This window comes from Mus caroli, unplaced genomic scaffold (genome assembly GCF_978045245.1).
Source record: "Mus caroli unplaced genomic scaffold, Mus_caroli_1 scaffold_3, whole genome shotgun sequence".
Taxonomy (NCBI): domain Eukaryota; kingdom Metazoa; phylum Chordata; class Mammalia; order Rodentia; family Muridae; genus Mus; species Mus caroli.
In genome coordinates this window covers 1-288358 of record NW_028227258.1, presented here as the reverse complement: position 1 = coordinate 288358, position 288358 = coordinate 1, and the positions used below count along the sequence as shown (strand labels likewise).

Here is a 288358-nt window from a genome sequence, read left to right as displayed (position 1 = left end):
TGTAAATGAAGAAAATATCTAATAAAAAATAAAATAAATTAAAAAAAAAGAAAAGAAAATGCAACTGGAAATTACCAAAATGAAACTTCAGTTGTTTCTTGAGCTCAAGCTTGGTACTTAACTCCAGTAACTAAGATATTTTTATTTCCATTAGAAAATTGACCTCAAATTTGTATTATACTGAAGTACATAATTGATCTTGGAAAATACATTAATGATTGAGTATTTGCCTAGTATGCTATAGGCCAATGAACTTGATCCCCAGAAAAAAATCATAAAAGTATTCTTGTGAATACTTTATAACATCCATGAGATTATGAGTTCAAGGCCAGCCTGCTACATGATGACAACTAGGCCAGTCTGGGTACATAGTGAACTCAAGGCTAGCCTGGACTGATAAAATCATGTGGTAGAAAATTAGTTCATCATCACAAGTCATCTCGCATGGGGGAAAAAAAAGTTTCAAATTTAAATCCTTTGTGTTGAAAATGATAATTAAGCTCAGATCTGCTTGATTTATAAGTGGCATTTTGAGCATTTTGTTATATCAATGTGTTTCTGAGATTTGAAACCATTTTTAGTCTCTCTCTCTCTCTCTCTCTCTCTCTCTCTCTCTCTCTCTCTCCCTCTCTCTCTCTCTCTCTCTCTCTCTCTCTCCACTCCCCTGTTAGAGCTTATCCTCACACAAACTAGACAAACACTACAAACACTACAGCTCAGGAACATAGCCTTTTGCTATGTTTCTTATTTATTTGTTTGTTTGTTTGTTTGTTGACTATATTTTAGAGGCTTTGGCTAAGTCAGTCTGGTGTCTGGTATACTTGCTATGTAGTCCTGAGCTCTGCTGGGTGTGTGTACCACACTTTTTCATTTACATTTTCATCGAGTTTTTCTAACAATTTAAGTGTTAGCTAATTGGAATTACAGCAAGAATATATTGATAACCATTTGCAATGTAAGTTAAGTGACAGGAAGACAGTCCTGTCATTATTCTGTCTGCACTGTTGAGTAAGCATTTTGGGAATTTTCTCCCAAATGCCTCTACAAATTTGTTCATTTTTTTTCTCCTTCGGTTTCATGATGATATTCTCCTACCTTAGTTCATTGGACATAGGCTTTTTATTGATAGGTGAGGCTTCCACATAGTACCTAAAGATTCTCTCTATATTCCACATTGTACAAATGACATTTAAACCCATGAAATAAAATGAGATAGAAAAAAGATAGACTGAGCTCTTCCTGTCTGACCAGCACCCGGGTGGCTGGGGCACGGGGTCGGCTGACACCCGCCAGCTACCCACGAAACCCGCCACAGGATCTTGAGACTTCTGGTGAGGGGAACACAGCTTCTGCCCCAGTCCAATTGCCCATGGGACCTGAGACTGCATTAGTTAGGGAAGCAGAAAACCGGCCTGAGTAGGGCCACAAGCCTCTTCCAGTCTGACCAGCACCGGAGTAGCTAGGGCGCAGGGTCGGCTGACACCCGCCAGCTACCCACGACACCCGCCACAGGATCTTAAGACTTCTGGTGAGTGGAACACAGCGCCTGCTCCAATCTTTAAACAGTGACAACGATAACAACTAACCCCAGAGATTAACAGATGGCGAAAAGTAAACGTAATAATCTTACTAACAGAAACCAAGACCACTCACCATCATCAGAACCCAGCACTCCCACTTCGCCCAGTCCAGGGCACCCCAACACACTGGAGAAGCTAGACCTAGATCTAAAAGCATATCTCATGATGATGGTAGAGGACATCAAGAAGGACTTTAATAACACACTTAAAGAAATACAGGAGAACACTGCTAAACAGGTAGAAGACATTAAAGAGGAAGCACAAAAATCCCTTAAAGAATTGCAGGAAAACCAGACCAAAGAGGTGATGGAATTGAATAAAACCATCCAAGACCTAAAAAGGGAAGTAGAGACAATGAAGAAAACCCAAATTGAGGCAACGCTGGAGATAGAAACCCTAGGAAAGAAATCGGGAACCATAGATGCGAGCATCAGCAACAGAATACAAGAGATGGAAGAGAGAATCTCAGGTGCAAAAGATTCCATAGAGAACATCGGCACGACAATCAAAGAAAATACAAAATCCAAAAAGATTCTAACTCAAAATATCCAGGAAATCCAGGACAAAATGAGAAGATCAAACCTACGGATATTAGGAGTAGATGAGAATGAAGATTTTCAACTCAAAGGACCAGCAAATATCTTCAACAAAATTATAGAAGAAAACTTCTCAAACCTAAAGAAAGAGATGCCCATGAACATACAAGAAGCTTACAGAACTCCAAATAGACTGGACCAGAAAAGATATTCCTTTCAACACATAATAATCAGAACAACAAATGCACTAAATAAAGATAGAATACTAAAAGCAGTAAGGGAAAAAGGTCAAGTAACATATAAAGGCAAGCCTATCAGAATTACACCGGATTTTTCACCAGAGACTATGAAAGCCAGAAGGGCCTGGACAGATGTTATACAGAAACTAAGAGAACACAATTTCCAGCCCAGGCTACTATACCCAGCCAAACTCTCAATTACCATAGATAGAGAAACCAAAGTATTCCACAACAAAACCAAATTCACACATTATCTTTCCACGAATCCAGCCCTTCAATGGATAATAACAGAAAAAAACCAATACAAGGACGGAAACCACGTCCTAGAAAAAGCAAGAAGGTAATCCCTCAACAAACCTAAAAGAAGACAGCCACAAGAACAGAACACCAACTCTAACAACAAAAATAAAAGGAAGCAACAATTACTTCTCCCTAATATCTCTTAATATCAATGGACTCAACTCCCCAATAAAAAGACATAGACTAACAGGCTGGCTACAGAAACAGGACCCAACATTTTGCTACTTACAGGAAACTCATCTCAGAGAAAAAGATAGACACTACCTCAGAATGAAAGGCTGGAAAACAATTTTCCAAGCAAATGGTAGGAAGAAACAAGCTGGAGTAGCCATTATGATATCTGATAAGATTGACTTCCAACCCAAAGTCATCAAAAAAGACAAGGAAGGGCACTTCATTCTCATCAAAGGTAAAATCCTCCAAGAGGAACTATCAATTCTGAATATCTATGCTCCAAATACAAGGGCAGCCTCATTCATTAAAGATACTTTAGTAAAGCTCAAAGCACACATTGTACCTCACACAATAATAGTGGAAGACTTCAACACACCACTTTCACCAATGGACAGATCATGGAAGCAGAAACTAAACAGGGACACAGTGAAACTAACAGAGGTTATGAAACAAATGGATCTGACAGATATCTACAGAACATTTTATCCTAAAACAAAAGGATATACCTTCTTCTCAGCACCTCACGGTACCTTCTCCAAAATTGACCACATAATTGGTCACAAAACAAGCCACAACATATACAAAAATATTGAAATTGTCCCATGCATCCTATCAGATCACCATGGACTAAGACTGATCTTCAATAACAAAATAAATAATAGAAAGCCAACACACACATGGAAACTAAACAACACTCTTCTCAATGATACCTTGGTCAAGGAAGGAATAAAGAAAGAAATTAAGGACTTTCTGGAGTTTAATGAAAATGAAGCCACAACATACCCAAACTTATGGGACACATTGAAAGCATTTCTAAGAGGAAAACTCATAGCTCTGAGTGCCTCCAAAAAGAAACTAGAGAGAGCACACATTAGCAGCTTGACCACTGTCTTAGTCAGGGTTTCTATTCCTGCACAAACATCATGACCAAGAAGCAAGTTGGGGAGGAAAGGGTTTATTCGGCTTACACTTCCATACTGCTGTTCATCACCAAAGGAAGTCAGGACTGGAACTCAAGCAGGTCAGAAAGCAGGAGCCGATGCAGAGGCCATGGAGGGATGTTCTTTACTGGCTTGCCTCCCTTGGCTTGCTCAGCCTACTCTCTTATAGAACCCAAGACTACCAGCCCAGGGATGGTCCCACCCACAAGGGGCCTTTCCTCCTTGATCACTAATTGAGAAAATGCCTTACAGTTGGATCTCATGGAGGCATTTCCTCAACTGAAGCTCCTTTCTCTGTGATAACTCCAGCTGTGTCAAGTTGACACAAAAATAGCCAGTACAATTGACCCCTTGTCTATAGGTAGAACAATATGAACTAACCAGTACCCTCAGAGCTCGTTTCTCTGGCTGCATGTGTAGCAGAAGATGGCCTAGTCAGCCGTCATTGGGAAGAGAGGCCCCTTGGTCTTGCAAACTTTATATGCCCTAGTACCAGGGAACACCAGGGCCAAGAAGTGGGAGTGGGTGGGTAGGGGAGCAGTGTGAGTGGAGGATATAGGGGATTTTTGGGATAGCATTTGAAATGTAAATGAAGAAAATATCTAAAAAAATTGAAAAAAATTTGCATCTACTGTGAGACACACTCATATGTTTATTCACTTATTTAACCAGTATTTATTGTGTGTCTACTATGAGCGAGATATTGTTTTCAGAGCTCAAGATAAAACAACAAATTGTGTACCATTACTGAATTATTTGAGTCCTGTAAATGACTCATTTGGGAAAGTATTACATGCTGTGAGAAAGGATACAGGCTGCTTGATGACAGAATTCAGAGAAAAAAAAAAAGAGTTCTCTTTATAACTGATATTGGGTAAGACTCATTGATGAAACAAAAGGACTGACAGAAAGAATATCATGCTTCAAACCATCAGATAAACTTACTGTCTGCTTTAAATCCCTCCAATGAATACCAGTATTGCTTAGAATAAAATCCAAACCCCTGTAAGTTTCTGCTTATGCAATGGTCTCATTTTTACTATTTCTAACCTGCTCACCATATTCCAGTGCCATCATTCTTCTTCCTTTTCCTGGGACTCAGCAACTACTTCAAACCTCCCAGATTGGGAAATCATTCCCTTTAGTAACACAGTGATTCTAAAGATGACACCAAGAGTCAGGGTGCTTAAAATGGGTAAAAAACACACAAAGGCACATGATGAGTGATAGGAAAGTGGGTTTCAATGTTGGATTTTTTTAAGTTGGGTGAATTTCAGTCATTTATTTAACATTTCTGGGTTTTGATTTCTCTTTGCATATAAATAGAAATAATGATAACAAATAAGTACTGACCACCTAAGATTTTTGTACAGATAAAATATTAATAAATATTTAGGGCAGTTTCTGGAACAACAAATATTGGCTATAAACCTTAAAATCTGAGAATGAGACTACAAAGATAATCAGATTGTACTGGAAATGAACATTTATATAGAGTGCTACTGTGTGTGCTAAAGCTACTAGGGAAACTCAGAGGACTTATAATAGTTACTTTTCTCATTGCTTCTACAGAATACCTAACAAAAGCCACTTAAAAGGGGGTTTATTTCAGCTCATGGCTTGAGAAAATAGAATCCATCATGGTGAGGAACATGTGGTTAATGTGTGAGACTGTTTGTCACCCCATTCACTCAGCTGAGAAGCAGAGATAGATGAAATGCTGCTGCTCTGCTTGCTTTTGCCTTTTTTATTCACTCGGGGACTCCAATATATAGAATGATGCTGCCTACATTCAAAGTGTTCTTTCTTCTTCAGTTAAATGTCTCTGAACATTTCTTCATAGTTATCTTCAGATGTGTATTTCCTAAGTGATCTTAAACATAGGTAGTTGACTATGAAGATTAGCCATCACAAGAATACTGTGTACAAAAATAAACACTTATTTGGACAAATGCTGTAGTTTTGTTTTGTTTTGTTTTGTTTTTTAAGATCTTTGGGGTACTATTTTTTTCTTTGTCTTGTTTTGTTGTTTTTCAGTAATAATGATTAAACTCGGGGCTTAGTGCATGCTAAGTTAACGTTCTATCACTGAACTATATTCTTAAGCCTTTTATTCTTTCTCCTTTTTCACATTTATTATATATGGGATTAAGGTACACAGGCATACCCCAGGGCATGTGTGAAAATCAAACTTGTAGGAATAATCATACAGGTTTCAGAGCTCAAACCCAGGTCATCAGGTTTAGTAGCAAGTGTCTTTACTGACTAAACCATCTTACCAACCTACCCCTTGGAGTTTTGCTTGGTTTGGTTTGGTTTGGTTTGGTTTGGTTTGGTTTGGTTTGGTTTGGTTTGGTTTTGAAACAGGGTATTCACTATGTATTTGAGTTGACTTTGAACTTGCTCTGCAGCCACAGATTAGCCTCAAACTCAACATCTACATGCTGAAATTGCAGGGGTGAATCCTCATATCCATCTTTGGGGATGGGTACAGATCTTACTTCCCCATAGAACTGTTATTGGGATACACTAATTATTGATATCTGGGGTTTATATTATAAACCATCTTTACTTTTATTTATTTCCTCTAAATGCCATATAAGGTTAATTTAGAACCATTTAATATTCTAAGAAATTGTTAGTTCTTGCTAACAGATAGATTCCAGGGAAAAAAAAGATAAATTTCCAGAGATTCCAGAATAGTGAAACATATTTGTTATTGTTCACTGAATGCATATCTACTTTGGTGCTGAACACATCATTCTTTCCATAATTTATTAACAAGAGGCATGACAATACAGAAACATTTTCCAAACTACAGATGAATACAAAAGGAACTAAAGAAAATTACAGTTTTTTAAAAACTATTGTAGCCGGGCAATGGTGGCCCATGCCTTTAATCCCAGCACTTGAGAGGCAGGCACAGGCAGATCTCTGAGTCCGAGGCCAGCCTGGTCTACAGAGTGAGTTCCAGGACAGCCAGGGCTATACAGAGAAACCCTGTCTTGAAAACACACAAAAAAAAAAAATAATAAAATTTTAAAAATAAAATAAAATAATGTTGTAAACAACTATATGTAGTTACCAAAATGCTACCACAGGAGGGCTCACTCTTTCCTTCAGAGCAGCAAATTCTTTAGAACTTATTAAAGATCTCTAACCCTGGTGACTCCCAAGGACAAGCCCATAAATGAGATGATTCATTTTCCAGATTCCATCAGTGAATCACTGTTGAGATCACCCCTATTTAATCTGAGCTTTTCAAATGTATGTGTCACCACACAAGCCTCTGCATTCTAAATTAGAAATGAGAACAGATTTTGGGATGCTTAGTAAAGTAGCTCCTACAGGTTTTTGGTTTTTTTTTTTTCTTCTCTGAAACCAGGGAGGCTTGTATGGTTTGTAGGAATAGGGACAACACAGCACATGTATCCCCTGACAGCCACCTGCTATTTTCATGAAAAAAATAAAAAATAAAAGCCAATTCCTACAGTTAGAGGTTACTCTAGACCATCTGCTGAAGCCACAGGATCTAGTGACACTTCTGGGTATTGGAAAACCTGCCAACAAAGACTCGACTACTTTCTACTTGTATTCAAGATGTTACCACTTGAAATTATCTCCTTTAATGATACTCTCATCGAGGAAGATGCCCACCACCAGGGATGAAAAACCCAATCTCCAGCCACACCTCATTTGGTGTTCTCTATACCAATGACCTTCATCTCACATGTGCATGTACATTACCCACATGCATCCTAGATTGCTATAATTCTTATAATTCTTATTATTCTTATTTAAAGCCACTCCAATTCTGAAATGTTAAATTGAAACACTTTACATGCTGTTCTCCTCTCTCCCCTTTCCCCTCTTCCTCTCCCTCTCCCCTCTTCCTCTCCCTCTCCCCTCTTCCTCTCCCTCTCCCCTCTCCCTATCCCTCTCCCCTCTCCCTCTCTCTCTCCCTCTCCCTCTCCTTCTCCCTCTCCCTCTCTCTCTCCCTCTCCCTCTCTCTCTCCTCTCTTTCTCCTTGGAATTGATAGCTGAAGTATAACTTATTCATTTGATTACTGATGTTCTATTATTTTGCATATTTATTATTACAGTACTAATAACAAGTCATCAAAATTAACAACAGCTCTTATCATGTATTTGTTAGTTTATGCCAGAAAGTGTATTAAGCATTTATAATATTTAATGAGTTTTCTACCATTTAGCTCCAGAGACTAAATAAAATAAGTGATAAGGGCATTACCTGCCTATGCTAAGCCTTTCCTAGGTCTTGAACCTCTTAAACTCTGCTCACCATTACAACTTAAATACACATATGAGAGAACTAGTATGGAACCCTGCTACATATTGTCTGAGCTGTTAGACTTTCATTTGGAATATGATAAAAACCATGGGTTTTTAAATTCCTGGGTTTTCCATATCTAAAAAACAGCATCATACATATCACATTAAGATATGCCACCAACACAAGCAGCAGTCAAGGCACTTTGGACCATAACAACATTGGCAAATATCTGAATGTTTGAACAGTTGAACTGCTCAATTATGGGAAGACAATTTCCCAAAAAGTTTGTGTAAGCAAGATGCCCACTTCTCAAAGGAAAGTCTTTCAGGGAATGTGAGATGGTTCAGTAGGTAAAGGTGCTTTCTGCTAAGCATGATGATCTCAATTCAATCCTGAGTCCCACAGGGTGAAAAGAGAGAACCAAATCTTTCATGCCTCCAAAAGCAGTGGCATATGGTACTTGTGACACACACACACACACACACACACACACACACACACTGAAAAAAATGTCATGAAAACAAACATGTTTTAAGGAAAGTTTTAAGATTTGCATTTTTTTATTCCCTTGGACTTTTAATGAATCCCTAGGGTCTGGCCAGTTCCAGAAATGCCTTCAAAGAATCACTTTGTTTTGTACCTCTTCTACTTCCTCCTCCAACTTCTCCCATGACCCCTCTAGTCCCTCTCAAATGCATGACTTTTTTTATTATTGAATATATATCCTGCTAAATCCACTCAGGGTTGCTGTTTTTAAGTCTGACCACTTGGGATTAAATTTATCATGAGGCTCATCCCTGAAGAAAATTGAATCTCTGTTTCCCAGTACTTTATCTAGGAAGGGGCCTTGTGAAATTTTCCCTATCCACTTTGACATATTAACTGGTGTTGCCATTATTCACATCTTGTAATCACATCGTTGAGATTTCATGGGTGCAACTTCCCTATTATATATAGAAAACACTATCTTACAGCAGACATCTTGGTTCTCTAACCCTTATAATCTTTCTGTCCCCTCTTCTATAATGTTCCATCAGCCCTAGGAGTAGAGGTTGCATTATATTTGATGATTACATCAGCTTATCATATCCAGAAGACAGTGTTTCACAGAACTCTTCTCAATCCACCACTCTTAGAATATTTCTTTACATTTTTCTTGATGTTCCCTATATTTTGGAGGAGGTGATGTAAATATTCCTTTTTGAGTACTCAACAGCTGTTTATTCTCAGTATTTTAAATAGTTATGAGTCTCTGTAATTGTGTAATATATGAGAGAAGAAGAATTTTAAAAAATGAGTATCTGAATTAACTATTGTCCACTGCAAAAAAATTCTCTGACCAAGCCAGATAGTAGCACCAGTCCAAGGATGTAAATATAAATATTACATATGTAGGCAGTTTGGCTACATATCTGTTTAGCTCAATATCAGTAATAAGTTCCACCCTCTCCTCAAACCCATGTCATCCTTAGCTATCAGTTTCTAACAGATATACATACCCAGTATAGAATTCTTTCTGGAGAATAGCCTTTAAGTACAATCAGAAAGTGGACCCACTGTAATGAATTGGATGAGGATGGCCCCTAGAGGCTCATATATTCAAATGTCTGATTTGAAGTTGTTGGACTATTAGGAATAATTAGGAAGTATGGCCTTATTTAGAGGAGGTGTATCACAAAGATTGAGTTTTGAGACTCCAAAAGCCCATCCTCCCACCCCATTCCCACCCTCTGTCTCTCTCCTCTCTCTACTTCCTGCTTGTGGATCAGATGTAAACTCTTAAACACTGTACCAAGTCGTGCTTGCTTAACATCCTACTTTCTGCTATGATAAAATGGACTAACACTTTTAAACTATAAGCAAACCCTCAATTAAATATTTTTTGTAAGTTGCCTTGATCATAGTGTCTTCAAAGCAATACAAAAGTTACCAAGGCAGTCACCATTTTACTAGTGGAAACATCTTGCCTGAAATGTTGGTTACAATGGGCATTTTTTTTTTACCAGAAAGTAGTCTTTCCTTAATGGGCTTCAACAAAACCCTCTACTTCTACTTTGTTTCCTCTTTTCTAATTTAGGCTATGCTTTTATATGGTATTTTAAATTTTAAAGAATAATTGTAATAGTTCAGCCACCTTTAATTGTCACTGTTTTTCACTTCAAAATTAGTGTGTTACCAGAGATATAGAAGGAGGAGTTAGGATCAGAGACCTGATCTGCTCCCCTGAGGGCTCCTCACCCCACAGAATCTTGAAAATAGCCCCTTTCCTCAAAATCATTTTTCTCCAGCAGAAAGGCAGTTCCTAAACTGTGGGCTCTGTAGACACACTAAAGGCTTTCAAAATCTCTCTAATGATTATAATTAAAACATTCAAGTGGGTTTTTAATTTTCTTTCTGACTAGGCTGTTTCCTAGTCCTTTTCAGAAGCTCTTATTGTTCAGTCTTGACAGGATCCTCTGATAGAAATTACAGCTTTATGCCGCTCAGCATCTTCATTAAAATGCAATGCTGCCAGATATATTGCATGCATATAGAATAATTAAATCATGAATAACACATTTCCAAGCATGATGGCTCCTGAATAGGGAAAAAGTGTTATTATGAACACAGAGATTTTTTATTATACTAAAAATAATTGACAATAACTACCATTATTTGAAGATTCACTACTTAAGTTATAATTGCCTGTTAGCAACCCCATTTTTAAGAAAATGGTATGGAAAATGGATGTGAACTTTTATGCCATTTTGTTGTTATTGTTGTTTTTCCTCAAAAGAACACCCTTTTAGTAATAGGGATTGCATAATTTGAAAATCTTCTTTTAGTTTTGTTATACACGAAAGGCTATTAGCATTAGAGCAATTTAAACATGCCTGGCTTCAAACTAATAGTCACATATCATAGGAACCAAGTATATGCTATTTTAGACATTATAATACATATTACATGTGTATAAATATATTTCTATTTTCCCAAATCTGGTGCACAACTATTATTTCCTTGTCACTTTTTATGTGGCTTGGTGTCCTTAGTTTCCCAAATAGCTCCATAACAGCTCTGGAGCAATGAAGGAAAAGGCAGCCTTTTTGTTGTTTATACCAATCCCTTTCAAATCACACCTGAGTTTATGTTAATGAGATTAATTTTGGGAAGTCACAAGAGAATCAAAGGTTGGGGATTAATTTCCAGGACAGACAACTGTGTGTTTAGAGGGTTGAGATCACAGTCACATTTCCACATCCAGAGAATGTGAATCAATGGCCCATGCTTTCATCAATCATGCCTCTGAGAAATGAAGCCTCCACCAACTCTGGGGAGAACTGAGTTTAGGTGAGCCTCCAGGCAAGTAAACAGAAATGCATGCACATAAGTGGGCAAGTAGCTCCTCCCTCCATGCACTTTGTAAGCAAGTGGCTCCTTCCAGTTCTGGACAGAAGCTCAGGTTTCCAGTGAACCCTTTTCCTACTAACTGTTCTATCTGTAAAATATGGGTAAAATGTAAGCAGTGTTTCCTTGAGATCTGTGACCTGCTCTGGCTAAGAAAACTCAAGTATGGGCATGATATGAGCATCCAATTTATAGTCAATCTATTAGACATTCCATAGGCTCATCCCTGGAACAGAGATCTAAAGTGGGAGCAGTTTTGTATAACTGACCTTTCAACTTTGGAGACCTGATGCTAATGTCAGGTAAGTAGCCTCCAAATAAACTTAACTCAGAAGTTATCCAGCTGTTCAGACTCATGGATTCATGTCCCGTGCTCTGTGTGTAGGCATACACATACATACACAGAAACCTTATAAATCATTCTATATTTGACTGAGCTGAAAGGAAACTAAAAAGTTGATTTTTGTATTGTTTTGTTTTTCTGTGCTCTCTATCCTAAAATAATTCTTAGACTTTGAAGAAACATTCCAGGAATCAAAACTGAGCTTCTCTGAATTTACTACTCCTCTCCATGCAATGTTTCAGGCAGCCCTTTCCCTAAAGGCTTAACAATGATTACATTCTAAGTGTATCCTTATTGCAACTTCCCCCACTGCTCCATGTATAGCTCTCCTTTCCTGAGACCTTCACCGTGGTTTATAGTTTGTTAAATCCTGGAAGCAGAGAAAAGTAAACACAAAATACAAGACAGAGGCAAGATTAGAGAAAAGGGGAACATAGGCTAAACTGAAAGGAAAAGCTAAACTTTCAATTCCTTCTTGATCTCACCAAGATCCTTTGGACAATTCTTTCTCAGAAATGATTGTGATTCATTCCACACCTTGGCCTTTGTCTCTTCCCCCCCTCCCCTTATAGCTGAGGTGAATTTCAGAGGATCAAACAAAAGAATGTGCTTTAGGTTTGTGAACCACTTACTTCTTTCACCTTCCCTACCAGCAGCCTTCCTTGCAGCTCTCTGGAGCCCTGACTATAATCTCCCATTTTCATATTCAAGTGTTCTGCTCTATTTTGCTGTCTTTTATCACTACTGTCAAATGTAAGAACACCCCTTAAAGCTTTTCTGACTATGCCATTTCTCTAACAATTCAGTGGTTATTTCTCCTCCCACTCATTATACATTATAAGCCATTTACCATGATTTAAACAGCTGCTCAGAATCCAATAGCAAACTGTCTCTCCAGCTTCTCTGATGGGTCTTGATTGGCTTCCTTCTCTAGTCTCACAACATAGATTTGAGTTCACTGTAGTCCTTGCTTTTATACATGCCATTTCCTAACAATATGCAACCCAGAGGTCTGCTTACCTTGCCACATTGCCTGAATATGTTCACTTAAGAAGCTTTTGATGCGCTCTTCTGTAAAAACACCTTCTCACACTATATACTACTACCCTTTTCTGTTTATCCTGCTCAGCAATCTTCATTATGGTGAAAACGTGTTTTGTTCTACTCTGTGTTTCAAATACTCACCCTATTCTATTTTATGTTCCAAACATTCACCGTAGGTCATTGCAATTAAAGCTCCTTTAAGTGAAAAAAAAATGAAAGGGACCTAGACTGAGCTGAGGTGAGGTAGTCATCTCTGTGTTCAATATAAGTGCATGGAACAGAGGCTTTTGAAGAAAAGAAAGTGGCATTTAAATTATAACTCTGCTTCTCTGCTGTATCCTAGGTGTCAGTGTCATTGTACTGAGCTTCAGTTTCCTACTCAGTAAAATAGATTACAACAGATAGATTTAACATACTCAATCCAAAATTCTTAAACTTGAAATGTTCTAAAATCTGTAACTTTTTGAGCATCAGCATGATGACACAAGTAGAAGTCCTACACCATGAAACTTCATTCCATGCACAAAATTATCTTAAAATATTCTATAAAATTATCCTCAGCTTGTACATATGAAAGAATTTTGCATTTAGACTTGAATCCTATTCCCAGGGTACTATGTATACACACATATTCCCAAATCGAAAGAAATATCAGAAATCTAAGACCTTTCTTATTCCAAGCACTACAGATTAAGTAAGTGTATGTTCGGTTAGAGGAAGCCTGGCATGTGTTATGCAGTCCACAGTATTAACTACCAGCATTGTTGCTACTATTTCTATTAGTATTAAAGCACAACCAGTTAAAGCTACAAAACTGTGTGGTGAGGAGGGGAGAGGACAAGTATGAGATGTGTTCACTGTAATTTTAAAGACTGTTAACTTCAAATAGAATATTAAAGTCATGGAAATTTATAGTCAAAGCAGATCAAGCAGACTCAACTTATCATACAACCTGATCTCTTGTAGTGTAGGGCAAGTGGAACCATGTCACCAGACAAAATCTAGGAAAGTTGAGTGCATTCAGAAACCCTGGGAATTCTCATATATGAGAACAGTAGGTGTTCTATTCTCAACTTGGTTCCTGTCCTGGAGAACTTGACCATGACACCCCACATCAAGATTGTGACAATGAGTCATGTAGCACAAAGCACAGAGTTCTCCATGTTAATGAGGTATCTAGATAGGCCAGCGACAGGTGTAGTCAATAAGCTTCCCTTCTCAGACATTCCTTCCTGCAAAAGGTATTTAATTTCTGGTCCAGTCTGAATAAGCTGTGTGCATCCATTTCCAACTACCATAAACAGTTTGGACAAGTAAGGACTGTCTCATCAAGAACCACCCTGGGTGGAAAGCCTTTGTCATACAGAGCCACACTACATAAATCTCCCACAGAAAGCCCCATCATACTCTAGACACATACTCCTAAGCTAAGCCAAATTTCCCCTTCCCAGGCCCAGGCTTGTTGCCCACAGGTCCCCTCCATTCTGACTCCTTGCAGTTCCCAGCAGCTTCTGGATGACTGGCAGTTTGGGAACCCCAGTTTCAACTCCAGTCTTCATCATTTCTCACCTGGGTTAGGACTCCCATCTTAGGTTGTGTTTTGCCACCCTGATACCCCTATGGCAGGGAAGATGGAATGTAGCCTAGTGCCTTCCTTTTCATCTGCCTGAGTGGTGTTCACACACCCCAAAGAAGAGGCAAAATGCAGACCCACATTGTGGTATGGCTTGATAATAATTTTAATCATCAAATTCACCTCATAGATCTCTTAAAGGAGGCAGTTTCACACTGAGCGTTTTAACTGTATTGAATAGTAAAAGGTTTCTGTTAGATTGGTTATCTTGACTGGTATTGACCTGTACAGTAACTATAGGCAAATCATACCACACCTGCCTAGAAATCTAGTGTTGTTTTACTTGGATAATTACAGAGGTAGCCTACCAAAGCTCTAAGCTTCTCTATATCACTAAAATCTTAACTAGAGAGAAATGTTGCCTCTATCATACAAAATTTTAAAATATAATTATGATGGCACTGAGCTCTTAAGTCAAATGTGCTTATATTCTGTTTGTGCACAAGGTAATCAAGCAAAGGGCTGAGATTCAAACATGAATATATAATACATACTTTTTTTTCATCCCAGTTCAAGACCATGGCTTTTACTTGACTTTTACTTCCCAGTCCAAGCCCTGCCTTGATGGTATTGGCAAGCTGCTGCTTCAATTGTCAGCAGTAAAGTCATGGAAAAAGTAAAAGAACAAAAGCTGACAGAGTGGTTACTTACTACAGAGAAAAGAAACACACAAGGCCTGGGCAGGGTAGTACAGAAGAGACTGAACAAGAAGTTGAGAGAGAAGACAGCAATAGAATGACATACAACAGGAGAACTTATTGGTCACTATTTGGACCTAGCTGGGTTTTTGGACTTTTGGACTATTTTGGACTTTTAATGAATGGAGATAGAACAAGACCGCAGTTTCCTTGGTGTTGTCAGTAAACTTTGTAAGTTTACCAGTATACTTTACATCAGAGAAGTCTGCATATCTTTGCTTCTGTGGTTCCTTCAGAGTAATTTTTAAAAATCCAAGACCATAAATATGAATATTTTAAGAGTTTTAGAGTGGTAAAGTTTCTACCATCACTCTGTGGTAAGGTTGTCAGGACTAATGAAACTGGCTTAAGTGGCATAGCTGACAGAAATTACAATATTTCAATGTTCTATTATAAATCATTCTACATGTATACTATGAATATTCAAAAAGTGTAGTTTTGTTTAAACAACATTTTAAGGAAAGTAATATAATATAGATTATAAATGTATGCCTTTTTATTTAATATGACTTCAACTGAAATTTTAAGGAAAAGCAAATGTCAGTTGAAGAAACAACATTTGTGAAGACTTGGACACAAGAGAATTAAGGAACCATAACTCAATTAGGCCAAGTAATACTCGTTTCCACATTAGAAAGAGTGTTTGGTTAACAAATCAGAGGACAAAGTGAAGAGAAGCCAGACTAAGTGTCTTAATTTGGTTTTCCATTGTTCTGAGTTTAATAAACCATGACCAAAAGCAACTTGGAAAGAAAATTGTTTGTTTTATCTTACAGCTTATAGTCCATCACCCAGGGAAGTCAGGATATAAACCTAGAGACAGAAACTAAAGTAAAAGTCACAGAGAGCTCTTTGGTGACTTTCTCCCCATGGCTTGCTCAGACTGATTTCTTATACACCCTAGGACCACAACAATGGTTGGGGCCCACCCACATTAATCAATCATTAAGAAAATGCACCACAGGCTTGCCCATAGAACAATATGATAAGTGCATTTTCTCAACTGTGATTTCCTTTTTCCAAATAACTCTAAGACAGGGGAAGGGATCCAAAGACAGGCAACAAGGTCAGAGACAATCTCTGCTCTAGTTGTTAACAGTCCCATGTGAAGACCAAGCTGCACATATGTTACATACATGTAGGTGCCTAGGTCTGTCCTATGTATGATCTCTGTTCAGTGGTTCAGTCTCTTTCAGCCCCTAGGACCAGGTTAGTTGATTCTGTAGGCTTTCTTGTGGTATACTTGATCCCTCTGGCTGCTTCAATCCTTTTTTCCTTCTTCCACAAGGTTACTCAAGCTCCACCTAATGTTTGCCAGTGGGTCTCTGCATCTGTTTCCATCAGCTGCTGGGTGAAGCCTCTCAGAGGACAGTTATGCTAGGTTAGCATAGTGAAAATGACCATCTTATAGAAAATAATCTTGTTGGCTCTCTACTGGCAGATCCAGAAGAGAGTAGAGAACCTGGTCCAGCTGAGTCTCTCCAGGGCTGAGCAGGATGGTTAGTGTTGTGGACCAAAACAAACACACCTGGGGTGGGAGTCTGTCAAAGCAAGAACTCGTTTTTATTGTATTAGTCTTTTGTTTATATAGGGTTGAGGAAGGAGGTGGGAATTTTGGTGAGGTGAGATGACATAGGGGGTGGGGAAGGGTGATGGTGACAGAGGGTATGGGGTGACTGACAGGGCCAATAAAATTACAACAGCAGGCTTAAGCAGGTAGTGCTAAGTCACTCCAGGACAGAAGTGAGCAAGACAGGTCTCTAATCTCAAGCAAAGGCTCAGGCTTCCTCACTAGACCTCAGTATCTGGCTGAATAAGGCCCAACAGTAATCTAAAGATTGAATTCAATTCCCATAAAACTTCCAACACAATTCTTTTCAGACCTTGAAAGAGCAATTCTCAACTCCATATGGAAAATCAAAAAATCGAAGGTAGCTAAAACAATTCTGTATAATGAAAGAAATTCTGGATGTATTACCATGCCTGATTTCAAACTATACTACATAACAATAGTACTAAAAACTGCAAAGTATTAGCATAAAACAGACAATTGGTAAATGGAATAGAATCCAAGACCCAGAAATAAACCCACACACCTGTGGACACTTGATATATGACAAAGAAGCAAAGCACATACAAAGGAAAAGGGAGAGCATCTTCAACAAATTATGATGGTCTAACTGGATGTCTGGATATACAAGAATGCAAGTAGACCAAAATCTATCACCCTGCACAAAAATCAAGCCAAAGTAGATAAAGACTTTAATGTGAAACTGTACACACTAAATCTAATCAAAAGAAAAAGTGGAGAACTGCCATGAACTCACTGGCACATGAGATAAATTCATGAACAAAACACCAATAATTCATGCACAATTAATAAATGGGGCCTCATGAAACTGAAAAGTTTTTCCAAGGCTAAGCACACCATCAATAGGAAAAAAGGGCAGCTTACAGAATGGGAAAAGGTCTTCACAAACCCTAACATCTGACAGAGGAATACTATCCAAAATTTATAAAGAGCTCAAGAAACTAGATATCAACAAACCAAATAATCTAATTTTTAAAATGTACGGAGCTAAACAGAATTCTCAACAGAAGACTCTCTAATGGCTGAAAAGCACCTAGAGAAATGTTCAACATCCTTAGTCATCAAGGAAATACAAATCAAAACAACCCTGAGATTTTACTTTACACCAATAAGAATGGCTAAGATCATATTGTTGTTCCACCTATAGGGTTATAGATCCCTTTAGCTCCTTGGGAACTTTCTCTAGCTCCTCCATTGGCGGCCCAGTGATCCATCCAATAGCTGACTGTGAGCATCCACTTCTGTGTTTGCTAGGCCCCGGCATAGTTTCACAAGAGACAGCTATATCAGGGTCCTTTCAGCAAAATCTTACTAGTGTATTCAATGGTGTCAGCGTTTGGAGGCTGATTATGGGATAGATCCCCGGGTATGGCAGTCTCTAACCAGTATCCTCCGGAGCTCGTGTCTCTAGCTGCATATGTATCAGAAGATGGCCTAGTCAGCCATTAGTGGAAAGAGAAGCCCATTGGTCTTGCAAACTTTATATGCCTCAGTACATGTTCCACTATGTTCATAGCAGCCTTCTTTATGATAGCCAGAAGCTGACGATAACCTAGATGTCCCACAATGGAAGAATGGATACAGAAAATATTGTTCATTTACACAATGCAATACTTTTCCATTTATTATTCCTTAGATAAAATTACTCAACAGTGGAGAGAGGGAACTTGTAGAGTCCATCTCTGGTAGAAAAACATGGCATCAAGTAGAGGGAGGGGGTTGCCATTCCACAGTCAAAAACTGACCCAGAATTGTTCCTGTCCAGAGGAATTTCAGGGACAAAAATGAAGAAGAGACTGAAGGAAAGGAGGTCCAGTGACAGTCCCAACTTTGGATCCATCTCAAGGGGAGGTTCCAAGGCCTGACACTATTACTGATGCTATGGTGTGCTTTCAGACAGGAGACATGGCTGTCCTCCAAAAGCACCAACAAGCAGCTGACTGAATTAGATGAAGATATTTATACCCAACCAATGGACTGAAGTTGGAGGCCTCTGAGGTTTAATTAGGGAAAGGCTGGAAGAAGCTAAGGAGAAGGGCAGCCCCACAGAAGACCAGCAATCTCAACTAACCTGTACCCCTGAGATCTCTCAGACACTGAGCCAGCAGCATACACTAGCTGATCTGAGGCTCCTGACACATATACAGCAGAGAACAGCCTGGTCTGGCCTTAGTGAGATAAGATGCACCTAACCTTCTGTCGGGAACCAAAAAGGGGAGCCCTGGGGAAGAAGGGGAAGGGGGAAGACCCACACCCCACCAGAGTTCCACCTATTCTCTGGTCAGTCAGGTGTGGGAGGGCTGCTATCTACTTTCCACTCATATCCGGGTGGGCATCTAAGCCTCTGACCCACTCTTCAGGGAGGGCCCTAACCCTACCTGGAATCCCGGGGCTACTTTGCTAAAGTCACCTAGGGTTATAGGAAAGAGGGATGAGGGAAGAGGTTCTCAACACTGATGAGAGTGAGCACAGCAGATCTTGATGAGCAGAGACTCTCTATGGTTTTACAGATTTATTATATAAAGGCAGGGAGAAAGAGAGAAGAGGAGAGAGAGAGAGAGAGAGAGAGAGAGAGAGAGAGAGAGAGAGAGAAGGATAGAGAGAAAGAGAGTAAGAGAGGTGAAGAGAAAGAGAGGAGAGAGGAGAGAAGACAAAGAGGGGAGAGGAGGGGTGAGAGTGAGGGGTTAACATTTTTGTTCAAATGTTGCTTCAAATAGTGAACAATATAAAACAAGATCAAGATGGAAAGATAAATTTCTCTGGGAACTTCTGTTCTCTGGGAAGTGAAGTGGAAGCTTCTAGTTTCTTTGGAAAGTAAGTTATGTAAAATGATGTTTTTCTGGGGCTCACAGGTGAAAGAATGTTTTGCAAAAGCAGTCATGTAAAAGAATGTTTTCCTGAAATAGACACAGGTGAAAGGATGCTTTGATACAGCAAACACATGAATGGAACTGTGATGAAGGAATATAAATATGACCTCAGAGACAGTAGGAGATGAGCACTGAATGTTGGTTTTATTTGCTCCTCCCCCTCACTATTCTTCACTAACAACACACATATATGGGTCTGCCTTACATAGCATTGTTGAGCTTACTTGTGGTAACATAGCCATTGAGAGAAACTCACCAAAGAACTGCTCCTAACGTTCCTGTGGCAGCTTGCTGCTTCCATGGCCTCGCCTCAGGCTGGCTGGTGAGATTTTCAATTTCTTTATGGTTGAACAACAGCTGCTGGTTCATGCCTGGTGTCTGCCTGCCAAAAGAACTGGACTTTAGCTGCTGGTTCGTGTGATATCTGCCTGACTCGAGGTCTGTAGCTGCTGAGTCATATTTAATGTTTGCTATGGGACTGAACTATTGATATAGAAGATCGAGCTCACCCCTAGAGAACTACTGCTGAACAGATCCACTTCCCCAATATCATTTTTTTTAAATAGGAATAGCACACACTACATCCTCCCATCTTTTTTTTAAACTTTTCTTTCTTTTTTAAGATTTATTTATTTATTTTATGTAAGTACACTGTAGCTGTCTTCAGACACCCCAGAAGAGGGCATCAGATCTCATTAAAGATGGTTGTGAGCCACCATGTGATTGCTGAGATTTGAACTCTGGACCTTCAGAAGAGCAGTCAGTGATCTTAACCACTGAGCCACCTCTCCAGCCCCCCTTCCCCATTATCTTAATAACTTTTCTCTTTCAATACGTCTGCTGGGCTAGAGAAGAGGTTGAACCCTTATGAAAAGTAGGTTGCAAAAAAAATTAATGCCTACAGGAAAAAATCTCCCTCATGAATGAGTTTCAGCAGCTCCTATTAGATGATTAACTTTATAGCTTTTCTTTTTCTTTTCTTTTTTAGGCTGAAGGTGCCAACATATCATTAAACTCCATTATTAGCATTCCATGTTCATATTATCTGATTGGACTAATGTTTCCTAATTGAATATTCATAGTTTTGTTCTTGTTTAGCAAATGTGCTGCCTGTTTAATCTTCAGTATAGCACTTCTGTCCATTATCTACCATAATAAGCAGAGAAGAGAGCCTGGTCTTAACAACTGTACCATGTTCTCTACCCAAAATGGTATTCAGAAGGTAGCAAAAACTATTCTTAAAAATGTCAAAAGATCTTGACTTGATCTGGGTGATTAATAAAACAATTGTGGATATTCTGGACATCATATTATCTGAAAATTACAGAGAAAAAAAGCTGTAAACATGTTTGTATATATTTCTTTAGAACAAAAGTTAAAATACAACAAAATATTTTATCAAGGGTGTCCTGAGCCACCTTACTCAAATACTTTTCTCCAAATAAGATATAAACATAATATTTTTATACACACTGTTTCCTTAACCAGACACCTTCACTTGATGTGCCTTCTCATGAATAACTGCTACTTCATATCTTAACTGATAGGCCATCTTCCAAGTAAAGCCATTTTTTTTTTTTACCTAGTAAGCTCTGTTTGTAATTCTAGTTTCAAGGGATTCAATGCTATTTTCTGACCTCTGTGAGCACTGCACTCATGTGGTACATGTAAATACATACCAGTAAAACATTCATTCGGGTAAATAAATGAATCATTTTCAAAGTGTTATTGTGTAACTAAACTAAAGAAAATAAACTTATTTATTCAGAGGAGCAGAGTACAGAGAAAAGTTACGGGCAGAATCTTTTTGTTTGTTTGTTTTGTTTTTAATTCAAAGTACTTACTGCTAATTCCCCCAGGTCTAATGAACAGCTAACTGTGAACAGCAGACAAACACAAAAGCCAAGCCAGAGTAGGAGGTTTAGAATGGTTAATTGTGATTATTAGCTACATAAGATCTGAAATCAACTAAGAAACACAACTCTGAGTGGGTCTATGGGGGTATTTCTAAGAAAACACCCTCCCCCAACAGTGGGTGATATCTTTTGACAGGTAGCCCAGATATAAAGAAGTCTGAAGAATAGCATGACTCACCTGCCTGTCTACAGACCCTACTACTGTTTACACCATCAGATTCCAATTTCTTTGACCTTGCAGTATGGAGTATTGATCAACAGCTTTCTAGGAATCTTCCTGGCTTCCAGCTCCAAACTAAGTCTACTGAGACATCCAGCTTCACAGACTAAGAAGATAATGGGGTTTCAGCCTCTCAAGTGTGTAGATTATTGAACTCTCCAGCTCCTATTGTATAAGCCATTCCAGAAACTCCCCCTTTTCAATATATACACATTCTATTGACTCAGTTCCCTTAGAGAACTTTGTATGAGGTTAGAACTATCACAGGTCATTACCTTCAGAAGCTGAGCCAGAGAGATCTCTGCTATGAAAAGATTCATATTATATCTAGCTGCTCTCAGCTTTTACTTTCTATACAAAGGAAAAATATAAATAAAAAAAGAAACCTATGACTCCATAAAATTATTTGATACAGACCTACATGGTTCAAGAGCCAAAATCCAGGTTACCCATGTATTTTAAATCAAGCCAAAGATAATCTGAATGAACTCTCAGAATGTTCCCATAAACTTAGAAGAGAAATTAGATATGTTCTAGAGAAATTTGAGAATTTAAACAGTGTAAGTTCAAATCAACTAGGAAAGAAACCACAAGAAAGCTGTCAAATTTGCCAGGCACTGGCATAGCTTCACAAAAGAGGATGCTCACAGTCATCTATTGAATGGAACACAGGGCCCCTAATGAAGGAGCTAGAGAAAGTACCCAGGGAGTTAAAGGGGTCTGCAACCCTATAGGTGGAACAACAATATGAACTAACCAGTACCCCCCAGAGCTCATGTCTTTAGTTGCCTATGTAGCACAGGATGGCCTAATAGGCCATCAATGGGAGGAGAGGTCCTTGGTCTTTGGAAGATCATATGCTCCAGTACAGGGGAATGCCAGGGCCAGGAAGCCGGAGTAGGTGGGTTGGGGAGCAGGGAGAGGGGAGGGCATGGGGGCTTTGAGGCTAAACTATCTAGTAAAAAAAAAAGAAAACTGTCAAATAAAATGTACAATGCAATAGACAAGGAGACTAAGTGCTAGAATATCAGTTCCAAAATGGTAGCTAAATATATCTAATATGTGTCAAAAATATTACAAGGGTACAGGAGATTATTAGAACTGCCAGACATAAGATTTAATCTCTAGTACTTCAAAAATAATTGGCCAGACATAAAATCAGACCAGAGATTCTAAAACTAGGGGAAAAAATTAAAATAACACATTAGACTTAGCAGCAGAGAGATTTAGTGAACTGGAATATAGATATTTTAAAAATTATAAACAAGAGTAATGATGCTTGCTTGTAATTCTAGCACTCCAGAGGCCAAAGCAAAGGAATCACCATGGGTCTTAGGCCAGCCTGTTCTGTATAGCAAAGTCTTGTCTCAAAACTAAGAGAAATAAGAATAAAATGAATTAACAAAATCCTGTCTAAAAAGAAAATATTAAGCAGAGGATAAAACACATGACAGTCTGCTAGTCTCAGTTGGCTGGGGATGGGTTGGGGGTGACAGAATGGAAGCAGCATCTGTCAAAGCTCAGGTGACTTCAAAAGCTCCCCCTGCTGTGCATACTATTAATATTAAAGAGAGGAATAATTGCTAAGTCTGGAAGTTGAGAGGAAAAGCTGCTGACTTCAGGACTTGAGGCAAAACAGAGATGAAAGGGAAAATGTGATCATCTTCTCTATCTCATTCAAATTGGCATCACCACCAAAGAAGGGAAAGCTGGGTCCTAAAGGCAATGGCCAGGCCTGTTGACAACATTATTTACTCTGCCTGCTTGTCCCAGTTGAGACTAGGAAATCTTTACACTTGTCTGTCCTGGGACAAGTCTCCGAAGCTGACCCTATGTAATCTATTTGTAAATATTCTTCTGCAGACATAATTTCACTGTATAAGAATAGAGGCTTTTCCTATAAAAGAACAAAAGTAAATATTTTAGACTAATGGACCCTATGATTTGTTTTGTTTTTCTGGTCTTGGGGTCAGGTTCTTTTTCTCCTAAGACAACTAAAATACCAGACTTTCTCCATGTATTTTAACCTCTAGTTCAGGTTTTCCTCTTAGCAGAAGTTTGCTGTTTATGACTTTCTTCCTTTCCTTTCTTTTATTAAATTCATTTTGGAGATAGGATGCATGCTAGGCTAACACTCTGGCAGTGAGCTATATCCACAGCTCTAAAACTACTACAGTAGCATACAACAGCCACTGACAATACAAAACAAATATACCTGATTATGTTCCATTAAAACTTTACTTACAGAAATAGGTGCTATGAAATATAAATACCACAGCAGCAGGAGTAAGAGAGTACCTGGAGGGCCCGTGTCAAGTTGTCCCCCTGAGAAATCATGTCATGTGACAGACCTGATATAAGGAAGTTTATTTTAGGGACAGGAAGCAGAGACCTGGAAAAGGAGTAGAGGCAGAGAAGTGGAGGATGGGGGTAGAGAAAGACAGAATGAGAAAGAGAGAGGCCAGCCAGGAACACATAGGGGAGGAGGGAAGAGGAGAGAGAAAAGAACAGAAGAGAGAAGGGAGGTTAGGGTAGAAAGCAGTCCTCTTTATACACATCTGGCTTGCACCTGGCAAGTGATGATGTAAGCTATTGCTAGGTCACTGTTGGGAGGAGTCTAGTGAAATTGTCTGTAAGCCAACAATAAGTGGTAGGTTTTAGGTTGTAGTCTTGCAACTTACTGTCCATCCCATTGCCTCAAGTTACTAGTTTTTTCCATATATATATATATATATATATATATATATATATATATATATATATATATATATTTCTTTCATATATTATATATATGAAAGAAAAAGAAAAGAAACAAGAATGTATGAATTAATGAAACTACAGAAATAAGTATGGAGGTTTTTTGAGAAATCAGAAATATTATTACAATATAACCTAGCCACTCCTATATAACCTATACCACTCCTGAGCATATACTCAAAGAATTCTAGCTGGGTGGTGGTGGTGCACGCCTTTAATCCCAGCACTTGGGAGGCAGAGGCAGGCAGATTTCTGAGTTTGAGGCCAGCCTGGTCTACAAAGTGAGTTCCAGGACAGCCAGGGCTATACAGAGAAACCCTGTCTCGAAAAACCAAAAAAAAAAAAAAAAATAGAATTCTGCATCCAACCACAGAAATACTTACACATTCATGTCCATTGCTGCATTATTCTCTATAGCTAGCAAATGGAATTGGCTTAAATATCCATCAACAGATGAATTGATAATGAAAATATGGTATATATAAACTATAGAATTTTGTTCAGAAATAAAGAAAAGTAAAATTATGATGCTTTCAGATCAAAGAATACAAAAACTATTAAGTGCAGCAACTCATCTCAGAAACACAAATAAGGTATGTTCACTCTCATATTTGTCTCATAGACATTAGTTTTTAAACAATGTAACCAGGTGAGGATAAATGTGATTAAAGGCCTGAGAACTGGGACACTAACTATTAAGGCACAGTGGCTAAGTTCATACAACATACATGTAGTAATTTTGGATCATAGTAGAGGGAAAATCATTTTAGTGCCACATATGGTAAAAACTTCCACTATTTTTTCACATATACAGTCAATTGCATGTGAGATAAGGTACATCAAGCCACTGGCCTAGTGCCAATTCCAAAAGGAAACAGAAAGCAGGAGATGATCATGAATAGGTCAGCAAAATGTTCCTTTTTTTTTTTTTTTTTAGTCTATTGGTGTGGATTTGCTATGAGAATTTCAATATATATTTTCTCTTGCCATTTTGCACAAAATGTTGCTTTTTTAGGAGACTATTTTTAGCTAAATTTTTATAATCAATAAAAATAATAGCTAATATTACTGGTTGTTTGCTACATCCATAAACATTTCCTGTGCATTATCTTACTAAAACACATAACTCAGCAAGTTGGGCACTGTAACTGATTTCTAAGTACATTTAACCAGTCAAAGATAAATGATACATCAGCCTACTTTCGTAAGTATCCCAATATTACCGAACAAAGTCCTAGGTCAGGCTTAGTGGGGAACTCAACAAGCCTAAGGTCAAAAGAGAAAATTCTGAGAAAATATCAGTTTGTTCCCTTAGCCCCTGCCCACTTGCCTGGGAACAGACAGGGTGGTGGTCGAGGAGGTGGGAGGAGAATGAGCTGAAGAAAAGGTAGAGTTCTATTTGGGTCAGAGTCAAGTGTATTGCATGAACCCTAATTGATAAAAAGTTAATTGAACTAGGGACTGACCTTTACAATTAGCTAGAAGAAGCAGATGCCTTGCTTTCCTGGTTTTTGTTCAAAAAGCTCCAGGGACATTAGGAGTTTGTCTTTGTTGTTCTTACCAGAACTTTTGTAAATGGACTTTGGAATGAAGGAATGGATTAATACACAGGTCAGATGGGAGCAAGACTCATATCCAAGCTCTTGGTCATGTACATAGCATGCTTTCCTGAGAGGAATGTACAAAATAAAAGCAGAAACTGGCATCAAAAGATGACTAAGAGTCTGTGCATGTGATGTGTGCCTATAATACTCAGGAAGCTGAAGCAGGGAGAATTAAAAGTTCAAGGCTAGCCTGGACTTGCAATACCCTGTCCAAGAAAAAGAAAGAAAAAATGAAAAGAAAAAAGAAAAGAAAAGAAAAGAAAAACAAAGAAAAGAAAGAAAAGAAAAGAAAAGAAAAGAAAAGAAAAGAAAAGAAAAGAAGAGAAAAGAAAAGAAAAGAAAAGAAAAGAAAAGAAAAGAAAAGAGGAGAAAAAAGCTAAAACAAAAAGAATGAAAACAGAGACTTTTACTAAATGGACAAATGTACTAGTTTGGGGGGTTTGTTTGTTTTTTGTTTTTTGTTTTTTTTTTTACTGTGAAGCTGACTACTTTTAAAGACTAGGATAGTTTCAGCTAAAGCTTTGAAAACTGAAGATTCAATCATATATTCCATCGTATGGCCTCTGCTGAGGTTCTAATTACAGATACCATGATGGCAAGAGCACTGATAAGAGAGAAATGATGCCATGGTGAAGCCAGGGATATGGGAGATGCAACTTTCTCTTTTGGTAAAAATGTATGGAGAAAACTAATTTGGAGTCCTATGAAAACCACCTTTAGTCCCTTATAAGGGCAGACTTTGAGTCACTTAAGGACCTCCTTCTAGGTCCTAACTTTTAAAGGCCCTACATTTCTTAACATCCCCAAACTAGGGAACAAGCTCCTTGTACATAAAGCTACAGCCAAACCTCATGAGTGGCATTGCTTCATAGCTATGTAGTAACTTCCAGGTAGACAATACAGCCAGACACCTAACAAAAACAACAGATGATAATAACAAGACCTTCACCATCTAGTTTTCCCTCTTCAGATAGGTGGTGTTAGTAGTGGTTGTGGTTGTGCAGAGTATTGAGTATAGGCTTCATGGATGCTAACATAAGCTCTACCAAAGAGCCATACTGAGTCTAATCATCTGATGATCACTTTTGGCATATGCATGTCAAAACCAATGCACAGGTCATGAAATCATCTGCTCCCCCAACTTCCTCAAGGGATAACAAAATGAAAGAAGAAAACATTACATACCACTGTTTGTCATACACAGTTTGTACTTGAATTATGTTCAGATCTCTCAAAAGGCAAATTCCAATACAGAAGGAACAGAAGATGGGTAAACCTTTTGGAGACTGATGCTAAAACCATAGCTATGTTTAGGCAGCCGATGCCTAAAAGATGGCACTCGCTGGTCTCCAGTACACCGTCGCCATGAACAACAACACTGTGCAGGTGCTAGCCCAAATCTGGCGCCAACCCCTCCCGAGCCGGTGCATGCAAATTAAGGTGCCAGCAGACTGACCAATCCCAGGAGGACACAAAGCTTTTCCCTGTGCTGGGGTGTATATAAGGAGTCTTCCCTGGGTTCCTGGGGTTCCCGTAGCATCGAGGCGTTCCTGCAATAAAGCTGTTGAGAAGAATCCAATCACAGGGCCCCCAATGGAGGAGCTAGAGAAAGTATCCAAGGAGCTAAAGAGACCTGCAACCCTGTAGGTGCAACAACATTATGAACTAACCAGTATCCCGGAGCTCTTGACTCTAGCTGCATATGTATCAAAAGATGGTCTAGTCGGCCATCACTGGAAAGAGAGGCCCATTGGACACGCAAACTTTATATGCCCTAGTACAGGGGAACCCCAGGAGTGAAAAATGGAAATGGGTGGGTAGGGAAGTGGGGGGGGTGTATGGGGGACTTTTGGGATAGCATTGGAAATGTAATTGAGGAAAATACGTAATAAAAAAAAAATTAAAAAAAAAAAAAAAAAGAATCCGACCGTGTTGCGTTTTCCTTGCCGGACAAGGTGGGTGCAACAAATTGGTGGCTCGCATGGGGACCCGAGGATCTCATGGATTCAGAACTCTTCAGCCGAGGAACGGTGGTACCGGTAAGTCTCCCAAATTGATCCCTGGTTAAAAGGGGAGATATGTTTTACTTGCCCGTGGACCCAGCCCGTGGACCCAGTGTGGGTAGTTCTTATCCTTGTTGTTTCGTTTTTTGTAATTTCTGGCCTCTGCTTTTGTTTAATAGAAACAGTTAAGGCAGGTCTGAAAATTCTCACAGAGCAACAAGAAAGTATGTCAGAGGAAGATAGGAAATGCATAAGCAAAAGAAAAAAAGGGGGCGAAAAAGAGAGAGAAAAGGAGAAGGGAGAAAAGGAAAATTCAAAAAGAAAAGGAAATAATGAGAAAGAAAAGGAAATAGCAAAAATATATCCCTCATTAAAAGACTTAACAATAAGTTCAGCAAGTTCTGACTCCAGTGACTCAGAGCTTGATAAAGATGAGGAAGTTGACCTAGAAGAAGAGGCAGCTTGGTATGAGAGGGATAGGTATGATCCAGATTGGTCATACAAAACCAATCCTTTAAAAAAGGGGGGTGTCAGCTGGCAAAAAAGTAAAATCAAATGTGCCGACCACTCCACCTTTTAACCCTGAGTATACATGAAAAAGGAATCCACAAAAGCTGGTAAACAAGGTACCTCATTTTGTCCAGAGGTTTGGAAGGAAGTTGGACTGACTTTCCCTGTCTTCTTAGATGGCCAGGGACGAAGGTATCATGAGACAATAGATTTTAAAACTATTTAGCAACTGGCTGAGTCAGTTCATACCTACGGGTGAGTGCAGCTTTTGTAGCTGCACAGGTCAAGGCACTTGCTAGATATTGCCTCACCCCGGGGGACTGGAATAATATTACTCGGGCTTGTTTGTCGTCCAGACAGTATTTAGACTGGAAGTCCTTGTCCTATGAATATGCAAACAGTCAGGCAGCAGCAAATTTAGCCACAGGACAAGATCCTCAGAGACATTGGGATGCAGACATGCTTCTGGGTTTAGGACATTTTGCTTTAGATCAAACAAATTACCCTGAAGCAGTCTATGCCCAAATAAATGAGGTAGCTACCAAAGCCTGGAAGGCATTGCTGAACAAAGGTGCAGTCTCCGGCAATCTTACAAAAATCTTGCAGGGTCCCACAGAACCATTTTCAGATTTTGTAGCACGCCTCGTTGAAGCAGCCGCTAGAATTTTTGGAGACCCAGATACAGCTATGCCTTTGGTGAAGCAGCTAGTATATGAGCAATGTACTAAAGAATGCAGAGCAGCCATTACACCCTATAAACATAAAGATTTAGAAGTATGGATGAAGGTTTGCAGAGAACTAGGGGGCCCATTAACCAATGCAGGCCTAGGTAGTGCAGTTGGGCAAGTTTAGCAATGATGCTTGTTATAAGTGTGGCCAAAGAGGACATTTTAGAAGAAACTGCCCTGAAAATTAAAAACGGGCCGCATTAGATAAACCTAGACAGCCAGGCTTATGCCATAAATGAAGGAAGGGAAAACATTGGGCTAATGAATGCAGATCTACAAAGGATATAGAAGGCCGACCATTACAAGCAGGATATGGTGGCACCAGGCCAAAAAACGGACAACGGGGCCCACGTCCCCAGAGCCCTCAAATACATGGGGTTCTTCAGAAGGACATTCCAAAGAAACCTTGGCCGTCTCTCCATCACCCAAAAGATCACGGAGAGCCACTACTGGCTCCGCAGGATTGGACCTCCATTCCACCACCAGACTCATATTAACCCCACAAATGGGGGTACAGCCCATAGATACAGATTTTAAAGGCCCCCTTCCCAAAGATACTGTAGGACTATCGCTTGGCTGCTCATCTTCTGCTTTAAAAGGATTACAAATTACCCCTGGAGTGATTGATCCAGATTATACAGGGGTTGTGAAAATCTTAGTGACCTCCCCCAGTGGCATTTCAGCTATCTCCCCAGGAGATAGAATTGCTCAATTATTACTGTTGCCAAGTTTGCATAAATATTTTCCAGCAAATAATAAAATAAGAGGAGAGAGTGGACTAGGTTCTACAGGTTCTTGGTTCACTTTCTTATCAATGGAATTAGGAGATTGCCCCATGTTAACTTTGGAGGTTGAAGGACGATCCTTTCTGGGGTTGTTAGACACAGGTGCAGATTGCAGCAGCATCTCCACTCATGATTGGCCACCAAAATGGCCTTCACAAACCTCATCTCAAAGCCTCCATGGTCTAGGTTATGAGACTGCTCCCCTTATAAGTGCTAAGGAATTGACTTGGAAAAATGAGGAAGGTAAGTCAGGGAAAATTTTTCCTTATATTGTGACCCTATGGGGTAGGGATATCTTAACCAAAATGGATCTTAGACTAACTAATGAGTATTCCCCACAATCCCAAGAATTATGTCTAGTATGGGCTACACTCCAGGAAAAGGGTTAGGAAAGTCATTACAAGGCATGACTATGCAAGTGCCTGCAAAGTTCAAGCAAGATAAAAAGGGATTGGGTTTTTCCTAGGGGCCATTGAGGGTGGTATACTCATTACTTGGAAAACAGAGGAGCCTGTATGGGTTCCTCAATGGCCTCTTTCCTCTGAAAAATTAGTAGCTGCCAGAGAATTAGTACAGGAACAATTGAAATTAGGACATATTAAACCTTCCCAGTCACCTTGGAATACACCCATATTTGTGATAAAGAAAAAATCAGGCAAATGGAGGTCCCTGCATGATCTTCAAGCCATTAATAATCAAATGCAGATTATGGGCCCCATACAGAGGGGTCTGCCCCTACTTTCTAGTTTGCCCAAAGAGTGGCCTATTATAATCATTGATATTAAGGATTGTTTTTTCTCTATTCCCTTTGCATTGTGTGATAGCGAGCGCTTTGCCTTTACTCTTCCTTCTGTGAATAGTGAAGAGCCTGATAAACGGTATCAGTGGATAGTTTTACCTCAAGAGATGGCAAACAGTCCTACTATGTGTCAACTTTTTGTAGGAGAAGCCCTACAACCTGTCCGTAATGCATTCCCAAAATTAAGGATAGTACATTATATAGATGATGTCCCGCTTGCCTCAAAGAATAAAGAAAGTTTAGATGAAGCCTATATTAAGCTAGTAAAAGAATTAGAAATGAAACAATTATTCATAGCTCCTGATAAAGTTCAAATGGGAAATTTAGGAGAGTTCTTGGGTGCTCAAATTACTCCACATTTTATTACACCTCAAAAGATAGAATTATGTAAAGATCATTTGAAAACATTGAATGATTTCCAGAAGTTGTTGGGAGATATAAATTGGATTCGTCCATATATGAGGCTATCAAATTTTGAATTAATCCCTCTTTTTTGATATATTGAAGGGCGATCCACAGCTTTCGTCACCTCGTGCTCTCACCCCTGAGGCCCGAGTAGCATTAGAAAAGGTAGAAAGGTGTTTAGAAAAGGCCAAGCTGTATAGATGGAAAGAAGGAGAGGACATCCTCCTATGCGTTTTGAAGACATTCCATCAACCAACAGGAGTGTTGTGGCAGTCAGGTCCTCTATTGTGGATTTATCCTCATGTGTCTCCCAATAAAACCCTTGAATATTATCCCATTGCTGTAGCTCAATTAGCGATTTGGGCATTAAATCGTGTATTCAACATTTTGGAGCACCCCCTCAGAAAATCATTACACCTTATAATGCTAATCAAATACAGATCCTAAGTTCTTTGATAGATGATTGGGCCCTATTATGCTGTAGTTTTGATGGGGAATTAGATAATCATTATCCTAAAGATCCTTTGCTACAATTTTTTAGTGAACATCCAGTGATTTTCCCCAAAGTCACAGCATCTAAACCCATATCGGGTGCATTGGATATTTATACAGATGGTTCTAAAACAGGTGTTGGTGCCTATGTAGTTAATTCTCAAAAACCCGTTCTTTTTCAATACAATCCTGGCACCCCACAACTTACTGAATGTAAAATTGTGTTGGAAGTATTCAAAGCTTTTAAGGAATCTAGTCTCTGATTCGGCTTATGTAGTAAATGCAGTGCGTGCATTAGAAATTGCAGGACCCATTAGACCTGCCAGCCCTCTGTGCACCATCTTATTAGAGTTACAAAAATTGATTTGGAAAAAAGCACATAAATTCTTTATTCAACATATTCAAGCTCACTCAACCTTGCCAGGCCCTATGGCTGAAAGAAATGCCTTAGTGGACGCTAGCACTCACATGGAATTTATTTTTCATGCCACCCCACTGGAGTTTGCAAAAGATTTTCATCAATTGTATCATGTTCCTGCTGCCACACTTCAGCAGAAATTTGATATCTCTCGAGCCTCAGCACGAGATGTGGTGTTACAATACCCACAGTGTGTGCAATTTCACTGTGGGACACCTGACTCGCCAGCAAGAAAGACGCCACAGCAGGATCCTTCTGCAACACGTTTATTGGGAGAGCATTGACTGCATAGGCGAAAGACCCCGAGCCCCAGAACTGGGGCTACTTATATAGGCCTAGGAGTGATGTGTCCACACCTGATTGGTTGTGCCCTCAGCACCTCATTCACGTGCCTCGGGTTAGGCAGTGACTCAGCAAAAAACTCTATGGCACATGCGCACATTGGTTGTTTACCCATATTCATGGGCGTCGGCTTATTGAAACCAGCACCATTTTGTAATGGCGTTTGCGGCTTCCCACATCTCTTGTAATGGCATTTGCAGCTTCCCACATTTCACCACCCTCCACATGTTGGTATTAACCTTTGCGGATTGATCCCTTTAAAACTGTGGCAAATGGATGTTACTCATGTCGCAGCATTTGGAAGATTAAAATATGTTCATGTTTCAATTGACACTTGTTCAAGTGTCATTTTTGCCTCCCCCATGTCTGGTGAGAAATCCCGCAATGTGGTTGGCCATTGCCTAGAAGCCTGGGCAGCTTGGGGAAAGTCAGATAGTTTAAAAACTGATAATGGCCATGCATATATATCAAAATCATTCTAAACCTTTTGCAAAATAATGCAGGTTAGTCACTCTACTGGCCTTCGCTACAATCCACAGGGCCAAGGCATTGTGGAAAAAGCACATCAAACCTCAAAAGAACTCTTACAAAAACAAAAAGGGGGGATTGCTGATGGCTGGCCACCCAAAGAACAATTATCTTTAGCCCTCTTTACTTTAAATTTTTTAATTCTGGACGAACATGGTCGTTTGGCTGCAGATAGGCATGCCATGACCTCGCCTATCCTTAAACAGGATGTCAAATGGTAAGATGTCTTAACTAGAAAATGGTATGGCCCAGATCCCATTATTTCGAGAACCAGGGGAGATGTTTGTGTTTTTCCACAGGGTCAAGAACATCCGATTTGGGTACCAGAGAGGCTGACGCGAAAATTGCTCCCCCCGATAGAGATATAGATTGTAATTGTTCTGGAAGGACATGTTTTTTAGCAGAATGTTGGCAGGGTATACTGCTGTGGTTGTGAAACTTCCCACCTTTGTGCCTATAGTAGATTTTGAAATATTTGCCACCTATGCCCATTGGTGCTACTCACTGAGTGGTCCAATTTGAACCTCTTTTCCTCAAATCTTTGCTTCTGTTTGAGAATGAGTTCATTCACCAAGACATTAGGATAGAGATGGTCAATATTGTCCACAACATAATTATACTTGGGACATCTATTATTGTCCTCCAAACTCTGATGAATACCCTTGTAGCAAAAGCTGAGGCCACATTTTGTCATGTATGCCTCCTCAGTCATATCAAAGCAGATGGGACTCTCTCTTATTTAATAGACTTAATTCAAGAACAGGTTGAAGAATTGTATAAAGTTGTACAAGCTAATTTCTCTCAGTCTCTTGAACAGAGTCGCCTCTTATCTGAGTACCTTAAAGGAAATTGGTCAGCTAAAGCAGAGTATTTGTCCAGAAAGCTGCTCCTCCAGATTGCCAAACTCAACAGCACTCGACTGGACTCCATCACCTTGGGGGACTTCACCTCCTGGATCATCAATGCCTTCTCATTCTTTAAGGAATGGGCAGGAATGTTGGCCTGGGGGGCAGTGGTCCTCCTGGGTTGTGTCTTTTATATCTGGCTATTGTGTCGACTCAAATGAGAGCATGCTCAGTATAAGGCAGTGGCGTACCAAGCATTGATGGTGATTAAAGATGGCGCATCTCCCAATGTTTAGCTGGCCTCTTTAAAAAATTAAGAATTCACCCTAGGTCGTCTGGCAGTTGTAATCACACAGATCCACGGTATCCAGTGACGGGCAACTTTCCTTATGCACAGACCAACATAATACACGGGGCACAGAGGCGATAGGGTAACCCTATGATGGGTAAGGCTGTGACATGAAAGGATTGACCTAAGACAGGAGCCGTGGCCGATGGACAGATTTGCCCAGACCTAGTCCAGCATCATATTATTAAACAAAAAAGGGGGAGATGTAGGCAGCCGACGCCTAAAAGATGGCGCTGGTCTCCAGTACACCGTCGCCATAAACAACACCACTGCGCAGGTGCTAGCCCGAATCTGGCGCCAACCCCTATGAGCAGGTGCCATGCAAATTAAGGTGCCAGCAGACTGACCAATCCCAGGAGGACACAAAGCTTTTCCCTGTGCTGGGGTGTATATAAGGAGTCCTCCCTGGGTTCCTGGGGTTCCCATAGCATCGAGGCATTCCTGCAATAAAGCTGTTGAGAAGAATCCGACTGTGTTGCGTTTTCCTTGCTGGACGAGGTGGGCACAACAGCTATGAAAGAAAAGGAAGTGGAGATTAGTTTAGTTAAACCCCATACAGTAGTATCGATATGACCAGGCAAACAGGCTACCTGGTAGCAGAGTTTGCCCATGAAGAAAGCCAGGTAGAATAGAGGGGATGCAGCTGCATTAGCTACAGTATGTCCAGTTACCATTGAGAGCAGCCTGGGCAACAAGCAGTATCATTGCTGTCAGCTAATTATTCTCTTTACAGTGTATTCTTTACAGAAGACAGGAAGGTGAACTAAAAATGCTGTTCAGTGACATTGCCTTGGAGAAAACTGATATTCTCTTTCCCAAAAAGTATCAATTGCAAATAGCTTCTTGGTTTAGGGTGAGACTTTATGTCTACTTTCCCTTCTCAGTGCTGGGATTTTGTCTAGCTTGAACTTGAACAGATCTTGTGTGTGTTCTCACAATGTTTGTGAGTTCTTATGTGTATCAGTCTTGCTGTGTCTAGAAAACAAGATTTTATTAGAGTCATTTACCACACATGCCTCTTATACTCTTTCCCTAACCCTGATTTCCTCTACTACATAAATCCCTGAACTCTAAGGGGAGGAGTTAGATAAAGACATCCCATTTTAGAACAGAATGTATCAGTTTCTCCCTTCTGCATATTGTCCAATTGTGTGTCTGTGTTAATTACTGTCTAATTCTAATAAGGTTTCAGTGATGTTCTGATCTATTGGTATAGCAAAATATCACTGGGAATAGTTGGCCAACATAAAAATAGATTCCATGTTTTGTTTTGATCATTTTTAAGCATTTTTTGTTTGAGTTCAGTATTTTTTGTCTTAGTAAGCTTTTATTTTGTTTTAATTGTTTTAACCTTTGATTTGTTTTACTTTTATTACTATTTTTAGATAGATAGATAGATAGATAGATAGATAGATAGATAGATAGATAGATGATAGATAGATAGATAGATGATAGATAGATGAGAGAGAGAGAGAGAGAGAGGGAGGGAGAGAGAGAGAGAGTCTCTGTCTCTACTCCCTCAACTCCCCTCCTCATGCCCTGAATAAACTATATTCTATACTATGATCCCTCAGGGGGAAGGGATGCCTCAGCATGTGCCTGCAGAGTCACCACTTTCCCCCACACCTTACCTCACCTCCACCAAACATATCTCTGGTTTCTCTTTATTTTTATAAAACACAATATAGATGAAGTGGAGCTGTGCAGTGGACCCTAGACAGCACATCCCACATCTGAAGGAGGACACTGACAGGTTTTATAGTTACATTAACCAGTAAGTTATTTTTTATTTTAAGTTAAGTTGAGTGGGGATGTTCAACCACTTTCAACTACAAGGAGACAAATGCCAGACTTTATTTCTGAACTTAAGTCCAAATTTGGCTCACCAATTATTGTGGTAAATGACACCATTGTTCAGCAGGTTAATGCCAACAAGAAACATGGGAGTTATTGCTATAGCTTAACTTTCTATAGTCCTTGTTATAATCTAATATTGAGCTTAGATATGTTTTTTCTTCAGAATAAAGTCTCCACATCTAAGACACCCCAGAATGCCCTGAGTTCATGATCCTCTTGCTTCAGTTTTCCTAAGTGCTGGAATTAATGTTCTGTGTTACCACACTGGGCTCAAAATCTTTATGATTTCATTCTAATACAATTCTGAAATCCTTGACAACATAAATAAATGTAGGCATTTTATTTGATTTTTATTTAGAATTTTTCATACAATATATTTTGATCACATTCTCCACTCAACATTCCCAGATCCTCCCCTCCTCTCTACCTACTGTGGGGCAGAGACTAAATGCAAACAATCTACATTAGTTACATTACCAGCTTTCACATGGTAGTTCCAAGCAACTTCAAACTAACATCATAATACCTAGTTAAACAGAAGAGGAAAGTCTCTAATAAAGACTTCCTAGTGGCTTAAAATTTAAGCAGTCTTCTCTGATGAATACCCACAACATGTAATTAATGAATGAACTGGACTTTAATGTCAGCGTTCTACCCAGAGCAAGTTCATTGTTGAGTATGAGGAGGATGCATATTCCCCTAGGTCAGATACCATTCCCACCAAAAGGATAGTATATACTGGATAACAAAAACAAAATATAACCATCTTTTATAGGTAGATGTGACATATTTTTAGAAATATATTAGATTTCTAAATTAGATTAGAAATAGAAATAAAATAAATTTTAGTTGTAGTCAGGGGTAGATGTGGTATATATATTTAATGAAAGTAAAGCTTCATGGTGACATCAGTTTCTAGAAACCACCTTTGGCCATAGACAAAGGTCTAGACTGTGGGTGATAATCAAAAACAGTAATTGTACACACATATACTTGTAGGGCAAAAGAAGTATAAGATATATACATAATCAGTTTTGTTTTATTTTTGAGGATTATCTAGAAGGTCTATGTACTTCTATAGAATGTGTATATACTTTGGGTTTGATTAGTGTATCAGTCAGATTTTGTTTTTGTGTCTACATTTCATGGTACTAGTTGAGTTAATCTCACATGTTCCCTTTTGGGAAAGATTCCTCTGGGTATTAGGGGTTTAAAAGGGCTATCTCTTAGAGTGGAAAAACTACTTGTTATTTCCTTGTTGTGACTTGTGTTTAAAGTAAATCGCTCCCTGCACCGCCCACTGTGGGCTACGAAACAGAGGTTTTGATTACTAGCTATTGGGCCTATGGAAAGCTTGGCTCCTGAAGGCTGTGGCTTAGTCAACAAATTAATGCTTTGATGAGTTCATAATAAAATGATGGCATGTTGAAAAGATGGTAAAAATAGAAAGTGGGGCCAAGTTGGAGAAATTAGGTAACTGAGTAAATGTTCTTGGACTCTGTCTTGTCTGTTCTCTTGCATCCATGATGTAAACTACTGTTTTCTTTGCCATGATGGAATGGCAGTGCCAAAACTTTCTGTTAGGTTGTTTCTGTCTGGTATTTTGATAACAGTGTGGGGAAACATAACAAAAATATGCCTATCAACCAGAACTTCTCTTCTTGAAAAATCAGTATGACACATATAAAACCCTGCTCTCTCTCTCTCTCTCTCTCTCTCTCTCTCTCTCTCTCTCTCTCTCTCTCTCTCTCTGTGTGTGTGTGTGTGTGTGTGTGTGTGTGTGTGTGTGTGTGTGTGTATGTGTGGGTGGGTGTGCATCTGTAGGTGTTTCTCTTTGCCTCTTTTTCTTCTGTTAATTTGTTTGTTTTGTCCTATTCCAGCTTATTATTGTTTGATTTGATTTTATTTGATTTGATTCTTTAGATGCTTCTTTGTTCGATAAGGAGAGAAAGTAAAGGTCAGGATTTGGATGGGAGGGGAGGTGGGAAGGAATTTGGAAGCAGTAGAGAAAGGGAAACCATAGTCAGATTATTTTTTTCATATTTTTATTGGGTATTTATTTCATTTACATTTCCAATGCTATCCCAAAAGTCCTCCACACGCTCCCCCACCCACTCCCCTACCCACCCACTCTCACTTCTTGGCCCTGGCTTTCCCCTGTACTGAGGCATAAAAAGTTTGCACGACCAATGGGCCTCTCGTTCCACTGATGGCCGACTAGGCCATCTTCTGATTCGTATGCAGCTAGAGACACGAGCTCCAGGGCGCAGGGGGAGGGGGGTGTGGGGTAATTGGTTAGTTCATATTGTTGTTCCACCTATAGGATTGCAGATCCCTTCAGATCCTTGAGTACTTTCCCTACCTCCTCCATTGGGGGCACTGTGATCCATCCAATAGCTGACTTTGAGCATCCACTTCTGTGTTTGCCAGGCCCCGGCATAGTCTCACAAGAGACAGCCATATCTGGATCCTTTTAACAAAATCTTGCTAGTGTATGCAATGATGTAAGCGTTTGGAAGCTGATTATGGGATGGATTCCCGGATATGGTAGTTTCTAGATGGTCCATCTTTTTGTCTCAGCTCCAAACTTTGTCTTTGTAATTCCTTCCATGGGTGTTTTGTTCCCAATTCTAAGAAGGAGCAAAGTGTCCACACTTTGATCTTCGTTCTTCTTCAGTTTCATGAGTTTAGCAAATTGTATCTTATATCTTGGGTATTCTAAATTTCTGGGCTAATATCCACTTATCAGTGAGTACATATTGTGCAAGTTCTTTTGTGATTGGGTTACCTGACTCAGAATGATGCCCTCCAGGTCCATCCATTTGCCTAGGAATTTCATAAATTCATTCTTTTTAATAGCTGAGTAGTACTCCATTGTGTAAATATACCACATTTTCTGTATCCATTCCTCTGTTGAGGAGCATCTGGGTTCTTTCCAGCTTCTGGCTATTATAAATAAGGCTGCTATGAACATAGTGGAGCATGTGTCTTTCTTACCAGTTGGAACATCTTCTGGATATATGCCCAGGAGAGGTATTGTGGGATCCTCCGGTAGTACTATGTCCAGTTTTCTGAGGAACCGCCAGACTGATTTCCAGAGTGGTTATACAAGCTTGCAATCCCACCAACAATGGAGGAGTGTTCCACTTTCTCCACATCCTCGCCAGCATCTGCTGTCACCTGAATTTTTCATCTTAGTCATTCTGACTGGTGTGAGATGGAATCTCAGGGTTGTTTTGATTTGCATTTCCCTGATGATTAAGGATGTTGAACATTTTTTCAGGTGCTTCTCAGCCCTTCGGTATTCCTCATGTGAGAATTCTTTGTTTAGCCCTGAGCATCACTTTTTAATGGGGTTATTTGATTTTCTGGAGTCCACCTTCTTGAGTTCTTTATATATAGGATATTAGTCCCCTATCTGATTTAGGACAGGTAAAGATCCTTTCCCAATCTATTGGTGGCTTTTTTGTCTTATTGACGGTGTCTTTTGCTTTGCAGAAGCTTTGCAATTTTATGAGGTTCCATTTGTTGATTCTCGATCTTAGAGCATAAGCCATTGCTGTTCTATTCAGGAATTTTTCCCCTGTGCCCATATCGTCAAAGGTTTCCCCTACTTTCTCCTCTATAAGTTTCAGTGTCGGTTCCGGGACTCAACCGAAAAGGAGTCTGCACAGGGGAGAGTGTGGACACAAAAGCTGACAGATTCTGGGACAGGCAGGAGCCACAGACCTTCTGAGACAGCGCCCTTTTCGGGATCCAGACATCTGACCAATATCAGGTCCACTGCAGCACCGGGGTTCCTGGCACGGGGAGTCTCCGGACAACTGCAAGGACCCACAGAGGATCCCCCACGGGATCCTAAGACCTCTGGTGAGTGGAACACAGTGTTTGCTCCAATCCAATCATGCGGGACCTGAGACTGCATTAACTAGGGAAGCAGATAACCCAGCCTGATTAGGGGCACAAGTCCCTTCCAGTCAACTCCAGCACCGGGGTTCCTTGTGCGCTGAGTTTCTGGACACCCCCAAGTTCCTCACAATACCCTCCACGGGATCTTAAGACCTCTGGTGAGTGGAACACAACTTCTGCCAGGAGGCAGGTTCAAAACCAGATATTTGGGCACCTTCCCTACAAGAGGAGAGCTTGTCTGCAGAGAGTACTCTGACCACTGAAACTAAGGCTAGAGCTAGTCTCCCAGGTCTGCTGATAGAGGATAACATAATCACCTGAGGAATAAGCTCTAAACAGAGAAAACTATAACAAATAACTCCAGAGATTAACAGATGACAAAAGGCAAACATAAGAATCCTACTAACACAAATCAAGACCATTCACCATCATCAGAATGCAGCACTCCCACCTCAGCTAGTCCTAGGCACCCACACAACCGAAAAACTAGACACAGATTTAAAAGCATATCTCATGATGATGGTAGAGGACATCAAGAAGGACTTTAATAACTCACTTAAAGAAATACAGGAGAACGCTGCTAAAGAGTTACAAGTCCTTAAAGAAAAACAGGAAAACACAACCAAACAGGTAGAAGTCCTTAAAGAAAAACAGGAAAACGCATCCAAACAGGTGATGGAAATGAACAAAACCATAATAGACCTAAAAAGGGAAGTAGACACAATAAAGAAAACCCAAAATGAGGCAACACTGGAGTTAGAAACCCTAGGAAAGAAATCTGGAACCATAGATGCGAGCATCAGAAACAGAATGCAAGAGATGGAAGAGAGAATCTCAGGTGCAGAAGATTCCATAGAGAACATCGGCACAACAATCAAAGAAAATACAAAACGCAAAAGGATCCTAACTCAAAACATCCAGGAAATCCAGGACACAATGAGAAGACAAAACCTACGGATAATAGGAGTTGATGAGAATGAAGATTTTCAACTTAAAGGGCCAGCAAATATCTTCAACAAAATTGTAGAAGAAAACTTCCCAAACCTAGAGAAAGAGATGCCCATGAACATACAAGAAGCTTACAGAACTCCAAATAGACTGGACCAGAAGAGAATTTCCTCCTGACATACAATAATCAGAAGAACAAATGCACTAAATAAAGATAGAATATTGAAAGCAGTAAGGGAGAAAGGTCAAGTAACATATAAAGGCAGGCCTATCAGAATTACACCAGACTTTTCACCAGAGACTATGAAAGCCAGAAGAACCTGGACAGATGTTATACAGACACTAAGAGAACACAAACGACAGCCGAGGCTACTATACCCGGCCAAACTCTCAATTACTATGGATGGAGAAACCAAAGTATTCCATGACAAAACTAAATTCACACATTATCTTTCCACGAATTCAGCCCTTCAAAGGATAATAACAGAAAAAAAACAATACAAGGACGAAAATCTCTCCCTAGAAAAAGCAAGAAAGTAATCCTCAATAAATCCCTCAATAAACCAAAAGAAGACAGCCACAAGAACAGAATGCCAACTCTAAAAACAAAAAGAAAAGGAAGGAACAATTACTTTTTCTTAATATCTCTTAATGTCAATGGACTCAATTCACCAATAAAAAGACATAGACTAACAGACTGGCTACACAAACAGGACCCAACATTCTGCTGCTTACAGGAAACCCATCTCAGGGAAAAAGACAGACACTACCTCAGAGTGAAAGTCTGGAAAACAATGTTTCAAGCAAATGGTCTGAAGAAACAATCTGGAGTAGCCATTCTAATATCGAATAAAATCGACTTCCAACCCAAAGTTATCAAAAAAGACAAGCAGGGACACTTCATACTCATCAAAGGTAAAATCCTCCAAGAGGAACTCTCAATTCTGAATATCTATGCTCCAAATGCAAGGGCAGCCACATTCATTAAAGACACTTTAGTAAAGCTCAAAGCACACATTGCACCTCACACAATAATAGTGGGAGACTTCAACACACCACTTTCATCCATGGACAGATCGTGATAACAGAAACTAAACAGGGACACAGTGAAACTAACAGAACTTATGAAAGAAATGGAGTTAACAGATATCGACAGAACATTTTATCCTAAAACAAAAGGATATACCTTCTTCTCAGCACCTCATGGTACCTTCTCCAAAATTGACCACATAATTGGTCACAAAACAGGCCTCAACAGATACAAAAATATTGAAATTGTTCCATGCATCCTATCAGACCACCATGGACTAAGGCTGATCTTCAATAACAACATAAATAATGGAAAACCAACATTCACATGGAAACTGAACAACACTGTTCTCAATGATACCTTGGTCAAGGAAGGAATAAAGAAAGAAATTAAATACTTTTTAGAGTTTAATGAAAATGAAGCTACAACATACCTAAACCTATGGGACACAATGAAAGCATTTCTAAGAGGGAAACTCATAGCTCTGAGTGGCTCCAAAAAGAAACTGGAGAGAGCACACACAAGCAGCTTGACAACACATCTAAAAGCTCTAGAAAAAAAGGAAGCAAATTCACCCAAGAGGAGTAGACGACAGGAAATAATCAAACTCAGGGGTGAAATCAACCAAGTGGAAACAAGAAGAACTATTCAAATAATTAACCAAACGAGGAGTTGGTTCTTTGAGAAAATCAACAAGATAGATAAACCCTTAGCTAGACTCACTAGAGGGCACAGTGACAACATCCTAATTAACAAAATCAGAAATGAAAAAGGAGACATAACAACAGATCCTGAAGAAATCCAAACACCATCAGATCCTTCTACAAAAGGCTATACTCAACAAAACTGGAAAACCTGGATGAAATGGACAAATTTCTAGACAGATACCAGGTACCAAAGTTAAATCAGGATCAAGTTAACGATCTAAACAGCCCTATATCCCATAAAGAAATAGAAGCAGTCATAAATAGTCTCCCAGCCAAAAAAAAAGCCCAGGACCAGATGGGTTTAGTGCACAGTTCTACCAGACCTTCAAAGAAGATCTAATTCCAGTTCTGCACAAACTATTCCACAAAATAGAAGTAGGAGGAACTCTACACAACTCATTCTATGAAGCCACAATTTCTCTGATACCTAAACCACAGAAAGATCCAACAAAGATAGAGAATTTCAGACCAATTGCCCTTATGAATATAGATGCAAAAATACTCAATAAAATTCTCGCTAACCGAATTCAAGAACACATCAAAACAATCATCCATCCTGACCAAGTAGGTTTCATCGCAGGGATGCAGGGATGGTTCAATATACGGAAATCCATCAACGTAATCCAGTATATAAACAAACTCAAAGACAAAAACCATATGATCATCTAGTTAGATGCTAAGAAAGCATTTGACAAAATCCAACACCCATTCATGATAAAAGTCTTGGAAAGATCAGGAATTCAAGGCCCATACCTAAACATGATAAAAGCAATCTACAACAAACCAGTAGCCAACATCAAAGTAAATGGTGAGAAGCTTGAAGCAATCCCTCTAATCCCTGCTTCTATTTCTTTGGGGGATATAGGGCTGTTTAGATCATTAACCTGATCTTCATTCAACTTTGGTACCTGGTATCTGTCTAGAAACTTCTCCATTTCGTCCAGGTTCTCCAGTTTTGTTGAGTATAGCCTTTTGTAGAAGGATCTGATAGTGTTTTGGATTTCTTCAGGATCTGTTGTTATGTCTCCCTTTTTATTTCTGATTTTGTTTATTAGAATGCTTTCCCTGTGCCCTCTAGTGAGTCTGGCTAAGGGTTTGTCTATCTTGTTGATTTTCTCAAAGAACCAGCTCCTCATTTGGTTGATTCTTTGAATAGTTCTTCTTGCTTCCACTTGGTTGATTTCGCCCCTGAGTTTGATTATTTCCTGCCATCTACTCCTCTTGGGTGAATTTGCTTCCTTTTTTTCTAGAGCTTTTAGGTGTGTTGTCAAATTGCTAATGTGTGCTCTCTCTAGTTTCTTTTTGGGGGCACTCAGAGCTATGAGTTTTCCTCTTAGAAATGCTTTCATTGTGTCCGATAAGTTTGGGTATGTTGTGGCTTCATTTTCATTGAACTCTAAAAAGTCCTTAATTTCTTTCTTTATTCCTTCCTTGACCAAGGTTTCATTGAGAAAAGTGTTGTTCAGTTTCCACATGAATGTTGGCTTTCTATTATTTATTTTGTTATTGAAGATCAGCCTTAGTCCATGGTGATCTGATAGGATACATGGGACAATTTCAATATTTTTGTATCTGTTGAGGCCTGTTTTGTGACCTATTATGTGGTCAAATTTGGAGAAGGTACCATGAGGTGCTGAGAAGAAGGTATATCCTTTTGTTTTAGGATAAAATGTTCTGTCGATATCTGTTAAGTCCATTTGTTTCATAACTTCTGTTAGTTTCACTGTGTCCCTGTTTAGTTTCTGTTTCCATAATCTGTCCATTGGTGAAAGTGGTGTGTTGAAGTCTCCCACTATTATTGTGTGAGGTGCAATATGTGCTTTGAGCTTTACTAAAGTTTCTTTAATGAATGTGGCTGCCCTTGTATTTGGAGCATAGATATTCAGAATTGAGAGTTCCTCTTGGAGGATTTTACCTTTGATGAGTATGAAGTGCCCCTCCTTGTCTTTTTTGATGACTTTGGGTTGGAAGTCAATCTTATCAGATATTAGAATGGCTTCTCCGGCTTGTTTCTTCATACCATATGCTTGGAAAATAGTTTTCCAGCCTTTCATTCTGAGGTAGTGTCTATCTTTTTCTCTGAGATGAGTTTCCTCTAAGCAGAAAATGTTGGGTCTTGTTTGTGTAGTCAACTTGTTAGTCTCTGTCTTTTTATTGGGGAGTTGAATCCATTGATATTAAGAGATATTAAGGAAAAGTAATTGTTGGTTCTTGTTATTTTTGTTGTTAAAGTTGGCATTCTGTTCTTGTGGCTGTCTTCTTTTAGGTTTGTTGAGGGATTACCTTCTTGTTTTTTGTAGGGCGTGGTTCCCGTCCTTGTATTGGTTTTTTTCTGTTATTATCCTTTGAATGGCTGGATTCGCGGAAAGGTAATGTGTGAATTTGGTTTTGTCGTGGAATACTTTGGTTTCTCCATCTATGGTAATAGAGAGTTTGGCTGGGTATAGTAGCCTGGCCTGGAATTTGTGTTCTCTTAGTGTCTGCATAACATCTGTCCAGGCTCTTCTGGCTTTCATAGTCTCTGGTGAAAAATCTGGTGTAATTCTGATAGGCTTGCCTTTATATGTTACTTGACCTTTTTCCCTTACTGCTTTTAGTATTCTATCTTTATTTAGTGCATTTGTTGTTCTGATTATTGTGTGTCAGGAGGAATTTCTTTTCTGGTCCAGTCTATTTGGAGTTCTGTAAGCTTCTTGTATGTTCATGGGCATCTCTGTCTTTAGATTTGGGAAGTTTTCTTCTATGATATTGTTGAAGATATTTGATGGTCCTTTGAGTTGAAAATCTTCATTCTCATCCACTCCTATTATCCGTAGGTTTTGTCTTCTCATTGTGTCCTGGATTTCCTGAATGTTTTGAGTTAGAATCTTTTTGCATTTTCCATTTTCTTTGATTGTTGTGCCGATGTTCTCTATGGAATCTTTTGCACCTGAGATTCTCTCTTCCATCTCTTGTATTCTGTTGCGGATGCTCGCATCTATGGTTCCAGATTTCTTTCCTAGGGTTTCTATCTCCAGCATTGCCTCACTTTGAGTTTTCTTTATTCTGTCTACTTCCCTTTTTAGGTCTAGTAAGGTTTTGTTCATTTCCATCACCTGTTTGGATGTGTTTTCCTGTTTTTCTTTAAGGACTTCTACCTGTTTGGTTGTGTTTTCCTGTTTTTCTTTAAGGACTTGTAACTCTTTAGCAGCGTTCTCCTGTATTTCTTTAAGTGAGTTATTAAAGTCCTTCTTGATGTCCTCTACCATCATCATGAGATATGCTTTTAAATGTGGGTCTAGCTTTTCGGGTGTGTTGGGGTGCCCTGGACTGGGCAAACTGAGAGTGCTGGGTTCTGATGATGGTGAGTGGTCTTGGTTTCTGTTAGTAGGATTCTTATGTTTACCTTTAGCCATCTGATAATCTCTGTAGCTAGTTGTTATAGTTGTCTCTGTTTAGAAATTGTTCCTCTGGTGATTCTGTTACCGTCTATCAGCAGACCTGGGAGACAGGCTCTCTCCTCTGAGTTTCAGTAGTCAGAGCACTCTCTGCTGGCAAGCTCTCCTCTTACAGGGAAGGTGCACAGATATCTGGCATTTGGACCTCCTCCTGGCCAAAGAAGAAGGCCCAAAACAGGATCTTTCCCAGAAGCGGTGTTGCTTTGGCAGGTCACAGAAGCTGTCAGCTTCTGTGGTGCACACTCTCACCTGTGCAGACTAAGTTCCTAAGTTCGGCTGAGTCCCAGAACCAAGATGGTGCCTGCTGCTCCTGAGGCAGAGGGATTTTGAGCCAGGCGGACGCCCCATATTGTAATTTTATACTGCTTGAAAGATTTTACTGGGATATATAAGCCAGGGGAAGAAAATAAAGTTGTTGGAACATTGTTTCTTCCACCCATCAACTATATGTATTTATGTATGACTATATATTTATATATGTAAAGTTTGTGTGGGAATGTGTTGGAACTTTATTCCATCCATCAAGTCTGTATGTATCTATATGTGTAAAGTGTGTTTGTTTGTGTGTGTGTGTGTGTGTGTGTGTGTGTGTGTTTAATGCTTGGAACTTGCTTGTTGGAACTTTGATCCAGTTATTCAATGTATGAATGTGCATGTATGTATTTATGTATATATTTGTATGTATGAAGTTATTGAAGTCTGTCTTTTGCTTCATTTACTCACTCTGTATATATGTATGTGTACGAACTTTCTCTTTCCTTTTCTTTCTCGATGACCTGAAGGAGTTAAAAGAATTCAGAATTTTTTCACTCCGTACAGAAAATGTTCACCCCAGTAAATTAAGCTTTGTGCCCTCAGAGAAAAGACTGCAGAGTAATTTCTCTACCTGATTCCTGCCATAGGATAGCAGCTCCCATCAGAATCTGAACTGACCTTCCTCAACACTGACCTCCACCAGTTGCCTGCCTTCAGGAGCCATCTAGAAAAGGCTAAGGCTAGTAGGTGGCCTTCCTAAGGTGGCTCGCCATTTTTGCATGGTCTGCAATGGGTGAGCTCAGTGGCAAGGTTCCAAAAAGACTTCATCTCAGGGTTGCTTCTTGAAACTGATATGCTTTTCCTGCCATTATTAAATTTATATAATAATCCCTAGGTATTAGCCCACCCTATTGATCATATTTCCTGCAGATCAATGTAAGTAAAGATGAACTTTCAAGATTAGATGAGTTAATGATTTTATAGAATTCCTTATTTCTTTCAAATAATTTTAGCAAGAAAGTTTTAAGAGGTGGTCTTAGTTCCTTTGCTAGACAAATGTAATAAAGTTAGAGTCAAGAATTGAAAGTGCCCACTCCTCATATAGTAAGCAAAGCCTACATAATAAAGTATACAATGAGCTTTCCTATTACACTAAAAGGAGAAAGAGACTTGGGACAAATTTGTGTTCAAGAAAAAAGGTCCAAGGATATAGTCACAGGTGTGCACTATAAGGCAAGGCTATGTAAAAACTATTGCTTTAAATGTATAAAAAGCATATAGAATGAAACACTGCTTTGAACTTATATTAACATCATTTTGTAACTCCCTTTTCATGTAATATTTTATCTCTGAAGTAAATTTTAAAGAACTTTTTGTCTAAGAAGATATTAAAAGTCCAGAGAAAAAAATAAAATTGATGGTTGGATGTTCTGCTTGGGGGGCTCTTCCCCATCCATCCATCAAAAATGTGAATGTGTTAACGTGTAAATAAGAATGTGAATGAAAGTGTAAGTGTATCTATGAATGTGTGTGTGTGTGTGTGTGTGTGTGTGTGTGTGTGTGTGTGTGTGTCCATATTTGCCTGTATACAAAGAGTTAACAAACCTAGCCAGAGAGGTTTCTGACTGTCTGGACAAAGAAGGCAAAAATATTTTTACTTACTTCCCTGCTGCTAGGCAACAGGTGTTAATTGCCCAAACCAGTGATTTTTAACAATAGAATAAGCAAGAATGTTTTTAGGATTTTTTAGAAGTAATCAACAAGCATTCAATATAGTTAGAGAGCTAGAAGGTCAGAGACTACCAGTCTTTAAAGTTACTTTTATGTCCAATGCTGAGCCCTGCTCAAACCATTCCAGGCCAGAGTGATTCTTGGCACCTGCCTAGGTTTACCCTGAGGTGTCAAAACTGGTCATTGGCACAGGAAGGCATGAAACTTGCTATGTAGCTGAAGCAAGCCTTGAATTCCTGATCTTCCTCACTTCACTTCCCAAGTGTAATGTTTACAGGATTTTGCTACCACACTCTGTTTATAAGCATGTAATAACCTGAAAGAAAAGCTTTAGACCAGCAAGTTATTATTGTAGAATTAAATCCCAAAAACAAAGGGTAAGGATTAATCCTAAAAGATGTACTGTGGGGCAGTGGACCATGCCAGGAAAATTGGTACGGTCAAGTGGGTTCAGAAACACCAGTAACCTCATACCTAAGGACTGTAGGTGTTTCATCTACTCCTGACTAGGTTCCTGTCACATGATCATGACACCCTGTGCAGAGGACTATGATAATCAGTCCTGTAGGGACAGAACCCAAAGCCCCTCCACATTCAGATGAGGCATCCCTAACATCTCAGATCAAGCCTATAGGAAGTATCTCCTTTTAGACCTGAACCCACCCCAGAATGTACATAGGAATAAAGCATGACTGAGTTATTTCATTAAGTCTGAGATCATCTGTCATATAAGAGCTGTAGTGAGAAAAGCACCGGGGCAGCTGGGGCGCAGGGTCTGCTGACACTCGCCAGCTACCCACAACACCCGCCACAGGATCTTAAGACTTCTGGTGAGTGGAGCACAGCTTCTGCTCCAATCCAATTGCGCGGGACCTGAGACTGCATTAGTTAGGGAAGCAGAAACCGGCCTGAGTAGGGCCACAGGCCTCATCCGGCCGGATCAGCGCCGGGGTAGCGGGAGAGCAGGGTTGCCTGACACCCGCCAGCTACCCACGACCCCCACCGCAGGATTTTGGGACTGCTGGTGAGTGGAACACAGCTTCTGCTCCGATCTTTAAACAGTGACAAAGATAACAACTAACCCCAGAGATTACCAGATGGCGAAAGGTAAACGTAATAATCTTACTAACAGAAACCAAGACCACTCACCATCATCAGAACCCAGCACCCCCACTTCGCCCAGTCCAGGGCACCCCAACACACCGGAAAAGCTAGACACGGGTTTAAAAGCATATCTCCTGATGATGATAGAGGACTTCAAGAAGGACTTTAATAACACACTTAAAGAACTGCAGGAGAACACTGCTAAACAGGCAGAAGACAATAAAGAGGAAGCACAAAAATCCCTTAAAGAATTGCAGGAGAACACTGCTAAAGAGTTACAAATCCTTAAAGAAAAACAGGATAACATAATCAAACAGGTAGAAGTCCTTACAGAAAAACAGGAAAACACATCCAAACAGATGATGGAAATGAACAAAACCATACTAGACCTAAAAAGGGAAGTAGACACAATAAAGAAAACCCAAAATGAGGCAACACTGGAGATAGAAACCCTAGGAAAGAAATCTGGAACCATAGATACGAGCATCAGCAACAGAATACAAGAGATGGAAGAGAGAATCTCAGGTGCAGAAGATTCCATAGAGAACATCGGCACAACAATCAAGGAAAATGTAAAATGCAAAAAGATCCTAACTCAAAACATCCAAGAAATACAGGACACAATGAGAAGACCAAACCTACGGATAATAGGAGTGGATGAGAATGAAGATTTTCAACTCAAAGGACCAGCAAACATCTTCAACAAAATTATAGAAGAAAACTTCCCAAATCTAAAGAAAGAGATGCCCATGAACATACAAGAAGCCTACAGAACTCCAAATAGACTGGACCAGAAAAGAAATACCTCCCGACACATTATAATCAGAACAACAAATGCTCTAAATAAAGATAGAATACTAAAAGCAGTAAGAGAAAAAGGCCAAGTAACATATAAAGGCAAGCCTATCAGAATTACACCAGATTTTTCACCAGAGACTATGAAAGCCAGAAGATCCTGGACGGATGTTATACAGACACTAAAAGAACACAAATTCCAGCCCAGGCTACTATACCCAGCCAAACTCTCAATTAACATAGATGGAGAAACCAAAGTATTCCACGACAAAACCAAATTCACACATTATCTCTCCACGAATCCAGCCCTTCAAAGGATAATAACAGAAAAAAACCAATACAAGGACAGGAACCACGCCCTAGAAACAACAAGAAGGTAATCCCTCAACAAACCTAAAAGAAGACAGCCACAAGAACAAAATGCCAACTTTAACAACAAAAATAACAGGAAACAACAATTACTTTTCCTTAATATCTCTTAATATCAATGGACTCAACTCCCCGATAAAAAGACATAGACTAACAAACTGGCTACACAAACAAGACCCAACATTTTGCTGCTTACAGGAAACTCATCTCAGAGAAAAAGATAGACACTACCTCAGAATGAAAGGCTGGAAAACAATTTTCCAAGCAAATGGCATGAAGAAACAAGCTGGAGTAGCCATTCTAATATCTGATAAGATTGACTTCCAACCCAAAGTCATTAAAAAAGACAGGGAGGGACACTTCATACTCATCAAAGGTAAAATCCTCCAAGAGGAACTATCAATCCTGAATATCTACGCTCCAAATACAAAGGCAGCCACATTCATTAAAGAAACTTTAGTAAAGCTCAAAGCACACATTGCACCTCATACAATAATAGTGGGAGACTTCAACACACCACTTTCACCAATGGACAGATCATGGAAACAGAAACTAAACAGGGACACAGTGAAACTAAGAGAAATTATGAATCAAATGGATCTGGCAGATATCTACAGAACATTTTATCCTAAAACAAAAGGATATACCTTCTTCTCAGCACCTCATGGTACCTTCTCCAAAATTGACCACATAATTGGTCACAAATCAGGCCTCAACAGATACAAAAATATTGAAATTGTCCCATGCATCCTATCAGATCACCATGGACTAAGGCTGATCTTCAATAACAAAATAAATAATAGAAAGCCAACCTTCACGTGGAAACTGAACAACACTCTTCTCAATGATACCTTGGTCAAGGAAGGAATAAAGAAAGAAATTAAGAACTTTTTAGAGTTCAATGAAAATGAAGCCACAACATACCCAAACTTATGGGACGCAATGAAAGCATTTCTAAGAGGAAAACTCATAGCTCTGAGTGCCTCCAAAAGGAAACTAGAGAGAGCACACATTAGCAGCTTGACAACACACCTAAAAGCACTAGAACAAAAGGAAGCAAATTCACCCAAGAGGAGTAGACGGCAGGAAATAATCAAACTCAGGGGTTAAATCAACCAAGTGGAAACAAGAAAAACTATTCAAAGAATCAACCAATCAAGGAGCTGGTTCTTTGAGAAAATCAACAAGATAGATAAACCCTTAGCCAGACTCACTAGAGGGCACAGGGAAAGCATCCTAATTAACAAAATCAGAAATGAAAAAGGAGACATAACAACAGATCCTGAAGACATCCAAAACACCATCAGATCCTTCTACCAAAGGCTATACTCAACAAAACTGGAGAACCTGGATGAAATGGAGAAGTTCCTAGACAGATACCAGGTACCAAAGTTGAATCAAGATCAGGTTAATGATCTAAACAGCCCTATATCCCCCAAAGAAATAGAAGCAGTCATTAATAGTCTCCCAACTAAAAAAAGCCCAGGACCAGATGGGTTTAGTGCAGAGTTCTATCAGACCTTCAAAGAAGATCTAATCCCAGTTCTTCACAAACTATTCCACAAAATAGAAACAGAAGGTACTCTACCCAACTCATTCTATGAAGCCACAATTACTCTGATACCTAAACCACAAAAAGACCCAACAAAGATAGAAAACTTCAGACCAATATCCCTTATGAATATTGATGCAAAAATCCTCAATAAAGTTCTTGCTAACCGAATCCAAGAACACATCAAAACAATCATCCATCCTGACCAAGTAGGTTTCATCCCAGGGATGCAGGGATGGTTCAATATACGGAAATCCATCAACGTAATCCAGTATATAAACAAACTCAAAGACAAAAACCACATGGTCATCTCGTTAGATGCGGAAAAAGCATTTGACAAGATCCAACACCCATTCATGATAAAAGTCTTGGAAAGATCAGGAATTCAAGGCCCATACCTAAACATGATAAAAGCAATCTACAGCAAACCAGTAGCCAACATCAAAGTAAATGGTCAGAAGCTTGAAGCAATCCCTCTAAAATCAGGGACTAGACAAGGCTGTCTACTTTCTCCATACCTATTCAACATTGTACTTGAAGTCCTAGCCAGAGCAATTCGACAACAAAAGGAGATCAAAGGGATACAAATTGGAAAAGATGAAGTCAAAATATCACTTTTTGCAGATGATATGATAGTATATATAAGTGACCCTAAAAATTCCACCAGAGAACTCCTAAGCCTGATAAACAGCTTCGGTGAAGTAGCTGGATATAAAATTAACTCAAACAAATCAATGGCCTTTCTCTACACAAAGAATAAACAGGCTGAGAAAGAAATTAGGGAAACAACACCCTTCTCAATAGTCACAAATAATATAAAATATCTTGGCGTGACTCTAACTAAGGAAGTGAAAGATCTGTATAATAAGAACTTCGAGTCTCTGAAGAAAGAAATTATAGAAGATCTCAGAAGATGGAAAGATCTCCCATGCTCATGGATTGGCAGGATCAACATTTTAAAAATGGCTATCTTGCCAAAAGCAATCTACAGATTCAATGCAATCCCCATCAAAATTCCAAATCAATTCTTCAACGAATTAGAAAGTGCAATCTGCAAATTCATCTGGAATAACAAAAAACCTAGGATAGCAAAAACTCTTCTCAAGGATAAAAGAACCTCTGGTGGAATCACCATGCCGGACCTAAAGCTCTACTACAGAGCAATTGTGATTAAAAACTGCATGGTACTGGTATAGTGACAGACAAATAGACCAATGGAATAGAATTGAAGACCCAGAAATGAACCCACACACCTATGGTCACTTGATCTTCGACAAGGGAGCTAAAGGGAGCATTTTCAACAAATGGTGCTGGCACAACTGGTTGTTAACATGTAGAAGAATGCGAATCGATCCATTCCTATCTCCTTGTACTAAGGTCAAGTCTAAGTGGATCAAGGAACTTCACATAAAACCAGAGACACTGAAACTTATAGAGGAGAAAGTGGGGAAAAGCCTTGAAGATATGGGCACAGGGGAAAAATTCCTGAATAGAACAGTAATGGCTTGTGCTGTAAGATCGAGAATTGACAAGTGGGACCTCATGAAACTACAAAGCTTCTGCAAGGCTAAAGACACCATCAATAAGACAAAAAAAACCACCAACAGATTGGGAAAGGATCTTCACCTATCCTAAATCAGATAAGGGACTAATATCCAATATATATAAAGAACTCAAGAAGGTGGACTCCAGAAAGTCAAATAACCCCATTCAAAAATGGGGCTCAGAACTGAACAAAGAATTCTCACCTGAGGAATACCGAATGGCAGAGAAACACCTGAAAAAATGTTCAACATCCTTAATCATCAGGGAAATGCAAATCAAAACAACCCTGAGATTCCACCTCACACCAGTCAGAATGGCTAAGATCAAAAATTCAGGTGACAGCAGATGCTGGCGAGGATGTGGAGAAAGAGGAACACTCCTCCATTGTTGGTGGGATTGCAAGCTTGTACAACCACTCTGGAAATCAGTCTGGCGGTTCCTCAGAAAATTGGACATAGTACTACCGGAGGATCCAGCAATACCTCTCCTGGGCATATATCCAGAAGATGTCCCAACCGGTAAAAAGGACACATGCTCCACTATGTTCATAGCAGCCCTATTTATAATAGCCAGAAGCTGGAAAGAACCCAGATGTCCCTCAACAGAGGAATGGATACAGAAATTATGGTACATTTACACAATGGAGTACTACTCAGCTATTAAAAAGAATGAATTTATGAAATTCCTAGCCAAATGGATGGACCTGGAGGGCATCATCTTGAGTGAAGTAACACAATCACAAAAGAACTCACACAATATGTATTCATTGATAAGTGGATATTAGCCCAAAACTTAGGATACCCAAGATATAAGATACAATTTGATAAACGCATGAAACTCAAGAAGAATGAAGACCAAAGTGTGGACACTGTGCCCCTTCTTAGAATTGGGAACAAAACACCCAGGGAAGGAGTTACAGAGACAAAGTTCGTAGCTGTGATGAAAGGATGGACCATTTAGAGACTGCCGTATCCAGGGATCCATCCCATAATCAGCTTCTAAACGCTGACACCATTGCATACACTAGCAAGATTTTGCTGAAAGGACCCAAATATAGCTGTCTCTTGTGAGACGATGCCGGGGCCTAGCAAACACAGGAGTGGATGTTCACAGTCAGCTATTGGATGTATCACAGGGCTCCCAATGGAGAAGCTAGAGAAAGTACCCAAGGAGCTAAAAGGATCTGCAACCCTATTGTTGGAACAACATGATGTACTAACCAGAACCCGGGAGCTCTTGTCTCTAGCTGCATATGTATTGAAAGATGGCCTAGTCGGCCATCAATGGAAAGAGAGGCCCATTGGACTTGCAAACTTTATATGCCCCAATATAGGGGAATGCCAGGGCCAAAAGAACGGGAATGGGTGGGTAGGGAAGTGGGGGGCGCTATGGGGGACTTTTGGGATAGCATTGGAAATGTAATTGAGGAAAATATGTAATAAAAATATTAAAAATCAAAAAAAAAAAAAAAGAGCTGTAGTACTTTTGGGGAAGAGTGTTCTCTCCCAAAGCTTGCACAGGAAGCTGCTTGAGCCTACCGAGGTCACTTTCTGCTTGGTGGTCCCAAACTTGAACACCATCCCCCTCCTTGCTCATAGCAGTTCACCTCTCCAGAACAGCAGCAGCAGAACAACTCCCCCGCCACTTCAGAAAATGCAACACTTTGGCTGTTCCAGCTAGTCCAGAGCTCAGCAAATCTCCTCAAATAGCCCAGTACACAGGCCAACAATGTACCACTGAATTGTCACCTCTTTATGTTAGTCACAATAGAATCTTAGACTTACAGTGCTGCTCTTGTGATTGTATACAGCTTGAACTCATGAGAATGTTACTCATATGACCTCAAATTATAAATTTCTTAACCCTCAAATTATAAATTGCCTAAGGCTCTGAATAAAGTTAACTATTGCATAATATTGTCTACCTCATTATTGGCTCCATTCTCCCAAGTCCCACCACCTCTAGAGTGATGACAGAGGGTAAACTATAATCAGGATATATTATATGAGAAAAGAATCTATTTTCAACAAAATAGGGCTAAAGAGAATATAAAAGTATACTGGAGGGGTGTGTGTGTGTGTGTGTGTGTGTGTGTGTGTGTGTTTGGATATTAGGCTAATTATGGTCTCATAAAATGAATTGGGCTCCTCCAATCCTTTAAGTGAAAGGGATCGAGAACACCACAAAGAAAACCTACAATAGCAACTAATCTGGGCCCAAAGAGGTTTACAGAGACTGAACCACCAACCAAAGAGTATACATATATGTAACAGATGTCCAGTTTGGTCTTCACAAACAAGTGGAACAGGGACAGTCTCTGATTCTCTTGCCTGCCTTTGGACCCCTTCCCCCTAACTGGGATGCTTTGTCTAGGCTCACTATGAAAAGAAGCACCTATGTCAAGTTGGATTGATATCCATGGGAGGCCTCCCCTTCTCTGAGGTGAAAAAGAGAGGAGAATGAGGGTGGGGTAAGGTTAGAGGGAGGGAAAGACTGGGAGGAGAAGAGGGAGGAGAAGCTGTGATGAGGATTAAATTAAATTAATTATTTTTTAAATTTAAAAAAGTGAATTAGGCAATTCTTTGTTTCTATTTTGTAGAATAATTTGAGTAGTATTGGTGTTAACACTTCTTCAAAAGTCTGGAAGTATTCTGTGCTAAAACTGTCTGGCCCTGAGCTTTTTTGGCTAGGAGGCTTTTAATTACTGCCTCTATTACCCTAGGGGTTATAAGTTTGTTGAAATTATCTGTTATTAATTTTGATTTGGTAAATGGAATGTATTCAGGAAAGTATATATTTATCCTATATTTTTCAATTTGGTTGAGTACAGGTTTTTAAAATTTGTCTTTGTGGTTCTCTGGATTTCCTCAGTGTTGTTATATCTTATTTTGTTAATTTAAGTATTTTCTCTGTGTCTTTTAGTTAATTTGTATAGGGTTTTTTATCTTATAGATTTTTCTCAAGGAATCAACTTTTTGTTTCATTGATCTTCTTCTGTACTGTTCTTTGTATCTATTTCACTTATTTCAACCCTGAGTTTGATTACTTCTTGCAATCTAATTCTTTTGGGTATGATTTCTTCTCTTTATTCTAGAGCTCTCAGGTATACTGTTAAGTTGCTAGTATGAGAGCTCACTAGGTTTTTTTATTTTGTTTTTGCTTCCTGTTGTTAGCTAGCTAGTATTTGGTTGTTTTCTGTAGGCACGTAGTGCTATGAACTTGCCTCTTAAAACTGCTTTCTTTATGCACATAAGTTTGGGTATTCATTTTCTTTCAATTTTAGAATGTCATTAAGAACTGTATTTTTATCTTGATCATTTTTCATTCAGTAGAGACCTGTTCAGTTTCCATGAGTTTGTAAGTTTCCGGTTGTTTTTGTTGTTGATGATACTCAGCTTTAATCCATGGCATTCTGATAGAATTCAGAGAGTTTGATGGTGATGGTGGTAGTGTGTGTTTATGTGTGTGTGTGTGTGTGTGTGTGTGTAGGGGGAAGGGGGTTATGTGTTTCCCTTCTTTTGATTTTGTTAGGCTCAGATTATTTTATTCCCTATGATTTCATGGTTATAGTTACCTTACTTATGTTTTCTTCTAGCACCTTTTGTGGGGCTGGATTTCTAGATTAATTTTGCTTAAATTTTGCTTTACCATGTCATGCCTTATTTAGTCCATCCATGGTGATTGAAAATTTTGCTAGTTATAATAGCCTGAACTGTCAAGATCCTTTGGCTTTCGGAGTCTCCATTGACAAATTAGATTTATTTCTAAGGTCTTTTTCCCTTTAAGGGTGTATATATATGTATACACACACACACACACACACACACACACACACACATATATATATATATATATATATATATATATATATATATATATATTCTTTCTTTTTTCTGTATATCTAATGTCTTGATTATTATGTACTGAGAGGATTTTCTTTTCTGGTTCAATCTATTTGCTGTTCTACATGCTTCTTATACCTTTGTAGGCACCTTCTTCTTTAAGTTAAGAAAACGTTCTATGATTTTGTTGAAAATATTTTCTGGACCTTTAATATGGGTTTCCTTTTCCTTTCTCTGTTCCTATTACTTGATCTTTCCATAGTATATCAGATTGATGTTTTGTGTCAGGAATTTTTTAAATTTAACATTCTCTTTATCTGATATATCATATATATCATTTTATATATATTCTTATTACCAGTTGGAACATCTTCTGGGTATATGCCCAGGACAGGTATTGTTGGATCTTCCAGTAGTACTATTTCCAATTTTCTGAGGAACCACCAGACTGACTTCCAGAGTGGTTGTATCTTATATTCAAAGCTTGAGATTCTCTTGTCTATCTCTTGTATGTATGCTAATCATGAAACATAATTTTGTAGTTTTTCTTTGCATTTCTAAATTTTTCATTTTCAGAATTCCCTCAGTTTGGCTTTTCCTTATTGATTGCATTTCCATTCTCAAGTCTTGGACAGTTTTATTTATTTCCTTTCACTGTTTGTTTGTAATGTCCTAAACTTCTTTCAAGGTGTATTCATTTCTTTAAGAACATTTACCATATTCATAAAAGCTATTTTAAAGTCTTATTCTTGTTCTGCAGCTATGTGGGGATATTCAGGGTCTGCTGTGGTCAGGTTGCTTGGCTCTAGTGGAGACATATTGCCTGGATGATATTGATTATATTTTTATGCCAGTGTATACGGTGTCTGGTTCCCTGGTAAAAGTTGATTTAAAAACTAACATTTTTTTCAGTAATCATAATATATTCTTGGTGCACTTAGTTTTAGATCAGTTTATATCTCATATAATGAAAAGAAAATGACTTTGCCACTCTTGAGTTTTATTTTCTCATTTTTAAATACAATACATATTCTGCAAGGCTGCCATGATGATCATATACAAACAAATTATGGAATATGCCCAACAGGGAACTAGATGAACTAGCACTCACATGGTGTTTTACAACCATCTATAACTCTAGTTCCAGGCACAAAGTAGCAATGTGAGGCACAAACATGCATAAGGCAAAATACACACACACAAAGAATAAATCTAAAAAAAAAAATAACTCTTCAGGGGGTGCTGGAGAGATGGCTTGGTGGTGAAGAACATGTATTGTTCTTTTAGAGGACCTGAATTCAATTCCCAGCACCTATATTAGGCAGCTCACAACCACCTGTAATTCCAGCCCTCTGGAAGACCAGACACCTCTACTTCAACATCACCCCACCTATATATAATTAAAAATAATTAAAAATAATTAAAATAAAATTTAAAATATCATATGGGATAGATAATAAAGGGGCAGTAGGAAAAGGTGGTGTAGATACTAAGTGAAGTTTAGGTACGAAGGTATGAAGAGGTTGGGCTTTTCCTGAGGGCCAAGGCCTGGGAATATTCTGTTTTTAACAAAAAATAAAGGTAGAGAAGTGATGAGTATGCCTTTATTGACTTGTTTTTCACCACTGAAGCATCTCTCAAGCTCTCCATACACTATTTTTTAAAGCCGACTTCTGCATATGTAGCAGAAGATGGCCTAGTCGGCCATCATTGGGAAGAGAGGCCCCTTGGTCTTGCAAACTATATATGCCCCAGTACAAGGGAACACCAGAGCCAAGAAGTGGGAGTGGTTGGGTATTAGAGCAGGGCAGGGGGAGGGTATAAGGAACTTTTGGGATAGCATTTGAAATGTAAATAAAGAAAATATCTAATAAATTTTTAAAAAGAAGAAGAAACAGAACAGAAGCCTGCCTTGGGTAGGTTAGGTACATACATCTTTTGACCACTAGCTGGCAGGATTGCTATACATAGTGCGCTGGTTATTCCCCATCTTCTAGTCGGTTCTAGGAGCTACCCTGGACTAAAGCAAACAAAGTAGCCACTTACTGTTTAAAGGAACTGCACTGCTTTGTCTCAAGCTCAAAAGAGGGTCTGAAATTCCAGAAGACAGTTCCTATCACATACTTCAGTTAAAGGCTCTAGGTTACCAGAACACCTGAACACCAAGTTACCCTGGTGTGAAGCTGGTGCTAACTCTCAAGAAACATGCTTCCTAAGATATTTGTGAAAATTTAGAATTGGGGCTTATGTACACTTTACCTCTGATCTTTAGCTTTTCTGTATTGTAAATTGAGTATATAGTAAGTCCTTAAACCTTTTAGGAACCTCCTAATGCAATAGTACAGAATGGGCGGGGGGATTAGGGGGACAGGGGACGCCTTTATGAACACACAGGATTGCCTACTTCTTTGATACCAGTTGGATTCAAGACAAATTACCAACGAATATTGTACCTTGGATTTTGAAAAGATGTCAGAAGCAAGAAGATCCTTCCTTTTTTCCTTAACCCTTTTCCTCTGAAGCAAGTCAGAAAGGCCTTAGTCCAGAGATGCCTTTCTACAACCAGAGGATACTCAAAAGGCATGGAGACAACCTGAACAAACAAGCTTCATCAAGTTCCTCCAGTCTGTCCCTGCTAATTTTTTTCTCCACTAAGTCAACATGAATACTTAATAGCTTCCCTACTATATGAGCCTTCATCTCCAAAGGCCCCTGGGTCACACAAATTATATTAAATAAATTCGAATGCTTTTCTCTTATTAACATGCCTTTTGCTATAGACTTCCCAACAATGACCCTGATAAGGTTCAGAAAAGTTTTTTTTACCCCCATAAACCTAAGACTATTTCCTGAGTTTCTTTTCCTAAAATATGGTGGAGAAAAAGAAACAAAAACAAAAAAAAAATCAAAAACAAAAAACCACAGCAGTAGCTGTGACAAAAAATCTCACATTTGTCTGAGAATAAAATGAAATGAAACAATGAATGTGGCATAGAATTCTTAACAAATCTTTATCCTTGATTTGGAAAATGGAAACAGCCCTATTTGCCCCAATTATTAAAAAATTGTGTACTCATATTCTTTATACCTTCTGCAAATGAATTTTCTATTTTACCACTGCTATTTTTCTGCAGTGGCAAAATTTTAATAACAAATTATTGACCACTTTAACTATCATGGGTTGACAGCTGTGGATAATGAGTATACTCACACTGCAATGCACTGAGAATAGCAACATATGAGAGAAGACCATGAATTGACCACATTTTCTCCAGCCCAGTCCAAAAGAGGTGGTAGCATGCAATAGACAACAATGATCTTTATTTATATAGAGAGGAAACTCTCATCTGTTTTGCTGTATGTTTCTTGACAATTTTTTTAAGAGTAATCTAGTGGTATAATAACATTGCTTTTTCAATCTTTAGATTTCCCTGTCTCTCATCTCTTTTTTGTCCTCTCTGCTTTTACTCTGTCTCTATTTTCCCCTCATCCTTCTCCCCTTCTTTCTCTCTCCAACACCATTCTGGGTCATGTGATATACAGAGAGAAAACAATTTACTCTTCATAAAAGAAACCAGTCTTTGAGTGAACCTGATAAAGCATTCTGTGCATGCATGTGTGCATGCATGTGTATGTATGAATAGTCATGTGTGTTGCACAAAACATACAACAAACCCCAAATAATAATGTTGAGTATAAATTCAGTGTCACATTGCTTTTGATTTCAACTTTGCATACAGAAAGCCTCAAATTCCTCCATTTAGGTCACCTAATTGGAAATGTAGTGCCTTTTACTTAGAGTATGAATAGAGGACCTAAACTAACTTACTTAAAGAACTTTCTTACAGGGGAGATAAATCACTAAGAAGCTCTGCTGGTTTGAATAAGAATGATCCCTATAGGCTCATCATATATTTGAATGCTTAGGCACCAGGGAGTGGCACTATTTGGAAAGATTAGAAGTTTTAGGAGGTAAAGCCTTGTTGGCTGGTGGAAGGGTGTCACTGGCAGGGTGTGGGGGTGAGAGACTTTGAATTTTCAAAACTCCATGCCAGGTCCAGTTTCTCACCTACTTCTTTCATATCAGTATGTATCTCTTAGCTACTTCTCCATCCCATGCCTGCCTGCTACCATACTACCTGCCATGATGAGAGTGGACTACTGCTCATGATGAGTCTCTGAGCAAGTCCCCAGTTAAGTCCTTTCTTTTTACAAGAGTTCCTTGGTCAAGGTGTCTCTTCCTAGCAATAAAACAGTGACCAAGTCACCAGCTAGTACATGCATTTGATCCATATGAATGATGACCCTGAAATGCAACTAACAAATTACCATAATTTTCCAATCACATTTGACTTTATTTAGCATGACTTGTTTATGTCATTCATATATGTGTGTGTGTGTATACGTGTGTGTGTGTGTGTGTGTATGCAGTTTCCCCTCCCTCCATTTCCTCATAGGTCCCACTACCTCCCCTCCACCCTAACCATTCCTTCTCCCTTTCTCTTCAGAAAAACAGAGGCCTCCTATGGGTATCATCCAGTCTTGGCATATCAAATTGCATTAGTACTAGGTGCATCTTCTCCTATTGAGGCTAGACAAGGCAGCCCAGTAGGAGGAAAGGGTCCCAATGGCAAGCAACAGAGTCAGAGATAGCTCCTATTCCTGATGTTAGGGGTCCAACATAAAGATCAAGCTTCACACTTGTTACATATTTGCAGAGGGCCTCTGTCATGAATTCTCTGTTTAAATCTGTTCCTGGATTTTAGTTGGGTTATTTGGTTTGTTGATGTCTAGTTTCTTGGGTTCTTTATATATCTTAGATATGAACCCTCTTTCAGATGTGAAGATCTTTTTTCATTCTTTAGACTGCCATTTTGTTCTTTTGATGGTGTCCTTTGCCTTACAGAAACCATTCAGTTTCATCAGGTCCCATTTATTAATTGTTGGCCTTAGTGCCTGTGTGATTGTTCTGTTCTCTCCAGGAGGTTGTCTCCTGTGTCAGTGTGTCCAAAGCTATTCACCACTTTCTATTCTATTAAGTTTAGTGTATCTGGTATTATGTTGAGGTCTTTGATCCACTTGGACTAGAGTTTTGCACAGGGTGTTAGATTTGAAACTATTTACATTCTTCTACATGCAGACATCCAGTTAGGCTGGCATCATTTGTTGAAGATGCTTTCTTTTTTTTTTTTTTTTTCTAATTTTGGCTTCTTTGTCAAATATCAAGTGTTCATTGGTGTTTAGATTTACTTCTGGGTCTTCAGCTTGATTCCATTGATCAACCTGTTTGATTTTTATGCCAATACTATGCTGTTTTTTATTACTATTGCTCTGTAATACTGCTTGAAATCAGGGACGGTGATACCTCCAGAAGTTCTTTAATTGTACAGGATTATTTTAGCTATCCTGGGTATTTTTTTCCCTGTATAAGTTTGAGTATTGTTCTTTCAAGGTCTATAAAGAATTGTGTTGGAATTTTGATGGGAATTGCATTGAATCTGTAAATTACTTTGGTAAGATGGTCATTTTTACTATGTTAATCCTACCAATCCATGAGCATGAGAAATCATTCCATCTTAAGATATCTTCTTCAGTTTTTTCTTCAAAGGCTTGAAGTTCTTGTCATGCAGATCTTTCACTTACTTGGTCAGAGTTACACCAAGATACTTTATATTATTTGTGACTATTGTGAATGGTGTTGTTTCCCTAATCTTTTTCACAGCCTCATTATATATATACATTTCTCCCTTCCCAATTTGTATCCTCTTGGTCTCCTTCAGTTGTTTTATTGTTCTATCTAAAACTTCGAGTACTATATTGAACAGATAAAGAGTGGACAGTCTTCTCCTATTTGTGATTTTAGTGGAATTTCTTTAAGTTTCTTTCCATTTAATTTGATATGCTGTATATTGCCTTTATTGTATTCAGAAATGTGCCTTGTATTCCTGATCTCTCCAAGACTTTTATCATAAGGAGGCATTGGATTTTGTTGAAGGCTTTTTTAACATCTAATGAAATGATCATGTGATTTATTTCTTTCAGTGTGTTTATATGGTGGATTTCACTGATACTTTTTGTATGTTGAACAATCCCAGCATCTCTGGGATGAAGCCTACTTGATCATGATAGATGACCATTTTTGATGTGCTATTGGATTCAGTCTGTGGATATTTTCTTGAATGACTTTTTTAAAGATTTATTTACTTTATGTATATGAGTACACTGTGGCTGTCTTCAGACATATCAGAAAAGAGCATTGGATCTTATTACAGATGGTTGTGAGCCACCATGTGGTTGCTAGGAATTGGACTCAGGACCTTTGGAAGAGCTGCCAGTGCTCTTAACCACTGAGCCATCTCTCTAACCCCCTTCTTGAGTATTTTTGCATCTATATTTATGAGTGAAAATGGTCTGAATTTTTTTTCTTTGTTGAGTATTTGAGTGGTTTGAGTATCAGGGTGACTATGGCCTCAAAAGGAGTTTGGCAATGTTTCTTCTGTTTCTATTTTGTGAAATGACTTAAGGAATTTTGATGTTAGCTTGTCTTTGAAAGTCTAGTAAAATTATGAGCTAAAGCTATCTGGCATTGAAGTTTTTCTTGTTGTTTTGTGTTAGTTGGTTGGTTGGTTGGTTGGTTGGTTGGTTGGTTGGTTGGTTGGCTGGTTGGTTGTAAGATTTTATAACTGCTTCTATTTCCTTGGGGATTATAGGTCCATTTAGATTCTTTATTTGATCTTGATTTAATTTGGGTAAGTGAAATCTATCAAAAAATTTTCCATTCCTTTTAGATTTTCTAATTTATGAAGTAGAAGTTTTTGAAGTAAGATATAATGGTTCTTTCATTTCTGATAGTGTTACTTTAGATATGTTCTTGTGTTTTATAAAAAAGAAAAAGAGCCAAAGATATGCTTGGTAGACAGTGAGGTGAGCTGTGGGCCCTTGCTGAGGCATCCCTTCCCCCTGAGGTACCAGCCATAGTATGGAATAGAGTATAGTAAATTCCATAGTATAATATGGAATAGACCTTATTTAGGACCTGGGAAGGGGAATTGAGGAGGGAATAGAGACAGAGAAAAGAAGAGAGAGAGAGAGAGAGAGAGAGAGAGAGAGAGAGAGAGAGAGAGAGAGAGAAGAAGAAGAAGAAGAAGAAGAAGAAGAAGAAGAAGAAGAAGAAGAAGAAGAAGAAGAAGAAGAAGAAAAAGAAGAAGAAGAAGAAGAAGAAGAAGAAGAAGAAGAAGAAGAAGAAGAAGAAGAAGAAGAAGAAGAAGAAGAAGAAGAAGAAGAGGAGGAGGAGGAGGAGGAGGAGGAGGAGGAGGAGGAGGAGGAGGAGGAGGAGGAGGAGGAGGAGGAGGAGGAGGAGGAGGAGGGGAGGGGAAAAGGAAGGGGAAAGGAGGGGAGAAGGTAGGGGAGGGGAAAGGAGAGGAGAGGAGGAGAGTCCAGCCAGGAACATGGTGGGGGGGGGGGGGGAATGAGGTGATAGGGAGAAGGGACAGGGAAAGAAGAGACAGAGAGTAAGAGATCAAAGAGGGGTCAAACAGCCTCTTTCATAGTAAGCCAGACATTACCTGACTGTTGCCAGGTAACTGTGAGACAGAGCCTAGAAGAAATGCTAACTTGTGTTTGCTCTGCCTTTTAATTAGTTTGTCTAAGGGTTTGTCTATCTTGCTGGTTTTCTCAAAGACTCTGTTTTGTTAATTGTATTGGTCTCTTTATTTCTATTTTATTGATTTCATCCTTGAGTTTGATTATTTCCTGCCATCTACTCCTCTTGGGTGTGTTTGTTTCTTTTTGTTCTTGAACTTTCAGGTGTGCTGTTGAGTCACTAGTATGAGATCTCCTTAATTTATGAACACACTTAGTGCAATGAACTTTCCTAATAGCACTGCTTTTATTGTGCCCCATTAAGTTTAGGTATGTTGTAAATTCATTTTCATTAAATTCTAGGAAGTCTTTAATTTCTTTCTTTACCCTTTGCCCAGTGGTCAGTAGAGAGTTGTTTAGTTTTCATGAATTTGTAGACTTTCTGTTGTTTCTGTTGGTATTGAAGTCCAGCTTTAATTCATGGTGACCTGATAGGATACAGTGGATTATTTCACTTTTTTGTATGTATTGAGACTTTCTTTTTGATCAAGTATACAGTCAATTTTGGAGAAGAAGGACGTTTCATGAGTTTCTAAAAAGGTGTGTGTGCGTGTGTGCGCACGCGCTTTAGACGAAATGATCTGTAGCTATCTGTTCAGTCCATCTGAGTCATAACATCTGTTAGTTCCATTATTATCCTGTTTAGTTTTTGTCTGGATGACCTGACCATTGGTGAGAGTGGAATATTGAAGTTTCCCACTTTTTTTTTTTTTTTTTTTTTTTTTTTTGGTTTTTTGAGACAGGGTTTCTCTGTGTAGCCCTGGCTGTCCTGGAACTCACTCTGTAGACCAGGCTGGCCTTGAATTCAGAAATTCGCCTACCTCTGCCTCCCAAGTGCTGGGATTAAATGTGTGCACCACCACACCTGGCAAAGTTTCCAACTATTAATGTGTGGGGATCAATGTGCAATTTTAGCTTTGGTAATGTTCCTTTTATAAGTGTGGATGCCCTTGCATTTGGGGCATTGATATTCAGAACTGAGATGTCATCTTGGTGGATTTTTCTTTCTATGAGTATGAAGTATCCTTCCCTATCTCATTTGATTAATTTTGGTTGAAAGTCTATTTTGTTAGATATTAGGCTGGCCATACCAGCTTGCTTCTTGGGTCCATTTGCTTGGAAAATCTTTTTCCAACCCTTTAGTATGAGGCAATGTCTATTTTTGATGTTAAGGTGTGTTTCTTGTATGGACCAGAATGATGGATCTTGTTTTCACATTCATTCTATTAGCCTGTGTCATTTTATTGGGGAATTAAGTCCACTAATGTTGAGAGATATTGATGACCAATGATTATTAATTTCTATTATTTCCATGTTAGTGGTGATACTGTGAGTGTGTGTATATGTGTTTCCCTTCTTTTGGTTTTGATGGTGTCAAATTATTTATTTTCTGTTTTTTTGGGTTATTGTTAATCTCGTTAGGTTGGAGCTTTCCTTCTAATATCTTCTGTAGGGCTGGATTTATGAATATATATTGGTTAAATTTGGTTTTATCATGGAATATCTTGTTTTCTCCATCTATTCTGATTGAAAGTTTGACTAAATATAGTAGTCTGGGCTGACATTTGTGGTCTCTTAGAGTCTGCAAGACATCTTCTGCCCAGACCCTTCTGGCTTTTTTAGAGTCTCTGTTGAGAAGTTGGGAGTAATTCTAAAAGGTCTGCCTTTATATGTCACTTGGCCTTTTTCTCTTGCAGCTTTTAATATTTTGTTGTTGTTGTTCTATACACTTAACATATTGATTAGCATGTGGAAACAAAATTTTCTGTCTTAGTCCAATCAATTTGATGTTCTGTAGATATATAGGCATCTCTTCTTGTTTAAGTTAGGACAATTTTCTTCTATCATTTTAGTGAATTTTTTTTCTGGGCCTTTGAGGTAGGTCTTTTCATCATGTTCCAGATTTTCTGAATGTTTTCTGTCAGGGACTTTTTAGATTTAATGTTTTCTTTGGCTGATAAATCAATTTTTTCTATTGTATCTTCTACACCTGAGATTCTCTCTTATATCTCTTGTACGTTATTGGTGATGCTTGCATTTGTAGTTCCTGCTTACCCAAATAGGTTTTATATTTCCAGGATTCTCTCAGTTTATGTGTTTTTTATTGCTCCTATTTCTATTTTAAGGTCTTGAACATTTAAGTACAAGATTTTTCTTGCACTTCAGCTGTGTTGGAATATCCAGGGCTTGCTGTAGTTGAATAGCTGGGTTCTGGAGGTGCTATATTACCTTGACTATTGTTGGTTATGTTCTTATGCTGGCCTCTAGCCATCTAGATTTGAAGGTTATTATAGATTTAGGTGCTGCTATCTGTTTATTTTTGTCAGATAGGTGTTGGGGTGTTTGTTTGTTTGTTTGTTTGTTTTCTTTGGGGGAGATTTTTTCTTTGGTTTCTGTTTCCTCTCTGCTATTTTGGCCTGAGTAGCCTGGGGTTCCATGACCAGCAAGTCTTCAGATCCAGTAGGGTGTCTCCATTAGGGTTTTTGTGGTCTGTGTAACCACTAAGAGATTTAGGCGTCAACATTGCCTCTGGAGTCCCTAGAACCTGCATGGCCTCCAGGAAATCAGAGGCCTTCTACCAAAGCTATGGGCCGAATATGAGCTCAGAGGATGGGGTGAAGTTTATATCTGTTGGGTGTGCTATTAAGGGAGTTAGCAGACATAGGGCATAGGGCAGCATCTTACCTGATGTCCCTGGTGCCAGCATAGCCTCTAGGAAAATAAGCATATTTGTGGGCTGAAAAATGGAGCCCAGGAGATGAGATGAAGTTTAATGGCTGATGTATGTGCTTTACAGGGAGTTGGTGGGCATAGAGCATAGAGAAGGTTCTTATCTGGTGTCCCTGGTGCTAGCATGTTCTCCAGGAAAGCAGGCCACATGAATATCTTTATCTAGCATAAGGGATCATCCCAGTGATGCCAATAACATCATATGTTCAGAGTTATAGTCTCAGGAAGGGAGAACCCTATGTATGCCCATCATTCTTTAAGGTTGCATCTTAAGAGACCCAGTTTGCAAAGTTCCCTCTATTCATTGTTTCTTTCTTCCAAACCAAATCTAGCTAACAAGACTCCCAAGCCAATGCCCTTTTTAGCTGGCAACAGAATCATTAGGTGGTTAATTACATCATAGGCTTGAAAGTAATAAAACAAATGTTTTGTTAATTCAGAAAAGGCTTCTCTTCAATTAGTGCAAATTATTGAGGTTTTTAATATACATACATATGTGTTTTTGTTTGCAAGGTTCTGCTGATGAATGACTGTACATCCCACCCACAGACCAGATGGAAATGGTTGGAGTTCATTAAATAAAACACCATTAGGTCATTTCAGCATGAAATCACAATAGCTGTGGTTAGACGTGTTCTATAAACAGATGATGAAGAGGATGACTCATGAATGCCAGGATTATGGAGGCCTTAGGTATTCTTAACATGGAACTTCTAAGAAAATAGTTTGAGGAGTGCTGAACATACATAGTGGAGACCAAGAGACAAAGATGTGACCAGCCCTTAACCATAACTTGTTGAGAGTTAACTATGGCTTGAGTCATAAAATAAATATATACTCTTTCTTTCTCTTCCTTCATTCCTTTCATGTTGTATTTCTTCTCTTTTTTTTTTTCTTCCTTTGAAAAAAATATTTACTGATAATCAAAGATGTTCCACTCATTGGCCATTTTAAAAGGCACAATCTAATCACCACCAAGCCACCCTGATTCTGTGGCCTTGGCCAAACCAATCAAACCCCTAAAGCTTATTTTCTACATTTGAAACTAAACATAAGACTATAAATATAGCTCAGGAGTAGAGTTATTGCCTACTGTGCATTATGCCCTAGATTCAGTTCTGAGCACAGAAAAGGGAGGGAGGGAGGGAGGGAGGGAGGGAAGGAAGGAAGGAAGGAAGGAAGGAAGGAAGGAAGGAAGGAAGGAAGGAAGGAAGGAAGGAAGGAAGAGGTAAAGGAAGAAGGAAAGAAAGATACAGATGTGTTTCTATTTATAGGTTTGCTTAAAGACCAATTAAATTAGAGGTTTTTTAGAAAAAAAAATTGGGATAAAGGACTGGGAAGAGAGGAGGGCAGGGAAACCTTGGTCAGGATATAAAACAAATTAACTGAAAAATAAAGTTCCACATAGAAAAAAACTCAAACTTTCTGTACCACTTGCTATGTTTAACACCCCAATACTCTCCAGCCATAGTGATAGCATCCTGGAGCTCAGCTTCTGGGCATATGCTATAAGAAAACAGTTTCCGTTTTTGGCTCCATGATTTAACAGCTGTGGGATATCTTTTTTAAAGTCTTTAAGCTTCAACAGATTGTTCAAGAAATAAAAAAGAAATAATGAATAGAGATGAGTCAGGATTTTATTTTTGTTTCCTTTTTAGATGAATTTCTTTAAGGGCTAACAGATTGAATTTTTAGAATTACATTGTACCAGAAGCCATCAGGATCTGAAAGACCTCTGAATACCAGATAATCCTATTAAGGGCTTTCTCTGTGTATATCTTCTTCTCTCTTAGTCCTATGTAACATAGACAGTATCCTGAAGTAAACAAACTTGATTGATTAGTATGGTCTGGTGGACTCTCACTATTTCAACATAAGAAACAGGTGGAAACAGCATGTTGGGCAGAAGGTAGTATGTAAAAAAAAAAAATGCAAGCTCCAAGTGGGCATCATTACTGGTGTTCTAAGAATGACAGTGTTCTAGCTTTGTGGGAGAGGTTTAGATGGTAGTCAGAAAGAGAAAGAATTGTTCTCAGAGGGGAAAACTCTTTGTTGCATAAATAAGGGATAAAGAAATGAGAACAATTATAGGAGGTAAGGAGAGAAACAGAGGAAACCAAACATAGTAGATAAACTCAGCACATAGTTATTGAAAGGAAAAATTAAGTAAAATTTCTTAGTCATTCTCACTCTAAACAGCAGAGGAAATCAGAATTTCACAAAGAATTTAGGGTATGCAATCTCTACAATGGTATTAACAATAGAATTTGAATATATAACATGAATTATGAGAAATGGCATAAAAAGTTTTTTGGTAAGTGCCTTAGTCTGATATAGCAAAATAACATGTCATGAAGCTTATACACAAAAGGTCGGAGGTAAGGGAGAATAAAGTGTCAGACATTCTAATATTGGTGACTTCCCACTTCCTCTTTGACTTTGGTGTCCTCATATGGTAATACCCATGTACTGGCCCTCTATGTTCTCTTATAATGGCTCCAAATTTCTGACCTAAATCACCTTCCAAAAGCTCTACCTTATAACACCCTGACTTTGGTAGTTAGGAACTCAATTATCAGACGTATTCTGTTCAAAAGGCATGCATTTCAGTATGGAAATTCAACCTCCCAGAATACCTTTCATTGCAAATGTGGAACTTTTATCCTTTTGAGCTTCTTGACACACCTGACTTCTCCTAACATTATGTATTCCCTTGTCTTCTGTCACCACTGTCATAATGACAGAATGCTATCACTATAGTAATGGTTCTTTGATTATTGTTCCTGGTGGTCAGACCACAGAAAAGCTGAATCCTAGACATTAGGTTCCTTCCTGAGCTTTGGCTTTGCCTCTTATATCAGAAAGGGTGACCAAATCCACATAGAATTGACTGCCTACTCATCACTCAAGGTTTCCAAATTCTCATCAAATGATACACATTGTTTTGAGCTTAGTGGTAACTGCAAAAGTGATCAAAGACTAGCCTGCATCATCATCCTGGTCACTTGTCCCTCAGTTTTTCTACCCCACAAGTGGAGGATCTTGGATGGAACTGTGAGTTATTCTTTCCCTAATTTGCCATCTGTCAGCATGCTTTGTAGCTGGCTTTCTATATACACAGTTTAAAGACAACAACAACAAAAAACAAAGATAAAAGAAAAGTAAACATATACTCAAGAAGACCATGAAAGGGATTAAAAGGAAGAAAGGAAATGGGGAAAAATGATATTTTTTAACGATTTATTTATTTATTTATTTATTTATTTATTTATTTATTTATGTAATGTATATGAGTACACTGTGGCTGTACAGATGGCTGTGAGTCATCATGTGGTTGAACTCAGGACCTCTGCTTGGTTTGACCCAGATTGCTCCAGACCAAAGATTTATTTATTATTATATCTAAGTACACTAACTGAAGCTGTCCTCAGACTCACCAGAAGAGGGTATCAGATCTCATTGTGGATGGTTGTGAGTCACCCTATGGTTGTTGGGATTTGAACTCAGGACCTTCGAAAGAGCAGTCAGTGCTCTTAACCACTGAGCCATCTCTCCAGTCTGATATAATGTTTTTAAAAGACCTTTTTAGAGATAGAAAAGTAAATATTCCATATTTTTTTTAAAAAATTGTGCATATGTAGCCCTGACCCTCTTGGAACTCTCTAGAAAGACCAGGCTGGCTTAGAAATTTGCCTGGTTTTGCCTCTGGAGTGCTGGGATTAAAGGTGTGTGCCACCATACCTGACCATTAAATTAGCTTTTAAACTAGCAGGAAACTGGTTCTATGATAGAAATCTTGACTAAAGTACAGAATTAGGAGCTAAGGAGATGGTTCAAGGTGTGAAGTACTTTCTGTGCAAGCAGATATAAATTCAAATTCTCAATACTCACATAAAAGTATTGTGTATCAGAGTGTGCCTATAACCCCAGCACTGAAGGAAGTGAAGAAAGGAAAACCCTTCAAGACTTACTGACTGGGAGGCTAATTCAATAGGTAACCTTCAAGTTTAGTGAGAGACCCTGTCTCAAAAAATAAGATTAAGAGCAATAGAGCAAGACAGCTGGTGTTGGTCTCCATATGTAAATATACATGAACACATATACAACACACAAAACTATTCTTGCAGGGTCACATAAAATTCTTTCTGAGAATCCTCTTCCACTATTCTCTCACTGTCTTCCATTAGTCTAGATGTTTTGAGGAATTCCAGAACAGTAGTGGGTAGTAATTCATCAATATTTCCCATACTCTTTAGTAAAATTTTGCAAACTTTTACTTGGCAGTATAGACACCCAAAGTAAAAACCATATTTCAAACATCTACATGTGCTCCAAGTAATTACATTCTAACCAATGGAATGCATGTAGACACTGCAACAGGAAGAATGTACAAGCTGCACCTTTTGTTGCCCTGATAGGATTGCTGGACCTTATAGCATAATCTCAAACCATCTACTGATAATGGTATACAGCACTTTAAAGGAACCACGGGCTCTTCATCATGGGCTATGTGCCTGCCAACATCAGCCTTTTTATTAAAAATAATTTAAACTATATACTGTTTAGGTCATGATTGTTCTGTGATTTCTATTGTAACTAAAATCCATCCTAATTTATTCAATATCTTTGAATATAAGAAGCAGAAAACATATGTTAAGGTAATTCAAGCATTTTGGAGACTTTTCTTTTTTTTTTTTTTTTTTTATGCTTAAATCACAGAACTCTTTTGTTTATTTTATCAATTTATATATTTATTTATTTTTTTTTAATTTAGTTTCTTTTATTGTAGTACTTTTCCATTTATAAGTACAGCAAAGGACTGGCAAGATGGCTCAGCAGGTAAGAGCACTGACTGCTCTTCCGAAGGTCTTGAGTTCAAATCCCAGCAACCATATAGTGGCTCATAACCACCCATAATGATATCCGACACCCTCTTCTGGTGTGTCTGAAGACAGCTATAGTGTACTTATGTATAAATATTTGTTCTCTCTTCCATTAAGTGCATTTTTTTTTAGGTTTCTTTTTTTTTTTTTAATATTTTTATTACATATTTTCCTCAATTACATTTCCAATACTATCCCAAAAGTCCCCCATAGCGCCCCCCGCTTCCCTACCCACCCATTCCCATTCTTTTGGCCCTGGCATTCCCCTATATTGGGGCATATAAAGTTTGCAAGTCCAATGGGCCTCTCTTTCCAGTGATGGCCGACTAGGCCATCTTTCGATACATATGCAGCTAGAGACAAGAGCTCCAGGGTTCTGGTTAGTACATCATGTTGTTCCAACAATAGGGTTGCAGATCCCTTTAGCTCCTTGGGTACTTTCTCTAGCTTCTCCATTGGGAGCCCTGTGATACATCCAATAGCTGACTGTGAACATCCACTCCCGTGTTTGCTAGGCCCCGGCATCGTCTCACAAGAGACAGCTATATTTGGGTCCTTTCAGCAAGATCTTACTAGTGTATGCAATGGTGCCAGCGTTTAGAAGCTGATTATGGGACGGATCCCTGGATACAGCAGTCTCTAAATGGTCCATCCTTTCATCACAGCTACGAACTTTGTCTCTGTAACTCCTTCCCTGGGTGTTTTGTTCCCAATTCTAAGAAGGTGCACAATGTCCACACTTTGGTCTTCATTCTTCTTGAGTTTCATGCGTTTATCAAATTGTATCTTATATCTTGGGTATCCTAAGTTTTGGGCTAATATCCACTTATCAATGAATACATATTGTGTGAGATCTTTTGTGATTGTGTTACTTCACTCAAGATGATGCCCTCCAGGTCCATCCATTTGGCTAGGAATTTCATAAATTCATTCTTTTTAATAGCTGAGTAGTACTCCATTGTGTAAATGTACCATAATTTCTGTATCCATTCCTCTGTTGAGGGACATCTGGGTTCTTTCCAGCTTCTGGCTATTATAAATAGGGCTGCTATGAACATAGTGGAGCATGTGTCCTTTTTACCGTTTGGGACATCTTCTGGATATATGCCCAGGAGAGGTATTGCTGGATCCTCCGGTAGTACTATGTCCAATTTTCTGAGGAACCGCCAGACTGATTTCCAGAGTGGTTGTACAAGCTTGCAATCCCACCAACAATGGAGGAGTGTTCCACTTTCTCCACATCCTCGCCAGCATCTGCTGTCACCTGAATTTTTGATCTTAGCCATTCTGACTGATGTGAGGTGGAATCTCAGGGTTGTTTTGATTTGCATTTCCCTGATGATTAAGGATGTTGAACATTTTTTCAGGTGCTTCTCTGCCATTCGGTATTCCTCAGGTGAGAATTCTTTGTTCAGTTCTGAGCCCCATTTTTTAATGGGGTTATTTGACTTTCTGGAGTCCACCTTCTTGAGTTCTTTATATATATTGGATATTAGTCCCTTATCTGATTTAGGATAGGTGAAGATCCTTTCCCAATCTGTTGGTGGTTTTTTTGTCTTATTGATGGTGTCTTTAGCCTTGCAGAAGCTTTGTAGTTTCATGAGGTCCCACTTGTCAATTCTCGATCTTACAGCACAAGCCATTACTGTTCTATTCAGGAATTTTTCCCCTGTGCCTGTAAGGAGCCGTCCTCACATTCGCCATTATAAGATGGCACTGACACCTGTGTTCTAAGTAGTAAACAAACCATCTGCACATGCGCTGGGGTAGTTTCCCACCCCATGTGCTCTGCCTTTCCCGTGATGACAACTCTGGCTGATGGGCTGCAGCCAATCAGGGAGTGACACGTCCGAGGCGGAGGACAGTCCTCCATAAAAGGGAGGGGGCTCCACCATCTCTCGCTCTCTCTCTGTCTCCTTTCTCCACTGGCTCCTGATGGGGTAAGCAATAAAGTTTGTACTGCAGAAGATTCCGGTTGCCCTGAGCGTGTTCTTACCAGGGGGACACACAAAAGCGGCGGGCAATAAATGGTGCCGAAACCCGGGAACTACTGCATCACGGGGAAGGAGCGGTTAATGAAGTGTTCCCACAAAACAGACTGTTGAGAAGGATCCGGCATGGGTTCAGAACTCTTCAGCTGGGGAACGGAGCAGAACCAGAACTGCTGGGATGGGACGCGTGTTACAGCTTTACAAGGTATGTCTAGTCTTGAACTTTCTCTAGTGTTTAAAGCCCTTTTATTTCTTTTCACATGTCAACAAGTGGTTAAGGCAGGGTGGAGAATTCTGGACGAAATTCAAGACAGTCTATCAGAAGTAAAGTGGGGAGAGATTAGAAGGAAAGAGGAGAGAAAACAAAGGAAAAAAGAAAAGTTAATGTCAGGGAAAAATACCTGGGGAGAGATTGGAAGGAAAGAGGAGAAAAGAGATGAGTTTAAGGAGCCAGTTCTTAATAGCTGTGAATCAGATGAAGAAATTAGCCCTTCTGAGGAAACAGACTTGGAGGAGGAAGCAGCTTGTTATGAGAGAGAAATGCGAGCTTATAGGTCAAGAAATAAGCCAAAAGCGACTGGCAAAGGCCAGCTTGCTGCTCGGCCTCAGGGCAGTCGGCTTCAAGGTCATAGTGCATCTCCGCCCTATGCGGAGCCTCCGCCCTGCGTAGCGCGTCAGCCCTGTGCAAAGAGGCAGTGCGCGGACTCCTTCATTTCAAGAGAGGCACAAAGGAAGATACAACAGGCATTTCCGGTCTTTGAAGGAGCCGAGGGTGGGCGTGTTCACGCTCCGGTAGATTATACACAGATTAAAGAGCTTGCCGAATCGGTCCGTAAATATGGAGCCAATGCTAATTTTACCTTGGTGCAGTTAGACAGGCTTGCTGGCATGGCACTAACTCCTGCCGACTGGCAAATGATTGCAAAAGCCGCTCTCCCCAGTATGGGCAAATATATGGAATGGAGAGCACTATGGCAAGAGGCTGCACAAACTCAGGCCCGAGCAAATGCTGCCGCTTTGACTCCAGAGCAGAGAGATTGGACCTTTGACCTGTTAACGGGTCAGGGAGCTTATACCGCTGATCAAACAAATTATCACTGGGGAGCTTATGCCCAAATTTCCTCCGCGGCTATTAAGGCCTGGAAGGCACTCTCCCGAACAGGTGAAGCCACTGGACAATTAACCAAGATCATCCAGGGACCCCAGGAGTCCTTCTCAGACTTTGTGGCCAGAATGACAGAGGCAGCAGAGCGTATTTTTGGAGATTCAGAGCAAGCCGCACCTCTGATAGAACAGCTCATTTATGAGCAAGCCACACAGGAGTGTCGAACGGCCATAGCCCCAAGAAAGAATAAAGGCTTACAGGATTGGCTCAGGGTTTGTCGAGAGCTCGGGGGACCTCTCACCAATGCAGGCTTAGCGGCTGCCATCCTCCAATCCCAAAAACGCTTCATAGGCAGAAATGATTGGAGGACATGTTTTAACTGTGGGAGGCCTGGGCATTTTAAGAAAGATTGTAGAGCTCCAGACAAAAAAAGGGGGACCCTCACTCTTTGCTCTAAGTGTGGCAAGGGCTATCATAGAGCCGACCAGTGTCGCTCTGTGAGGGATATAAAGGGCAGATTCCTTCCCCCACCTGATAACCAATCAGCTGATGTGTCAAAAAAACGGGCTATCGGGCCCTCGGTCCCAGGGCCCTCAAAGATATGGGAACCGGTTTGTCAGGACCCAGGAAGCAGTCAGAGAGGCGACCCAGGAAGACCCACAAGGGTGGACCTGCGCGCCACCTCCGATTTCCTACTAATGCCTCAAATGAGTATTCAGCCGGTGCCGGTGGAGCCTATACCATCTTTGCCCCCTGGAACCATGGGCCTTATTCTCGGCCGGGGTTCACTCACCTTGCAGGGCTTAGTAGTCCACCCTGGAGTTATGGATTGTCAACATTCCCCTGAAATACAGGTCCTGTGTTCAAGCCCTAAGGGCGTTTTTTCTATTAGTAAAGGAGATAGGATAGCTCAGCTGCTACTCCTCCCTGATAATACCAGGGAGAAATCTGCAGGACCTGAGACAAAGAAAATGGGCTCCTCTGAAAATGATTCTGCCTATTTGGCTGTATCTTTGAATGATAGACCTAAGCCCCGCCTTAAGATCAGCGGAAAAGAGTTTGAAGGCATCCTTGATACCGGAGCAGATAAAAGTATAATCTCTACACATTGGTGGCCCAAAGCATGGCCCACCACAGAGTCATCTCATTCATTACAGGGCCTAGGATATCAATCATGTCCCACTATAAGCTCTGTTGCCTTGACATGGGAATCTTCCGAGGGGCAGCGAGGAAAATTCATACCTTATGTGCTCCCACTCCCGGTTAACCTCTGGGGGAGGGATATTATGCAGCATTTGGGCCTTGTTTTGTCCAATGAGAATGCCCCGTCGGGAGGGTGTTCGGTTAAAGTAAGAAATATCATGGCAAAGATGGGTTATAAAGAGGGAAAAGGGTTAGGAAATGAACAATTAAAACTGGGCCATATTGAACCATCTACCTCACCTTGGAATACTCCAATTTTTGTAATTAAGAAAAAGTCAGGAAAGTGGAGACTGCTCCATGACCTCAGAGCCATTAATGAGCAAATGAACTTATTTGGCCCCGTACAGAGAGGTCTCCCTGTACTTTCCGCCTTACCACGTGGCTGGAATTTAATTATTATAGATATTAAAGATTGTTTCTTTTCTATACCTTTGTGTCCAAGGGATAGGCCCAGATTTGCCTTTACCATCCCCTCTATTAATCACATGGAACCTGATAAGAGGTATCAATGGAAGGTCTTACCACAGGGAATGTCCAATAGTCCTACAATGTGCCAACTTTATGTGCAAGAAGCTCTTTTGCCAGTGAGGGAACAATTCCCCTCTTTAATTTTGCTTCTTTACATGGATGACATCCTTCTATGCCATAAAAACCTTACCATACTACAAAAGGCATATCCTTTTCTACTTAAGACTTTAAGTCAGTGGGGTTTACAGATAGCCACAGAAAAGGTCCAAATTTCTGATACAGGACAATTTTTGGGCTCTGTGGTGTCCCCAAATAAAATTGTGCCCCAAAAGGTAGAGATAAGAAGAGATCACCTCCATACCTTAAATGATTTTCAGAAGCTGTTAGGGGATATTAACTGGCTCAGACCTTTTTTGAAGATTCCTTCCGCTGAGTTAAGGCCTTTGTTTGATATTTTAGAAGGAGATTCTCATATCTCCTCCCCTAAGGCTCTTACTCTAGCTGCTAGCCAGGCCTTACAAAAGGTGGAAGATGCCTTACAGAATGCACAATTACAACGTATTGAGGATTCGCAGCCTTTTAGTTTATGTGTCTTTAAGACAGCACAATTGCCAACCGCAGTTTTGTGGCAGAATGGGCCATTGTTGTGGATCCATCCAAATGTATCTCCAGCTAAAATAATAAATTGGTATCCTGATGCAATTGCACAGCTCGCCCTTAAAGGCCTAAAAGCAGCGATCACCCATTTTGGACGAAATCCCTATCTTTTAATTGTACCTTATACCGCTGCACAGGTTCAGACCTTGGCAGCCACATCTAATGATTGGGCAGTTTTAGTTACCTCCTTTTCAGGACAAATAGATAACCATTATCCAAAACATCCAATTTTACAGTTCGCCCAAAATCAATCTGTTGTGTTTCCACAAATAACAGTAAGAAACCCACTTAAAAATGGGGTTGTGGTATATACTGATGGATCAAAAACTGGCATAGGTGCCTATGTGGCTAATGGTGAAGTAGTATCCAAACAATATAATGAAAATTCACCTCAAGTGGTAGAATGTTTAGTGGTTTTAGAAGTTTTAAAAACCTTTTTAGAACCCCTCAATTTTTTAGAAGTGGCTGGAGTGATTAAGCCTTCCAGTAAAGTTGCCAATATTTTTCAGCAGATACAATTAGTTTTGTTATCTAGAAGATTTCCTGTTTATATTACTCATGTTAGAGCCCATTCAGGCCTACCTGGCCCCATGGCTCTAGGGAATGATCTGGCAGATAAAGCCACTAAAGTGGTGGCTGCTGCCCTAACATCCCCGATAGAGGCTGCAAAAAATTTTCATAACAATTTTCATGTGACGGCTGAAACATTACGCCGCCGTTTCTCCTTGACGAGAAAAGAAGCCCGTGACATTGTTACTCAATGTCAAAGCTGCTATGAGTTCTTGCCAGTTCCTCAGGTGGGAATTAACCCACGCGGTATTCGACCTCTACAGGTCTGGCAAATGGATGTTACACATGTTTCTTCCTTTGGAAAACTTCAATATCTCCATGTGTCCATTGACACATGCTCTGGCATCATGTTTGCCTCTCCTTTAACCGGAGAAAAGGCCTCACATGTGATTCAACATTGCCTTGAGGCATGGAGTGCTTGGGGAAAACCCAAACTCCTTAAGACTGATAATGGACCAGCTTATACATCTCAAAAATTCCAACAGTTCTGCCGTCAGATGGACGTGACCCACCTGACTGGACTTCCATCTAATAAAAGGGGGAGTCGAGGAGGCTCTACCCCGAGTACCAAGAGTGTCTGTGTCTACAGCACTTTTACACTCAATTTTTTAAATCTTGATTCTCATGGCCATACCACGGCTGAACGACATTGTTCAGAGCCAGATAGGCCCAAAGAGATGGTTAAATGGAAAGATGTTTTAAATAACAAATGGAAAGGCCCGGATCCTATTTTGATAAGATCCAGGGGAGCTGTTTGTGTTTTTCCACAGAATGAAGACAACCCATTTTGGATACCAGAAAGACTCACCCGAAAAATCCAGACTGACCAAGGGAATACTGATGTCCCTCGTCTTGGTGATGTCCAGTGCGACAACAACAAAGGGAAAGCAGCGTTGGGAGATACAGAATTGGACGGCTAAATTTGAACAGACCCTTTGAAAATTAAGACTTGCCCCATGCACTTGGACCTGTCCCTGACCTAAGGACTATCTTTTCAACATTTTCCTTCTTTAAAGAATGGGTGGGGGTGGAATTATTTGGAGCTGTTCTTTGCTGTGGATTAGTGTTGCTTCTTTGATTGGTCTGTAAGCTTAAGGCCCAAATTAGGAGAGACATGGTGGTTATTTCCCAGGCGCTTGCAGCACTAGAACATGGTGCTTCCCCTGATATATGGTTATCTATGCTTAAGCAATAGGTCGCTGGCCACTCAGCTCTTGCACCCCACGAGGCTAGTCTCATTGCACGGGATAGAGTGAGTGTGCTTCAGCAGCCCGAGAGAGTTGCACGGCTAAGCACTGCAGTAGAAGGGCTCTGTGGCATTTATGAGCCTATTCTAGGGAGACATGTCATCTTTCAAGAAGGTTGAGTGTCCAAGTGTCCTTCCCCCAGGAAAAACGACACGGGACCAGACCAGGACCCCTCCGGGTGATGAGCCTGGGAGGAGGTTTTGTGTACGGCTCCTTTACCTGCACACTGGGGATTTGACCTCTATCTCCACTCTCATTATTATGGGTGGCCTATTGCTCTTAAATAAAAGAAAAGGGGGAGATGTAAGGAGCCGTCCTCACATTCGCCATTATAAGATGGCACTGACACCTGTGTTCTAAGTAGTAAACAAACCATCTGCACATGCGCTGGGGTAGTTTCCCACCCCATGTGCTCTGCCTTTCCCGTGATGACAACTCTGGCTGATGGGCTGCAGCCAATCAGGGAGTGACACGTCCGAGGCGGAGGACAGTCCTCCATAAAAGGGAGGGGGCTCCACCATCTCTCGCTCTCTCTCTGTCTCCTTTCTCCACTGGCTCCTGATGGGGTAAGCAATAAAGTTTGTACTGCAGAAGATTCCGGTTGCCCTGAGCGTGTTCTTACCAGGGGGACACACAAAAGCGGCGGGCAATATGTGCCCATATCTTCAAGGCTTTTCCCCACTTTCTCCTCTATAAGTTTCAGTGTCTCTGGTTTTATGTGAAGTTCCTTGATCCACTTAGACTTGACCTTAGTACAAGGAGATAGGAATGGATCGATTCGCATTCTTCTACATGTTAACAACCAGTTGTGCCAGCACCATTTGTTGAAAATGCTGTCTTTCTTCCACTGGATGTTTTTAGCTCCCTTGTCGAAGATCAAGTGACCATAGGTGTGTGGATTCATTTCTGGGTCTTCAATTCTATTCCATTGGTCTATTTGTCTGTCACTATACCAGTACCATGCAGTTTTTATCACAATTGCTCTGTAGTAGAGCTTTAGGTCCGGCATGGTGATTCCACCAGAGGTTCTTTTATCCTTGAGGAGAGTTTTTGCTATCCTAGGTTTTTTGTTATTCCAGATGAATTTGCAGATTGCACTTTCTAATTCGTTGAAGAATTGATTTGGAATTTTGATGGGGATTGCATTGAATCTGTAGATTGCTTTTGGCAAGATAGCCATTTTTACAATGTTGATCCTGCCAATCCATGAGCATGGGAGATCTTTCCATCTTCTGAGATCTTCTATAATTTCTTTCTTCAGAGACTTGAAGTTTTTATTATACAGATCTTTCACTTCCTTAGTTAGAGTCACGCCAAGATATTTTATATTATTTGTGACTATTGAGAAGGGTGTTGTTTCCCTAATTTCTTTCTCAGCCTGTTTATTCTTTGTGTAGAGAAAGGCCATTGATTTGTTTGAGTTAATTTTATATCCAGCTACTTCACCGAAGCTGTTTATCAGGCTTAGGAGTTCTCTGGTGGAATTTTTAGGGTCACTTATATATACTATCATATCATCTGCAAAAAGTGATATTTTGACTTCATCTTTTCCAATTTGTATCCCTTTGATCTCCTTTTGTTGTCGAATTGCTCTGGCTAGGACTTCAAGTACAATGTTGAATAGGTATGGAGAAAGTGGACAGCCTTGTCTAGTCCCTGATTTTAGAAGGATTGCTTCAAGCTTCTCACCATTTACTTTGATGTTGGCTACTGGTTTGCTGTAGATTGCTTTTATCATGTTTAGGTATGGGCCTTGAATTCCTGATCTTTCCAAGACTTTTATCATGAATGGGTGTTGGATCTTGTCAAATGCTTTTTCCGCATCTAACGAGATGACCATGTGGTTTTTGTCTTTGAGTTTGTTTATATACTGGATTACGTTGATGGATTTCCGTATATTGAACCATCCCTGCATCCCTGGGATGAAACCTACTTGGTCAGGATGGATGATTGTTTTGATGTGTTCTTGGATTCGGTTAGCAAGAACTTTATTGAGGATTTTTGCATCAATATTCATAAGGGATATTGGTCTGAAGTTTTCTATCTTTGTTGGGTCTTTTTGTGGTTTAGGTATCAGAGTAATTGTGGCTTCATAGAATGAGTTGGGTAGAGTACCTTCTGTTTCTATTTTGTGGAATAGTTTGTGAAGAACTGGGATTAGATCTTCTTTGAAGGTCTGATAGAACTCTGCACTAAACCCATCTGGTCCTGGGCTTTTTTTAGTTGGGAGACTATTAATGACTGCTTCTATTTCTTTGGGGGATATAGGGCTGTTTAGATCATTAACCTGATCTTGATTCAGCTTTGGTACCTGGTATCTGTCTAGGAACTTGTCCATTTCATCCAGGTTCTCCAGTTTTGTTGAGTATAGCCTTTGGTAGAAGGATCTGATGGTGTTTTGGATGTCTTCAGGATCTGTTGTTATGTCTCCTTTTTCATTTCTGATTTTGTTAATTAGGATGCTTTCCCTGTGCCCTCTAGTGAGTCTGGCTAAGGGTTTATCTATCTTGTTGATTTTCTCAAAGAACCAGCTCCTTGATTGGTTGATTCTTTGAATAGTTTTTCTTGTTTCCACTTGGTTGATTTCACCCCTGAGTTTGATTATTTCCTGCCGTCTACTCCTCTTGGGTGAATTTGCTTCCTTTTGTTCTAGTGCTTTTAGGTGTGTTGTCAAGCTGCTAATGTGTGCTCTCTCTAGTTTCCTTTTGGAGGCACTCAGAGCTATCAGTTTTCCTCTTAAAAATGCTTTCATTGCGTCCCATAAGTTTGGGTATGTTGTGGCTTCATTTTCATTGAACTCTAAAAAGTCCTTAATTTCTTTCTTTATTCCTTCCTTGACCAAGGTATCATTGAGAAGAGTGTTGTTCAGTTTCCACGTGAAGGTTGGCTTTCTATTATTTATTTTGTTATTGAAGATCAGCCTTAGTCCATGGTGATCTGATAGGATGCATGGGACAATTTCAATATTTTTATATCTGTTGAGGCCTGTTTTGTGACCAATTATGTGGTCAATTTTGGAGAAGGTACCATGAGGTGCTGAGAAGAAGGTATATCCTTTTGTTTTAGGATAGAATGTTCTGTAGATATCTGCCAGATCCATTTGATTCATAATTTCTGTTAGTTTCACTGTGTCCCTGTTTAGTTTCTGTTTCCATGATCTGTCCATTGGTGAAAGTGGTGTGTTGAAGTCTCCCACTATTATTGTATGAGGTGCAATGTGTGCTTTGAGATTTACTAAAGTTTCTTTAATGAATGTGGCTGCCTTTGTATTTGGAGCATAGATATTCAGGATTGATAGTTCCTCTTGGAGGATTTTACCTTTGATGAGTATGAAGTGTCCCTCCCTGTCTTTTTTAATGACTTTGGGTTGGAAGTCAATCTTATCAGATATTAGAATGGCTACTCCAGCTTGTTTCTTCATGCCATTTGCTTGGAAAATTGTTTTCCAGCCTTTCATTCTGAGGTAGTGTCTATCCTTTTCTCTGAGATGAGTTTCCTGTAAGCAGCAAAATGTTGGGTCTTGTTTGTGTAGCCAGTTTGTTAGTCTATGTCTTTTTATCGGGGAGTTGAGTCCATTGATATTAAGAGATATTAAGGAAAAGTAATTGTTGTTTCCTGTTATTTTTGATGTTAAAGTTGGCATTTTGTTCTTGTGGCTGTCTTCTTTTAGGTTTGTTGAGGGATTACCTTCTTGTTGTTTCTAGGGCGTGGTTCCTGTCCTTGTATTGGTTTTTTTCTGTTATTATCCTTTGAAGGGCTGGATTCGTGGAGAGATAATGTGTGAATTTGGTTTTGTCGTGGAATACTTTGGTTTCTCCATCTATGTTAATTGAGAGTTTGGCTGGGTATAGTAGCCTGGGCTGGAATTTGTGTTCTTTTAGTGTCTGTATAACATCCGTCCAGGATCTTCTGGCTTTCATAGTCTCTGGTGAAAAGTCTGGTGTAATTCTGATAGGCTTGCCTTTATATGTTACTTGGCCTTTTTCTCTTACTGCTTTTAGTATTCTATCTTTATTTAGAGCATTTGTTGCTCTGATTATTATGTGTCGGGAGGTATTTCTTTTCTGGTCCAGTCTATTTGGAGTTCTGTAGGCTTCTTGTATGTTCATGGGCATCTCTTTCTTTAGATTTGGGAAGTTTTCTTCTATAATTTTGTTGAAGATGTTTGCTGGTCCTTTGAGTTGAAAATCTTCATTCTCATCCACTCCTATTATCCGTAGGTTTGGTCTTCTCATTATGTCCTGTATTTCTTGGATGTTTTGAGTTAGGATCTTTTTGCATTTTACATTTTCCTTGATTGTTGTGCCGATGTTCTCTATGGAATCTTCTGCACCTGAGATTCTCTCTTCCATCTCTTGTATTCTGTTGCTGATGCTCGTATCTATGGTTCCAGATTTCTTTCCTAGGGTTTCTATCTCCAGTGTTGCCTCATTTTGGGTTTTCTTTATTGTGTCTACTTCCCTTTTTAGGTCTAGTATGGTTTTGTTCATTTCCATCATCTGTTTGGATGTGTTTTCCTGTTTTTCTGTAAGGACTTCTACCTGTTTGATTATGTTATCCTGTTTTTCTTTAAGGATTTGTAACTCTTTAGCAGTGTTCTCCTGCAATTCTTTAAGGGATTTTTGTGCTTCCTCTTTATTGTCTTCTGCCTTTTTATCAGTGTTCTCCTGCATTTCTTTAAGTGTGTTATTAAAGTCCTTCTTGAAGTCCTCTATCATCATCAGGAGGTATGCTTTTAAATCCGTGTCTAGCTTTTCCCGTGTGTTGGGGTGCCCTGGACTGGGCGAAGTGGGGGTGCTGGGTTCTGATGATGGTGAGTGGTCTTGGTTCCTGTTAGTAAGATTATTACGTTTACCTTTCGCCATCTGGTAATCTCTGGGGTTAGTTGTTATCGTTGTCACTATTTAAAGATTGGAGCAGAAGCTGTGTTCCACTCACCAGCAGTCTCTAAATCCTGCGGCGGGGGTCGTGGGTAGCTGACGGTACCCCGGTGCTGGTCCAGCCGGAAGAGGCCTGTGGTCCTACTCAGGCCGTTTTTCTGCTTCCCTAACTAATGTAGTCTCTGGTCCCGCGTGCAATTAGATTGGAGCAGAAGCTGTGTTCCACTCTCCAGAAGTCTTAAGATCCTGTGGTGGGTGTTGTGGGTAGCTGGTGAGTGTCAGCTGACCCTGCGCCCCAGCTGCCCAGGTGCTTTTCTGACCGGAAGAGGGTTGTGGCCCTATGTAGGCCGGATTTCTCTCTCCCCAACCAGAGCAGTCTCAGGTCCCGCGTGATTGGACTGGAGCAGAAGCTGTGTTCCACTCACCAGCAGTCCCAAAATCCTGCGGCGGGGGTCTTGGGTAGCTGGCGGGTGTCAGGCAACCCTGCGCTCCCGCTACCCTGGCGCTGATCCGGCCGGGTGAGGCCTGTGGCCCTACTCAGGCCGGTTTCTGCTTCCCTAACTAATGCAGTCTCAGGTCCCGCGCAATTGGATTGGAGCAGAAGCTGTGTTCCACTCACCAGCAGTCCCAAAATCCTGCGGCGGGGGTCGTGGGTAGCTGGCGGGTGTCAGGCAACCCTGCGCTCCCGCTACCCCGGCGCTGATCCAGCCGGATGAGGCCTGTGGTCCTACTCAGGCCGGTTTCTGCTTCCCTAACTAATGCAGTCTCAGGTCCCGCGCAATTGGATTGGAGCAGAAGCTGTGCTCCACTCACCAGAAGTCTTAAGATCCTGTGGCGGGTGTTGTGGGTAGCTGGCGAGTGTCCGAGACTTTTCATATAAGGAGAAATCTCACAGCTGGTTAATTCAAGAGGATCAATGGGTCTATATTTGTACTTCATTCTGCTATGTTCCTCACTGTTCCCTTACAAGTACCCCATCCTTCAGCCCTTATGTACAACTTCTGTCCCTCACATATGTCTTTTCATTATCTTTTTATTTCAGTTTCACTTTGGGATACTCTTCCTTCTCATTTTGCATGCTGTCTTAGTCAGCTTGAAGCTGCCTTAACAAAGTACTGAGTCAACTGAGTTGCTCAGATAACAGACTTTTTTTTTTACAAGTCTGGAGGCTAGAAGATCAGGAAGTGTTTTTAGTCCCTGTATTATCTGACTTGAGCTCTTTTCCTGGTGTGGAGAAGGCACCTTCTTGCTGTGTCCATAAGTAGCAAACATCATGAATTCTCTGATGTTTTTTATGAAGAAACTAATCCTATTTAAATAACATCCTAGCCTTTATAACCTCATTTATTCTTAAAGGTCCTATCTCCAAATACAACCAGTGGAGATTAGGATTCTAACAGACAGATTCTACTGTATACAGACATTTACTCTATACTACCCAAGAAGCTTTTCTTAATTCTTTAAGATATAATTCAAACCTCGTTTTGGGGGTTTTTGTTTGTTTGGTTGGTTGGTTGGTTGGTTGTTTTTTTTTTTTTTTTTTTAGGAAGCCTTCTTGACCCCCATGCTCTAAGTTACTTCTAAGTTTCTATATTTCATATGGTGTGGTGTATTCACACTTAACAATAATGGATTTCAGGTGTCACCATCATTATACTATAAATCATTTAAGAGTAGGGATAGTACCCTATTTGCTCTTTATTCTAACTACTAGAACAATGTTTGTCACTAAGATTTTATTTAACAAATACTTTAAAGAAGGGGAAAGGAAAGGAACATTGCAACCTTAACTTTCCAAACAATTGAATTACAATGCTGTAATGCCATTGGTCCTGATAGCTCAATGATAAATCCAACTTTCAGATTTAATAGTTAGGGTATCTGAGTTAAAATTTTATTTTTCAGTTGGGTATGGTGATTCACTTCTATAATCTAAGCTCTTGGGAAACTGAGACAAAAGGAAGTGTAGACTGATCAATTCTACTAAGTTGGCACAAGTTCAAGACAGGTCTGTACTACACAGTGAGTTATAGGCTACGCTGGAATACAGAATGACCTCCACTTTCATAAACAATAAGCAAACAAAACAAGTAAGTAAAGAAGATGTTTTTCAACTCACCAGGTATATGGCTTCATTATTTACTGTGAGAGTTTAAAACATTATTTTATAGAGTGGGTCAAAGTCTCACATGTACCTCTGCCTCACCTAGAATTTGTAATCAAGCCTCTGTCTTCTAGATTCAGGTATTGAATAGCCTGATAGCTTGAGATAGCCATGATAGTTAATTTTCAATGATTCTAATTTTGCCAATAAACCTCCTATTTAGTAGAATTGACTTTTACTCTTGGATCTTGGCTAGTCTTGGTAACTTGCCTGCACCAGAAGTCACCAGCTAGGGTTTCTAATACTAACATAAACATTCTGGAGGCTAATGAAGAAGGATAGCAAGTTCAAGGCCAGTTCAGACTGAATAGCATGAACTTGTCTCACAGAAGGAAGAGAAAAAGGTGGAGAATGAGGAGAAGAAAGGGTGCGTAGAGCAGAGAAAGAGGAGGACATGGAATTATTATTTTGAAACACTCTTCCTAGAGCCCTGCCTATCATGGAAGGAATTCAGCAATTGTAAGACTGTGAAAAAGCTCAAGCTGATCATGTGGAGAGACATTCAAATTATTTCAGCCACAATCCTCAACTTCATGGAGCAGAAATAGACAGCTGTGTTGTAGCCCTATCCCCCAAGGTCATAGGTCATGAAAAAATTGCTAGTTTTAAAACCACAGATCTGGGTTTAAAGTCTATCTTATACTAGCTGCTGTATCTTGAGAAAGCTATGTAGATCTCAGCTTATGTATACAATATAGTATTTAGCTCAGAAGACTATTTAACATTTATATGAGATGGTGTTGACCTCATGAAGTATAGTTTCTGTAGAAATTGTTCATTAGTAGGAAATTTTTTCAGTATCTAGGTTGCAGATGTCAAATTGAAGATTTTCTTGGAACCCAGGGATACCATAAACTATTTGGTTGTCATTTGGTCCCTATAGGTTTTTTTTGGTTTTTTGGTTTTTTGGTTTTCAAGACAGGGTTTCTCTGTATAGCCCTGGCTGTCCTGGAACTCACTTTGTAGACCAGGCTGGCCTCGAACTCAGAAATCTGCCTGCCTCTGCCTCCCGAGTGCTGGGATTAAAGGTGTGCGCCACCACCTCCTGGCTGGCTGGTCCCTATAGTATGCATTCACATATTATATGTTTTCTATACCACCTAGTGCTTTCCTTTTTCTCATAAGTTAATTGAGCTGTTACTAGTTTTGTATGTCTACTTCTTGGACCCTTTTATGTTTTAGATTTGATTTTTTTCTGTAAAGACTATATGCTAAAAGTTTGGTTAGTAACCTGTGACATGATAGAGGTGAGACAAAGATTAGGAAGTGAGAGTTAGGCCAAAACAGTAAGGTCAATAAGGTTATTCCTTTGAATTGGGTCCCTCTTTCCTCCTTTCTAACTGTTTCCTGGCCATCATGAAGAAGGCAGCTTTACTTCATGTGTTTCTTGGCATAATGTTTACTTTGCAATAAGCCTAATACAGTGGGCTCAGTGACTATGTATTAAAATCCCTGACCCTGTGAGCTGAATACATCTTTCCTTTCTTAACCTCAGGTATTTTGTTGGAGTGATAGAAAGTACTATAGTATTGCGTACTTTTTTCTTTCTGCTCTTTTTGTGGCTTATATTTCCAATGCTACCCCAAAGGAAACTGGTGGAAACATACCACGTCACCAAGTATTTAAAGTGGGAAGTGATTGGTCAACCAGTCTAAGTTATGGAGGAGCAAAAGGGAATCAAGGGGTTCCACAGACCCTTTTCATCCTATAACAGGAACCATCACATGCCCTGGGTATGACTTTGAATTGGCACTAAGGTGGCTACCTGGAAAGCATTAGCACATTTTCCTTTTCTATGAAGGAAAAAACTACACTCTGTCCTTGGGTGTGTTAAACAATGTCAACTAGAGAAAAGGGCCAGGAGAGAGGTATTATGGTGGTTTACAGGCAGGAGGTGAGAGAAACCACATACACATTTTCTCTCACACTAATGGATCTGCAGTAAGTCTTGATGCTAAGAATATTGCTACTGTGAAAAAGAAGGGGTGGGAATAAGGAAAGTCCTTCAGGGTTCTGTTCTCTTCCTCTGATGATGTATTCCTGGTTCATAGGGAAGAGGGACAGCCATTTTCTATTCTCCAGAGCTCTGTCTGTTTATGTCTTATTATTCCAGTTGAGAAAAAGTGAAAAACAGCATTGTAGACAGAAGAACTCTAAAGTATGTGAAGACCACTTTCCTCTTACAGGTCAGAGTTCTGAAGTCTTAGAAAAATTAGTCAGTATTTGGGGCCAAGGCTGTTTCTTTATCTTCTGTAACTATGCATGTTTAGCAAGAGGACTCTATGTCTATGTAAGCTATTAATCACATACCATTAAGTGTAAAGTCATCAAAGTGTTAACATGACCTTTAATCAGAAATTCATAGATCTTATCTCTGAGCCATCATTAATTTCACCAAAACAAAATGCACAGAAATAAAAATATTTCCATAAAGATAATACTCAATGTTTATAAGGACTTATTTTAAGCCAGATGTTATAAGTATTCTACAAGTTCTAACCCATTTTTATTTTGTATAGTAGTGCCAAAAGGCAGAAAATAGTCACATTTCTACTTTCACATAAGACCAGAGGTATGGTGGAATAAATGTTACATGAGTGACTGCCACTCAAAGTTCTGTACTACTACTCAAATTTTACAACTGCAATGTAAAGATGTTATCCTATTATCCTTGTCATAGTTCATTGATCTTCTAATTGTATGACCTTGAGCAAGTTGCTTAAGCTCCCTTGTCTCAGTTTCCTTAGGTATAAAATAGGACCTAGACCATAGAATCACTACAAAAGTTAACTCAATCTATATATATTGAATTGTTACAATGTTATCTAAAAAATAAAAATGACATTTATATGTGTTTTCTGATATTATTTTTATTATAATCATATTTTATATATAATTTTTCGAACAGAGTCCTACTATCTTCTTTAGGCTGGACTGTAGCTTATAACTTAGCCAAGGCTTGTCTTGAATTTGTGTTCTGAATGCCTCAACTTCTCCAATGATGTACATGAAGTGTGTACCATCACAGCTGGCTTGATTAAATGTGTTGATTTCATTTTAATAGTCATTCGCGTAGTTTAAAACACTCTTTCTTATATTATTCAAACATTTAAAATCTTCAATACTACTGTCTCAATCCTAATTATGATGTTGTTTGGTGTCAAACTAGAAACATAAATACATGATAACTTTACACCAGGAAGCATTTGCCATCTGTACTTCTGTCTACGGTGGAAAGCTTTTCCCAGATTACATCTGCAATTCATCCTGTGCTCCAAGAAAAAAAAAATCAGTACATTTTCAATACTGAATCCACCTCTCTCCTTCAACCTGGATTCTAGACAAGGCCTAAAGCAGCCTCTTTTCAGCAGCTCAGCTCTCAGTAGAGGAGAAAAACCGGCCGTCAGATGTTCCTTTCTCTCTGCCTTTCTCTGAGATAAGCAGCCCCCTTCACCAGTCTGTTTGATTATCAAATGTGTCAGCGGTATTCTTAAAAAAAAAAAAGTATAAAATAAGCAACCAGTCATCCAGGAAGACCTGAGGGTTGGCTTTGAACAGATTGAAGGAACTTCAGTGAATTAATGGATACATCCTCATTAAGCTGCAGATGCAGGTCACTGGGAAGCTGACTCCTAAGCTAGAGGTACAGTGCCTCTGCAGGAGGCCAGAATGAGGTATCATAATTCTCCACCCCCTGCAGAGCACTTGCCTCCAACATCTTTATACTCTCATGGTGATACCTGTAGAATTTTTTCTTTCCTTCCTTTAATCTTTCTCTCCAAAGCAGTCTGGAGCCCCTGCTATGCACCAGATACTGTGCTTACTGACAGTTAGATAGGAAGATTAAGACACCATTCTTGCTTGCTTTCAGAAAATTCACACATCTGTAGGAGAAACTAAAATGTAAAGAATTCTGTAACATAATGCCAGGCTAAATTTGATACCCTATTAATACTCTAATAGCACTTGGTATTGTCTTTCTCTCACATTACTTGTTGGTAAATGTGCTCATATATTTCATTAATTAATATATGCACCCCAATTCACAGTGTAAAGTAAAAATCTCTGCACTAATTTATACTTAGTGATTAACACACACAAAACATTGTTTTAAGTGTCTTCCCTATACTGATTTTTAATCTTCACAACTATCTTGAGACTACTCTAATATTGTTCTCATTCTACAAACAAGGAAACCAAGACATGGAAAATGTATGTGTATCAGATCACAAAGCTAGTACGGCACAGCCAAGATATAAACCTAAGCAGCTTGATACAAATCTCTGCTATTAATTATTCAGTTCTACATAGAAGGAAAGATACCAATCTTTTTTATAAAAATGTCAACTGTGATTATTTATAGTTGTTAATTTTTGGAAGAGAGGTACCTGAGCATATACACGTCACACATTCTTTTAATTAAAATATAATTACATTATTTCCCTCCTTCCACATACCAGGTGAGGGATCTGGGGTTGATACACACACACACACACACAACTGAGTTCATTCAGTATTACTTGCAAGTACAAGATTTCAGAGCTAACCACTTGGTATTGGATGACTAATTAGGGGACTCCTACTTGGGGGAAGTCTACGTCTGCTCACAGCTGCCCTTAGTTGCATTTAGTTTTTTTTTTTTTTTTTTTTTTTTTTTTTGTCTAAGGGTGGATCCCCATGAGATTTTCCTCTTCCACATTAGCATGTCTAGATCTTGTTTAGCTATATTTTAGAGGTATCATGGGTGAAGCTTTCCTATCATTTTAGAAGTCCGAATTTCACTGCAGATTTCCTGATTCTCTGACAGGAATTGTATTGTAGATGTATCCATTGTGGCCAGGCACCCCATAATTAGTTGTAATTTGACAAGTTATGGCTTTGTGTAATGGTCCCCATGTGTTGAGAAACTTTCTTGATGCAGCTGGAGGTACATCTACCTGTGGGCTTACATATCAACATGTTCTCAGCTGTTAAACAAATGCAGTCTAGTAAAAATTTCTTCTCAGTTACTTTTTTAAAAATAATGATAATTTTTATTCTTATAAAATCCCTTCGTGTTCAGTATCAATTCCAGGTAAATGATACATTGGATGCAGTCCATAAACAGGATAGAAAGTAAATGGTGACGTTAAAAAGAGTATTTACTGCAAAACACCACTGAAAAAAGTTCCTATATATATATATAGGAACTTTTATATATATATATATATATATATATATATATATATATATATATATTTCTAACTTCATGTTTGTTGTTAGAAAAATCAACTAGCTATTTCCTAAGAGACACCCCTCTATCACTGCAACAGCTCAATTTATTAGCCTATAGGCAGTAGAACCTTGAAAGGTTCTTGTTACCATCTCCTCAACTAAGGTCTATTATAATTAAAAATGACCCAATGAAATGGCTCAGCAAGTAGTCACATACCTCAGAATTTGATTAAACATAGCATGGTGGAAAGGAGAAAGCTAGTTTCTACAAGTTGTCTTCTAACCTCCATATACACAGTGTACACAACACATAAACACACACACATGTTAAATATTTAAAATTAAAAATAGCTTTTTTTCTGTGACTATATAATTTTGAAAGCATAGTGTGGAACAATTTTATTGATGGGTTAAATTTTTGTTGGTATTTAAAGCATGAGATCACAAAATTTTCAACTAATTATCTATGTAGATTTGAAAACATTGGCTTCTCTTGGTCTCAGTTTAGTTTAATTAACTACAAAATATTTAAGGATTCCTTTGTTTTCCTCTAATTTTCTCAAATTTGAGATTGTATCAATTCTTTTATTTTCCTTTTAGTGCTGGGATTAGATACAAGTTCCCACACATGCTGAATGCACTTTCTACCACTGAGCGACATCATAGGCCTGGATTACCTTTTTATATCTCTAGGCAATGCTTTTTCTCCATTCAACAACATTTGGAAACAACACTCATGTTTCACTGCAGTTCAAATTCTTTCCAATAGTACTTACTAAAATAAAAACTATCTCATTCATTTATAAAATAAATTATAGATTAGACCTAATGTCTAACAAAAAAAAAAATGCAGTTTCCAAAGCTTCAAAAAATGGACAGGAAGAGGACATCTTTTGTAGAGCTTGCTCATGTTTACAAATACAAGATTTCTGATTTTCTTCTGAGCTCATGGCTAGACCACATCCTGCAATTAATTGAAATCATGTGTCTGGATTTCAGCAAATGGAATATGAACCTACATGGCATATACCACATCCAGGATTGAAATGTTAAAAACTTCTTTAATGCATTCTTGGATTTTCTTTCCTAATAGCTAAGAAGGCAGAAAATGGGGACTTTAGAGAAAAGCAGAAATACAAGACTACAGAAGCCTGGCTTCCTGCATAAGCATCTGAAACAAAACTCTTCTGTAGATTTCATTTTAATTGTCACCCTGAAAACAATGCTTAGCCATGTTGAAGCACTGAACATGAAGCAATAGCTTATCCTGATCTTTTAGATTTTTATTCAGGTAAAACTGGTTTGTTTTAGCACCTTATTCAATCTTGAAGGAAGACAATTTCACAAAATTTCTCTTTTTTGTAAGAAACAGTTCTGTATATCTCAAACTTGCTTGGCACCACGTAGCCAAGATGATCCTAAACTGATTCTTCTCCATCTACCTCCTAAATGCTGTGATTGCAAGCTTACACTATCATCACACACACACACACACACAAATTTAATTTTTTTCAACCCTTACTTTTAATGATGGTTCTTAAATGCTTTAAATTTCCTTGTAGTCCAGCACCCACCTCAGGTAGTGGAAAAGAAAGTATACAGGGGAAGTGAACCTATTTAGAAAGGATCTTTAGAGCAATTTCTGTCTGTGTTGTCTGGAAATCAGCAGTTCAGCTCACAGGTTAGCAGCCAGCGCAGCTCGATCCTTTCAACAACACTTTTGGGACACACTAGAGTCAGGTAACAACAGCAATAACACATCCTAGCAGAGATAGCCAGGCCTCAGCCTAGGGTCGAGTCAGCAGGAGGGACCAGCAAGAACACAGGAGAACTTCTCAGCTGTATCTCTCTCAGGGAGGTGAAGATCAGCAAAGACAAGAGACCCAAAAGTAGTGTACAGCTAGCTGTACCAGCAAGTCAAACTTGAGCCAAGTAGAAAGATTAACCTGGACACAGAGGAAGACAGTCACATGAAACTGAGAACTAGGTAACCAGTCATGTGGTATAACTTAAACTACTTTAAATGGGATATGAGGTAGCATAAAAGAGCCAAAGCTATTGGCCTAGGCATTTACTCACATATATCAAGTCTCAGAGTCATTATGTCAGGGAATTTATGCATGGGTGGGAAAGCCTACAGTCACAGGTACATATGTGTTTGAGATTTTTATGTTACTTAAAAGAATTATCCTTTTTATGATTGTGGCATTCACTATTTCTGGTAGTATTTCCTGCTCTGAAATTTACTCTTTCTGGTCTCTCATCACTACTGTATTTCAGTATTTTTTAGAACTCCTAAGGACAATAAGTAGAAGTGACTGTAAGGCTTACCTGACCTGTTTCCCATGTTTCAGTGAAGGTATGTACTGTACATCTGTAATCCTAGTACTTAGGAGATGAAAGCAAGAGGAATATATTTGTAATGGATTTATTATGTTTATGAATCTTTGCCTACACGCATGTAGGTGTATCATGTACATGTCGGCTGCCCACAGAGGCCAGAGGAGGGCATTGAACCTCCTAGATATGGGGTTATAGATATTTGTGAACCACCATGTAGGTGCTGGGAGTTGAGCCTGGGTCCTCTGCAAGAGTAGCAAGTGCTCAACCTTGATTTCTGAACTATCTCTCCAACACCAAGAGCTTTATTTTGACGCTAGTCTGTGCTACTAGACAATATCTTGCCTCAAAAAATGAAAATTAGAAAGAAAAACAATGAGGAATTACTGTCATTTCCTAACTGTTGCCTAGTGTCTTAAAAAACTTATTTCATTTGGCCAGTTGCTTGTTTTTCAGCCACTATAGTAAATCTGGCTCTTGTTATACCATCATGAGCTCAAAGCTCCAAGTGCTTTTATAGTGTCACATTTGATTCTCATTGGAATCCCACAAAATTGTTTTCATTATTTTCTTCTGGGTAAAACATCCCAGAGTCTTGAGTAATTTAAATAATTGTTATTAGGTTGTCTTGCCAACAAAATCATTTGACATAAATGAAAGAGTAAAGATTTGAGTGAGAGGTTCACATTTCTTGAAGGTAAAATTGGATGCATAACATAATTTTTCTGTGATTTGTGAATTTATTTACATAATAAGTGTCACAGGATAAAAAGATCAAAATGCATTATATTCATATGTAATCATTTATCTAAACTGGCAACAGTTGCAATACATGAAATGAGGTCAATCTTAGAAAATCTGGCCTACACATTCAAGTATTTGGTGAGAAGAATGAAGAGATATTGCAATCAATCAGACTGACAAAAGGGGTAAAAAATGAATAAAAGTTTAAATAGGGACTTCACTGCACCTCTGACATATTTAAAAATTGTCCTTCAATACAGCAATCTTGAAGCAAATAAACTTAAGAGAAACAAGCCTGTGTGTGTGTGTGTGTGTGTGTTTGTGTGTGTGTGTGTGTATTTCTAACCTCCTGTTCTTTTTTCTTTTTGAATGAAAAGGAGGTAAATAACCTGCAGTGATTGGGAGGAGCCACAAAAGAAGTCCTAGGGTACACATGCCTCAGTTTAGCAAAAGTTCTTCAGTAGACTGAGTAGGGACAATGAAATTCCTACTTCAAAGATTTCTCTTTCTTTTAAAGTATCTGTTATCTTATCTGGAACATCAGACACACTAGAGTCTCCTTCCATTCTTTCTAGTCAGAATGGATCAGACCAAACACTTGCTGTTTCACAAAGGAAAAGCAACTGACACACTTCCATGCAAGGCTGGGTAACTATCAGGTTTAATTTTCCTTTATCTTGGAAATTTTTCATAGAAAAAGCTCCTTTTAAAACATCAGCTATATAACATTAGCTCCATAAGTAAATGCTTATTAATATACAATAGTTATTCTTATCATAAGAGTATCTCATCCCCACAGGCAGAAAAACTTGCCTGTCTGCTAGTAGTATTATTAGGGACAAGAGTGTTTTCCTGTCCATTCATGTTTCAACTATTATTTAGCTGAATTCTGTTTGTACAAAGGTCCTTGATTCCTACATAATAAGATGCTATAGTCAGAGACATTCTGCTGTTGCCACAAAACTCAAGTCAGCACTCCTTCTCTGGATGTATATAATGTTTCTGAGCATCATAAAACATTTCTTTAAAAAGAAGGACTCTAGATGTGCTAAATTGTCTAGCATGCAAGAATCCCTGAGTTTGAGTCAAAACACCTAGTAAGTCAAGCATGGTTTTACAGACCTGTAATTCCAGCACTTGGGAGAAAAGGATCAGAAGTTCAAGATCAGTCTAAGCTTTAAGAGACTTTGCTCCCCAAACAAATAAATAAACAAAAAGAAGCTTAAGGTCTTTCAAGGCTATATAGAGAGTTTGAAGTCAGCCTGGGACAAAAAAATGAAGAGCAGATGGGGGGGGGGGCGGTGGAGGGAGAAGGAGAGGGAAAGAAGCACAAGCAAAGAGAGAGAGAGAGAGAGAGAGAGAGAGAGAGAGAGAGAGAGAGAGAGAGAGAGAGAGAGAGAAGCAAACTATCTTAGTTAGGTAATTAGGGTTTTACTGCTGTGAACAGACACCATGTCCAAGGCAACTCTTATAAGAATAACATTTAATTGGGCTGGCTTACAGGTTCAGAGGTTCAGCCCATTATCATCAAGGTGGGAACATAGCAGCGTCCAGACAGGCATGGTGCAGGAGCTGAGAGTTCTACATCTTCATCTGAAGGTTGTTAGTAGAATACTGTCTTCCAGGCAACTAGGATGAGGGTCTTAAAGCCCACACCCACAGTGACACTTCTACTCCAACAGAGACACACTTTCTAATAGTGCCACTCCCTGGATCAAGCATATATAAACCATCACATTCCACTCCCTGGCCCCCATAGGCTTGTCCAAACATATGAAGCTATGGGGACCATACCTAAACATAGCATAATGCAAAACACAGTTAGTCCAACTTCAAAAGTCCCCATAGTCTATAGCAGTCTCAACAATGTTAAAAGTCCAAACTTCAAAGTCTCTTCTGACATTCACGTAATCACTTAATCCCTAAAGCAAGACAGGAAATCAGCTGGGCAAACTCCAAACTCTGCATCTCCATGGCTGATGTCAAAGCAATCTTCAGATCTCAAAGTCCTTCATCATCTTTGTTGACTGCAACAAACTTCTTTCTCCTATGCTGTTCCACTCCCTGTTAGTAGCTTTTCCTCAGCAGATAGCCCATGGCTCTGGCATCTCGAACACCTTGGGGTCTCCAAGGCAACTTCAATGTTACAGCTTCTTGTTTCAATGTCTGAGATCCACACATGAGCTTCTGGGCTCCTCCTAAGGGCTGGCAGCACTTCTCCAGCTCTGCCCTCTGTTGCATTCTAAGCTCAGGTTGATCCACTCCAATGATACTGCTGTTCTTAGTGATCATCCCATGGTCCTGGCATCACCAATACATTGGGATCTTCAACTATAACTAGGCTTCACTAATAGCCTCTCATAGGCTTTCTTTATGGTGCCAAACCTCAACTCCTTTGCATGACCCCTTCAGTCCTGGACCATCAACTGCAACTTGATGGCTTCACCAATGGCCTTCCATGACCTTTCACAGTACCAAGCCTCAGCTGCTCTTTATAACCATGTCATGCCTTCAAAACCAGTACCACCTAGGTGACTCTTACACGTTACCAAGTACAGCTTCAGCACAAGGTACAATCTTGGCTATCTCTGGAGCACAACTTCTTTGTGCTCTCAGAAAACACTTCCCAGATGATTTCACTTTAATGGTGCTGGTCTCTTCTTAATCGCCACTAATTTCTTAGCTCCAGCTAACCAGCATCTATTGTGTCACTAGTCCCTTCTATTCTAGACTCTAAAGCCAGAACCACATGGCCAAAACTGCTGAGTTCTGCTGCTTGCATGGGCTAGAACATGGTCCCCTTGTTCTATTATTACATTATCACCAGCTTTCTGTTTTCCAATTCCTTTACTGCCTATACTTGGTTGTCTTGGAATTTGCTGCATAGACTGACTTTGAACTCAGAGATCTGCATGCCTGTCTCCTAAGCATTGGGATTTAAGGTGTGGCCCACTAAGCCTGGATTTAAGTTTTTCTTCACCTAGAACTTGCTCTGTTTTCAGCTGGTCTTGAACTCAAAGGATCTCCTTGTCTTTGCCTCCTGGGATTAAAGGTTTATACTACCATGCCTGGACCTAAATTTAGCTGGGTGAGATCTCACCCCAAGGTCACTACTCCCTTAATTCAATTTAATATTCTTGAACACAGGATTTAGCTCAATTTCACTTCCTGGTACTCCTTTAATACTAGAACCATATATTTTATGTTTTTCCTTTATCAACTTGGTATGCTTGTTTAAAATGTTTTTCCTTAGACTTAACCAGAGAACTAAGTCTATGATGGGTGTTTCTGAGACTTCCTTTGTCAGTGCAATAATCTGAGTCACCTTAGCCTCAGGCAGACTCTTCAGGCAAAGGCAAAAAGTAGCCACACTCTTCACCAAAATACTATAAAAATTGTCTCTAGGCCACATACTGAAATTCTCCACTGAAACCTCACAATTCAAATCACTCCAGTAAGCCTTCCATATTCCTACTAGGATAGCCCATTATGCCCCATTTAAAGCATTCCACTGCTTTCCAAATCCAAAGTCTCAAAATCCACATTCTTCCAAACAAATGCATTGTCAGGCCTATTACAGCAATACCCCAGTCCCTGGTACCAACTTCTGTCTTAGTTAAGGTTTTACTTCTGTGAACAGACACCATGACTAAGGCAACTCTTATAAGAACAACATTTAATTGGACTGGCTTACAGGTTCAGAGGTTCAGTCCATAATCATCATCAAGGCGGGAGCATGGCAGCATCCAGACAGGCATGGTGCAAGAGCTGAGAGTTCTACATCTTCATCTGAAGGTTGCTAGCAGAAGACTGTCTTCCAGGCAGTTATTATGAGGATCTTAAAGCCTACACCCATAGTGACACACCTACTCCAACAGGGTCACACCTTCTAATAGTGCTACTCTCTGGATGAAGCCATCATACTAATTAAGCACGCTTTCTTAGTCCTCTGAAACTAAAAGAAAAGTCAGTATGGAGAGTCATTGTAACTCCTAGTTTTTACTAGTTGAAATGCAAAGAGAATTGTTATACTGAATAAACCAAATCATAATTAGAAATCGTGATTGAAAACTGCATGTTGCCTTTAAACACAACAGCTAGAATTCGTCCGCTTAAATCTAGTTTTTCCATAATCTATAGAAATAGGAAAAAATCTGAAACTGGATATGGTAGAGCATGCCTCTAGTCTTAGGACATAGGAACTAAGACAGCAAGATCACAAATTTGAGGCTAGCCTGGGCTACCTTGACAAAAAGTTCAATGATAAGAAAATTTTCCTGGTATGCGTGAAGCCTTATATTCAATGTTTAGCACTGACAAAATGCTCAAACAGCTCAGATGCCAAATTTACCAGTCACACCACACTAATCATGCTAATGCCAAATGTAAAGCTCAAGCTTAAATTTATAGGGGAATTTCTGATTATCAACTGTAAGAAAAAGAAAGAACTTGAAGTTGCTTAATATTTCCAAAAGTATACTTGGACAGACTAAAAAAAAAATACATGGATAATTATCATCAAAATCTCACTTATGGGTATGTCTAAAGGACAGTGATGATGAGAAATTTTGTCAGTGGAAAGAAACTATCAGTTATTCAATTTGAATAAAGTAAGTTCTTGCAAAAAAAAAAAAATGTTCCTTGAGATATCACTCTCTACTGACTCATGTAAGTTAGAAAGTTATTTCCTTGAGAGCTTGGGATCCTGGAAGCAATACCACTAGAAGCTTAAGGACAAAAATTGTTTTGTGGAGATATATAAATTATTCTATGCACGGTTGAGTACAAAGTGGGAAGATTTTTGTGTCTCTGTTTTATGCTCACTGGAGCATATCTTGCAGAAACAATAATGAATAATTAAGAGGATAAAATGACAATGAATTTCAGTTGTTTTCTTAGCCTTGACAAATAAAATAATTAAGTTATATAATAGCCATGAATGAAGTATCAGGAATGAAGATGCTGGGTGACTTAGCAATGCAGACTTCCTCTCATCAAGACAGGAACTTGAGGAGACATGAAAGACTATGTTCTCATCTGAAAAAGCTGATTTTGATTCATCAGTATAGGACCATCCCTTGAGGTAATCTGTTCAGTAAGAAGTCAGTTATAATTACTTCCACTGTGAGATCTCACAAGATCTGCTTATGACATTAGTTTCCTTTTTTATGTGTCTCTCTCGGCAACCCTATCCATCAACTCATCATCTGATTTATCAATGGTATAGTCTATGCACCACTTCCTTAGAATAAGATCCCTATTTAATGCATTGCTGTGTGATCATAGAATTCTTCTGCAGGGCAGAGTAAATCCTCCAAGAACTGGAAAGGACTGCAGCACAAATGAGCAGGTAACTTACTGGAAAACTTGAGAGCATTGTTTGCAGTCTGTCCTACAACTAAGAGTCATTGTATACCCTTACCCTTAATATTTGTACCAAAAAGCAAAAGTGTTGCTGGGAAACCAAGGGGACACAGAAAAACTTGGAAAAAGAAAAACTTATCTACATATTTCAAACTAATCAGTAGAGACTGCTATATAAATCCTGTCAAATTACAGCACTAAAAATATTATGATCATTAAGAAATAGAAGGCTCGTTAGTCTAATAAAACAATTTTCTTGGCAGCCCTGCCATCTAATCTTAGGCGAGAAGCAAATAGAAAACCCTACTTGTTTAGGAACTGATGGAGTTAAAAACAAACTTTTCTTATGAGAAAAGCAAAAAAAAAAAAAAAAAAAAAAAATGAAAGTAAAACTACTAAGCAGATGAAGATCCATATTACTTAGGCTATTAGAACCAGCATCATTCCTTCCATAGTCTAGGCTCAACTGCCCTAGAAACCCGGAAGGGAAAGAAGAATCACTGCAGAGAATCTATTTGGGACAGAGCAAACCTAAAAATGAAATTCCCTGAGCCTCCATGACCATCACACTAGAAAGGATTAGAGAAGGCTCTGAAGAAGAAAGCCAGGCTTTTCCTGGGTCTTGATGCATCTCCCCCATTTTGCCACAGGGATAACCTGTAAGGCAGCAAATAGCAGGACCACATCTGTTGAAGGGTTTTGAAAGCAGACACTGAATTCTAAAATGATCAGAAACTAGTTATGGGTCCTAGACAAGCCAAGGGTGTTACTGCTCACCCTAAAGGTTGGCTACTTTTCTCCCAGGAGGACTAGATGTGGGTTCTCTTGCAAGATTTAACTGCAGCTAAAAGAAACAGGTACCACCCACTAAAACTTTCTGCTTCAAATATGTTCTTTTTATCAAATTTTTATTATGAGATTCAAAATACATCATCCCCAATTATGATATTCAACATTTGAGAAAACAGCAGAAGTGAGATGCTCACTAGCCTTTCCCTCTTTCTTTCCTCCTGTGACAGGGCATAATATTCTGCTGGCCTTTGCTGTATGTAGAAATCTTCATGTCAAAGGTATTCACTCTATTTCTGGAGGAACGTAACAGCTTATTCTTGACACCGACATACAAAGAAGAATGAAAATGAACAAATACTTTTCAATGCTGCTGCTCAATTTATTACCATAGGATTATGCCTCCCCATTTGCTCTTCTTATCATATCTCTCTTCATGTCTTCTCTTCATCAAACCTGAATAAATACACGTTTCCCTTTTGCTTTTGGTGGAAAATATCTTATCCAATGTGTACGAATAAATCTTTATGTGTTGTATAGTAGTTTCTTCCAGATGGAAACATTTCCTCCAACAGAGGAAGGCTTATGAAACTCCAGAGGTAAACAAAAGGTCAAAAATTAGGAGAAAAAAAAATAAAACAAATTTGGAAGATTCTCCATGGACCTTTCCTAGCAGTACAAAATGGGGTAAAGAACTGTTCTGGAAAGAGACTGACCAGTAAAGCTGTAGAGAGGAAGGAGTCTCAGATTCTCCAGCTAGCTGCAAGCTGTATAAAGACCTTCAGGGTTGCAAATTTTGTGAGTGATCACTCATGTAACAGTTTTTTGCTGATGCAGCTGCTTTTGAGTCATTCTTTCTCCTATATAAACCATTATATTCCTGTTTAGTAACCCTAAAATCTCATTGGTTCACCAAGTTGAACTTTGGTACAATGTTGTGAGTTCCTTATTTGAGATGAATATGAATAGATGTGTGTGTGTGTGTGTGTGTGTGTGTGTGTGTGTGTGTGTGTGTGTGTGTGTGTGTGTGTGTTCTTGGTCTCCCAAGAAAAGTCTGTCACACAACAACTGTCCTTGCTTTACAAAGAATGAAGCCAATACTCACAAATGTTGATGAACAGCCCATAGACACTCAGATTTCTTTGAGGCCACTCTTGCCCATGTGGTTTCTGTTGATCATCATACAAAATGATTTGGGGTTTTCAGACAGGTTATTTGCAGGCTTTGACACAATGAGAACTGCTTCATTGTTCTAGTACTCACCCCCTTCTTAGTAACTGAAGAGTTTGAGTTCTCTGGTGTCTTTCCTTGAATTTTCTTAACCTTGCTCATTGGTTTTGGTTTCTTTTGCTCATTTCTTTTCCCTACAGTCTTCATTATGAAGTCTCCAGTGGCCAAATTCTGGGTCTGAGTTGTCTTCTCTACTTCCTCTTCTTATACCTTTCTCTACAATTAAAACATCTCTCCCTCCTCTCTCTCTCTCTCTCTCTCTCTCTCTCTCTCTCTCTCTCTCTCTCTCTCTCTCTCTCTCTCTCTCTCTCTCTCTCTCTTTCTCTCATGTGTGTGTGTGTGTATGTGTGTGTGTGTGTGTGTGTGTGTGAGAGAGAGAGAGAGAGAGAGAGTCCTGTATGTCCTATCCCTTTTCCTCTGACCTCTTTTTCCTGTCTCATGAACCCCTTTCAAGTTCCACAATCTATACCCATAGTCACTCCTACATAAATATACATATGTAAAATTTAAGAACTAAAATTCATACATAATGCAGAATATGTAATCTTCCTAAGTCATGGATATATAATTTAAGATAATCATACAGAGACATGGATTGAAAACCTCTCAGTGGTAGGATATAGAATAGTTTGTGTATTCTCAGTAGTGTAACTGAATCATAGAGTAGGTCTATTTTTAATTTCTGAAAAAAAAGAATGTCTCTACTGATTTTTATGACTACACCATTTTGTGGCCCAGTAAAAATGTATATGGGTACCTCTTTGCCCATGACTTATTCAGCCTTTAAGAAATCTAAAATAACATTAATTTGCATTTCTCTGTGGGCTAAAGATGTTGAATGTAGGGCAAGTGGGCTGTTTCATCCATGGGCAAAAGAACTGGTGAGACTGAGTGAGCTCAAAATCTGGGAATTTCATAGATTTGAGAATGTAGGAGTAGAGTAACTCCCTACTTGTCTCTGTGCCTGTTCTGGAACATATCTAGAACATATCTGGAACACAATGCCCAACTGTGTTCCATAGGCATTCAGTCACAAAGCATAGCACCTGAAGTTCTTCTACATGCTAATGATATATTGAGATAGTCTTAGCCTTCAGACAATGACCGTCCCTTCCTTGATATTCACGTGCCTGTCCCCCAAGAAGTATACAATCCCTGGTTCACCCCAATAAAACATATGCACCCCCATTCACCCCCACGAAAGCAATATGAACTAGCAAGAATTGCCTCAGAGAGCTGCTTCATTAAAAATCACCGCAGGGAAAGCCTTTGCCAAGAAGAGTTTTACCTAAGATTACCAAAGAAGGCTTTTTTCTTCTCCCACCCCTCCAGTACTCAGTTCTCACTCCCAATTAGACTGGATCATGCTTGACTCAGGCTTGGCTTTCCCCTACCTGCCTAGAGTGCAGATTCCCTGAGGGGAAATGAGGACCTCAGATCCCTATTCCTGGCTTCCTCTCCATGGTGCCAGGGAGGATACAGGGAACCACAGCCTTCATCTCAGACTCCATTTTCCTCTTCTAGTCTGGTAGCACATAGTAGCATCTGATGCCCTGAAGGAAAGCATGGGCTGTGGTTTCTCCATTCCAAACTTTGTTCTGCCTTCTTCCAGGCCAGTGGCAGAAAGGGAAAACACCCTACCACAGTTGAACATTGTTTTGAGTATTATTTTTTCTTCCTTTAACAAGCAACTGTTCAGTTCATCAGTTTGCTTATTAATAGCATGTTTTTATAATATATTGTAGCTATTAAACCCCCTATACTTGTTTTCTTTCTATTGTTGTGATAACACACCATGAGCAAGACAATTTAAAACAGAAGTCATTTAATTGGGCTTATGGTTGCAGAGGATTAGAAAAGGCATGGCAAAAGGTGGCTAGAGCAGCACCTGAGCACTCACATCTTAGTCACAAGCAGAAGTCACTGAAAATGCTATGAGTCTTTTTAAACCTCAAAGCCTGCCTTCTGTGACATATCTCCTTCAAGAGGGTGACACCTTCCCTTCCCAGAGAGTCCACCAAAGTGTTCAAACATATCAACCTATCAGGGCCATTCATATTCAAACTACTCTGTCTGAATTATAGCTGGCAAAGATGTTTTTCCCATTGTATAGGATGTTTATTTTCTCTGCTGATAGTTTCTTTTCTTATACTGAAGTTTAAATTTGCATAATCCCAATTGCTGCATTGGTAGGAGGAACTATTTACTGTACTGGTAAAATGTATGATTACAAAAAGTGATTACATATATCTTAAAGTGTTCTCCCCTAGCAGCTTCAGCATGCTGGTTTAAATTAAGGCTATTGATCCATTTTGAATTGATTTTTGAGCAGAGTGAGAATATGGAACTAATTTCATTCTTCTTGCACATGGATATTCCGTTTTACCAGCACCAGTTGTTGACTTGGATGTCTTTTATTCAGTGAATTTTTTGACACCTGTTTTAGTTTCATTTTCAGTTGCTTCAATAAAATACCCTGGCAAAACCCATCTTAGTGGGAAAAGGGCTTATTTGGTTCACAGTCCCAGGTCATAGTCCATCATAGCAAGAATTCACAGAGACAGGAGCTTGAGAGAACTGATTATATTACATCCATAGCTAAGATCAGAAAGCATACCCATTCTATTGCTTACCTCACTTTCACTACTCTTACACAATTCAAAATCTCCTTCCTTTGAAATAGTGCCATCCATCATGAGCAGGTCTTCCTACTTCCATTAAAGGAACAAAATAATACTCTACAAACATAATCATTGGCTAACCTCGTATAGACAATTCAGAGTCCTTTTGACTCTCTTTCTGAGTGATAGATTGACAATTATAACCAAACACAACAACACCTTTGTCGAACATTAGGTGATAAAAGTGGTATGGGTTTATTTCTGGGTTCTGGGTTCTAGTCTACTGATCTCCATGTTTGTTTCTATGCCAGTACTACGACATTATGTCATGATGGCTCTCCAGCATAGTTTGAGGTCAGGTATTTTGATACCTCCAGCAGCATTCTTTTCCTTTAGGATTACTTTGATTTGATTATCTGTGGTTTATTCTGTTTTCATATGACTTATAGGATTGGTTTTTTTTATAGTTATGTAGATAATGAAAACACAAACTACTTTCTGAAGACTTAAATTTCTATCACTGACTTAACCCTCTTTGAGTTCTAAACTTTCTTTATCCATCTGTCCGATTAGCCTATCTGCTTGGTTATTTCAGTGACATCTCCAACTTAAACATTTGAAAGTAAAACATATGGTTATCCAGTTATCACACTTTTTCATGTATTATATTACAGTCTTCTCTTTCTTAGAAAATGAAAGCATAAATTCAGTTTCCAAGTCCAAAAATCAAAATTCTCTCTCTGAGTCCTCACAATTTGTTAGCAAGTTGTATTGGCTCTTCCTGTAAAGTAAATGCTCAGTCTCTCATCCTCTCTGTTCTATGTCACAGTTCATTTTTATACATGCTATCTTAGGGCTGTACCACTTCCTCCACCTTCAGTCTATTTAGGATTTTGAAATTTATCACGTTCCATTTCAGTGTAGTCCATAATTCTCATCAGCAGTTTTCAGGTCTAGAAGCCATCAATGATCCAAGCCTCATCTTTGTCATCAAGAATAGATAAATGTGTAGTACTAGTAATTAGTTGCCTCGTGTTACATGCCTACTGTATGATAAATATTTTAAGCACACTGTGTTGTGCAAGTTATATCCACAGAATATTCACAACAAACATAAATGAAAGAATTTATCCCAGCTAATAGATGAATAATCTAAGGCTTAGGGAAGTTATGCTAATCACTCTTAGGCCAGGCCAATATATAGTAAGAGGAAAGTTGGGTTAAACTTTTCTTCTAACTACAAAATGAGGAAAGGATTGTGAAATGTTTTCTGTTTTCTAAGATGGTTTATATAAGTATGAATCCTAGCATTCTACTTAACTAAGAGAAAAGTAATGGAAGCTCTTTGCCAAGGAAAGGGAATTAGAGAAATATATCCCAGCTGTAGGAAGAACTGCAGAACTGAATGAGAATGTAGATCCAGCACCAAGAAAACTGGCCTAGGTATGAGGGAATAAGAACATTGTTTTAGGAGCTAGAAAGATTACTCAGCCATTAAGTATAGTTTTTGTTGCTCTTCAAAGGATTTGGGTTCAGTTCTTAGCATCTACATGGTGGCTTACAACCATCCATAGTTCTAGATCCAGGAGATCTGATGCCTTCTTCTGACCTCTGCAGACACCTGCCCACATGTAATATACAGACATACATGAAGACAAAACACAAAATAAAAACAAAAAATCTAGGGAAAAATGCTTTAAGTATAAATAGGATTATTAAACAGATACCTTTCCACATTTGAAAACATTTTTTCAGTAATATGAATATAATCCAGTAGTAGAGCAATTGCCTAGCAAGTCCAATACTGTGGGTTTGATCCTCAGTGATGTGTTAATAAAAAAGAAATGAAGAGAAAGGGGGATATGTTTTATGGAAGTGTGGTGAGGTATGGGGGAAGGGGGTGTCTCAGCGGGCCTATGCCAAGACATCCCTTCTCACTAAGGGACCAGCCACACAACAGTCTAGTATAGAACAGTTTATTCAGATCATGGGGAGGAGGGGAGGAAAGTTAAGAGGGTAATAGAGGCAGAGAGAGAGAGAGAGAGAGAGAGAGCAGAGAGAGGGGAGGGGAGGGGAGGGGAGGGGAGGGGAGGGGAGGGGAGGGGAAGGGAGGGGAGGGGAGGCCAGACATGAGCATGTGGAAAGAGGGGGGAAGAGAATGGGGAAGAGGAGAGGGGACAGAAAAGGAAAAAGAAGAGAAGAGCAAGAGAGAGAAGAGGGGGCAAGCAGCCCCTTTTATAGTGGGTCAGGCCTACCTGTTGCCAGATAACTGTGGGGTGCAACTTAGACAGAACGCTAACACTCAGGCCATTAAAAAAAGAAAGGCATTGAACAAATGTTGGCTGAAGGCCAACAAAAGGTTTTACACACACACACACACACACACACACACACACACACACACACACACGCAATTTGTGTTAGTGCTCCAAAAAGCAAACTAAGCAAAATCTAAAAATTTTTAAAAATTCAAACACGGGCTGGTGAGATGGCTCAGTAGGTAAGAGCACCTGATTGCTCTTTCAAAGGTCCGAAGTTCAAATCCCAGCAACCACATGGTGGCTCACAACCACCCGTAATGAGATCTGATACCCTCTTCTGGTGCATCTGAAGACAGCTACAGTGTACTTACATATAATAAATAAATAAATTTAAAAAAAAATTCAAACACATTTTAGAGTGATTTATCACCAATATTTTACTTACTTTTGAAAAAGTTTTAGGAAGTTAGAGAGATATCTTGGTGATTAAAACCAGTGGCTGCTCTTCTAGAAGATGCAGGTTGAAATCTTAGCACCTATATGGCAGCTCACAGCCCTCTATAATTCTAGAGGATCTCATGCCCTCCTTGAGCACTAGCCATGCATATGGTGCATAGACATCTCTCTCTCTCTCTCTCTCTCTCTCTCTCTCTCTCTCTCTCTCTCTCTCTCTCTCTCTCTCTCTCTCTCTCTCACACACACACACACACACACACACACACTATATATATATATACATATATATATATATATATGTACAAATGTGCAAATGTGGCACCTGTCATTAGTAAATCTTTGGCCCATAGCATAGGCAGGAAATAGGAAGTGGAACATCTAGGAGGCAGAAAGGATTCTGGGGTAGTGCCAGGCGAAGGAGATTTGCCAAGGAAGATGTGATGAGACAGTTGCATGGTACCTGAGCACAGGTAACCAGCCAAGTAGCAGAATATAGATTAAAATAAATGGGTTATTTAAAGTTAGATCTAGTCAGAGAAGATCCTGGTATTTGTAAATATATTTTGAATCTGAGTCATTTCTGAGAGCATGGAGCTGGGAGGAAGATCAATCTAACTTCTACATAATATTTTTATATTTAAAATTTTTAAAACTATTTTAGGGAGCTAGAGATACGGTTCAGTGGTTAAGAGCACTTGGTCTAGCAGAAGACCCAGGTTCTGTTCCCAGCACCCATACGATAGCTCATAACAATTTATACCTCTGGGATAACTCTGATTCTCGAGGGTCTGATGCCTTCTTCTGACCTCTACATGTACCAGGCACAAACATGGTACACAAACATACATATATACATACGAGCAATGCATTCATACATATAAAATAATTAAATAAATTTTAACAAATTAAATTACATTTATTTATTTTATCTTATATTATTACTAGTGTGTTTGCATGTGTGTGCCTGCATGTGTGTGCTCTTGTAAGTGAGTGAGTGCACATTTCACAGCTGCTATATATGTAGAAATCAAAGAATAGCTTGAGGTAGTCAGCTCTCAACTTTCATTAAGTGGGTCCTGTCATCAGCCTTGGCAGCAAGCACATTTACCTGTTGAACCATCTCATTTTCCCTTACTTATTTAAGTTTATGTTCTTCTGTAACTGAACACAGATGTACTGACCTTAAGTATAAAGTACCTGAGACTGATTATATCTAATGGTTTTATGTCAATCGTATAGAAATCATCATTTCAGAATGGAAGTACTCTTCCTCTGCCCGACCTATTCATGTTAGAATGATCCAGAAAGTGGTCCCAAACCCACCACTCTGTCTCTCATGACACCATTGACAACCCTGACCATTGTCCAACATCCCTTTGTTAGTATGTTCCTGTGTCTACCTACTTGTCTACAAGTAGGTTCAAGTGTTCCAAACTTTAAATATCCAAAACAATATTCTCTTTCTTCCAAAATTGATTATCTTCAATTTTGCATCTACGCTAAGGATTATATCACACATTACTAAGATCAACAAAAACCATGCCACACATCTACTTTTCTGGTTCTGTTCAGCTGCTACTCTAGTCAGACACCACCATATTTTCCCATATGACATATGGCAACTTCTGAGCTGGTCATTCTTCTGAAGCCCCATTGCTTCATCGCATATAGTATTCTCTCCAGGTGTCAGATCACACCACTCCTCTGCTCATAACTTTTCTGAAGGTTCCCAATTATATCAAGGATGAAATTCAAATTCCTTTGTCATAGTCTAGGACAGAGAACTACAGTTCTCTCCTGTAATCCAGTTATCAAGAAGCTTGTGTGGTAAGCTGAAAGATTTAACTTTCTCTTAGGTTCTATGGAAACATGGGAAGGTTTTAAACAGGAAAGTGACATCATTTTTATCTCTCAAGCAACATGTGAAAAATGGATGAGTCAGCTTGTATGGCACCAGAATTTCATTATAAGCAGAGGATGGTAAGCAGGAGAGAAGATTCTGACTCCACCTACTCATTTACCACTACTGGTCAATGTACATATCTCCTAAACCTCCAAACTAATGCTATGTGAGAATTTAAAAGTGGTGATACAAAGAAGCTCTTAGCACCTGGCATATATTACACGGTCCACAAATATTATTTTTTGTTTGAGATCTATGTTGGCTGTAAAACAGCAAGAGAACCTTAATCAAGGAGGCCCACACTGATCCACAACAAAGTTTATGATTGATTGCCAGTGGGGAAGGTACACAGGGATGAAGCTGGGGCTATGAGAGAAAAATAGCATTTGGGGAAACAGACTGGAATCTCAGTCATTCCAAGCCAAAAGTTTCTCACTACCAATTATTTGGGGGTGAGAGTATGGCTGAGGAGAAGGGAGAGTTGGTGACCAGCAAAGCCAGGCAAGAGCCTACTTGACTCAGGAACAGTCAGGGCTCCAGTTTCTTCTGGGTCTGGACTCTCCTTTTTAAGACAAGGCACAATCCTAAACTAACGAAAGAGACAATCCTGACCCTCAATAGCTCCGGAGTAGAGGGCTCTTAGCCACAGATTTTTGTCTGCAAACCGCATTTCTAAGTTGCCTAAAAGTGTACAAATAGTAAAGCCATGCTCTGCGAGGCAATTCATCCCACTCCTCAGTCAGGCAAGCTGATTATGGCTCTCCATATCACCTCTCCTCGGGGGTGCTCAAAAGAATCTGCAAATCCTCAGCATCACAGCCACCAATCCCCAGCACTGCCCATTCACACTCAGCGGGGTGGCTGGGGATTAATTGGAGGGGGAATGTTGTGAATTCCAGAGAGTTCTTTCTCTTTGCCGCACAGTCGGTGGCCCGGGATATTGCTACATGAAAGCTTCGCTGTCAGTATCAATCATTATTGCTCGGTCTGTCACATTCCATGGACTGAATTGGCCTCATTTGATGACACCACCAGAGGGGGGTGGGTACTTCTGAAGAGCTCGCGCTGATAAGGCCAAATTCTGACTCCATAAAAATACCCAGCGCAGCTTCTTTTTCCGCATTCCTCATTCTGAGGATGGGTGAGAAACTACAAACCTGGAGGACAAGTGGAGCCTGGCCAGATCTAGGAGGATGGAAGCAGACAAAAAGCCCAAAGCTTTCTCTCAGCTCTGATTGAAAGTTGACCTCTGGTGTCTATTTCACTCCGCCCTGCCAGAGAACCAGAGGACCACCCCACAAAGAAAAGCCAAACTTTGCATCATCTTGGAGCAGAAGTGCTTAAAAGTTTTTGTTCACTTGCTTGCTTACTTGCTTTCTTTAAGAAAAGCAAAAATCAGATACCTTTATTAATAGAGCTATGTTGGAACCTTCCTGGAGGAAGCAGTTGCATCTGACAACAGGGAAGGAAGAGGAGGGCACCTTCTTTAGAGCTTCTTTCTGTGATCTGCAGACATCCTGTGTAAACCTTTCACTCATTTTAAAAGGCAAGACTTCCATCTTCTGATATTTTTCTCAATTTCTTTCTTCAGAGACTTGAAGTTTCTTCTCATACAGGTCTTTTACTTGCTTGATCAGAGTTACACCAAGCTATTTTATGTTATTTGTGGCTATTGTGAAGAGTACTGTTTCCCTAACTTCTTTCTCAGCCAGTTTATCCCTTGTGTAGAGCAGTGTTACAGATCTTTTGAGTTAATTTTGTATCCAGGCACTTGCTGTAGGTGTTTATCAGCTTTAGGAGTTCTCCAGTAGAAGTTTTGGGGTCACTTAAATATACTATCATATTCAAACAGCAATTCTTTGACTTCATCTTTACAATTTGTATCCTCTTGATCTCCTTTAGTTGTCTTATTGCTTTAGTTAGAACTTGAAGTACTATATTGAAGAGATATAGGGAAAGTAGACAGCCTTGTCTTGTCCCATATTTTAGTGGAAAATGCAACTGAGGAATGGATACAAAAAATGAATTCCAATGTATACAATGGAATAGTACTCAGCCATTAGAAGCAAGAACATCATGAATTTAACAGGCAAATGGGTGGAACTAGAAAATACTATCCTAAGTGAGGTAACCCAGACCCAAATGGACATAGTATGGACTCACTTATAAGTAGATATTAGCCATACAGTACGGGATAACCAGCTATAATCAACAGATCCAAAGAAGCCAAGGAGGGCCCAAGGGAGGATGGTTGAAGCTTTTTCACAAGTGGAAACAAAATAGATATCAGAGGTTGATGGAAGGAGGAATGGTGGAAGAGGGTATGGGCAAGGGAAGATCATAAGTAGAGAGCAGGAGGGGGCGGGGAGAATGGCAGTGGGGGTGAGGGCAATCTCTAGGACATATCAGAGACCTGGCATGGGGAGATATCCCAGAAAGTGTATGGGACAACTTTAGCTGAGAGTCCTATAAGTGAAGGATATGGATACTAAAGTAGCCACTTTCTATAGTCAGTCGGGCTCCCACTGTAAGAATAAGGACAGCAACCCACACACAAAGCCTTCAACCCAAAATGTGTCATGCCTGCAAGATAAGCAGGGACAAAGATAGAGCAGCCTTAGGGAATGGCCAACCAATGACTGTCCCAAATTGAGACTTATTCCATGGGCAAGAACCAATGCCTAATACTATTAAATGATACTCTGTTATGTTTGCAGTCTGGAACCTTTCATAACTGTACTCTGAGAGGCTCCACCCAGCAGCCAATGGAAAGAGATGCAGAGACTCACACCCAAACATTAGGTGGAGCTCAAGAATTGGGGGAAAGACCTGAAGAGGACGGAGACTCCACAGGAAGACCAACAGAGAAAACTAATCTGAACCCTTGGGGGCTCCCAGGGACTGAATCCTTCCACATATGTAGTAGATGAGCATCTTGGTCTTCATGTAGGTTCCTCAAAACCTGAGCAGGGGTTTCATTCTGAGTCTGCTGCCTACCTGCCTGTGGATTCCACACCCCTAATGGACAGCCTTGTCTGGTCTCAGTGGGAAAGGATATACCTAGTCCCACAGCAACTTGATGGATCTCTGTTCCACTGCTCTGAGCCAACGTGACCCTCAGTCTAAAAGCAACTATTCTACCTAGTTCAAGTCTGTGCAGGGTTAATGGAAAATAGACTTTAAAAAGCCTATAATCAGTAAGGCATTCAAAATAAGCTGGTATGATGGTTAATTCCTTTCATTGCGAGTAGTATGGGGGTAAGTTAGTGACCCTAAGAGTCTTTTTTACATCAACCTGTCCCATAGAGTCATCTCTACAAAATACCCAAAAGTAAGCTCACTGTTTTCAAAAAGTAAAAAGCAGCAACATTTCAAATTACAGACAACTAGAAGTTGACACTATTATGTGGGCAGTATTCTTAGAGACAAGTCTGTTTTCTGAGATTTCTTCTGTTGTTTGTTTATTTTGGTGTGGCAGCAGGTAAGCATTGCTTGAAAACGATTTGGCACCAAAATATTGAAGAAATTTCTTCCTCTCTCTCTCTCTGGGCCCCATTTTCCCCATCTTTACAATGTATGAGCTCACTGTTGAGTTTTAATGGCTCCTTATATGTTTCCTTAGGCACCCTAACTAAGTGGCAGCTGGGACCTAAAGGTCATTCCACACTGAAGAAAATATCAAAATATAAACCTTGCATGCCACCCAATCATAAGTAGAAATTTTCAACACTTTGAAATTTAAAGAAACAAAGCATCATTCCTTATAGCACTTAAGTACCTACTAATGTACTTACTTTGCTTAGTTGCTCTTCATATTGACAACTGAAAGTTACAATTTCAGTACTGCAAGAATTCTAAAGAACAGAAGGTCAACATTCCTGTCACCATTGCATCTGGCTAAATCAAACCCTGACCAGTCTCTTTCTCTAGGGCCTTTATCTATCTCTTAGCTGAACTTGTTCACCTTCCTCTAAGAAATGTTTTTCTTTTCTCTTTTCTTTCTTTCTTTGTTGTTTTAATTTCTTTTCTTCCTAGCTGCTGTCAGCTAACTCATCAATCCTCAGTGGGAATCTTAGGATTAAAACTGGGGAGAGTTCATATATAGCCTTGCCAATATATTTGCTATAAAGGATTTAATTCTCCCCACTTGGATCCAGCCAGTTTCCACAACAAACAAGGATCACCAGAAGTGCTCCTCGGCTCTCAAAGGCTCTCACTTGGCTTTGCATCATAGACACCAAAGGACAGAATTCTTCAGCTATTTTAATCATTGGCAGCAAAAGTTTCTCATTTGTCACTTTGCCTCCTTTCCTTGCAACCAGGGGCTTGTTAGACTTCCCAAGAGAAATGCAGTGGCTTCCAACCTTTCATTAAAGAAAAATCCAAGTGGCAGATGCAGTGCACACACACACACACACACACCACAGTCAAGCCTTGGCTGAAAGACTCTTTGCTCCAAATGCTCTGCAGTTCAATCAGAGTAACTCCAGTTAGTAAAAATAGCTCTGCCCACTGAAGGTTCTGAACAGGTTTAAACCAGTTAAAATACCTCATTCAATATAACAAAATGCGAAGCTGATGAAACAGGTTTTGTGCCAACTTTACAAATGAAAAAAAACTGAGGGTGATAGATATAAAGCTTATACAATCAGCTTAGAATGGTGCTGGGGCTTAAGCCTCAGGCTTTCTGACAAATTCTAATATGAAAATAATCAGTGTTAGACTTTAACATCTGTACTGCTACCCATCATAGAAAGAGCTCAGGATTGAGAATTAAGAAGTTTGAGTCTCTGATTAGCTATCAACAAATCAGTTTATACCTTGATTTTATTGATTTGAGGTAAAATTAAGTCAGACATCTAATCTTCATTCATTCATTATTATTTTTCTCTTACACAATTTATATTATAGTGACTTTCTCACTAAAGAAAATGTCTTAAACTTTATGAAAATAAAAAGATAAAATTCATTGGATATGTGCATCATGTCTTTAATCCCAGTACTATGTATACAGAGTCAGACAAATTTCTGTGAGTTGGAGCTAGCTTGGTCTACATAACGAGTTCCAGGAAAGCCAGGGCCACCTAACGAGTGAGACCCTGTTCCAGAAAACAAACAAACAAAATAAAAATCCCATCACCCACAAATAAGTAAAATACACACATACACGCACACGCACACTCCTGGAATGCTATCTTCCAGGACTGAACAATACAGCACTATCCTATCCTTTAGCCATGTGGTAACTTTCAACATGGTATGTACTAGTAGGGCTTCAAAACTGTAGGTGAAAACCCTAGTTAGCCCTGCTCCCTCTCAAGTCAAAACCATTTTGATAAGACTTAGTATTCCTGCCCTTTTCATTCTTAGTACTGCCGAAGTTATAAGAGAAGCTAAAACAGATGGTATTAAGTCTTTCACTAAGCTAAATATTAACGATATTAGCAAAACATTGAACAATTCCTCATTTTAACCAATTTTTAAAAGTTTGGGACAATACTATTTTCCAAAAAATTAACTGATTTGCATTAATATATAATAGGCTTATTATTTTTAAAGTAATTACATTTAAATGTCTCAGATAGCTTAATTTCAAATACAGATAATGTTGGTAGATCTAATTACCATAACAAAAGATCTCCAGAACCCTTTTTTTTACAACTGTTGGTGACTGAACCTAGGACCTTGCATTATCTGGGCAAGTACTCTATTGTGGGGCAATGGGCTACAAACAGACAGCCTGATCTCCAGTTGAGCTTAGGTCTTGAACCCCAGTGGGACCCAGTGAGTGGTAATTTCCACCTACATGGGATGGAAGGCGTTTGATCATGTCTCCTGGACCCTGGCTCCTGTCAAAGTTACTGCCCCACAGCCCCCACAGGAGAGGTGTGTGGCTATCAGTCATGTAGACAATGTCTCAAGCTTCTGGCATTCTGGCTAGACTCCTCCCCACAGTTACCTAGCAACAGCAAGATAGCCTAGCCTACTATAAGAGGGGCTGCTTGGCCCCACCTCTCTCTCTCTAAGCTTTTACCTCTCTTACTCTCTAGGTTTCCATCTCTCTCTCTCTTCTCCCTTCTCTCCATGTTGTCATGGCCGGCCTCTCCCTCTCTCTTTCTACCTTCTCTCTTTCCCCCTGCCTTTCTACAATAAAGCTCTAAAATCATAGACTGTCTCTGATCACGAAGACCCATGGTGCTTGAACGATGAGATAGGCTTTCTTTTAATGAGCTGCAGCTAACCTCCTGCCAGAAGACCTTCCTACACTGCAGCCATGGACCAGACTAAGGACTCCCTGTGTGGGAACCACCCAGCGCCCCCCTCTCCCCCTGCCCTCTCCTGCCTTCCTCCCTGGAGCCCCTATTCTGTTCTCAGCGCCTCTGCTGTATCCAGCCTGGGATGCCAGAGGCTGAGAACCTGATACCTGGGGATGCCCCTTGTCTACCACCCACCGTGTGGGGTCAGTGGCCTAACACAGCCAGATGCTAGGCTGTGTGAAAAGCATCCTGCAGTCCTCCCACATCCACCCTCCCAGAGCATGGGAACTCTGGCCCGAGTTCTCTCCCATTCCCCTCTTCCCAAACACCCATGGCACAACACTATCACTGAGCTAACTCACCAATCCCTTTAAGTAATTTTTAAGATAATAAATGTTTGCTTTTGATACCAAAATATCTGACCATGTATGAGGCCATTAAAAACATCAGATCTATAATGTATTAGCTGAAATTTAAATTGGATAAAGTTAAAAGTAATTTGCTAGAGAACTTCCTTGAACATGTAAAGTAAAAACTCACCCATAACAATTAGTCATGATGAATAGTTGGCTTTTTCTGAACACCTAGGTTAACTATAAAGGGATTGAGAAAATAAAGGGAAATGTAATAACAAAATAGAGACCACCATATCCAGGGATCCATCCCATAATTAGCCTCCAAATGCTGACACCATTGCATACACTAGCAAGAGTTTGCTGAAAGAACCCTGATATAGCTGTCTCTTGTGAGACTATGCCGGGGCCTAGCAAACACAGAAGTGGATGCTCACAGTCAGCTATTGGATGGATCACAGGACCCCCAATAGAGGAGCTAGAAAAAGTACCCAAGGAGCTAAAGGGAACTGCAACCCTATAGGTGGAACAACAATATGAAATAACCAGTACCCCGGAGCTCTTGTCTCTAGCTGCATATGTATCAAAAGATGGCCTAGTCGGCCATCACTGGAAAGAGAGGCCCATTGGTCATGCAAACTTTATATGCCCCAGTACAGGGGAACGCCAGGGCCAAAAAGTGGGAGTGGGGGAGGAGAGTGGGGGAAAGGATATGGGGGACTTTTGGGATAGCATTGGAAATGTAAATGAGGAAAATACCTAATAAAAATATTTAAAAAAAAACAAAAAACAAAAACGTTTACCTTGGTTTATAAACAGGAGAGAACTGAATTTCAGCAACTGAGCCTCCAACATCGTGACACATGCTTGCCTAGCCCTCATCTGGAAAAGCATTGAAAGTTTTGTTTCACTGAGAGATTGCAGCACTATAAATTTTTTTTTTTTTTTTTTGAGACAGGGTTTCTCTGTATAGTCCTGGCTGTCCTGGAACTCACTTTGTAGACCAGGCTGGCCTCAAACTCAGAAATCCGGCTGCCTCTGCCTCCCGAGTGCTGGGATTAAAGGCGTACGCCACCACGCCCGGCGAAATTATTTTATTTTTAAGTTTAGTTAATTTAAATAAAATTGTTTTGAAGAGTTTGCTTTGTTTTATATCTACAGATGACCTGTCTCCTAAAAATTAATTCTTTTTGCTGTCAAGAAACTGATGAAAACTTTGAGGCACCATAGCTATGATTTTTAATCATATACTTAAATAAGTCAACAAGTTAAGCAATGTATTTTGGCAGTTTTACCAGATAAAGCCTATAACTATATAGTCATAAAGTAGTTATGAATACCAGCTGGAAACATGACTGCAGCAGTATAACTGTAAATTTACATGTTTTGTGTACATAATGTTTCTATCTACACTGAGTGTCCCAAGCTCATTTTGATTCTGAGAGCTCAATTTCACAAAGAGAATTAACATTTCTTTTTATTTTAAGTGGTTTCTATGGATACCTCCTATCAAGAACTTCATTCATTCTATCTAATTTAGGTTTCTAATTTTAATTTAAATACATTTCAATTCCTCTCAAATCTGTGTATATACAACACACACATGTATACATGTACATGCATACTTGTACACACACATACCAGAGTTCATCTTCTAATAATAACCAGTGAAAAACATGTATACATACAAAATTCTAGATTAATATGGTTAAGGTTTACAATGAGAGAAAAACTCCTGCAGTGTAAAAATTTATAATCTCTAAATTAAAAACCTCTTTATATGAATAATTCTCATCCAAACCCTCATTTTTAACCCTAAGCATTGTATTTTCTGTTTCAACATTTTGTCTTTTTGTATGTTTTTTACACTTTTTATTATTTTGTTTTATTTATTTATTTATTTGTTTGTTTGATACTGTGGGGTTTTACTTGTTTATTGGAATATAAAATGTTTTGGTTCCTACTGTATTTAAAAGTCAATAGTAGGGCTAGAAATATAGCACCTTGAATGCATAAGAAGTTTAGGTTGGATCCTCAGTACCACTAAAAAATAATAAAAATGTAAAAGCTAATAATAAAAATTATATTAACTACTAGGAATTTACTTAATGAAAAAAATGAAAGAACAAAATTTTTAAAGAGCACATTCTCATATAACTGATATAATGCTGTCAAGATTTTCTAATCTAATAACCTTTATTTTCTAAACATATTTTCTCCTCATTGATTAGGTATAGAACTATGCCATCTCCAACTATAAATTTTTAATACATTATCTATCAAAAACAGAAGCCTTCAGACTCCTGCTGTCTTTACCCTCACTTCTATGCAAACCTACTATACAGGAAAATAGGCTTACTTAGTTCTCAGAGGTTTCTCTTGCTGACCTCTGACCTTTGCACTCAACATTCCCTCTCTCCTGGAAATGCCTCCTTTGGGCCCTGGTTTCTATTCACTGAATCAATCCTATTCAATGCTGTTCACAATGCTACTTCCTTAGAAATCCTTCCTTCATCATCGAGTAGTAGTTACTGTGGTCTGAACAGACAAATCAATCCTGTGATTCTTTATAACATGCTTGAAAATTTAGGTGTGTGTTTTTTTAGCTCTCTATTTCAAAATGAAATGTCCTTTATATTGTTTATTTCATTTTGTTTCCAATAAGTACCAAACAAGGAATTTATAAGAAAAGGGTTCCTCCTCTCTCTTCAAGTTATCCAGAGATAGCCTGTTCCTTGTGTGCATTTAAGAGGCATAAACCCAAGAGTCAGTTTGATGCCATCCTGCATTGGTATGGGTAACATTGAAAAGGTCAAGCTTTATCTGGGTTGCTGTTAGAAAGGGTCCATGTAGGAACTGAACTGATGCCCTTGTGGACAAACAAATTAATAAGAGAACTGTGCATTTCAACAATGGAAACTCAATGGAGAGGGAAACTATTTTTTGTGGACAGTTGCATAGAAGTATGATTGGAGATTAGTAAATATGCTTTAAGGGAATAAACTGGGAGAGTTTAGCAAAGTGGGCTGGCAGTCCTGGGGCATTTCATCCCCTGAATGTATGGCCAGGCAGAGTCCAGCCTCCTAGAAAAAGGGAAGAAGGTCAGACAACCCACCTAGCTAGCATTTATGGCATGCATCTGGAAAAAGAATGAGAAGAAGGAGAAAGACATTTCCCAGCTACCAAGGATCAATGTTTTAGATAAACTTTCCAGGAGCTACCATTAGGTACATCCAGCAAAATTTTCTTCAAATTTCCACAAATATAACTTAGAGAAACACTCACTGTTACAGATTCTACTGTGTTTTCTTCCTTTCTTCTTCCCTCCCTCCCTCCCTCCCTCCCTCCCTCCCTCCCTTCCTTCCTTCCTTCCTTCCTTCCTTCGTTTCTTTCTTTCTTTTTCCTTCTTTCTTTCTTTCTCTTTCTTTCTTTTTCTTTCTTTCTTTCTTTCTTTCTTTCTTTCTTTCTTTCTTTCTTTCTTTCTCCTTCCTTCCTTTCTTCCTTCTTTCTCTCTTCCTCCACCTCCTCCTCCTCCTTCTTCTTCTTTTTGTTTTTTGTTTTGTTTTGCTTTGTTGTTTTGACACAGGGTCTCTTTATGTAGTGCTGGCTGTCTTGGAACTCACTATGTACATCAGGCTACTTTGAAAACACAGATCTCCTCCTGCTTCTGCCTCCAGAGTGCTGTGATTAAAGACATGCCATCACACCTGATTCTAGATTCTACTGTATGTTTTCATCTCATTTAAACGTTTTAAAGTCTAAAGAGATGGCTCTGCTGATAAAGGTACAAGTAGCCAAACCCAAGTTTGAACCCTGCATCTCAAATGATAGGAAAGAATTGACTCCTACAGGTTGTCTTCTAGCAGACTCTGGCACACTCAAGCTATGTGCTCGGGTACATGCGAGTGTGTACACACACACACACACACACACACACACACACAATCAACAAATAAATAAATGTAATTTTAGAATCCCATTCTATCATGAATTATAACTTTTACTTTCTACTTTTATAATAAAGGATTTAACTATAATTCTATGTCACTAGTTAAAATATATGTAATACAGCCCATTTCTCTATATGTGATAATTTGCAAGTTACACTAAGTGAATACACTAAATGATGCTATAGTCCTTAAATAAAAAGATGTGAAAAGCCTTTTTATAACTCATGAAAATGCAATCAATAATCATAATTATTTTTGAAACAAAAGTTTTTCAAAAATTTACTATACTGGGTTGTTTGTAGTTTACTAAATCTAAAAAGAATGTCATGTTGCAATAATTACACTTTTTTCTAATAAATTTAAGATACTGAACAACAAAAAAGTAAAATGTACTGTTTTCATGCCCTTAGGGCTCACTGGGTATCAGCTGTAAAACATGTCAAAATCCTAGCCTCTTATAGTTCCATAAAGAACTCTTCTTTGCTGTCTTGCACTTCAGAAGTCTCCTTTGATATGTTCTGGCCTAATTTTCCAAGACAGAAATCTCAACCTGTTTCTTCTCAGAAAATATGTCATTTCACTTTGAAGACTAAAGTTTTTCAGGCCACGGCCACATTTCCTATCATGAAATCCCAGAGATGTATTCTAAAACCTAAACACCTGCATGCATTTGAAGTGATCCATATTATAGACATAGCTTCATTCTCAAAGACTTTCATTTCAAATGATGCTGCCATTCATAGGAAATGAGACATTAAGGTCAGACTCTCAGGAAGACACAGAGACATTTCCCATACCTGTAAGGTAGGTACATGAATATTTGCAATGTCAGGGACATTTAATACTTAATCCTATATTAATGGCCTTAGAAAATAATTAACCCTTTAAATTTTTAAAACAAAAGTAATATGCCAATTATTCTTTGTCACTTTCACACTGATTATCACCTACACTCACTTAGACCAGAGGCTCAAGGAAGAACAGGCAAGGTGGTAGTAGTGGTCAGGAGAAGAAGCAATATGTTAAGTATGGTGGTCCATGTTTATATTCCTAGCACTATGGAGATGGAAGGGGAGGATTAATAGATTCAAAGTCAGTGTCTACTACATACAGAGCTTGTGGGTTTGAGATTTGTCTATGCTTGCCTGTCTAAAAAGAAAGAGCAATATGTTAATGTTTAGCTTTTACAATTTTCTATTGCATTGGAGGAATCTAGAATATTACATTGCAGCATATTTTCTGTGTTATAGGCAATTGAGAAAAATATATGTCCCTCACCTCAACCTTCTTTTTTGATTTTTTTTTTGTTATTGCTGTTGAGATGAAGACTGGAATTCATAATTCCAGCATTCCTCTGTGTAAGACAACTTTGAATACTAGGGTTATCTGTATGAACTACCATTCCTGGCTTTGAACTTCCTTATTTGCAGCAAAACAATGTCAAACCAAAATCGAATTGTCCTAGGAAACTTGACTTGATGACAGAAAGACAGCTCCACACCCAAGCAAACCTCACTGGTCCCTTCTTTGTCATTCATTTGGAGGGCGAAGGCCAAGAACATGTTATAGACAATGGTTAACAGGAGAAAAGCATTACAGTCTCATTCAATCATATTTAACATGATCATGGCAGCTTCAAAAATAAAGACTCAGGAACACAGCACATTACATAAGCCTGTAATTTCAGCACTAGGGATTTAGAGGCTGGGGGAATCAGAAGTTCACATTTTCCCTCAGCTTTGGAACAAGTATAAGGCCAGCCTGGGTTTCATGAGACTCAAAGATAAAAAACAAAACAGAAATAAGGACCCAGGTAAAGCTGTCTATTTTCATACTTAGTTTTGAGGAAGAACAGATAACTGTAAAGAAATGTGATTAGAAACAATGTCAAATCTAGCCATGATGGCAGAAGGGAGACATCTAGCCTGACTTATGTGCAAACATGCTTCTTTAGCCTCTGTGTAACATTCATTCATTCCTTGTTCAGGGCAGGAACCTCAGGGAGGAGAGAAAGCTCTTTAACAGTCTTATGACTTACTTTTGGAAAAAATAATTCTATGCTTTACGATTTTCTATGAGAAGGAAATTTATTTCCATAACTCGATTCAAGGGAGCAATGGACTGGAAGTTAGTAAAGTCAGAGATACTTCAGAAACCTTTATAATCCTTTAGTTTAAAGAACTTCTAGCATGCCAAGCTGTCACACATACTTCTAGAATTATTTTCTGAAACCCTACACAATTTAGAGAACAAAAACATCAACATCAAAAAAAAATTGTTTTTGATTATGAATTTCATATCATGCACCCCAGTCCCTAGTCCATTCATCTCTCTGTCCCTTCATATCTGCCCTCTTTGTTTTCAATACTCCCACCAAAAGAAAGTAAAAAAACAAAAATAAAAAAATAAACTAAACAAAATAGAGCATAGGAAATATCTCATCATGGAAGCTGTAGTGTGTCAAAAGTGTGCCCTGATCTCTTAAAGGCTCATTTATCGTTCTTAAAAGTAATTAGTTTTCCTATAAATGCTATTATCCTTATTTTAAGATGGTATATATTAGTTTCTAGCTGCAGAGTTTCCTCTTGGTAATGATGAGATGTATAAGCTGATGTACCAACAAAGTGGCTAGAACATACAAGGACTCTAGAAATGCTTTCTGAATGGTAAGTGAATGAGAGGGGGCCCTTCACCTGTCAATGTATCACCTGTTACATGGTGACACTGTTCCTCACCTAAGTTTTGGGAGTAGGATGATCATGACTTACCAATACAGCATTAATGTCAACAAGTACTAGTTAATAGTAAATAAATAAATAAATAATACTTAAACATTTAAAATGTTTATTTTTGCTTCTTAAAGAAGAAAGAAACAAAGACAGAGATAGGTACAGAAAGAGAAACAAAGAGGTTGATAGGGAGAGAGAGAGAGGGATGGAAGGCAGGAGGGAGGGGGGGAGGGAGGAAGAAAGGGAGGGAGGGAGGGAGGGAGGGAGGGAGGGAGGGAGGGAGGGAGGGAGGGAGGGAGGAAGGAAGGAAGGAAGGAAGGAAGGAAGGAAGGAAGGAAGGAAGGAAGGAAGGAAGGAAGGAAGGAAGGAAGGAAGGAAGGAAGGAGAGATCTTTTAGGCCTCTGCAGAAACAGCAAATAGTGCTACCTCCTACATCTTCCAAACCTAGAATTGACCTTTAGAAATGAACGTTCCATTTCAAGCAAAATAATTATCTAGCAAGCCTTGTTATCTGTATAAAGTATTTCTTGACTACACTGGATGGGCAGATAGCCAGACCTACCTGAGGCCAGTGGAGTCTGTCACTTAACACACCAGTCTCTTGAACTCCTTTGTGCCCCAGGAGGCCTAAGAAGTTTTTAAAAGCATTATAAGAGCTTATTTCATAAGAGCTTTTATGTACAAAGAGGACATGTGTGTGTGTGTGTGTGTGTAATTAAACATTTTTAAACCATAAAAATAGATAAGTAAATAATACTAACATAATGAGTTCATGTTATGGGAGGTCATGTCTCTTCTATTTTCTATTTTCTATTTTCTTCTTCTTTTTTTTTAATGGCTTTTTCGAGACAGGGTTTCTCTGTACAGCCTGGAACTCACTTTGTAGACCAGGCTCGCCTCGAACTCAGAAATCTACCTGCCTCTGCCTCCCAAGTGCTGGGATTAAATGCATGTGCCACCACTGCCCAGCTCTATTTTCTATTTTTAACTAATTATTTACTACAGTGTGTGTGTGTGTGTGTGTGTGTGTGTGTGTGTGTGTTTACAAGCTTACCTGCATGCCACTGTACAAGGGTAGAAGACAGGAGACTCCTTTTAGTAGTTAATTCTCTCCTTCCACTATAGAAGCTAGGAATTGAACTCGGGTCATTAGACTTGCACAGCAAGCAAGTACTTTCACATGCTGAGCTATCTGGCCACACTTCTATATTCTATTTGTTCTCTCTCTCTTTTTTATTGTCTTTTGAGGGATGTGATATAAATTTGTGGCCTTAAACAGGTGGATTAAATGGTACTAGAGCCTTTTCTACTATTTTTGAAAAATATGTACCAGGTCCTATGTACCTCACCACAGTTCCAAGTGCTAGGTATTATATTATCCATGTTACAGATGGAAAAACCATGAGGAATGAGGATCATATACTACTTCAAGATCATATACTTTTAATAACTGAGCTATGTGTCAAACCAAGTAGTCTGTCTTCAGTATACACTCAAGTTACCACTGTCACAATGAACCAGAACATCAAAATTTTAGAGAATGGATCTCCAAGATTTGCAAGCTCTGTCTTTGGCTCTCTTCCACCAAAATCAGGCTGTTAGCCTTAGATTTCTTTTACCTAGCTTGTCATAATTTTCTATGTATACCCAGCAAAGAACTTGAAATTGTGATCCTCCTGCCTCAGATATACAAGTTGCTGGAATGAGAGGTTTGTAAAATCATGACTAGCTGTATATATTTTTTTCTTTTTGACCATCTCTCTAGGATATTCTAAAAATACATTCTGCAGAACAGTTTATGTACTGCAAAGGAACACAAGCTACTTAATAATCTAAGATATATTTCAATTCCCCCTCACCCCAAGAACCAAGTTCCACCTCTTTGTCAGCAAGGCCATACCCCATCAATAGGAAAGCACTGTCAAAGATTTCTATGAGACCTTTAATGTTGATATTACAAAATGTAGTATGAGACAGACTTTCCCACATTGCTGCAAGGCAGTATGGTAAAGAAAGAATTTCAATTATTTCCGCCAGCTTCTGAGGTTATGTGTTAAAGCAGTGGCTGTGAGGGTGTTTGTGAAAAATGGAAATTGAGTAATACCAAACTGACTGCCCTCAGCTGGCAATTACTGTTGCACTTATTAAAGAAAGTCAGTTTTCAATTATGTGTGCTAATGAGGTTCAGGAACAAGGTGGGTTATTGAAATCAATCTACAAAGAATTCCCAAAATTCATTTATAAAATATTTTAAACTTCTTCCTGAGCTTGTGAACATGAAAAAACCAGATCTAAATAATTGCTCACTTTCTGTTGTTTCCAGTCTTGAAGATAGAGAAATGAGCCATTACCCTGATCAGTTGGTGTGTTTACTTCATTTGTTCTCTGGGCCAGGCACTCATGAGATCCCTTCCCTGAGTTATCCAGTTGATGACTGGATCCATGAATGGCAGAACTCTTCTGCATTTCCATTTTGAAGATGCTAAAATTTAGGACCAGGAAATGGCAGTCAGGCTTTGAATCTGTTGTTGGAATCAGTTATTTCTAATTCCAAGTATAATTATTTATATGTTCTTCAAAGTCTTATGAAAAAGTTGGAAAGAGAGGCTAGATAGATGACTCTGCAGGCTAAGAGAACTTGGTGCACTTGCAGAGTATCTAGTTTCAGTTCCCAGCACACACATAGCTACTAACAACTATCTGTAACTACAACTTCAGAGGATCCAATGCCTGGCCTCTTCAGGCACTGCACAGAAACATACAAGTGGACAACACACACACACAAAATTCATTTTTTAAGTTGAGAAAATTAAAAAGCGTCAAGTTAGAATAACCTGGTTTGCTAATCAAATATTTATAATTTTTATTTTAAGTTAAATAAACTTGTTTTGTTTCTTCCTAAGAATGTGTCTATAAGAAACATTCCCTCCTTCCTTCCTCTTTCTTTCTCTTCCTACATTCCTTCCCTCACATCTTTCCATCTCTTTCTTTGTATTTTGTTAGAACCTCTTTTTTTCCTTTTTTTTAATTAGACATTTTCTTTATTTACATTTCAAATGCTATCCCCAAAGTTCCCTATACCCTCCCCCCACCCTGCTCCCCTACCCACCCACTCCCACTTCTTGGCCGTGGTGTTCCCCTGTACTGGGGCATATAAAGTTTGCAATACCACGGGGCCTCTCTTCCCAATGATGGCCAACTAGACCATCTTTTGCTACATATGCAGCTAGAGAAACAAGCTCTAGGGGTACTGGTTCATTCATATTGTTGTTCCACTATAGGGTTGCAGACCCCTTCAGCTCCTTGGGTGCTTTCTCTAGCTTCTCCATTGCGGGCCCTGTGTTCCATCCTATAGATGACTGTGAGCATCCACTTCTGTATTTGCCAGGCACTGGCATAGCCTCATATGAGACAGCTATATCAGGGTCCCTTCAGCAAAATCTTGCTGGCATATGCAATAGTGTCTGGGTTTGGTGGCTGATTATGGGATGGATCCCTGGGTCAGGTAGTCTCTGGATGGTCCATCCTTTCATCTTAGCTCCAAACTTTGTCTCTGTAACTCCTTTCATGGGTATTTTGTTCCCTATTCTAAGGAGGAATGAAGTATCCACACATTGGTCTTCCCTCTACTTGATTTTCTTGTGTTTTGCAAATTGTACCTCACTATGTAGTCCAGGCTGGTCCCTGGCAGACTCCAGAGTGCTCAGATTACACCTTTGTTCCATAACAACTGGTGATAGAACTGTGCTATTGTGATAACTGCATAAGGTAAAAGTCCCTGACACATATTCTCAATTTTTATTATAGTTATATCTCATAGACACATTGTAAGCTGAAAATTTGCATGTAATACACCTGCCTTTTTAGGAGCATGTGGTGTCATGGAGGGTTGATGTTACCTTCATGACCTCAGTCTGAGCTGACTAGAATAGGAGTGGCTCTGTACTGCTCTTCCATCACCCAGCCTTTTGAGAGAAACTAAATCAATAGAAAAGGTAAAACTCAAGATATGGTTTCTACTGAATGCACATTATGTTAGTACCATGTAGTAGTAATTCAAGCCATCACAAATTGAGGACTATCTGTTTACCTTGTTTCTTGTCCAGCTATCAGTTTGATCCTTGCACAATATTCATTAAACTTTTGTCCTATATAATCTTGCTCTGTTAACTATATTTTAAGATACTTTCCCAGTAATCATAGCTGAATTATAACAATATTTAATATATAATATAATCTATAACATATACAATAATATATAATGCTAACTACATATAACAACAAAATATAACAATATATGTATTTTGTCTATATGAGGAGAAAAAGCACAAAATAAAAGGCCATACAGGGAACACTGGAAAGAGTTCATCTTCTCAGACTCTGCCCTAAACAAGAATAATAAGATGTGAGGCTTGAAAGACATAAAGAATATTTCTAATCTTCACAAAAAAATATTGCTGTGACTCGGGGCTCAGGAACTAAAGGAAGCTTCAGAAGTGAAGCTTACACAGACTCTTCACTCAAGAAAGGAATGCCAAGAATCTCTTTCATTTTGACTGAAGACATAATTTTCAAAAAATCAAAAATTGTTTTAAGATTGGCTCCCTCAGTGGAGACTGGACTGGTGTTGAATTTACTGTAACCTCTCTGCCTCAGACTCCCAAGTGCTGGGATTATAGGAATGTATCACCATACTTTACAATACAAAGTAAGTTTCTTGAAGGTTGAGATATCTGTTTTATTCTTACTCCCAACCCCTTTGCCTGGCCTGACTGGAAGCTACCTTGGATCCCTTACCCAGATACCTCCAGTTAGCACAGCTGGTGTTGCTTTAAAGCATGAAAGTTTGGGTCAGTTTCTCATGAAGCAACAGGTAACAGATATAATATGATTTCCCTAGTGGAACCTCAGGTTCAATATCACTTTTTCCATGTTTGTACCTTTTGTCTTCTCTCTTGAGTTACAGTCCTCTTTTTTTGTTTTTTGTTTGTTTGTTTGTTTGTTTTTTTGTCTTCACCAACCATCATTCTACCATCCTCTCCATCTTCAGATTTTAAAAAAGGTCAAGGGTATTGTAAAAAGGAATTTGGCCTTTATACATTGTCTTCAAAGAAAATTGTCAGGTGTGACTACTGCAAAAGTGCACACACACAATATATATATATATATATATATATATATATATATATATATATATATATTTATAACTCTAAAGACCTGAGGCTATAGCTCAGTGATAGGGTGGCTACATAAAGCATTGGATTAAATCCCTCTATCATGACAAACAAACAAGCAAACACCCTTGTTTGCCAATACAGAAAGGGAAATCTGGACTTTACCTATAGGCCAAGTATGAAAAATGCAGTCTCAGTAGTTTGCTTATATTAGGCTAAACTTTAGTGTTTCTTAGCCTGTGGGTCATGACTCCTTTGGTATCATATATCAGATATCCTCCATATCATATATTTACATTACAGTTCATAACAATAGCTAAATTACAGTTATAAAGTAGCAATGAAATAATTTTATGGTTGAGAGTCACCACAACATGAGGAATTGTATTAAAGGGTTGCAGCATTAGAAAAGTTGAAAACCATTGGAAAGGAAAGAAAAATTACATTAATTAGTACCAGTGCACCATGGCAGACCTAAAGCTGTATTACAGAGCAATTGTGATAAAAACTGCATGGTATTGGTATAGTGACAGACAAGTAGACCAATGGAACAAAATTGAAGACCCAGAGATGAACCCACACACCTATGGTCACTTGATCTTTGACAAGGGAGCTAAAACCATCCAGTAGAAAAAAAACAGCATTTTCAACAAATGTTGCTGGCACAACTGGCGGTTATCATGTAGAAAAATGCGAATTGATCCATTTCTATCTCCTTGTACTAAGGTTAAATCTAGTGGATTAAGGAACTCCACATAAAACCAGAGACACTGAAACTTATAGAGGAGACAGTAGGGAAAAGCCTCGAAGATATGGGTACAGGGGAAAAATTCCTGAATAGAACAGCAATGGCTTGTGCTGTAAGATCGAGAATCGATAAATGGGACCTCATAAAAGTGCAAAGCTTCTTGCAAGGCAAAAGACACCGTCAATAAGACAAAAAGGCCACCAACAGATTGGGAAAGGATCTTTACCTATCCCAAATCAGATAGGGGACTAATATCCAATATATATAAAGAACTTCTCTCCCTGGAAACTTGTAGGGAAGACTGCATGTAGAGAATAGATGAAGTCCTAAGTGAATGTATGTTCTTTGACATGCCACAGCAAGGATCCCAGTACCTCAGACCAATGAAATGTTAAAGCCTTCTTCTGTTCCAAGAATGACTGTTTCTTAACTACTGACTATAATGTGTAAAAACTAGCAACCACAGCTTTTTTCTTAAGTACTACAACCTGGCATTTAGCCCCTACAAAGACCTCCTACTGTGATTAGCCAAACCTATCCCTTTGTATAGCTGTATACATCTGTCACCTCAATGCAGATGTATAAATTAAACTTGCTTGTTTCTGGGTTGTGCAGTTGGTGCCCTCCATTAGACCAAACACAACCCACTCCATTCCATCTTTTCTGTGCATGTGTCTGTGTTGTCTTCATTTCTTCATCACCCTAGTTAATCCCTAAAGGCACTCAAAGGATAGTAGTTGTATATATTTATTCAGTTGATAAACATCATTACACATATTTAGGTATTTTTCATTTCTTAACATTCTTTAGAGATGTGATTACTTTTATTGATCTTCTGCCTGGTCAAATTATAACAAATACATGAAGCTAGATCTTCCTTTCATTATTCACTACAGTTTTTCTATCATCTAGAATAATGGCCAGCATATAGTGCCTGGGGGGGGGCATTAGACAAAAATATTTTGTTAGATTGAGGTAGGAAAATTGCAAGTTTAGAGGATACATTCCAAACTAGAGATGGAAACTAAGAAGAAAATTGTTGCTAAAAAAACTAAACCATGGGTGAGGCTCTACATGTTAACAGGAAACCAAGTATGCTGTAATGTTCCATATAATAAATGTAGTCTATTTGATTAGTTCTATTATAATTTGAGTCTTTTATAATAAAAATGATGAAATCATCTCTAGAGACATTGCTTATTCAGTTCATTTAATATTTATATCTAGCTTTTTAAACTCAGCCTCCTCCAGAAAACCAGCTGATCATTGGAATATGCAGTATGATACATAAAAGGATAGAGTTAGGGGGAAGAGTACCTCCATTCTCCCAGCCAGTTAAACCACATTAGTTAAACTAGACAGTTTTATAAAGGGTTGAGGAGGAGTACACTTGAAGAAAAGGAATTTGGCTCTCTAGTCTCTCTCTCTCTCTCTCTCTCTCTCTCTCTCTCTCTCTCTCTCTCTCTCTCTCTCTCTCTCTTTCTCTCTCTCTGTCTTTCTCTCTCCCTCCCTCCCTCTAACCTTTTCCCTTCTTTCTCTCTTTCTCTCTCCTCTCCTTCTCTCTGCCTCCTCTCTTTCTCTGCCTCTACTCTCTTCTCAACCCCTCTTCTCATGCCCCCAAATGAACTTCATTTCACACCAAAAAAAAGAATTTAATATTTTAGAGGATTTAAAATCCTTAGGGTCAAAAACAGACCCCCAAATTTAGTGGTCTAAGTAAGACAGAATTGTAAGATACTTTCTTCTAGCATTCTATGTAGACAGCCTGGGTAATAATTCTATTCAACAAAATAACAGAACTTGACTCCTTACACCCTGTCATTACATCAGACTCTACAAAGGCAGTACATCTTAAATGTTAACATTCCTTCAGGTTACCAGTACTAGAAGAAAGCATCTTACAATTCTGACCACACCAATTGTAGAACTGCCCAGTAATTTCTCACTCCTCTTAGATATAATTTTTACTTTCTTTACAATTCTCCTAGTTGAATGACCATAAGCATGGGGACTCAGGAAGTTAAAGTCACAAGTATAAAAAGCTTTTACACCTACATCTTTTGAAACAGCCTCCTGCCAATCAGAAATATATCTGAAGTTCTGAGAAGCAAACATCTTTTTTATTAAGTTATAGATAATTTATTTAGTTCCTACAACCATACTCTTACATTAACTATTTCATATAAATATAAAGAAAGACACCTAAAAATCAAGGCTAAAAGGACCCCAGAAATTATCAAAATTCTATCACTATTCAGATAGGTATTTTAGAGAAATTATTTTTCAAACTAGAAATGGTTCTAGAAGTAGAAGCTCTGTATGATACATTCCTTATTTAGGATTAACTGAAACTGTACTAAGTCTCAAAGTGCAGCTTAAAAATAATTAATAATTGAAGAGTTAATGAGTAGGGCTATATCCTAGCACTGAAGTAGCATCACTGGGAACTGACTCTAGTCCTTTCTTTTGCTGTTCTCCTCCATGAAAACTCTGCTCTCAAGCAGGCTTTCCACTTCTGGAGGCAAAGTGTGCTTTAGAATCCCTAAGACAGTTCCCAATCCCACATTGCCCAATTTGCTGACCCTCTGTACTTCTCCCCCATATTTTCCCATACCTAATCCTGCCCTGCCCCCCTTTTCCCTTCCCCTCCTCTCTTCCTTCCAAATCCCTCTCACCCTCTACCTCCCTTAATTATTTTGTCTGCCCCCCACACTCTTTTTTTTTTTTTTTTTTTTTTTTTGAGACAGGGTTTATCTGTGTCTGGCTGTCTTGGAAGTCACTCTGTAGACCAGGCTGGCCTAGAACTCAGAAATCCACCTGCTTCTGCCTCCCAAGTGCTGGGATTAAAGGCATGTGCCACCAGTGCCTGGCTTGTTCCTCCTTCTAAGTAGGACTGAAGACTTTGGTCTTCCTTCTTCTTGAGTTTCATATGGTCTGTGAATTACATTGTGGGTATTCCAAGCTTTTTGCTTAATATCCACTTATCCATGAATATATACCATGTGTGTTCTCTTGAGACTGGGTTGTCTCACTGAGGTTATTTTCTAGTTCCATACATTTGCCTAAGTATTTCATGAAGTCATTGTTTTTAATAGCTAAGTAGTACTTTGTTGTGTAAATGCACCACATTTTCTGTATTCATTCCTGTGTTGAGGGACATCTGGGTTCTTTCCAGCTTCTGGCTATTATAAATAAGGCTGCTATGAACATAATGGAGCATGTGTCCTTGTTGTATGTTGGAGCATCTGCTGGATATATTCCCAGGAGTGGTATAGCTGGGTCCTCAGGTAGTACTATGTCAAATTTTCTGAGGAAATGCCAGATTGATTTCTAGAGTGGGTGTATCAGCTTGCAATCCCACAAGCAATGTAGGAGAGTTCTTTCTCTACATCTTCGTCAGCATCTGCTGACACCTGAGTTTTATATCTTAGCCATTCTGACTGGTGTGAGGTGGAATCTCAGGGTTGTTTTGATTTGCACTTCCCTGATGACTAAGAATGTTGAAAATTTCTTTAGGTGCTTCTCAGCCATTCGAGATTCCTCAGTTGAGAAATCTCTGTCTAGCTCCCTACCCCATTTTAAAATAGGGTTATTTGGTTCTCTGGAGTCTAAGTTCTTGAGTTCTTTGTATATATTGGATGTTAGCACTCTATCAGATGTGAGATTGGTAAAGATCTTTTCCAAATCTGCCCTTTGCTCTTTTGTCCTCTTGAGAATGTCCTTTGCCTTACAGGAGCTTTGAAATTTTATGAGGTCTCATTTGTTGATTCTTGAGCTTAAAACATTAGCCATTGGTGTTCTGTTCAGAAACTTTTCCCCTCTGCCCATGTGTTCGAGGCTCTTCCCCACTTTCTCTTCTGGTTTTATGTGGAGATCCTTGATCTACTGGGACTTGAGATTTGTACAAGGAGAGAAGAATGGATCAATGTGAATTCTCTACATGTTGACTGCCAGTTGAACCAGCACCATTTATTGAAAATGCTGCCTTGTTTCCACTGGATAGGTTTTGCTCCTTTGTCAAAGATCAAGTGACCATAAGTGTGTGGGTTCATTTCAGGGTCTTCAGTTCTATTCCATTGATCAACCTGCCTGTCACTGTACCAAGTTTTTATGACTATTAGTCTGTAGTTCAGCCTGAGGTCAGGGCTGGTGATTCTCCAAAAAGTTCTTTTTTTTTTAATATTTTTTTATTACGTATTTTCCTCAATTATATTTCCAATGCTATCCCAAAAGTCCCCCATACCCTCCCCCACACACCCCTACCCACCCATTCCCACTCTTTGGCCCTGGGGTTCCCCTGTACTGGGGCATATAAAGTTTGCATGTCCAATGGACCTCTCTTTCCAGTGATGGCCGACTAGGACATCTTTTGATACATATGCAGCTAGAGTCAAGAGCTCCGGGGAGCTGGTTAGTTCATAATGTTGCACCTATGGGGTTGCAGATCTTTTTAGCTCCTTGGATACTTTCTCTAGCTCCTCCATTGGGGGCCCTGTGATCCATCCAATAGCTGACTATGAGCATCACTTATGTGTTTGCTAGGCTCCAGCCTAGTCTCACAAGAGACAGCTATATCAGGGTCCTTTCAGCAAACTCTTGCTAGTGTATGCAATGGTGTCATCGTTTGGAGGCTGATTATGGGATGGATCCCTGGATATGGCAGTCTCTACATGGTCCATCCTTTTGTCTCAGCTCCAAACTTTGTCTCTGTAACTCCTAGCATGGGTGATTGTTCCCAATTCTAAGAAGGGGCAAAGTGTCCACACTTTGGTCTTAGTTCTTCTTCAGTTTCATGTGTTTTGCAAATTGTATCTTATATCTCAGGTATACTAAGTTTCTGGGCTAATATCCACTTATCAGTGAGTACATATCATTTGAGTTCTTTTGTGATTGTGTTACCTCACTCAGGAATATGCCCTCCAGGTCCATCCATTTGCCTAGGAATTTCATAAATTCATTCCTTTCAATAGCTAAGTAGTACTCCAATGTGTAAATGTACCACATTTTTTGTATCCATTCCTCTGTTGAGGGGCATCTGAGTTCTTTCCAGCTTCTGGCTATTATAAATAAGGCTGCTATGAACATAGTGGAGCATGTATCCTTCTTACCAGTTGGAACATCTTCTGGGTATATGCCCAGAAGAGGTATTGCAGGGTCCTCCAGTAGTACTATGTCCAATTTTCTGAGGAACCACCAGACTGATTTCCAGAGTAGTTGTACAAGCTTGCAATCCCACCAACAATGGAGGAGTATTCCTCTTTTTCTCACCATCTGGTTATCTCTGGTGTTAGATGGTGTTGCTGTCTCTGACTGTAGCTTGTCTCTCCTGCAAGCCTTTGTGTCAGTACTCCTGGCAGACCAGTTCTCTTTAGGAGGAATTTGGGTATGGAGAGCTGTGGCACAGGGTCAGCTCAGAGGCACAGACAAAAACAGGAAGGATCCTGTCCCTCGGTGTTCCTTGGTTCCTGTGTCCTGATGGCTCTGGGTGGGTTTCTCTTGGGCCAGGAATTTGAAGAGTGGTGGTCTTACCTGTGCTCACAGGCCTGTTAGCACTCCTGGGAGACCAGCTTTCTCCCAACAGCATTTGGGTATGGAGAGCTGTAGCACAGGACCAGCTCCCCATTGAATAATTTCATGCCTTTCATCCCAGCACTCAGGAGGCAGAGGCAAGCAGATTTCTGAGTTCGAGGCCAGCCTGGTCTACAAACTGAGTTCCAGGACAGCCAGAGGGCTACACAGAGAAACCTTGTCTCGAAAAACAAAACAAACAAAGATATATATATATGTATATATATATATATATATACATATATATATATATAATTCCAATACACACTTACATGTTAAAATATTGGTCTAACAATTTTGCAAAATTTCCAGAAAATAAAAATTGTAAGAATAATAGTTGTCAACTTGGATGTAGTCTTCTTTTGTTCAATTAGTCTTAATATACATATGAGTTCTTTGCCTACATATAATATGTACAACATGTGTTCCTGGTGTTCAAGGAGACCTGAAGAGGGCATTGGATCCCCTGGAACTGGAACTAGAGACAGTTGTGAGCTTCTGTGAAGGTGCTAGGAACTGAATCAAAAATCTATACAATAGCAAGTGCTTATAACCACTGAGCAATCTCTGTAGTCCTTAATCTTAATTTTTTTTAATGAAGCATACTCTCATGAGTTAAATTAAAGTTATTTCTCTGATGCAGCAATTTTGTTAAATTGTTAAATCTGCAAAGAGTTTTAATCACCTCTAATGGCAGCTGAAATTTGCTCCATTTTTGTTTTATACTCATTTTATGAATTTTAGTTCCACCTAAAGAAAACTAGGATATCAAATTCTAACTTGACAGTGAAATAAAACATAGGTATATTATATTTTAAAGAATTAAGATTTCAAATTTGTTACCATAGTTGTTAATGCATGCTACTTGTACTAACACATTAGATTCACTGTGATGCTTCTACATGTGCAGATCACATTGGCTATGTATCCCCTGGTTTCCATTTCAGTTACTTTGATCAAATACCCCGCAAGAAGCAGATAGGACAGTGTCTTATTTAGGGTTTTACTGCTGTGAACAGACACCAGGACAAAGGCAACTCTTATAAGGACAACATTTAATTGGAGTTGGCTTACAGGTCAGAGATTCAGTCCATTATTATTCAGGCAGGAGTATGGCAGCATCCAGGCAGATGTGGGGTTGAGGGAGCTGAGAGTTCCACCTCTTATTTCAAAGGCAGCTAGCAGAAGACTACTTCCAGGCAGCTAGGATGAGGGTATAAAAGCCCATACTCACAGTGACACACCTACTCCAACAAGTCTACAACTTCTAATAGTCTCATTCCCTGGACCCAACATATACAAACCATCACAGGGACACAGGGATTATTTTGTTCACAATTCCAGGTTACAGTCCATCATAACACAGAAGCAAAGGTAGCAGAAGCCTGAAATAGTTAGTCAAACCCCAAGTCCAGGAAATGGTGCTGCTTATAGTGACTGGGTCTTCCTACCTTGATTAATGTATTAAAGCCCACAGGCCAACCTGGTCTAAATAACATATTATAGAAATCCTCTTCCCAGGTAATTCTAGATTGTGTCAAATTGACAATTAAATTAACCAACAAGCTGCCCCTTTATTTACCTACGACCATTTCCCACTTTCCTTTCTCAGTCATTCCTCAGCTAGTTTCAAGTCATATTCTCTCTCCTTCCCCACCTCCTTTTCTCTCCCTCCCCCCTCTCTCTTTCTTCCTCTTTATTTCTCAGAAACTAAAAGAGAACCAAGACAAGAAGCATGCTGATGTGTTTATAAATATAGATTAAATTTTCTCATTGTCAGAAGGGACTGCTATGTTAAAGTGTTATAGGGGTGTATGATACATAAAATTTTAATTTCTTTTTTTTTTTTTTAAGATTTATTTATTTATTATATGTAAGTACACTGTAGCTGTCTTCAGACACTCCAGAAGAGGGCGCCAGATCTCGTTACAGATGGTTGTGAGCCACCATGTGGTTGCTGGGATTTGAACTCTAGACCTTTGGAAGAGCAGTCGGGTGCTCTTACCCACTGAGCCATCTCACCAGCCCAAAATTTTAATTTCTTATAACATTCTAGTGTCAAATGCTTCTCAGTCATTCTTGTCTTTCTTTCCTGAGATAATTCCTTACTTTTTAATCCAGGCTGGCTTAGAACTCATGACCTCAAGAGTGCTAGGATAGTCGATATGAACCAACATGCCAATGTTTGAAACAATTGTGTTTGCAAAACGAATATAATATTCATACAGTACATTACATAATGGCCTTGGTGAACTTCAAAACTACCTATCTTGTCTCAATCATTTCTTATAATAAAACATATCTGATAGGCTATTTTTCCATTGCTGAAATGAGCCAATTAAAGCCAGACTAGAATATATTAAAAGCAGGTTTATTGGGAAGCTGCTAACCCTGAGTTCCCTGGCCCCAAGAGAGGAGGTCAGGGAATCTGCCATAGGGAAAAGAAGGGGTGAGAGGGGGGATGAGAAAAAGAGAAATGACATGAGTACAGAGAAAGAAGAGAAGAAGGGAGACAAAAATGTCTGGATTATATAGGAGGAGCGTCTGGAGTAAGGGCAGCCCAGCTCCTGGCCTAGAAAGTTCAGGGTTGGGGCCAGGGTGTGCCAGGTAAGGACTGAGGAATAATGGGAGAACATGGAGGCCAGATCTGCTTTGATATGTAAAATATGCCCCTCAGTCCCTCAGTCTGAGTTTCAAAACCAAACAATATCCAACTTGATTTGGAGTTCAGTGAATATTTCAGTGATAGGGCATGTATTTAGCATGTACAATGATCTAGGTTCAATGCATAACACAGACAAAACTAAATAAACAAAACAAATTTTTTTAAATGATGTATACATGCAATCATTTTTTGGCTTGTTCTCAGCCCCACTAAAACAACCTAGAGTTAGAGAAGTTTGTTTTACACTTCTACTCATTCCATGGTGCTGGTATTCTCATGGTGAATGATGCAAAGTCCAGATTCAAACCCCACTTTAAAGCTCTACTTGTTTTAGTTACACTCATATTCTACTCTCATATGGCCAGTCCAAAATTTTAAAAATATATTTATTCCCAAGGGAACAGGTATAAATAAATTTAATGCATACATTAATACATAGCTACAATAAAATATATTGATATAGCCACACTAAGTAGTAAAATCAAATTGTAAATAATATTAAGATAGTTTAGCTTTCAGACCTCCGATATTTGTGCATAAAACATTATGGATCAGTAATAAAGGCAGAGCAGCTATCAAAATGGATGATTTTCTTTGTGCTCCAAAATATTAAGATGATCATTGACGTATTGTTACATTAACAGTGTGGTAATGTTCTGTTCAAAGCAAAAACTTCTTCGGTTATCGAACTCCCAAGGTCTTCAGGTGCCTTAGCTATGTCAAATGTCATGGATCCTGTGTTGCCCTCACAGGACTTAACAGAGTTTGCAAAGCCAATGGGAACCCCTAAGAGAAATTAGATCTACCAGAAAGACTGCCTACCCAATAGAACCCAACCATCACTGTGATATATTATGAAAATGATAAGCCTGCCACACACTCTTGCCACTTATTTTGTATCTCCTCTCTTATTCTGATCACCTTTCTGCTTAAATAACTTAGTAGTTTGAAGGTGTGCCAATCAAATTACATTCCTTATTAAATAGCTGATAACCATCTTTAACTATAATGAGATACTTTGATGTCAATAAAATTAAAGGAAAGTAAATTTTAGCATTAAAGTTGTGTAAGTTTTTAAGACTACTGTAGTTAACAACTCTACCATTTTTCTGTTTCCCTCAACTGAGAATCATGTCTCTAATATTTGAGGTAGGACTGTAGTTCAGTGTTTAAAGAGGAACATTGGCCCATAACACTAGTGCTTAATATATACTTATCCCTAGCCCTTCAGGCTCAGAGTGTTTTAATTAAAAGGCAGGGTGGAAAGAGAGGCCCATTGGACTTGCAAACTTTATATGCCCCAATATAGGGGAATGCCAGGGCCAAAAGAATGGGAATGGGTGGGTAGGGAAGTGGGGGGCGCTATGGGGGACTTTTGGGATAGCATTAGAAATGTAATTGAGGAAAATATGTAATAAAAATATTAAAAATCAAAAAAAAACCACATGGGTTATTATTACTTGTCCTGTTTTATAAAAGGCTGATAGATGTCTTCTTTAAAAAGTAAATTCAACTTTAAGGGATTTTAAAAATACTACCCCAATACATGTTTTTGTTTCTCTCTCTCTCTCTCTCTCTCTCTCTCTCTCTCTCTCTCTCTCTCTCTCTCTCTCTCTCAATAGTCACTTTGCCTCCCAGGTGAGTCTTGAGTTCACAATCCTCCTATCTTATAGCCCTGTGAGTGCTGGGATTTCAGGGTATGCCAGGATGTCTGGCCAATATAATTCTTGAGTATATACAATTTTCTTTTCTTAAGTTCTGGGGGGAAAAAACCAGAAAATAAATCTTAACATTCCTCTATGGTAGCAAAATAGTAAAAAACACTGATAACTATCTGTAATTGAATTAAGCAAATGGATTGTATTTATTTTTAAAGCTAGATTATCAGAATGGGGGCAAGTCAAAGATAAATAAGACAATACGAAATATCTGTGATCTTAAAGAAAATACCTGGACATTTTTCTGGAACTTTCAAAATGAACACATTAATTAAAGAGTCACTTCTTTAATTATTGTTTTAGAAACAGATTTACATGTGTCTCTAGGCTGTCCTCAAATGTAGTAGATAGCCTAGGATGACCTAAACTTCTAAGTCTCCTGACCTAACCTATCAAGTACTAGGATTATAGGGATGCATCTGTTGTGTGTGGGTTTCCTCAGAGATTGAAGCATTCCATCTTTCAGGGAAAGTCTTTAAATTGGGATGTAAACAACTCAAAATAGGTTCAAAAGGTCCCTGAAACTGACCAGATTTATCTATTACCCTCCCTACCAGTAATAAAAGCTGGAGTCCCCCTGGGAGGAGTAAGGGAAGCTCCCTAGAGGATGCACTCCAAGTTCCCAGATTTTTGAGCTGTCACTCATGTTGGGGTAGGTTTTGGTGTTTCAGCTATCTTTGAGTCATTTCTACTCCTGTAAGTAATCCCTGGTCCATATTCCTGTAAGTAAACCTTGGTTCACCAAATTAGACTTTGGTGGACTCTGTACTCTGTATTTTAGTCTACCATTGATTCCTTATTTGGCATTAGTAGACATGTATGATATATATATATATATATATATATATATATATATATATATATATATCACCCCAAGAAAAGTTTTGTCACACAATAGCATCATGGAACCTGTATTATAAAGTGTTTGGGATGGAACCCAAGGCTTTGTGCTTACTAGCTGAGCACTGTACAAACTAAGCTTTGTCTCCAGTCCTCAGGCTAGTTTACAGGATCTCCGTGAGTTTAAGGTCAACCTGGTCTACAGAGCAAGTTACAGGACAACCAGGATTGTTACTCAGAGAAATCCTATCTAAAACAAAACAAACTGATAAAAACAAAACAAAAAATTGATAGGCCAATGTTGTTTCTAAGTAAACAAGCTATATAGCTAGGAGGTAAAATATAAATTTATCCATTATCTGCCCTCCCTAAAACAAAAAACCTAGGATAGCAAAAACTCTTCTCAAGGATAAAAAAACCTCTGGTGGAATCACCATGCCTGACCTAAAGCTGTACTACAGAGCAATTGTGATAAAAACTGCATGGTACTGGTATAGCAACAGGCAAGTAGACCAATGGAATAGAATTGAAGACCCAAAAATGAACCCACACACCTATGGTCACTTGATCTTTGACAAGGGAGCTAAAACCATCCAGTGGAAAAAAGACAGTATTTTCAACAAATGGTGCTGGCACAACTGGTGGTTATCATGTAGAAGAAAGCGAATCGATCCATTCCTATCTCCTTGTACTAAGATCAAATCTAAGTGGATCAAGGAACTCCACATAAAACCAGAGACACTGAAACTTATAGAGGAGAAAGTGGGGAAAAGCCTCGAAGATATTGGCACAGGGAGAAAATTCCTGAATAGAACAGCAATGGCTTGTGCTCTAAGATCGAGAATTGACAAATGGAACCTCATAAAATTGCAAAGCTTCTGCAAAGCAAAAGACACCATCAATAAGACAAAAAGGCCACCAACAGATTGGGAAAGAATCTTTACCAATCCTAAATCAGAGAGGGGACTAATATCCAATATATATAAAGAACTCAAGAAGGTGGACTCCAGAAAATCAGATAACCCCATTAAAAATGGGGATCAGAGCTAAACAAAGAATTCTCACCTGAGGAATACTGAATGGCTGAGAAGCACCTGAAATAAATGTTCAACATCCTTAATCATCAGGGAAATGCAAATCAAAACAACCCTGAGATTCCACTTCACTCCAGTCAGAATGGCTAAGATCAAAATTTCAGGTGACAGCAGATGCTGGCGAGGATGTGGAGAAAGAGGAACACTCCTCCATTGTTGTTGGGATTGCAAGCTTGTATAACCACTCTGGAAATCAGTCTGACAGTTCCTCAGAAAATTGGACATAGTACTACCGGAGGATCTGCAATACCTCTCCTGGGCATATATCCAGAAGATGTTCCAACTGGTAAGAAGGATACATGCTCCACTATGTTCATAGCAGCCTTATTTATAATAGCCAGAAGCTGGAAAGAACTCAGATGCCCCTCAACAGAGAAATGGATACAAAAAATATGGTACATTTACACAATGGAGTACTACTCAGCTACTCAGCTATTAAAAAGAATGAATTTATGAAATTCCTAGGCAAATGGATGGACCTGGAGGGCATCATCCTGAGTGAGGTAACACAATCACAAAAGAACTCACACAATATGTACTCACTGATAAATGGATATTAGCCCAGAAACTTACAATACCCAAAATATAAGATACAATTTGCAAAACACATGAAACTCAAGAAGAACAAAGACCAAAGTGTGGATACTTTGCCCCTTCTTAGAATTGGTAACAAAACACCCATGGAAGGAGTTACAGAGACAAATTTTGGAGGTGTGACGAAAGGAGGGACCATCTAGAGATTGCCATATCCGGGGATCCATCCCATTATCAGCTTCCAAACGCTGACACCATTGCATACACTAGCAAGATTTTGCTGAAAGGACCCTGATATAGCTCTCTCTTGTGAGACTATGCCGGGGCCTAGCAAACACAGAAGTGGATGCTCACAGTCAGCTATTGAATGGATCACAGGACCCCCAATGGAGGAGCTAGAGAAAGTACCCAAGTTGCTGGGGGGATCTGCAACCCTATAGGTGGAACAACAAACAATATGAACTAACCAGTACCCCCCGGAGCTCATGTCTCTAGTTGCATATGTATCAGAAGATGGCCTAGGCAGCCATCATTGGAAAGAGAGGCCCATTGGTCGTGCAAACTTTATATGCCTCAGTACAGGGGAACACCAGGGCCAAGAAGTGGGAGTGGGTGGGTGGGGGAGCATGTGGGGGACTTTTGGGATAGCATTAGAAATGTAAATGAAATAAATATATAATTAAAAAAACTATAGGCAGAGTTTTACTTTTATTGTTTATATTAATCTGCTAGTGTTGCTGTAACAAAATAAAAGTCTGGATGGCTGGAACATCAGCAATTTCCTTCTTTACATTTTTGAGAGTCTGAGGCACAAGATCAAGGTTTCACTAGTTCTAGTGTCTTCTAATTCCAGTGGTTCTTAAGCTTCCTAATGCTGTGACCCTTTAACAGAGTTCCTCATGTTGTGATGACCTCCAACCCTAAAAATTATTTCATTGCTACTTCATAACTGTAATTTTGCTACTGTTATGAATTGTAATATGAATATATGATATGCAAGATATTTTATATGTGACCCCCTAGGGGAGTTCCAATCCACAGGTGGAGGACCACTGTTTTAGGACCATCTTTTGCCGACTTGTGCCTTTCCTCTCCCAATGTAGTGTTCTGACTTTTTCTTTGGCTAGCCCAATTTGATATGGTAGGGTCTTCATTTCCAAAGTTCCTAGTTGGATTGTGTTAGGATTTACCCAAACTTATCCAATTTAGTCACTTCTTCTCTTTTAAACTGTGAGTGTAACTCTTTAAAAAAGAAATTTATATTTGCAAACATTTTGAATTATGTATATGTGTGTGCAACTGAGTATGGGTTATGTACTGGTGTGCAGTGCCCATGGAGTCCAGAAGAGGACATCACATGTCCTGCAGCTGAAGTTACAGGCAGTTGTGAGCTGCTGGAGGTAGGTGCTGGCTTATAAATTTGTATCTCTTAAAGAGCATCAAATTCTCTTAGTGTTCTGGGCCAATTTCCTTCAGCTCCCTATGAATGATATTTTTTAGTTTGCAACTGAAACTCTGGAACTTCATAATTAATGTCATTGTGGCTGAACTTCTTATAGACATCAGAAGTTTCTATCTCAAGCTCCAGTTATTCTGTACATTAGAACCTTTCTGAGTGAGTATCATCCAGGTTCACATTGATTCTCCTCAAAGGAATAAGTTAAAGAGTGGTCTAGGAAATAACTGGAGACCCTCCTCTGATCCCCATGCCCGACACAAGCATATGTACCCCCTCACACACACACATACCAACAACAATTTTTTAAAAGACATATGTCAGTGGAAGAAATAAAACAATTGTATCAACATACTAAAATGTCAATTCTTAATAAACTGTTCTAGATTCGATTCAATCTGAGGCAAAATCCTATCCACAGTACAGAGACTTTGAAATTTTCATTTAAGATGAATCATAGCCCTTTGTGTGAATGCAAAACAATCAAACTTAGATTAAAAGCATATGAGAATGTTTTCATGAAACTGACATAGAAAATTTTTAATGAAATAACCGCATAAAGCAACATAAAAGAAGACTGATAATCAAGTTCAGTGAATATGATGGTATATGCCTAAAATTCCAAATGCTTGTGAGGTTGGTGCAAAAATATTAAAAGCATGAGGCCAGTCTGGGTAACATAGTGAGTTCAAGGCCACTTTAGGTCCTTAGCAAGACTGTGACTCAAAATAAAAACAAATAATACTAAGAGTGCAGCTCAGTAATAACATCAGCCTAGTATTCACAGACACAAGGTTCAATTCTTAGTAACACACACACACACACTAACCTGTATTTGGATGTCCAGAATTCACATAAAATTCAGATACACATAGTAATGCAAGTGACTATAATCCTATCATTCCTTTTCAAAAAAATTTCTGGCAGAAGCTTGAATACCACTCAACCTAGATTAAGTAGTGGGTGGTACAATCCTGTCTCAAGGTAGATGGAGAGAATTCATTCCTGAAAGCTGTCCTCTGACATACATATATGTACTATGGCAGGTGTGTGCCAACCCACACATAAACAAGCACAAACAGAATAAATACATAATAAACAAATAAAATAAGAAAATGTATTATGGTGATAAGTGTGAAAAAGTGAATAGAGATAGATAGATAGATAGATAGATAGATAGATAGATAGATAGATAGATAGATAGATAGGTATAGATTACAGATTAAGATTATGGGTGTAGCATAGAAGACCCTTGAGAGATGGCAACATTTCATCTCTGTCTTTGTTAGTAGCTGACTTATGAGCTTGCATTCATATATAAAGTTATCAACCCTTAATACCTCAGACTATTCTGAGGTATTAAGGCTGCATGACTATAAGGTGGTTAAAGGTATGACTAGTTTAACAAAGGCCTTTAGTACAAGGGGCTAATCCAACAGGAGAATATCATAGGACAGGTGCAACCAGAGCCTAAAAGGAGTCCAAGGTGCCAGCAGTACTAGTCTTTGATCTTGGGCTTTCAGCTTCAGAGCTGAGAGAAAGTAAAACTTTTGTTGTATAAGTCACACAGTCTATAGTATTGTTATGACAGTTCTCACAAATTAATACAGTACTAATATGCAAAAAATCATCAATTTATTAACTATGGTGTATATTCTTTGGTTAGGCAGTAACTTTAAAATTATCACAAACATTTGTTTTTTTCCTTGCAAACAGCCCAACTTCTTGCTATCACAACCACTCTACTCATAGTTTTCTGCATGCTCAGCACTATTTCTGACCATCTTTTGTCTACACCAGTCTCTTCAACTCTGCTCCATGTTTCCAAAGAAAAGCAGAAGAATGGGGTCTTAAAGTTTGTTGGAAATAATGTGATTTTTGTTATTTTCAACACTAAAGTAAGTAAGCTGCAAGTCAGACTATCACTTCTGGATCAACCAGTAACCTTGAGCAGCTCTGATGTTTGTTTGCCTCCCATGTGTAACTGCTTCCCTTTTGGACAATAGTGGTAATTATAATAGGAAAGACCTCCAAGGTTGTGAATATTACTGAGATAGCATCTTAAAATTGTATAAAAATGTTTCTATACAAATAGAGAAGGTGTTATTATCACCTGTCTAATAATAAACATGATATAAAATGATAGTTTTCAGAGATGTATAATCTTAATGAGAACATTTTTTCTCCACCCTTGTTCTTGTTCACATGGCTATAGGACTTCAGCTCAATCTGCCAGAATTACACATCTACCAACTCTTCAGTCAGACCATAATTTGTAATTGTTACAATTCTCTGATTTTAACTTTATCCACCTATACAGTTTTCTCTATTAATTACTCATAGTTCATAACAACTAGAATTATATTTTTCCTCTGAAGACAGTAGAATTTTCTTCTCTTCTAGTTCAAAATAAATGACTCCTTATTCCTGTTTGAGATGCTAGCAGATGTGATAACATAATAACAGCATTTATTGCTGTCCTTTAAGTAGTGAGTACAAAGATCATAAAAAGAAATATAATAAAATAAAAACCTTGTCTATCTCATAAAAGGTGCTATAAAAATTAAATAAGTATTTCATACACATGCATATATGTAAATACATATGCACATTTAATATATCAATGCTTGAGACACAGAAGAACTTAAGAGCTGTTACTTTACTGCAATTAGAGTAAAAGTCAGAAGAGAGTAACTGTTCAGTGCTTGGAGTTTGTCACTTCAATGATTGAGTTAAAAGTTCAGCTTAAATTGTTGAGACTCCTCAGCCAAAGCTTTTCTTGTGGTTAGAACAGAACACTGCATGAAATAGAATAATAATTATATGTATCTCTAGGATTGTGGTTACACTTGAAACATTTAACCCTCACCACAACTACCTGAGATTCACAGTATCATGCTATTTTAGTTCTAAGATTGTCTACTTGGACATTGTACCCCACTTCATACAAGGGCTGTCACATGGTATTGTAGTGAGAATTTTGCTTTGTTTAGAAACCCAGTTATGTTATGTGAATATGTTTTTGTTTCAATCCCCGGTGTGGGATAAGAGGCTACGTCACAGCAGGTGATTGTGATTTGTCTCATGTATTAGCAAGGGTGTGATTTTTGCCAGCTGCAGATAGTTTAATTCTGGGGGTCTCTGGAGAGGGAATAAATGTGAGAGCCATGAGAGGGCCTGTGGCAGCTAGGACCATCCCTGCTGCTGGTGGTCCTTGCTGCTGCTGCTGCTGCTGCTGCTGGTGGTGGTGGTGGTTCCTGCTGGTTCTTACTGTTGTATTTGCTGAATTGCTGGTTTGCTATCACTGGATTGACAGATATTCTGATGACAAAGATTGAGCTTGCATCTAGGAATCTGATACCCCCTAATGAGCAGGAATTAGTTGAAAGAAGTTTATGCCCCATTTTCTCTCTAACCTTATTTTTTTTCTCCTACCTAGTATTGTGGTGTTGGAAGAGTTAAGGGCGGAATAAGAGTTGGAAGAGTGATAGATAAAAGAACCCCAAAAAATAGCTAGAAAAAAATGTCAACATAGTGTGTACATAGTGTGTTTGTTGTTATTATTATACTTATGGTTTCTGACATATTGAATATTAGTTTACAACATTAATCAGGAAGTCTAGATATTTTAGGGGTTTCATATTGGATTTCTAGATAACCAGTCTTTGGATTAAGTAATGTAACAGGCAGAAACAATACAAAATAGTAGCTTAGTGATACCTCCATAGGATTAATTGCTTTGTTACAATAGCTAAAGTATAAGAGGGAAGGCCTAAGGTCAAATGTTTACATATACACAATGTGTATAAAGAAGTACCTTGAAAAATCTGGGTACAAATATCATTAGATATCAGATATCATCACTCAATGAGATTTTGGTGATGTGGCCTTTATAAGACAGACTTTATTTATAAGCAATAGGAAGACAGTGCCAAGTTATGTTCATAAAGTAAAAAAGTGTTTTATAATAATCTATATACTGTACACTGAACTGTCTATTTTAGGAAATCAGAGACTGTAGACCTGATAGAGAAGGTCTTGTACAGTCTAAGTTAGAGAGGTGATGAGGATCAGTCTTGCAGAAAAACAAGGCTACCTTCCCATGAATAAGATAGTAGAATCTGATTGAGATAACTGATACAGTCATAGATAAAGGATGACTGAGTTATGTAGCATGAGTCATTGGAGTGCTGGAAAGAACTGATTTAGTGGCACATGTGGTTTATCAAGGCAGAAAAGTCAAAGACATTTGTCTGTATAGGTTTCAAGTTTAGGTAAGAGGTCAAGCTGAAAGATATTCATTACTCACACACACTTTGAGAAGAAAGGGGGTGAAAGAGAAACTGCTTAGAAATACTAGTGAGGGGAGGGGGAAGGGTATAGGGGATTTTCAGAGAGGAAACTAAGGGGATAACATTTGAAATGTAAATGAAGAAAACATCTAATACAATTCTGTTCAGCTGACTTTAAAAAAAAAAAAAAGAAATACTAGTGAGTAAAGGAGCCGAAGCCAGTTTAAGAAAATAGATGCTAGATCAGTTAGAGAAAATAAGACAGAGCAAAGTTGCTGACACTAGGGAAAGGACAAATGTTACAAGAGATCAAGTAGGAGCATTATCAGAGAGTTCACCAGTGGTATCTGCCAGACAGTCAGTGAAACACTGTCTGAGATCTATATTGTGCAAATAGCTGGGGATGACAGCAGAAGTGAGGTTCCAGAGCCTGCAAAGGGAATGTCCCAGAAATTGGATTCTAAGGGAAGGAGACCAAAAAAAGCAATGAGTAGGAAAATGTAGGGTTTGGTGGGGGGAAGCATTTTTACTGTGGAAAATCTTGAAAGGCTATGGGAATGTGTAAAAGAGAATCAATGAAAAATAAAATTCTAAAAGACGATGGGAGGTAGTATTCATGATAGCAAATCTCTTTTTTCTATGCCAAACATGTGACATCTTACAAACATACAACATATATGGGCAAAAGGAAAAGTATCATTGAAACATTTGGGTTTCAATTATATATAATTCAGAAGTATGTTATATATCAGAAATAGTGATTTTTTTCCTCATAAATTGTTACTTACGATGGATATTTATAGCATCTATAGAAATGGCTTAGCAAAAAAAAAAATGCACTGTTAAAGCCAATGACCTCATTTTGATCCCTAAAACCAATAGGTAGAAAGTCAGAACTGATTTCCATATATTGTCCTCTGATCTCTACACACATGCTTTGGCACAATCCCACACATAAATACTCATGACACACATAACAATCAGTAAATAAACTAAATATCTGTAAAGTATCTAGAACTCTTAAGCAAAGAAGAATTCATACCATGACCAAAATATATAAAAATATAGGAATCAATTTATACATTACTTGAGTCAAAATTAATTTTATGTGCATATATTCTGCTAATGTTTATTTTTCAAAGGTGCATCCAACACACTGGGATTGTGCTTAACAATTACTTGTATGGGTCACTTAACTTGAAAACTTAGTCTTCACCTTGGAACAACCCTTAGCAGAAAATTACTGCCAAAAAGGAAGAAATGTCAATACTTTAGGTTTTACTGGAGGAAATTTACTCTGAATGAGAGTCAAATCACAAGAAAGAGACAAGAGTGAGGCATATAAGTAGAGAAGAGGTCTACCATTTCTGAAATGATTGTCTCAGAAACAACAAGAAAGGTTCTCCTGGAACTCAGAGAGAGCAAGAATGAACATCCAGGGATGGTAGGGCTTGAGTTCTACTTACTTTCACAGCCTTGCATGGTATTTTAAGTTGTCGCTTTTTGTAAGTTCAAGATATAGCTAACATGAAGAAGAACAGAGCTGAGAATATGTCACAGAATCTTCTTAACATAAGTTACCTAGGAGCTACTGTTGAATTCTTTCAAATGCCTTCAAATTATACATTTGGTGACAAGATGAATGTTGTCTTGTATATACTTGAGAATTTCAGGCCCCTAGTTTTACTAGCAGTGTCTGGACCAATTGTCCTTTTAAAATTTCTGATAGAAAAACACATTTCATAGGATGGAATAGTTACATGGATTGATGGCACTATTTATGCATTTATCAGATTTGTTGGTATAAATAAGAACATTAATCATAGGGTTTCCTTGCTGCTTTAGCTGTTATTATCATTTCCAGTGCAAACTGTTAGCTTCCACTACATGGGGTGTGTAGAAATTACCTGCCCCGCCCCCCATTCTCAGCTCTCCAAGTTTCTTATAACCAATGCATAGAAGAAAAGGGAGAGTACTTTTGTGTATTCTACTCTCACATAATTCTTGTATTTCTGCTTTGTATTTCACTATATACTCCAAGTTGTACTTAGGAAACATTGCCTTTGGTGTACATACAGTAACTCTGAGCTACTCAGGAATGACTTTGGTAACAGTGGAGCTCTGGACTGTGCCTAAACTAGTTTTCCCTTGCTAAGGCATGAATTATGACTGTCTAAGGTATACTTCCTGTCATTAACCATCTGTGTGTCAGGAAGGAGTTTTCTGAGTTTCTGAACAGCTAAGGACCAAACCTTGTCCATTTATTCACACATTCACAGAATCTATACAGTAACTTTGTGCCATGGTGCAGGGTACTGTTGGTCAGCAGCACACATGTCCCTGTGTACTGCTGCCACACATAGGGAGAAACAGAGAGAGGATCTGTGAGATGGAATAGTACAGAGGTTCTGGAGAGGTCAAATAACAATAGGATGTTAGGGAGCAATTTGTATCCTTACATGATAATAAAGAGTAAGGCTCCACTTCTACTCAAGTAACCCAACACAGACAATCTGAGACTTTGGAGGCACACAAGCTTTCTACTTCAGCCTCTTTCAAGCCTGGGAAACAACAAAAGGCGGCTACTTAAAGCTGCTGGCTGCATCACACTAAGAGGCTTCTGGAAACCTATAAAGTTTTTTTTTTTTTTAACCTGCCCTTCTAGGTTGCCTGGGTTCAAAGAGGTAATTTAATAAGAGAGACTATAATTAGGTGATTTATGGTTTGTTTTGTTTTGTTCTGCTCTCTGGGAACAGAAACTACCTCCCTTATAATTGCAACATTTTTTAAATGCCTACTCTGTGTTTGGCACAATCACATTATTTTCTTTAATGTTCATCATTACTTATGTTTGGTATTATTGATATTTTTAAATAGTTGAGAAAAGAGAAATTAAAGAAAATGTTTAAAAGGTAGGTCATATCCTGTGTTATATAACCAGTAAGACATAAGGCTAGAACTAAATAAAGCTAATGTCATGAATAAATATGAAAAGTGAATGGAAAGCCAAAATGGAAATCTTATGATGGGAGTGAGGTCTAAAGGGGGAAGAGACTGAGGTGGATATTAAACAATTTCATATGAAGATTATGTTGAACTATTTTTATTTCAAGAGTTCCTTTCTAAAGTTAGTGTGTGAAAGGATGCACTAGGAAAAATCCTTTATTTACATATAAAATAAGACAATTGAGTAGGGGGGTAACACTGAATAGCAAAGTGTGAACTCATAGTGAGGCTCATTCACACACACACAAATAGAAAATATCACCAACGGGAAGCTATATGGATGTTTTTATGGATAAAAACTACCACAGTAAAAACAGAAGCTCCAGAATGGGTTACTATTCTTGTTAGATTCCTCCAGGAAGTAAATTAGGTTTTTAAAGAGGTGTATTTAATTATTTTAGATCTCCACAGATCATCTTCTGCAAAGAAAATAACAACATCACACTGCTCTTGGCTCCTGAAAGATGGACCTGAACCTTTCTCTGTGCCAGGAGGTGTGCTACAATCAGTCATTGTCTTCTGTTTAAGGAGCTTTCAAGAAAGTCATGATCACAAAAACAACTGGGCGGGGTGGCACATGCCTTTAATCCCAGGCAGAGGCAGGAGGATTTCTGGGTTCGTGGCCAGCCTGGTCTACAGAGTGAGTTCCAGGACAGCCAGGGCTATACAGAGAAACCCTGTCTCAAAAAGCCAAAACCAAAAGAAAAAAAAAAAAAAAACACCACAAGTATAAAATATACCCTAGTGCATAGGGATCATATAAGAAGTTAGCTAATAAACTCCTTATGGGAACTGAAGTGAGGAGATTTTATCTATCCTCAGTTAGATATTCATCAGCAAAGATATATTTCACATCTCTTTGACTTTCCATATGCCAAAGATTCAAATAAAATAATAAATAACAAGACTATTGGAGTTGGATTTTGTACTTTATTCTATCTTTTTCAAAATTTTTATTTAATATGTTTTGAATGTATTACTACGTACCTTAAATATTCAGTACCTATGGATCCCCTGGACCTGGATTTTTAGACAGTTGTCAGACATTATGTAGATGCTGGGAATTAAACTGGGGTCCTCTGGAAGAGTAGCCAGTACTCTTAATTGATGAGCCACCTCTCTAACCCATCTGTTGTTGTTTGCTTGCTTGTTTGTTTATATGAGTGTATGTGCATGTGTGGCATGGGACAGGGGGTACAGATGCCCATGGAGACTAAAAGAGGGCATTGGATTCCCTGAAGCTAGAATTAGAAGCAGCTGTGAGATATCCACCTTGAGTGTTGCAAACCAAACTCAGTTTCTTTGAAAAGGTGGCAAATGCTTTTAACTATTTAACTACCTCTCCAGACCCTATACTGCTTTCTGGAATCATCTCTCTGATGACTCAAAATAAACATTTCCTTGATGGATGGGGGCAACTGTGTGTGTACATGTATGTGTTTAGGGGTGATGGTTACATACCCACGCACATATGTACAGAGGCTAGTGGAGAACATGCATGTCTTGCTCTATAACTCTTAATCCTCATCCCCTTGACAAAGGGTCTCCCACTGTACTTGGAGCCAGGCTGGTAGCTAGCAAGCCCCAATAATATCCTTTTCTCTGCCTTCTACAGTGCAAGAGTTACAGGCATGTACATCCATAATTGGTTTTGGTTTTGGTTTGGTTTTGTTTTGCTTTGTTTTTAATCTATATGCTAGGGGTTCAAACTCAGGTCATTCATACTTTCTCTTACACACTGAGCCATCTCTCTCTGTTTCAGGGAGCAATTTTTAGGATATAATGCTTTTGTGTTAGCATCCACTAAGTAGTGTTCATAATTTTGTATTAAATATTGCTTTTTTTTTACAAGTACTATTGTCAAGTGGAAATAATCTTCTGGTCATCTTCAAAAGTGTGCTTCAAAAAGTGTGTTTGTAGGCTGGTTGTGGTGACACACACTTGTAATATCATCATCTAGGAGTCCAAAACAAGAAGGTCATGAGTATACAGCAACTTTAATAAATAGCAAGATAATACTTATTAAAAATGTATTCATAACATGATCAAATGTTATATCTGAGAAACAACTAATCTCTGATTCACCTTACTAGTTTCTTTTTTAAGAGAAAAACTCATATATCTTAGGCTGGCCTCAAATTCCATATATGAAGGATGACTTCTGATCTTCTTGATCTTCCCTGTTGAGTGCTGGGATTACAGATGTGTGCCACCATACCCAGTTTATGCACTGCTGGGATTAAAACTGGGGTTTTGTGCATGCTCAGAAAGCACCAGAGTTTCTAGCTTTCTTTTTCAGATCAAGATTATTGATTCAATTGTTGTGTCCTCTTATACTAATAAGTGTCTATACCTTGTAAGAACATACCATAAGCTTGGTATTATTATCATTTTTCTTTTATAGGTGAGAACATTGAGCCTTGGAGCTCACTATTAACTATAATGTACTGTAGTTTCACACAGCAGGGGCAGGAATCTAGATTCCACTCCAGACCTATCAGGAAAAACATTTAAGCTTTTTTTCTACATATTCATGTTATCAAATTGGGAAATGAAGTTTGATAGTCATTATTAATATTTACAAAGACAACAGAAACTGAAATTTAAAAGCATCTCATGGAGAAACTCCTATCATAAAACCCACTTTATGAGAAAAGAATAACACATTTACTCAAAGCTTTCCATTATATATGCAAAGAAACCTCCCTATTCAAGATCAATGATACATGGAAGGTAACTGTAATGGTTTGAAAGAGATTGCCTCCATAGGCTTATGTATCTAAACACTTGGTTCTCAATTGGTAGAACCTTTTGTTCTGTTTTGTGTTGTTTTGTTTTGTTTTGGGAAGGAGGAAGAAATGTGGTCTTATCAGAGAAGAGTTTTCACCAGGGGTAGGATTTGAGGTTTCAAAAGGCTCAGGGAGTCCCTGTTGTCTTTCCCTCACCCTCCTACTTGGGAATCAACTGTTCCTTTGCCATACCTTTACTCTAAAATCATGAACTCTCACTCACTGGCACTGTAAGTCCATATAAACTCTTTATTCTAGAAATTGCCAAAGTCATGATGTGTTATCATGGAAATAGAAAAGAAACTAAGACTCGATCTGATTTTATGCTTAGGCTTGATGAAGCAGGGACAGTGAAATAAAGAGATGATTCTTAAAGGGCCATGAGCCAATAGAAATGAACACTTCAGTTTTAGCAATCCCATTATCCAGTGTCTAGCAGGATCCCTATGGAATAAGGATAAAAATTTCTTCCTCCCTTCCCTCCTTTTTCCTTTTCCTTCCTTCTTTTTCTCTTCTTCTTCTTCTTCTTCTTCTTCTTCTTCTTCTTCTTCTTCTTCTTCTTCTTCTTCTTCTTCTTCTTCTTCTTTCTTCTTCTCTCTCTCTCTCTCTCTCTCTCTCTCTCTCTCTCTCACACACACACAGCAATTACAATTTGGAAAACCATTATACAGTGAATCACAACTATCCTGTAGTTCCTTCAGAATACTTTTGAAGTTTTGGTATAATCTCTAGTGCTCAGGAAGGAAAAGAAAACACATTAAGATTGTAAGTAAATGTTGGACAAGTAACTGAAGGAATAAACAATATTTAAAAGACAGCTACAGCCCTGGAACTGTTAAGGTCTTCTGGAGACCAAGGAAATGAAATAGTTTTATGTAGATGCAACCTGGTATCTGTCTTAAGGAGTATTGGATTTAGTTCTAGGGGAATAAGATTGGCCTTGTTTTTGTAGCGTATCTTACCTATAAGGCAATTATAGGTGTTATCTATAAGCAATGCAGGTGCAAGATTAGATCAGAAGAGGACAGTAAATAGTTCCTCCACAGGAAGATGACAAGGAGCAAGAAATCAGGTATGCTGGTGGCTTTGGAAACCTGTACTGGGAGGCCAGGAGGTACCTTTATAAAGCTAATGTGTGATTTGAGTTGCATTGGCTAAATAGACAGTTTACGAAACATGGAAAAACCAGGCCTTGGAGTTTGGGTCAAACTTATCAAGAAATCTCTTAAGATCACCACTTTTCCTTGGATGTAGTGTATCAATATAAGTAAATCTCTCAAAGAGCTAACATTCTCTTTCCTCCTCTGCCTTCCATGGGGTTTGAATCTAGGACCTCAGACCAAGTTAAACAAGAGGTCTCATCCCCAGATCACTTTTTAGGTTTTATTTTGAGACAGGGTCTCTAAAATTATCCAGGTTGGTCTTAAATTACTAATCCTCCTGACTCAGCCTCCTAGTAGCTGTGACCACCCACCTGAAACTCTAACTGGTACTATTTAACATGTATACTACCTACCCAACTAAAGTCCTTTAGGCTTTTGAAATGCAAGCTGTGGGCTTGCTTAAACATTCACTCATTTATTCATTCCACCAAAGTTCATGCATGGTCTCCTAGTGTGAGAATTTTGTTAGGCACTGAGGGGTGGGGGGTGGGGGCGGATACAAAGAGAATTGAACCTGGTCCCAGTCTCCCAGAAATTTACAGCTTAGTAATAGAAACAAATGTGCATTCATAAGACCTTGTAGAAGGTGAAATTGTGAGAGCAGGATTGGAGGGGATCAACCCTTGGAACATAAAGGTGATGTGAAAAACAAAACAAGGGTTTTAAAACAAGTCGGGTTTTCAATGAACTTTAAAGCGTTTTGGTAATAGTCAACACCAAGACTGGCAGTCCAGGGTAGAGTAAGGAACAGACGTTTGATTTGTCTGGATAATAAGACTCTTGAAGGGCCGTGTAATAAGGAATTTAGCGGGTTATAATTCCAGGATAGGGCAAGGCAGAAGGTACCAGAACAGAGACCTTATTTTTTCTCTTTATACTTTGACTTAACTTCACTAGAATCTTTTTTTAAAATTCATCTCTTTCCTAGCGTTCAAATGGTTGGTGGTGGGGTGGGTTCAACATGTAAGTTAAGGGTTTGCAAAGAGGCCCATGAGTAACTTAAATCCCATACTTTGGGAAACAGAAAAGGAAACATGGTAGAGACTGTGTATGCCAAGCCCATTTAACAACACCAGCCACCCCTCCTCAAGATGCCAGCTGTTGCCGGGGCAAGCTGCAGGCCAGACCTGAGGGCGGGTAGCCAGAGCTGGCGGGAGCTGAGATCCCTGAACTGGCGGGCCAGGGTTGAGGAAGAGAGAGAGGGAGGGAGGGAGGGAGGAAGCGCGAGAGGGAGGGAGGAAGAAAGAGAGGGAGGCGTGTCATGTGATCCGCTTCCCTGCTTCTTTAAGCGTCCACTGGCTGCCGGGCGGCCGCAGTCTCAGCTCTGGGCATCTGGGGAGCCCAAGCGGCTTCGCCCAGGCATCCGCGCGGGCGCCTGCGGTCTGTCCCACCTCCTCTGCTATCGCACCCTTGAAGTTTTGCAGCACCAGGAAAAGAGGGCAAGGAAGAAGGAGAGGGGAAGCGAAAGCATACCCTAAAACATTTACTTAAAGGAGAAAAGAAAGGGGGTCGCAGAAATGGCTGGGGCAATTATAGAAAACATGAGTACCAAGAAGCTCTGCATTGTTGGAGGGATTCTTCTGGTTTTCCAAATCGTTGCCTTTCTGGTGGGAGGCTTGATCGGTAAGTGTGAGAGCTGCAAACTTTCCCCTTTCCCTTTCTTCGGCCCTTCCCTCTTTTGCCTCTTGGGCTACTTGTTACAGTATCGCTGCCTTGCCTCTATGATCTAATTAGTCCGGCTATTGTGCTTAAGAAAGCAGAGCTCCATGGGGCTCCATGGGGCACAATCCAGTCTAGTGGCAAAGAGAAAAGGAGGGGAAAAGTTTTGGCCTAGTTTCAGTATCCACTTGAAAGGCAGGAGGGGGTGGGGGTGGATCTTAAGCATGGCGACGGATCGCGAGGAAGTGCTGGGTCGCAAAGTTGATTGCTCCCCGTGCTCTTTCCCTCGCCCGCCCCCCTTTCCCTCTCGGTTCCCTTCCAATCAGCACCGGGAGGGCAACGTAATCGACTTTATTAGGAATAACAGGGGAGTCGGGAGCTAAGCCCTGTGCCAGCCGCGAGCTGTTACTGGCTGTGGCTTGTGTAAATGCATTAGGTTGTCTCGGCGAGGGACTAGAGCTGGTTTTAGGGTCTCAACCTTTAAGCCCTTGGCCTCCACGCCGCCACCCCACCCATCTCTGGCGGTGGACTTGTTTGAACTGAGGACTCATAGTAGAGTGGTTTGGGAGAGTCCTGGCCCTCTCAGCACGAACTTGGAGAGGGCGTAGGAGAAAGCCTGTCTGAAAGGTGTTGCTTTTGCCTCTTGTCCCCTCTGCCATCTCCCCTCCCCCTCTGCTTTGAGCCCCAAGATCCAGTGAGTCTGAAGCCTGAGGTCCTCCCCTGGCGCCAGGAGGACGTTTCCTGCTCCCTCCTGGGCTGCCCTCAGGTGACAGCTCCCAGGCGCCAGGGAGACTTTCTCAGTGCGCACCAAAAAAAAAAAAAAAAAAAAAAAAAAAAAAAAAAAAAAAAAGGGCTTCGAACCTAACTGACCTTCTGCCTTAGGATCCACTCGGAAAACTCAACTTACTCCTACTGTCTTTTCCACCTCATGTCCCTTTCTTCTCAAGGTTCCGGACATCCTTGGACAAACTTCAGTGCCAACTTCGGAGCGGGCGCTGCTGGGCAGCTTAGCTTCCTTGGGGCTGGCTGTTGCTCTTGGCTGGGTGGAAGAGCTCAAGCAGGGGTCTGTGCTTCTTGAGGGAGTCCCTGGGCAGCGCAGGAGCTCCCTTGAGAGGGTGAGAGTAGTGGGTACGGTGTTTTTCCTATAGACTAGGGTGTGTTGGGTTCGCATTCCAGAGTGTCTGGTAATGGCAATCTTTGTAACACCAGGCTAAGTGTTTTAAACAAAGGAGAGAAGGAGAAGCTTCAAGAAGGGAGTTCTGAGGAGGTGGAGTACACATTTCTAAGCCTCTGTCCTCCGTATGGGCAAAGCACACAGAAACACACACACACACACACACACACACACACACACACACACACACACACACACACTGCTTTTGTTTCGCTACGCCATGTACAATCTCTTTTTCTCTGTATTGGATTTTCCAGGCTCTTAATACTTCTCTGCTGGGAGCTGTAGGCAGAAGCAGTCTCAGTGATTACACCGCGGTTACAATTACACCTCTTGTTTCCCTTGATGAGCAGTTGCAGTTGGATGCTATTGGATCTTGTGTGATTTCAGTGGCAAACCATCATAAAATTTCTTGCACCTTGTGCTTTCAGGATTAAATTGGCCTATTATCCTTGCCTGACCTTCTCCTTTGAGGTTTTTTGCACACAGTAAACCATTACAGTTTCCTGTAGCTGCACCCCCACCCTACCCCACGAAGCTGATGTGGGCCCACACACCTCTTGGTTCCTGTAGTAGGTTCCCTATAGCACTCTGGAACTAACATGTTTTCTGGAACCTCACCATTACAGTGGAGATCTCAAAGGCCCCTGCAAGTGTTTGCTGGACATTAGAATTACCAGTTAGAGCAGTTGTTTGCTCAAATTAGGGTTGTTTGAAGTAGGTAAGTAGTAAGTAGTGCTAAGGTTGTTCCCATTCCACCCCATCAAAGGTAGAACTTGGTTAATGAAGCTGCAGGCCCTGCCTAAATAGATTTTCCTAACTTAATAAACCACTTTAGTTCTAACTTTTCTTAGAAAAGAAACATAACATTTCTTGGAGGAAATTTTTATATAACTTTACTTTGTATCACTGTTTTACTTTCCTTCTCTCCCAGCTGCAGTAATTGTTCTCAGTTCTGGTACTGAGACTGAACAGATTATATGTAGCCTACACTAAATAGTGTTTTAGTTTTTACTTCTTTCACTTGCAGAGTAGCATTTTTTTTATCTTAAATATATTAAGGTAACCTAGGCTCTCTTATGACCTAAATACAGGAAATGGATATTAACAAGAGGTGCATGCTATGTTTTCCACTCAGCTTCCCTAAATTGAAAGTAGATGAAGCTGTTCAGAGTGGACTAGTACAAGCAGTTCTTGAAATTACAGGAGCTAGAGCAGAACTCTACTATTCAATCCCACTGCTACTTATGGGGTAAGGCATATGACGATAAAGTAGTCTTCCTTCTGAACTGTAGCCACTCTGATACTTTTGGATCCATGCCCCTCCAAGAAACTCAGGGGAGAAAACTACTATGGGAAAGCTCCTCATTGGAAATACATGACATAAACAAAAACAAAAGTACTCATGCCCTAAATAGCCATAGCAAATCATGAATCTCAAAGTGGCCAGGCAAGCCACTTAACCAATAGACTTTTCTCCTTACTGGTAGATAAATGAGTTTAAGAACTCTTTCACCTCTGATTGTATAACTCTTTTAGTATTCAGAATTTCATATGACATTTGGATTAATATTCAGTTGTAGCCTCATAAAATCAAGGGGAAATTTTTAAAAGAAACCATAAAAGCAAATAGAAGGGATTTGGTTAGGTTTATTTCAAATCCCCTGTATCCTAAGGGCTTTCTTACCTAACTTGTTCATTTGCTTTCTGGCTGGCTTTGTGGTTTTCTTTTGGTCTGTATATATTGTTGGACTTTTGATAACTTGGGTAAGGAATATCATACTTGGTAGAACTTGGTAGACTTATAAATTTATTCATTTATGGTTTTGTTAAATATTTGAGACACTATAAATTAGATATCTTTTTATGCATTCAGTAAACTTCCTAAGTGGCTAGCTTTTTAGATGTATTTAATATTTAAGACCTCCAAAAAGGAAAACAAAATGTTTTGAAAGGTACAGCTTAATCTTACTTTCCTGAAAACCAGACCTGAAAAATACTAAAATAATTTTTCTTTGTTTTCATGCTTGATGAACTTAGTTTATGGAAAACCAGCTGTTGGGGTAGTAGAAGGAGTGAAAAGAGACCATGTGATGAAACAAGAGTACAGCCCACTAAAAATCACGAACTGGGGTATCTGGCTCATCATGTGTATGGACTCACCTCAGATTAATCATTTCTGGTGCTATGATGTTTGAAGAATCATGTTGCTGTTTCACCTAATTCTAAAATTATGAATAGAGCAGAGATCACAACTGGGCAGAATGGATTATGGTTAAATTATTTTAAGCAAATCTACTAATAAGAATATTTCAAACTTAAATTTCAAGTAAAAGTAAACAAATCACCTGTTATAATTTCTTTGGGAAGTTGCATTGTTCTGTCAAAAGTTACATGAGTGTTCTCCTTTTTAAATGCTGAAGATATAATAATGTGTTTAAGACATATATATGTACATATATAGTTATCACATTTTCTCAAATAGCCCTGTCAAGGATGCAGAACTCTCCATTATTCTGTTACTAAGTGGAAACTGTTGATGGTCTTGATTGTTATCCAGTCATATGAGCATTTGTCTGCTGTAGTTATTCATTTGAAAGTTGCATAAATTTGAAAAGTTAAATGAAATCGTGGATAAAAAGGGTGCATAGTTGTCAGTACATTAGATTTTAATTTTGCTGTATATAGTATATTTATTGCATATATTACATATATGTAATTACATATACTAAATATTAAATATATTGCATACAGTCTTGTATCCCAGGATGATTTCTCACTGGCTAAGGGTGATCTCCAACTTCTGATCTTCTTTCTACATCCCAAATTCTGGAAATACAGATATAGCTCACTACACCAGGCTATATCTTATGAGAATCTTGAAAAGTACTGATTGTTTCTTGGCTGATACTCATCATATTTTTCTGTATTTAGTTATTCTTTTTATTTTATAAAATTACATACCTAACCAAACTATACTTTTTCTTTATTAACTCTTAAAGTAATCATACAGCTGTAATTTATATAAATCCAGTGTGATCTCATAAATTTAAGCAGTTTTTCATTATTAAAACAACATTATTTAACTTTTAGAAAGCTAAACCTTGATTATAATAATGAGACAATGTTTGTGTTAATAGTTTCTAATTGTTCTCTCATCTGATTTACTAGCCTTTTCTAGCTTTCTAGTGCAAATTTTCTTTCCATAGTAAAAAGTGAGAAATATTTCCTTGACATAATTGTGAATAGTTTTGTGAGGCTTACAAATCCTTTGCCTATAAACTCTGCCTTATCTAGATGACATTTTATAATAATTTGGTTTGTACCTTTATGGTTTTAGTTTTATTTACTTACTTCCCATTTATTATTTTGTTTGCTTTTGAGACAATGTCTTGCTGGAGGGCATGGAGCTCCCTATATAGACCATGCCATATAGACATATCTACCTGCCTCTTGTTTCCCAAGTACTAGAATTAAGGGCAAGTGCTACCACTCCTGGCAACCCTTATTGTTAAATATGTACTGATCAGAAAAGATTCATATTTACCTCCCTCATAAAGTAGTTTTATATAATGTCCTTAGTTCAAAATTTGGTATACCACTGGCCTAATGTCCAAAGTACTTATCAAGGTCCATGGTATGCCTAGGACAGGACTATGAGGGAATATAGAGTCTAAATAAATTATATCCAGTGTGTGGATCTCAGCGGATAACTTGTGGAAGTTGGTTCTATCCTTCCACCATGTCGGCCCAGAGATTGAACTCTCATTAGACCCTTACGTGCTGAACTTTTCACTGGGCCATCACTGGTATTTTTGTACTCATTTTATTATGTAAATAAATCAAGATGCCAGTAGTTCTAGTAAATTTTCTCAAGATATTAACTGTCTCAGTCAAGTATGGAAGTAGACTGCAGTCAATCTGCTATCACAAACCAGAGTTAAACCATCCTGCATCAACCATGACTTTGGAATCTAAATAAAATTTTTTTAGGGTAGAGAGGTATAAAGAGGAACAGGAAACTGTAACTGATTTCTCATTGTTAATTTTTGAATAACATGGAAAGGAAGAATAATCTATATGATCAAAATGAAAGTCTAACTTTAGTACCAAACCAGTATCTTAGCAAGGCCAATGGAAGGTATCTTTTGGAGAAATTCAAACACCTTCTTATTCCTTTCTTACAAGTTCTATTAGGTCACCATAACTGTATGAATCATCTAATTGTCTGGGGAGCCTGGTTCATTAGCCAGAAAGAAAGATTGCTTGATTTTTATATTCCCCAGCTGGTAGTTTGAAATATTTATGTAGTTATATAAGAAGATTGGACTTTTTCAAAGAAAGACAAGAGATGGAATCACTGAAGATTAGAGAGGTATTTGAAAGGTATAGATGGCAGTAATGGCATCAGTTAAAACTTTAAAAAACAAAAAACAAAAAAGCCAGCCAGGCAGCAGTGGAACAGGCCTTTAATCCTAGCATTTGGGAGGCAGAGGCAGGTAAGTCTCTGAATACCAAGATAGCCTGATATACAAAGTTATTTCCAGGACACCCAGGTCTATACAGAGAAACCCTGTCCTGAAAAACCTACCAAACAAACAAAACAAAACAAAAAAAACAAACAACAACAAAAACAAAACAAAACAAAAAAACCCAAACCCCAAACAGAAAGTTCAAACCAACAACAACAACAAAGAAGCTAAACCAAACCAAATTATTTTCTAAAATGACAGTTTTTATGCCAGCATACAAGATTAACAACTCTCAGGAGTAGAAAATGCTAATAGACTATTATTTTAACATGGAAAAACTAAAGCTCCTGGCAACCCTTATTGTTAAATATGTACTGATCAGAAAAGATTCATATTTACCTCCCTCATAAAGTAGTTTTATATAATGTCCTTAGTTCAAAATTTGGTATACCACTGGCCTAATGTCCAAAGTACTTTTTTGATTTTGATAGAAACAGATTTAACAGATTTACACATTAGTTTCACTTGAGTATATCTCTCCTCTGAAATTTGGTGATCCTGGCCTAATATACAGGTGGTTCCTAAGTGTCTGATGGCAGTGGGAGGACAAGACTCGAAGATCATGAAATGTTTTGTGATGTTCTCTTTATTTTAGAGTTTAAAAAAATACTGAGACTCTTGTTTTATTCTTCAGCTCCTCAGCTTCTGTATCCAAGCTTTACATTCTATCCCTAACAAGTTTTATAGAGGATTAAAAGCAAGAATCATGTTAATGTCTGACTAGTAGCAAGTGTTTGCTTTACTGTGACTTTTGGGTGGCCGTGGAAAACATTTCAAAGGTATTGACTCATTTAATGCTCCTTATAATCCACAATTAACATTACTGCTACTTTCTCCAATTTTCAATTGAATCTCAGACCCACTTAAGGAACTTTTTTGAAATATGATATGAAAGCTCAATCTCCTTTTTTGTCTATTCCCTTCCTCAAGCTAAGTAAGCATTTCCATTGCTACCTGAGTACCAAAATGACTTAGCTACTTCCTAAACAAACAAACAAATTCCAATTCCTAACACACAACAGCTCTCATACTAGCCAATGTGATTATGACTGTGTTTATAACCCATCCTTGAGAAGGCTAAACCTGAGAAACTCGAATATTACCTTGGTGACAACAGCATTCAGCAAAGGGGCGATGAACATTACAGAAAACTTGAGAAGTGAGTGCCAAAGAGCGCCCCTTGGCTTCAGCCTTAACAACAGGTACTGAATGTAACTGTTAAAGAGGGCAGTACAGATATTGAAGGAGATGATAATGGAATATAGCTCAGAACAAAAGGAAATTTAGGGCTTGAGCAAACATCCCGTCATCCCTTCAGGATATAGCTAGTCTGGATTTCTCATACCTACGTTTTTCTTGCCACCCACTCCCCTATAAGCTAGCATTTCCATCTCCATGCCCATGTAAATCCATATAAGTACTTTCAACTGCAATTTTCTGTTGCCTTTTTTTCCTTCCAGCTGTATGCTCTTAATATCTTCAGACAAATGAGTGCTCTTTAAAAAAAAAGAAAAACCTAGCTCATGCAAATTATAGGGCTTTCTTAAACTTCTGGTTAATTCCCTTGCATAGCTCGGGGGCTTTATCCATGATGCATATGTCTAAGAAAGCAGAGGGAATTAAAAGAACAGATCAAGCCTACTATATTAGTTTTGGCAAGACATTACATTTTTTTCTTTAGAAAATAAATAATTATTCTGAAATGGTTGACTCAGTGGTTTTGGGATTCTACAATAATAAAACCAATCTCATAGACTGTACTGTAAATTCTTCCTCCCTTGTCTTTTCTTTTCTTGAACCAAACAGCTGTGAAGCAACATATAATTTAGTTGACATGATATAGACTTTCAGCCTCTCCCTACTTAGCATGTTTGCCTTCAGGTTATCACAACCAAAAAGGTGGGTTCTAACTTTGTTAAATCCAGCCTTTGCTGAAGGCACATATGCATTCTTGAAGTCCAGTTTCTTTTTAATCTACTTCTCAACTTGTTTTATGCTGTCCATTAGGCTGTAACTTGCCCTGAGTAGAAAGCCTCTAAGGAGAAAGACACACCCACATTCCTTTCTTTGCTCTGTTCTTTTAAGCTGGTTCTGTCCTGTATAAACCAGGATCCTGCTTTAGCTTTGCATTCCTAAGCTAAGTAGTTACAGATAAAATTCTTGAGAAGGCTATGAACAAGCTATCATTTACAGAAAACATGTCTCTACTTGGAAATGATCAGATTCTTTATATTGTTGAAGGTCAGGGATAGCTGCAACAGAAAACTGTGAAACCTGAGATATCTTTGTGTTTGTTTTAACCACTGGCTACATATAACCCACCACTCTTTAATATATGCTCAGGGCAACAGAGATTTGCTCTAAGAAAACATAATATTCCTATGTAATAGCCAATGAAAAGAAAGAAAAAGATAATTTGTTGATTTTAAGTGGAAGGAGCACTATTATCTTTCAATCAGCATTTGTTTCCCTTCCTTCTTTTCCTTCTTTCTCTTTTCTTTTTGCAGATACCAAAAAATCCCACCATTACTTTCTTTGCTTACTCCACTCATTCAAAAAAAATGTATTTTAGGAGAAGGATGAATATGACTGAAATTTTGATTAAATCCAGAGTTAGCATATCTATGAGACGGTAACTTATAAAGTAGGACTTATCCCAGCTTTGTCTAGGAAATCATTAACTCACCACACTAAGTGAGCTATTTGCTGATTATTTGGGTGTATTTCAGGACTCTTGAGAAATAGTTACTCATAAAACAACAGAATGTAGCAACAGGTTTCTTGTATGATGGTTTTTTTGTTTACTGAAAACTTGGGTTATAAAGGCCTTTATCTCAACACTCAGGAGGCTAAAGCAGAAGGATCACTGTTACTTGGGGAGTGACTTCAAGGCCAGCTTCAACAACTTAGTGGGACCCTGTCTCAAGTAAGTAAAAAGAAGACTGGAATTATAGCTCAATTATAGAACAATTGCCTATTATGTACGAGAAAATAAAAGAAAATGCACTAATCCTTCTGTTCAAAGTTTTTCTAGTTGTAGAAACTTCATTCTATCAACAAATAGTAGTGATTTAATTTATCTATTTGTTATCAGACTCTCTTTGTAGCCTAGACAAAACTTTAAGGTGTTGTAAAGTCTGTTTCCTTACCCTAAAGAATTTACAGGAATTTAAATTATAATATAACTTGTGAATTTGTTTAAAGTGTGCCTGCTAATAGGCAGTAATTTCTTTATGAGAGCCATTTTTCTGGATTAGAAGTTACCACTAAGTAACTGCTTAGCACACACATGTATACATTTGTATTCATTCTGTGTTCTCATTATTTTTTGCTTTTTGCTCCTCAGTTGATTAGGTTTTATTAGAAACCCAACAATACTGCTTTATGACCTTCCTAGAGGCATAGTCCCTGCTAACCAATAGAAGTATGGCATTTACATATTTGGTAATCACGGTGGTTCATTTATCTTTTAGTTTAGTTTTTAATAGCTTTCACAAGCTATTAAATTTTTTATCTTAATTTTTTTCTTTTTAATATTCTGACTTTGGGTTGAGGATACAATTCAGACAAGTCCATGAGTTAAATTGTCAGCACTCCTCTCAAAATCTAAAATCCTGGGCCAGTATAAATGGCTATTCATAGCATAAGAAAGCCTAGGTAACAAAACATTTAATGAAATTGTACTTACATGTTCCATATGTGCTTGTTAACAACACAAGCCTTAGCTGGTATTCTATTTTACAGTATAAAATTGGAGTCATCATCCATTATGACATTTTTTTCTCTTCTAAATTTGTAATATATGATAGAGACTTTTTTTTTCCAATTTTTTATTAGGTATTTTCTTCATTTACATTTTAAATGCTAACCCCCAAGTCCCCCAAACCCTCTCCCACCCCGCTCCCCTACCCACCCACTCCTACTTCTTGGCCATGGTGTTCGCCTATACTGGGGCATATAAAGTTTGCAAGACCAAGGGGCCTCTCTTCCCAATGATGGCCGACTAGAGACTTTTGATCATCGAATTTGAGGGGAAAAGATGATCTTTGACTAATGCAATATTAGCTATTGGAGTATAATTAGAACTATAGAGCTGTATTGTCAGATTTTTTTTTGTGGTGATACTAGAGGCATGTGCATGCTAGGTAAGTACTCTACCAGTATACATCTCTACCACCATATGAATTTTAAAATAAGAATAATATAAACTATAAGATATTATATAAGATAAACCATATAAAACTTTAAGCTCCACTTTGATGTGTAGTTGTTACCATAGTCAAGTACAATATAAGTACCAGGAATATGGTCAAAGAAATGCATAGATAAATAGAGGCTGAAAGTCTATATGATGTCAACTAAATTATATGTTGCTTCACAACTGTTTGGTTCAAGAAAAGGAAAGACAAAGGAGGAAGACTTTGTACTTATTGCAAAAATATAAAAAATGTACATCTTGGGCTGGAGAAATGGCTCAGCAGGTAAGAGCACTGAATGCTCTTCCAAAGGTCATGAGTTCAAATCCCAGCAACCACATGGTGGCTCACAACCATCTGTAGTAACATATGATGCCCTCTTCTGGTGTGCCTGAAGACAGCTACAGTGTACTTACATAAATAAATAAATCTTTAAAAAAAATGTACATCTTTAAAGTCTGCCCCATATTTTCTAGTATGGTATTACAGGCTATACTTTCATTGTTTAAACAAAAATACGGCTATTATTTTTTCTCTTGAATAGGTTAACAAAAGTTCACGCATATCTTCATGGTATGTATACTTGGGCAGGTATAAACTTGTACTATTTTTGGAGTTGAAAAGGGACCTTCTCTTGAACATGGGTTGAACCAAGCTTTTTGGTCACTGTTCTTGATCATTCCCAGATGTTTATGTGTTTTTATCTTTCATTGGTCTTAAACACAGATAAAGGAAGGTTGTCTATGCTTGACAATTAAGTATAAAGGGAATATGCTCTACTGAATATATTTACAAAGTTTGATAATCAAGTAGAGAAGCTGAATGATAGTGGACAACATAAATATGTTTCTTCTGCTTTACCAGGGCTGTTCTAAAGAGACTTATTTTAGATGTATTTCTTCTGCTTCACCAGGGTTGTTCTAAAGGGACTTATTTTAGATGTGTTTCTTCTGCTTCATGAGGGCTGTTCTGAAAGGACTTATTTTAGAAGCCCCACAGTTTGACTACAAACTCTTAAAAATGGGAATTTGTTTTTCTACTTTTCTAAGAATTTTGCAGACATTCGGTTGTTCCTTGAGACTGACAGATTAAATTTTAAAAGGTGTTTAAAATTTAAACTTAATTATTTGTTATGCTGGGGATTGAACAGATTCTCTGGGTATGCTAAGCAAGCACTCTACTGGGGAGCTATAACTCCTAAATTGTGAGTTCAAGTCCTGGTTCCATGTACTGATTATGCAACCTTGAGTAATCAGAAATTGAAAGTATTTTTTGAAGGCGGTAAAGCAGGACTCAGCAGACTTATTTTTATAAGATTGCTATTAAGATGTAAAATAAGATGTTAAAAGACTTCAGTATAAGGTTTTTCAAGTAGTGAATACTTAAAATTAAATAATGACTATTTTATTGATAATCTTAATCCCTTCACCCAATGTCCTTGGGAAGCTGCTGTAAATATCTCTGAGATTTGAATGGTCCTATAGTGTTGTATCTGGTAAAAAAGAAATAAATTTTCTGTCTCCTACTTAAATTTTTGATTAGGAATATAATAACATTAAAGAAATTAAAAGTAATAAAAAGAGAAAAAAATATTTCTGAAACATCATTTTAATGCAACAGTTTTGTTTAATTTTTTTTTCACCTGTTATCTAAAATTCAGCCTCACTAAGTAGAGACACTTAACAGAGGCTTTCTGTTGTCTTTCTGCCAGATGCACATTTACTTTAGAAATTTAGCAATTCCTCCTCCTTCCTTAAAGCTCTGTTCTTCTAAACTCAAGATTGCTATTGAGCCATTGAACCATGGGAAATTCATTTTCAAAATCTGCTTAATTGCTGTGAGACTTTAATTTGTTCTGGATGATGGTGCTAATGTCTGGGAACTGGGACTGAAGCCCTCCGAAGTTGTTAATTTAATCAACCGCTGTGCCCTTGCCTAATGAAGGGGGCACCAGATCCTCCTCACAAAGAGCCTGGATCCCTCCTGACCACCTCCTTCATGATGAATAACAGAAGCCCCACAGTCAGGTTGAGCACTTGGGGCAAATTATCAGGATGTCAGTCCCCATTATCTGAAATCCTAGACTGAACTTTCTCAAAAACTATTAAGTAGATTTTATATAGGAACTTAGGAGTTTCTAAGGTAGGGTTTCTTGTGTGCTTGTGTCCATATCTGCTAATTCGAAAAATTCTTTAAATCATTGAGGTTTTGTTGCAGCTGGCATATAATCTGCAAGATCATAAACATCATCTCAGACTGCAGAGTTACCTGTTAATCACTCAACTTTTCCATGGCTAGACTGGTGAACGCTTGCTCTGGCCTCATGATAAATTAGCTTGTTTATTCCTCTTCTGCTTATTTCTATCCTGCTGTTGGTTAGTGTAATGAAGCAGAAGCCTATTGTGTATGTTCATTGGGTAGCAATCCTCTGGCACCAAAGAGGGTAATTGAGTAGAAAGGCGGATGCTGTTGGTGCATGGGAGAAGCTAACACCACATGAGGTCACCAGGCTTCCAGCTTTAACCAATGTGGACACAATGCAATTGAGATTCTGAAAAGGGTTTGTTTATAGTGTGAGAGTAAGGGTCAGTAGTTAATTTGAAATGCTGTAGGTGTGTTTTCCTTGAACCAAGAAGGTACAGAGCATGTGTCATGGAAGATTGTAAATATCCTCTGGGGCCGGGAAGGGGAGTAGAGTTGGGGGAGGGATTTAAGACAAAGTGTCCTTAAAAGTTCTAATATACTTATTATCCACCTCTCTGTGCTTTCTTAAAATTTTTGCATTCTTGAAAATTAGTTCACTGTTGAAAAATTACTATATAAATCTGTGATTTAGAGGCACCAAAAACAACTTTTTTTAAAAAAAGAAGTAGTTCTTCATATGTGAAGGTATTGAAGTCCTGTAAAATATAGTTAATGTTATTCCAAAGAATGCACAAATTCAAAATTTGTCTTCTATAATTAATAGTTGTCCTAACTTTAATGAGATAAGAACCATTAGCATCATATTTGTTTGTAGTGTAGCCTTTTGCCCTCTTTAGATGCCTTCCCCAGGCATATCTGTATTTTTAAATTTTTTGTGGTGTTCACTTTGTTATTTAATTACCTGTTTAAAATTATAGAATCGTGTTTTTATAATCACCTCAAATAATGTAAAGAGCCTTCTCCTATACTAGAGGGAAAAATTTCAAGCAAACATCTGTTTTTCATGAATGAGATCAGGAAAAAAACATGGAGGTTGTGCAGGACGCAAAGGTTCTCCATAACCTTTATTATGCTTTGTGGAGTGTATGTTAAGTCTAGGCAATGCATTTGATATTCCTGATACCTCACATTTGTAGAGAGCTTTTATCCTTCTTCAAAGTGCTTTTGTAGAAATCACCTTATTTGATCTTGCCAACAGTCCAGGATAGGGCAGTCCACCAGGGAGCTTCACATTTAAAGTGATGGGATCTGAGAAAAGAACTATGTTTATGGCATATTTTGTTTGGTAAGGTATTAGATTTGTGGTGGTTGAAACTTGGAAATTTGGAATTTTATTGACTACATAGTAACTGATATAAGAAGAGTAAAAAGGCACAGTTGCATTTTTTATGTAAAATTATTATTATAGAAATATCTGTTCTTTTATTACTTTTTGAGCTCTCATTTAGAAGTAAATGTTGTCTATAGGCTATTTTCTTCATCTTTCTTCATATAACTTATAGTTGTTTCAGTGAATGATTGTTGGATGTCTCTTTAAGTACTGTTTTGACAAACTATAGTCTGTTCAGGCTGTCAAATGTTTTTCTCTTTCTCTCAAGTTCTTTTGATAATCTGGTAAATTTTAGAGGAGCCAGAAAACATTCTCAAGATCTGGGGAAAAGGGCTAGGGAGATGGCTCAGAGGTTAAGAGCACTGACTGCTCTTCCAGAGGTCCTGAGTTCAATTCCCAGCAACTACATAGTGGTTCACAATGATCTGTAATGGGAACTGATGTCCTTTTCTGGTGTGCCTGAAACAACTACAGTGTAGTCATATACATAAAATAAATAAATCTTTCTTTAAAAAGATGGGGAAAGCCAGTTGACTAAGTTTTGTTGAAGTTTTGTCACTTGTGGCATTAACTCTATTTTTTAAATTTTATTTAATCTTTTTTTATAGCCCATATTTTATACCCCTCCTGGTCCACCCTCTGAGTGTTCCACATCCCATACCTCCTCCCCCTCCTTCCAATCCCACGAGGATGTCCCAATTCCCCCAACCCCCAACCTACCTAACCTCTAAACTCCCTGGGGCCTCCAATTTCTTGAGGGTTAGGTGCATCATCTCTGATTGAACACAGACCCAGCAGTCCTCTTCTGTATATTGTTAGGGGCCTCATATCAGCTGGTGCATGCTGCCTTTTTGGTGGTCCAGTGTTTGAAAGATCTTGGGGGTCCAGGTTAGTTGAGACTGCTGGTTCTCCTATAGGGTCACCCTCCTCCCCAGCTTCTTCCAGCTTTTCCCTAATTCAATCACAGGGGTTAGCAGCTTCTGTCCTTTGGTTGGGTGTAAATATCTGCATCTGACTTGAACTCTTTTTTTTTTTAATGTGTTTTTCTTATGTGTCCCATGCCAATAGATGGCCATTTGGGTGTTAGTATGATATATCACAAAGCATCACAATTGAATTATTCAGTGTTCTTTGACATGAGTGTGAGTTCACAATTTTTTTCAGAATAGACACTATTATAAAATATTTTGAAAACCTTTATAGTTGAATTATGATTTACATCTTTATGGTTTAATTAGCCATTTCAATTCTATGGATTTACTTTTAAAGAATGATGAGTAGTGAAGATAACCATGTAACCCACTAAGCTAAGTCTAGGAGTGCACAATTCCATGTTTGTTGTCTAACATTGGACATTTCTTTAATTTTTAAAGTCTTTGTTAATATGCCAAGCATATCTTACTTTTTTCTTTTACAATCATCTGGTTGATTTTGAAGGTAAGCTTCCTATTTAGTGATTTGATTTGCTTGGTTGCTTCTTTCCTTCAGTGTTGTGTTTTAAAAGTTGATCATTTCAGGAATGAAAGTGTTGAAGATTAGAAAAAGGAAGAATTCATTGGAAGTTTTGTGTAGTTTCATATTTTTTGTTTTTGTTTTGTTTTTGAGAGGTAACTTAGTTATCTTCAACTTTCTTTTAAAGATTTATTTATTTATTTGTTTGTTTGTTATGAATACACTGTAGTTGATCCCATTACAGGTGGTTGTGAGCCACCATATGGTCACTGGGAATTGAACTCAGGACCTCTGGAATAACAGTTAGTGCTCTTAACTGCTGAGCCATCTTTCCAGCCCTCAGCTTTGACTTTCTACTTACTTGACATGACATAGAGTCAACTGAGTGGAGCCAATTCCAAGACAGCCAGGGCTATGCAGAGAAACCCTGTCTCAAAAGAAGAAAAAGGAATGGCAAGAGGGAGAGAGGGAGGGAGGGAGGGAGGAAGGAAGGAAGGAAGGAAGGAAGGAAGGAAGGAAGGAAGGAAGGAAGGAAGGAACACTATTTGAAACTGTGTATTTGAGTGTGTGAGTTTAGGTATCACTGTTTAGCACTGAGTTGCTAGTGGAGATCACTAGTGATAATTCATAGAATTTGGCTGAATTTTCAATTTTGAAACAAAGCTCTGAGTTGTATGCATGTGAAAGATAGGTGACCACAGAGTGTCCAAGTTGCTGAAATGAATTTATTGAAGGCAGAAGAGAATTTTAAAGGATTGTACAAGCAGAATAGTATCTCCAGGGATAGCTGGGAAATTTCCTTAGTGTATATGATGACTCTTTGGAAGTTTCTTTAAGACATGATAGAGAATATGAGGTAGAATAAGCAGCAACTCAGCACATGTTGCTACAGTTTTCTAACTGTTAGCTCTGGGCTACAGAAGAGTATGCATACCTAGATCTTTGAACAACTTCAATTTGATTAGAAAGGCAAGACCAATTTAAAAAAAAAAGTTGCTGTTAAGGCCAAAGTTAATTGCAATAGACCAAGAGCTCTAAGCATATTTTAAACAAGATGAAAAGATATTTTTGAATAATTGAAGTCTGACATAGATTGTCAAAAATTGGGTGATTAACTGAACTACAATTTGATATGTATAAATGAAGACAAGATTTATATCATTCAATGTTCTAAATTAATAATTAACTTAATAGAAAAGCCTATGTCTAGTATGAAGAAGTCTGCCTTGAGTATCATTTGCCTCTATGGACATCCAATCCTTCATACTTCTTCCTGTTTTTTCTTGAAGACATTTCCTTTGACAATTAAAACAGGGGTATGCCTTTCCTCAAAGCTAGATATGTTTATCAGTCTTTCCACCCACCCATTATTTTCTGTATTTTTTTTAAATTAAAGATAGTAGGGCAAATCTTGAGTCTTTTGTTTATCTGTGGATCAGATATTTATTTTAAGACTTACTTATTTTTATTTTATGTGTATAGGTGTTTGGGTTTCGTGTTTGTATATCATGTACATATCTGGTATCCATGGAAGCTAGAAAAGAGTCATGGATCTCCTGGAACTGGACCTAATAAATTGTGAGCTGCCATGTGGGCACTGGAAATAGAACCCAGGTCTTTTGGAAGAGCAACCAGTGCTCTTAAACACTTATCAGAGGTTTATTGTAGATGACAGTTAAGGCATATTTTCCACTTCACAAAATTCTGGAAAATATAGATCACAGGACAGGATCATCTGCCCATCTGTGGTAAGAAAAGAATGCACTTGATATAAAACTACTGAGCTGATCTTACATAATGAATCAAGGTATTGTCAACTTCAAGATCTAGACTTGCAAAAGAAGACAATGTATGTGAAGCATCTGATTTTAACAATGAACCAAAGTACAGATAAGGTAAATATTTTAGCTTAGTAGAAAAGTTTAGCCAATTATAAAAATATTGTTAAAAAGACACAGCAACATACAATTATAAACAGATAATATTATTTGAGCACCAATTATACTCTAGGCAGTGTGCTAAGTGTTTTATATTTATTAGCTCAATCCCTTTAAACTACCGATTTGGAGCTAGATTCTTTGGCTGGTTTGGTTTTTCTTTTTAAGTTCTAGAAAAACTGAAGTATCTTTAAGTCACTGATTTAGACTCTTTAACTTGTTCATTGTATTTCTTTTAAAAAAAAATTCTTCTAACCAGGAGTGGCAGGTACCACATGCTTTTATTCTCAGCACTGGGGGATCAGGGATAAAGAGCAGGGGCAAGATCATCTCTGAGCTTGAGGCTAGCCTGGTCTACAGAGCTAGTTCCAGTATAGCCAGGGCTATACAGAAAAACCCTGTTTCAAAAAACCAAAGCAACACCAATAAAAAGTACTTCTAAAAGAAACAGAATTTGGAGGGCAAAAGCTGGAGAAGGCTGCAAATTGACCAGAAAGTTGACAAGTCCCCATAAGGACTGGCATTGTGTTAACCATTGTGGGCAAATCCATTCAGCTTAGGGCCTCTGTCTGTATTTCCCTTTGTGAATTCTTCTACTGAATGTCTCATCATTCTTTGTTAAGATGAGGTTCTGCTAGTTCTGTCTTCTTTTACCACATAAATGTTTTACTAACTCTCACAGACTGGCAAGATTGTTTGTGTGGGCTGTGAACAGATTGTGTGGGTGATAACACAAGTAGGAAAAGACTCAGTAATCAAAAAGAAGTTGGGAGGGGGCAGCTCTTTGTCTGTCAGAATGGAGCTTAGACACAAAGAGAACTTCGTTAATCATGATTCCTTTGTAATCAGAATGGAGGAGCACTTTTTAAAAAACACTACTGTTCAGTTCACTATTTCGGCTGAGTTAAGCCAACTATGAAATACCTAATCAAATGGTTAAAATTTTCCTAGAGAAAGCCTGGCAAAATCAAGTCGAACTGATAAAGTAGGTAGCTAAGGTGCTGGCTTTGCCCAAGGTTTTCATAGTGGCCAACTTGTATTTAGATGGTAAACATTTGATGGTGATGAAAAAAATAGGAAAGAGATTTGTAAGATTTTAGAGTTTTAATGAGTTTATCAGACTTGAGTCACTTTGCTCTAAGTCTTTAAAATAAGTATAGAATAGAGAATCAAATTATCTCATTTACTAGATAAATTTGGAAAACTTGCTTTATCTTTTGGAGATTGCTTTGTTACAAATCAAAGGATAGTAATCTTTAGTGCTCACTTAATCGGTGTTGTAAAAGATAATAATACTGAAACTACTCTTGAGTACCCTACAGATGAAGAAATAAGGGTGATTTGCTTCGAATTATTCATATTCAGTATGGAAAGGTGAATCAGTATAGTTTTGTTTTTTTCTTTCAACATGTATCTTTTTACAAGGGAGGTTATATGCCTTGCTTTGGATTTTTTTTTTTTTTTTTTTTTTTTTTTGTACTTGTGAGGACAAGCTTGGAAATTTACATTGTGAGTGGTTTTTATAAGAAAGATCTTCTAATTTATCACTGCTGTGTCCATTCAATCCATCAGTCTGGTGGTGAGATGTTTTATAATGAATTGTAGATACTGAAGAAATAAGGAGTGATGGAAACAAAGGCAACAGCAGTGTGTTGAAAGGGGTCTGCCTATTAATTGTTATTTATCTATTCCTTACTTACCTATCTTTCAAAAGTAATACATAGTTTCAAACTCAATAACAAAGTTGCCATAAATTCTAGACATCTGAGTGTCTTATATTTGAAATACAGTGGGGTTTGGTTTTATTTTTGTTTAAAAGTCCTGAGTCTCCTATGCCTTGATCATCTAGTCACAACAGATGGAAAATGATCTCTCACAAATTTCTTCTCCTTTTATCATCTAATGTATCTTCCATCTAGGTTGAAATTTTCCTTTTCTCTCACATGAGCAATTGCTGGCATTTTCTTCTCAGTAGAAATTTCTAGCCTTCATTTTCTATTAGCCTTTTCAACAGGAAATCCACATTTTGCTAATTATTTGGAGCAAAAGAGATTTTTATTTCAGTGACATGTTGCTCTTTGATTTTTCAATACACTTAATTTTATCCAGTTTACATATTGCTATAAATAGACATTCTTTCTTAACCCTCAGTGGAAAGTATTTCTGTGAACACATTTAATTTCTACATGTGAATCCTGAATTTTTTTTTCATTTGGAGGAATCTAGAACATGTGTTTACTGTGTTTTTTATGGTAGTGTGTCACATAATTGAAGATCTGTTATTTTCCTTTTCTTCATGAGATACACCTTATCTAGTTAGACACCTAACCATGCTAACTATCCCTTTTCTGGTGACTGCATTTCCAGTCAAGGTTAAATGTGCTTTCACTACCATAGTAAGTAGTACCTGTTTCTACTTAGCTGAAACCCACAATCTTCCTGTTTTCAATAGAAACTATATAATTAAAAAGCCAATGTCTCTTGTGAGGCTACGCCAGGGCCTAGCAAACACAGAAGTGGATGTTCACAGTCAGCTATTGGATCACAGGGCTCCCAATGGAGGAGCTAAAGAAAGTACCCAAGGAGCTAAAGAGGTCTGCAACCCTATAGGTGGAATAACAATATAAACTAACCAGTATCCCCCAGAGCTTGTGTCTCTAGCTGCATATGTATCAGAAGATGGCCAAGTCGGCCATCATTGGAAAGAGAGGCCCATTGGTCTTACAAACTTTAGATGCTTCAGTACAGGGGAACGCCAGGGCCAAGAAGTGGGAGTGGGTGGGGAGGGGAGTGGTGTGGAGGGTATGGGGGCCTTTTAGGATAGCATTGGAAATGTAAATGAGGAAAATACCTAATAAAAAAGATTTTTTTAAAAAATGCCAATGTATGCCTGTCTTTATAGCAAAGCTGTGAATGGTAGTCAGCTCCGTACTGGGAATAGAACTTCATACAAGCTGTACACTGACCTCATCATTTTAACTCAAGTGACTTATAACAAACATATTTCTCATTAGAAGAAAATCCAAATGGATTTGAATTCAACCCCAGTAAAGCAATTATTTATTATTATTACTTATTGACTATGACATAAGATACGTAGTTTTCAGAGACTCAATTTACCCATCTCTGAATAGAGAGAATTTTATTTACTATTACCTCTATATAAAAATAACAGAATGATAAAAGTCCCTGTTAAATTCCTAGCATAATTTGTGGCACTTAAGAAATGATTTAAAATGGATAGCTGCTGCTGTTTTTCATAATTTGTAAATGGCAACCTGATGCAGCTAAGCTGGCATATCAACAAATGAAAATGGGTGTGGACTTCTGTGAACATGAAATCCTAGTTATTCCAAGACAAGTAATATTGTGGAATGACTGAGTAAAGTATACATTTTAAATTTTATTTGTTTTTTTTTCTTTTCTCTCTTTTTTTTTTTTTTTTTTTTTTTTTTTACTTATTTTGTAGTGTTGGTGTTTTGCTTGCATGTAAGTATTCCACAGCCCACCTGGTACCTGGAAAAGTCAGAAGAAGGCAATGAGTTCTCTGGAACTGGTGTTGTAAACCACCATGTTGGTTCTGGGAACACATGTCTGGTCCTCTATAAGAGTAACAGGAGCTAACAGACATGGAGCCACCTTTCCAGCTCTAAATTTTTCTTTTAAGAGTCAATATTCCAACTCAATTCTTCATAGAGTTAGAAAGAGCAATATGCAAATTAATTTGGAATAACAACAACAACAACAAAAACCGGGATAGCGAAAACTATTCTTTTTTTTTTTTTTTGAGTAAGTGTGCTTTGTTAGAGGAAACACATCACTGTGTAGGTGGGCTTTTTTTTAATTAGGTATTTTGCTAATTTATATTTCCAGTGCTATCCCAAAAGTCCCCCATACCAAGCCCCCACTCCCCTGTCCACCCACTCCCCCTTTTTAGCCCTGGCGTTCCCCTGTACTGGGGCATATAAAGTTTGCAAGTCCAATGGGCCTCTCTTTCCAGTGCTGGCCGACTAGGCCATCTTTTGATACATATGCAGCTAGAGACAAGAGCTCCAGGGTACTGGTTGGTTCATATTATTGTTCCACCAATAGGGTTGCAGTTCCCTTTAGCTCCTAAGGTACTTTCTCTAGCTCCTCCATTGGGGGCCCTGTGATCCATCCAACAGCTGACTGTGAGCATCCACTTCTGTGGTTGCTAGGCCCCCGCATAGTCTCACAAGAGACAGCTATATCTGGGTCCTTTCAGCAAAATCTTGCTAGTGTATGCAATGGTGTCACCGTTTGGAAGCTGATTATGGGATGGATCCCTGGATATGGCAATCACAAGATGGTCCATCCTTTCATCACAGCTCCAAATTTTGTCTCTGTAACTCCTTCTATGGGTGTTTTGTTCCCAATTCTAAGAAGGGGCAAAGTGTCCAGACTTTGGCCTTCGTTCTTCTTGAGTTTCATGCGTTTAGCAAATTGTACCTTATATCTAAGTTTCCGGGCTAATATCCACTTATCAGTGAGTACATATTGTGTGAGTCCCTTTGTGATTGGGTTACCTCACTCAGGATGATGCCCTCCAGGTCCATCCATTTGGCTAGGAATTTCATAAATTCATTCTTTTTAATAGCTGAGTAGTACTCCATTGTGTAAATGTACCATAATTTCTGTATCCATTCCTCTGTTGAGGGACATCTGGGTCCTTTCCAGCTTCTGGCTATTATAAATAAGGCTGCTATGAACATAGTGGAGCATGTGTCATTCTTACCGGTTGGGACACCTTCTGGATATATGCCCTAGAGAGGTATTGCTGGATTCCCCGGTAGTACTGCGTCCAATTTTCTGAGGAACCGCCAGACTGATTTCCAGAGTGGTTGTACAAGCTTGCAATCCCACCAACAATGGAGGAGTGTTCCTCTTTCTCCACATCCTCGCCAGCATCTGCTGTCACCTGAATTTTTGATCTTAGCCATTCTGACTGGTGTGAGGCAGAATCTCAGGGTAGTTTTGATTTGCATTTCCCTGATGATTAAGGATGTTGAACATTTATTTCAGGTGCTTCTCTGCCATTCGGTATTCCTCAGGTGAGAATTCTTTGTTCAGCTCTGAGCCCCATTTTTAATGGGGTTATTTGATTTTCTGGAGTCCACCTTCTTGAGTTCTTTTTTTATATATTGGATATTAGTCCCCTATCTGATTTGGGATAGGTAAAGATCCTTTCCTAATCTGTTGGTGGCCTTTGTGTCTTATGGACGGTGTCTTTTGCCTTGCAGAAGCTTTGCACTTTTATGAGGTCCCATTTATTGATTCTCGATCTTACATCACAAGCCATTGCTGTTCTATTCAGGAATTTTCTCCCTGTACCCATATCTTTGAGGGTTTTCCCTACTTTCTCCTCTATAAGTTTCAATGTCTCTGGTTTTATGTGGAGTTCCTTAGTCCACTTAGATTTGACCTTAGTACAAGGAGATAGAAATAGATCAATTCGCATTCTTCTACATGATAACCACCAGTTGTTCCAGCACCATTTGTTGAAAATGCTGTCTTTTTTCCACTGGATGGTTTTAGCTCCCTTGTCAAAGATTAAGTGACCATAGGTGTGTGGGTTCATCTCTGGGTCTTCAATTCTGTACCATTGGTCTACTTGTCTGTCACTATCCCAATACCATGCAGTTTTTTATCACAATTGCTCTGTAGTACAGCTTTAGGTCATGCATGGTGATTCCACCAGAGGATCTTTTATCCTTGAGAAAAGTTTTTGCTATCCTAGGTTTTTTGTTATTCCAGATGAATCTGCTGATTCCCCTTTCTAATTCGTTGAAGAATTGAGTTGGAATTTTGATGGGGATTGCATTGAATCTGTAGATTGCTTTTGGCAAGATAGATATTTTTACTATATTGATCCTGCCAATCCATGAGCATGGGAGATCTTTCCATCTTCTGAGATCTTCTTTAATTTCTTTCTTCAGAGACTTGAAGTTCTTATCATACAGATCTTTCACTTCCTTAGTTAGAGTCACGCCAAGGTATTTTATATTATTTGTGACTATTGAGAATGGTGTTGTTTCCCTAATTTCTTTCTCAGCCTATTTATCCCTTGTGTACAGAACGGCCATTGACTTGTTTGAGTTAATTTTATATCCAGCTACTTCACTGAAGCTGTTTATGAGGCTTAGGAGTTCTCTGGTGGAATTTTTTAGGGTCACTTATATATTCTATCATATTATCTGCAAAAAGTGATATTTTGACTTCTTCCTTTCCAATTTGTATCCACTTGATCTCCTTTTGTTGTCTAATTGCTCTGGCTAGGACTTCAAGTACAATGTTGAATAGGTAGGGAGAGAGTGGACAGCCTTGTCTAGTCCCTGATTTTAGTGGGATTGCTTCAAGCTTCTCACCATTTACTTTGATGTTGGCTACTAGTTTGCTGTACATTGCTTTTATCATGTTTAGGTATGGGCTTGAATTCCTGATCTTTCCAAGACTTTTATCATGAATGGGTGTTGGATTTTGTCAAATGCTTTCTCAGCATCTAACGAGATGATCATGTGGTTTTTGTCTTTGAGTTTGTTTATATACTGGATTACATTGATGGATTTCCATATATTGAACCATCCCTGCATCCCTGGGATGAAACCTACTTGGTCAGGATGGATGATTGTTTTGATGTGTTCTTGGATTAGGTTAGGAAGAATTTTATTGAGGATTTTTGCATCTGTATTCATAAGGGAAATTGCTCTGAAGTTCTCTTTGTTGGGTCTTTTTGTGGTTTATATATCAGAGTAACTGTGTCTTCATAGAATGAGTTGGGTAGAGTACCTTCTGTTTCTATTTTGTGGAATAGTTTGTGAAGAAATGGGATTAGATCTTCTTTGAAGGTCTGATAGATCTCTGCACTAAACCCATCTGGTCCTGGGCTTTTTTTGGTTGGGAGACTATTAATGACTGCTTCTATTTCTTTAGGGGATAAAGGACTGTTTAGATCATTAACCTGATCTTGATTTAACTTTGGTACCTGGTATCTGTCTAGAAACTTCTCCGTTTCATCCAAGTTCTCCAATCCAGGTTCTCCAGTTTTGTTGAGTATAGCCTTTGGTAGAAGGATCTGATGGTGTTTTGGATTTTTTCAGGATCTGTTGTTATGTCTCCCTTTTCATTTCTGATTTTGTTAATTAGGATGCTTTCCCTGTGCCTTCTAGTGAGTCTGGCTAAGGGTTTATCTATCTTGTTGATTTTCTCAAAGAACCAGCTCCTCATTTGGTTGATTCTTTGAATAGTTCTTCTTGTTTCCACTTGGTTGATTTCGCCCATGAGTTTGATTATTTCCTACCATCTACTCCTCTTGGGTGAATTTGCTTCCTTTTGTTCTAGAGCTTTTAAGTGTGTTGTCAAGCTGCTAATGTGTGCTCTCTCGTTTCTTTTTGGAGGCATTCAGAGCTATGAGTTTTCCTCTTAGAAATGCTTTCATTGTGTGCCATAAGTTTGGGTATGTTGTGGCTTCATTTTCATTAAACATAAAAAGTCCTTAATTTCTTTCTTTATTCCTTCCTTGACCAAGGTATCATTGAGAAGAGTGTTGTTCAGTTTCCACGTGAATATTGGCTTTCTCTTATTTATGTTGTTATTGAAGATCAGCCTTAGTCCATGGTGATCTGATAGGATGCATGGGACAATTTCAATATTTTTGTATATGTTGAGGCTTGTTTTGTGACTAATTATCTGGTCAATTTTGGAGAAGGTACCATGAGGTGCTGAGAAGAAGGTATATCCTTTTGTTTTAGGATAAAATGTTCTGTAGATATCTGTTCAGTCCATTTGTTTCATAACTTCTGTTAGTTTCATTGTGTCCCTGTTTAGTTTCTGTTTCCACAATCTGTCCATTGATGAAAGTGGTGTGTTGAAGTATCCCACTATTATTGTGTGAGGTGCAATGTGTGCTTTGAGCTTTACTCAAGTGTCTTTAATGAATGTGGCTGCCTTTGCATTTGGAGCATAGATATTCAGAATTGAGAGTTCCTCTTGGAGGATTTTACCTTTGATGAGTATGAAGTGTCCCTCCTTGTCTTTTTTGATAACTTTGGGTTGGAAGTTGATTTTATTCGATATCAGAATGGCTACTCCAGCTTGTTTCTTCAGACCCTTTGCTTGGAAGATTGTTTTCCAGCCTTTCACTCTGAGGTAGTGTCTGTCTTTTTCCCTGAGATGGGTTTCCTGTAAGCAGCAGAATGTTGGGTCCTGTTTGTGTAGCCAATCTGTTAGTCTATGTCTTTTTATTGGTGAATTGAGTCCATTGATATTAAGAGATATTAAGGAAAAGTAATTGCTGCTTCCTGTAATTTTTGTTGTTAAAGTTGGCATTCTGTTCTTGTGGCTGTCTTCTTTTTGGTTTGTTGAGGAATTACCTTCTTGCTTTTCTAGGGCGTGGTTTCCATTCTTGTATTGTTTTTTTTCTGTTATTATCCTTTGAATGGCTGGATTCGTGGAAAGATAATGTGTGAATTTGGTTTTGTCGTGGAATACTTTGGTTTCTCCATCTATGGTAATTGAGAGTTTGGCTGGGTATAGTAGCCTGGGCTGGAATTTGTGTTCTCTTCCTGTCTGTATAACATCTGTCCAGGCTCCTCTGACTTTCATGGTCTCTGGTGAAAAATCTGGTGTAATTCTGATAGGCTTGCCTTTATTTGTTACTTGACCTTTTTCCCTTACTGCTTTTAGTATTCTATCTTTATTTAGTGCATTTGTTGTTCTGATTATTATGTGTCGGGAGGAATTTCTTTTCTAGTCCAGTCTATTTGGAGTTCTGTAGGCTTCTTGTATGTTCATGGGCATGTCATTCTTTAGATTTGGGAAGTTTTCTTCTATAACTTTGTTGAAGATATTTGCTGGTCCTTCGAGTTGAAAATCTTCATTCTCATCCACTCCTATTATCCGTAGGTTTGGTCTTCTCATTGTGTCCTGGATTTCCTGGATGTTTTGAGTTGGGATCTTTTTGTATTTTCCATTTTCTTTGGTTGTTGTGCCGATGTTCTCTATGGAATCTTCTGCACCTGAGATTCTCTCTTCCATCTCTTGCATTCTGTTGCTGATGCTCGAATCAATCGTTCTAGATTTCTTTCCTAGGTTTTCTATCTCCAGTGTTGCCTCACTTTGGGTTTTCTTTATTGTGTCTACTTCCCTTTTTAGGTCTTGGATGGTTTTATTCAATTCCATCACCTGTTTGGTTGTGTTTTCATGCAATATTTTAAGGGATTTTTGTGCTTCCTCTTTAATGTCTTCTTCCTGTTTAGCAGTGTTCTCCTGTATTTCTTTAAGTGAGTTATTAAAGTCCTTCTTGATGTCCACTACCATCATCATGAGATATCCTTTTAAATCTGGGTTTAGCTTTTCCAGTGTGTTGGGGTGCCCTGGACTGGGTGAAGTGGGAGTGCTGGGTTCTGATGATGGTGAGTGGTCTTGGTTTCTGTTAGTAAGATTCTTACATTTACCTTTTGCCATCTGGTAATCTCTGGAGTTAGTTGTTATAATTGTCTCTGTTTAGAGATTGTTCCTCTGGTGATTCTGTTACCCTCTATCAGTAGACCTGGGAGACTAGCTCTCTCTTCTGAGTTTCAGTGGTCAGAGCAGTCTCTGCAGGCAAGCTCTCCTCTCACAGGGAAGGTACACAGTTATCTGGCATTTGGACCTCCTCCTGGCCAAAGATGAAGGCCCAAAACAGGACCTTTCCCAGAAGCTGAGTTGCTTTGGCCTGTCACAGAAGCTGTTAGTTTCAGTAGTCCACACTCTCACCTGTGCAGACTACATTCTGCGGAGTCCCGGAACCAAGATGGCTCCTGCGGATCCTGAGGCAAATGCCTCCCAGGCTGGGCGGACACCTGTCCTCTAGCCGGGAAGGTGGCTGGATGTCTGGAGCCCGAAAATGGCGCTGCCTCAGAAGCTCTGTGGCTCACGCCTGTCCCAGAAGCTGTTAGCTTCTGCAGTCCACACTCTCACCTGTGCAGACTACTTTCTGCAGAGTCCCGGAACCAATGTGGCTACCCTCGATCCTGAGGCTAAAGCCTCCCCGAGAAAACTATTCTTAATAATAAAAAAACTTCTAGGGAATTACCATCCCTGATCTCCAGCTATATTACAGAGCAATAGTGATAAAAAAAACTGCATGGTATTGGTCCAGAGACAGGCAGGTAGATCAATGGAACAGAATTGAAGACCCAGAAATGAACCCATATACCTATGGTCACTTGATCTTTGACAAAGGAGCTAAAACCATCCAGTGGGGAAACGACAGCATTTTCAACAAATGGTGCTGGTTCAACTGGTGGTCAGCATGTACAAGAATGCAAATAGATCATTCAAGTGGATCAAGAACCTCCACATAAAACCAAATACACAGAATCTAATAGAAGAGAAAGTGGGGAAGAGCCTCGAACATATGAGCACAGGGGGAAAAGTTCCTGAACAGACCACCAATGACTTATGCTCTAAGATCAAGAATCGACAAATGGGATCTCATAAAATTACAAGGCTTCTGTAAGACAAAGAACACTGTCAAAAGGACAAAAAGACAACCAACAGGTTGGGAAAAGATCTTTACCAAACTCACATCTGATAGAGGGCTAATACCCAATATATACAAAGAACTTAAGAACTTAGACTCTAGAGAACCAAATAACCCTATTTAAAAATGGGGTAGGCCAATATATATAAAGAACTCAAGAAGGTGGACTCCAGAAAATCAAATAACCCCATTAAAAAATGGGGCTCAGAACTGAACAAAGAATTCTCACCTGAGGAATACCGAATGGCAGAGAAGCACCTGAAATAAATGTTCAACATCCTTAATCATCAGGGAAATGCAAATCAAAACAACCCTGAGATTCCACCTCAGTCAGAATGGCTAAGATCAAAAATGCAGGTGACAGCAGATGCTGGCGAGGATGTGGAGAAAGAGGAACACTCCTCCATTGTTGGTGGGATTGCAAGCTTGTACAACCACTCTGGAAATCAGTCTGGCAGTTCCTCAGAAAATTGGACATAGTACTACCGGAGGATCCAGCAGTACCTCTCCTGGGCATATATCCAGAAGATGTCCCAACCGGTAAGAAGGACACATGCTCCACTATGTTCATAGCAGCCTTATTTATAATAGCCAGAAGCTGGAAAGAACCCAGATGCCCCTCAACAGAGGAATGGATACAGAAATTATGGTACATTTACTCAATGGAGTACTACTCAGCTATTAAAAAGAATGAATTTATGAAATTCCTAGCCAAATGGATGGACCTGGAGGGCATCATCTTGAGTAAGGTAACACAATCACAAAGGAACTCACACAATATGTATTCGCTGGTAAGTGGATATTAGCCCAAAACTTAGGATACCCAAGATATAAGATACAATTTGCTAAACACATGAAACTCAAGAAGAATGAAGACCAAAGTGTGGACACTATGCCCCTTCTTAGAATTGGGAACAAAACACCCATAGAAGGAGTTACAGAGACAAAGTTTGGAGCTGTGATGAAAGGATGGACCATCTAGAGACTGCCATATCCAGGGATCCATCCCATAATCAGCTTCCAAACGCTGACACCATTGCATACACTAGCAAGATTTTGCTGAAAGGACCCAGATATAGCTGTCTCTTGTGAGACTATGCCGGGGCCTAGCAAACACAGAAGTGGATGCTCACAGTCAGCTATTGGATGGATCACAGGGCTCCCAATGGAGAAGCTAGAGAAAGTACCCAAGGAGTTAAAGGGATCTGCAACCCTATAGGGGGAACAACATGATGAACTAACCAGTACCCCGGAGCTCTTGTCTCTAGCTGCATATGTATCGAAAGATGGCCTAGTCGGCCAGCACTGGAAAGAGAGGCCCATTGGACTTGCAAACTTTATATGCCCCAATACAGGGGAATGCCAGGGCCAAAAGAATGGGAATGGGTGGGTAGGGAAGTTGGGGGGGGGTATGGGGGACTTTTGGGATAGCATTGGAAATGTAATTGAGGAAAATACGTAATAAAAAAAAATGGGGTAGGGAGCTAATCAGAGAATTCTCAACTGAGAAATCTCCAATGGCTGGGAAACACCTAAAGAAATGTTCAACATCCTTAGTCATCAGGGAAATGCAAATCAAAACAACCCTGAGAGTCTACCTCATACCAGTCAGAATGGCTAAGATCAAAAACTTTGGTAACAGCCGATGCTGGCAAGGATGTGGAGAAAGAGGGACAGTCCTCCATTGCTGGTGGGATTGCAAGCTGGCACAACCACTCAGGAAATCAGTCTAGCAGTTCCTCAGAAAACTGGACATAGTACTACATGAGGGCCCAGCTATAACCACTCCTATGCATATACCCAGATGATGCTCCAACATGTAATAAGGTTCTGTGTTCATAGCTGCCTTATTAATAACAGCCAGAAGCTGGGGGAGAAAAAAAAAAACAGATGTCCTTCAACAGAGGAATAGATACAGAAAATATGGTACATTTACACAATGGAATACTACTCAGCTATTAAAAACAGTAAATTCATGAAATTCTTAGGTAAATGAACACACATGGTTACTCTCACTGATAAATGGATATTAGCCTAAATGCTGGGAAAATCCAAGATATAATTTACAGACCACGTGAAGCTCAATAATAAGAAGGACCAAAATGTGGATGCTTCAGTCCTTCTTAGAAGGGGGAACAAAATACTCACAGGAGGAAATACAAAGACAAAGTGTGGAGCAAAGACTGAAGGAAAGGCCATCCAGAGACTACCTTGTCTGAAAATCGATCCCATATACAGACGCCAAACCCAGACACTATTGCAGATGTCAAGAAATGCCTGGTGACAGGAGCCTGATATAACTGTCGCCTGAGAGGTTCTTTCAAAGCCTGGCAAATATAGAGGTGGGTGCTCGCAGCCAACTTTGGACTGAGCATGGGCTCCCCAATGGAGGAGTTAGAGAAAGTACTAAAGGAGCTGAAGGGGTTTGCAATCCATAGGAAGAACGACAATATCAATGAACCAGAACCCCCAGAGCTCCAGGAACTAAACCACCAATCAAAGTGTACCATAGAGAGTCCCATAGCTCCAGCCACATTTGTTGCAGAGGATGGCATTGTTGGACATCAACGAGAGGAGAGGCCCTTGGTCTCTCTTTGGAAAGGCTTGATGCCCCAGTGTAGGGGATTGCCAGCACAGGGAGGGGGGAGTGGGTGGGAGGGCAGGTGAGCACCGTCATAGAAGCAGGGGGAGGGAAAATGGGATAGAGGGGTTCCAGAGGGGAAACTGGGAAAGAGGATAACATTTGAAATGTGAATAAATAAAATATCCAATAAATAATTTTTTTAAAAAGTTCACCTTTACAAGCACACTTGAAGATCTCAGAATTTAAATAAATAAACAAATGAAAAACAAAAACCTCAAGTGTCCACTCATGCTTTCAAAGATTAAAAAACAAACAAACAAACAAAAAAAGGAGTCAATAATTGAGTAAAGCAAGAGTTCTCAAGCAGTTCTATGGTGGAAATCCTAGGGTAGGTCTGTCAGGGAAGTTAAGACAGAAGTAGCCAGAACAGCACTGGGTGATAAACTCAAACTTTGAACAGAATGTTAAAATGAATCTACTGCAGCCATAACTCCACCATGAAAAGGGTCTAACCCCATAGTTTTCTCTCTTTTTTTAAAATATTTATGTATTTTATGTATATGTATACTTATCTAATGTGTATGACTACATAGTTATCATGCCCTCCAACGAGGGTATCAGCTCCCATTACAGATGTTATATGTAGTTTTTTGCCAAAACAAAACAACCCAAAGCCAAAGATGAGTCTAATAATAATAATCTAATAATCTAATAAATTATTTGATTTGTAGCATCAACACATAGTGGACATACAATCCATAGCAATGCTTATAGAAACTTTCCTTTTTATTCCAAGAATCCTAGCCTCTCTTCCAAAATCTCCCCAATATCCCAACATACAGATCTTTGAATAAACCCTTTGCTAATTTCTTCTCCCTGTCCCCTTCTTTTGGTTGTATCTCATAAAAATCCATTCAGTATGGCTGTTTATAGGTTTTTAAGAAAATGGGTTATATTTTCTATTGTGTGCTCTTTATCTGCATGTTTATGTCCTGTATATATGTGTATATGGGCAAGCTATAATATGCATGCATGTTTGGAGATCAGAGATTAACTTCATATTCCTTCTACTTTTAAACTTGCTGTCTTACTTTTTGAGACAGGAACCTGGAGCTTATTCTTTTGGCGAGAGTGGCTAACTAGTGAGCCTCTGGAATTCCCCCTGTTTTTCCTCCCTCCGCAATGAGATTATAGGCCCATGCTATCATTTCCAGATTTTATGTGAGTGCTAGGGATCCACACTCATGCCCATGAGGCAAGAACTTTATCAACTGAGCTACCCCCAGTTCCATATATTATATTCTTAAGAATGTGTATAAAAATATGTTATAAAATCTTCAGGCCTACTACCATTAATTATATGCGTTTAAGACTAAGATGTGGACCTTTTCCTTTATTTTATATCTTATGTACCTGTGTTCATGCAAACTTAGGGGCAGTTCTGGAGCCAGTTAAAACATCCTGCCTTTTGAGAGCTCCATTTTCTAAAAACTGTAGTAAAAATCAGTTATCTAAACATGCTACTATAATATTAATGTTGGCCACAAACATTGTGAGCACATTTTTTACTATTGTTTCTCATTTCCCTTGATGTGTAAATGACATTTCTTTTATTAGACTGAGGTGATAGTTTAGGAAATTTTTATTTTAATCCTCAAAATTTAGTAGTCATACTAAAAACTTATTGACACAGACATATTGAGTATTTTGTAAGAAGGGATCCTGGGTTGGGCTTGTGAGTATTGTTATGTCCCTGGAAGCATGAAATACAGTCAAGTTATCTTTCAGACCACCTCTCAGTATCAGTCTTCAGTGTGTATTAGTACAAGAAGCCCATACACCTAAATCCATTTTGGCATTCTTGCAATGATGCCTACCAAGTGTTTAATAAATGTTTGTTAGTAAATCAAATATAACTTAATTTCAATCAGTTTATTATAACATAATGGCTCCACAAAGACCTATAGTTCAATTGAGTAACCTCCATGGATACTAGAGAAGGGAGATGTAGTCATCCCCCCACCCCCGTTAGAAGTTTGTCATTTCCTAGTGTTTAGAAGTTTACATATTCAACACAATCTTGTGATAAAAATAGATCAGATAACACTGACACCAAAAGGAGCAATAATTACTTATTATTACTGAAAGAAAATCAGAGAAATTCTTAGATCTTGGCTCATAGCACTTAACAAATTAGGCAAAAGAAATAGCAATTGAGCTAAACCTAGAAGTGATAAAAGTGTTAAAATGTTTAACATTTACATAGTAATTGAAGTACAAGAATTCCTAATACTGTAAATCACACTTAAATTGTACCTCTTTGTTTAATTCTAGAGAATTCACAGATTATAAGGTCTTACCTTTTCTTTGAAAAACTAGGAAAATGATGATTCTGGAAAACTGTGAAATTTTGATAGGACATTAATGGACCTTGCTTGTCCTTGGCTGTACTTTTTTCCCTTTGATTACTTTTACATGTCTTTTGAATTTTGTCAGAAAATGGAGAGAAATCAATAAACTGTGGCTCTTTCCTGGGGGTTAAGTTTTGCATTCCTTTTATTTATCCATTGTTTATTTTTGAATTTAATGTGAATAGAGAACTCACCTTTTCCTGAGCCCAACTATTCCTGAGCTATTATATGCTTACCTAAAATATCAGTAAATTCTTTATTAGGTTGCTCTGAAGCCAGTTTGTCTCTAACTTATAGTTCTTTCTCATTCTTGTCTACAAAGTATGTAACTATATTCTTCTAATAGCAACATTGGGTTCCTTACCTGGAGTCATGTCTCTTCTACTCTGACATCTCAAATTCTGTATGCTAAGAATATGAAGTTAAACCCAAAAACCCAATAAATGTGGGAGAATATACATTAGGTTTAGATTAATCAAATGCATTTTCAGGAGCTTCATATTTTACTTCTTTATGGAACTTTCAAAATGAAAGTGATTTGCAATTCACATATTAATTATGATTCATTTTTAGTAGTGCTAATGGTAAAGATAAAATCAGAACCTCTATGATGTGTAGATGATAGATGCCAGGTAACAAATTATAAATAGCCAATATTGGAAAATTGTACTTCACAGCAGATGTTTCTCTTAGGAGATTAATTCATTTTGGAGTTTCCTAATTCTAAAATTATAATGTAATGTGTACAGAGGTTTACTTTTACTTGTTCAAGAAGTAGAACCAATTATTTACTTTTTATTGTTCCCCCATACCTACAGCTCTTCCAGAGCAGTTTTGAGGACTTCCAAGTGCACCTAGGAGAGATTCTTTTACAAAGACTGATGTATAACTGTGATGTTTTGTGTTCTTGACACAAGGTAGTACATTTTTACACTCTTTCTTCCCATAGGTGATCTTGGCTGCATTACACATAGCCTTTTGGCTAACAAATTATAAATTTTGAGGCATTGGCACAAGCTTGGAAATATAACTCAAATGTCTGGTTTGCAGAGCAGGAAGCATGAACAGATGAGTCATTTGGTCTTGTGGAAGCCTTTTGTGCTCATTTCATGTTTGTTTAATTTTTGCTGTTTTAAGCATCATGGAGTGATGTAATAACAGACTTTTTCCAGGAATATAGCTTAGAGTTAGTAATTTTTATGTACTTCTGTCAGATTTCTTGATTCAGCCTTTCTTTGTTGGTAGATACTAAAGGTGAGTATTGGTGAATATGTATTTTTTAATACATATTCAGGCCATTGGATTGCATGTCTAATGAATGCAGATTTTATGTGCTGAACCTCTCACAGGACCTTTTATGTGCATTTTATTATTTTATTCAAAAATAAAAAAAAACTGGCACCAATCTTCAGTCTAAGATAATTTCATGTTTACCATAGCATTTCACATACTATGTAAGAGCTTGCTCAGTGTTCTAAAGCACTTTGATTTAGAGGGTCAAGCTGAGAGAGTGATGCAATATGTATTTAACATATGGTTTCAATAAAGCAATTCTATTCATCTATCTTTGGCACTAGACACAATTGAGAGATTATATGTCAACCACTTAATAATACTCATCTGCTTAAGATGTAAACATAATTTTTTTTTTTTTTGAGTCAAGGGTTTCTTTGTGTAGCTTTGGCTATCCTGGAACTTGCTCTGTAGACTAGAGCCTTAAACTTAAAGTGATCCATCTGCCTCTGCCTCTCAGTTATGAGATCAAAGGTATATACCACTACTATCCTGCCATAAAATATTTTTAAACTTTTAGAATCAGAATTAACTGGACTGCTGCAATTTCTGAAACTTTGATGTTAAACTGTCAGTGCCATTCATTCATAGCTTTGTGTCACAGAGAAGTATTTTTAGTAAGAGCTTGCTACAGAAAGTTACTTTGCATTTAACTTTTGATATTCATGGATTGTGTGTTGCTATGTGGATATTTATCTGTTTGTTGCTATGTGGTTGTATGTCTGTATATTTGTGTGCTGCTATGTAGGATCTGTAGGTTGTCATGTGAATACACTTGTGTGTTAACATCTAGTTGCTGTGATAACATCCTAGACAAAAGCAAGGAAGCAAGAGTTATTATAGTGTATAAATATATAAATATGTGTATATATAGTACAATACTTCTTTCCTTTCTTTAGTATAAGGAGAATCAAAAGTCCTGATGCCTGAGAATCGATTAATTCTGTAGCATTTGCCTTATGTACAGTTGGAAATAACCCAGCTCCTTGTACTAAAAATTAAATGCATTTAACAGTGAAAAAAAAAAAAAGAGTTATTATAGTCTTAGTATAGTCCATTATGGAGTCAGGAGTTCGAGGTTTCTGTTTACTTTGTGTCCACAGTCAGGAAGCAGAGAGAGATGATGAACTCTGGTGTTATGATTATTCTTTCCTTTTTCTGAAATTGAGGAGGAGGAATAATCCACAAAATGATGACAGCAACATCTAGACTAGGTACTCCTACTTTAATTAATCTAATTGAGATAATCTCTCACAAACATGCCCAGAGACTTATTTTCAAATTAATTCTAAATCCTGTCAAATTGAATGGTTAATTCACTTTTACTGTGTACACCTGTGTGTGGGCCTAGTGTGTATATGTGTATTCCTGTATATTGCCATGCATATGTATCTTCCTGTTGATATGTATTGTGTGTGCATCTGTTTTGCCATATTCATCTATATATTGCCATGTGGATACATCTGTATGTTCATGTGGAGTATATTTGTTATTATGTTTGTTTGTATTATTGTGTGTGTGTGAACTATATCTGTATTGCTATGTAGGATGCATGTTGCTATGTAGTTAACATATATGGATATGCATGTGTCTGTGTTGCTGTGTGTGTGTGTGTGCATCTGTATTGCATGTGGGTGGGTGTGTACATCTGGGTGTCACTATATAGGTATATGTGTGAGTGTGTGTGTGTGGCCATGTGGAATATATGTGTAAACCCACATATTTGTCTGCCTCTCAGTATTGAGATTAAAAAAGTGTGATGCTATGCCCAGCTATATGTTACATGTTTCTATGAATTGCTGTTTGAATGGTTTGTGTGTCTGTCTGTCTGTACCTGTTTGTTGCTATTTGAAGTAGGTGGACATCTGTGTGTTGCTTTGTGAATGCATGTGTGTCTGTGCTATCATGTGAATATATGTGCATTCCTTTTTGTGTATATTTGCATCTGTATGTTGTGTTATATACATGGGTATGTGTTGATATGCTACTGTTTGGGTGAATGCGAGAACATCTACAGGTTGGCATAAGCAACATATTTGTTTATATGTCTTGGTAGTAGTCATTTAGCATAGAGGACTTCTTGCTTTATTCATTAAAAGATGTTAGTGTGATTATTCATTGAAAGTGGCTTTCAAGAATTACTATAAAAAATGAATTGCATCTAAGTATAACCTATTCCACTCAAAAGGGTAATAGCTAAGGTAATTGCAAAAGTCCTGTCTTAGTTCTAGTCTCTGCAGATACTCTTGTACTTTGAAGTAACTGTTACTTAATTATGAAGTAATAATTTGTTCAGTAATCTGGTAGGATTTAATTATCATGGTTGAAATACATGATAATTTCACCTTTAAAGTAAATGCAGTGTTAAAACATGTGTTTGATCATTGTAGCTACAGAAACTGAGTTAGTTAATTCATAAATGCTAAATCAGTTTAACATAAGTATTTGTATTTTCTGTAGCTAAACTTTTTGAACTTTCATTCAGAGACACTTTTCAGACTTAAATATTTGCTAACAACAATGTTTTCAGGAATTTATCTTGGATGGCTGATGCACAGGTTTGGCTCACAGTTATTAGCTGTCTGGGACATTACGATTTCAACCAAATAATATCTGTCTACTTAAGTTGTACAGTCTAGTTCATGTGTTTCTTTTTACTCATAATTAAGGCTTTTGAATTTATCAAAGGTCAAGAAGAGTGTCTCAGTGAATAATATTGAAAATCCAACTTTTAAGTTTGAAGCAGGAGGATTTTCATGAGTTCAAGACCAGCCTAGGTTAAGACAGAATTCTATTATGCCAACCAAGAACTTTGGGGACATTTGAATAAAAGTTACAGGTATGAAAATAACACATACATCTAGCCATTTTTCAGTTCAGATACTAAATTCCCTCTCTCATGTTTTCTTCCATCCTTCTTAGACTGTCTGGTACTGAAAAACCTAAGTACAGAGCATGTATCATATGAGTGTTCATTGGACACATACTTTATTAGTAAATGTTTGTGGGTAGGATTGGCACCAGCCTCCTGAGTGCTGGAATTATAGTCCTGTATCACTATACTTGACCTATCTTCCAGGCAGTGAAGGCTTTTCTCTACATTCCAAGGTGAAGTAGATATTAAGGTTCTTACTAACATAGTTCACATGAAAGCCTGGAATTATTTATCTATTGCTTCTGTTATCTATTTTAAATCAGTCTGTTTGTTATTCCTTAAATATGAACTGATATTTCTACTAGCCTAAAATGATTTTATAGAACAAGATGGAGAAAACTAAAGTGAAACTATGACATCTAGATAAATAAGTTATTTATGTTTTTAAAAGTATAGAAATGGTGAGTTTAACTTTTTAACTGAGATTATTCAAAGGTTAACTCAACCTCCTTTTTTAGAATCGTAAAAGAAAGTATCTGCTCAGCATTGTTTTCATATTGTTTTTATTGCTAAATGCTGTTCTGACGTTGTTGACTATTTCACTCAGAATGATTACATTTTTCTAATTTCAAAGTGCTGATTATTACTGTATTATGTATTACCTATACAAACTAATTTGTTCTCCTTATTCCTTCCACTCATCTCAAGCAGATTAATCTTCAAATATCATTTTTATTGAAGGCAGGTATTCCTGGTCTAAGTTAGAGGAAGGCTATTTTGACCTGATAACTAAGATTTCAAAATCTTCTCTGAGAGAAGTGGAGGTCTTCTATTCCCATTCAGACAAACCTCTGGAGGCCACTAATTCTCCCAGCAGATCTCCTGTCTGCCTTGTGACTAGGTGCAGGTGGAGATAGGGAGAGAAGGAGGGAGGGGCAGAAGAAAAGGGAAGGAGAGAGGGAGAGAGGTCTTGAAAGTGTTACTTAAGGAACTGGGAGTCTCTAAATAAAAATTATTTGTTCTTCGTGTGTCTCTTATGCCTTTTAAACAATACTTTGTAGAGCTTAGCAGGGTCAACAAAGTAGAAACCAAGATAATTGTAGAAATGTACCCTTAGCTAGAGAGGACAGGGCTGAAACAGACAAAGGTAGGAGTCATCCTGTAAAATGTTCCTTCTACTGCTAAGTGTAGTGGTGGCACATTGCTTTAGTCCTAGCACTGAGAGGCAGAGGAAGATGGCTTTCTAAGTTCCAGGCCAGCCAGAGCTGCATAGCAAGAACTGTCTGAATCAATCAACCAATTAATTAAAAGTGTTCTTTCTAGTTATCCAAACTCAAGCATGGACATCTGTAGGTAAGGTGCCTGCTTATGCCCTTCTAACCTGATGGTGCCCTTGCTCTCTGAATTCACACTTCCTCTATTTTAAAAGTATACCCTGGAGGCGGGGGGAGAGTATGCCCTGTAAGCCATTCCAGACTTCTTATACAGCCAAAAGTCTTTATTCAAACCCTTGTTGGAACAACTTTCTATCAAGATATGGCTGTCTGTCAAATGCTCAGCCTTCTATAAAATTGTCTCTGTATTTAGTTACATACTTCTGGGTAGTTGCAAAGTGATGCTTTGTTACTTGTTTTAAGACAAAAGAAATGAAAAGTTCCTGTTGACTTAAATGGAAACTATTTGTCACTTCAATAGTGACGAATTTTGTTTTGCTTTTAACTTTTCTAGATGATAGCTAGCTCTTGTATCTCTCCCTGTCCATCTTTAAATTGCAGGTTTTAGAAGGAATAAGGCCAATGATTTAACATTGACTCAGCTTTGAGTATGAAAAATGATAGTGGTTGGTTTCATAGTAACTAGTGAACCAAGGTATCATTTGGTATAATAATAGAAAGCTGACTGGAGCCAATGAATGTTCTTCCAAAAGAAATACAGGTTTACTCTATTGGATTACATTTTTATTCAGAGTTAAGTTGGTGATGATAGCTGGAATTTTTATATCATTTTACTCATTCCTTCTACATCTCAAATAATCAACTGTTCCCCTTTCTCAGGCTAAATGTAGAATTCATCATAATTATATTTAAATTTATAGTAATTATTTATTGCCTATATTTTTTATCATTCACATATCTCACATTATTGGTGCCTATAGGTCTACTTAAGTAGCTGACAGTGTCTAGTTTGTAATGGGTACTCACAATAGTCAAATATGAAGTAATGCGTTTGAAGGGTCATTTTTTTTCCTATGAGGTAGCTTACCAACCCTGAATTTGTTCAGATCTTACTGATTTCAGATCAATTTAAAATTCAATATGTTGTAGTGCCATATTTCAGAATATGTATACTGTAATGGATAAAAGGAGTCAAAAATATTGTTAAAATACAGATAAAGGAGGAAAATATGACCTGTGTTTGATGTAATACTATGAACAGAGCAAAGAGTGAGCCAACATTTTTTTGAATACTTTCTATAGCTTACCTGCATGCATACATACCTTCAGTGTTCTTAGCCACCAATATAAGAGGCTAAGAGTTCACAGTGACAGGACATTTGTTTTTTGTTACATTGTCCTTCTTGCTAACTTGTATTGGGATGAGTCAACTTCTAGTTTTTACATTTTCAATTAAATTATATTCTATGGACGTGTATAGAAGACTTATAATAAGTGCTGAGGCAGCTAGGTTATACTGCTTTCCTAGTCTTCAGATACTGAAGAGTGATTTTTTTTTACTTTTTATTTGAGCAGACATGACTTGGTTTATGAACCTGAATCTAGGTAACCCCTTTTTAACACTATTGATTTTCAGACTCATAGTAGGAACTAAGACTTTTGTTGCAAATACAGTGGACTGTGTCTTATTCAAAAAAATTTACAGATAATTTTTACTTTACTTGGTTCTTTTTGTCATATTTTAAAATCATTTTCAAAAAGAACTTAAAGTTCAGATTTTTTTCTGGTTCTTTTGAGATAGCATCTCACTATGTAGGTCTGTCTCTTCTGGAATTCACTTGTAGACTACACTAACTTCAAACTACCAGAGATCCTCCTGCTTCTGCTTCCTGGGTTCTAAGATTAAAAGACTGTGCCACCATGCCTGGCTTATTTCAAACATATTTTGATTCTAGATACTGTTTTATGATTATGTAGTCACAATTTTGGCTGCATCTAATGATATCCCAGCAACCAGAAAAAGTTGCATATTTGGCTCCTTCTTTCTCCTCCTCCTCCTCCTTCTCCTCCTCCTCCTCCTCCTCCTCCTCCTCCTCCTCCTTCTTCTTTATATGTTATATACACTGAGTAGTCACTCTTAGCAGCAGTTAAGATGTCATAAACATATTGCCAAAGTAACTTTTAAGTGTCTATGCTTGGATATCAATGTGCTATTTACTTTCTCAAATACTATAAACATTGCTTTCCTTTTAGAAAAACTGAAATGTTGAATTATGTGCAATTTTTAAGTTTTAAATGGTTTTGAGGCTATCTTATTCTAGTGAATAAAAATATTTCTCATTCTCATAGTCTAGCAAAGATATGCTTTTGAAGCTTCTTCTGTGTTATTGCTAAGGTCTCTTAAAAAATATGAGTATTCTTGATAATTTTGTTTTATGAATAACATACTGGGTTAATAAAAATATTAAAACAAGGTTGGCTGCTACAGTCTCCCTCTCCCATACAAGACACTGAGAATGAAGCAGTGCTCTGTTGTTCTATGTGGAATGTGGTTTTGGAGTTTAGCTGAGGAACTCAGCTTGTTATTTTAATTTTTGTATGATGAGTAAAAGACTTGTTTTTTCAAGCAAGTAAAATAATAGAAAAAGATTGGGTTCGCTTTTAGAAGAATAGATGTTTTTAAATGTAAGCATTTTCTACAACAAACAGTCAGTTTGATTAAAGTTATTTAAAATGGAATTTATGAGTTGTGCCTCACTGTTAGTTTCTAACCACATTAAAATGGATCCAATTAAATGTGTCATTTGGTCTTTCTAGCATCAGGGAACTGTTTAGCTGACCAAAATAAGCAATGTTTGATTGCGTCATTTCTAATAATAAGCTAGACAGATGGCTTTAGATAAATTAGGTATGCAAAATCTTTATGGTTGTATGGTTTTGAGTTTAACAAAAAAATCCATAGCATGAATCCACAGAGATACCATGCCTGTGGAATCAACACCCAACATCCAAGGGCTTGCAGTTATACTTCTTCAATACAGAAGTTCCTTGCATTTTTACTTGTTATTGATTCATCTTTCTAAAAACATATTTACTACTAATATAGATACTATAGTATTAGCACAATATTTACCACTACTATAGATATTAATATAATATTGCATATTAAGTAAAAAATAATGTTTAATGCTTTATAAAGAGTAGTTTCTTTTCGCTAGGGGTATTGTAGGTAAATGTTTAAACTTGAAATTATACTTGGCAATTTTATTATTGTACTCATAATCATTTTTTAATAAAATGTTGCTTCAATATATTTTTCAAATTTGCATTTCTATCTTGATGAGCATGGGTAATAGTTTAATTTATTTTAGAAGTATTAATATTTGAATATCAATCTTCAAACAGGTACTGAACTAAGTAGGATTCTGAAGTCAGCATAGGTCCTTTTAGCAGTGGTTATGAATGATAGAGCTAAGAGAAATCTTGGAAGTTAGCCAACTTGTTTCTTAGACAAGAGTCCTGAAGCTCGCACAGATGCAACTAACTTAAGTTGCAACCAGGTCTCAGAAGCAGTATCTGAATTCAGAGACTACTCTCTACAGTGCCCCTCATTCAGTTTCCCAGCTCTTGGAACACACTGGAATTTTGTGACAAAGATTTGAATGGATATGGTAACTGAATTAGATTGCTTACAAGTGTATGGTGTAATTAACTAGAAATACAATGGGAGGCTTGTGGAGATACTTTTGTGGCTCTCTGGAGGTGACAGGAGGGTCCTCACTTAGATCTGGAGGATTTTAGAGTGATTGCTCCCCAGCTGTAGATGGCAGTGTACAACGGAAAGGAAGGCAGAACTGAAAAGAGCATCAGCTAGAAGTAGCCACTTCAGTAGAATCTTTTCTAAAACAAGAAAACACTCTCTTTTCAGCTCCAGCACCCACAACAGCAGTACCCTACACAGCAATAAAATGTGTGGATGTCCGTAAGAACCACCATAAAACAAGATGGCTGGTGCCTTGGGGACCTAACAAGTGTGACAAGATCCGTGACATCGAGGAAGCAATTCCAAGGGAAATTGAAGCAAATGACATTGTGTTTTCTGTACACATTCCCCTCCCTTCTATGGAGATGAGCCCATGGTTCCAGTTTATGCTGTTTATCCTGCAGCTAGACATTGCTTTCAAGCTGAACAACCAAATCAGTAAGTACCCCAACTGCTATGGTCAACTCTGGAATTTTCTTCCTAGGACTGTTATTGATGATGCTAACTCCGATAGTTATTAGTTGTTTCCTGCTTCCTGTGCACTTTCTGAGCCCTTCATCTGAATCAACCCATTTAATCTTTCCAAATTCCTTGAGGCAAATATCACACACACACACACACACACATTGATATATATATCACTTGGATCCTGTCCACAGTCAGACCCAAGACTGCAAAGGTTTCAGTCCAAACCTAAAAGGTGCCCTAGCTACTAAACATCTTCCCCTTCTAGTACTAAAAAGGAGCTTACCTCAGTAGAGGAAGGCCCTTTGTGTTTAATTGGATTTCACTACTTCTATGGAGTGAGACTATGGATTTAGAAAAAGACACTTATTCTAGTGGGGCTGCTAGCCCAGGAGTATTCATAATCCTACTAAAACATTTTGTTTTTAATTTAATTTATTTATTTTTCAAACTTATTTGGTTGCATCTAGGGATAGTATTAAGAATTTTTGATTGAAGGATTTTTTGTTTGTTTTGTTTTGTTTTGTTGTTGTTTTGCTTTTCTGAAACAGGACCAGAAATGTGAGGAAAAGAAGTAAGTATATTGGAGACAGCTTTGTCTGGTGCCTGAAAATGTACTAAAGCACCTTTTTAAGCTTAAAATTTTGTTTTAATAATAAATCTGATAATTAATTATATTAATTATACTCTGTATAAGAATTGGAGCATCCTGGATCTTGACATTTTATTTTAAATGAGCAAATAGATTAGTCTAAGATTTTTTTCTTTTTTATTTATTTATTATTAGATATTTTCTTTATATACATTTCAAATGCTTCCCTCTACCCTGCTCCCCTACCTACCCACTCCCGCTTTTTGGCCCTGGCATTCCCCTGTACTGGGGCATATAAAGTTTGCAATACCAAGGGGCCTTTCTTCCCAGTGATGGCCGACTAGGCCACTAAGATTATTTTTTTAGGAGGCAACATTTTCTTTTCCTCATGCACTCAGTCTCTTACCCTTGACTTCAAATTTGAGTGCCTATAGTGGCCAAATGCTGTACTTTAGCTGCATGTGTAAATACACACAAAAACAACCTTTCTTTAAGGGATTTTTAATTAGGTAGAAAAGACAAATATGTAACTCACTATGACAGTTTGATAGTATGATGTAGTATTGGATGCTGTGACCAAGGTATGCATAGGAGGCTATGACAGCACCAAGGAAAGCTTTTCTTAGACTGAGCAGACAAACTGTGAATGTGAGTTTTGTAGATGAGAGTGACAGAAACTTTAGATGAATATCAAAGAAAAAAAGGCCTGGTTAAAAGTTGGAGGTAAGTATTGAAGTAAGCAAAACATCCTAGAGACTAGCACTAACCTTAACTCTTACCTATAACATTCAGAGGAGTTTCCAATGTATCTAGCTAGTCTCTTCACTGTTAACTTCCTCACTCATTCATTGGTTGAACAATACATTCATTAACTAATTAATTCAAATTTTACTGTCATAGCCTTACATTAAGTACTGAATACCAAGAATGTAGTTTGCACAAGACTTGATTCCTATAAGGGGATAGAGGAGAGGGTGTCTACAAAGCAGATCTAAATCTACAAATGAGAATGACTGTGTGTTTAAGTAGAATATACAATGTGACATAGGAGCTTTGGTATAGAGAGAGTTTGGTAGGAGATGAGTTAAACCATTTTCCACCTTAAAAATTTAAAATTTGGGTTGAGCTGGGCATGGTGGTGGAGGCAGAGGCAGGCGGATTTCTGAGTTCGAGGCCAGCCTGGTCTAAAAAAAAAAAAATTGGGTTATAGTACTAGAATTCCAATACATTTAGGAAAAGAGAATTAAAAACAAAGAAGGGTTACAGGAGTATGAGGTGGGTAGATGCCTTGATTTAGCAATGTTTGGACAGAGAGATCAAGGATACAATGTTCTGTTATCTCAGCTGTCTGCTTGTGGCATTTCAGAAGTAATCTAATGTCTCTTGCATAGATTCCTACCTCCTAGCTTTAAGTCTTACCTAGAAAAAGGAAAAGATTTTTTTCTGTAATAACTGAAATAATTGCTGCCTACTGGCAGTATCTAGGCTGGATAATAAATCATCCAAAATTTATCAACTTAAATCAAACAATCATTTCTTATTTCTCCATTGCTTTGTCTCAGGAAGCCAAGCCCAACTTAACCAGAGAGTCCCTATTTTAGTCTTTTCAAGGCTTCAAGTCAAGGCTTTAGTCTGAAGATTTTGAAGTTACATTTGGGGATGGTGTCTACTTCTAGGCTCACTGGTGTGGTTGGCTATCTCTTGCCCCTCATGTGGATATCTCAGGTTACCTTACAATGCTACAGTTAGCTTTCTTAGGGATAGTCATTCAAGAGTCACATGAGGAATATAAGCCAGAAGTCACTCCAACTTCTGGTATTCTATCACTTCTGATACCTTCTATTAGCTAGATGCAAACCTGTAAGTTCAGCCCAAATTCAGGACCCTGCTAGAAAGTAGTATCACTGAAGACCAAGATTGCATTTGAAACATGTTTCTATTTAAATTGTTTTATTTTGTATGTGTATCACACAAACCACAGTGTACCTAAGGATGTCAGGACAGTTTATGGAATTTGGTTCTCTTCTTCTATGATATGGTTCCCAGGGCTCTAACTCTGCTCATTGTGCTGAGTGGCAAGCATCTTTACCTGTTGCTCCATTTTATTGTCCCCTGAGTTCAATATTTACATCCAGATGAGAAGGTAGTATAATAGAATGTTTATGAGAATGCTTAAGAGTACCCCTAAGATAGATTTAAATCCCCAAATTTATTATTTCTTTTCAAAAATTTAATTAATTACTTGTGTGCATATATGTACATATGTACATATGCAAACTTGTGGGTACGTGCATGCAAAGGTGCTTGTGTAGAGATTTGAAAACAATTTTCAAGAGACAGTTCTCCCCTTTCACTGTGGGTTCTGGGGATAGAATTCACATTATAAGGCTTATGCAATGTTTTAGTTACTGTTCTATTGCTGTGAAGAGACACCATGACTAAGGCAACCCTTTTTTTTAATAAAGCATTTTAAGTTAACTGTAGTGGCATAAGTCTTTAATCTCAGCACCTGGGAGACAAAGGCAGGAAAATTTGAGTTCAAGGCCATCCTGGTCTACAGAGTGAACTGGAGTTACACAGAGAAATCCTGTCTTAAAAAACATTTATTGGAGGGTTTGCTTATAGTTTTAAAAGGTTAGTCCATGATCATCATGATGGGAAGCAGACAAAGATTAGGTATTGGGGCAGTAACTGAAAGTTCATATTCATTCTGATCTGCAGGCAACAGTAGAAAGACATTGGGCCTTGAACGGGCTTTTGAATCCTCAAAGCCCATTCTTAGTAATATGCCTCCTCTGACAAAGCTACACCTACTCAAACAAAGCCAGACTTCATAGTCAAAGACACACTTTTTCAAACAGTTCCACTAACTCTATGTTGGCAATTCTCATTTGAACCACTATATGCAGCAAGCACTTTTACCTGAAGAATCATTCTAGCACCATTTCTTAAAATTTCTACAATGTTGAAAAAATTTTAGAACCTTTCTGAGCCACTTTTCATTTTTTATTAGATATTTTCTTCATTTACATTTCAAATGCTATCCCCTTAGCTCCCTATACCCTCCCCCTGCCCTGCTCCCCAACCCACCCACTCCTGCTTCCTGGCCCTGGCATTCCCCTGAACTAGGGCATGTGATCTTCGAAAGACCAAGGGCCTCTCCTCCCACTGATGGCTGACTAGGCCATCCTCTGCTACATATGCAACTAGAGACAGAGCTCGGGGGTGGGGGGATACTAGTTAGTTCATATTGTTGTTCCTCCTATAAGGTTGAAGACCCTTTTAGCTCCTTGGGTACTTTCTCTAGCTTCTTCATTAGGGGCCCTGTGTTCCATCCAATAGATAACTGTGAGCATCCACTTTTGTATTTGCCAGGCACTGGCACAGCCTCACAAGAGAGAGCTATATCAGGGTCCTGTCAGCAAAATCTTTCAGGCATATGCAATAGTGGCTGGGTTTGGTGATTGTATATGGGACGGATCCCCAGTGGGGCAGTCTCTGGATGGTCCTTCCTTCCGTCTCAGCTCTGAACTTTGTCTCTGTAACTCCTCCCATGGGTATTTTGTTCCCCATTCAAAGAAGGAGCAAAGTAGTCGCACTTTGGTCTTCCTTCTTCTTGAGTTTCATATGTTTTGCAAATTGTATCTTGGATATTCTAAGTTTCTGGGCTAATATCTACTTATCAGTGAGTGCATATCATGTGTGTTCTTTTGTGATTAGGTTACCTCCTCCAGATGTATCCATTTGCCTAAGAATTTCATGAATTCATTGTTTTTAATTGCTGAGTAGTACTCCATTGTGTAAATGTACCACATTTTCTGTAGCCATTCCTCTGTTTAGGGAAATCTGGGTTCTTTCCATCTTCTGGCTATTATAAATAAGGCTGCTATGAACATAGTGGAGCATGTGTCCTTCTTACCAGTTGGAACATCTTCTGGGTATATGCCCAGGAGAGGAATTCTTCTGAGCCACTTTTTATGTGCAAACTTTGAATAAAAATATCTAATTAGCTAAGTCATTTTGAAGAATAAATTTGTGTAATATTCTTAGGATGTAGTAGCTATTTAAAAAGAAAAAAGAAAAGAAGTACCTTATTCCTGAAACTCAGCTCATTTTCCATTTTTTTCCATCTTGTCTAATGGAATTAAGTTTTTACAAATGAATTTTATTATTTAATCTTAATCATTTCTTTGTGTGAAACATCTTTAATGACCAACAAATAAGGCTTGACAATTCAGAGTTCTCTCCCTTCTGTTTCAAAGCTTCTTTTGCAGCCTTCTTATTGTTGACTTGCATGCATTATTATCCTCATTCTCATATTCTATAAATACATTCAGAGGTTGCTTCTCTTAACATCTTTGCTCATGTTAATGTTTCCATAGTTCTTCTCCTCCTCCTAATTCTCTTCCTCCTCCTCCCCACCCCTCCTTGTCTTCTTCCTTCTTCTTTTTCTTCATGCTGGGAATAGACCCCTAGGGTCTCATGCATACTGAACACATGTTCTACCATTGAGCCACACCTCAAGTCTCATCTCCACTTCTTTTACCATTCTTTCTTTCTTCCATAGATGAAAGGCTTCTTGTTGAAAACCTGCTAATTCCTCAAGACATGCCAGTTGTCACATGGCCCTAGAGCTGCACAGATATTTTCTCTTTTCCTTTGTAAATGAAAGTTATTCTCCCTGAATTCCATTATTGGCAGAGTAATATCCATTTTAACAATCTAGCACAACTGAATTATCTTCTATAGCTCCTAGGTAGATCAGTTCCCTGATTGTGATAGTGTTTACATTTGTTAAACTGTAGCTTTGTGTGTAGGGAGCTGTGAATGAAAATATTTCTTGGATCAGATCATTCTCCTGCTACAAAAAGGGATAGCAAACAGCTGATGAAGGTGCTTGCCCTTTTCCACTCCAAAACAACACATTTGTTATTCAAGCAACATTTCAATAACGAGCGACACTAATTCTAGTTGTAGCTAGAATTGTTGCTTGCATGAATAAATTTATGTCTGAGACATTTACAATTGAATTGAAAGAGTGGTGCATTGCTAGGAATAACAGCTTGTTGCCATAGCAGCTATTGTTTGGTGTAATACATAGAGAGGATTTTAGAGCATGGATCTGTTCATCGGGTTGTGGAAAAAATGGATCATTTTGATATTCTGCCTTTTGTGTTTTGCAAAATTCCTGACCTATGATCAGTTTTATTTTCAGCAGCAAAGTTATCTAATAAAGTAAATCACAGCAGCTGGTAAGTTTGTGTGAAGTTTTGGAAGTTGGTAATACATTTCTAAATTTTATTCTACTGAATTTATAAAAGATTGCCAAGTAAATACATGAATACAATCTACTCAGCCTGTATAATGGTACCTGTATGTACATATCCCAGGCTACTCACTTGGTATTGGATAACCGATTAAAGGGCTCATCCCTGGGGAAGATCATTTCTCCTAGTCTCAGCACTCCTAATTGTCAATAGTTCTTTTTCTAGCATTGAGACACCATGAACTTTCCCTTTTCTATGGTAGTGTATTCATTGGTGGTTTCATTGTTCAGATCTCATTTAGGCAGCTATGTTGGTGAGACTCATGATAGAAGAATATATTTTTATTTTATTTCCATTGTGGGAATTGTCAAGCACATTTGTACAGACAAGACTTCCTTTGAAATTAGCCATTATGTTTGTACTTGTGGGAGATTGGCTTTGTTTTATGTGAGTGGAATCAGTAGGCACATTCCAAGTTTTTTTAATTACATGATAAGCATCATTCATAAAGTTCAAGATTCTAAATATTACAAAATCTAAAACTTTCTTGAATGCAAACATGATGTTATAAGTAGAGAATTTCTCATGTAACCACATGAAACAAATTATAGTCAAAATGTAGGATACCTAAGTATTTATGTAAAATTTTAGGATATGCATATATATAATACATAAGTTTCGTGTTATATTTGTCTCCTATGTCTAAGATACCTCATTACAATATTAAAATATTGAAAAATACAAATGAAAGAAAATAATTTTGGTTTGAAGTATTTTGGTTAAGAAATATTTCGATTGCAATGTTTATACTTTGGTATATCTAGTCTCTCATACTTCTTTCAAGTTACCCATTGGCATGGTGGTCAGTTTTATATTATATAGGTTGGTATCAACTATGAGTGATTTATAATGCTATTATATATAAGTATATATCAAATAATTATATTATTTATAATTATAATTATTTAATAACAACCATCTTGTAGACTTTGAACTACTACTCTGTGAGTAAAATTCAAAAATATAGCCACTTCATATTCAATACAAATGTTAGTTAGGTCATATTTGCTTATAGGCATTTTTGTCCTAAGGATTTGTGACTTTGGTTTTCAGGTCACTGATTAATCCAATTAATTTAGTTTAATTTACCAGATAAAGAAACTTTTAATTCAGTGACACCTGACCACTGTACATGCAGCTAGCTGGGTAAGAGCAGAATCTCTTTAATGTACACCAGCAGTATGGATTGATCCTTAAACTTTCTGTCTCCCCTTCCAAAGTATCCCCTTAGCTCTGAGGGGAGGGATTTGATGGCAATATCTTACTTACAGCTCTCTGTTCCTCTCTTTCATTCAAAGTATTCAGAAATACTTTGAGATTCCATCTTAGACCTGTCAGAATGGCTAAGATTAATAACATAAGCGATTAGCACTAATGAGGATGACAGATGGATCTCTGTTAGTCCAAGGCCAGCTTGATCTAGATAGTGAGTTCTACTACAGCCAGAGCTATATTGTAAGGTCCTGTCTTGAAAACAAAGCAAAAACAAAACCAGAAAATTTTGTTATTTTTCTTAAACTTGAACTGAGAGACATTTGATCTCTGGGAAGAACTTGGAAGTCAAGAAACACACCAACAGCCAAGTGTGTGTGCTGGCTACAGACCTTTCTTGTGTCTTAGAACACTGATAACTAAACTAAGTTAAGGGCTTTAATCTTGGGAAGTAAGCATGCTTATGCTTATTCACACACTTGGTATTTGCATTTCAACTCCAGCCCTGAAATTTATACATGGTAGTCAGAGGTTTATAAAACCCTAGATAGGAACCTCAGTATGTGTATACCTTGAGTACCAAACTCTGTGTTGGTCATCAGCTAAATTTTTGGAGAACACCATAAACTGTGAAGCATGGGAAATTTTCAGCAGTCTTAGGAGAATGTATCAAAAGTACACATTGATTTTACTTGACTGTAGACATAGTGACATGCACATTCCCGTATTTTGAAATAGTAGTAATTCAAGTGGGAGAATATGTATATGAGAGACAACTTCTAGGACCAGAAGACAAGAAGAACAGGATATGGATTAACATTGGGACTATTTCTGGATGAAAGCAAAATCTCAAAGGAATTGATGTTGAGGGAAAAAATATTTCTTAGGCATCTCTTATATATGTTCACTGCTTGACGTTCAAGGTTAAACCTCTGCTCTTCTCTGTGAAGCTATTACCACAGAACAAGGTTTAATAGTCTCCAAACTAAAGTTATGGAATTAAAGTGATTTTCCCCCAAAGTCACCTGACTTGCAGGTGAAGAAATCAGAACTGACCCATATTTTTCTACCATGAAGTGCTATAATGATTCCTAATAACATATTGCTATTCCTATAAAACCTTACATCTCCAAACTCTCTTCAGAGAAACTTGTTTTTAAAGTAGTTAACAATTAATTCAGAGACCCCTAGTAGGCCAACATGGAGTGAATAAAAGACTATGGAGTGTTCAGTCCTAAAAGAGGTGTACATACCATACATTTCCCATCAAGGGTCAGGGAACTTTATGAAAGAGGGGGCAGAAATATTGTAAAAGCCAGAGGTAGGGGATGGCTTCAAGAAAACAGTGTTTTCTGAATGCAACAATTGCACATATGAACTCACAGCTATTTTGACAGCATACATAAGAATTATGCAAACTCGGCCTCATTGCGTTACTTACCTCGACTCTTAGTTGTCGGGAACGGTAACCGAGACCCGGTGTCTGCTTCTATCTCTCACCCTCGCCTTCTAACCTGTTGCTATCATGCGTGAGTGCATCTCCATCCACGTTGGCCAGGCTGGTGTCCAGATCGGCAATGCCTGCTGGGAGCTCTACTGCCTGGAACATGGCATCCAGCCTGATGGCCAGATGCCAAGTGACAAGACCATTGGGGGAGGAGATGACTCCTTCAACACCTTCTTCAGTGAGACAGGAGCTGGCAAGCATGTGCCCCGGGCAGTGTTTGTAGACCTGGAACCCACAGTCATCGATGAAGTTCGCACTGGCACCTACCGCCAGCTCTTCCACCCTGAGCAGCTCATCACAGGCAAGGAGGATGCTGCCAATAACTATGCCCGTGGCCACTACACCATTGGCAAGGAAATCATTGACCTTGTCCTGGACAGGATTCGCAAGCTGGCTGACCAGTGCACGGGTCTCCAGGGCTTCTTGGTTTTCCACAGCTTTGGTGGGGGAACTGGCTCTGGCTTCACCTCCCTGCTGATGGAGCGGCTCTCTGTGGATTACGGAAAGAAGTCCAAGCTGGAGTTCTCCATTTACCCAGCCCCCCAGGTTTCCACTGCTGTGGTTGAGCCCTACAATTCCATCCTCACCACCCACACCACCCTGGAGCACTCTGATTGTGCCTTCATGGTAGACAATGAGGCTATCTATGACATCTGTCGTAGAAACCTCGACATTGAGCGCCCAACCTACACCAACCTTAACCGCCTTATTAGCCAGATTGTGTCTTCCATCACTGCTTCCATCACTGCTTCCCTCAGATTTGATGGGGCCCTGAATGTTGATCTGACAGAATTCCAGACCAACCTGGTACCCTACCCTCGCATCCACTTCCCTCTGGCCACTTATGCCCCTGTCATCTCTGCTGAGAAAGCCTACCACGAGCAGCTTTCTGTAGCAGAGATCACCAATGCCTGCTTTGAGCCAGCCAACCAGATGGTGAAATGTGACCCTCGCCATGGTAAATACATGGCTTGCTGCCTGCTGTACCGTGGTGATGTGGTTCCCAAAGATGTCAATGCTGCCATTGCCACCATCAAGACCAAGCGCAGCATCCAGTTTGTAGACTGGTGCCCCACTGGCTTCAAGGTTGGCATTAACTACCAGCCTCCCACTGTGGTACCCGGTGGTGACCTGGCCAAGGTGCAGAGAGCTGTGTGCATGCTGAGCAACACCACAGCCATTGCTGAGGCCTGGGCTCGCCTAGATCACAAGTTTGATCTGATGTATGCCAAGCGTGCCTTTGTGCACTGGTATGTGGGTGAGGGCATGGAAGAGGGTGAGTTCTCTGAGGCCCGTGAGGACATGGCTGCCCTAGAGAAGGATTATGAGGAGGTTGGTGTGGATTCTGTGGAAGGTGAGGGGGAGGAAGAAGGAGAGGAATACTAAGTCCATTCCTTGAGATCCTGTGTCATGTCAAACTGCTCCAGTATTAGCTGCAGGCACTGATGCTTCTGTGCTGTTTCCATTCTGTGATCATGTCTTCTCCATGTTGTACCTCTAAGTTTTCCATGATGTCTCCAAGTAAAAGCTTTAAGAAAAGGAAAAAAAAAAAGAATTATGCAAACTCATGCACAAAATTCCATGACTAATTGAAAAGTTATTGACATTTGATATGTGCTGATAGAGGTTTGGGGGAGAAAGGGAAGAGGGAGGGAGTGGGGAGGAAGGAAGAAGTCATCTTTCTTTAATGATGTGATCCCAGGTAGGTAGACCATACTATAAGGCTCACCCTATCACAAAAGTAGTTGGGCAACATAAGCTGAACTCAAGGTATGGGAGGAGGGTGAAAACTCAAAATTGAGTGGTTGTAGAGTTGAAGGTACAAGGTGGATATAGGAGGCTTTGGGGGTTATAATCAAAATACATTGTGTAATAGAAGATGAAATAAAACTCAAATGCAGACTTATGAGGTTGGTCTGAATAAGTGTGGACCAAGTGTTGAATGCTATAATCAAAATTATAGAATGAAATTGATTCTATACTGACCTTCTGAAGGTCATGTAGAGAAGGGATCTGTGGCTCTTCTGCCATAAACATCAATGGAGGCAACACTATGGCATGCAGTGCAGGATTGAGACTTACCAGAAGATGAGGAGGAGGGAGAAGAGAGAGAGGAAGGAAGGACAATGACAAGGACAGGAGAAGGAAAGAGTCCCAGGACAGCAAAGCAACCATATCTGCAGTCCATTGAGGACCAGAAGAAGCTGAGTGCATTGTATGAATACATCCTATCTGCCTGCTGCAGCACTAGCTGCCCCAACTACTAGTGGAACAAAGACAAGTAAGTACTTCAGACCTGCAGTTCTCATCTAGGCCTATCTCTGGATGATTGACTTCACAGAGGAATGTCTGGCCAAGCTGCATTACCTCTACTGCTGCCACACCAACATGAACTATACACGAACTTACCCCAAGAATCTGATTCCAGGAAAAGTGATTGCTGAAATGAAGAACATAATGGTGACCTACAAAGAGAAAAGAGCATTGACTTATTAACCCTTTTCATACGGAATGAGGCTGTCAGCTTTGACTTGAATCACTTCAAGCACCAGGATTCTCCAAGAATAATAAACATTTAAAAAAATATTGGAGGTAAAAGATAAACTCCTGAAAGATGGCATGACCCTTCAGTGTGTTACCAATATGACCTATTTGACAAAGAAATTAGGAGTTAAGTCATTATGAAAAAACTTGAAAATTACATATGTAACGTGGAACTAAAATGTAGATTCAAAATTAGAGACTAGATTGTCCTTTAATTAGATAGTAGCTGGAGATTGCATTTCTTCTTTTCTGTCTGGATCTCTTATTTGGTGGCACTCCTAACAAGAAGCTACCTATGAAGTTTCTAATGGGAGAAGTCACCAAGCTGAGCTAGGCTAGGTTCACACTGGGCTGGCTTTAGAGGCAAGGAAATCCTACTCCCTTTGCTTTTCAACTACAGACATAGCCTGGCTGAGTGACTTGGATTCCAAAGGATACCAGTAATTGTGGGTTTTAGTCACAGAAGATAAAGATAAGAGGAGAGACAGGCTGTTTTTTCCACAATTAAATGCTGCCTCTTGGGTTCCTCTGTGTTAAGAGTCTGAGGTCAGGAGCCTCCAGCCATATTATTTTACCCCTGTCTGCCTGCTCTCATCTGTAACCCCATCCAAGGGGATTAAGAATAGGTGAGTTGGAAAGACAAACATGTTCTGGTCTGTTTTCCCTTCCAAGTCCTATCTGTGGATCAGATGAGATCCCTTCTAATGAATGGCATAAAAGTTCTTTTAGGAACTTTGTTTCCTCTCTGTTTGTTGCCAGCTGCACAAATACAGTATGAGGACTGTATAAAATCCAGGTTTTTCCTTTTATTATCTTAACAATGTATTTTAATGTATTTTGTTTGTTTGTTGTTTGTTTTCAAGTATCTGAAACTCTGGTGTTTGGTATTTATTAACTATTACTTGTATTAACCAGATTCCAGTTTGTATCCCTTATCATTCCTTTCCAATTGTAAGTGCCCTGAGAATTGGAATGGCTTTACAGTTATTTGGTTTTGTCCCAGCTCCTTAAGTATAGAAGGAAATTAGAAAGCTGATAATGTTTTAGATTTCTGTCTTCATGAAATCTTAGAACAAGAAAGTACTTCAGTAATCATATGATCCAAAGTCAAAATTTATTGAAAAAATACCATATGTAAAGTGACTTAACTGGAGTTGAACTGTGGATAGAGGCTTTCCTAAAGCAATGAACAGTTTTTCTAGTTTTCCTAATGTGCTACTCAGTGACAATAAGAAATAGCTTGTGCTTTGGAACCTGGCAAATTTGGACTTAGATTGTGTGCCCTTTCCACCATAACAGGCCTCATTTTCTTCATTTTGAGATTATAAATGAATTATTCTGTTTGGTCTCTGTATGTATGAATATGTTTAAATATGCAGTAAGAACTAAAAGAGTAAGTTTGAAAGAATCATTGTTTCCTTTCTTTTCAAACAATATACAACCCTTATAAGAAAACATGTTTCTGAGATCTCTTCAATTCAATATCAGAAATTGTGCCTTACTGTCATTTATAAGAACTTAAGGAAGGAGGGTTGAGTAATAAGACCAATGAAGAAGAATCAGTATATACTAGAAACAGAAATTAGTTCTACCTATAGGAAATACCTTCTCTTTTTCTTACTACCCTCTGCATAAGGGAGTTAAGGTTGATCTAAAACAGTAACACAGCATTTACCTCCCTTGCTCAGGAGTGAGCAAGAAGCTGAGTATGTGAAGTGGTCAAGAAGATGAACAAGTCACTGAACTCACTTCCTTCAGAAGTCATGTGAACACAACTGATTGTGAACAATGGAAAGGGAGAGAATCACAGCATTCTAGAAGGAGTGCTCAGGAGGACTCTGTTCCACATGGTTCAGAGAAGTATGGAGTCTGCACATAGCAAACACCCACACAGACAGAGGGGTGCTGAAATCACCTGCAAGGCAAGAAGGCAAGAAAGAACCATTCCTGGATTGCAGAGCAGAAGGGCAGATCTACTTATCATTCTTGGTAGCTTTTAATTAGAGAGTAGTAACTGACATCTTTGGGGCTCCACCAATAGTCACATTTATGTTTTGTTCTTTTCTCTCACTCAAACAGGCACATGTCTCCTCCACTTTCTTTGGAATGTTATTAATCTGTCCATCTCCAGGAAACCTGGGTAGCAGCAGAATATTCTCCTGTTGCCATCAGAGTTCAGCTTAGGGAATGTGTGGCTGGGTAATCAAGCGGGGCTGGCCTTATCTGCAAAGAGAACTCTGAATCCTTAGTGCAATAATTTTCCACATTCACAGTACAAAGCAAATACTCTGTGTGAGTAAAACTGGCTTGGCTCCAGCAATAACACAGCTGTTGAAACAGCTTAGTCACCGGGGCAATGGAGACAGTGTGGCAAGAGAATGCTGGGGTGCAGTAAGCTGACATTTAGCTGGCTAGCAGGGGCTCTGAGAGCCAGAACAGATCTGTGGGAGAGCTATGGAGAGGCTGCTCCCCGCCCACAGGCATCCCCTTGTTTCTTTTGAAGCTGAGCCATAATCCCCTCCCTGGGCAGGGTGCCTGAGGATGAAAACTAAACACATTTTATGACTGATGGGAGAGAAAGAACTGATTCTATCTTTCTAGACACCTGGTTTCTCTCTCTCCTTTATAATGACCTAGTTTGTTTGTTTGTTTGTTTTGTTTCTTTTTTTAATGTTTCAAGCTAGTTAAAATATAATGTGAAATTTAGTTATAGTTGTTGGTGTGTTGGGGGTCGGGGGTTGTTGTCCTGAACTTATAGAAAAAAACCTCAAGTAGCTCTTTAGTCTTGACTGTTCAGGTAATAGACCAGAAAATCAGAAGGAAAATCTCCAACCCTTCTGACTGGTGTTTCCTGGATCCCTATAGCAAGAGCATCTGCTAGAACTTTATCCTGAAGTTCTGTGGACAGATCTGATAAAATACTTTGTTGGTCACATAGGAATTTTGGAAAGCCTAATGAATTGCTAGAGAGCTACCCTGCTGTTCTTTCAGCCTTTGAACAGCTGACCTTCGTGTTTTTTCTTTATCCTGGGCTCTTTTTGCACTGTTTGTTTTGGAAGTTGTTGAGTTAAATTAGCCATCTCTTTCCTTTCCTGGTTACAGTATGAGAATGCAGCTGTCAGTCTGTGAACACTGCCATTGTCTATTTTTAGATTCAGTGTGAATAAAGCTCTCCTCTCTAATTGCAGAGAGAGAGAGAGAGAGAGAGAGAGAGAGAGAGAGAGAGAGAGAGAGACTGACTTTTACAAGCACCAAATCAGCTATTGTGAGTTATCCTGGGGAGAAAGCAAAGGGCAGCCACTGTCTTTCCAATCCCTCTTTGTCAGGTGTGTTTTCTCTCTGCATGAATGTTGATTATGGTCAAATAAGAATAAGTGTGATCACATTTGTTTTCCAATGTTTTTAACATTTGCCAGCTTGGATTGTTCTGTTTTCCCTGGCTTTGTTATGAAAAAAAATACTGTAATTGAGTTCAAATTCCTTACAAATTGTTTTTCTTTAGATGTTTTCTGTGTCGTCCAATCACATTAAACAAACTGGGAGCTGTGAAATACAATGGGCTGTGATTTTCTCTATTTAGCTTTCTAACCAGAAGTCTTCTCTGTACATAGCTGCTAGAAGTGCTTCAATAAGTGGAATACCATGGAATTTAGTAAAACTTGAACCCTTAGTCATCAGACTCTTCATGCTGCTTAGCCCTGTATTCCTTATAGTCACTCTTGTATTTCCTTCATATCGAATTAATTTCTTTCTCTAATTATTCAGTCTTTTTTAGGGCTTCTATGGATTTTTAGATGTACAGCTTCTTTAATCTGTGGTTGCTTCTACCCCATTGTATCTTGAACTAGTATACTGTAGTTAGTAGGTAGATATCACTTTGGATGAGCTGATTCTGGAAGTCACACCTTCTGTGTTCTATTGTTTAACCCAGGGCTCTTAAACACTTTGAGTTAGTTACCTATATACATAGGTTTGCTTTTACTGCAGTGCCCAATTTTCTAAACTTACTGTGATTAATTTGAGGGCAATGATTTTGCCTTATGCATTTTTATCCCCAGTACTGTTCATGGAAACCAGTAGATGCTTAGAAATATTTGGTTGAGTAAAAGAAGTCCTTTGGGATAGTACATCTAGCATTCAAGTTTCAGAGGAATATTAATCCTATCTCAGTGGCAATTTTGTAAACTGTTGTGGTTTTTGTCTCGTCATGGATTTAACAAGCCAGGTTGAATAGATTGTCAGGCCTTGCTATACCTAGAAGAATACTGCACATTTTTTCTTCTCTGAAATCTCTGTTTTCTCTTCTTTTTTTTAAAGATTTATTTATTGTATGTATATGAGTACCAAAGGAGGGCATCAATTCCAGTATAGATGGTTGTGAGTAACCATGTGGTTGCTGGAACTTGAACTCGGGACCTTTGGAAGAGCAATCAGTGCTCTTAACCGCTGAACCATCTCTCCAACTCCCTCCGAAATCTCTTAGAAGTAGTATCATTTATTGTCTTACTCCTGAGGCTGGGAGCCATGATAAAGACCATTATTGTTTTAAACATAAAACCTTAAAGCAGCATTAGGTCAAAGAAGTTGTTGGTTTGTAGCTTCTGTAATTACATTTTTCCTTTAACCCCACTGGCACTTTCTAGCAGAACATCAATACATTATCCCCATAATATTATTCAGAAAAGAGAGGGGAAAATAATAACTTTCTTTAAAGCCACCCTTTCTTCCTAGCACAGAAAACAGGTATACTGTGTTTTGGTGTGTAGCTGGGAACTAGATTCATTATTTATTTTAGAGCTGTGATTAAAAAAACAAATAAACAAACAAAAAACAGACAAAGATAACTTATAGAAGAGGGTTTTTTTTTTACTTACAATTCCATAGAGATCAGAGTCTATCATAGCAGGGAAGCATGACAGCAACAAGCAGTCATGACAGCTGAAGCAGGAGCTGAAAGCTTACATCTTGAACCATAAGTATGAAGTAGAAAGAGAAAACTGTGACTGGTATGTGGCTTTTAAACCTCAAAGCTTGTGCCCAGTGACATACTTCCTGCAGAGAAGCTATACCTCCTAAATCTACCCAAATAGCTCCACTAACTGCCTCCAAGTAGTCAAACATCTAAGTCTATGATATCATTCTAATTCAAGGCATCACCAGAATTATGGGCCAAATTAAAGGGACATCCTTTTTTAAAGCATACACATGTTTGCTGTATGTTAATGAATGCATAAATGTATATAGAGGTAGGATTTGGGACAGGAAAGTAAGCAATAGGCAGGGAAGAATGCAATGTCACTAAAACAGAGCAACCTACACAGTCGGTGTATAGGATGTGATAGAGTGACAGGGATATTGGGTGAAGGCTTGGCAAAATATCTCAATGGATTAAAACACTTGTTACACAGGACTGAGAATCTGATTTCAGTCCCAAGAATTCACTTGAGGATGGAAAGAGAGAACTGACTTCACAAAGTTGTCATCTGGTTTCTACTACTGCATTTGCACTCTTTTGCATTATATACATACAATAATAAATAAAATTTATAAAGGAATATTTGATGGAAGGTGCCATTTATTAATTTGGTAAATATTTACTGAATATCTCTATGTTAAGACATGGTACAGTGCTGGTAAGATGGCTCAGTGAGTAAGAGTACTGACTGCTCTTCCAAAGGTCCTGAGTTCAAATTCTAGCAACCACATGGTGGCTCACAACCATCCATAATGAGATCTGACACCCTCTTCTGGAGTGTCTGAAGACAGCTACAGTGTACTTACATATAATAATAAATAAATCTTTTTTAAAAAAAAAGACATGGTACTATAACTGTTAGCAGGACTGAGGTAGACTCTGACATTCAGGAGCTTCTAGTATATGTACAAAAGAGTTACATATACAGATAGTTAAGTGGGATAAAGCATACAGTTCTGGGTCAACAGATACTTTATGGGAACAACACATAGGAGACTGTGCTTAGCTGTGAATGGCTAAGAAAACATGGGTGAATAAGATGAAATACCTGAAGTTAAGAAGGCATTAGTTTTATATAAACAGACATGTTAAACCCTGTCTGCAGTACTTTGCAGTTAACTGTTTCTTTCTAAAAAAAAAAAATGGGTGTGCTAGTGAGATGAGTGCAGTATGCTCAAATGACAGCATTGAAATAGCAGCCTACATATTCTAGGCTTCTGTCAAGTACTTGGCATGCATTAACTTCTTTATTTCTCATGACCTTATTTCTCTTCTCATCTGTCTCCAGAGTTGACCTCCTTTTATTTGCCAAGGTTGGAGAGGAAGGGATAGCCTGGGTGGAATAAGAGAAGGGACCATAGGATACGGACCTGGGATCCTAAAGAGGAGCCAGATGATAGCTTACTATACCACTTATAGAGTTTCCATTTTAGACTAAAGACAATATAAAGATCGACAAGTATATTTTGTTTCGTTTCCAGACAATGTCTCATATAGTTCCAGCTGGCCTAGAACTTGCTATAAAGACCATGCTGGTCTCAAATTCACAGAGATCTGCCTGCTGCAGCCTCTCAACATATTTTAGAAACTACCTTTCTCGCTGAAATATGAAAAATTATCTCAACTAGGAGAATATGAGTTGAAAAGAGGAGTAAGTTTGAAAGATATGAAAATTGATGAAGTGAGTTGTTTTCCCCACAACCTATGGCACTTCAGATTCATTAGTCTATAAACAACCGATACTCCAATAGTGTTTCCAGTTGTGCAGCCTTAAAGTATTAGCTGCCTTGACTGCAATAGATCTTTTCTGAAAGGGGACACCTTTTTAAAGGACTTTACATAGAAAAATATTTGTCCTTGATTATTGCATTTGCAAACTTTTAATTTCATCCAAGAGATAATGCATCAGATTATACAAACTAAAATACTTCTCCACAATGCAAATGTCTGACAGAATGGAGAAAGATGAGAGAGATGTATAGGGAGCTAACTGTTGGCTGTTTTGTTAAATAATCATGCTCATTCATTTGTATAACAATTCACCCAACCCTTCAGGGCATCTTAATAACACAGGCAGGGCCAAATTTGTAATTAGCCAAGTCCAGTTGGCAGACATTCCATGGATATAAGATAGGGTTGGTTTTGCTATTTTCTTAATTGAAAGCAGCAGGAAAATACTAGTCAGGTCGGGGAGTTTTTGATTGGAGAAGGAGTGCTATGCTAGCACAAATAACCCCAGATTATGTCTGTTGAAAGCTGGAAGCAGGCTGGTTTGAGTTGCTTCCGTTTCAGGTTACCAACCAACCACTTGTGCCTGGGAATGTGGAAGTACACATGAGGATTGTGAAAGCTTTTTAGTATTTTTCTCCCCTGGGTAAGGCCCCAAGCAAATCAAAGTTTCTCTGTGAAGTTATAAAAGCTTTTGACACCATATAATAATTCTTTATTTTATTTTTTAAAGATTATTTTATTTTATGTATGTGAGCACGCTGTTGCTTTCTTCAGACATACTAGAGGAAGGCAACAGATCCCATTACAGATGGTTGTGAGCCACCATGTGGTTGCTGGGAAGTGAACTCGGTACCTCTGCAATCAGTGCTCTTATACACTGAGCCATCTCTTCTCTCCAGCCCAATAATTCTTTTTTTTTAAACAGAATTTTTTATTAGTTTTTTGGTCCACACAGGGAATTTCATAGTGCAGGGGCCCCTGTGGGTCATGTGCAGCACTTTCTGAGGCCGAGACCCTAGCACAGCTAATCAGGGCCTGCACAGGGACATAGGGAGAACTGAGACCTTCAAACACTAGAGGAGAGAGGGAGGGCTGTAGGTGTTGGAGTCACATCTGGCTTGCCCACTGGGCACAGGAGGGTGAAGTCTGAGAATTCTGGGAAAGCAAATTTAGTCCCTTAGAATGCCTGCAGTATTTTAAAGCCCAGTTTGGGGCACCCCCCCCCCAAAAAAAAAACCTTGTTTTCTTTCATTGAAACTGCCTGCAATTTCCCCGGGTTTACAAACCACAAACTGATCTGAAAGAGATGAAGAAACAGGGAGCCCATTGGGGCCAGCCTCTCCCACAGCTCGCTGGAAAAGGCACAGCCTCGCTGTCCCACCAAGTACACCCATGTTCCCTGCCTGGTGGGTCAATCCTGGAAGGGAAGCAAGGCAAGGAGGGTGAGGAGGGAGCATAGATAGCACAGACCTGCCATCCCAGCCCTTGGGAAGCTGAGGCAGGAGGATTGCAGTGAGTTCCAGGCTAGAGAGAGATACAAAGAGATGATCAGTTTCAAAACACAAAACACAATGAAAACCCCAAAACCCACACAGGGCTGCTGATACAATGGAGGAGCTGGCATGCCGGGTGCTCAGTAGACGGCTTCCTCCTGGCAGTAGGCCAGGTACTCAGGGGCCTTGTCTTGGCCGTCACCCGCAGGAGCCCCATCAGCTGCAGAGCCCTGTGGGCAATACTTGGGGTTGTAGATGTGCCGCTCCAGTCCGAAGACCTTGTCGCTCTGGTTGGCACCCGCATGTAGCCCATCTGCAGGGACATGGAAGAGTTGTCGCACTTGTCGGTGCCCAGCTTGGTGTCATAGATGTGCCTCCGGGTCCCTGGAGTTGTCATGCCCACCTAGCTAGCACACTTGTTGGTGCCCATCTGGAGGCTGATGGTGCAGAGATCCATGGGAGGCAGGATGTGGTTCTTGGGGTCATAGAGATGTCTCCTGGTACCGTAGGCTGTCATGCCAGACTGGCTGGCACATTTGTTGGTGCCTATCTGCAGCCCGATGACGCACTGGCCGGCCTTCATGGTGGCATCATCAAAGTTCCTCTCCTTTTTCTCCGAATATTTAACCCCAATATCCACACCACTTTGCAGCCCCTTGGTCTTGGCCTTTCCAGTCATTGCAAGCAGAGACACTTGCACCTGTGTCATATTCCCGCTCTCAAACAGGTCATTGGCTTCGAACAGGTCCACGGGGTTCATGCCATAGCTGACTATGGCCTTGATGAAGTTGGAGAGATTTTTCTAGCTGGTGCCAGTTCTGCATAGAGTGATTGATTTTGGGGACGGAGCCCAGCTGTAGCTTGCTCATGAGTGTGTATAGGATAACCCCATCTTTCAGACCTTTCTGGAAGTCAAGGCGGGAACAGACACTCATCCTGTATTTCTGGACTTCACATATACCAAAGAAAGATAGAAAAATGCTGAGGTTACAAGCCAGACACATTAGCCATTGGAGTATTTTGAGATCTTGGACTTTCTGAGTTCTTCATACATAGGAAAAATAGTACCCTTGTCCTCAACTACACAGGGAGTAAGTAGATAATGGGTAAAATTAAGATGTAATAGGCTATAAGTACAGTAAACAGTTGTAACATTTTAAACTTGACCTGTTGGCAAGAGGAAAAGAACCGAAAGGATGATATGGTGACCAGCATGAAAAACCTTGATATGTCTCATGCTCTATTAGTGGACCTGCACTGAGATTTTGAGCAAGTTTTTAGTAGCCATATTGCTGAATTTTAAAACAAAATTGATAAGTATTTTTCTCAGTATCTCAAAAGATCAGCAGTTCCCTTATCATATGTTAATAATGTGTGTCCATGTTCTCTCTTCTGGAAAAAGGTTGCTTAAATTGCCCAAAAGCACATGACTAGTAAATGGCAACGGTGAGTCTTCAACTTCCACATGAATCCAAAACACCCAAGCAGCTAAATTAAGCATATTTTATCAAAAAGGTACTCTACTCTGACCAGACTCTTACTTAAAACAAAAGCAAATATGAACTTAATTTCTGGTTTTTCTCTTTTTAAAAAAATAAGACAGTCTGGTAAAATGGGTTAGTACCATTGAATATTGAAGGAAAACATAGCCTCATTCTCCACACAATCTGTCTTTACTACATATGCAGTGACAGACAGAACCACAGGAACTGGTGTCTCCAGGCTTCCAATTTGTTGCACTTTTGCTCACACTGCCATTCTCAACTTCTTTACAGAAAAGGTATTGTTTTGGTTCAACATATTTTGACCCCATGCTTGGATTAAAGGGTTTCAGAGATGATTGTTAGCTATCCATGCCCCTGCTGGGAATATATTAGAAAGCTTTGATTAGAGTTGAGTAGATCTTCCATGAAGCATACTTAATTTTCCTGCTGGATTTTTTTCTAATTCTAATGTTTTATCTAATAAAAGTAGTAGGCACAGTAGGACCAGGGCTGATTCATATGGAAGTTATATTTTGTGGCTTGAGCATTTTCCGTCTAATTAGACGATTTTCTTTAAGTGATACAAATCAAGTGATAGTCTTTAGAAATTTCTGGGTACATTTAATATATACAACATGATGTTTTAAGATGCACATAGCAAAAAAATACTTATAGTGAAGCAAATTAATTATTGCTATTACTCTTGCAGCAAAGCCAAAAAAGAAATGAGTAACATATGATGAAGAGTTTCCCTTCTTTCCATTTACCTTCCTTCCTTTCTGGCAATTCTAAATTGAACCCAATTCTCATTTCTGATGATTTCTTTTTAAGGCAACTTTAGAATTGTTATCTTCCTCATATTAATATCAACTAACATAGCTTCATGCAAAGTTATTTAATATCTGACTCAGTTTACTTATTATGAAAACTGATATATCAATGTCTATATATTACATTGATAGAAAATTAAATTAGATCATTTAAATAAGCCTCGGGTTATTTTTAATTAGAGTAATTGTACACTGACATAGATGTAAATTTTTTATTGCTTTTCCTTTTAGCATGCTCAGCAGATTAGAAGAACTGATGAAGCTGGGACCAGACCAGGGGTTTTGCCTGTTTAGACTTTTTCTCTCCAGAGATATATGCTCTAAGTAGGCCTACTGCTGCTTTTTGTAGGACCTAAGGAAGAAATATCTCTGAAGACATACCTACTTCATAAGTATTTCATGGTGACATATCTAACCAATAAACTGATCAGTTATATTCCACTTTCTGATTGCAACAGATTTACTTTCATAATAAACCAGCATGCCAGTTTTGAATTTTGGATTCTTGGACTTATATGCCAATATATGACTGATTAGGAAGCCCTTTCACCCTCTTTTTGTCTCTTATCCATCATTCTACTCACAGAGAGGAGCCTCGTTGCTTGTGCAAAGAGCACTCCAAACTCTGAGCTCTAGTTGTGTCAATATCTTTCTGTAAACAACAGCCTTTTGATCATTCTTGATCACCCAAATTGTTATTTAGTTTCTCTTAGATACAAGATTTGAGGGGGAACATATAAAAACTGAAAACAAGATCAGAGCTGTTCAAGAAGAATATTCTCAGAATAGCACAAGACAAAAGTAGGGCATGGGATGGGTAGGCTCTGGGTGTGCAGAATCTTCAAATTCTTTAAAGAAGTGGGGAGGTAAAGAGAGCCATATAGAATGGGACTCATTAATAGGGTGAAGGCCAAACTGATTTTACCCTGCCCATGTATAAGATAGACCCCATTCTTTCAAATACAATAGTCTTCCAAGGAGCACAATATGTTAACTAGTATTGTATCTAGAGGGAGCTAATAATTTCTACATTGTTTTTACATTTGTGCTTTTGAGTCTAGTGATTATCTCAGTATCATTTCAACATTACTGAAAGTACTAGTTCCTAATGCTAGCATTAAAAGTGAAAGAGGAGATTTCTACTGTTAAATTTACCATTGGGAGTACAGGCCAGTTCTTCTTATTAAACACTGAGGCTGTGTGGAGTGATTGAAACCAATGTGGATTCTAGCCAAAGAGATAGCCAGGCTCTGAAGATTGCTTTTGTTGAGTTGGGGATGGGTGCAGCGAGTGGCAGCACACAGTTTCCTATATCAATAGCTGTTGTTCTTCCTGGTTCTCAGCATTGCCTGATATCCTCAAGTGTAGTCTGTGCTCTGACAGTACTAATGAGCGGTCTAGTTCTTAGTCCAGTTTGTCTGTTGGAAGCACTGTTTCTCATCCTGCTCTGCAGTTGGTATTTTCAGATTCTGAATGGCTTGAGAATGTCACATAAATTGGTTCACTTTTCCAGAACATTCCTTCTGTGGGAGTTTAGATTTTAGCTATCAAGAAAGTCTACTTTCTTTATATTAGATAGTAATTATGAGTCATCTTTAAGCCACACTAGACTGGTAAATAGAAAGTTATTTATAGACTTCCGGCACCCTCCCAGCCGGAGGACAGAGACCTGCCCTGCAGAGAGTGCCATCTTGGCTCCGGGACTCCGCCGAACTTAGTCTACAGGTTAGAGTGAGGACCACAGAGGCAGACAGCTTCTGGGACAGGCGGGAGCCACAGAGCCGCTGAGGCAGCACCCTTTTGGGGCCGCAGACATCCGGCACCCTCCCAGTCGGAGGACAGTGACCTGCCCTGCAGGGAACGCCATCTTGGCTCCGGGACTCCGCTGAGCTTAGTCTCTACAGGTCAGAGTGGGGACCACGGGGGCAGACGGCTTCTGGGACAGGCGGGAGCCACAGAGCTGCTGAGGCAGCACCCTTTAGGGGCCGCAGACATCCGGCACCCTCCCAGACGGAGGACAGTGACCTGCCCTGCAGGGAGCGCCATCTTGGCTCCGGGACTCCGCCGAACTTAGTCTGTACAGGTCAGAGTGAGGACCACAGAGGCAGACAGCTTCTGGGACAGGCGGGAGCCACAGAACCGCTGAGGCAGCACCCTTTTGGGGCCGCAGACATCCGACACCCTCCCAGCCGGAGAACAGTGACCTGCCCTGCAGGGAGCGCCATCTTGGCTCCGGGACTCCGCCGAACTTAGTCTGTACAGGTCTGCTGACAGAGGATACTCAGAATCCCCAGAAGAACAACCTCTGAACAGAGACAACTATAACAACTCCAGAGATTACCAGATGGCGAGAGGTAAAGGTAAGAATCTTACTAACAGAAACCAAGACCACTCACCATCATCAGGACCCAGCACTCCCACTTCGCCCAGTCCAGGGCACCCCAACACACCTGAAAAACTAGACCTGGATTTAAAAGCATATCTCATGATGATGGTAGAGGACATCAAGAAGGACTTTAAAGAACTACAGGAGAACATGACTAAAGAGTTACAAGTCCTTAAAGAAAAACAGGAAAACACAACCAAACTGGTAGAAGTCCTTAAAGAGAAACAGGAAAACACATCCAATCAGATGATGGAAATGAACAAAACCATACTAGACCTAAAAAGGGAAGTAGACACAATAAAGAAAACCCAAAATGAGGCAACACTGGAGATAGAAACCCTAGGAAAGAAATCTGGAACCATAGATGCAAGCATCAGCAACAGAATACAAGAGATGGAAGAGAGAATCTCAGGTGCAGAAGATTCCATAGAGAACATGGGCACAACAATCAAGGAAAATGGAAAATGCAAAAAGATCCTAACTCAAAACATCCAGGAAATACAGGACACAATGAGAAGACCAAACCTACGGATAATAGGAGTGGATGAGAATGAAGATTTTCAACTCAAAGGACCAGCAAACATCTTCAACAAAATTATAGAAGAAAACTTCCCAAATCTAAAGAAAGAGATGCCCATGAACATACAAGAAGCCTACAGAACTCCAAATAGGCTGGACCAGAAAAGAAATACCTCCCGACACATAATAATCAGAACAACAAATGCACTAAATAAAGATAGAATGCTAAAAGCAGTAAGAGAAAAAGGCCAAGTAACATATAAAGGCAAGCCTATCAGAATTACACCAGATTTTTCACCAGAGACTATGAAAGCTAGAAGATCCTGGACAGATGTTATACAGACACTAAAAGAACACAAATTCCAGCCCAAGCTACTATACCCAGCCAAACTCTCAATTAACATAGATGGAGAAACCAAAGTATTCCACGACAAAGCCAAATTCACACATTATCTCTCCACGAATCCAGCCCTTCAAAGGATAATAACAGAAAAAAAACAATACAAGGACAGGAACCATGCCCTAGAAACAACAAGAAGGTAATCCCTCAACAAACCTAAAAGAAGACAGCCACAAGAACAGAATGCCAACTTTAACAACAAAAATAACAGGAAACAACAATTACTTTTCCTTAATATCTCTTAATATCAATGGACTCAACTCCCCGATAAAAAGACATAGACTAACAAACTGGCTACACAAACAAGACCCAACATTTTGCTGCTTACAAGAAACTCATCTCAGAGAAAAAGATAGACACTACCTCAGAATGAAAGGCTGGAAAACAATTTTCCAAGCAAATGGTCTGAAGAAACAAGCTGGAGTAGCCATTCTAATATCAGATAAGATTGACTTCCAACCCAAAGTCATCAAAAAAGACAGGGAGGGGCACTTCATACTCATCAAAGGTAAAATCCTCCAAGAGGAACTATCAATCCTGAATATCTATGCTCCAAATACAAAGGCAGCCTCATTCATTAAAGAAACTTTAGTAAATCTCAAAGCACACATTGCACCTCATACAATAATAGTGGGAGACTTCAACACACCACTTTCACCAATGGACAGATCATGGAAACAGAAACTAAACAGGGACACAGTGAAACTAACAGAAGTTATGGATCAAATGGATCTGGCAGATATCTACAGAACATTTTACCCTAAAACAAAAGGATACACCTTCTTCTCAGCACCTCATGGTACCTTCTCCAAAATTGACCACGTAATTGGGCACAAAACAGGACTCAACAGATACAAAAACATTGAAATTGTCCCATGCATCCTATCAGATCACCATGGACTAAGGCTGATCTTCAATAACAAAATAAATAATAGAAAGCCAACCTTCACGTGGAAACTGAACAACACTCTTCTCAATGATACCTTGGTCAAGGAAGGAATAAAGAAAGAAATTAAGGACTTTTTAGAGTTCAATGAAAATGAAGCCACAACATACCCAAACTTATGGGATGCAATGAAAGCATTTCTAAGAGGAAAACTCATAGCTCTGAGTGCCTCCAAAAGGAAACTAGAAAGAGCACACATTAGCAGCTTGACAACACACCTAAAAGCACTAGAACAAAAGGAAGCAAATTCACCCAAGAGGAGTAGACGGCAGGAAATAATCAAACTCAGGGGTGAAATCAACCAAGTGGAAACAAGAAAAACCATTCAAAGAATCAACCAATCAAGGAGCTGGTTCTTTGAGAAAATCAACAAGATAGATAAACCCTTAGCCAGACTCACTAGAGGGCACAGGGAAAGCATCCTAATTAACAAAATCAGAAATGAAAAAGGAGACATAACAACAGATCCTGAAGACATCCAAAACACCATCAGATCCTTCTACCAAAGGCTATACTCAACAAAACTGGAGAACCTGGATGAAATGGAGAAGTTCCTAGACAGATACCAGGTACCAAAGTTGAATCAAGATCAGGTTAATGATCTAAACAGCCCTATATCCCCCAAAGAAATAGAAGCAGTCATTAATAGTCTCCCAACTAAAAAAAGCCCAGGACCAGATGGGTTTAGTGCAGAGTTCTATCAGACCTTCAAAGAAGATCTAATCCCAGTTCTTCACAAACTATTCCACAAAATAGAAACAGAAGGTACTCTACCCAACTCATTCTATGAAGCCACAATTACTCTGATACCTAAACCACAAAAAGACCCAACAAAGATAGAAAACTTCAGACCAATATCCCTTATGAATATTGATGCAAAAATCCTCAATAAAATTCTTGCTAACCGAATCCAAGAACACATCAAAACAATCATCCATCCTGACCAAGTAGGTTTCATCCCAGGGATGCAGGGATGGTTCAATATACGGAAATCCATCAACGTAATCCAGTATATAAACAAACTCAAAGACAAAAACCACATGGTCATCTCGTTAGATGCGGAAAAAGCATTTGACAAGATCCAACACCCATTCATGATAAAAGTCTTGGAAAGATCAGGAATTCAAGGCCCATACCTAAACATGATAAAAGCAATCTACAGCAAACCAGTAGCCAACATCAAAGTAAATGGTCAGAAGCTTGAAGCAATCCCTCTAAAATCAGGGACTAGACAAGGCTGTCCACTTTCTCCATACCTATTCAACATTGTACTTGAAGTCCTAGCCAGAGCAATTCGACAACAAAAGGAGATCAAAGGGATACAAATTGGAAAAGATGAAGTCAAAATATCACTTTTTGCAGATGATATGATAGTATATATAAGTGACCCTAAAAATTCCACCAGAGAACTCCTAAGCCTGATAAACAGCTTCGGTGAAGTAGCTGGATATAAAATTAACTCAAACAAATCAATGGCCTTTCTCTACACAAAGAATAAACAGGCTGAGAAAGAAATTAGGGAAACAACACCCTTCTCAATAGTCACAAATAATATAAAATATCTTGGCGTGACTCTAACTAAGGAAGTGAAAGATCTGTATAATAAAAACTTCAAGTCTCTGAAGAAAGAAATTATAGAAGATCTCAGAAGATGGAAAGATCTCCCATGCTCATGGATTGGCAGGATCAACATTGTAAAAATGGCTATCTTGCCAAAAGCAATCTACAGATTCAATGCAATCCCCATCAAAATTCCAAATCAATTCTTCAACGAATTAGAAAGTGCAATCTGCAAATTCATCTGGAATAACAAAAAACCTAGGATAGCAAAAACTCTTCTCAAGGATAAAAGAACCTCTGGTGGAATCACCATGCCGGACCTAAAGCTCTACTACAGAGCAATTGTGATAAAAACTGCATGGTACTGGTATAGTGACAGACAAATAGACCAATGGAATAGAATTGAAGACCCAGAAATGAACCCACACACCTACGGTCACTTGATCTTCGACAAGGGAGCTAAAAACATCCAGTGGAAGAAAGACAGCATTTTCAACAAATGGTGCTGGCACAACTGGTTGTTAACATGTAGAAGAATGCGAATCGATCCATTCCTATCTCCTTGTACTAAGGTCAAGTCTAAGTGGATCAAGGAACTTCACATAAAACCAGAGACACTGAAACTTATAGAGGAGAAAGTGGGGAAAAGCCTTGAAGATATGGGCACAGGGGAAAAATTCCTGAATAGAACAGTAATGGCTTGTGCTGTAAGATCGAGAATTGACAAGTGGGACCTCATGAAACTACAAAGCTTCTGCAAGGCTAAAGACACCATCAATAAGACAAAAAAACCACCAACAGATTGGGAAAGGATCTTCACCTATCCTAAATCAGATAAGGGACTAATATCCAATATATATAAAGAACTCAAGAAGGTGGACTCCAGAAAGTCAAATAACCCCATTAAAAAATGGGGCTCAGAACTGAACAAAGAATTCTCGCCTGAGGAATACCGAATGGCAGAGAAACACCTGAAAAAATGTTCAACATCCTTAATCATCAGGGAAATGCAAATCAAAACAACCCTGAGATTCCACCTCACACCAGTCAGAATGGCTAAGATCAAAAATTCAGGTGACAGCAGATGCTGGCGAGGATGTGGAGAAAGAGGAACACTCCTCCATTGTTGGTGGGATTGCAAGCTTGTACAACCACTCTGGAAATCAGTCTGGCGGTTCCTCAGAAAATTGGACATAGTACTACCGGAGGATCCAGCAATACCTCTCCTGGGCATATATCCAGAAGATGTCCCAACCGGTAAAAAGGACACATGTTCCACTATGTTCATAGCAGCCCTATTTATAATAGCCAGAAGCTGGAAAGAACCCAGATGTCCCTCAACAGAGGAATGGATACAGAAATTATGGTACATTTACACAATGGAGTACTACTCAGCTATTAAAAAGAATGAATTTATGAAATTCCTAGCCAAATGGATGGACCTGGAGGGCATCATCTTGAGTGAAGTAACACAATCACAAAAGAACTCACACAATATGTATTCACTGATAAGTGGATATTAGCCCAAAACTTAGGATACCCAAGATTTAAGATACAATTTGCTAAACGCATGAAACTCAAGAAGAATGAAGACCAAAGTGTGGACACTGTGCACCTTCTCAGAATTGGGAACAAAACACCCAGGGAAGGAGTTACAGAGACAAAGTTCGTAGCGGTGATGAAAGGATGGACCATTTAGAGACTGCCGTATCCAGGGATCCATCCCATAATCAACTTCTAAACGCTGACACCATTGCATACACTAGCAAGATTTTGCTGAAAGGACCCAAATATAGCTGTCTCTTGTGAGACGATGCTGGGGCCTAGCAAACACAGGAGTGGATGTTCACAGTCAGCTATTGGATGTATCACAGGGCTCCCAATGGAGAAGCTAGAGTAAGTACCCAAGGAGCTAAAGGGATCTGCAACCCTATTGTTGGAACAACATGATGTACTAACTAGAACCCCGGAGCTCTTGTCTCTAGCTGCATATGTATCGAAAGATGGCCTAGTCAGCCATCAATGGAAAGAGAGGCCCATTGGACTTGCAAACTTTATATGCCCCAATATAGGGGAATGCCAGGGCCAAAAGAATGGGAATGGGTGGGTAGGGAAGTGGGGGGCACTATGGGGGACTTTTGGGATAGTATTGGAAATGTAATTGAGGAAAATATGTAATAAAAATATAAAAAAAAAAAAGAAAGAAAGTTATTTATATCCCTAGTAACTTATGTGTTTAGCAAAGATTTATTAGGTTTGTGCCACAAACTATGTAGTATGTGGTTCTTCCACTAACCTGACCTCTGTTAGTCATATTTTACTTTACAAATCAGTAAAGTTAGGACTTATGGCTAGTATTTTACCTAGAATTGATTCCAACCAGTGGTGGCTGGTCCTCTATTCATTTTTCAAATGTAGGATTGCACTTAATTTCCTTATTTTTTACTTCATTAAAACTATCTATTTGTGAGCCTTCTCACCATAGTATAAAACACTCAAAAATTGATAGATAAAATTTTTTTATCTAATCTTTTTATTGGGAAGTGGTAAATTAGTCCTACCATAGTCTCTGTTGATGTGGAAGTGTATGTACATCTACCTATAATCACTCTCAATGATTAAGTCTTTGCTTTTAAAGAAATGACTTTTGTCACAATATAAAGAAGAAATTTTTAATTTCAGAGAAATAGTTTATCTTATAAGTGAGACCCTTTTGGGTACAGTTTTATGAGGGATACTTTCAGATAAGAGTATATCCAGAAGTGTTATATCTTAGTTATTTTTCTGCTACTATTACAAGTGGAGAAAAAAGTTTATTTAATATATACTTTGGGTAGTAAACAAGCCATGATAAAATGGTTCTATCTGTTCAGTCTCTCGTAATGGCCTCCTATGCACATAACAACATGTTGAATATCATCACAATAGGAGTATGTTTAAAAGGGAGCAATCACACTGTGAGACAGGAAACAAGAGATTGAAATAAGGTCAGACTATTTTTTATGATAAACTATTCTTATAGAAAATGATTCTCTTTTATTAATTCATTCTTTTTTTTTTAAAGATTTATTTATTTATTATATGCAAGTACACTGTAGCTGTCTTCAGACACTCCAGAAGAGGGCGCCAGATCTCATTACGGATGGTTGTGAGCCACCATGTGGTTGCTGGGATTTGAACTCTGGACCTTCGGAAGAGCAGTCGGGTGCTCTTACCCACTGAGCCATCTCACCAGCCCTTATTAATTCATTCTTGAGGATAGAAAGCACAGTAATCTAATCAAAATCCACTAAACCCCACCTCTTAAAGCTTTTACTATTTAAACATTGCTCCATTGAAGGCAAAACCTCTTGGAATATCTTGTCAAACCATTTTCAAACTAAAACAGAGTGGTAAGAGGAAAAATAAACAAACAAACAAGCAAAGGAATTATGATAATCAAGTATCTAAGGCACTTTTTGTAGAAATAAGTGATATGGCAACTTCTATGTGGTTTTTAAAAGCATATTTTAGACCAGTGATTCAAGTTATAGGAAGGTAAGTTCCAATCATGATTCAGATTCTGAGCATCTGAGCTGCTTGAGTCCTTATCTCTAGTAGGGTTTGAATGGAAGTTCTTGACTGCAAAGGATAGGCTATGGAAGGAGATCTAACATCTCTATTAGACTTTAGTCCTATGACTTCAATCTTTAAGTTTGATAATAACATCTCATTTGTTTTCTTGGATTTCATGTCATGGCCTGTGAAAATTTTGGAATGTTTCCAAATTACCTTTCTCCAAATCATTTCAGAATTGTCCATGTTTTCTCTTGCAGGAGAAAATGCAGAAATTTCCATGGATGTTTCCCTGGGTTACCGTGATGATATGTTTTCTGAATGGACTGAAATGGCCCATGAAAGAGTACCACGTAAACTCAAATGTACTTTTACATCCCCCAAGGTAGGGCACCTTTATTGCTGAGTTGACAGTGTTGGATTCTTGGCATGGAGTACTACCAATCAAGTGACTTGATGTCCCATCAGGGACAGAATTTTTTATTTTCTTTTTTCATTATTTTTCTTCCTTGATTCTTTTTTTAAAGTGAAGGAAAGGCTAGACTTTCCACTGAAAAAAGTTTTGATTATACTTTTTCTGATCTGTTGTCTTTATCTTAGCTGCTCTTGAAGGACTTGTATAGGATCAGACAAATTTGATCCTTCTAACACTGACCTATTAAAACTTTACTTTTGCCTGTAAGTGTAAAGGAAGAATTAACAATGAGAATAGCAGATGGAAGCCTTTGAATACCATGGCCAGCATAAGTAGTCTTATATTTTTAATGTAAATTAAAAGCATGTTTTGGAATAAAACATATGTGGCCTCAATTCCAGGCTCTGTCACTAACTCTGTGATCACAGTCATTTTTTATAATTTCTCTATTCTTTATTTCTTCTGAAAAATGAAAAGATGTATGTATAATAACCTTGGGTATTTTTTTTCATTGGTTGGTTGGTTGGTTGGTTGGTTTTTGTTTTGTGTTTTGTTTGTTTGTTTTTAGTAAGAGCCAGAGGAACCAATGAACATGTACTGTGGCTTTATAATTTAACATTGTCTCTGAGACATGTTTGTGAGTGAAATGCAATGTTACCAAGGTGGACCACCTGAACAAAAAGTGTCCACTGTAACCTAGACAAACTAGGTCCCAACATGAAAGTATCTGTTGCAGTCGGTTTTCTTTCACTATTCAAATGTGGTCTGAGGACCAAGGACGTTAGTATGAATTGCAAGCTTATGAGAAATATAGATTCCCAAGCCACACATAAAACCCACTGTTTTCTGATGATGTATAAATAAATTGTAAATAACAGAAGTTTATTTGGTTCATACTTGTAGAGGCTAACAGTCTACAAGCGTGACACTGGAATTTGTTTAGGTCTTTTGTACTACACTAAAACATGGACAGGAGGGCAATCAAACCCCATTGGAGAGAAGATGGAATGAAAACGGGCTTCACATAGGAAAGCCATACTCTTTTGATAACTAACCCATCTCCATAATGATAGTACTAATTATTTCATTAGAGCAGAATACTCCTAACTTAATCATGATTAACAACTAAATTTCAACATTAGTATTGAGAGAAATCCAAAACATAATAACTGCTGAATCATATCATAGAAGACAGGACCAAAGACTTTATTTTAGTACACTTTGAACTAATCCTCTTAGAATGAACAAAGCTTAAAAAGCCCTACTCCAGGCCCTTTCTTTACTGACAGTCTAAATATAGAGCTCTCTCATATACAGCCTTGAAGATTTTCAGACGGGCACTTGAAGGTAATTTATAGGTAAAAATGATACAGATCTATAAAGTAGGGGAAATAGGAAGATAAATAATTAACATTTCAGATTTATTTTTGTGAAATTAAGGAAATGTTCTCTCTATATGTGATGCAAGCTTATTGCATCTTTCAGAGGAAAGCCTGGTTGGATATAGACAATTTTTTCCTCATAAAGAGAAGTCATTTTTCACTTTTCTTTCACATTGGGACGTGTGTGTGTGTGGAGGTGCTGCCTACAACTGCTTCTCAATTACAGGCACTTAATTATCTTTAGGATGTGTCTATATCCTTTTGGAAAGGGATTAAACCTTGTAAGGTTTGAAGAAAATGAATCATCAAATCTATACATTTTGATTATGATAAAGTTTAATCTTGATTCTGAAGATTAAATGAGAAATTGCTTTAAAACTCTTTAGTCTCTAGTGGATTGTGAATTCAAAAAATAAATAAGTAAAGTCAAGTCGCTACCTGCTGTAATTTGCCCTAATTAGACAGTTTTATGCTAGAGCTAGGGAAGGATAGGGAGGGTGAGAGGAAGGGAAGGGAGAAAGGGAAGACAGGTGGGAGACAGAGAGAGAGGGAGAAAATAAGTGCTGTAAATACTGGTAGAGGCAGAAATTTAAAAAGAAAACCTCAAACATGGTACATATGTGGTACACATACATTTATAGGGGCAAAATGCTCAACACATATAAATACAAATTAATACATACTTTAAAAAGGAAAGAATAAAGGAGGGAAGGAGTGTTGGAGGAAAGAAGGAAGCATGCACACAAGCAAACCCTTCAGTACTTAACTATATATGGTGAATTTGACACTAATCCTGGTAGACACTTTATAGTTTATGTTCAATGATTCCTAAAGATTTTTATTTCTAGACCTATTTGTAAATAAAGGAGGATAAAAAGGAGCTTGGGGGCAAAAAGACCATTTATATAGGAAGAATCATCCAATATACACCCATAATTGGAGAAAGAATCAAAACTATTTACACAGAATTATTTTAATTTCAAAATCTTATTTGATACCCTTAATCAACTGGTAGCATCTGACAAGTGCCTTCACTCCTTAAAAGATATGTTTTTATGACTCAGTACTGATGTCTGCCTGAAATAGGAAGATTACTGCCTAACTAGTAATGTCTGACTAGGCAAGGAAAGGAAGAAGAAACTAGAAGTGCATGAACTGTTTGTTTACCAGTTTTATTCCACCTAGTCTACAAGAGTCTTTTGTCTCCAATACAGAGGTGTGTTCACTGTACTCTTAAGTCCTAACTGTTCATTAAAGAAGTCCTGCCACCATTATATAAGATACAGAATCTTTGTTTCACCAGACTATAGACTCCTGCTCATCTTCTCACTGGATTATATAATTCATATTTTTCTCTAATTTGACAAGTTATGACTGTCACATGAAACAGTTCAGAACTAAGAATGAGAAATAACTCACTGCTATTCATTTATTCAGGATACATCAAGTTGTTTTGCATAATAGATACTATATTAATGGCAGACTTTCATCTATGTATCAGGAGAAAGTACTCCCTGACTACTATTATAATAGTTCATGCTATTATATACCATGTTCACCAAACCACCACCCACATACAGGATGCCTTGAGTAGTATAGCAGAATTTAGTTCCCTACTACCATATAGTCATTCATAAATTGTTAGGAAGTTCAAGAGGCTTTTCTAGGAAGTGGGCTAAATTTCTATGTAGTTAAAATTTCAGCTGTCTCCTGCCAACTTTCCTCTTGGGTTGTTAGGAAGTTCAGGATAGGTACAGAAAATTCTTAATGAGTATCTTCAGTAAATGAATCCCACTGTACAAGCCACTTTGTACAGCTTCTTTCCTTTTTTATTTTTAAAGACAATCTTATTTGATGTGTAAAAATATTTTTCCTGTATGTATATAAGTATACCACATGCATGTAACCCATGGAGTCCAGAATAAGGCACCTTGGAACTCAAGTTATAGTCAGTTTTCAGCTACTATATGGATTTACTGAGAATGTAATCTGAGTCATCTGGAAAAGCAGCAAATGCTCTTAACTGTTGAGCCATTTCTCCAGTCCCAGTGTACTGATGATTTTTTAATATCAATAAAAGGAAGATAATTTTAGCTTCTAATATTTCACTGTGAAAATAATTAGCCATCACCTAGATTGTGATGGACTTCATCAAGGGTTTTCCATCTGGACACAAAAGTTTCCTAAACCATAGTAGACTAGAGTCTGATATAAAGCTCTAATGTTGATTCTAGGTCTGAGGAAGGTGTCAAAGGACATAGAAGATATCTGCTATTTACCTAAAAACTTTTCGGTTTTACCTCAAATGGGGCTGATTCCACCTACTCCCCTTTCACTCCCTCCAGCTTTGTTGAGTAGATCAGTGGACACTAGGATTTCAGTATGCCTTGTAGATCTGTGCCTTTAATGTACACCTTGACACATCAGCATTTTAAAAGTTTCTGATATGAGCTTAATCCAGATAAATGCATTCAGTCTTTTAGAAATAGTAATCTTCCTCAAACCATCTAATCTTTTTCCAGACCCCAGAGCATGAAGGTCGTTATTATAATTGTGATGTCCTTCCTTTCATGGAAATTGGGTCAGTGGCTCATAAGTATTACCTTCTAAATATCCGGCTACCTGTAAATGAGAAAAAGAAAATCAATGTTGGAATTGGGGAGATAAAGGACATTCGGTTGGTGGTAAGTGAATGTAAATGAACCAATTGGCTGTGACCTTGAAGCAAGAGTCAAGAATATAGTAATCACACATGTATAAAAAGAATTCTGTTTTAGTTCTCTCATCTCTATGCACACACAGGGCCCTGGAAACATGTGGGAAGGTAACTCCTCTGTTAGTCCTGCCATCTATTTGCTTATCTGTTGACTTATCTGAGAATTGGAAATAACAACATAACCATGGTGCCAAAAACCTAAATTGAAATTATTTGCATTGGATTATAGAAAGCAATTAAATATTGTCAGGATGATTTTTAATATTAATATTTTAATTTTAGTAAGTTCTTTGAGAGTTTTGGTTTCATATGTGCTTAGATCATATTCAGCACCCTAACTCTTCCCAGATCCATCTCTCCCTATCCTCTCATCTTTGTTACAATAATGCTACAAACAAACAAACAAAAAAACAAAACAAAAAAACAATGTAAAAATTCTTCAAAACAACTTTGTGCTGCCCAAAATGTTATTGGATGTATGTTCTTCCACTGGTGCTTAGCTGACTTACCAAAGGCTGCACTCTTTTTTTATAAAAACCTACCCTTCCTTTCCCAGCAGCTATGTTGCCAATTGCTCTGTGGCTAGGAGTAGTAGAATTGTATACCTCACCCTCTTCTCCAAGCTGAAATTGGATCTGGCTCAGGCTTGTACAGGTTTTCTGCATGCACTGACAACTGCTATGACCTTGGTATATCCTGATGATACTTCCTTGTGGTCAGCTACTTCTTTGAGCACTTTCACCCCCACACACCCTCTTCTGAAATGATCTCTGAAATTTGTATGGAGGGGTATGATACATTTTCCTTTAGGGCTGAGAATGCAACTTCTTATTCTCTATACCTTGGCCAGTCGTAGGTCTCTGCACTTAGTATTTTAAGTGTTTTTTTTTAAAAAGATCACCAAAATTAATTTATTAAAATAGTAATTGAACCTCTACATGTAAAGAATATGGAAATATCTACCTTGTTTTCAGTTTGAAACTTCATCCCTACTGGCTGACATTCATAGTGCTAGAAGGTACTATGCACATTACTGAAAGAAAAAAGTAATCACGTCTCAACTAGCAAACTACAATAATAACTTTCTTGCAAGATATGCCCACTGGTGAAATAGTAGCACAAATATTATGGAAATAACTAACCACTTCTAAGTGGTTAGATTTAAGACCTGCTCCATAAGATGGAACTCATACTTAATACTGTTAATGAGGCCAAGAACCTGAGAATAGACAGGTCTCAGGTCTTAGGGGAAACTTACTGTTGTTATTCTCCTAAATGAACATAGCAATTAAAAGGCTCCTAATGAGATACTGTTATACCCATAGATGAGTGCACCACTCAGCCCTTAACAGAGAAGAAGCTTCTTTTTGTAGTAGATAATAGTAAACACAGAGCCCCACAGCTGTACAACATTCCAAGAGTGAAACTTGGAATGCTCAGCTCTAAACAGGATGTCTTTATCACATCTCCACTCAAGGCTCAGGAATCTTAGTGGAAGAGGGGATAGAAAGATTTCAAGAGCCAGAAGTGATGTATAACTTCAAGGAAACGGCATTTTACAGACACAACTGTTGCCGTAAATCTCCATCCCAAAAATGCCAGGGCAATGAAAACACAACTCAATTAATATGAATACAAGCTGTGTGCCTAGATTGGGCAGATCTACCACAACACTACCATCTTCCCCACATAACCCTTTTTTTTTTTAATTAGATATTTTCTTTATTTACATTTCAACTGTTATCCCCTTTCCTAGTTTCCCCTCTGAAAATCCCCTATTCTCTCCCCCCCTCCCCCTGCTCCCCAACCCACCCACTCCTGCTTCCTGGCCCTAGTATTCCCCTATACTGGGGCATAGAATCTTCACAGGACCAAGGGCCTCTCTTCCCATTGATGACTGACTAGGCCATCCTTAGCTACATATGCTGCTAGAGCCACGAGTCCCACCATGTGTTTTCTTTGATTTGTGGTTTAGTACCAGGGAGCTCTGGGGTTACTGGTGAGTTCATATTGTTGTTCCTCCTATGGGGCTGCAAATCCCCTCAGCTCCTTGGGTACTTTCTCTAGCTCCTTCATTGGGGACCCTGTGCTCCATCCAGAGGATGACTGTGAGCATTCACTTCTATATTAGTCAAGCACTGGCAGAGCCTCTTAGGAGACAGCTATATCAGGCTCCTGTCAGCAAGCTCTTGTTGGCATCTGCAATAGTGTCTGAGTTTGGTGGTTGTTTATGGGATGGATCACCAGGTGGGGCAGTCTCTGGATGGTCATTCCTTCCACCTCTGCTCCAAACTTTGTCTCTGTAACTCCTTCCATGGGTATTTTGTTCCCCCTTATAAGAAGGATTGAAGTATCCACACTTTGGTCTTCCTTCTTGAATTTCATGTGTTTTGCAAATTATATCTTGGGTATTCTGAGCTTCTGGGCTAATATCCATTTTTCAGTGAGTGCATATCATGTGTGTTCTTTTGTGATTGGGTTACCAAGTCTCAGAAGAAAGAAATCGAAGAAGATCTCAGAAGATGGAAAGATTTCCCATGCTCGTGGATTGGCAGGATTAATATAGTAAAGTTGTCTATCTTGCCAAAAGCAATCTACAGATTCAATGCAATCCCCATCAAAATTCCAACTCAATTCTTCACAGAGTTAGAAAGGGCAATTTGCAAAATCTAGGATAGCAAAAACTATTCTCAACAATAAAAGAACCTCTGCTGGAATCACCATACCTGACCTCAAGCTGTACTACAGAGCAATTGTGGTTAAAAACTGTATGGTACTGGTACTGTGATAGACAGGTAGATCAATGGAATAGAATTGAAGAGCCAGAAATGAACCCACACACCTATAGTCACTTGATCTTTAACAAAGGAGCTAAAACCATTCAGTGGAAAAAAGACAGCATTTTCAACAAATGGTTGCAACACAACTGGTAGTTAGCATGTAGAAGAATTCGAATTGATCCATTCTTATCTCCTTGTACAAAGCTCACGTCTAAGTGGATCAAGGAACTTCACATAAAACCAGAGACCCTGAAACTTATAGAGGAGAAAGTGGGGAAGAGCCTCAAACATATGGGCACAGGGGAAAAAAATTCCTGAACAGAACACCAATGGCTTGTGCTGTAAGATCAATAATTGACAACTGGGACCTCATAAAATTGCAAAGTGGCCGGCATGGTGGCACACACCTTTAATCCCAGCACTCGGGAGGCAGAGGCAGATTTCTGAGTTCGAGGCCAGCCTGGTCTACAAAGTGAGTTCCAGGACAGTCAGGGCTTCACAGAGAAACCCTGTCTCGAAAAACCTAAATAAATAAATAAATAAATAAATAAATAAATAAATAAATAAATTGCAAAGCTTCTGTAAGGCAAAGGACACTGTCAGTAAGACAAAATGGCAACCAACAGATTGGGAAAAGCTCTTTACCAATCCTAAATCTGATAGGGGGCTAATATCCAATATATATAAAGAACTCAAGAAGTTGGATTTCAGAAAACCAAATAACCCTATTAAAAAATAGGGTATAGACCTAAACAAAGAATTCTCAACTGAGAAATCCCAAATGGCTGAGAAGCACCTAAAAAAAATGTTCAACATCCTTAATCATCAGGAAAATGCAAATCAAAACAACCCTGAAATTCCACCTCACACCAGTCAGAATGGCTAAGATCAAAAACTCAGGTGACAGCAGATGCTGGTGAGGATGTGGAGAAAGAGAAACACTCCTCCATTGCAAGCTGGTACAACCACTCTGAAAATCAGTTTGGCGGTTCCTCAGAAAATTGGACATAGTACTACCGAAAGATCCAGCAATACCACTCCTGGGCATATACCCAGAAGGTGCTCCAACTTATAATAAGGACACATGCTCCACTATGTTCATAGCAGCCTTATTAATAATAGCCAGAGGCTGGAAAGAACCCAGATGTCCCTCAACAGAGGAATGGGTACAGAAAATGTGGTACATTTACACAGTGGAGTACTACTCAGGTATTATAAACAGTGACTTCGTGAAATTCTTAGGCAAATGGATGGATCAAGATACTCCTTATAACTTGTGTTTTCTCCAGGCCATGTGCTTCTGCTCCACTTTTTCTTCTTCTTCCTCCTTCATTGTTCTCGTTCTCTCTCTCTCTCTCTCTCTCTCTCTCTCTCTCTCTCTCTCTCTCTCTCTCTCTCTCTCTCTCTCTCTCTCACCTCTCACCTTTAGCTCCACCTTCCCCTCTTTCTCCACCCAATCACCAGCTCTATCCTTTATTTAAAACTTAAGGTGGAAAAAGATTTACAGGAAATCACCTGAGTGCTGATTCATTCCTTGTTCAAAACCCTTCACAGGAGAACAGAATCAAATACAATTAGCCCCAGGGCTATCTGCAACACACAACAGGGTAAATACACTCCTAAGAGCTATGCAAGCTAAACCCGAACAGAATCCCAGCACTGAGGAGGGGAAGTGAGCACAAAGTCCTAGGCAAGAAACTACTCTTAATTTACAGTCGCTAGAGTAGAAAAAAAATCACCAATGGAGTAATAGATACTGTGTATGTTAACCACACTCCATGGCAAGCTTTATGTTCAGAGATAGTCAGTAACCAAAGACTGAACTCCACGTTTTGTTTTATTTTTGTTTTGCCATTGTTTGTTTGTTTTGTTTTTAAATAAGAGAGAAAGAATATAGAGTTTGGTAAAAAGATAGAGGAAAATCTGAAGGAGTTAGGGGAGGAGAAAGAATATGATCAAAACATTGTATGAATTTCTCGAAGAATAAATAACAAAATAAAAGACAAGTCATATAGGAAAATAAAAATAAATTTAAAGAAGCTGTTTTACTTTGTTTCCAGCTGAAGGGGTAAGAACATGGCCCTGGTGTGCTGCAGCTTCCTAATGCTCATTCCCACGTGGTGGTATAGACAACCATGCCAACATGCCAGGAACCTGCACCTGTAACATCAAGCTAGAGTTCAGTGACTTAGCCTCTCTCCATGGGTGTGATGGGGTCTGTGATTCTTTAAGTGGTCTTAAGATCACATAAAATTATTGTAGTTTTATGTAATATCATAGTATGATCATTATTGCATAACAAATAAGAATAAAATAATTAACATATTTTACCATGAAAGGCACAGATGCTAGTGAGAATAGTGAGAATTTAGGTTCTTTCCATGTTATTTATTTAATGAGATGTGTAGAATATAGCATAAGGAGGCTACACAGTAAATCAAAACTCATTCACATACACGCAAGAAAATTAGTAATTAAAAGTATATGTAAAGATACAAAGTATAGCAATTAATATGTAATGACTTGTGCTTTTTGCTGTTTTCTCATTTAATGGCATGTTATGAACATAAATTTAAATCTACTTTCTAATACTGCTTACTGGACATATGTAATATCTTCAATGTTTGAATGAAGACATTCAGAAAAATCTTTGATTTTGTTCCTAATTAATACCTTGGCATAGAATGCCCATATTTGATAGTTTCAGTATATTTCTATAATTTTGAGGAGGAGTCAGAGAGTATATAAGGTCAGTACCTTCTATAATGAGGAACACTTTTGGTAGACAAACTGCTTATTTGTATTTAGTTCTAAAAAGAAAACACTAATGTATATTCATCTTAAAAATTATAATTGGTTTTTTTTTTTTTAGGGAATCCACCAAAATGGAGGTTTCACTAAGGTATGGTTTGCTATGAAGACCTTCCTTACACCTAGCATCTTCATCATTATGGTGTGGTATTGGAGGAGGATCACCATGATGTCCCGACCTCCAGTGCTTCTGGAAAAGTAAGAACTGATTCAGATCATGTTTAAGAAATGCTAGCTTCCCATAATCTGCCATATTCCTATTTTGTGTGTGACAGCCAATGTGTGACTTCAGTTGATGAGCTGATTAAGCGTCGTCATGGAATCTTCTTCTTTCACATGTAAATCATTTGTAAGTCTTCAGATAGCTTGTTCCCACACCACTGTCTTTGCTGTTAATTCCCATCTTCAGCTTTCAGATCTTTCTCTGTTCTACTCTCAACTGAATTCAAACCCTCCCCAACACAGGATGATTCTCCTATAAATATAGTCTTTTTCTTTCTCACATCAACAACTTCTTTTTGCTGTCTTATTTCCATAAATACTATATATACATATGCTATGCCATGAGAAGATTCTCTTTTTCCACTTCCTTCTAAAATCAGCACACCATTTTCTACTTTTTACAAGAATCCTTTCCTCAAAACCTTGCCCAATAGCCGCTCCAATTATCTTTGAACTCCACTGTGTCATTACACAGGATCACCTCCACAGTCTAAATTTAATGGTGGGTTTCTAGTTTTTACCTTCCTTGACCCATAAGCAGCATTCTAGATAGCTAATTATCCCCTTTCCTTCACACAGCCTTTTTCCTTTTTCTTTCTTTTCTTTTTTTTTTTCCTGTTATTATTTGCTGACCATCACTTAGTCTCCATTACTGTTTTCCTTATATTTCTAGTCTCTTACACTATTGAGCCAGGACAGAGATTTTGGACTTCCCTTGTTTATTAGTTCTGCTTATTCCAAGGTAATCTGTGTTATAATTCTTATTTTGCGTATTTATTTTTAGCCTCTTCCAACTCCCAAACTCCAAACAAGCATCCTAGCTATTCTTCTCTTCCATTGAAAAAAAGGTTTTTTATATATATAATACTTGAGTTCTTTGTACTGCCACCTATGGCTCGCCTAAGTTTCCCCATATTAGTGAAAAGCAACTCCTCTCTTTTACTTGCTAGACTGAAAAAAGAAGGAAGCTACGCAATCAGTAGTCTACTTGCTATTCACACTTCCATCCAATCTCCAGGAAATCTTACTGTGTCCACTGCTACCGCCCTAATCTGATCACCCACATCATTGCTCATTTGAGTTATGAGCAACCTCCCAACTGTTCCTCTTTCTTGCACTATTTTCTTCATTATAATTTATTCGTCCAAAGTCTCTGTGCTTCCTTTAAGTGTCAATAAGACCATTCCACTCCTCTGCTGAAAGTGCTCCATTAACTTTGCCTTGTCCTATAAATTCCACTGGATTTTTATCTCCTGTTCTCTGCAGAACCTGTGATGGCGCTCAAAAACTTCCATTCTATGTTTTCACCCCAGGGCCTTTGAACTTGTTCTTGTTATCTCAAGTAGTACTTCCTAGCTATCTTAATACCTCATTTGCTCCTTTCCTTCAAGTCCTGTTTTAATGTTTCTTGTTACAGTGTTTTCCCCTATTCACTCTATGTGAAATCACTCTCTATTCTTTCTCTTGCTTTATCTTTCCTTATAACTTTAAAGTTAATATTTGTTGAGTGAATAAACGGTGTGATTCTTTTATTTAAACTTGGATTGCTAGTCTCTTTTAAGATTAACTTTATGTAAGTTTCTTAATGAATTCATGCCTCTCTTATTTCTCTGCTCTCGTGTCCTATCATTTCCTAACATGCGCTACATGTAGATCTGTAAATATTCTTGCTCTTTTCAAGCCTCTTTGCATCCCCATAGACTCTGCTCTCTACCACATTTCACCTTTAGTTCCTCAATTCTTTGTGCACTTAGTTTCTGTCTCTTTATTTGTTTTTCCCAATAAATGCAGTTCCCTGGGTAGAAACATTGGCCCTTCTCATATATGTTTCTTTAGTCTTAACAGTATTCTTGTTATATGTTTTATGCCTTATAAGCATACGTATGCTGTGGACATAAAAAATATTTAAATAAATCAGAATGATTTTTTTAATAAAGAAGGAGCCATCAATAGTATGGTGGAGAAAAAGCAAAATAAGTAGCCAATTGAACTTATGTGTTTTTGACATTTATTATTGAAACAAATATACTTACATAATTAAGAGACATTAAGGATATTGTAATGACTAATGATGATTGGATCAGGAATCCAATGAAGAGGTAAGAGGGTACAGTTATCAAGCATATCTATTTTAGAAGGCAATAGAGTATGTATCTCTCAGAGGGCTACATTTAGATATGCTGGAGGTAGTGTGACATCATCTTTCTGCAATGCAAACTAGGACATTTTGCATTTCAGGGTGGAAATTTACCATGAATGCTAAGAAATTGATCAATTGGCTAAACTCTGAACAAATAACATCTCAGTTCTCAAAATTGGCTTCAGAGTTTTAAAGTCTGCCATCCTGAGTAACCTGGCTCTTCTGGGTGTTTTTCCACCATCAGAGTCATCTTTGCCCTTGGGATTTCCATGACCTTTATCAATATCCCTGTGGAATGGTTTTCTATTGGATTTGACTGGACCTGGATGCTGTTATTTGGTGACATCCGACAGGGCATCTTCTATGCAATGCTTCTTTCTTTCTGGATCATCTTCTGTGGCGAGCACATGATGGTGAGAACTCCTGGGGGAGGAACATCTTTCTGTTCATAGCTGCTCTGAGAAGGTTGCTAAACTGAAGTCTGCCTGCTTCTGCCTCTCTTAGGCTCTGGGAAGGTCAAAGAAATTTTCACTAGTAACTTGCTGAGAGTTTTGAGACAAGTGCCCCCTAATCTCAGGCATTTTGTTTGTGAAATGTAGTGGAAAGTCTTAATATATAGAGGTTTTTGTTTCATTTTAGAAAAAAATGTGATAATGTAATGAAAGAGAAACATACATCGTATATTTCTTGTCCTTTGACTTCCCTCTGTTTGCCTCAGCTAGCAGGCTAGCCATGAAAGAGTGTTGTCTTGGCATTTTCAGTCAGCAGCTTGACCAAGTGACCTAGTGACCCCCATTACCCAAGAATACTGAACTCTTTGCATGTCATCAAATTCTACTTTAAGATAGGCTGAGTTACTATGATAAAAATAAGAATGATGTCATCCTAACATTGTGGCTAAGATGCAGTTTTATCAGCAAGAATTTGTTTTCATGTTAGACTTCAGAGAAGGGGCTTTAAATTTTTTATTACATTTAGTCAGCTAGTGTGTGTGTGTGTGTGTGTGTGTGTGTGTGTGTGTGTGTGTGTGTGTGTAAGTCAAGGGTCAGTATCCTGGAGAGCTCTCCTTCTACTGTGTAGGTCCCAGGGATTGAACTCATATTGTCAGAATTGGTTGTAGCAGCTTTGACCCATTGAGCCATCTTGCTGCTATGAGGGCTATTTTTCAGTTCTATTATGATCTGATAATTAAAACCAAGTCTCTAAAGTTAGTTTTCCATGCAGAAGAACAGTGTAAGAAGATATGAGTTTACTGACAGCTAAATTCTACCTGAGAGGCTCTTGTAACATGATGGCTCCTCCAGCAGAAATGTCCTGGAAATGAAATATGGACACCAGGGCCCTCACCAGAGTGATTTTTCCAGAATAAGGTGGTATAAGCTACCATTTCTGCCTGGAGGCTGATACATTTTTTTCACTGACCATCAAAAAGAATACTTTGTGTTGGACTGTTGGCAAAATCAGAAGGCTTATACAAGAGGATTTTTGAGTTTCAGACTAACCTGAGCCATATCCCAAGACACTCTGGAAATAGATGGTGGAGGTTGAAAAGTGTGCCTTGTGGTGATAAAGATAAGGAGATAAACTTGAAATAATGAAGTACCTTAATGTTTTATTTCTGGAGATCATTTTACATAAACAAAAGTTATTAGTTAAACAACAATTTATTTTGTGGGCCAAATTTTTCCTTAAGAACATTCTCTGTTATCCTGCAGTGCATGTTCTTTCTTATTGACAGCCACAGTGAATGGACTTTGTAATGAATGTTCTTCCTCAATTGACATGAACATTCAAAGTTTTATCTCTTTTGCTTCTAATGCTGTGGTTTATCTAAGACACAATAGGTGGTTAGCTGGATCACATATGGAATATTTTTGCTCTTTTTCAACTTGGTTTTTTTTTTAGGATCAACATGAGCGGAATCACATTGCAGGGTACTGGAAGCAAGTTGGACCAATTGCTGTTGGCTCCTTCTGCCTCTTCATATTTGACATGTGTGAAAGGTGAGCAGATACCAGCATCACTCCAGGATGAAATGTGCCTTTCTATGTCTACTTCTATCTTTCTAGGAAGAATTTTGAAATGAAGCATGGTGGTTGAGGATCCATGGGATGGAATATTGGAGAGGTCAATATCCTCAGATGACATATGGGACTAAGTCAAAGGTTTAGTCCTTTATATATGCAAAGTGCTTGGCCTCTTCATATTCTAAAGCTCTGCATCTCCTTATACTCTCTGAAGTTTATTTTCTAAATATAGTACACTCACACTCTTCCCATACTCACCATGTCTCACTTTATTGTTGCAACACTAAGAAAGGCTCTGTTCTGCCTTTGTGTTATCTCTTCATCTTGTTTGGTTTTGTTTTTATAGAGGAGTACAACTCACAAATCCTTTCTACAGTATCTGGACTACAGATGTTGGAACAGAACTGGCTGTATCCTTACTCAATTCATTCAAGGCTTCATTTTTCTCTCCCTATCTGCCTGGTCCCCATGATCATTTTCTGTGGCTCTGCTGATACTCTCTGTGTGAGCTCAGCCAAGGCATTGATCCTCAGACTGATAGGAAAAATTAGAGATAAATAGTGAGAAGAATTACTATGTTTTCAGGCTGTGAAAGCACCCAAAGTGGGAGCTTTCAGGCTTTCCCTGTTACTAGAGTTTTAGATTCAGTTCAAATTTTCTGATCTTAAGTATACCCTAAATCATCTATTCTATAATGTGCAGCAGCTTCTTTTTGAGCTGTGGATGCACCTTCTCACTCCTGTGGGAGAGCTAAAACATAGGTCACCTGTGTGGGAGAGTTCTACTGTAGAAACCTTGGGACCAAATTCACCATTGTAAAACTTCTGTGGGAAAGAGGGGATCTGAGATCACTTGTATGCAGGACTTCCATGGGAAAGTCAGGTCTATGTGTAGAGCTTTGATAGTGGCTTCACTGGGTAATCACCTTTAGTTCCTGAGGCTCTGTGGGGATGAGACTAATGTAATTAGTTCTTGAACAATGCTGAGACTTCTAGTTGGTCCACATAATCACCATCTGTATAACTTCTGTGAAGAAAAAAAGATGAGTTAACTTAACTCTTTAAGGGTGCTGATTTTAAAGTCTAATAATTCTAAACACCATGTTTAATATTCTAAGAGAAGAAACCTCTTCCCTGGAGTGAGGGGGTGTGATGCTCTTCCTTAATAGCTAATGCCTTGACATGTACTCCTGAATATATGTTGTCTAATAGTAATGTTTATGTCAATTTCTTTGTGTCACAGAATTTTGTGAGCAAATGAAAATATATACTATCAATATCTTTAAGATGAAAGAGTTTAACTTTACCACCCACAATGGTAACTGTACTATAAGAACAGTTACAATGTTTAGTTCACCACTTTCATTTTATATATAGGATGAAGGGCAAGAGGAGCAAATACAATTTCAAGTCTTGCAGCAAATAACCACCTTCTCTTTATTCCAGGACACAGTTGGTCATAAGAAAGAAGGGAAAATTGCATTAAATTTACTTAATGAAAGATGGATATAGAGTTCACACCTATCAAAATATGGGGAGAATATAAGCAATTCTGGATACAATTGTTAGAACAGAGAGTAGCTGCAATCTGGTTATCTGCTATTCCTGACAATTCACACTCTCTCCTATATCTTGCTGATTCTCGCAGTATGGCCTCTAGTGGCAGGCTCAAAATGTCCTCAGTGGGTATACTATCTGGATCCACAATCCATGCCTTTATTCTATGTCCTTCCATCCTCTGCCAGGTCCCCTTGCCTTTGTTGCTGAATTTGCACCCCCAGGGTAGCTCACTCATGTCTTATAAAAGTTCAAACACAGCACAATGGTTTCCAAACATGTTTACTTTTGTTTTCTAGTATTAGGAAGTATGATTAGTTATTTGTAGGATGGAACTCAAGCATCTTTATTTGGACTTTTTCAGTAATTTTAAAACAGCTTCCCATTTAGTAACCTATATCCACTATTCTAGTGCCTTTCAATTTATAACAAATTTGAATCTCCTCAAAACAGAAAACAAAACTTGAAAAACAGGTTCTGCTTCACTTGCTCTAAGAGGAAAATAGAAAATAGACTACAGTTTTTCTTTTTTTCTTGACCTAGAATAGTTTGAATGTTTCATTCTATGAATTTTTGTCAGAAAACCCCTAACAGTGGTATCAGAATACCAGACTTTAATAGTAGTGCCTTCCTCAAAACTGCTTGAACATTTGGAGACAAAGTTGAATGTTGCCAATACAGCTGAGAAGAGTGCTGTACCCTCTTAGCACAGGTTCTTGGTGAACTTAACCTTTCCTTCACTGTACACTTTCAGATGGCTTTCATCATTGTGGCAGGTATCTGCCTCTGCCTCTATTTCCTGTTTCTGTGCTTCATGGTATTTCAGGTATTTAGAAACATCAGTGGGAAGCAGTCTAGCCTCCCAGCCATGAGCAAAGTCCGGAGGCTGCACTATGAGGTAAGCACCTATCTTGACTTATTCTAGAGCTAATGCTCATGATCTCCAGCTTTCCAGACTTGAAAAAAATCAATAACTGGTGTGTGTGTGTGTGTGTGAGAGAGAGAGAGAGAGAGAGAGAGAGAGAGAGAGAGAGAGAGAGGTATATGTGTAGGTGTGCATGTCACAGCACAAGTGCAGAGGTCAAATGACAGCTGTGTGGATTCAGCTCTCTACTTATGGATTCAAGGGGTTAAATTATTAAATTCAGGTTGCTAAGTATGAGTGGCAAATACCTTTATCCTCTGAGTAAACTTTCTGACCCATGCTTCCCAGACTCAATCTCTAAAATAACCAGTGGGTACTTGTATAGTGTTCAATAATCTGCTTATAGGCCACGTTCCTTACTCAATATAAACACCTAGCCTCCTCCAATCTCTAATACAGGTGACAGGTGATTAGGTTCATTGTGTAAATGGCTTGCTATGTAAAAGAGAGGAAAACCTGCAGAATCCCCTGATCTGCACAGAAGATACCCTAATCAGTAAACATCAATCCTGAATTTTTATTTATTTGTTTTTTTTTATGGAAACCAAAAGTACTTTCTCAAGTTTGTATGTTTTCAGAGCTGGAGTGACAAGTGAGAAAATTCAACCAAATTGGTTTCACTTTTATTAATATGCACCACATACACAACTGGAGAAGAATTTTATTACAACTGTAGGTAACTTGCATTTGGTAACTTTGAACCTTCATGGATAATTATATAACCTGATTATAGTGAAATTGACAGCCTCATGACCTGTTGTAAATGTAATTGCCTAGGCTCCAACATCACTGTTTCATTAGAGATAAAAACATATGAATTATTTTGTTCAAAACTTTCCTCAGTCACATTTACCTCTGCAAGAAGGATATTAATATATGAAATCATTTTACTATCATTCTTAGATATTTGGTTTTTCAGATTTAAATACATATATATAAATATGTGGAGAGAAAGAGAGGGAGAAATGAAAATGTATTAAAACACTCTTCCTATCTTTCCTAATAGGGTCTGATCTTCAGGTTCAAGTTCCTCATGCTTATCACCTTGGCTTGTGCTGCTATGACTGTTATCTTCTTCATAGTTAGTCAGGTGAGTGGATCCTACTTAAGGCTTCTCAAGAGACTATTCCTGGAGAGGTTTCTTCCTGTAGCACAGGAGATTTTGCAGAGCTGCTGATGACAAAAGTAAAGAGACTTTTTTTTTTTTTTGACTAACCAAGCTTTTTGTTTAGACCATTTTAACATGGGACTTTCCACAGACTGGTAACATAGACTGGCTTCACCCTTCCAGCTCTGCCTTGTAGAAAGTTACTAAATAAAACCTGTAGCCATATGGAAGGGACATTTCACTTAAAAGAGTAAAAATTTCAATCCCTGTGGCAAAAAAAAAGCTTGACGATCATGTGGTTAATTTGATTTTAGGTCCTTACCTAGCATTAATAAAGGTTTTTTTACAGATTTTTAGCCAATCTGTGTGGTAATTACATTGCTAACATGAACATAACTCAAGTCTCATTGAGAGAATCTTACCTTTATACTGACTACTTCTAAAACTTAAATTATAATGTACATTAAAATCTCAGTAATGATGATTATAATTTTTTTATAATTTTTAAATATTGATAACTTGGAAAAATTGAAAAAGTCTATCTAAAATCTGATTATTATGCACATGTTAGTCATTTGGGTTTCACAAAGTTCTTCTGAGATAAGGCAAGGACTATTAGCCATGTTTGGGAAAATATTAACTCCATGGCTTCTGAATGTTTCCATATACTCTGTTTTCCAGAAATGTATTAATTTAAATGGGTTATTTAACATTTCTTGGGTTCAATCTTTTTAAAATATGTAATAGTACCATATATAGAAGTAATAATGCCAAGTATTTAGTAGAATCCCTGACATGTCATAAGAATGAACAGCTACAGTTGGGCATGGTGGTGCATGCCTTTAATCCCAGCACTCAGGAGGCAGAGGCAGGCGGATTTCTGAGTTCAAGGCCAGCCTGATCTATAAAGTGAGTTCCAGGACAGCCAGGACTATACAGAGAAACCCTGTCTCGAAAAAACAAAACAAACAAAACAAACAAACAAAAAGAATGAACAGCTATATTAGAGTTCTCAAAATGCATACTAGTTGGATACTAGAACTCAATCATTCTGGATCTTTTGCTGGTTTTCTACCATTGCTATACTTGGACAGCATGGAGCAGCATTCTGGCAAAGCCTTAAGAGAAGACGGTTTCATCCTTTCATCTGCTAACAATTTCCCTTTAGCCCATGAACTCTACATGGATTCTTTTGGCAATCTAGAAAAACTATGTTTCACTTCTCAGAATGCTTTTTTTTCCTAATATGGAACGCTTCACGAATTTGCATGTCATCCTTACGCAGGGGCCATGCTAACCTCTGTATCATTCCAATTTTAGTATATGTGCTGCCAAAGTGAGCACCAGAATGCTTCTAAATAAGTAAAATAAAATATTTTAGATTTCAAAGAGAATCATATATACATGCATTCAAGTGTATGCACACACATTACAGATACACACACATTACAGATAACTTAACACACACACATTACAGATAACTTAACTTAGACCTATAAAAATGTCCTCAGCACTTAATTGGGATACACATATGATTTGTCGATAATGCTAATATCATCAAGATTTGTTTTGGACATTCATAACTAAAGGAAGTACCAACTTAAATTTTAAAATGAAAATTAAAAAATAAATAAAAAATTTTTAAAAAGAAAATGAAAATAAGGATACTTTTATTTCTGCTCAGTTCTGATCTCTTTAATTCCACACAAGGGACTACAAGTTTTGAGCCTCCTCTGTTGGCTATATAGACTGGGCTGTATTGGGTTTCTGGCTCTATTCAGGGTTGACTACATGTATAAATACATAAAACAACATACCTACATTTGTTTACACATTTTTTTACCTTATGGAGCACGTGCGTGAGAGGAGTCAGTTTCCTCCTTCTACCATGTGAATCCCAGGGATAAAGCTTAGATCATCAGCTTCAGTGGCAAATATCTTTTATCAGCTGAGCAATCTCTCTAGCTAATAGATACATCTTTAACTCAATACACCCATATTTAAGCAGAGGGATTGGATAAGACTTCACTCCACTTTTGGCTAGTTTCCTCATGTCACATTATGTTTCCTGGTTCCTCCAGCCACTTAGCAATATGCTGTTCTTAAGCAGCCTACTGAATTCCCTAGTTTTGAGAACAGGTATACCCTGTTCAAAAGTGGAGTCTTCAGTAAGATGGACCATGCTGTCTGGGATATGAACGGGAAGACCATTTCCATTCTTCAGGCCTGCCTCTGCCCTTTTACAAAGCTGGAGTCTTCACATACCCACTTTTAGGCCACTGCCTTTCCCACTGAATAATTCTGCAGAAATCATGTCAATCTGAATTCTAAAGGGATTAATTTCTAAAATGACTGTGCCTTGCTGAATTTAATCTTGTACATGTTTAACTGTTGCACATTTTAAAGTGATGGAAACTATCTTACAACAGAATTTGCAGCTTTTCTTTGGATAGAAAGATTAATTTACCATTGCTCCAGTATTGGGCTCTAGCCTGCTTTTATATTAGCTGCAATAGTCAGGTGGGTGGATTTCAACTCTAAGGGGATATGATGTCTTTGAATTCCATTAGTACCACACATTCCTCCTGCTGCTTTTTCTTTTTTTTTTTCCTCTTTTAAAAAGGTTTATTTATAGATAGCTAAAACATTTTCCTGCATAACTGTGTCCCAGGTACTGTTAATATCGTCATCAGAGGATTATTTTCTAATATCATTTTGGAATGTCAAAGCAATAAGCTTACTTGAAAGAAAATCTATTGGTCAACTTTTTAAAATGGATCTCAGCCTTAGGTAAAAGGCATGTTTTTAAAACTCCTTGTTATACTTGTTGGGAGAGCTTCCATTTTCACCTCATGAAATATATGTGGGGAATCTTGCCAGGATATTGAAACTCTGAGGCCAGGAATGAAAGACATATAGGAAACTGTTGGAATGTAAGCTTAGGCTTTGTAGCTGGGACTGGGATTCGGTCTTTAATGCCTGCTATTTTAATGGTCTGAGTCACAGCAATGAAGAAATGTTATTCTAGAGTCTAGTCTTTCAGCCCCTTTCTTTCTAAAAGAGAGAAGTGTTCAGTTTAGAAGTGGTGTTGGTAAAGAGCAGAAGTATAGTGCAAGAGAGATGTTCAGAGACCTTCACTGAAGGAGCTCCCAGAGGACTGATTTGTAGGTCAAGATATACATGATAAATACCCAGAGAGCCTGTTCCCAAGTTCTTTTTTTGGCTTACACAAATATAAGCAAATGTTTCCTGTAAGATGTATTGTGAGTTTGGAAATGTTGTCAGTAGATTGCTAGTTGTCAAAACTACTGGGTATAAAGAGATTTGACCTCACTTGGCTGCAGGATATATATTAGCTCCTATACAGAAGAGAGTTATTGGAATGTAAAATCAGGGGGAAAAAAGAGTGTATAAAGGGTAACATGGTTGGTATTGTAAATACTTGAGTTTTCTCTTTGAAAGTTAAAATAGGAAATAGCTACCTTTATAACTTACTATTGTATGAACTTGAATCGACAAGGCCTGCTCTGTTGAGGTTACTCATTTTGATTTGTGTTACTGGGATTGTGCTCAAAGTCCAGAATCTCTAAAGCACAAGTAATTTAGAAAACAAAGGGGGAAATACAAGCCAGTTTCTGAACTCTGGGATTACAATATCTGCATAATATATTTATGTAGTTTACTCTCTGCCCACCAGGAAATAAGCATTTACAGATATAAGTTGATGGGTATTTAAGTGTATTCTAAACCATGTGTATATCCTAGAACCAATAGAAGGGACACAAATTTGTTTGGGGGGGTTGTTTGTTTGTTTGTTTGTTTTGGGGTTTTTTTGTTTTGTTTTGTTTTGTTTTGTTTTTTGAGACAGGGTTTCTCTGTAAAGCCCCGGCTGTCCTGGAACTCACTTTGTAGACCAGACTGGCCTCGAACTCAGAAATCCGGCTGCCTCTGCCTCCCATGTGCTGGGATCAAAGGTGTGCACCACCATGCCCGGCTGTTATTTTCTTAGACAGGTTCAGCTCTTATGTATTCTTTATCATCATGGAATATATATATTAGAAGAGGATCATGAAAGAGATGCTCTATCCATATATTACTTATAATAAATTGTAAATTACTGTGTTTAAGATATGCAGGGCATGTATGGTTTTATTGCCACACCCCACCCCAGATTTGAACACAGACTTGTGTATGTATACTAATTAAACAGTGGCCACTGAAGTGAGCTTCCATGGTAGTTGTTCAATCTGCTTTTTTTAGAGACTAACCCTGCTTAAGATAATGTCTTATCTTTGTGTTGTACAGTCACTAAGAAGACCTTCTGGAATTGGACCCATGACTATTACTTTCTAGTTGAGCAATCTTGCACAAGATACCTTTGTGCACTTCAGTTTATCCGTAAATTTAATAGAAATACTGTCTCCTGTCTTGGTTGTTTTTCTATTGCTGTGTTAAGATACCATGACCAAGGCAATTTTTAGATAAAACATTTTATTGGGGGGATTAATAGTTTCAGAGGATGAGTCCATGGTCAACATGGCAGGGACCATGGCAATAAGCAGGAAGGCATAGCACTGGAACAGTAGCTGGATACATCCTGATTTTAAGCAGAGAGAGGGATAACTGGGCATAGTGTGAGCTTTTGAAACCTCCAACTCCCTGTGACACTCTTCCCAACAAAGCCACACCTCCTAATCCTTCCTAAACAGTTCCACCAACTAGGAACCAAGCATTCAAATATATGAGCCTATAGGGACCATTCTCATTCAAACCACTACACCTTTCCACCTCATAGAATAGTGTAGATACTAAATGATATCTTTCATATAAAGTGAATGAATGTTACTCTGGTTTACCTTGCTAACTACTTACTCCAAGTGGTAATAAAGGAATCCAATAGAGCACAGGATATAGTGTATATTTATCACATTTGACTTTTCTTCTCATTTTTATATAAAATTATTGTAATTTATTATGAACTGTAACATTTTCTTTACTTTCAGTCAGATTATTCCTTCTTTCATTGTTCTTTTTCTGCCACCTCTCTCCCTTTTCTTCTTTCTTCTCCATCACTACTCTTTCCTTCTTAATCATCTAGTAGTATTGTCTTTGATTAGATCCCCTACAACTTCTGACCCAGGATCTGTATCTCCCAGGAATAAATCTGGTGGTTTCCCCAACTCCTTGCATAGTGATATTTCCCACAACCTTCACCCTCACCAACTAATGGTATTGCCCTCATTGGAACTCCCCTCACCTGGACTTCATTAGCCTTTCTTTAGGAAAAATAAAAATTGTTTTACTCCGAGATTCTCCTTCCTTCAAAGCCCTGGTTATTATGGTAGTCCCTATACACCCACTGAAAGACCTTCTTCCTCTCACGTCTGAATACAAGCTAAGAATGTTCATTTCCCCCACACAAAGCTAACAAACCTGACCTTCAGAGCTCAGATATTATCCTGTAATATAGTAGTCTCACCACTCAAAGCCTGTGTTTATTCTCTAGACAACTTGTTAAGACTCAAGGTCTATCACAGCTAATTCTCTGTGACATGGCCATCCTCTACTTTGTTTCAGTTGCCTAATTCATTAGTATCCTCAACTGTGAGAGGTATCTACATCCATTAAAACTTCTCTTCAGTCAATAGTGAATCACTGTTCACCTTGCTGAATTCCTTTGTTCAGTTCTAGCTCTCCTTTCCATTTTCTTATGTTCCTACAGACAGTCTTATAACATCTCTGTATTATCAGATACTGAATACTGTTGAGTACCAGGTCTCCTATTTTTGTCTCCTTGCTTCCACAAATATTCTAATAATACCTCTGTAACAACAGATGTCAGTTGAATACTGTACCAGACCTACAGATATTTACTTAGATTATCCAATCCTAGGAAGAAGTAATCCATCAAATATATCAGTTCTATGGAATGAGGAAAGTTCAAGAAGCTTCAACCTTAGACAAAGAACCACAGACAACTAAGGAATGCTGAAAGCAGAAGAAATAGTCTTCCCCAGGGATGAGCTGATGAGTTGGTTACCTGATACCAAATGATCAGCCCAGAAAACATAATTATAAGCCAAAAAAATACATTGATTATAAGAACATGTTGATATGCTTATACATTTAGTTATACATATATATATATATGTATATATATATATATATATATATATACACACACACACACACCTTTAAATAAAAAAGAAGCTGTGAATTTGAAAGAAGTTGGGTATGAGACAGTACATAGGAGAGTTTGGAAGAAGGTAAAAGGAAGGGGAAAATAATGTAAGTATGTTATAATCTCAAAATTTAAAAATTCTAATGCAAATCTTCAGATAAATTGAAAACAAATTATGTAAATTAAATTTCAATTAAATTAAAATATAAATTATGATTTTTCTCAGCTTATACTCAAAACTGTAACCAAGGCCCATTGTCCCAACAGAATGGAAAAGCTGCTTTGTTCTGTCTTGCTTATATCTTAATGAGCCCAGCCTCATCTGTTAATTGGACTAGACCAGAAGCATAGATTTCTTCAACTCTCTTACAGCTTCTTTGCATATTCATTGAACATCAGTCTATATTCCACATGATACAATTTTTATAAAGTGGGCACAATCTGTATTTTAATGTTAGAGTGGTATTTGGAGACATTGCTAAGAAATCATAAATAGCTTCAATGCTGCCACATGACCTAAAAAAAGTAATGGTTACAAACTCTATATTTGTCAGAACCACAACCAGGACATTTCATAAAATGTTGTTTTCCAAAATAAATTTTCCAAATTGAAGTAAATTCCAAAATGAGTTTATGGTAGTAGTTTGTTTTATGAGTCACAAACATGAAAAATTATATAGCACAAGGGATAAATTAACAATGGTAAGTCTATAATTGGATTTCCTGGTTTCCTGACACTCCAGGTTTTTAGGAAAAAAATACAGAGTTAATACCTTACTAGGCTTAGGGACCCTTAGGGAGGCCTGAAGAAACATAGATTCACTATGTCATAAATAGGAACCAAGCACATTTTTGTTGAAGTCATTAACATTTAAATCCATTTTGCCATCTCAGAATTTAGAAGTATAACCCAGACTCATTTAGCTGCCAGAAAAGCATGTACCCAGCAATTCCTTTCATCTACATTTAAAATTTCCTATAGCAAGCTGAAGTGTTCAAATTGATTTCAGTGATCCTACTACTTGTACAAATATTAGTCACTCAACTCAACAGCTCTGTAACAATTCTTAGTATAAATCATATATTTTCAGAACATTCTGAAAACAATTGCTAAGTCATTTTCTCAAACAAAAGCAGTTTCTAAACATCTCTTGCAAAAACGGAAAGTATGTGGAAGTTTCTTAATTACTTTTTTGAGTAGTGTAGCTAAAATGACATTTCATAAATAAATGTGATATATTGTTACTGTCCCCCACATAATTTCTAGAAAGTTTATACATACATATATATATATATATATATATATATATATATATATATATATATATATATTCAATTCTAATCTAGGACCCTGAAAATTTTTAAGGGAACAGAATTCCAGAGACTTCATTGTTTCTTCATTGAGTAAATGTGCATTATTTGTTTACTGCATACACATAGAACATCAAGCACCAAAGGTGTTGCAGCTTCAGCAAGCAAACTATAGATGATTTTGTTTCAGGGAACTTTTGTTCAGATATAAAGAAGGTAAAGAAGAAATTGTAGCTGTGGATGGAGTCAAATTCTCTAACTAAAGAGTATTTAGACTTCAGTTTCTAGGAAAAGATACTCTCAAAGGTATTGTAATATATAGCCAAAATTAGAACCACTGTGGTTTTGCATCTGACACTAGTAAATCCTCAGGAGACCTTCATTTACATGGATTTTAGTCACATTAAAATGTGGAGTCTTTTAGGGCCCTTAACATTTCCATTTAGAGACTTGGCTTTCATGCTGATTGATTTCTAAATTAGTATTATGCTTTTCTGTTTCACTTTAATACCCTTTTTTTTTTAATCTATAGGTGTCAGAAGGCCATTGGAAATGGGGTGGTGTCACAGTTCAAGTGAGCAGTGCTTTCTTCACTGGAATCTATGGGATGTGGAACCTGTATGTCTTTGCTTTGATGTTCTTGTATGCACCATCTCATAAGAACTATGGGGAAGACCAGTCTAATGGTGAGTCTCTGTCTTTTCATTGCAAATTTTTTCAGTATATAGTAGACTTGTCTGCAAGATTTAGACAGCTAAAACTCTGTGTTCATCAGTTAAAGGTTCTTCCAGATGACTTTCTAATACTACCAATGTAACTGGAGGAATTCAGGAACCATAAAACAAAAAAATTAGCACAAACTAGATAGCTCTTGTATATTCATTTTTTAATCTGTAAAATATATTGAAAATGTTTGAGTATTATAAAATATGTTCCAGTTTTAGTAGTAAAGAATAAAATTTGTTTTTCTTACTTTTACTTGAGTAAAAATTACTACATGAAAGTATGCCACATTTATTCTTCCAATAGTGGCAGTTAAATATTGAGGTACTGGGTACAGGTACCTGTGATTTGCTCCTTTCTTCTCGGTTCTCTTTATGAGTTTTTGCTCTGTGTGTGTGTGTGTGTGTGTGTGTGTGTGTGTGTGTGTGTGTGTGTATGTGTGTGTGTGTGTGCTGGGATCTACTTAGGACTCATGTATGCTTAGCAGGTATTCACCCATTGATATATAGTTCCATTTTTTTCAAGAATGTTTTTTTTTCCAAACCACTCTTCTGTTTTCAGATAATCCTGTCTCCTAATGCTGAGAATGCTATCTTTTCCTACTTTATAATCACAGAAACCCCCAAAACAGTGACCCAAAAACTAATTGCAGTTAGGCAGTCTAGTTATGTCAGAGGAAAGGAAACTGAGAACTGTCTCTGCACTAGCCATCACAAAGGGAAATGAATATCCTTTCCCAATATTGTTCATATGTAACAAATGGCCAGTGTTTTACCACCATACTTACTCTTTATCTTTTTTATACCTCCTTTCCCCTACCTGCATCCTCATTGCAAGTGTAACATAAGACATGTTTTCTGAAATTAGTACTAGTGTGTTCTATCTAACTTGGTACAGAGATGAACACTCTGACACATCCTTGCATTAGAACTTGGCCTCTCTTTTAAGTACTTAGTGTGTGTGTATAGTGAATGTGTGGATTCTGTCTTCATGAGAGCCTGCCAAAAGTCCTCTTTGGGGCACTGCCTATATATTGTCTCCTCATATAAAACATTATTTCTGTATGCTGGTGGTAGGTTTTAGTAGTTAGGTAAGTTTGAGCCAGGTTGATAAACATCAATGAAATTTCACTGCAAGTCATCTTAATAACTTATTGGGGCTAGAGATGACTCAAATGCTGAAGGGCTTGCCATATAAGTACAAGTACCTGAATGGGAGTCATCAGCACCCACGTAAAATTAGGCATGGCGGTATGGTGTCTGTAGCCCAGACATTGGAGTAAGGAATGTCAGGGAGGAAATAAAGACAAGCAGATCCTTGGATCTTGCTGGTCATTAAGACTAACTAAAGCAAAGAGTTGCAAGTTCATTGAAAAAATGCTGCTTCAAAAAATAAGTTGAGGGGCTGGAGAGATGGCTCAGAGGTTAAGAACACTGACTGCTCTTCCAGACGTCCTGAGTTCAATTCTCAGCAACCACATGGTGGCTCACAACCATCTGTAATAGGATCTGATGCCCTCTTCTGGTGTGTCTAAAGACAGCTACAGTGTACTCATATAAATAAAATAAGTGAATATTTAAATAATAATAATAAGTTGAAAAGCAGTCGAAAAAGATACCAGACATCTATCTCTGTCCTCCACCCAAATACATACACACATGGACCCATGCACCTTATATGTATGCACAAACAAATATGTACACATACATACTACAAATTATTTGTCTTATAAGAATTTGGAGTAACAGAGTTTCTTGAGGTTTAAAATTGCATCAATTTTCTTGGATATGAAACTAGACTCCTAAGAAACAGATCTGAGGAAATATGGTTGAACTTTTTATGGCATAGATGTGGGAGGTGATCTATCCCATGTCTTCTCTCTCCTGATGGAATCTTAGTTCTTTAAGGGCAAGATTAATTCTAGCTTTTGTTTTTTGTTGTTTTTCTCTTTTGGAGATAACATCTTACTGTGTAGCTAAAACATGAAATTCACCAATCTTAGTGCTGATAATAGAGGCACATGATGGTAATGATTAGCTAAAGATAAGAAAATTGAAATGAGGAAGAGCCAGGAGAGGTGACTGCAATGTTCAGAGCAAGGATTGTTCAGTCCCACTATCATCTGTTTTCATACTGCACTGTTGCTTCTTTGGGAAAACATCCTTATCTTCCTTCTTATATTTAGACTTCTTTAAAATGAAGAGCTCTTGTCATTCTGTTTTTAATCTGTCTCTGGCCATGGGTCTTAGGTGAGTCAGTTTACCCACTTCCCACCTTTCTATAGGGTTTGAGACCTAGGCATTCATTAGTTTCTGTTCCACTGCTATTTAGTTCATGTGTTACAATATTTAACATAGTGGAACGTGTAGCTTTTTAAACAGCCAATCTCCATAGGGCCATCATAATGGGATCATGGATTATAAAAAAGAACATTCATTTTATTTCATGGTCATCCTGCTGGACTTTAACAGAAACCACATGGTCTTTGGCTTGACTTGAATTTGAGGTGTTTTTGTTGATGTGGTTTTTGGGTTTGCTTTTCAAGAAAATAGCAAATAAAACAATTTCTATGTTTCCTAAATGTAAAAAAATATGCTAACTGTGGGGGGAGGGGCAGCCCCAGCAGAGTCTTCTTTTTGTTCTCTGTTCCCCTTGAGGCAGTGGAGGGGAAGAGCTTTGGTGAAGGGTGAGACTTTGTCTTAGGGAATATTTAGAGTTGCTGTATAATAAAAAGAATTTACTTATCTAAGTCTGAATTACTTTGCCACTGTAGCTGACCTGCCTTCTGTGTTCCTCTGAGGCCAGAAACTGGCATTTAGTACCTCATCCTAAAACAGCAGGAGTTTCAGCAATATAGCCTTTGTTCTAGCTCCACAGGAACTGTGGGGCTCTAACTTTCAGCCTGTTAGTTGAAGTCACAGGAAGAAAAGGGGACACATTGAAAAATAGTTTTGGCCTTTATTATTAAATTCTAAAAAGTATCCTATGAAAATTCTCTTAGAAAAGGGGAATAGGGATGAGGGGAAACAAGAAGGATAAGGAGAGAAAGAGTGTGAGTGAGTGAGTGTCCTCCTCTCTGTGTCCTCAGCATGTATATGTCTTTCAGACTACATGATCACATGGTAAAAAAAAATTCATCAGAAGTTTATACATAAATAAATCATAAATCGAATAAGAAGTTTATGACAGAGAATACTTGCATACATATCCACTAGAAGTAATTATCTGGCTAAAGATTCATTATTTGTCATAGCTCCACAGGTTCATGGAGAGTTAAAAAACATAACTAAGTTATTGGTGAAGTTTTGTATAGATAAACCTAGTCGATACTTTATCTTCTGTCTTAGCACCTATAATTAATTGAAAGTTCCCTTTTTATGACCTTTGGTTAATGTTTTTACAACCTCATGGAATGTGCACTAAGTAATAGAATCAATTAACTGATGACACTTAGAGACTGGCAGAGTTCTCATTGCAGTTTTGACTATAAGAAAGGACCTAATAGCAGTCCCACTATAAAAGAACTTAATAAATACTGATATAATTTTAGGAATTCTTACAGGATAATCATTATGAATTAAGTCATCTGTCTATATAGCATCACTACAAGACAGTACATCTTTGTAGATCTGTAGAGATCTCCTCAAAATTGTGGGCTAATACCTAGTGATTGTCATCTATGTCTAGTAAACCCTGATTGATAGCAGGAACCTTTCCTAAAATTATTTTCTCATTGGGCTTGCCTATAGGAGCAAATCTTGTTTGGATTATTAATCCAAATCAGACTCATCTCAAGAAGATTTCCTGCTAGTTATTAGCTTGTGGTATGATGTCTCCTGACAGCTAACAAGTTGTAGTTAATGAGCAGTGACCACACGAACTCTTCTGGATTTTGTTGGCAAATCTGCTAATCCTCTACACTCCTTTTCTCTATTTTAAACAAGCTCTTCAGTGTTCATACTATCAGATTCTGTGGCTCTTTCTTATGTTAGCACTGTCACTGTGGCATCTCAGCGGTAATGTTTGTCAGAGCACTACTGGGCATGTGAAGCTCATGAGCCATTACTAGCTATGGAACCAGGACATTCTCATCAAAACTTCTTACTTTGTACAGTGACTTAAAATTTTCACAATTGAGAAATATTATGGTGTTGTCCTCATCACAATTTTTGTGTGAGATAGACTGATTGGTCTATAATGGCACAGAAAACTCAAATCCCAGTCTACAATAGTAGAACATATCCTCATATTTCTTTCTAAATATGTGTTTGGAATATGCATGCCCTTTTTGTTGTCACTATGACTGTTATGTGCCACTGTCATGTTCTGTCCAGATTTTAGAGATGTTAAATATCTTAATATTTCCTTGTAGAAAACTATCACAATTTCCCAAACAGCATATTAGAAATAGTCTTAAGTACTTATTGGCAAATTTTTGGGGAACTTTATAATAATCATAAACATAGAAGTCAAACAGTTTAACAGTTCTTTGCATATTATGACTCCATAGTAGCTCTTAAGCCCTAGCAACTTGTACCCTCTATTCTTCTGTGTGATATCATGACCTCACTCAGTTGTAAGAGGATCTTTTCACATTGGGTTTTCTTCTTTCTCATATTTTTTTTATTTATATTATATCACAATCACAATCCCCCTTCCTCCTCTTCTCTCATTCTTGCCCTTACAAATCCAACCACCCCATTACCCTCCCTTCTCTGAGGAGAAGGGGAACCCACCCTTGGGTACCACCCTCTCTGGCTCACACCATTCTATCCCCACTCTTCCACCAGATTGTCCTAGCTCTACTGAATGTTTGGCTCTGGATCTCTGCATCTGCTTCCATTCACTGCTGGATGAAGCCTCTCCGGAGACAGTTATGCTAAGTTTCTGTCTGTAAGCATAGCAAAGTATCATTAATAGTGTCAGAGTTTGGCTTTCTCTCATGGGATGGGTTTCCATTTGGGCCAGCCATTAGTTGACCATTCCTTCACTCTTTGTTCCATCTTTATCCCTGTGAAGCTTGTAGGCAAGAGAAATTTTGAACTGAAGATTTTGTAGGTAGGTTGATATCCCATCCTGCCTGGCTACGGGAGGTAGCCACTTCAGTTTCTATATCTCCCACTAGTAGGAATCTCAGTTAGGGTCACCCCATAACCTCCCTCATCCCCACCAGTTTCCATTCTCACTTCCAGCCCTCTCCCACTCCCCAAACACCTGATTGCCATCCTCATTCCCCTCCTCACCACCTCTGCCACCAAGTTCTCTCTCTCCATCCACCTCTGATGACTATTTTGTTTTCCCTTCTGAATGAAATTCACACATCTTTCTTGGCCTCTCCTTATTACCCAGTTTATTTGGGTCTGTGAATTATAGAATGGTTTTGATGTGCTTTATATCTAATGTCCAATTATAAGTGAGTACATACCACAGATGTCTTTATGGGTCTGTATTACCTCACTCAGGATTATATTCTCAAGTTCCATCCATTTGCTTTCAAATTTCATGATGCCTTGGCTTTTAATAGCTGAATAGTAATCCATTGTGTACATTTACCACATTTTCTTCTAATCACCTTCCTTCTTTTATCTTTATCTTTTTCTTTCCCTTTTAACCTATCATCTTCCAGCAGACCACATAGTAGGTCTTGTGCATTCTGGAACTTTATGCAAGATCCAAAAGCTTCTTGGAAAGGTATAATTTGAAATATTCCAGAAAAAAAATGCAAACTGAGCCAGGAAGATACACTGTACTTTTAAATTCCTTCAATGTCTGAATAGCATTTATTCTTCATAGCCTTTCTGTTTCTTTTCCTTTTTCTGGAGTGTTATTGTTATTGCTAACAAATAGATCTAAGCTCTATGAACCCTGTTTCACCAAAGCTATCTTTGCCCAGGAGGGATCCTTAACCTGATGCACACCTGCTTTTCCAGTGGAGAGTTTGTCCCTAAACTCCAATTCCCGGATGCTAAGTCTAGGAGCCAGAGTAGGCAAATATTGATGAATAATTGAAGACTATTACTACACGGAAGATATCATGCTGTATATTTGATTTATTTAAAAAAATTAAACTCTACTATTCATTTATGTATATTTAAATATAATCTTTACCACCATCATCATACTACCCAAAATCTAAGATAAACATAAAGCTAACAGTAATACTTTACATTAAATCAATTTAGGTTTACAAATACAGTATTGTTTTTCCTATTCTGCTTTGAACTAGAGATTTCCTTATAAAGAATTATCACTTAAACTTGGCTTCAAAGTTTAATACAAAAAAGGCTGGTATAGGACCAAGAAAAAATACACAGTAAATGATAGAGTCATTTAAGACTTTGTGGAGAAAGCCAAGTGTGGTGGTGTACACCTTTAATCTCAGCACTCAGGAGGCATAGGCTGACCATCTCTTACATCAAGGTCACTCTGGTCTACAGAGCATGTTCCAAGACAGTCAGCACTACACAGAGAAACACTGACTTGAAAAACAAGATATATAAATGATAGAGACAGACAGATAGATAGATAGATAGATAGATAGATAGATAGATAGATAGATAGATAGATAGATGATAGATAGATAGATAGATAGATAGATAGATAGATAGATAGATAGATAGATAGATAGATGAGAGGGAGAAGAAGAAGAAGAAGAAGAAGAAGAAGAAGAAGAAGAAGAAGAAGAAGAAGAAGAAGAAGAAGACGACGACGACGACGATGACGACGACGACTATGTGAAGAAAACACAAGCTTTGAAAAGAGTCACAGATAGCTCAGGATCCTGGTTCCAGCACAGACTATATTTGATCTTGAGAAACAAATATGAGCTCACAGTATAGGAACTCTCTGATAGTAGCTCTTGAGCAATAGTGTGTTATTTGGCCTTGGTGATTATAAGGTTGTAATTATGGAGTCCCTTTTAATATTAGAACACCTCTGTTCTCACAAAGAATCCATGAAGCACTCAGAATGTCCACAGAAGTTTCTCTTTCTTTTTTTATTTTTTACCAAAAAACTATAATCACAGATATGATAAATGTTGCCAGTCTTAGTCCTGTGGATGGCTTTCTTGGCACCCAGAAGGCATTTTAGACCATTAGAACTGTGCAGCACCACACCCCTGTAATGATACATCAGAGATACACATCCTCTACCAATGTCCATGGAGATCAGCTGGAGACCAGAAGACCATATTGTTTAAAAAAAGAAAATCTTAATGTTGGACAATCTTAATCAAAGATAAACTTATGTGGTAATAGTTAAAGAGAGGGTTGACTCTGGAAATCAGTCTGGCGGTTCCTCAGAAAATTGGACATAGTACTACCGGAGGTTCCTGAAATACCTCTCCTGGGCATATATCCAGAAGATGTCCCAACCGGTAAGAAGGACACATGCTCCACTATGTTCATAGCAGCCTTATTTATAATAGCCAGAAGCTGGAAAGAACCCAGATGCCCCTCAACAGAGGAATGGATACAAAAAATGTGGTACAATTACACAATGGAGTACTACTCAGCTATTAAAAAGAATGAATTTATGAAATTCCGGAAAGAAGAAAGAGATGGTGGAAGGTGAGGGAGAACTGTCAGAACTTAATTCTCTATTTTTGGGTTTTGCTTGTTTGTTTGGGTTTGGTTTGTTTTTTGTTTGTTTGTTTGTTTTTTTCTTTTCTTTTTTTAAGCCAAAGTATTTTGCCTGTTTCTTTATGTAACCTGCAACATTATACACATTTTCAAGGAGAAAGGAATCTATTAAGTAAACACTACTCCTGTTATGGCCAAGGTTGTCTTTGCAATTCTGGTGAATGAAATGTGCCATCACTAGAAACTAACTTTTATATGATGGCTTATCTTAAACCCGGAGTTTAACTATATCCTTTAAACTAAGAAATGTTTTAGTTCTTGAGAATATTGTAGTTGTATAACATGAAAACCACACACACACACACACACTCCCATGCACATGCACACATTTTATGTTCTATTTTCCTATATTCTTATCGACAAATGTGTATATGTATGTACCTCTCACAGTTAAACTGAGCATTGATTTTGGGTGTTTTCTACTCTCATCTCACTAATTTGCTAGCTCATTTATATATAATAGTTGAGTAGTCACTAGCAGACTCTTATTTTGTTCACCATTATTTTTCCTGCTGATTAAGGAAAGGCAAAATATTATTCCATTTTATGCAAACAACTGTATTCTGAGTATGAATTCTAAATCTTGATATATATTGAGTCTTGGTGGGCAGGAGAAAATTTGGTATACATTTTTGGTTCTTTGTTTCTGAAAAAAGCTTCTAACTGCTCTTGGTAAATTAGGGTAGGCAGGTCTTGTTTGTAAGATGCATAGTCATTGTGTATGTTATCATCAGTAGCTGCTATCTGCCTATTCATCCCTGTACATCTGCTCTAGGTATCTTTTACTGACTTAGCCTACTGCATTGGCCTCAGATGCAGCTTGTAAGGCCACACTGTTGTATTATTATATACCTGTCTCTCCATGGAGGTGGGATTGATTCCCTTCCTTTTTTTCTGAGGCTCTTTTTCTACTTAGCTTCTATGATCATAGTTGGCTGAACCTTTGCCTGCTTTTATGCAGCTTAAATACGATTGGATAATAAGTATTTATAATAGCATTAAGTAAGGTAAGCTTTAATTAAATGTTAATAATACTATGAATGATATCAGCAATTATTTAACTCATATATCATGAATGACCTGTTTTTGTGCCAAAAGTGATTTTTAAAAATATATATATAACAAATTCTAAGCAAAAATGTTGAAAGAGCCTATCAGAGTAGAATGTGAAATGCTTCTCCTTCATCTTTGAACAAGTATAACACTAAACACCTTGTTTCAGGTGACCTGGGTGTCCACAGCGGGGAAGAACTGCAGCTCACTACCACTATAACCCATGTAGATGGACCAACTGAGATCTACAAGTTGACCCGTAAAGAAGCACAGGAATAGGAGGCTATGGTATGGCACTGAGCTGGAATTGTCTCTCTATCCAGCCTCTTCCCCTGGAGTAGAGATCCTACTATACAGAGCTCAGTGAAAAGTGAATACGTAGTGTTTCTTAGGTATAGTTTCTTAAAACAACAGATGGACATTTGTCAGATGACTTCCAATGGTGGCTGTTGCAAAAATTCTGCCGCTACTATACAGCACATGTTAACAAAAACTGATATGACACATTTCCTGTGATCATTGTTAATTAGTGACATAGCAGCATCTGTAGCAGGTGGGTTAGTAACCCTCACATAGAGGGGTATACTCCTTGGGATGGTTTGGGCCAATAGGGGCTATATTGAGTAGTTTATGACTTTTTTCTGCTTTAGATTCTGGGATATGTTTAAACATTCTTTGCAGTCCAACATTTGCTGATGTCATAGTCTTTTTACTCTCCTCCATGGGCACTTTTTTCTATTTATATCACCAAGTAGCCAACTGAGTTATTTAAGTTGTCAGTACAAATATGTCAACTTTTTAAAAAATGGATTACTATAAAATAACCAAACTTCATGAGAAATTTTATCTTACCAGAGGCATTTCAGCTTTGAAACCAAATTTGTGTATTTGATACTAATCTGTCTGTTTGTGGATTTTGGGAAATATTTGCTTAACTACCCAAATAGGATTTCCAGTATTAAATGGCCTTTGGGTCCTAAAAGCTTTTTTTAACTTCTTGCTTAAAATGTGTTTTCTTTTGATAAGATTCTTCAAACAATTTCCAAAAGTGTAAATCCAATCATTTGAATAAAATGGATCCAATCATTTGAATAAAATGAATTTAAATATCCTGTCCCAACAGTTCTCAGGCATACAGATTCAAATCTGCTTGGATCTTGGAGTACCCAGGTGCTGGCAGAAATAGCTTGAGTATTTCTGGAGGTGAAGGGATACCTTCTGTATCAAGTATTAAGCCATTCTAGGCCAGCAAGGAATGCTCACATACATGAGGAATCAGATGCTTTAGAACCGCATCCACAGCTCTCATTCCAGTACCCCAATAGCCTATGACATTGCTTTTGTTTGTTTGCTTTTTATTTTATTTGTGCCTTTTTCAGATGCTAAAGAAGCCACATGACATAGCAGATAAAATACTGAATTCTAAATTTAAAAGGCCGTTTTCTATCGAAGGTCTATCATGCTCTAGTTGTGTGATGTTGTTCAAGCTATCTGACATAACTATTCCCCAAATTACAAGGTAACATTCATAAAGTATAACTGTCTTCAGGGTCACAATGAAAAAAATAATTAATGTATCAGTTATACACCCATATAGATTAACTTTGCAGTCTAAAAAAAAAAATTCCATGAGAGTCTCATTGTTTAGGTAGCACTGATTGAAACAAAGTTTGTGGTATATTCTGTTTAATTAACCTACATGATAAACCCCATCCTGTGTTTTTCCTAACTTTGGCCAGAACCATGGTAAACAGTGACAGAGAAAACACTTAAGGATTGGATCTTGTCTTTATGCCTTTTTCTAAACTGGTGAATGTTAGATGGGTATGCGATCCATTGTACCCAACATTCACTTATTGATCTGCCACCTGAGTATAAAGGATCAAGTGTAGCCTGTGCCTCTGTTTCTATTAGAGCAAATAAACTTTAACACTATAGTTATCTCCCCTTCTAGAAAATGGAGTGAGGTGTCTCTATTCTTTGGGACTGGATAATAGTCTGAAAGAATATTAAAGTATTATTTTTCCCAGGGCCAAATGATAGAGAGTAAAGTATTAGAAAAGCCATAGTGGCTATGTAATTTATAGGAGGTTTGGGTAAAGTTAGGTGCCAAGACTAGATGGTATGTAGAAAGACACAAGATGAGCCTCCGTGCCCTTGAAGCCACAATATATATGATTTCAATGTCACAGTAAGAGTTACCAGTCTGGCTCAAATTTATACAAAGAAGTGATATGGGTAGAATTATCTCTGAAGCTAAGAAAGGGTTGATGGATCCAGCAATGAGCTCATAGGACAGAGCCAGTCAGCAGCAAAGGATGTGGAGAAGGGTGGATTATTTTGGAGATAAAACAGAGCAGACATGGTTTGAATGTTATGAATGTGAACTTCATAAAGAGGCAAAGAGCAGAGTCAAATTTCAGACCCTTGCTGAGAAGTGGACTAGCAGGTGCCTGGCTCAAGTAAAGATTCCTGAATGAAATGTCAATATATCCATAAATAGAAGAAGCCAAGATTAGCTCAAAAAAAGGACCTTCCTAGAATAGTTTATGGTTCCCTTCAAACGTTGCACTATCCCAGAAAGAATGGGCTTAGGGATAGCTCTAATGGGACTCAACTTCAGGAGCTCATGTTTACCCCGACTTTCATTTACAAGTCTCTCTCATCAAATCTAAAGACAATATGTCCTAGTGCTAATCCAATTACACAGTGAGTCACGTCAAACAGCATGACCTTGTGAATAGCAGTCAGTCTGCAAAGGAAGGAGCACCCTTTGAGCTGGGCAAACCTTTGGAAAACATCTAATATGATGGGGATGCAGAAGAATTCATATTTGTCTAGACTGAGTTTTAACTTACTTCCTGGAGGGAACTATGACTAGGGTGTTGATGGCAGACTTTGCCATCAACAATTCTTATTAAAAATGAGAATTATGCCTGGGCAGAGCATCAAAGCATCAATAATGTGTAGCCAGGTATGGCCACATTCAGTATGAGAGAAAAATGAGAAAGGTTAAGAAATAACATGTGGTTTTCAAAGAAGTCAAAAGCCAGAGTGATACAAACAAGGCAGAACTGAGCTGAGGCCAGGAAGCTTTATATAAGTGACTGGAGCATAATGGATGTGGTTTGAGGTATATGTGACATTCGTATGTATCAGGGGAAAAGTTGGACAGAGAAGCAGAACAGAGTCAATGGATAGACATGCTGGTCAACAAGAAGAAAGACGGTTGCTCTGAATGGAGCCAGAATAAAAGCACTGATTTTGAAATCTGAGACCAGGTATTAAGGAAAGACAAGGATACAATGAAACAACACCCTAAGAATACCAGTGATTTGGATCTAGAAACAAGCTGAGGACTTCACTCTGAAGGATTGAAAGTACAATTTCATTGCACACAATAGAGAAATTCTCAGTGGACAGTGGAAAAGAAAATTGAGGTTCAAAGGAGAAAGTTTACAATCCTGGGGGTGGGGGCCACCAAGAAAACCTAGCCAGCTCCAAGTATCCAAGAAATGCCTCAGAAAGAGAGAAAACTATGAGAGATGTGATCATCTCTGGAAAAAAATAGCTATGAGTACCTGTTTTACATACACATCACTACTAAAATAAATCTTACAAATACTAAAGGATATTTCAGAATTACAATTGTCTATCTATAAAATAAAATTCACCACCAGTATGTTTAACAAATACATAGAAAATAAAATCACTTTCATTTGGCTATCATATTGATTTTTTTTAATGTATGTTATGTCTACATTTTCCCCTTTGGAGAAGAGAATATTCATCAAAATGAAGTAAGTAGTTCCACCCATGACCCTCATGTGTTTTTATCATTTCTCAGAACTGAGAAAATTCATTCTAACAATTCAAGTGCCTGAGTTCAAGCCATATAGGGCCTGTGCAAGGAACTCTGGAAACTGAGCTCCTTGTAACATACAGAGTGAAACATGCAACTGCTCTTTAGCTCCTCCATTCTAGACTACCCTGATCACCGAGGCTAACAGAGGAAGTAGAAAGATTTGTGTGTGGAAGAAATAGGTACTGAGAAATAGGTACTATGTAATGAGATCTTGTATACTGCTACCTCATAAGTAGTTATTTTAGTGTAGGATTTTGATCAGGGAAAGTGAGTGAGTGAGTGAGCACATTTTTCTGATCCTTGTCTCACTCTGAATGATACATGGGCCAGTGTTCTCCAGAAATACCTTCTTGATTTGGGTTTACTTTCTTCCTGCAGGCATTCATCCTCAGGGCAGGTGATGAAGCCAAGTTGCTGGTACATGCTGACTCTCATGAATATGCTTTCGTATTTTTATCTCCCAGGATCATTTTTATCCTGACACGTTTACAAGAACATTTCTAACTTGTATAAATTTACTTTTACCATGTATTAGTTACTTTTATATTTCTGTGATAAAACACCATGAGAAATACAATTTTTAGGAGGAAAGTATTATTTCCATTTATTTTTCATGGTGGGGAGATGGGGAGGCATGTCAGCAATATGCAGTCATGATGGCACGAACAGAAAAGTGAGGGCTCACATCTCAACCACAAGCGCAAAGAAGAGAGAAAACTGGAAGTAGGGTATGGTTTTTAAACTCTCAAAACTGGGCTTCAGAGAAATACTAACTCAGCATAACTTCACCTCATAATGCTCCCCAAGCAGATATGCCAAATATATTCAAATATCATTTCTCATGTAAACTACTGCATTATTTCTTCTGAGAACTGAATGATTTCTTGTTATATAGAGATTTCTTGCTTTGTAACTACATCAGTATCCCCTTTTCTGCTGACATCAGAGGGGTCTTCTAGGGATGTTTAAACTATTATGTGTAAAGAGTTTTTTTTCTCACCAATGCAATTACTCTTTTTTTCAATTTTTTATTAGATATTTTCTTCATTTACATTTCAAATGCTATCCCCTAACCCTAACCCTCCCCCCCCCACCCACCCTGCTCCCCTACCCACTCACTCCCACTTCTTGCAGACCTTTCAGCTCCTTGGGTACTTTCTCTAGCTCCTCCATTGGTGGCCCTGTGTTCCATCCAATAGATGACAATTAGCATCCACTTCTGTATTTGCCAGGCACTGGCATAGCCTCACAAGAGACAGGGTCCTTTCAGCAAAATCTTGCTGGCATATGCAATAGTGTCTGTGTTTGATGGCTGATTATGGGATGGATCCCCAGGTGGGGCAGCCTCTGGATGGTCCATCCTTTCATCTCAGCTCCAAACTTTGTCTCTGTAACTCCTTCCATAGGTATTTTGTTCCCTATTCTAAGGAGGAATGAAGTATCCACACATTGGTCTTCCTTCTTCTTGATTTTCTTGTGTTTTGGAAGTTGTAGCTTGGGTATTCTAGGTTTCTGGGCTAATAGCCACTTATCAGTGAGTGCATATCAAGTGAGTTCTTTTGTAATTGGGTTTCCTCACTCAGGATGATATCCTCCAGATCCGTCCATTTGCCTAAGAATTTCATAAATTCATTGTTTTTAATAGCTGAGTAGTACTCCATTGTGTAAATGTACCACATTTTCTATATCTATTCCTCTGTTGAGGGACATCTGGGTTCTTTCCAGCTTCTGGCTATTATAAATAAGGCTGCTATGAACATAGTAGAGCATGTGTCCTATTACCAGTTGGAACACCTGGGTATATGCCCAGGAAAGGTATTGCTAGATCTTCCGGTAGTACTATGTCCAGTTTTCTGAAGAACCACCAGACTGATTTCCATAGTGGTTGTACAAGTTTGCAATCCCACCAGCAATGGAGGAGTGTTCCTCTTTCTCCACATCCTTGCCAGCATCTGCTGTCACCTGATTTTTTTATCTTAGCCATTCTGACTGGTGTGAGGTGGAATCCCAGGGTTGTTTTGATTTGCAATGCACTTACTCTTAGAGTTAGGAATGTCCATTAGTATTTGTATCAGGCCTGTCATTTTTAACTTTCCATTTTTGTACTGACTGTCTCTTCTCGTAGCTCCATGTTCACTCCTTCATAGTTTACAGTTTCCCTATTATTGCTGATTATCTTTAATTTTGTTTCTTGATCTCCCAAAATACTATACTTGTGGGAAGCCACATTTGCTGTTGCAGAGTGGCAGTTGGCTACTGCTGGCCACCACGCATACATAGGCAGTAAAGTTCTTTTGCCAAGATGAGGTTTTGAGAATTAACCAAAGTTAACCAATCAGATGAGAGAGAACTTAACCAATCAGATGTAGGCATGCAAATGAGGTGGTAAGCATAACCCAAGCACAACCAATCCAGGTGTGAGACACGCCTCTCCTAGGCCTATATAAGCAGCACCAGTTCTGGGCTTGGGGTCTCTTCACCTCTACAATCAAGCTCTCCCAATAAACGTGTGCAGAAGGAGCCTGTTGCAGCATCGTTCCTGCTGGTGAGCCAGGGTGCGCGCAAGATACACTAAGAATACAGTAAGAATAAAACAGTGTTCTGAGTGGAATGGATTAATGTGAAAATGACCCTTCTTATATGTTGTGGTTTGAATAGAAATAACCTCTATAGACTCTTTGCCAATAGGAAGTTTCATTATTAGGAGGTGTGTCCATGTTGGAGGAAGTATGTCTCTGTGGACAGGTTTTTATGACTTATTTGTTCAAGCTACTCCCAGTGTAGCTCATAGTTGCTTCTGCTGCCTATGGATCAAGTTATATAACTCTCAGCTCCTTCTCCAGCACCACGTCTACCTTCATGCCTCCATGAAAATACTTGATTAAACCTCTAAAACTGTAAGCTGGCTCCAATTAAATGGTTTCCTTTGTAAGAGTCACCATGGTCATAGTCTCTTCACAGCAATAAGACACTGTACTAAGGGCCGATACTTAGAAAATTCTACTACATGTTTTATTATTTCTCATGACTTATGACCATGCCATCACTAACACACTTAGACACTTAAATGTTATCAATATTGTGTATTCAACAATATTTTTCATTTCTATAAGACATGATCTCACACTGCAGCCTATTATATACAGGAATCCTAATGTTTAGCTTCTTAAACAAGTGCTACATATGAGCCACCATGCCTGGCTCATATATTTTTATCTTAATTTTAGAAATTTACACTTGCTTCCAGTTTCCATCTCCACCTGTAGCAGATCCTCTGCCACAGGGCTCCATACCCAAATAGTGCCAGGAGGGAGCGAGCCTCCCAAGAGTGCAGACAGGCCTGTGAGTGCAGATAGGACCACCACTGCTGCTCAGAGGAACATGTCCAGAACCCTCAGGACACCAGAATTGAGGGGCTGCCTGGGACAAGAGTCTCACCCAGAGCTGACCCTGTTATACAGAGCTACATACACAAATACCACCAGGAGAGAGCTGGTCTCCTGGGAGTGCCTATACACTTGCAAGCACAGGTAAGTCTACAACTTCTCTTCAAATTCCTGGCCCAAGAGGAAACCTCACAGAGCCATCAGGACACAGGAACCAAGGATCAGCTGGGGACAAGATCCTGCTGATCTGCACCCCAAAACTGGCCCTGTACTATAGCTGTCCATACCCAAATTCCTCCCAGAGAGAACTGGTCTCCCAGGAGTATTGCCACATGGGCTTGCAGGAGAGACAAGCCAAAGTCAGAGACAGCAAGACCAGCTAACCCCAGAGATAACCAGATGGCAAGAGGCAAGTGCAAGAACATAAGCAACAGAAACCAAGACTACTTGACATCATCAGAACCCAGTTCTTCCACCACAGCGAACCCTGATTACCCCCAATACACTAGAAAAGCAAGACTCTGATTTAAAATCACATCTCATGATGATGATAGAGGACTTTAAGAAGGACATAAATAACTCCCTTAAGGAAATACAAGAGAACACAGGTAAACAGGTAGAAGACCTTAAAGAGGAAACACAAAAATCCCTTAAAGAATTACAGGAAAACACAACCAAACAGATGGAAGAACTGAACAAAACCATCCAGGATCTAAATATGTAAATAAAAACCGCAAGGAAATCACAAAGGGAGACAACACTAGAGATAGAAAACCTAGGAAAGAGACCAACAGAATACAAGAGATAGAAGAGAGAATCTCAGGTGCAGAAGATACCATAGCAAACATTGACACAAGAGTCAAAGAAAATGCAAAATGCAAAAAACTCCTAAACTATGGCAGAAGATACCATAGAAAACATTGACACAAGAGTCAAAGAAAATGCAAAATGCAAAAAACTCCTAAACTAAAACAGCCAGGAAATCCAGGACACAGTGAAAAGACCAAACCTAAGGATAATAGGTATAGAAGTGAGTGAAGCTTCCCAATTTAAAGGACCAGTAAATATCTTCAACAAAATTATAGAAGAAAACTTCCCTAACCTAAAGAGAGAGATGCCCATGAACATATAAGAAGCCTACAGAACTTCAAATAGACTGGACCAGAAAATAAATTCCTCCTGTCACATAATAATCAAATACCAAATTCACTAAACAAAGAAAGACTATTAAAAGCAGTAAGGGGAAAGGTCAAGTAACATATAAAGGCAGGCCTATCAGAATTACACCAGACTTCTCACCAGATACTATCAAACCCAGAAGATCCTGTTCAGATGTTATACAGACCCTAAGAGAACACAAATGCCAACCCAGACTACTATACCCAGCAAAACTCTCAATTACCATAGATGGATAAACCAAGATATTCCATGACAAAACCAAATTTACACAATATCTTTCCACAAATCCAGCCCTACCAAGGATAATAGATGGAAAACACCAACACAAAGAGGGAAAACTACACCCTAGAAAAAGCAAGAAAGTAATTTTCTTTTAATAGATAAAAATCAAAACAATCCTGAGATTCTACCTCACACCAGACAGAATGGGTAAGATCAAAACCCAGGTGACAGCAGATGCTGGCAAGGATGTGTTGGTGGGATTGCAAGCTGATATAATCACTCTGGAAATCAGTTTGGTGGTTTCTCAGAAAATTGGACATAGTACTACCTGAGGTTCCAGCAATAACACTCCTGGGTATATACCCAGAATATGTTCCAACATGTATTGAGGACACTTGCCCCACTATGTTCATAGCAGTCTTATTTATGATAGCCAGAAGCTAGAAAGACCCCAGATGTCCTTCAACAGAGGAATGCAGAAAATGTGGTACATTTATACAATGGATTACTACTCAGCTATTATAAACAGTGACTTCGTGAAATTCTTAGGCAAATGGATGGAACTAGAAAATATCCTGAGTGAGGTAACTCAATCACAAAAGAACAGACATGGTATGCACTCATTTATAAGTGGATATTAGCCCAAAACCTTGAAATACCCAAGGTACAATTCACAGACCACATGAAGCTCAAGAAGAAGGAATACCAAAGTGTGGATCCTTTGATCCTTCTTAGAAGTGGGGAACAAAATACTCGTGGGAGGAAATACAGAGAAAAAGTATAGAGCAGAGACTGAAGGAAAGGTCATCTAGAGACTGCCCCAGCTGGGGATCCATCCCAGATATTATTGTGGATACCAACAAGAGCTTGCTGACAGGAGCCTGGTATAACTGTCTCCTGAGAGGCTCTGCCAGAGCCTGACAAATACAGAGGTGGATGTTTGCAGTCAACCATTGGACAGAGCACGGGGTCTCCAATGGAGGAATTAGAGGAAGGACTGAAGGAGCTGAAGGGGTTTGCAACCCCACAGGAAGAAGAACAATATCAACCAAGCAGACTTCCCAGACCACCAACTAAAGAGTACACATGGAAGGACCCATGGTTCCAGCCGCATATGTAGCAGAGGATGGCCTTGTCAGGCATCAATGAGAGTAGAGGCTCTTGGTCCCGTGAAGGCTTGATAGCTCAGTGTAGGAGAATGCCAGGGTGGGTGGGTGGGTGAGTCAGCAGGGGGAGTGGGGAGGGCTATAGGGAGTTTTCAGAGGGGAAACCAGGAAAGGGGATATTTGAAATGTAAATAAAGAAAATATCCATTAAAAATAAAAAGAAAACCTAAGATGTTGATTAGAACTATATGCAGATCCATTGAGCATGCTGGTGAATGAGAGACTCTGTTGAACATATCTTTATCTGTGGCTTTATCTATCCCTTTAATTTACCTTGGTCTATCACAGCATGTAAACAAAGACTAGAGAGGCCCATTGGACATGCAAACTTTATATGCCCCAGTACAGGGGAAGGCCAGGGCCAAAAAAATGGGAAGGGTTGTGTAGGAAAGTGGGGGGGAGGGTACGGAGGTCTTTTGGGATAGCATTGGAAATGTAATTGAGGAAAAGATGTAATAAAAAATATTTAAAAAAATTTTTTTTTCCACCGGGCATGGTAACACACACCTTTAATTCCAGCACTTGGGAGGCAGAGGCAGGCAAATTTCTAAGTTCAAGGCCAGCCTGGTCTTCAGAGTGAGTTCCAGGACAGCCAGGGCTACACAGAGAAACCCTGTCTCAAAAAAAAAAAAAAAAAAAAAAAAAACACAAAACAAAAAATTTTGTTTTTACAAACAAATTACAATTACACACAATTACAACACAGTAATGCTCAAGTGTACACATACACACAGAGGGAGAGGAGGAAGAGGGGGAGAAAGATTACACAGAGACACATACAACACAGACACACACACACAAATATAAGTTCCTTCTACATCAGGAACTTTTCTGTATTCAGGTGCTTTATCTACTTTCCACTGAAACAGGTATGAGATGTTCTCTTCTTTTGTGTGAGTTAAAGAAGTTTATAGAGTAGAAACAATTTGGTTTAAACCAGGAGAATTATACAAATTTTATGTTAACACCCCAAAGTTTAGGATATTTGAGAAATACTATTATTTTTCATTATTAAAAGTGAGTCCAGTTCAAAAAGAATGAAAAGTTGAGGAAAGGACATACATCCCTAGCGAAGTCCCTGAAAAACTATTGGGAAGCTATCTGACAAGCATTACTGTTTGTTCCCTGTCTTTTCTCTGCACTTGCTTCTCTCTATTCTCTTTCTCTGCCCTCATGGCTCGCTCTCTCTCTCTCTCTCTCTCTCTCTCTCTCTCTCTCTCTCTCTCTCTCTCTCTCTCTCTCTCTCTCTCTCTCTCCCCTCCCAATCTGTCTTCCTGTCTGTAGGTCCTCTTCTGTGCCTCTGTCCCTTCCCCAGGTTCTTACTCCTCTCCTTTTCCCCAAACAACCTCTTTTGCATCAGATCTGTTGCATGTTTTAATTTCTCAGAATCTGCTGAGATAGGATCACTTGGCTCTATTGGTGACATATTTTCCTAGCTGCCATTCATTATGTTCCTATGCTAGTGTCTAGGCCTCTGGGTTTGAGGTGATTATTTGTCTAGGTACTGTTTCTGGGTTTGTCTTGTTTGGGTGGGAGTTTTGTTCTTGGGTTACTGTTTGATGTCTAGATTTCCAGAGTGTTAGCTGGGTGTTGCCTCTTTTACTGGCCTGTTTCGAGGGTATGTTCAAGAGGGAATGCTTGCTAATGTTGAAAGCTGGGAGAAAAGGCAGGCAGGAAGACATGATCTTAGCAGTCCACAAGGAGACATATTTAGGAGATAGGTTAAGCTGCCTCTGGTGCTAGTGGTACAGTGCTAGGGGCAACTGTGAAAATTGCATCTGGGATAACAAATAGTGTGGTAGATCTATGGAAAGCCTACCTTGTCTCCTGGCAGGTATTGCATGTGTTTGAACAGGGAGTGTCTGCCCAAGTAAGGGCTGTGTCACAGGGATGAGGCAGGAAAGGAAGGACAGGTGGGAATTGTGTGTGGTATCCATAGGAGGCATGCACAGGGGGATAAGAAGCCTCCACTGATATTCTGTTCCAGTGATAAGGGCAACTGATATTAGGGTCTACAGTAACAGATAGTGGGGTAGGTCTTTGGACAGAGTATCTAGTCAATTTGCAGGCATGACTTATGGTTGAACAGGAGTATCTGCCAATAATAAAAGGCTGAAGAGATGACTCAGCGGTTAAGAGCACTGACTCCTCTTCCAGAGGTCCTGAGTTCAAATCCCAGCAACCACATGGTGGCTCACAACCACCTGTAATGAGATCAGATGCCCTCCTCTGGTATGTCTGAAGACAGCTACAGTGTACTTACACATAATAAATAAATAAATAAATCTTAAAAAAGAAAAAGGGCTCAAACACAAAGATGATTTTGTAAAGCCCAACCAATTCCATTTTTGAGGGTGCACAAGGTCCACTTGAACAAACATCCTATGACATGCAACCCCCCCCCCTTACCAACAGCCAGTCAAGATACAACAGCAGGATCAAGCTACATATAGAAAAAAAAAAAAGTTAGCTTACCCATCATGGTTGTCAGATAGTTTTGTCCCTTTGTTTGGTTCCTGCAGATATCCCAGACATAGTTTTTAAAATATTATGTTGCTCACTTGTCTGGAAATTCTCCAATCTTACAGTAACTACAATAAGTACACAGTATCCTAGTCTAGATCCCTCGGTTTGGACCAGATGTGAGGTTCACTGGTGAGAGTCCTCATTACTGATTGCATAATAAAGATCACATAATAAAGATCATAATAAAGTGTGTTGCATTGAAAAAGGCTCCTTGGTTGTCTTTGAAATCTCTGTGACTTGGGCATGAGTGTTTACTGGAACCACAAGACACCCAGGACTCCCAACTGAAGGGTTGAAATGCTGCCTGGATGGTGGCTATTCCTGGTTCTCTAGTTGACTATATCTGGAATAAACTACAATCCATAATTGGAAGACTCACCAGTGATCTAATCTGGAGGCTGGAACATGGAAGTTTCAGACCTGGATCTTGGCATGGAGATCATGAGGCATAGTGGTTATGAATTTCAGAAGATTAAGACAGGGAGATCTTCAAGTTCAAGGTCATCTGTGATTAAGGGTGTGTTGGCTCACACCTTTAATCTGGGTACACCTTCTGCTGGAGAACTACATAAGGTTATTGGAAGAAGGATCTCTCTCCCTCTCCTTTACCCGCTTGCTGTGTGGGACTGAGCAATTGCTAGATCCTTGGACTTACATTCACAGCAGCTGCTGACCATTGTTGGAAGTTGGACTGCAGACTGTAAAACTTCAACAAATTCCTTTAGTATATAGAGACTACCCATAAGTTCTGTGACTCTAGAGTACCCTGACTATAACAGCCTATTAAGTTATGTGTAACTGTTGTACTTTGTGTCAGTACCTTGTCTGTCAAATTTCTTTGTGTGTGACTTCGTTTTCGGGTTTCACTTGAGTATTAGTAGAAGGTCATGAACAAAAAACACAGGGAATTCTGCTACAGTAAATGAGCTGAAGAGTATTAGCCACAAGGGCTTGGAAGAATTCCAAAGCCTGGTTTAATACAATAGGTGCCCCTGGTCTTAAATTGTAAGAAGGTTACAAAACAGGACAAGGTTAGGGTCAAGGTCAGGGTCTGGATTGAATACAGAGTCAGGGTCCCTGTCAGGTTCAGGGATAAGGATAGGCATAGGGTTAGATTAGGGTTAGGGTTAGGGTTAGGGTTAGGGTTAGGGTTAGGGTTAGGGTTAGGGTTAGGGTTAGGGTTAGGGTTAGGGTTAGGGTTAGGGTTAGGGTTAGGGTTAGGGTTAGGGTTAGGGTTAGGGTTAGGGTTGTTAGGGTTAGGGTTAGGGTTAGGGTTAGGGTTAGGGTTAGGGTTAGGGTTAGGGTTAGGGTTAGGGTTAGGGTTAGGGTTAGGGTTAGGGTTAGGGTTAGGGTTAGGGTTAGGGTTAGGGTTAGGGTTAGGGTTAGGGTTAGGGTTAGGGTTAGGGTTAGGGTTAGGGTTAGGGTTAGGGTTAGGGTTGTTAGGGTTAGGGTTGTTAGGGTTAGGGTTAGGGTTAGGGTTAGGGTTAGGGTTAGGGTTAGGGTTAGGGTTAGGGTTAGGGTTAGGGTTAGGGTTAGGGTTAGGGTTAGGGTTAGGGTTAGGGTTAGGGTTAGGGTTAGGGTTAGGGTTAGGGTTAGGGTTAGGGTTAGGGTTAGGGTTAGGGTTAGGGTTAGGGTTAGGGTTAGGGTTAGGGTTAGGGTTAGGGTTAGGGTTAGGGTTAGGGTTAGGGTTAGGGTTAGGGTTAGGGTTAGGGTTAGGGTTAGGGTTAGGGTTAGGGTTAGGGTTAGGGTTAGGGTTAGGGTTAGGGTTAGGGTTAGGGTTAGGGTTAGGGTTAGGGTTAGGGTTAGGGTTAGGGTTAGGGTTAGGGTTAGGGTTAGGGTTAGGGTTAGGGTTAGGGTTAGGGTTAGGGTTAGGGTTAGGGTTAGGGTTAGGGTTAGGGTTAGGGTTAGGGTTAGGGTTAGGGTTAGGGTTAGGGTTAGGGTTAGGGTTAGGGTTAGGGTTAGGGTTAGGGTTAGGGTTAGGGTTAGGGTTAGGGTTAGGGTTAGGGTTAGGGTTAGGGTTAGGGTTAGGGTTAGGGTTAGGGTTAGGGTTAGGGTTAGGGTTAGGGTTAGGGTTAGGGTTAGGGTTAGGGTTAGGGTTAGGGTTAGGGTTAGGGTTAGGGTTAGGGTTAGGGTTAGGGTTAGGGTTAGGGTTAGGGTTAGGGTTAGGGTTAGGGTTAGGGTTAGGGTTAGGGTTAGGGTTAGGGTTAGGGTTAGGGTTAGGGTTAGGGTTAGGGTTAGGGTTAGGGTTAGGGTTAGGGTTAGGGTTAGGGTTAGGGTTAGGGTTAGGGTTAGGGTTAGGGTTAGGGTTAGGGTTAGGGTTAGGGTTAGGGTTAGGGTTAGGGTTAGGGTTAGGGTTAGGGTTAGGGTTAGGGTTAGGGTTAGGGTTAGGGTTAGGGTTAGGGTTAGGGTTAGGGTTAGGGTTAGGGTTAGGGTTAGGGTTAGGGTTAGGGTTAGGGTTAGGGTTAGGGTTAGGGTTAGGGTTAGGGTTAGGGTTAGGGTTAGGGTTAGGGTTAGGGTTAGGGTTAGGGTTAGGGTTAGGGTTAGGGTTAGGGTTAGGGTTAGGGTTAGGGTTAGGGTTAGGGTTAGGGTTAGGGTTAGGGTTAGGGTTAGGGTTAGGGTTAGGGTTAGGGTTAGGGTTAGGGTTAGGGTTAGGGTTAGGGTTAGGGTTAGGGTTAGGGTTAGGGTTAGGGTTAGGGTTAGGGTTAGGGTTAGGGTTAGGGTTAGGGTTAGGGTTAGGGTTAGGGTTAGGGTTAGGGTTAGGGTTAGGGTTAGGGTTAGGGTTAGGGTTAGGGTTAGGGTTAGGGTTAGGGTTAGGGTTAGGGTTAGGGTTAGGGTTAGGGTTAGGGTTAGGGTTAGGGTTAGGGTTAGGGTTAGGGTTAGGGTTAGGGTTAGGGTTAGGGTTAGGGTTAGGGTTAGGGTTAGGGTTAGGGTTAGGGTTAGGGTTAGGGTTAGGGTTAGGGTTAGGGTTAGGGTTAGGGTTAGGGTTAGGGTTAGGGTTAGGGTTAGGGTTAGGGTTAGGGTTAGGGTTAGGGTTAGGGTTAGGGTTAGGGTTAGGGTTAGGGTTAGGGTTAGGGTTAGGGTTAGGGTTAGGGTTAGGGTTAGGGTTAGGGTTAGGGTTAGGGTTAGGGTTAGGGTTAGGGTTAGGGTTAGGGTTAGGGTTAGGGTTAGGGTTAGGGTTAGGGTTAGGGTTAGGGTTAGGGTTAGGGTTAGGGTTAGGGTTAGGGTTAGGGTTAGGGTTAGGGTTAGGGTTAGGGTTAGGGTTAGGGTTAGGGTTAGGGTTAGGGTTAGGGTTAGGGTTAGGGTTAGGGTTAGGGTTAGGGTTAGGGTTAGGGTTAGGGTTAGGGTTAGGGTTAGGGTTAGGGTTAGGGTTAGGGTTAGGGTTAGGGTTAGGGTTAGGGTTAGGGTTAGGGTTAGGGTTAGGGTTAGGGTTAGGGTTAGGGTTAGGGTTAGGGTTAGGGTTAGGGTTAGGGTTAGGGTTAGGGTTAGGGTTAGGGTTAGGGTTAGGGTTAGGGTTAGGGTTAGGGTTAGGGTTAGGGTTAGGGTTAGGGTTAGGGTTAGGGTTAGGGTTAGGGTTAGGGTTAGGGTTAGGGTTAGGGTTAGGGTTAGGGTTAGGGTTAGGGTTAGGGTTAGGGTTAGGGTTAGGGTTAGGGTTAGGGTTAGGGTTAGGGTTAGGGTTAGGGTTAGGGTTAGGGTTAGGGTTAGGGTTAGGGTTAGGGTTAGGGTTAGGGTTAGGGTTAGGGTTAGGGTTAGGGTTAGGGTTAGGGTTAGGGTTAGGGTTAGGGTTAGGGTTAGGGTTAGGGTTAGGGTTAGGGTTAGGGTTAGGGTTAGGGTTAGGGTTAGGGTTAGGGTTAGGGTTAGGGTTAGGGTTAGGGTTAGGGTTAGGGTTAGGGTTAGGGTTAGGGTTAGGGTTAGGGTTAGGGTTAGGGTTAGGGTTAGGGTTAGGGTTAGGGTTAGGGTTAGGGTTAGGGTTAGGGTTAGGGTTAGGGTTAGGGTTAGGGTTAGGGTTAGGGTTAGGGTTAGGGTTAGGGTTAGGGTTAGGGTTAGGGTTAGGGTTAGGGTTAGGGTTAGGGTTAGGGTTAGGGTTAGGGTTAGGGTTAGGGTTAGGGTTAGGGTTAGGGTTAGGGTTAGGGTTAGGGTTAGGGTTAGGGTTAGGGTTAGGGTTAGGGTTAGGGTTAGGGTTAGGGTTAGGGTTAGGGTTAGGGTTAGGGTTAGGGTTAGGGTTAGGGTTAGGGTTAGGGTTAGGGTTAGGGTTAGGGTTAGGGTTAGGGTTAGGGTTAGGGTTAGGGTTAGGGTTAGGGTTAGGGTTAGGGTTAGGGTTAGGGTTAGGGTTAGGGTTAGGGTTAGGGTTAGGGTTAGGGTTAGGGTTAGGGTTAGGGTTAGGGTTAGGGTTAGGGTTAGGGTTAGGGTTAGGGTTAGGGTTAGGGTTAGGGTTAGGGTTAGGGTTAGGGTTAGGGTTAGGGTTAGGGTTAGGGTTAGGGTTAGGGTTAGGGTTAGGGTTAGGGTTAGGGTTAGGGTTAGGGTTAGGGTTAGGGTTAGGGTTAGGGTTAGGGTTAGGGTTAGGGTTAGGGTTAGGGTTAGGGTTAGGGTTAGGGTTAGGGTTAGGGTTAGGGTTAGGGTTAGGGTTAGGGTTAGGGTTAGGGTTAGGGTTAGGGTTAGGGTTAGGGTTAGGGTTAGGGTTAGGGTTAGGGTTAGGGTTAGGGTTAGGGTTAGGGTTAGGGTTAGGGTTAGGGTTAGGGTTAGGGTTAGGGTTAGGGTTAGGGTTAGGGTTAGGGTTAGGGTTAGGGTTAGGGTTAGGGTTAGGGTTAGGGTTAGGGTTAGGGTTAGGGTTAGGGTTAGGGTTAGGGTTAGGGTTAGGGTTAGGGTTAGGGTTAGGGTTAGGGTTAGGGTTAGGGTTAGGGTTAGGGTTAGGGTTAGGGTTAGGGTTAGGGTTAGGGTTAGGGTTAGGGTTAGGGTTAGGGTTAGGGTTAGGGTTAGGGTTAGGGTTAGGGTTAGGGTTAGGGTTAGGGTTAGGGTTAGGGTTAGGGTTAGGGTTAGGGTTAGGGTTAGGGTTAGGGTTAGGGTTAGGGTTAGGGTTAGGGTTAGGGTTAGGGTTAGGGTTAGGGTTAGGGTTAGGGTTAGGGTTAGGGTTAGGGTTAGGGTTAGGGTTAGGGTTAGGGTTAGGGTTAGGGTTAGGGTTAGGGTTAGGGTTAGGGTTAGGGTTAGGGTTAGGGTTAGGGTTAGGGTTAGGGTTAGGGTTAGGGTTAGGGTTAGGGTTAGGGTTAGGGTTAGGGTTAGGGTTAGGGTTAGGGTTAGGGTTAGGGTTAGGGTTAGGGTTAGGGTTAGGGTTAGGGTTAGGGTTAGGGTTAGGGTTAGGGTTAGGGTTAGGGTTAGGGTTAGGGTTAGGGTTAGGGTTAGGGTTAGGGTTAGGGTTAGGGTTAGGGTTAGGGTTAGGGTTAGGGTTAGGGTTAGGGTTAGGGTTAGGGTTAGGGTTAGGGTTAGGGTTAGGGTTAGGGTTAGGGTTAGGGTTAGGGTTAGGGTTAGGGTTAGGGTTAGGGTTAGGGTTAGGGTTAGGGTTAGGGTTAGGGTTAGGGTTAGGGTTAGGGTTAGGGTTAGGGTTAGGGTTAGGGTTAGGGTTAGGGTTAGGGTTAGGGTTAGGGTTAGGGTTAGGGTTAGGGTTAGGGTTAGGGTTAGGGTTAGGGTTAGGGTTAGGGTTAGGGTTAGGGTTAGGGTTAGGGTTAGGGTTAGGGTTAGGGTTAGGGTTAGGGTTAGGGTTAGGGTTAGGGTTAGGGTTAGGGTTAGGGTTAGGGTTAGGGTTAGGGTTAGGGTTAGGGTTAGGGTTAGGGTTAGGGTTAGGGTTAGGGTTAGGGTTAGGGTTAGGGTTAGGGTTAGGGTTAGGGTTAGGGTTAGGGTTAGGGTTAGGGTTAGGGTTAGGGTTAGGGTTAGGGTTAGGGTTAGGGTTAGGGTTAGGGTTAGGGTTAGGGTTAGGGTTAGGGTTAGGGTTAGGGTTAGGGTTAGGGTTAGGGTTAGGGTTAGGGTTAGGGTTAGGGTTAGGGTTAGGGTTAGGGTTAGGGTTAGGGTTAGGGTTAGGGTTAGGGTTAGGGTTAGGGTTAGGGTTAGGGTTAGGGTTAGGGTTAGGGTTAGGGTTAGGGTTAGGGTTAGGGTTAGGGTTAGGGTTAGGGTTAGGGTTAGGGTTAGGGTTAGGGTTAGGGTTAGGGTTAGGGTTAGGGTTAGGGTTAGGGTTAGGGTTAGGGTTAGGGTTAGGGTTAGGGTTAGGGTTAGGGTTAGGGTTAGGGTTAGGGTTAGGGTTAGGGTTAGGGTTAGGGTTAGGGTTAGGGTTAGGGTTAGGGTTAGGGTTAGGGTTAGGGTTAGGGTTAGGGTTAGGGTTAGGGTTAGGGTTAGGGTTAGGGTTAGGGTTAGGGTTAGGGTTAGGGTTAGGGTTAGGGTTAGGGTTAGGGTTAGGGTTAGGGTTAGGGTTAGGGTTAGGGTTAGGGTTAGGGTTAGGGTTAGGGTTAGGGTTAGGGTTAGGGTTAGGGTTAGGGTTAGGGTTAGGGTTAGGGTTAGGGTTAGGGTTAGGGTTAGGGTTAGGGTTAGGGTTAGGGTTAGGGTTAGGGTTAGGGTTAGGGTTAGGGTTAGGGTTAGGGTTAGGGTTAGGGTTAGGGTTAGGGTTAGGGTTAGGGTTAGGGTTAGGGTTAGGGTTAGGGTTAGGGTTAGGGTTAGGGTTAGGGTTAGGGTTAGGGTTAGGGTTAGGGTTAGGGTTAGGGTTAGGGTTAGGGTTAGGGTTAGGGTTAGGGTTAGGGTTAGGGTTAGGGTTAGGGTTAGGGTTAGGGTTAGGGTTAGGGTTAGGGTTAGGGTTAGGGTTAGGGTTAGGGTTAGGGTTAGGGTTAGGGTTAGGGTTAGGGTTAGGGTTAGGGTTAGGGTTAGGGTTAGGGTTAGGGTTAGGGTTAGGGTTAGGGTTAGGGTTAGGGTTAGGGTTAGGGTTAGGGTTAGGGTTAGGGTTAGGGTTAGGGTTAGGGTTAGGGTTAGGGTTAGGGTTAGGGTTAGGGTTAGGGTTAGGGTTAGGGTTAGGGTTAGGGTTAGGGTTAGGGTTAGGGTTAGGGTTAGGGTTAGGGTTAGGGTTAGGGTTAGGGTTAGGGTTAGGGTTAGGGTTAGGGTTAGGGTTAGGGTTAGGGTTAGGGTTAGGGTTAGGGTTAGGGTTAGGGTTAGGGTTAGGGTTAGGGTTAGGGTTAGGGTTAGGGTTAGGGTTAGGGTTAGGGTTAGGGTTAGGGTTAGGGTTAGGGTTAGGGTTAGGGTTAGGGTTAGGGTTAGGGTTAGGGTTAGGGTTAGGGTTAGGGTTAGGGTTAGGGTTAGGGTTAGGGTTAGGGTTAGGGTTAGGGTTAGGGTTAGGGTTAGGGTTAGGGTTAGGGTTAGGGTTAGGGTTAGGGTTAGGGTTAGGGTTAGGGTTAGGGTTAGGGTTAGGGTTAGGGTTAGGGTTAGGGTTAGGGTTAGGGTTAGGGTTAGGGTTAGGGTTAGGGTTAGGGTTAGGGTTAGGGTTAGGGTTAGGGTTAGGGTTAGGGTTAGGGTTAGGGTTAGGGTTAGGGTTAGGGTTAGGGTTAGGGTTAGGGTTAGGGTTAGGGTTAGGGTTAGGGTTAGGGTTAGGGTTAGGGTTAGGGTTAGGGTTAGGGTTAGGGTTAGGGTTAGGGTTAGGGTTAGGGTTAGGGTTAGGGTTAGGGTTAGGGTTAGGGTTAGGGTTAGGGTTAGGGTTAGGGTTAGGGTTAGGGTTAGGGTTAGGGTTAGGGTTAGGGTTAGGGTTAGGGTTAGGGTTAGGGTTAGGGTTAGGGTTAGGGTTAGGGTTAGGGTTAGGGTTAGGGTTAGGGTTAGGGTTAGGGTTAGGGTTAGGGTTAGGGTTAGGGTTAGGGTTAGGGTTAGGGTTAGGGTTAGGGTTAGGGTTAGGGTTAGGGTTAGGGTTAGGGTTAGGGTTAGGGTTAGGGTTAGGGTTAGGGTTAGGGTTAGGGTTAGGGTTAGGGTTAGGGTTAGGGTTAGGGTTAGGGTTAGGGTTAGGGTTAGGGTTAGGGTTAGGGTTAGGGTTAGGGTTAGGGTTAGGGTTAGGGTTAGGGTTAGGGTTAGGGTTAGGGTTAGGGTTAGGGTTAGGGTTAGGGTTAGGGTTAGGGTTAGGGTTAGGGTTAGGGTTAGGGTTAGGGTTAGGGTTAGGGTTAGGGTTAGGGTTAGGGTTAGGGTTAGGGTTAGGGTTAGGGTTAGGGTTAGGGTTAGGGTTAGGGTTAGGGTTAGGGTTAGGGTTAGGGTTAGGGTTAGGGTTAGGGTTAGGGTTAGGGTTAGGGTTAGGGTTAGGGTTAGGGTTAGGGTTAGGGTTAGGGTTAGGGTTAGGGTTAGGGTTAGGGTTAGGGTTAGGGTTAGGGTTAGGGTTAGGGTTAGGGTTAGGGTTAGGGTTAGGGTTAGGGTTAGGGTTAGGGTTAGGGTTAGGGTTAGGGTTAGGGTTAGGGTTAGGGTTAGGGTTAGGGTTAGGGTTAGGGTTAGGGTTAGGGTTAGGGTTAGGGTTAGGGTTAGGGTTAGGGTTAGGGTTAGGGTTAGGGTTAGGGTTAGGGTTAGGGTTAGGGTTAGGGTTAGGGTTAGGGTTAGGGTTAGGGTTAGGGTTAGGGTTAGGGTTAGGGTTAGGGTTAGGGTTAGGGTTAGGGTTAGGGTTAGGGTTAGGGTTAGGGTTAGGGTTAGGGTTAGGGTTAGGGTTAGGGTTAGGGTTAGGGTTAGGGTTAGGGTTAGGGTTAGGGTTAGGGTTAGGGTTAGGGTTAGGGTTAGGGTTAGGGTTAGGGTTAGGGTTAGGGTTAGGGTTAGGGTTAGGGTTAGGGTTAGGGTTAGGGTTAGGGTTAGGGTTAGGGTTAGGGTTAGGGTTAGGGTTAGGGTTAGGGTTAGGGTTAGGGTTAGGGTTAGGGTTAGGGTTAGGGTTAGGGTTAGGGTTAGGGTTAGGGTTAGGGTTAGGGTTAGGGTTAGGGTTAGGGTTAGGGTTAGGGTTAGGGTTAGGGTTAGGGTTAGGGTTAGGGTTAGGGTTAGGGTTAGGGTTAGGGTTAGGGTTAGGGTTAGGGTTAGGGTTAGGGTTAGGGTTAGGGTTAGGGTTAGGGTTAGGGTTAGGGTTAGGGTTAGGGTTAGGGTTAGGGTTAGGGTTAGGGTTAGGGTTAGGGTTAGGGTTAGGGTTAGGGTTAGGGTTAGGGTTAGGGTTAGGGTTAGGGTTAGGGTTAGGGTTAGGGTTAGGGTTAGGGTTAGGGTTAGGGTTAGGGTTAGGGTTAGGGTTAGGGTTAGGGTTAGGGTTAGGGTTAGGGTTAGGGTTAGGGTTAGGGTTAGGGTTAGGGTTAGGGTTAGGGTTAGGGTTAGGGTTAGGGTTAGGGTTAGGGTTAGGGTTAGGGTTAGGGTTAGGGTTAGGGTTAGGGTTAGGGTTAGGGTTAGGGTTAGGGTTAGGGTTAGGGTTAGGGTTAGGGTTAGGGTTAGGGTTAGGGTTAGGGTTAGGGTTAGGGTTAGGGTTAGGGTTAGGGTTAGGGTTAGGGTTAGGGTTAGGGTTAGGGTTAGGGTTAGGGTTAGGGTTAGGGTTAGGGTTAGGGTTAGGGTTAGGGTTAGGGTTAGGGTTAGGGTTAGGGTTAGGGTTAGGGTTAGGGTTAGGGTTAGGGTTAGGGTTAGGGTTAGGGTTAGGGTTAGGGTTAGGGTTAGGGTTAGGGTTAGGGTTAGGGTTAGGGTTAGGGTTAGGGTTAGGGTTAGGGTTAGGGTTAGGGTTAGGGTTAGGGTTAGGGTTAGGGTTAGGGTTAGGGTTAGGGTTAGGGTTAGGGTTAGGGTTAGGGTTAGGGTTAGGGTTAGGGTTAGGGTTAGGGTTAGGGTTAGGGTTAGGGTTAGGGTTAGGGTTAGGGTTAGGGTTAGGGTTAGGGTTAGGGTTAGGGTTAGGGTTAGGGTTAGGGTTAGGGTTAGGGTTAGGGTTAGGGTTAGGGTTAGGGTTAGGGTTAGGGTTAGGGTTAGGGTTAGGGTTAGGGTTAGGGTTAGGGTTAGGGTTAGGGTTAGGGTTAGGGTTAGGGTTAGGGTTAGGGTTAGGGTTAGGGTTAGGGTTAGGGTTAGGGTTAGGGTTAGGGTTAGGGTTAGGGTTAGGGTTAGGGTTAGGGTTAGGGTTAGGGTTAGGGTTAGGGTTAGGGTTAGGGTTAGGGTTAGGGTTAGGGTTAGGGTTAGGGTTAGGGTTAGGGTTAGGGTTAGGGTTAGGGTTAGGGTTAGGGTTAGGGTTAGGGTTAGGGTTAGGGTTAGGGTTAGGGTTAGGGTTAGGGTTAGGGTTAGGGTTAGGGTTAGGGTTAGGGTTAGGGTTAGGGTTAGGGTTAGGGTTAGGGTTAGGGTTAGGGTTAGGGTTAGGGTTAGGGTTAGGGTTAGGGTTAGGGTTAGGGTTAGGGTTAGGGTTAGGGTTAGGGTTAGGGTTAGGGTTAGGGTTAGGGTTAGGGTTAGGGTTAGGGTTAGGGTTAGGGTTAGGGTTAGGGTTAGGGTTAGGGTTAGGGTTAGGGTTAGGGTTAGGGTTAGGGTTAGGGTTAGGGTTAGGGTTAGGGTTAGGGTTAGGGTTAGGGTTAGGGTTAGGGTTAGGGTTAGGGTTAGGGTTAGGGTTAGGGTTAGGGTTAGGGTTAGGGTTAGGGTTAGGGTTAGGGTTAGGGTTAGGGTTAGGGTTAGGGTTAGGGTTAGGGTTAGGGTTAGGGTTAGGGTTAGGGTTAGGGTTAGGGTTAGGGTTAGGGTTAGGGTTAGGGTTAGGGTTAGGGTTAGGGTTAGGGTTAGGGTTAGGGTTAGGGTTAGGGTTAGGGTTAGGGTTAGGGTTAGGGTTAGGGTTAGGGTTAGGGTTAGGGTTAGGGTTAGGGTTAGGGTTAGGGTTAGGGTTAGGGTTAGGGTTAGGGTTAGGGTTAGGGTTAGGGTTAGGGTTAGGGTTAGGGTTAGGGTTAGGGTTAGGGTTAGGGTTAGGGTTAGGGTTAGGGTTAGGGTTAGGGTTAGGGTTAGGGTTAGGGTTAGGGTTAGGGTTAGGGTTAGGGTTAGGGTTAGGGTTAGGGTTAGGGTTAGGGTTAGGGTTAGGGTTAGGGTTAGGGTTAGGGTTAGGGTTAGGGTTAGGGTTAGGGTTAGGGTTAGGGTTAGGGTTAGGGTTAGGGTTAGGGTTAGGGTTAGGGTTAGGGTTAGGGTTAGGGTTAGGGTTAGGGTTAGGGTTAGGGTTAGGGTTAGGGTTAGGGTTAGGGTTAGGGTTAGGGTTAGGGTTAGGGTTAGGGTTAGGGTTAGGGTTAGGGTTAGGGTTAGGGTTAGGGTTAGGGTTAGGGTTAGGGTTAGGGTTAGGGTTAGGGTTAGGGTTAGGGTTAGGGTTAGGGTTAGGGTTAGGGTTAGGGTTAGGGTTAGGGTTAGGGTTAGGGTTAGGGTTAGGGTTAGGGTTAGGGTTAGGGTTAGGGTTAGGGTTAGGGTTAGGGTTAGGGTTAGGGTTAGGGTTAGGGTTAGGGTTAGGGTTAGGGTTAGGGTTAGGGTTAGGGTTAGGGTTAGGGTTAGGGTTAGGGTTAGGGTTAGGGTTAGGGTTAGGGTTAGGGTTAGGGTTAGGGTTAGGGTTAGGGTTAGGGTTAGGGTTGAGGGTTAGGGTTAGGGTTAGGGTTAGGGTTAGGGTTAGGGTTAGGGTTAGGGTTAGGGTTAGGGTTAGGGTTAGGGTTAGGGTTAGGGTTAGGGTTAGGGTTAGGGTTAGGGTTAGGGTTAGGGTTAGGGTTAGGGTTAGGGTTAGGGTTAGGGTTAGGGTTAGGGTTAGGGTTAGGGTTAGGGTTAGGGTTAGGGTTAGGGTTAGGGTTAGGGTTAGGGTTAGGGTTAGGGTTAGGGTTAGGGTTAGGGTTAGGGTTAGGGTTAGGGTTAGGGTTAGGGTTAGGGTTAGGGTTAGGGTTAGGGTTAGGGTTAGGGTTAGGGTTAGGGTTAGGGTTAGGGTTAGGGTTAGGGTTAGGGTTAGGGTTAGGGTTAGGGTTAGGGTTAGGGTTAGGGTTAGGGTTAGGGTTAGGGTTAGGGTTAGGGTTAGGGTTAGGGTTAGGGTTAGGGTTAGGGTTAGGGTTAGGGTTAGGGTTAGGGTTAGGGTTAGGGTTAGGGTTAGGGTTAGGGTTAGGGTTAGGGTTAGGGTTAGGGTTAGGGTTAGGGTTAGGGTTAGGGTTAGGGTTAGGGTTAGGGTTAGGGTTAG

The 288358-nt window shown here is 39.0% G+C and overlaps 2 protein-coding genes, 1 non-coding gene and 3 pseudogenes across 6 annotated transcripts in view; 3 read left to right on the top strand and 3 right to left on the bottom strand.

Annotated features, from left to right (window-relative positions):
* LOC147005421 (proline-rich protein 23A3-like) overlaps window positions 1–20007 on the bottom strand; it is a 23294-nt pseudogene extending 3287 nt beyond the window's left edge. Inside the window, exon 1 of the transcript XR_015046591.1 lies at window positions 19887–20007. The product of XR_015046591.1 is annotated as a proline-rich protein 23A3-like (transcript). The remainder of the gene's footprint in view (window positions 1–19886) is intronic.
* Window positions 20008–155497: 135490 nt separating this feature from the next.
* Window positions 155498–268571, top strand: Wls (Wnt ligand secretion mediator). 3 transcript variants are annotated; one of them, XM_021158505.3, is made up of 13 exons: window positions 155498–155832; window positions 197504–197776; window positions 229125–229249; window positions 233184–233345; window positions 239030–239166; window positions 241575–241743; window positions 243236–243333; window positions 243704–243767; window positions 245668–245811; window positions 246845–246928; window positions 254971–255124; window positions 264027–264145; window positions 268101–268571. In XM_021158505.3, exons 1-12 carry the CDS (start codon window positions 155727–155729, stop codon window positions 264134–264136), a joined length of 1626 nt encoding a protein of 541 aa, XP_021014164.1. In that variant the 5' UTR covers window positions 155498–155726; the 3' UTR covers window positions 264137–264145; window positions 268101–268571. The 3 variants fall into 3 exon arrangements, with proteins under 3 accessions (XP_021014164.1, XP_029331445.1, XP_021014163.1); XM_029475585.2 differs by lacking the exon at window positions 268101–268571 and adding an exon at window positions 164420–164500 and having other exon boundaries at window positions 264027–264850; XM_021158504.3 differs by lacking the exon at window positions 268101–268571 and having other exon boundaries at window positions 264027–264850.
* LOC110291381 (tubulin alpha-1B chain) lies at window positions 206347–207987 on the top strand. The gene has a single exon (XM_021158506.3). The coding sequence runs from the start codon at window positions 206460–206462 to the stop codon at window positions 207825–207827; it is 1368 nt and encodes a 455-aa protein (XP_021014165.2). The 5' UTR covers window positions 206347–206459; the 3' UTR covers window positions 207828–207987.
* Window positions 208187–209776, top strand: LOC110290983 (succinate dehydrogenase [ubiquinone] iron-sulfur subunit, mitochondrial pseudogene; annotated as a pseudogene).
* Window positions 217270–218119, bottom strand: LOC110291382 (calponin-2 pseudogene; annotated as a pseudogene).
* On the bottom strand, window positions 248187–248290 carry LOC115030672 (U6 spliceosomal RNA). The gene has a single exon (XR_003836278.1). It is a non-coding gene; the product is annotated as a U6 spliceosomal RNA (small nuclear RNA).
* Window positions 268572–288358: the final 19787 nt, after the last annotated feature.

Excerpts from the sequence above, each read along its gene's own strand:
- Wls (XM_021158505.3), top strand. The coding sequence starts at position 155,727 with ATGGCTGGGGCAATTATAGAAAACATGAGTACCAAGAAGCTCTGCATT. Across the intron at positions 229,250-233,183 it reads GTACTTTTACATCCCCCAAG|ACCCCAGAGCATGAAGGTCG; the intron begins GTAGGGCACCTT and ends ATCTTTTTCCAG. Across the intron at positions 243,334-243,703 it reads ATATTTGACATGTGTGAAAG|AGGAGTACAACTCACAAATC; the intron begins GTGAGCAGATAC and ends TTGTTTTTATAG.
- LOC110291381 (XM_021158506.3), top strand. The coding sequence starts at position 206,460 with ATGCGTGAGTGCATCTCCATCCACGTTGGCCAGGCTGGTGTCCAGATC.